General features: G+C 47.8%; 2 protein-coding genes, 2 long non-coding RNA genes and 1 other non-coding gene across 8 annotated transcripts; 2 read left to right on the top strand and 3 right to left on the bottom strand.

Moving 5' to 3' along the window:
- The first annotated feature begins 60,823 nt into the window (after nt 1-60,823).
- LOC116592146 lies at nt 60,824-60,930 on the top strand. Its single transcript, XR_004286335.1, has one exon. It is a non-coding gene; the product is annotated as a U6 spliceosomal RNA (small nuclear RNA).
- A 20,387-nt stretch (nt 60,931-81,317) lies between these two features.
- On the bottom strand, nt 81,318-85,823 carry LOC116590759. The gene is made up of 2 exons (XR_004285728.1): nt 85,657-85,823; nt 81,318-83,207 (listed from the first exon to the last, which is right to left on the bottom strand). It is a non-coding gene; the product is annotated as an uncharacterized LOC116590759 (long non-coding RNA).
- On the top strand, nt 83,079-120,621 carry ANP32A (acidic nuclear phosphoprotein 32 family member A). 2 transcript variants are annotated; one of them, XM_032343013.1, is made up of 7 exons: nt 83,079-83,283; nt 113,118-113,267; nt 113,460-113,582; nt 115,493-115,691; nt 116,840-116,937; nt 119,312-119,375; nt 119,627-120,621. In XM_032343013.1, the coding sequence occupies exons 1-7, from the start codon at nt 83,230-83,232 to the stop codon at nt 119,686-119,688; spliced, it is 750 nt and encodes a 249-aa protein (XP_032198904.1). In that variant the 5' UTR covers nt 83,079-83,229; the 3' UTR covers nt 119,689-120,621. The 2 variants fall into 2 exon arrangements, with proteins under 2 accessions (XP_032198904.1, XP_032198903.1); XM_032343012.1 differs by lacking the exon at nt 83,079-83,283 and adding an exon at nt 84,445-84,576.
- Nucleotides 88,095-92,292, bottom strand: LOC116590760. Of its 2 annotated transcripts, none has more exons than XR_004285730.1 (3): nt 92,123-92,292; nt 91,434-91,516; nt 88,095-88,360 (listed from the first exon to the last, which is right to left on the bottom strand). It is a non-coding gene; the product is annotated as an uncharacterized LOC116590760 (long non-coding RNA). The 2 variants fall into 2 exon arrangements; XR_004285729.1 differs by lacking the exon at nt 88,095-88,360 and adding an exon at nt 88,624-89,291.
- Nucleotides 120,622-153,663: 33,042 nt separating the features above from the next.
- On the bottom strand, nt 153,664-281,710 carry CORO2B (coronin 2B). Of its 2 annotated transcripts, none has more exons than XM_032343011.1 (12): nt 281,597-281,710; nt 214,502-214,702; nt 175,859-175,975; nt 166,492-166,641; nt 165,676-165,840; nt 163,715-163,831; nt 163,480-163,584; nt 162,861-162,957; nt 159,577-159,689; nt 159,163-159,253; nt 158,812-158,951; nt 153,664-155,627 (listed from the first exon to the last, which is right to left on the bottom strand). In XM_032343011.1, exons 2-12 carry the CDS (start codon nt 214,700-214,702, stop codon nt 155,496-155,498), a joined length of 1,428 nt encoding a protein of 475 aa, XP_032198902.1. In that variant the 5' UTR covers nt 281,597-281,710; the 3' UTR covers nt 153,664-155,495. The 2 variants fall into 2 exon arrangements, with proteins under 2 accessions (XP_032198902.1, XP_032198901.1); XM_032343010.1 differs by lacking the exon at nt 281,597-281,710 and adding an exon at nt 280,449-280,573.
- Between the last annotated feature and the right edge of the window lie 5,836 nt (nt 281,711-287,546).

The raw sequence follows: 287,546 nt of genomic DNA, 5'->3' as shown, positions 1-287,546 counted from the left end.
AGTCCATTTGGAACCTTCCAGAAATAATACTTTTATTTAGAGCCACTCACAGACAGCTTCTGCTTCCTGTTTTAAAATATCTTAAAATTTACTTTAATTGAATGGGGTGCCAAGATGACAGAGTAAGAGAACCCTAAGTTCACCTCGTCCCATGGATACAACTAGATAACACATCAGTGTAGATAACCCAGAAAATGACCTGAGAACTGTCAGAACAAACACTACAAGGAAAGGTAGAGAAGAGGCTAGAGGCCATATCAAAGAGGGCAGGCAGGGCAAAGACGTGGTGGGCAGCTAAATGGACTGTGGCTGTCCAGGGGGAAGGAAGCTACAGGCATAGAGAAAGGAGAGAAATGGATTATCACACCAGGGAGCCTATGCAGGGAAGATAAATCCCTAAAACATTTGACTTTGAAAACCAAAGGGACCAAATTTTGTGACTTCTTACAGTGAGACCTAAAGCCTGGAATTTTAAAAATCAGAGAGTTCAGTTCTGGGAGAGCCTGGAGGGCAAAAGGAAGCTGAGTCCCCACCCTTAAAGAGATAGCATGGCAAACAACCTGTGAGTTACAGCAGAGAAACAGCAGTTTGAAAAATGTCTGGAACTCACAGAAGTGAGAGAGTTATTTATGCATCTCAGAGCATGTCCAGAGGGGCAGCATTGGAGGTACTTCTTCAGGAACAAAGGAGGTGGCAGGTGCCATCTCCCTCTCCCACACTTCAACAGGAACACACAGCCTCCTGTAGGACTGCAGGAACCAGCTCAATGCTGACATTCACTAACTAAGTCGCTTACATCAAGTCCCACCCTCTATGCTTCAGTGGATCCACCCTTCCCAATCACTTTACCTCAGTTCAGGCAATGTGGGTTCCCTTTCTTAGAAGACTAATGCAAATCTTCCTAACACCATGTCTCCCCACCAGCACTTTTTGTAGGGCCTTGGGCACAGTGGTGGCAGTGGTGGTGGCTGTAGGCCCTGTGCAAGCCCAAGGCACACCTTGTTAAAACTGAGAACCCTGCCCAGGCAGCTCCAGTCCCAGTAGTGGCAGCAGGCCTCATTTTGCAAGCTCACTGGTGTGTACCTTGTTAAAACTATCTGCCTCACTGTGGCCAGGGACCAAACACGGTCCACAACAGGCAAAGAGAGCCTCTGCAGACAACTGGACTGAGAGAAAAATGGGCAGGACACACAGCAGTACACATAGGAGATACCACTAAAGCACCAGTTTCTGATAAACAGGGGACACCATGCTGCAGGGCATTACAGGACCTCTTCCTCATAAGGCCATTACTTTTAAGAACAGGAGACATAGCTGACTTTCCTAACACACAGAAAAAGATGCATAGAGTTAGACAAAATGAGGAGATAGAGGAATATGTCTCAAATAAAAGAACAGAACAAAACTGCAATAAGAGATTTAAGCAAAACAGATATAAGTAATATACCTGGTAGGGAATTTAAAGTAATGATTAGAAAGATACTCATTGGACTTGAGAAAAGAGTGAAGGGCATCAGTGAGACCTTTAATAAAGAGATAGAAAGTGTAAAGAACCGATCAGAAATGAAGAACACAAAAAATGAAATTAAAAATACACTAGATGGAATAAATAGCAGACTAGAAGAAACAGAGGAGCAAATTAGTGACCTGAAGGACTGGTAATGGATAGTTATTAAGTTGCACAGGTGAGGGAAAAAAATTATGCAAAATGAAAACAGACTAAGAGAACTCAGTGACTCCATCAAGCTTAATAATATTTGTATTATAGGAATCCCAAAAGAAGAAGAGAGAAAAGGGGGCTGAAAATTTATTTGAAGAAATAATAGCTGAAACCTTCCCCAATCTGGGGAAGGAAACAGAAATCCAGATCTAGAGATCCTACAATAAAATCCACCCAAGGAGGTCCACACCAAGACACATAGTAATTAAAATGGCCAAAAGTAATCATAGAGAATCTTAAAAGAAGCAAGAGTGAGGGGAAAAAAGTTATGTAGAAAGGAAATCCCATAAGTCCATCAGTGGATTTTTCAGGAGAACCACTGTGGGCCAGAAGGGAGTGGCATGATATATTCAAAGTGCTGAAAGGAAAAATATCAGCCTCCAAGAATACTCCATAAGGCTATCATTCAAAATAGAAGGAGAGAGAAGTGTTCCCAGGCAAAAAAAAAAAAAAAAAAAAAAAAAAGCCGAAAGAGTTTATGACCACTAAACCAGCCCTACAAGAAGTGTTAAAGGGGACACTCTGAGTGGAAGGGAAAGAGCATAAGCAAGAGTTTAAAAAGTAGGAAGTGCAAAAGCAGTGAAAACAAGCATATCTGTAAAAATCAGTGAAGGGACTCACAAAATAAAAAGATGTAAAGTATGGCATCATATACCATATACAAAAATGTTGGAGGAGAGGAGTAAAGAATGGGCTCAGACTTAAGCAACCACCAACTTAATGTAGAGTGCTATATGCAGAAGATGTTATATACAAACTTAGTGATTTGTATAGAACAAAAACCAGTAATAGATATGCAAAAGAGAAAGGAACCTGAGTATAGCACTGAAGAAAGGCAACAAACCATGAAAGAGTGCAAGAGAAGAAAAGAATCAGAGAACTACAAAACAACCACAAAATAAGTAATGAAATGGCAATAAATAAATAGTTATAAATAACTACTTTGAATGTAAATGGACTAAACATTCCAATCAAAAGACATAGGGTGACCAAATGGAGAAAAAAAAAACAAGACCCATCTATATGCTGCATTTAAGACCTAAGGACACATGCAGACTGAAAGTGAGGGCATGGACAAACACTTATCATGCAAATGGATGTCAAAAGAAAGCAGGGTAGCAATACTCATATTGGACAAAATAGACTTCTGCCTATTGTCTATTGAAGACTATAATGAGATAAAAAAGGACACCATATAATCATAAAGGGGACAATCCAACAAGAAGATATAACAATTGTAAATATTTATGCACCCAACATGGGAGCACCCAGATACATAAAACAGTTAATAACAAGCATAAAGGAACTAATTGACAGTAATACAATAATAGTGTGGGACTCTAACACCCCAGTTACATCAATAGATCAGCCAAACAGAAAATCAACAAGGAAACAATGGCTTTGAATGACACACTAGGCCAGATGGATTTAACAAATATATTTAGAACACTCCATCCCAAAACAGTAGAATACACATTCTTTGCAAGCACACATGGAACATTCTCCACAATAGATCATGAATCTTTTCTGATCACAACAGTATGAAACTAAAAATCAACCACAAGAAAAAAATCTTGAAAGACCACGAATAAATGAAGTTTAAATAACATGCTACTAAATAATGAGTGGGTCAACCGAGAAATAAAAAAAGAAATAAAAAATTACATGGAGAAAAATGAAAATGAAAACACAGTGGTACAAAATTTCTGAGATGGAGCAAAAATGGTTTGAAGATGGAAGTTTATAGCAAAATAGGCCCACCTCAAGAACTAAGAAAAATCTCCAAAACAACCTAACCCTACACCTGAAAGAGCTAGAAAAGAACAAAACCCAAAACCAGTAGAAGGAAGGAAATAATAAAGATTAGAAGAGAAATATATGAAACAACAACTAAAAAAACAATAGAACAGAACAATGAAACCAAGAGCTGGTTCTTTAAAAGATCAACAAAACATCAAAATTCATTCATTCATCTCTCTTATTCATCAAATAAGAGAGAGAGAACTCAAATAAACAAAATCACAAATGGAAGAGGAGAACGAACAACCGAAACCACAAGAATACAAAGGATTACAAGAGAATATTGTGGAAAAATTCCATTCCAACAAATTGGATAACCTATAAGAAATGGATAAAATCTTAGGAACATAACCTAGCATGAAGAAAGCATGAAGCATGAAGCATGAAGAAACAGAAAATTTGAACAGGCCAATTACCAGAAATGAAATTGAGTCAATAATATTTTTTTTTTTTAAATCCCAACAATGGAAGTCCAAGATCAGATGGCTTCACAGGTGAGTTCTGCCAACATTTAAAGAAGAGTTAATGCCTATTTTTTCTCAAACTATTCCAAAAAAATAGAAGAAGAAGAAAGAAAACTTCTAAATTCATTGTATGAGGCCAGCATTACCCTGAGACCAAAACCAGATAAAGACACCATAAAAAACAAGACAAAACAAAAAAACTACATGAGTGCCTGGTTGGCTCAGTCAGTAGAGTGTGTGACTCAATTTGGGGGTGTAAGTTCAAGCCCCAAATTGGGTATAAAAATTACTTAAAAATAGAATCTAAAAAGAGAGAGAGAGAGAGCTACAGGCCAATATCTCTGATAAGCATGTTACAAAACTCCTCAGCAAAATATTGTCAGGCCAAATCCAACAATATGTTAAAAAAAAAAATCATGCACCACAATCAAGTGGGATTTATTCCTGGGATGCAAGGTGGCTCAGTATTTGCAAATCAATCAATGTGATACATCACATCAGTAAGAGAAAGAATAAAAACCATATGATCATTTCAATAGACTCAGAAAAACCATTTGAAAAGTACAACATCCATTCATGATAAAAACCCTAACAAAGTAGGTTTAGAGGAAACATAACTCAACCATGAGACTTTATATGAAAAACCCACAGCTAACATCATACTCAATGGGAAAGCTAAGGGCTTTTCCCCTAAGATCAGGAATAAGACAGGGATGTCCACTCTCGCCACTTTTATTCAGCACAGTACTGGAGGTCCTAGCCATACCAATCAGAAAACAAAAAGAAATAAAAGGCATCTAGACTGGTAAGAAAGAAGTAAACTTCCACTCTTTGCAGATGACATAAACTACATACAGAAAACCCTGAAGACTCCACCAAAAAACTGCTAGAATTGGTAAATGAATTCAGCATTTGATAAATGGTTTAATATGTGACCTAATTGAAAACTTGCCAAAAATACAGGATAAAACAGCTCTTCTTCTTTTTTTTTTTTTCCCTTCCATCCCTATACCTGGGATGGTATGAAAAGGCCTGCTTTTACTTGCAAGATCCTTGATGTCTTTTTATATATGATCTGTGCTATCTTTTGTCTCTGCTGTGGTTATTGCAAGGGAGAGGTACAGTGATTTTCCGAGTCAGGACTTAATTGACAAGATGTTCCCTGGTTTAAAAAAAAAAAAAGAAAGAAAGAAAAAAAGGAAATTCTGCCTTAAAAAAACAGAAGCAAGTACATTTTTAAAAATGTAAAAGAAACATTCCCACTCTCAAACACTAACGGCTCTTAAGTTTCCTCTGACTATAATGTTTGCTGAATTATTTATGAACATACATATGAATGTGTATTCAGATTGTTTTTTTGAATTTATTTTACAAAATAAAACTATACTATGCATGGTGCTCTGCAGCTTGCTCTCTTTTCCCCGGTATATCCAAGACTTATTTCCAAGTCAATTGCATATAGATCAATTTCCTTCTTTTGGATGGCTGCATAGTATTCTTCAGCATGACTCTACAATAAAGTATTTATTTATTTATTTATTTATTTATTTGAGAGCATGCATGCAAGCAGAGGGGGCTGGGAGAGTAAAGGGGCCAGGAGAGGAAGGAGGAAAGAATTTCAAGGAGACAGCAGAACCCAAAGTGGGTCTGGATCTCACAACCCTGAGATCATGACCTGAATGGAGATGAAGAGTGGGACACTTAACCAACTGAGCCCCGCAGGTGCCCCTGGATCTACCATAAAGTTTTTAAGACTATTGTTAAACATCTAGGTGGTCAACTTTTCACCATCACAAATATTATAACTATTCAGCAATAAGATTTCCTTGTTTATATACCTTTGTAAATCTGTGCCAATATTTCTGGGAACAAAATTCTTAGAAATAGCCCTGCTCCATCAGACACATGCACTCCACACAATACATTGTATTTAAAATTTTGTATTTGAGGGGGCACCTGGGTCACATAGTTAAGCTTCTGACTCTTGGTTTGGGCTGGGGTCCTGATCGCAGGGTCATGAGATCGAGCCCCAAGTAGGACTCCGTTCTTAGTGTGGAGTCTGCTTGGGATTCCCTTTCCCTCTCCCTCTGCTCCTCCCAACTCTCTCTCTCTCTTTCAAATAAATAAATAAATAAATCTTAAAAAAAATAAGAAGAAACATAAAATTTTGCATTTAAAGCCAAATGCCCTCTAAAAATTTTGTCCCACTTTACCTTTCCACAATCGCAGATGAGCACACCCTTGCTCGTGGTGCCAGTTTCTAATTTATTATTATTTCTTATTTGGCTCTCTACTTGGCAAAGCTGACCCATTTCCAATTATTCATAAACTCTAACTGGCTTTGTTTTGACTGACCTTGCAATTTAAATCTTACTGGTGCTGCAAAAGGCCAAGTTTTAAGTAGTCGGTTAATGAAGTTTCTGTAACCCATTTATTCTTTTAACGTAGGTGATTATCTTTCAGGTCTAGAAGTCTTTTATTGTTTTTTAAATAACAACAGGCAAAGATGTTGATCAAACGTGATCACAAGTGACTCTATTTCAAGGCCTGAGTCGTGCCATAAATCATTAGTTATGGATCCCCAGATCATGCCATTGGTTGGAGGGCAACACATGATGCATGAAAAACACCATCATTCTCTTTTACTACTATCTGTTTCAGCACAAAACCTCCACAGTACAATAGCTTGGTTGTCAGTAACATTGTGTATTGATTTTTTTTTTTAAGTTATTTAAGTCACACAGGCCATAGTTATAGCAGGACCATATACTCTCCAAACCTTTTGTTTAATTACATATTCCAAATGTATCCTTCGGTATCCTTCAACTGTCTTAGATACTTCAAATTTCAGCCTTGGACCCCATATCTTGAGTTTTCTAAATTTCTAACACCTAGGTATGGCACCAGCCTCCAGGTGATTTTCAAAAAGCTAAATTTTTGCCAGGTCCAAAAAAAATGATAAAATTTCAACATTCATCTTGTTTTTACTTTGTAAAACACTCTACTATGATTTATATAAAGGATATTACATAATTACATTTGGTGTTACCATCAAATAAATGCTCAATCTGAGTTAAAGTGAGGTTGGTTTGGGGAGGAGGTGTCATGCTTTTAGGCTGAATGCTCCTAGTCTGAGGGCCTGTTTCAGCGTAAAGGGAATGGGTAGTTTCTGTTCCTCTTCAAAAAGGTTTACAGTCTCAGCAAGTGAGAAACCAGCCATCCTGTAAGATCACAGTGTGCTATACTCTAAAGGGCTTGGGTAGGGTAGCCAATAACTCTGGTTTGCCTGGGGGGGACTGTCCCACGTTTAGCACTGAAAGCCCTGAGTCCTAGAACACCCATAGGACTGGGTTCCTGTGGGCAATCCCAGTAGGGCAAACAGGCTCAGCTGCACCTATTTTTATTTTATTTTATTTTATCTTATTTTTTCAGTGTTCCAAGGTTCATTGTTTATGCACCACACCCAGTGCTCCATGCAATATGTGCCCTTCTTAATACCCACCACCAAGCTCACCCATCTCCCCGCCCTCTCCCCTCCAAACCCCTCAGTTTGTTTCTCAGAGTCCACAGTCTCTCATACTTTGTCTCCCTCTCCAATTTACCCCAATTCACTTCTCTCCATCTCCCAATGTCCTCCATGTTATTCCTTATGCTCCTCAAGTATGTGAAACCATATGATAATTGACTCTCTCTGCTTGACTTATTTCACTCAGCATAATCTCTTCCAGTCCCGTCCATGTTGCTACAAAAGTTGGGTATTCGTCCTTTCTGATGGAGGCATAATACTCCATTGTATATATGGACCATATCTTCTTTATCCATTAAAAGTCTGTTGAAGGGCATCTTGGCTCTTTCCACAGTTTGGTGACTATGGCCATTTCAGTTACATCTATTACTTGGTCATTTGTAGAAATGACAGAATGGTTGTAAAAATTGTGGCACATATTAACATCTACATATAAAAAATAACGCATTTAAAACACCACAAATACACAGGTCCTTACACTTGTGGTATTACTTCAGAATTTTTAACAATACTGATTTACATATAGAAGTCCAGTGAATGGCACAAGTTAAAAATTGTAAGGTGAACATCTTCCTTTCTATTAAAAGAAAACATGATCTTAGATATTCTTTTTTTCTTATTTATTTCTAAATGTCAGACTTCTCAGACTTGAAAACACATTAAAATTAGTCCTTGGCAATCTTCAATTATTCTTGGTGACCTTGCTACCCATCTATCCATAATCTTGGGACCAGATTATGACTTATAAAAAAATCATTTCTTCATTCTGGTTAGTTTTTCTTTGTGACTGTACACAATAGCCTCATTTAGACGACAAATGTAAATTCTAAATATAAGGCCCTCTGTGAATGCCAGGCGTGGGCCATGACAGATTGTGGGGAGGTGAAATGTAAGAGACCGGGGAGAGTGGATTATCAAGGGCAAGGAAAGCCTAACCTTGGTGCAAGCAATAGAGAACATGAAAGAGAATTTTAAAATAATAGTAAAACTCCTTTTATTATTGCTTTTTACTATCACTACTGCTTTTGTTGATCTGCTTTTTATTATCACTACTTGCTGACAATTCCGATTTTAAAAAATGATTTAAAAAACCTACCCCCTGAAAAATATTATTTTGTTGGTCTACGTCCTAGAGTAGCAATGAGTACTGTTGAATTTTAAGAATATACATATAAGCTTTGAATGAGCACTTTTGCTTAGCACTTATACCTTGGTAAGCATCGTGCTCTATATGGAGGCTAATTTGGAGAACTCCCAATTATACCATTGGTCCTTGATACACTCAGCTATGTACTTTCGTTTTGAGATTAAATTCAGGATTGTTCAGAATTGTTTCAGCTCTCTTTGGTGTAGTACGTACCTCAGCACTGGTGATATGACATATCCTGCCTTTGGATAGTAGATTTGATTTAAGAAATGATGGCACATAGTATCAAGATGAGAAAGCAGAGCCTGAGTTACTTCAGTTCTGTCATTCTTTGTGACCTCCTGGAGATTTTCCTTGTATTTAAAACTGAAAACGGTGAAACAGTGTGCCAGTCCTAAGATACACTTTTTTTTTTTGTCAGTAAGTACAAATTTTAGTTCATACCTGAAATATCACTAAACTTTGTACAGTTATTTTTAAATAGCTGTAAAACTAAAAACAAATAGAGAAAATTATTATTATGATTAAGAAAATGATTTTGGGGGTGCCTGGCTCAGTGGGCTAAGCCTCTGCCTTCGGCTCGGGTTGTGATCTCAGGGTCCTGGGATTGAGCCCTGAGTCAGGCTCTCTGCTCAGTGGGGAGCCTGCTTCCCCCTCTCTCTCTGCCTTCTTCTGTGTACTTATGATCTCTCTGTCAAATAGATAAATAAAATCTTTAAAAAATGATTTTGTCATATAGAGGATAAGGGACTACTAAATATGTTAGTATTTGCATGTATCTGCTTTAACATTAACTTTTTTTTCTCTCTGTTTATAAGTCAAGTGACTTGCCCAGGGTCGCATGGTTCAAAACTGACTCACGGAAGCTGAAACTCTATTCTCAGTCCTTTCCACAACTGCACAATTATCTATCACCATCTGTTCTTGCCCATTTTTCAAATGTAATTCAAAGCCCTAAAGATTTGGGTCTAAAAGTTCAGCTGCAAAAGAATCTCTTGTTTAAAAAGGACACTTTTGTCCTTCATATGCAAAAAATTTATTTTGCACAGAAGTAGCTGCGGTTCTCCTAAATGTTTTCTTTTTTTCCCCCAAATATAAATTAAAGTGTTAAGAGACCTTCTAGACAGCTCCTCCATAAACTGTGGGCCCCTGTGAAATGTTCTTCAGTGAGTACATAGGAGAGCTTATGGAGGCTCGGCCAGAAGCAGGAATGTTCAGGGGATATTGGTCTACCACTATAGGTTCATGTGCAAGGTGTGACCCACATAAGCAATAACCCCACGAGTTGACTGCCATGGCTGGGGAGAGACCCAGAGCATAGCAGACATTTGAAGACTTTGTACTGACATTGAGTATTTGCAAGGCCAGTCCCACCTTGGTCCAATATTTAGACAGACCCTAGGCATTGCTGTGGAATGATCCATCATGCTTCAAACAGCAGGAATCTGTGGAGATGTTTTACATGTCCAGTGAAAGTACAGGTTGTTCCAGATCTTTCTATGGCCTCCCAGGGTAGCTGTAGCCTTTAGCAATGAATTATACCAATATCACAAAGCACATGTTATACTCTCTGCTTTCAAGGACACACATTTAGGGCATCTGGCTGGCTCAGTCAGCAGAGTGTGCAACTCTTGATCTCCTGCCCTGAGTTCAAGACCCACACTGGGTGTGGAGCCTACTAAGTAATCAATCAATTAATTAATTAACTAACATGCATTTATGGATCTTTTTCTTCCCGATGGGGAGAAACATAAAATATAATGTCAATACAAACACTTTACATTTATTTATATTTATTGCAAATCATGGTAGACTAAAGATCAGGTTTAAACTTAGCTTTAATTTAACACATTCTGTTCTAGCTAGCAGTGGGCCCTCAACAAACAGTTTCTGAATGTTTTCTGCTCTTACCTTGGAAAATGGTGTTCATTTTAGCTTGAACAATTTGGCTTATTTATTTACTAATTTGTAGAAGAATGAACTCATGGCAGATGTGCATACAGGCAATAATTTAATAATAGAGTAATAATTCAATTAATAACACAACTCTGCCATCTTCATAGGTGAGTTTTCTACTCAATTCTAGCACCCGTTGCCTCTGGGCTACTTGCTCAGTGCTCAGTTCTGATGTGCAGGAATGACTGTAAGACTCATATAAACTTGGCAGGTGTCCCCACTGTTGGAAAGTTCATATTATAACACTGTGCTTTTGTGAGAGACCTAACTAAAAGAAATCCGGGGAAGATTTTTTTTTTTTTTAAAGATTTTATTTATTTATTTGACAGAGAGAAATCACAAGTAGATGGAGAGGCAGGCAGAGAGAGAGAGAGAGAGGGAAGCAGGCTCCCTGCCGAGCAGAGAGCCTGATGCGGGACTCGATCCCAGGACCCTGAGATCATGACCTGAGCCGAAGGCTCTTAACCCACTGAGCCACCCAGGCGCCCCGGGGAAGATTTTTGCTTTTGTGAATAAGGCAAAGAATGAAAATGGCGCATTCAGTGTTTTGTGGTGAGCTGTCATAGAGGCTTGAGTATTTGTGTTTTATCTCAGTTTATCTCCTGCCTCTGTTAACAAGATGTGTCCCTAAGGTATCAGAGAAGCCGAAGAGAGGTTATTTTTTGGGGTGTGGGGACACTCAAAAAATTTTCTGTATAAATTAGTGGCAATTGCTTCTTCACTTCATTCCATTTCAGCTTACCAGAGGTATTCTAGGAATTCTCTGTCTACTTTTGGATAATGGGGACAACCCGTGTTCCTTCTTTGGCACCATTTAATATAGCTAAACCTAGTGATGTACCTAGAAGCAGACAATGTTTTTGTTTGGGCTTTAAATATATTAAAAGACATATTCCAGCAGCACACCAGAATCCAGCCTTGCTGGGTTCTCATGATTTCATGGATTCTCTGTGACGTGTCTGGCCAACCTACTCTGGTGCTGTCCTCCAGTGGGTGGTCCTCTTCTCCTCTTCCTCCCATGACAAAGTTTACCTTGTCTTCATTTCTCCATGGTTCATTAGTTCAACAGACATGTGAGTGTTATTTATCTTCTCTGGGAATTTATTTTTTAAAATATTTTTGAACTTCTCTTTAGGAGTACATTTGAAAACTACAATCGGGATTTCACTTGTAGTAATCAAAGAAATTGGCTTTCCTAGTTTTAGAATAGTGCATGTAAACATAAATCAAAATGTATTACTATTAGTGAAAATTAAATGATTATAGCTTTCAAAATATAAAATAAGAAAAATATTCACGAATATAAGATGCAAATGAGTCGATCCCTTGTTTGTTAATCAGGAACATAAGGGAAGAAAAAGCTAGCATCCACTTTTACCTCAAAGAAAACAATAAAATGGAGTAAAAATATATCAAGACCAAAGCAATTTAGGTTTCGGCAGAATTGCTTTCTAGATCGACTATGAAGAAGGAACATTGGGGGGCGCCTGGGTGGCTCAGTGGGTTAAGCCGCTGCCTTCGGCTCAGGTCATGATCTCAGGGTCCTGGGATCGAGTCCCACATAGGGCTCTCTGCTCAGCAGGGAGCCTGCTTCCTCCTCTCTCTCTCTCTGCCTGCCTCTCTGCCTACTTGTGATCTATCTCTGTCAAATAAATAAATAAAATCTTTAAAAAAAAAAAAAAGAAGGAACATTGGGTCTTGATAACATTATAACTTTTCATACTAACAGTTATGTGAATATAAGAATTATTCAATATAATGTTCAAACCACAGGGTTGTTTTGGGGAAAAAATTAATTTAGATCCTTTTTTTATACTTTGTGCCAAAAGACGTCTAGGTAGATTGAAGAGTTAAATATATAAACATCAAGTCATAAATAGAAAAAAATAGAGGTGCATATCTATCTCTTCTATTTATCAGGAGAATATTTCTCTAAATGTGGAATAATTTCCTAAGTTTAAGAGCAATGTTAGAAAATCAGAGGAAAGTGGAAGCAGGTTTAGCAACATTAAAATTACACGAGACTATAAACATAATTAAAAGACTAACTAGAAGCTGGAAGAAATTGCAACAAATTTGATAAACGGTAAATATCTTTACCAAATAAAGATTTTACCCCTTATGTAGAAGCAAGAACACTAGAAAGGAACAAACAGAACAATGAGCAAAAAGTATGAATACACAATTCTAAAAAAGGAAAAAAAATAGTTAATCAATAAGCAAAAAATACACTAACTCTCAATGGATTCAAATTAATGCAATAACAAATACTATCCTGCCTAGTTCAAAAGTATACATAATTTAAAATAGATTATTTTAAGCAATTCTGGTCAAAGTGAAGTAAGATGAATTCTTGCTCACTATGGTGAGTGTATAAATATTTAGCTTTCTGGAACTAGTTCAATCATGTATACTGATTATCTGAAAAGGGAAGATATTCTTTGGTATAAGGATAACTTTAGGCTAATTATATTCTTTTTAAAAAGATTTTATTCATTTATTTGACAGAGAGAGAGAGAACACAAGCAGGGGGAGTTAGAGGGAGAAGCAGGCTTCCAGCTGAGCAGGGAGCCCGATGTGAGGATGGAACCCAGGACCCCTGCGATCATGACCTGAGCTGAAGGCAGCTGCTTAACAACTCAGCCACCCCAGGGTCCCTAGGCTAATTGTTTACTTGCTGTTGTTTAACGTGTTGTTGGATCCACTGGTTGGTTATATTCAGGTTCTTTTTTTTTTTTAAGACGAGGGTGCTGCATATATGGTGATGTGTGCTTCACTTGGCACTCATGGGTGTACTTCCTAACTGCTCAACCCATCTTTAGTAATGATAAGTAACACTGAGTAAGCCTCTCAGCCAATGTAACTCTATTTCTTTTTTATATATGTAAAATTATCGAACTCAGATAAAAATTATTCTAGAAAATATAAGCATAAGCTCCATTTATAAAGTAAGAAGGGGACGTAAAGTAAGCATATTAAAAAAGTGCTTTTGGGACGCCTGGGTGGCTCAGTTGGTTAAGCGGCTGCCTTCGGCTCCGGTCATGATCCCAGCGTCCTGGGATCGAGTCCCACATTGAGCTCCTTGCTCGGCAGGGAGCCTGCTTCTCCCTCTGCCTCTGCCTGCCATTCTGTCTGTGCTCGCTCGCTCTCCGTCTCTCTCTGACAAATAAATAAAATCTTAAAAAAAAAAAGTGCTTTTACTGTTAGGCAAGTTGTCGGTTATATATACTTTCTGAATACTGCAGCTTACAAAGTAGTTGATTCAAATTTAATACTATTAGAATGCCATCCACAGAAGCCTTCTTCCAACTTTCTATACCACATGGAAGAACCATCAAAATGAGTGAACTCAGGTTGCTTCTAAAAACAGAACTTTAATACATTGGACTTTTTTTTTTTTTTTAGATTTTATTTATTTATTTGACAGAGAGAGACAGCAAGAGAGGGAACACCAGTGGAGAGAGTGGGAGAGAAGCAGGCCTCCCGCTGAGCAGGGAACCCAATGCAGGGCTCGATCCCAGGATCCTGGAATCATGACCCGAGCTGAAGACAGATACCTAATGACTGGACCACCGAGGCACCCCTGATACATTGGACTTTGATCTGATTATTAGTTCAGAAATTTTCCAGCACCAAATTCTACCACTCAGTCTAAGGAGGAACTCCACCCATGTGTTTAGTTTACTCTCAGTAATGGGAGTAAATTTTTTGGCTGCTAGATCACCCTCTCCAATCTTTGTACCACATGAAATAAGCTGTTGGCCTATGGTTAGGAGAGCTGAATGGGACACATCCACACATAAGTTGGTAGGGTTTTGATGGATCCTCTTCTTGAACTCATTTCAAACTATAAGTTGCCTGGTCTTAGATGTAATTTTTAAGGTATACTTGAAGGTGTGTTATCAAAGAGAGTAGAAGTATGAGACAATAACTTTAGGACTACTGCGCTCCACAGATTCCACACACCAAATTATGGCAACAAAACCCACCCTGTGGCTAGGTGACATACGATGGATGGAATTTAGAGATAGTCAAATAATTTTATGGTATAAGATGGTTGAAACATAGATAGGAATGCTTGGTTGTCTGATATAAATCTATTTTGAACTGTTGAAATTGTGACTTCAGTCTTTAAAGTCTAGCTCCAACCCTTCCCCTACTAACACCATATATTGGAGGAGCAGAAAGTCCCATGAGCCATCTCATCAATATTTCACACAGGAGAGAAACCTGGGTGGCTCAGTTGATTGAGTGTCTTTCTTCGTTTCGGCTCAGGTCCTGATCTCAGGGTCATGAGATCGAGCCCTATGTTGAGCTCCACACTCAGCAAGGAGTTTTCTTCCTCTCTCTCTGCCTCTCCCCTGCCCCCTCCACTCTCATTCTCTCTTTAAATAAATAAATGAATAAAATCTTAAAAAAATATTTCACACGAGGAGTCTTAGCTTCTGCGTGGGTATACCGAGTTTTCAAACAGTTAAGCAAAATTTTTTCTCACCTGAATAAAACTAACCTGAGTATGGTTCTATTTGTTGAAAATAAGAGAAATTCTCCATTTGAAGTCATTAAAGTCTCATGACTTTTTAATAATAGACTTAATTTGTTTTCACAAATTATATTTTTTGAAGCTTAAATTGTCACACCTTAACAATGGTGATTCAGTGCAATATCAAAAATCACATCTGAGTTTATTTATGAAGGTTGATAAGCTGACTGAAAAATGCAATGGCAGCATCAAACATACAAAAGTGTCCAGGAAATTTTTTTAAAGAGCACTAGGAAACATTTGGCTTCCTAGAGAGTAAAAATACCATAAAAATAACAAAATTAAAGTCATGGGGTACTTTAAAGCAGTCAGATTCAGAGATACAGAAAATAGAATGGTGGTTTTCAGAGGCTTAGTGAAGGAAGGAAGGTTGAATTATCCTTTAATGGGTATGGAGTTTCAATTTTGCAAGATAAAGAAAGTTCTGGAATGGTGGTGATGTTTGCACAATGATATGAATGTACTTAATGGCTCTGAACTGTATACTTAAAATGGTAAATTTTGTGTTATCTGTATTTGACACAATTTCAGAAATAATTTTATTATTTTTAAGTAAACTCTACCCCTCAACAGGGGGCTTGAACCCATAACCCCAAGATCAAGATCATGCTCTACCGCCCGAGTCAGCCAGGCGCCCCTACACAGTTAAAAATTTTTAAAAATATATTAACAACAAAAATTATGCGGTACTATCAAAAGGAAATTTCAGTAATGCAGACATGTCTATTAGGCCATGTATATAGTAGCCTTCATTCTACCTCTCATGTGGAGGTAGGCTAGGCTCCACACAGCCTGATCTGCCACACACACTTGGAACACCATGGAATATTCTGGATTAGAACGGCAAGGGGTTGGAGAGCTAGGCAGTGGCGTGGTGTGGGCTGGATAGACCGGTCCAGCTTGTCTGTAAACACTGATGTCAGTAAGAAAAGTAAAGAAAATGCTGTCTTTTCCCCAAAGACAGGCTATTCCCCCCGAAGATTGCTGTGTCCCCTGTATCCTGGCTGGCTTGTTCTGGGACTTCCTCACCCTCTGTGAGTATTGTCCCGGGCTGAGCTTCCCGAGGCATCTCCACCTCAGAAGCCTGCCACTGTTGCTGCAGAGACGAAATCCGGGATGACTGCTCTTGTGACCAGGACTGTGGCCTGGAGGATGCCTGTGTGGATCATCTGACTGTCTGGAAATCTGTATGGAATGCTGTGGAATTTGTTTTCCATCAAAGGTACTTATCATCTGTTTGTGTTAAAACTGGAGTGTTTTAACATTTTTCTCTGAAGAGGGCAGGAAAGCACATGGTAAGATTCTCATGGAGGAACCCAGTATTTGCACTGTTAACGCATTATTTTAAGTAATCTCTGAAGGTCTTGTCTCCCTACCCAAATCTACATAGTTTACTATGTGAAGTCTTAATTACTTTTAAACTTCATAGGTTATGGTAACTGAGGGACATTCTGACCAAAAAAAAAGGATGGGGGGTAAATGTTTGAAAGAAAGAGAGAGAGAAAGAAAGACAGCCAGGCTTGGGGCAGATTATCTTCACTGACGCGCCTTGTATAGTTTGAGAAGTGTTCTTTTTCTCTGGACTGCTCTCAAAGTTGGCAAGCTTTTGCTTCACCAACAATGTCCTATAAAGTACCTTATATCAGTCAGGATCAAAGTGGGGGTAAAAAAAAAGAGACTTGTTTTATATTCTGAATCAAGCATCCAACACAACTCAGACAACTGGACCCCCAGATCTTTACCGATGGGGTAATTCCCTGATTTTTCTTGGGATAGAGCTCCCACCTTCAGTATGTGAGTGTCTTACCAAGTCAGCCAAGGTCCTGCTCTTTCCTGCTTTATCAGGCCCCCTTAGCACAAGGACATCAGTATAGAGGACCAGAACTACATCCAATGGGTTGGTGAGATGATCAAGGTTTCTAAGCACAAGATCGAAGAACAAAACCATGGAGCTGACAGAAGCCTGAGGCAAGATGTTGAAAGTATTCTACAGTCCCTGCCATGTGAAAGCAAACTGCTTCGGGCATCACTGGTTATTGGGATGGAGAAGGAAGCCCTCCCAAATTGCTAATGGCATATCAAGGGGCTAAAAAAGAGACAACATCTGTAAAAACAGATGCAATTAATGTCGTTGTCATTCCATTCTCCAAGTTCTTCCTCAACCGTGCATCAGCCATACTGTCAGGTAAATTGTAGATGTGATAAAAGTCATCACTCCTGAATCTTTCAGGTTTTTGACGTTGGAGCTAATTGTTGCAGTTCTACCAGGGATGTAGTATTATTCTTTGATTTGGTAGAAAGGGGGAGGTCTGGGTTTTCCACCCTAATAACTCTCCCTCCAGGGATTAGGGATCCAGAGTGAAGACTGCCAATTTCTAAGTGTGTCAATTTCAACTTGGAAAGTAATTACCCTTTAACTTCAAAACACCTTACCCCAGAGGTTAATTCCATGATTTAAACAGAACAGGAATTTACCAGCTTCTTTCACTCTCTGCTTTTTCTCTACATACGTGTGAGCAATTCTATGGGATAATTTCTGAAAGTAAGTTTGCAGGGTCAAAGGGCAAACACTGATTTCAATCCCATAAACAAAGTATTAACTTACCACTCAGCTTGATAAAATGCTGTTATCTTGTTTTGATCTTTATTTCTTTCATTTGTAGTGATGCAAAGAGCTCTATCTAGTCTTTCCTCCCCCACCCCAAAGGTCTTTGAACATTCTTAACATTCATGTCCTAAAGAGCCTCTGTGGGATTGATTCATATCTCAGCACCGTTTATTCCCTGCCCACCAGGCTCCCCAGCCTCACTGATGGACCATGGAGGCTGTGAAGCTCCTGGTATTTCTCTTTTCTCAGTGCATAGTTACTTAGTCAAAGATTACCAACTTCTCCAGGGAAGGCTTGGAATAAGATTCTCAGTTCACCCTTATAGTGTCATTGCTGGGTTCCTCTTCAAGGGTCCCCAGCTTCCCTTCCATTCAGGATCTGTGTGTTGATTCGGATCTTGGGATCAGCAGTGGAGTTATGACACTCTAGAGAGAGGGTTCAAGACAGGACTCCATTTACTAAACCCAGACTGAATTTCATTGCTGCTGTTGTACAAATTAGGTAGCACCTTAATGGTTTGCTCATTTGGTGGTTGATCAGATGGGAATAGTTAAGTACCTAAAATGCCCCATACCATGGAATACTAGTTAAAAATGTTGAGGTGTATCTAAGTAGATTGACATGTGAAGTTCCCTAAATATATTGGAGTGAAAAATTGGAGTGAACGTTGAAGAAACGCTCAGAATCATTTATATAAAACACACAGAGACAAAACAAAACAAAACCCTATATATTTGTGTATGTACCTATTTGTGCATAAAATGCATAGATAAAGTTCTGGGAGAATCCACACCAAACTGGCCATAGTAGTTCTATCTAGGGAGAGAGATGGGATTGGAGGGGGGTTGGAAGTGGTAAAGGGAGACTTCGATTTTCTTTTACTCTTTATGTCTGATATTTTTGCCAAAGCGTTTTCAGGTATGGTTCATACAGCATTAAGAAATAATAATACTTTTTCATCTAGAAGACTGAGGAAATGGGGTGATAAAATGTACTCTCATCTCTCCCTTGGCTCCCAGTAGGCTTCTTTCCACTGTGCTGCAAATATTTTGGACAATGGTTCTGCCCCATCTCTGGATCCTGCTGATAACATTGACACCTAATTACACAGTAATTTAACATCATACTTTTCCTTTTTTTAAAATTCTTGTGATATGTTTTATCTTGTTTTTATAGAGGAAAGTAATACTTCTGTGTCCTACCCAGCCCCTAGCAACATGCTCAGTGTGTGTTCAGTGAAGACATCACGTATATAAAAGCCTTGTGCAATTCTTTTCTGAAGCAGAGGGGCCTCCCATCCCCGCCTCTATGCCAAATCTAAGAAAATCTAATTAGTTCTTTAAAATTTGTTCAAATGACTTGTCTTTGGGGAATCTCCTTCACACATTCCCCCAACTGCAATTTATTGTGCTTTTCCTTTCTTTTCATACCACTTTTAAACACACATTCTTATACCTATAATACGATATTTAGTTCATTATAATCACTGTATTTGAATTCGTAACATGTCAGCCTTCCTTTCTAGACTGCGCTGCTGGGGGCAGGGAGGCAGGTATTACCCATTCTCATTATAATACACTTCTTCATCCCCACCTAAGCTCTGGATCAGCAGGTTCTCTGTAAGAATGTTCTATTCAACTGAATTAAAAGGATGGGAGAGGTTGTGATATTGAAATTTTTCTACACATGAACCTGCTTTTACATAATCCCACCTGGGGTGATCAATGGTAATTCAGCCACTGACAACCTCCCACACAATACTTACTCTTCCTCTCTCAGAAAGAAGCCTCTTCTCCAGAGTGGCTAGTATCCTATTGTTTCAGGGCAGCCATGCTTTCTTTCTCTGCTGGACTCTCCACATATCCATGCCCACCATTCTCCAGAGTAACTTCCTTAGAGGGAATCTACTGGATCAGAGAGAAGAATTTCCATTCTCATCAGAACTGTGTATCATCCACCTTTGCCAATCAGCTTGATAAAATATGACCCCTTTATTTAAAAAAAAGTTTCATTTTTTTGCTTTTCCATGTTCCCCCTTGTCTTCCTCCCCTACCTTCCTCGATCACAGTCCTTTGTCCCTGGAGTCAACACTTGCCTACTTTTAATGTTTTCTCAATGAAATGAATAGGAAATCATCTTTGGTCATCCAAGGATATGCTTGTCTACCACTGAGAAAGGAGACCAGGGTCAGAACTAGGAAGGTCTACCTCCAACTACATGGGCCATTTACAATTAGTTGGGCAGTTCAGTACATCACCCAGACCCAGTCAACTCTTCCTAACTCTTCAGATCTCACTCCAAATGTCAGTTCCTCAGGTAAGCGTTTGCTAATGCCCAGATGAGCTCAGGTTGCCCTGCTCTTAGCTGTAATAATGATTAGAGAATTGTATACTTATTTTATTAATATCTGTCATATACATGAGGACATTCCCTCATGATCTCTTATCACATGCCTAGCATCTAATAGGAGGCCAATCATATTTTATGAGGTGAATCAATAAAAAAAAAATCCGAAATTCCATGTGACATCCTCTTAGCACAGTGATTCTTAGCCCTAGCTGCACTTGAAACTAACCTGTGAAGTTTTGTGGTGTTTTTTAAATAATATTAATGTCCATCCCTAGCATAGACCTTTTTTTTTTTTAAAGTTTTTATTTATTTATTTGACAGACAGAGATCACAAGTAGGCAGAGAGGCAGGCAGAGAGAGAGAAGGAAGCAGGGTCGCTGCTGAGCAGGGAGCCCGATGCGGGACTCAATCCCAGGACCCTGGGATCATGACCTGAGCTGAAGGCAGAAGCTTAACCCACTGAGCCACCCAGGCGCCCCATAGACTTTTTTTTTTAAAGGACTCTCTTTTGTGGGGGAAGTTTTAGGTTTGCAACAGAATTTAGAGGATGGTACAGAGAGTACCCATATACCATTTCACTTCTACATAAGCATGTATGTATGTATATATCTAATATACATGAGCATTCATAATTGAATACATTATTGCTATTATGATTTTGAACAAAACTGTTATCTATTAGATCAATTAAGAATAAGAACAGGGGCGCCTGGGTGGCTCAGGTCATGATCTCAGGGTCCTGGATGGAGCTGGCGTCGGGCTCTCTGCTCAGTGGGGAGCCTGCTCCCCCCATCCCACTGCCTGCCTCTCAGCCTACTTACAATCTTTCTCTCTCTGTCAAATAAATAAATAAAATCTTTAAAAAAAAAAAAAGAAGAAGAATAGCAAAAGCATTTTGCCTTCACATTATACTTGGATGACTCCTTTTCTTAATGTAGATCCAACTTTCTGACCTATATTACTTTCATTCTCTCCAAATAACTTTTTAAACATTTCTTAGGGGCACCTGGGTGGCTCAGTAGGTTAAGTGTCTCTACTCTTGATTTTGACTCAGATCATAACTCAGGGTTGTGGGATGGAGCCCTGTGGGACTCCGTGCTCAGCGGGGAGTCTGCTCTCTCTCTCCTTCTCCCTCTGCCCCTCCCCCAGTGCTCACTCGCATGTGCTCTCTCTCTCTCTCAAATAAATAAATGAAATCTTTAAAAATTATTATTTTTTTAAAGATTTCATTTATTTATTTGACAGAGAGAGAGATCACAAGTAGGCAGAGAGGCAGCAGAGAGAGAGAGAGAGAGGGAAGCAGGCTCCCTTCCAAGAGATAGCCCAATGTGGGACTCAATCCCAGGATCCTGAGATCATGATCTGTGCTGAAGGCAGCGGCTTAACCCACTGAGCCACCCAGGCGCCCTTAAAAATTATTTTAAAAATTAAAAAATAAACATTTCTTGCCAGGTAGGTTTACCAGCAACAAATTCCCTCAATTTTTGTCTGAGAAGAACTTTATTACTTTTCTTCTGAAGCAGGATTTCACAGGGAACAGAATTCTAGATTGGTGGTTTTCTTCTCTCAACACTCTCAATATTTCATCCCATTCTCTTCTTGCTTTCGAGTTTTCTGAAGAGAAGTTGGATGTAATTTGTATCTTTCTTTCCCCTATCTTCTCTCAGGATATTTTTCCTTATCTTTGATTTTCTATAATTCGAAAATGGTGTGGCTAGGTATAGGGTTTTTCTTCTTCGTCGTCGTCTTCTTCTTCTTCTTCTTCTTCTTCTTCTTCTTCTTCTTCTTCTTCTTCTTCTTCCTCTTCTTCCTCTTCTTCCTCTTCCTCTTTTTCCTCTTCGTCTTCCTTTTCTTCCTTTTCTTCTTCTCCTTCTTCACCTCCTCCTCCCCCTCCCCCTTCTCCTCTCCTTCCACCTCCTCCTCCTTCTTCTCCTTCTTCATTTATCCTGCTTGGTGTTCTCTGAGCTTCTTGGATCTGTGGTTTGGTTTCTGACATTTATTTGGGGGAAAATCCTCAGTCACTATTGTTTCAAATATTTCTTCTGTTTCTTTCTCTCCTTCCTCTGCTCTGGTGTTCCCATTACATGTATGTTATTCTTTTTGTAGTTACCCCACAACCCTTGGCTATTCTGTTCTATTTTTCTGGTCTTTATTCTCTTTGCTCTTCAGTTGGGAGATTTCTACTGAGATATTCTTAGGTTCAGAGATTCTTCCCTAAGATATGCCCGGTCTGTTAAGCCCATCAAAGGCAGTCTTCATTTCAATATAGTGGGGGTTTTTTGGGTTTATCTCTAGCATTTCTTTTTGGTTCTTTCTTAGGATCTCTATCTCTGCTTGAATTGCCCATATGTTCTTACATGCTGTCTACTTTATCCATTAGATCCTTAGCATTTTAATCATGGTTGCTTTGAATTGCCAATCTAATGATTCCAACATCCCTATCATTTCTGGTTCTGATGCTTTCTCTGTCGTATACATGAGGACAGGAGAGTGGCTCTTTTTTCCCTCATGATCTCTTATCATGTGCCTAGCATCTTATAGGAGCCCAATCATATTTTTTTGCCTTTTGGTTTTTGCCTTTTGGTATGCTCTGTCATTTTTTCTTGGTAGTTAGACATAGAGTACCAGATAAAAGGAACTGTTATAAATGAGCCTTTTGTAATACATAGGTGAAGTGTGGGGTAGGGGAAGCCGTCTATAGTCTGCAGTTAGGTCTCAATCTTTTAGTGAGCCCATGCTTTTGGCTGTGAACTTCACAAGTGTTTTAATTCCCTCCCCCCACCTTAGGTAAGAACAGGATGGCTGGAAATGTTTGGAGTTGGGTATTTCTGTTCTCCCACATGGAAAGCGAGAGCTGGCTAGAGTTGGGTGTTTCCCTTCCCCCAGGTCAGTTACACTCTGATACTATCCCAGCAGGTTAGGTTCTGCTTAACTACTTTCTCCTGAGGGCAGGTGTTAAGAAGAACAGTGTGCTCTGGCATATTTCAAAATGACTCCTTTTCTGTCTACCCCGCCAGAAGCATGAGAGGACTTCTCTCTGATGTTTACTGTGGAAATCTGGTCAAGCTCATGGAAGTAAATCCCACATTGTTGTAAGGGCACCCCATGACTGGGTCCCCCTGGAGTTTTAAATTCTGAGTTGTCTACACTAAGCTTCCAGCAATTCATCCATTACCCAGCTCGGGTTTTCCTACCTGGCACCGGTTCCCAGAGCACTTTCTGCTCATGAGTCTCCACTCCAGGAACTTAATATTCTCTGTATTCACTGTCAGTCTCTGATCTCAGGGGCAGCGGTTTGCCCGATCCTCACTTCTCTAAGGGATCCTAGGAAGGAGTTGGTTTTTCAGTCTGTTCAGTTTTTTCGTGGTTTAGTGTGGTAGCTTCCAAGCTGCTTACATGCAGAAGTTGAACCTGAAAGTTCCATAGACCTTTTAAATCGGCATCGGACGGTGATTCTTAACACGGAGCCAGGGTCAAGAAACTGGTGACCAGTGCCAGTAACCTCTCCAACAGGCCACTGGAAGACACCCGAACCATGCCAATGCTTCCAGGAACATCCAGCTACCTAACGACTTCCCACTTGATGACTTCATCTCTTGCATGGAAAAATGTAGACACAGGGGGCTGTTTTTCATGTTTTGCTTTCGTAGGACATGCACACGCACACTTTAGTACTTCGAATAACAAATGCATCAAGGTACATAATGGTTAAGTGAATAGTGACTCAAAAATAAAAAATAATAAATAGTCCTCGCTCTCTCCAAGTGAGATTTGCTTCAGTCCAGAATATCTAAACAGACCTTTTCTGTCTGCCACTTTTTTCTTCAAGGTTACCCCCTGCTGCGAGCTGAAGATGGGCCTTGGGCTGAAACTACTTTGTAATATAAAAAACTAGATGCACACAGCGGAGGCAGATGTCCCTTGTGGCTGCTGTCCCTCCTGGGTGAGATGACACGAGGTTTTTTCCTCTATTACAGAACATTGCATGGGCTGTGTGGACCGCGTTGTTTCAACATGTGGATGGTGGGAAGCACATGGTGTTGGGGGGAAGGTTGCAATGGACAGATACTAGCCTCAGATCTCTCAGGACAGGTCTGAGAAGCAGCAGCCATCTTTCCTTTGACTACCCCGCAAGTCAAAGTCCAGCCTTCAGTTGTAGCTGCTTGGTCTCAAAGTTTAAGGCAAGTCACTCAGTTTGTTCCCTGAAGGTGATAGCTCTACTCGCAAAGGTTTGTGTCCCAGATATTAACCATCACTTTGCTGGCAGAAGGATTTGCCAGAACACCAGCTTTATGCCAGAATAGTCAACCCTCATACCTTTAGGGCCTTTTGCGGGCCTGGCCCTATGCAAAGGATTTGAGTATGTCCACATATTAACTCCCTTGATTGTGAATACCATCCTGCCAAAGAGCTATGACTATCCCGTTTTACCAGTGAGGAACACCACTGAGCTCAGAAAAGTAAAGTAATTTCTCCAAGGGGGCAATTCTGAGGCCATGCATAGAGCCACATTGAACAGACCTGGGATCAAATCCCAACTACACTACTGACAGGCTGTACGAACTTGGCCAGTAGTCTTTCTGATGTTCCATTTCCTCATATGTAGGACGGATTGTTCTAGAAATCAAACAGTGTGCAGGAAAGCAGCCAGTAATATATCTGAACACAGTAGGCACTTCATAAATCTGTCTGTCTATCTTTCCTTCCTTTCTTATTCTTTCCAGCAGGAGTAAGGTGGGTGATCAGATATTAGCTCAAAAAGAGAGCACTGCCCACCATTCCATTTCCTTGTGACTATGTCCAGCTCTGAGCACTCACGGCTGGGTGCCACCACTTCTTTCTTAGGTGGACAATCAAGCCCTTTAGCACACCTTTACCTTGATTAGATATAAAGATGAGTATTAGGAGAATTCCCAGGTGGCAAATGCACAAAATAAAGAAAACGTTTTTACCCAGGGAGGAATGTTTTCCCAGGAAATCCAGTTCCTCAAGGGTCTGGCAGGGTTTGAATGCCCATGGGCAGAAGGTGACGGGTCTTCAGAAGCAGTCTTCTCATGTATACTCTAAAAGGATTTTACACTTTTTAAAAGTTGATCTCATGTTATTTCCTGCACATCACAGGAATTTACATTTTTTTAAAAGGTTCACATTATTCTTTTAAATGTACACAATGGAAAATAAATACTCTGCAACTTGTACATGTACATGAATGGGCATCTGGGTGGCTCATTTGGCTAAGGGTCCAACTCTTGGTTTCAGCAGGCATTGAACCAGGCATTGGGCTCCGCTCTGGGCGTAGAGCCTGCTTAAGATTCTCTCTCCCTCTCCCTCTTCCCCCACCCCCCGCCACCCCTGCTGGCTCTTGCTCACTCTCTTTAAAAAAAAAAAAAAATTAGAATTAAAATGTACATGAACTAAGTCATCTTTAACAGCCATTTTACAACATTCTTTTTTCTCCTTGACTTTTACATAAAAATATATCTTTACATAAATCTTTATATTACATAGATTTTTTTATTGATTACCCTATCATCTTTATCTCCAACTAAAATACAGGAAAATTGATTTTCATTTTTTAATTTCATGTGACCATGAAGGTCTATATGTTCAAAAAAATTCTACTTGTTATCATTGTGATTGTTATTGGTATGAAATTAACCAAATCATAACTATAAGGTTTTCTTTTAAGATTTTATTTACTTACTTGAGAGAGAGCAAGAGTAAGAGAGAACACAGAGGGAAAAGGAGAAGCAGACTGCCTGCTTAGCAGAGAGCCTGATGCAAAAGGCTAGATCCCAGGACCTGAGCTGAAGGCAGACACTTAACCAACTGAGCTACATAGGTGCCCTTAAATTTTTTTGCATTACCTAAACATAAAATTTTGAATCACATTAAGTATATTTTAATTGAATTGTATATGTATTTCTTAATGAAATGGATGGAGCTTTTGTTTTTCAGTTACTTCATATATCTGTGATAAACACTACTGATTGATTGAATGAGACAGGTTTCACCGTAAATTCTATTTCTGTTTCCACTTCTCTATATGTAAATAACTGGAAAGCCTGTTTACATATATCGGTGGGTAGAAAAGGAAAGAAGTTTGTTATGTAATGCCATTCAACTTTTTCAATGTTCTTGGGTTATATGCCCCCAAATCCCATCATTATCTAATGTTATGCTATGCTCTTAGCACACATATGTCTGACTAATGATAAACAAAAGTCTTGCTTTCTATTGATAATGTCTTGATTAATATTAATAATTCACATTTCAGAGTACCCTTTGGTGCTCCAGAGAAAAGAAGAACTGTGGGGAGTGAAATGGGTGAACGAGATGCCCTCTTTTTGGAAGCAGAATTACAAAGGGAGGTGAAAGGAGATGCTTCATGATGTCTGGGCTGGAGGCACACCAGGCAGCTCTAGGGGCTTCCCATAGCCTTTGATGGCAAGCTGGGTTTATAATGTGGACATGTAATATGTAAGCAAAAGTGGACAGAAATGGTCTTGTAGTATATGTAAAGCACAAGTGGACACACTTACAAGGTTAGATAGACAAATCTATAATTACAATGAAATATTCTAACACGCTCATCTCAGTAATGAATAGGAGCAGCAGACAAAAAAATCAATAAGGAATACAGATTTGAGCAGCACGAATAAAACACTTGATGCAAGGCACGCACATAGACCTGTAACAACTCTGCAAAATGTACATTTTTCACATCACACTTGGAATATTTACAAAAACTGACTGCACAATAGTTCACAAATCAAATATCCACAATTTCAGAGGTTTGACTATAATGCGATAAAAATAAAAATTAATAATAAAAACATAATGGAAAATCAATTTTTTCCCCAGTGACATGTTGAGAGAAGAAGCACAGCTGAAGACTTCAGAGATGTTGAAGCTCTAACTTCTTCCCAATGAATCGTATTGGAGCCCACTGGATCATACTAGGATTCCAAGGTATCTGTCCACTTAGAGTTCCAGAATTCTTAAGTAATCCTTGATCCAAATCAGTAAGAAAAGGAAAACTCAGTAGAGAGATGGGCAAAGTCTTGAGGAAGATTATTTTTTTAAGATTTTATTTATTTATTAGAGAGACGGAGATCACAAGTAGGCAGAGAAGCAGGCAGAGAGAGGAGGAAGCAGGCTCCCTGCTGACCAGAGAGCCTGAGGCGGGGCTCGACCCCAGGATCCTGGGATCATGATGACCTGAGTCGAAGCCAGAGGCTTAACCCACTGAGCCACCTACGCGCCCCGTGAGGAAGATTTCTTAAAAGAAGAAATCCAAAAGGCCAATAAACACATAGAAAGATTCCACATCAGGAAAATGCAAAGTAAAGCCACAATAAGACACCACGAACTCTGGTCAGAGCGGCAAAAATGTTATTATCTGTCAACATCAATTGGAGAAGACTCCTACATTGCTACGGGGAAAGGGAATTAGAGCGACCACTTCAAAAACCAGTTTAACACTGTCTCGTACACTTGAAGTTACCCGTAACCAATGACTGGACTGTTCCAGCCCCAGAGCAATTCATGTTAAGGTGGCCCTGGAGACACACATAAGGCTCTTTCAGCAACATTGTTCACAATCGCTCCACATTAGAAACAACCAGATGTCCATCACCAGTAGAAGAGGTAAAAAAAATTATAGCACAAAAAATTATAAAATGCTGTGCTTTATTCAACTGTGAATGCGTCTTACAGACACAAAGTTAAAATGAATCAAATTACTTTCCTGTAAACTCCGTGTAGAACCTAACATACATACAGAAAAGTACACAAACTTTCATTGTACCATATCCAAGAGTCTTTTATTTTTGAAACCCACTAGGTGATGAGTTTCTTTAGAGCAGGGATAACTATGTCTTTTATTGTTCATGTCCTGAACACACTGTTTGGCCGAAGGGTAAGCATTATAGAGTTTGGTGAGTGACATACAGAACTCTTTGAATTGGTGTCACCAAATCAAAAAGAAGATGATCTTTGGTGGAGGGACTTTTCTATTTTATTTTTCTTATCTGTTTAATAATAATCCCTTATATTTTCATTGTCTTTTGACTTTACTAATACCTTTTACGCCTTCTGTCTCATTTCATCCCCATAACAATCCTAGAGGTAAAACAAGCATGCATTATGTACCCCTCAGTTACAGTTGTGGAAGTTGAGTCTCAAAAAAGCTAAAAGTCTTGACCAGACAGCTGGATACTAGACGGACAAGGATGCCTAGGTGTCCTTTGCCTCTTAACGCAGAATTCTCTCACCTACATGACACTGAGCTGGTCAACTAAACTCTTTTGCCTGCAAGGAACTTCTTCCAGCTGCAACATCCTATGATGCTTTGGGCTCACAGACTTCACCAAGAGGGGAGGGTGGCCTGTTTGGGACCAGAGAAAGGCAAATGAAGCAGAGATAGTACATAGCATTCTTTGGTTACATTGTACTCATGGGCTTAGGAAAACCTCCTGGTACTCTTCTTTTTAGTGTCAATGTGCTGTATATTTCTGAACAAAATTTTTTGACATTTTATTTTTTGAGCAAAAGTGTATGAATAAGACACAGTTTATTATAGGTGCATTATACCTCAATAAAATTTATGTTTTTAAAAAAGGGATACCACTAATGGCCCATTGGGTGGCTCATAGAGTCTGGATCTCTCCCATTGGCTCAACAGTGGCCACATGATTGCAGACTTGAACTCCAGAGCAAAAGCCATGAGAGGAGAATTTTTTATATTACCCCTATAAGACACAAGAAATACTTGAACAAATGGAAATTTGCCACATGTGTGAGAAGGATCAAGGAATATGTCAAACATGTGACTTTTCCTTAGGTTAACATGGGGCTTTTTTGGGTCTGTATATGTCTATCTGGAGAGGCTGGTTCTTTTTTTTTTTTTTTTTATTTTTTTTATTTTAAGTAGGCTCCATGCCCTACGTGGGGCCTAAACTCACAACTTTGAGATCAAGAGTCAATGATCTACAGACTGAGTCAGCCAGGTGCCCCTCCAATTTTTTAACAGACAACAAAGAAACAATAATATTCAGGAGAATTCTGATAGAAGATTATCAGTGGGGGAAAGATGTGTGATTTCACAAATGGTATTTGCAACATCTGGATAACCATCTGGGAAAAATAAAGTTACCACCCATGTCTCACAACTTAATAAAGACAAATGGAAAATGGATTAAAATTGGTGTGTAAAAAGGGGGCAGGCACCTGGGTGACTCAGTCGTTAAGTGTCTGCCTTCAGTTCAAGTCATGATCCCAGGGTCCTGAGATCAAGCCCCACATCAGGCTCCCTGCTCTGTGGGGTGCCTGCTTCTCTCTCTCCCGCTCTCCCTGCTTGTGTTCCCTCTCTTCCTGTCAAATAAATAAAATCTTTTTTAAAAAATTTTATGTACAGAAGTCAGAGACCGTAAAAGTACTAGAATAAATAAGGGTGGAAAAAAATCTCAATATTAAGAAGTAAAGAATCCCTTTCTATGACAAAAATCCATAAGCCATGCAAAAGGAAGAAAAATTGTACACACACACACACCACAATACTATGAGAAAAATCAGAAGACAAATGCCAGAAATACTTAAAGTGCATCCCAAGGGACATACAAATCACTAAGAAGACAGATAACTCAATAGAAAAATGAGTAAAGCATTTGAATGAACGGTTTACTGAAAAGAGAGAAAAATGCATCTTGGACATATGACAACAAGCTCAGCTTCATTCTTATTAAGGAAAAACAAATGGAAAGCCCACCAAGATACTATTTTTAATCTAGGAGGCTAGCAGAAATCAAGAAGATGAATAATACACAAGGATGCTAAAGATCCAAAAATATAAGGCCTCTCACCCAGTCCTTGTGGAACTAAAAATTGGTACATTTGGGGTAGGAAATTTGGCAGTATCTCTCAAAGCTGTGAATATACCTCTGACGTAGGATTTTCTTCTTAGAATGAATCTTACAGATATTCCCACAGGTGGGAATTACATTGTACCAGGTTATTCTGCGCCACATTGTGTTATTAGAAGATGGGAAAACATCTCAATATCCACCAATAGGTGGCTGGTTAAACAAGTTATGATACAGGTGTCCCGTGGAAAATTATGCAATGGCTAAGAATGAGAGCAAAGCTCCTAATGTACTAATACAAAGACATCTTCAAGATAAATTAGGCTAAAAAAGTACAAGACCATGTATATGGTGTTCTTTATTAATGTGCGAAGGGTAGGAAGAGGAATATGTGTTTGCAGAATGACACATATACATCTGTCTATAACAGAGATAGTACAAGGATCTGACAGCAATGGCTGCCTCTGGAGGGAAGGACTGACTGACGGAGGAAGACAGGGAGTTGTCACTGTAGATAACCTTTTCTTGCTTGTGAATTCTGGAATATGTCATTGTATTACCTGTTTATAAGCATTTCAATACATAAAAATAAATACAAGAGAACACAGGGGTTAGTGGACAGAGCTGAATTCACCAAAGACCCCAACAGTAGCCCCCACATTAGACTGAGGCTTGGCGGCAGATCACAGAGGGTCCCGGGCCAGGCTCGGGTTGGAGGGGGCTCTCCTGGTGAGTGGTTGAATGTTCTTGATCTGTTACCAGAAGTTCCCCCCCCCCTCCGCCCACCAGCAGAGAAGCCACAGCTCACTGCCCCTGCCACCCACAAAACAGGAAGCTGTGGGCCCCGCCATTCCTCCCTCCACACACCAGCTATACTGAGGAATGGCGGGCTCCCGGGGAAGCCTCCTGGCATGCAGATGGGCCCCTTCCTGTCCAGCTCTCTGGGATTCTCCTGTGTAACAATTGCCTCCAGGAAGGCTCTGCGTGGGAGAACTGCCCTTCCGGACTTGACCAGCCTCTGTCATTAGAGTCCGCATTATACCTCCTTCCCTGCTAAGGCCACCCATAGGGGAGGCCCATTTCTTTTTCGTGGTGAGAACATTTAAGATCTACTGTTAGCCTCCTCCCAGCTGCACCCCTGCAATGGTCTCTAAGGGGCTGACTCTGGGGGGCTCCAGCCCACGCAGTTACCGAGTAGACTCCCGATGACCCAGTCTCAAAGGCTCTCTCAGTCTGGATGGATGCAGAACTGCCTCAGTTTACTTCCTTCAGGAGACACAGCAAGATCAGATCGCCTCTCAGGATAGCCCCGGCCTGACTCATGAGTCCAGGAGAGCTGCTGTAGAATGTGTCTCCAACATGACAAACACTGTCCCCTCTACTGGAAAGCACCGAGGTCCATCTGTAGATGCAGCCAACAGATCTTAGTTCTCAGATTTCACCTGCGTCGCTGGGCCCTAAATTCATTTTTTCCCTTTTACAGTTGAATTTCAGATGTACAGAATTTGATTAGTGATAATGCTTAGTTAATATGGCACCAGTATCATCAGTCCATTCACGGCCCTTTTACTGTACTTATTCATACCTTCTTGTAGCAACTAGAATTTCACCATGAACTTCTAGTTGCCTTTGAGCTCCTCTCCTACTTGCCTCCTCCTTCTCCCACACCAGGTAACCATTATTCTCAACTGTATGTTTATTATCCTTTTACATTTTGGATAGACTATCACATAAACATGTATATCTATTCACTATTAGAGATTAAAGTAATAATTTATTTAGTTGTTAACCACAGTGAAAGTTAAATGGGTGGGAATTTCAGGATGCCTGGGTGGCTCAGTCATTGGGTGTTTGCCTTTGGCTCAGGTCATGATTCCCTGGTCTTGGGATTGAGCCCCACATCAGGCTTCCTGCTCAGCACGAAGCCTGCTTCTCCCTCTGCCTGCTGCTTCCCCTGCTTGTGTGTGCGCGCGCTCTCTCTCTATCTCTCTGACAAAATAATAAATAAAATCTTAAAAAAAAAAATGGGTGGGAATTTCTCTGTGGTGAACCTTGAACTCAAGAGAACTAAATTGTCATAAGTGCAACATGAATGCTTTTTTGTTTCAACCCCAATATAAAATTTGTTATGAGCATGAATTTTAATCAAAATTATGAGGGATCCAATCTGTCTTTAGCTACTTAAATGCACATATCCGTGTTCTGTTTTTCCATCCCTCCATTCCCAGACCTGATCAAGAAACTTAAAATCCTGTTTCTTTAGCTTCCTGCTAAACACATTCTTAATGAGGAAATCTAATATCAATCACTTCCTCCTTGCTGTAAATTTAATTTGTGGGATATCTCTCTCAAGGTTTTTTGCATTTTAAATCTCTCCACTTGATAGCCAATGGGCACATGAAAAAGTGTTTAACATCACTCGGCATCTGGGAAATAAAAATCAAAACCACAGTGAGATACCACCTCACTGTGGTAAATGGCTAAAATTAATCATTTAATTTGGTAATAATGGTAAATGGCTAAAATTAACAAGTCAGGAAACAACTGATGTTGTCAAGGATGCAGAGAAAGGGGAACCCTCTGACACTGTTGGTGGGAATGTAAACTGGTACAGTAACTCTGGAACACAGTATAGAGGTTCCTCAAAATGTTGAAAATAGAGCTACCCTATGACCCAGCAATTGCACTACTGGGTATTTACCCTAAAGATACAAATGTAGTGATCCGAAGGGGCATGTACACCTGAATGTTTATAGCAGCAATGTCCACAATAGCCAAACTATGGAAAGAACCTAGATATCCCTCAACAGATGAATAGATAAAGAAGATGTGGTATATATATATACTATGGAATACTATGCAGCCATCAAAAGAAATGAAATCTTAACCATCTGCAATGACGTGGATGGAACTAGAGGGTATTAGGCTAAAAGAAATAAGTCAATCAGAGAAATGTAATTATCATATGATCCCTCTGATATGAGGAATTTGAGAGGCAGGGCAGGGAGTTGTGGAGGGGTAGTGAAGGAAAAAATGAAATAAGATGGGATCAGGAGGGAAACAAATCATAAGAGACTCTTAATCTCACAAAACAAATTGAGGGTTGCTGGGAGGGGAAGGGAGTAGGGAGAGGGTGGTTGGGTTATGGACATTGGGGAGGCTATGTGCTATGTTGAGTGCTGTGAGATGTGTAAGCCTGATGATTCAGACCAGTACCCCTGGAACAAATAATACATTATATGTTAATAAAAATAATTTTTAAAAATATCTCCATTTGAGAAATGAAAGGGATTTGTGTTCTGTTAAAACACATTCTAACAAGGAGATACGAGAGATGTTTTAAGAGAATCAAAATTTTCCTTCCTCCAGAATATGACTCTTATAAGAAGTACAATGTGGGGAAACTACTAGAACCTTATATACTAGAAATTTTTCCTCAGTAAGATCTCTTAGGCCTGCTTGGGCCACATTACATTACATTACATTACATTACATTACATTACATTATATTGCATTTTTAAAAATTGAGATAATTCCTCTTCTCGATTCATGGCACACTCCTCACATTGTTCTTGCAAAGTACCTCTTTTGTTTCATTTTTTTACTTCTTACTTTAGCTCCTCTTCAACTCCCTTTCCCCCTTATACGATCTTTTTTTTTTTTTTTCTTAGATTCATTTATTTTACAGAGTGGGAGAAGGGACCGAGGAAGAAGGAGAAAAAGAATCCTCAATCAGACTCCCCACTGGGCGCAGAACCCCACATGGGGCTCAATCTCACATCCCTGAGATCACTACCTGAGGCAGAAAGCAGAAGTCCATTGCTTAACCCAATGTGTCACCCAGGTACCTCCTTATATGACCAGTTTTAATAAATCTTTCTAGTTTGACTTTTCCCTAGCTTTATTGAGTTGCAATTGACATATAACATTATGTAAGTTCAAGGTGTACAAGGTGTACAATGCGTTGATTTGCTACACTTATGTGTTGTGAAACACTTACCACAGTAGCATTAAACACCTCCATCACCTTACATAACGACCATTGCTTTTTTGGGGTGAGGACATGTAAGAGCTACTCTCTTAGCAACTCTCAAGTATATAATACATCATTGTGAATTGTAATCACCATGCTGTGCATTAGATCCCCAGAATGTATTCATCTTATAACTGGAAGCTTGACCCTTTGACCAACATCTCCCCATTCCCCCACCCCCAGTCTCCTGTAACCACTCTTCCACTCTGTTGCTATGAGTTTAGCTTTTTTAGATTCCACATGTGAGTGGTGTCAGCAGAACAGTGTCAGGTATTTGATAACGGTATTTGTCCTTTTTTGTCTGACTTATTGTACCACTTGATCATGGCATATGATCCTTTTTTAATGTGCTGTTCAATGTGGTTTGCTAGTATTCTTTTGAGAATTTTTGCTTCTGTATTCATCACAGCCTATAGTTTTCTCTTCTGGTGTCTTTGTCTGGCTTAGGTATCAAGGTGATGCTGCCCTGGTAAAATGAGTTTGGGAGTGTTCTCTCCTCTACCATTTTTTGGATGGATTTGAGAAGGTTTGGTGTTAATTCTTTAAATGTTTGGCAGAATTGGGGCACCTGAGTGGGGTCATGATCCCAAGGGTCCTAGAATCAAACCCCACATTGGGCTCTCTGCTTAGTGGGGAGTCTTCTCCCTCTGACCCACTCCTGCTCAAGCTTGCCCTCTCTCTCTCTGTCTCTTTCTATCAAATAAATAAATAAAATCTTAAAAAAAAAAAAAAAAAGTTTGACAGAATGTACCAGAGAGACCATCTGGTCCTGAGCTTTTTTTATTGGGAAAATTTTTTTTAATTACTTATGCAGTCTCCTAACTTGTGACTGGTCTGTTCAGATTTTCTGTCTCTTCACAATCAGTCTTGGTAGATTTTATGCCTCCTGGAATTTACCTATTTCTTCTGCCTCCAATATGTTAGTGTCTTGGTTCATACTATTCTCTTAGGATCTTTTATATTTTTGTGGTATCAATTCTACTTTCTCCTCTGTCATTTCTAATTTTATTCATTTGAGTCTTCTCTCTTTTTTTCATAGTCTAAAGTTTTGTCAATTTTGCTTATGTTTTTAAAAAACCAGCTCTGAGTTTTATCTGTTCTGGTTTTTTTTTTCAGTGTTTATTTCATTTATTTCTGCTCTGATCTTTGTTATTTCCTTCCTTCTGCTACCTTTGGGCTCAGTTCATTCTTCTCTCTCTAGTTCCTTGAAATGTGAAGTTAGGTAATCTACCTAAGTACTTTCTTTTTTCAAGATTGTATTTATTTATATGAAAGAGAGAGAGCATGAGCAGGGGCAGAGATAGAAGCAGGTTTCTGGTTGAGCAGGGATTCTGACTTAGGGCTTGATTCCAGGAACCTGGGATCATGATCTGAGCCAAAGCCAGATGCTTAACTGACTGAGCCACCCAGGTGCCCCATATTTTCTTGATGTGGGCAATATTTATTATTATTATTGCAATAAACTTTCCTCTTAGAATTGTTTTTGCTAAAAAAAAAAAAAGAATTGTTTTTGCTATATGTCATAGGTCTTAATATGTTGTCTCTATTTTCATTTATTTCAAGATACATTTTTATTTCCCTTTTTATTTCTCCTTTTACCCACTGGTTTTACAAGAATGTGTTAACTTCTACATATTTATGGAGTTTCCAGCTTTCCTCCTATTACTGATTTCTAGTTTTATACAATTGTGGGAAGAAGTAATACTTGGTATGATTTCAGTCTTCTTGTATGTGCTCAACTTGTTTTGTGAACTATCCTATGATCTATCCTGGAGAATGTTCCATATGCACTTGAGAAGAATGTGTACTTTGCTGCCATTGGATGGAATCTTCTGTATATGTCTGTTATACCCTTCTCTTTTATCTTTTATGAAGCTTCTGTAAGTTTTGGCTTTGTGGTTACCATAACTTAAATAAAAATCTTATATAAGATATAGGGGCTCCTGGGTGGCTCAGTGGGTCAAAGCCTCGGCCTTCAGCTCAGGTCACAATCCCAGGGTCCTGGGATTGAGTCCCTCATTGAGGGGGGTCTCTGCTCAGCAGGGACCCTGCTTCCCCCTCTCTCTCTGCCTGCCTCTCTGCCTGCTTGTGATCTCTGTTTGTCAAATAAATAAATAAAACCTTTTAAAAAATCTTATATAATATATAACAATGATTTTTTTTAAGATTTTATTTATTTATTTGACAGACAGAGATCACAAGGCTTTAACCCACTGAGTCACCCAGGCACCCTATAATAGTGCATTTTATGCTAATAACAATTTAACTTCAATCACTTTTGAAAACTCTATCCTTTTACCCCCATTTTTGTTTTTGATGTCACAACATACTTCTTTTACATTGTGCATTCATTAACAAATTATTGTCAACTGTAGTTTTGTCACTGCAGTTATTTTTAATACTCTTGTCCACTAATCTTTATACTAGAGTTAAGTGTTTAACATACCACCATATTACTGTGTCAGAGTATTCTGAAATTGTCATATACTTCCCTTTAGGAGTGTTGTTTATTTTCATATTATTATTTTGCAGCCGTTTGTTTCAGCTTGAAGAACTCCTTTCAGCATCTCTGTAAATCAGGTTTAATGGTGATGATCTCTCTCAGCTTTTGTCTGGGAAAGTCTTTATTTCTCCTTCATGTTTTAAAAAGATTTTACTTATTTATTTGTCAGAGAAAGAGAGAGAGAGAGAGAGAGCACAAGCAGGGGGAGCAACAGGCAGAGGGAGAAGCAGGCTCTCCACTGAGCAAGGAACTCAGTGCAGACTCAATTCCAGAATCCTGGGATCATGACCTGAGCTGAAGGCAGACGTTTAACCTACTGAGCCACCCAGGCATGCCTCTCCTTCATTTTTGAAGGATAACTTTGCTGGATAGAGTATTCTTGACCAGCTTTTTCTTTCCAACCCTTGGAATGTATCACCCCACTCTCTCCTGGCCAGTAAGTTTTGTGTTAAGAAATGCACTGATAGGGGCACATGGATAGCTCAGTCGATTGAATGTCTGACTCTTGATTTCAGCTCAGTTCATGATCTCAAGGTCATGGGATCAAAACCCACATTGGGATCCATACTCAGTGTGGGATTCTTTCTTTCCCTCTCTCTCTGCCCTTCCCTCCCACCCCCACTCATACGCATGCACATGCACTCTCTCTCTCAAAATATATTTTTAAAAGATTTTATTTATTTATTTGACAGACAAAATCACAAGCAGGCAGAGAGGCAGGCGGGGGGTGGGGTGGGGCGGGAAGCAGACTCCCTGCTGAGCAGAGACCCTGATGGGGTGCTCGATCCCAGGATCCTGAGATCATGACCTGAGCCGAAGGCAGAGGCTTAACCCACTGAGCCACCCAGGCGCCCCTCAAAATATTTTCTAAAATAAAATATAAACCCACTGGGGGCACCTGGGTGGCTCAGTTGATAAGCGTCTGCCTTCAGCTCAGGTCATGATCTGAATCCTGGGATAGAGTCCTGGGATAGAGCGCCTCATCAGGCTCTCTACTCAGCGGGAAGCCTGCTTCTCCCTCTCTCACTCCCCCTGCTTGTGTTCCCTCTCTCACTGTGTCTCTCTGTCAAATAAATAAAATCTTAAAAAAAAAAAAAAAAAAAAACCACTGATAGCCTTATGGAGTTCCTCTGTATGTTACAAGATTCTCTTCTCTTGCTTCTTTTAAGGTTATTTATCTGTCTTTGATTTTTGACAGTTTTGTTGTGATATGTCCTGGAGAGGATTTCTTTAAGCCGAGTTTGTATGGTAGCCTTTGAGCTTCATGAACTTGGATATCAAAATCTCTCCCCAGATTGGGGACTTCTCAGCCACTCTTTCTTTAAATAAGTTTTCTGCCCTCTTCTCTCTCTATCTTTTCTTTTTGGAACTTTAATAATTCGCACATTATTTCTTTTGATGGAATCCATGGCTTACATAGACTTTCTTCATTATCTTTCTTATTTTTTTCCCTATGATTGAATAACTTCAAAGTTCTTGTCTTCTAATTCACAGATTCTGTTTCTGATTAATCCTTTCTCTTGATGATGCTGTTTGTTACTTTTTTTTTTTTTTCTTATTTCATTCATTGTAATCTTCAGCTCCAGAATTTGTTTGGTTCTTTGTTATGATTTTTATCTCTTTGTTAAACTTCCCATTTTTCTCACATATTGTTTTCCTGATTTCATTTAATTGCCTTCTGTGCTTTCTTATACCTGCTTGAGTATCCTTAAAACACTATTGTAAATTCTTTATCAGTTAAATCACCGATCTCTAATTCTTTGGGATTGGTTAGGGAAGATCATTGTGATCCTTTGCTGGTGTCACGCTTCCTTAGTTTTTCATGTTCCTTGAAGCTTTGCGTTGCTGTCTTCGCCTTTGAATGAGGAGCCGCCTCCTCCAATCTTTATTAACTGCCTTTGGGAGAGAAATACCTTCCATCAACCCTGCCAGGGATTGAGGCTTTCTCAGAACTTCCATGCATACACCTGCTCCATGGTTCTTGCCCCCTCTTGTGGCAGAATTCTTAAGCTTGTATGCCTTCCCTCTATTCTGAAATGCACCAGGCTGAGCTCCGACAGCCTCTCTTTTGTTTTCCCAAAGGTGGTGCTAAAGCTCACGTTTGTGGTCTCTCCTTGGCCTGGAGATTGGGGCTGGCTTTCTGCGCATGCTTGCTAAACTGTCTGCCAAACCTTTCTCTCGAGGTCACAAGCAGGAGTACCGGGGAGCTGGCCATGGGGTGTGTGTGTGTGTGTCTGTGTGTGTGTGTGTATCTGTGAGTGTCTGTGATATAACAGAGTCCCCATGGGTCAGCTGGGAGATTGGAGAGCAAGGTTTCCCCAGTGGCTGGCTTTGCAGGCTTCAGGAAGGAGTGTGCAACACAGTAAGAGCCACATACTTTAATGCCCTGGGAGAGTCATATCTGCTGTTCTCCCAGCCTCTTCTTGCCCACTTCCCTGGTCATGCAACTCATGATTCCGTATGTTGGATGTGGTGACAGAGAAATGAGCTTCTTTGGGAGCCTCCCATACAGCTGGGGAAGCCAGATGCTCATTCACATGTTTTTGTCTTTTCTGCATGAGAAAAATCACAGGTCAAGAGGATCTCTCTTGGTCCTAAGTTGTCACCTTGAGGCAGAGATGATGCACATAAAGTCAAACCATTTGTCTTGCCCTCTCCAATGCATCCAAACTCATATATATGTATTTTTTTTGCTCTAGCAGTGTACTGGAAATTCTCCACTAGAAACCTGGACATCCTTCAATGGGGATTGTCTGAGAGGCTTCCGTATCACGGCCAAGGAGGACTGGAGCCAGTTCACGGATACATGCAGCGTCCACAGCTGGGACCAAGGCCAGTAAGTCTATTACCTGATGCACAGGTAGGCAAGATTCCTCCCAGGCCCCTTATTGTATGGTGCTGGATCCCACAGGCTCCACAAAGGCGCTTTTGTCCATGGACAGATGCCAGATAGTTGTTGGGGGAGGGGACACAGATGAGGGACATCTTATTCAGTCATGATGCTGATGTCATGTCTTCACACTAATGTTGCACAACCTATTTTTACTCCTTCTTACGTTAATAAAAGTTACCCACATTGTTGGTGTTACCATGGTACATTGATTTTCTTCATTTTTGGTGTTTTCAAAGTTATTGAGGATTCTAAGAGTTTTTCTTTATGAAGGTTATATATTGATACCATATTAGAAATGAAATCTGTGCATTTAAAAATATTTACTAATTGACTTTAAGATAACAATAACAGCCCATAGCATACTACCACAAACAACATATTTTATGAAAAAAAACCCTACATTTTCAAAAACAGAGAAAAAGGTAGGGAGAAAACTAAACCCTTATTTAATTTTTACAGATCTCCTCAAGGTATGGCCTCATAGAGGACAGCCAGATCCTTATACCTCCTCTGGCATTTAATTTGTTGTGATATGTTATTTGGTGGAAATATTTGAAGATAATCTGATCTCATATAGATTTGTAATTGAAAAAAAAAATATTTCAATAGCCTTTTCAGATCCTTGTGGTTGATTTTTTAGGTTAGTCACAATGCAGAATCTGAACCCATAGCGATAAACTTTCAGTATGCTGTTACATTGAAATCCATTGGTCCAATTTGCAGTTTGAATGGATTTTTACCCGTGCACAATTTCGTAATACAGGCTTACCTCCGAGACATGGCGGGTTCAGTTCCAGCCCACAATAATAAAGCTGGCATCACAATAAAATGAATCGAGTAAATTTTTTGGCTTCCCAGTGGGTATAAAAGTTATGTTTAAACTATACTGTAGTCTACCAAGTGTGCAATAGCATAATGTAAAAAAAGAATACAATGTACATACCTTAATTAAAAAATACTTGATTGCTGGGGCACCTGGATGGCTCAGTGGGTTAAGCCTCTGCCTTCAGCTCAGGTCATGATCTCAGGGTCCTGGGATCGAGCCCCTCGTAGGGCTCTCTGCTCAGCGGGAAGCCTGCTTCCCCCTCTCTCTGTGCCTGCCTCTCTGCCTACCTGTGATCTCTCTCTCTCTCTGTCAAATAAATCTTTAAAAAAAAAATACTTGATTGCTAAAAACTGCTAGCTATCATCTGAGTATCTGAGCTTTCAGTGAGTCATAATCACGGATCACAGATCACCATAACAAACGTAATAAAGAAAAAGTTTGAAATATTGTGACAGAGACATGAAGTGAGCCAGAGCTGTTGGAAAAATGATGCCCATAGACTTGCTCCACGCAGCGTTGCCACAGACCTTCAATTTGTAAAAAAAAATAAAATAAAATAAAAAAAAAACACACAACACACAGTAGCTGGAAGGCACAGTAAAGCAAAACACAATGAAACGAGGTGCTTGTGATCAGACTGACACTAGTACCCTCAGCCACATTATCCAGGGGAATCCCAGGGAGCTAAGGGCTGAGAAGTGGCTCCACGACCAGGGGCAGCTGACAACAGTGCCTTTGAGAATTTCTTCTAGCTCACAGCAATGCATGAAAGTTTACAGGCACTGGCTTACACGGATTTACAGACTATATTATCTCCTTTTAACTTTACTAACTTCCCCTCCCCAAATGTTGCAAAATTGGGCCTCCAAAGGGACCTGGGATCAAAGATAACACTAAAAAAGGCAACACAATTGAACAACAAAAAAGCAGCAAACCTGATATATCCCCTGCCAATGTACAAGGCTGAAAAATAGCAATCATTAAATAATCAGGTCTAACAGCTAACCAAGAAGGCTAGAATTTATCAAGAAGACTATTAGAAGACATTATTTACACACACCATTGTCAACTATCAACATCATCTCAGGTATACACTAAGCCTTAAGATCTTAGCTATAACAGGGGGTGCCTGGGTGGCTCAGTGGGTTAAAGCCTCTGCCTTCACCTCAGGTCATGGTCCCAGGGTCCTGGGATCGAGCCCCACTTCGGGCTCCCTGCTCAGTGGGAAGCCTGCTTCTCCCTCTCCCACTCCCCCTGCTTATGTTCCATCTCTTGCTGTGTCTCTCTCTGTCAAATAAATAAATATAAATCTTAAAAAAAAAAAAAAGAAAAGATCTTAGCTATAACAATATAAGAGAAGACATTTAAATGCCTCTGTGTATGTTAGTTTAGAAAAGATGCATCAGAGAAATTAATTTTTTGTAAGGAAAACTCCAAATAGCTTTGCTATTAATAAGAAAATATAAATTATTCAATTTTTTTTAAAGTAGACTCCATGTTGCCTGTGGCATGTGGAGCGTGATGCAGGGCTTAAACTCACAACCCTGAGATCAAGGGTGCTCCCCTTCAATCCTGATCACATTTGACTTACATGGATACAACATCTCACATACAGCCTGTTGATCCAAGTTACTAAACGTTTCCTGACTTTATTCCCAAGAATATTTCCTAGTTTAAAACACACACACATACACACACAGTAGAAATAGTAAATGAGAATTAATGCTAGGGTGTCCTGAGTATCTTGCATCTGATTTATCATTAAGAGACAAAAGAACGGCTGTACTCAAGTCTCAAAATTTGATACCAATATTGTTATGTCCAATAATATACGTAGAACACCCATTTAGTGCATGATTTATAACTAAGTGTATAGTTGTTTGTCACTGTTCAATGCTAGACCATAAGCAGAAAGTGGTTATGGTGAAGATTTATTGTTGTTGTCTTAAAGATCAATGAGAAATTATCTGAATTATTTTTAAATTCTCCTTTTACAAACGAGAAATAGAAATAATTCTGTTGCCTTTTTCAGTTGTAAACCCAGAAAACAAATTTATCCGATAGGTAAATTATATACTTAGGAAAAGCTTAAATCTCAGAGTCGTGAACTATCTTAACATCTTTCGTATCTGGCCAGAATAAAATATTTTGTTGTTCATTATGCTGATCAGCTCAGTTTAATATGACCAGATACTGCCTATTCCTCCTATTCAGCCTGCCAGGGTAGGAATGATGACTCTTTCCTTGCATGCTCAAAGTACTTCATACATAAGTGCAGTACGGCACTGTCCACAAGGAACCCTGGTCATGGATCATATTGCCATGCAATTGACTACATGAACTTCTTTCAAGGGTGAATCCACTTTTCATTTGTTTTCCTGCGCCTCTCAGAGTGAATGACATAATAGACATTACTAAGTATCTCTAAAATTAATGTATTTTATGACCCATATCATTCCTGAACTTCTTTAGATTTCAGAGGCTATATTTTCCATACCTGGGTGTGATGCTTCAACCCACCTACAGGTAATCTGGAAGACTGAGTTTTAAGTGAGGCTCAGAGGAAGAGCAGATTCTATAGTGGGTGGGGGCTGTGGCTTTGGCCTGTGACCCAGTAGACCTGATGGTACTCAAAGTTTTGTGGAACAAGAAAGTCCCGAGAAGAGAATCAGAGCGTAGTCCCGTAGAGTTCTGAAACTGTGCCTTCCTGAGCTAATCACTATTCTCCCTTTGAGAACAAGGCTCTGGCATGCCTTGAGGACTTCATAGAGTCTGAACGGATTATTTACTTGGTGAAAAATACCATCATACCTGAATGATCTGAGTCCTTGTAATTCCATGGCGTTATTGGGTTACTTTGGTCTTAATTGACCTTTAATACTGGGATGCAATTATTATTCTTGAACTATTTCTCTATTCTAAGTGACACCCCAGTGACTCCCCTTAGTCACAAATATGGTCCCTCCTGCACCAGAAGTGTAGCAGCAATGTAATTGTCCCTTGATAATTGATACCAATAACCCCGGAAAGTGCAGTTGTCCTTTCGCAACCTGTCAATTCAGTGGCCTGAGGAATCCGAAATGGTCATGTGGGATACTCAGTTTCAAGGTTAATGGGACCTTGTATTATTGTATCCCCTGAAGGAATAATACTTTTCTTGAGCACCTAGGTCACAAAACCAGCAGAGCCCAAGGTTTGGGAATGGGAAAGAGAAAATTCTCCCAGTGACAATCAGGTATAACAGTGGGAGAGGCTATTCCCAATTTTATATCTTAGTTCCCACACCCTTTAGGCTGGCACTTCAACCATGCAGGCATGGTCTCCAGGTAGACACCAAAAAAAAAAAAGTCTTTAACAAGTCATTCTCATTTGAAAAGGCACCTGCTTCTCCGTGATGGCTTATGTGATAAAACCAGTGAATTTCATGAGCAAGAGCCTATTGATGCAATGCTATTGCTATGAAGTGAATACTTCGGTAAAAAAATAAATGTGTAGGATTTAATGATGATAAATAAGATTTTCTGATGGGGTGCCTGGGTGGCTCAATTGGTTGAGCACCTGACTCTTGGTTTCAGCTCAGGTCATGATCTCAGGGTTGTGAGATCAAGTCCTGTGTTGGGCTCCACGCTCAGTGCAGAGTCTGCTTAAGACTCTCCCTCTCTCTCTGCCCTCCACCCCCACTCTCTCTCTCCCTCATAAATAAATAAATCTTTAAAAATATATATATTTTCTCTAGCTCCGCAGATGGGATACCGGCAAAAGCCTGGTGGGCAGGGAAGACAGATACACCAAAATAAGTTTATCCTACTTGGGATAAATTGATGAGTCCAAGGTAACAGAGTTGTTAATGGGTAATTGACTGGTCTTCTTAGGATAGAATACTCAGCCTTGGTTTCTACTGTTAGCTGGTCCACTCTAGATGCATAATTGCGTGTTGTTGATTTGGCCACCATAGTGTTAAGAGTCTTCTCTGCCCTTGAGTGAGCATTAACTTGGGACACTTTAGGCCTATTTCAGATGTTCTTCCTCATACCTCTTACCCAGACTTTCTTGTCACCAGTCTTACAATTTTGTTCCTTTCTAAGCCCCTAACCAGGTGTTAGCCATTGCCCAAAACTCAGTATAGATCTATTTTTCAGCTCATTCTTCTTCTATGTATAGTGAGCAACCACAAAAATTGCTCCAAGCTTGGTCTACTGGTAAGAATTTCCTTCACCACCATCCATCAGGGCCATGCCTCATTGGGGCCCTACTGTGGCAGGATCCACTTCTGGTTAGAGTATCTATAAACCAGGCACAAGTTCTTTCTCTATCAACTCAGCAATGAGAGGTCTTCATAAGGGCACAGGTATGAGTTGAGGGAGGACCAGTGTTGAAGCAGAAGTTGATAGATGTAGCTTGCTTGTGCCTTCCTGATCTACTTGAACCTGATCTCATGGATACCACTTCCATTTGATAAGAGATTGTTTCTGCATATACCAACCCTTGCCGCTTACTGGATCAGAGAGCAGTCAACTCATGATGGGAAGTTCAAGCTGCATAGTCCATGGGATAATGAATACTGTGCCCCCCTCCTGATATTCGCCAATCCAAGAGTGAGACACACATTACCTTAGTTACAAGAAGCATGATCACAGTTAAGCCCCCTGTGGAAATTTCCCAATCCCATAGAAGCAGCCTTGCTCAAAGCTATGCCCCCTCCCTGGGGGAAGCCTGCATCTATACCTCTCTGGTTTTGCAATACTTGGCTCCCTTTCCACTTCAAGGCAAGACAGCTCGATAGGGACATCCCAACTCTAAAGTTCCCAGCATGTTCAGCTGAGGCATCTGTTGCAACTGTATCAGGTTCAAATTCTCCCTCTGCCCAATTCTCACAGTTGTTGCTTCCAGGTGCAGTCCCCAGGATGCCCCCTATGCACTAGTCTCCATTTCAGAATTGGCTCCCTGGGGAACCAAACACACAATCAAGTGTTCAGGCTCTATGAAGTCCTCAAGGCATGCCAGAGCCTTGTTCTCAAAGGGAGAATAGTGATTAGCTCAGGAAGGCACAGTTTCAGAACTCTACGGGACTACGCTCTGATTCTCTTCTCGGGACTTTCTTGTTCCACAAAACTTTGAGTACCATCAGGTCTACTGGGTCACAGGCCAAAGCCACAGCCCCCACCCACTATAGAATCTGCTCTTCCTCTGAGCCTCACTTAAAACTCAGTCTTCCAGATTACTTGTAGGTGGGTTGAAGCATCACACCCAGGTATGGAAAATATAGCCTCTGAAATCTAAAGAAGTTCAGGAATGGTACAGATTGTTCAGTAAAATACATTATTTTTAGAGATACTTAGTAATGTCCATTATGTCATTCACTCTGAGAGGCACAGAAAAACAAATGAAAAGTGAATTCACCCTTCGAAGAAGTTTATGTAGTCAATTGCATGGCAATATGATCCATGACCAGGGTTCCTTGTGGACAGTGCTGTACTGCACTTATGTAATGACTCCTTGCTGTTGCTAATATTTAGGTTATCTAATTCCCTCTGTTTGATTTCTTAGCTTTCCTAAAACCTTTGCAACCAATTTCCCTGCATTAAATTCCTCTGTTTTAAGTTTTCATGTGGTTTGTACTTCTGAAATAGACCCTGACAGGTTAACTGTCCAAGAGGAGGGACCTGGTTAAAGAATGATAATAATCACCGTAGTTTATATTTATTAAGACCTTACTAAGATCCAGGTCCTCTGCTAGAGATTTTGTACATGTTAACTCATTTAATCCTCTTGATAACTCTGAAAGGTAGATCCTCTATTTATCCCCATCTTATAGAGAGGTGGCAAAACTCGCTTGAAGTTACACAGTCAGTGGCCCAAGTCTGTGTAACACAAAATTCATACCCCTCATAGTCATTCATCACTGTAATGAATATTGTGCAAACATCAAAACAATATTAAAAAAATAAATATATAGAAAATGCCCATTATATAACATTGTTTTTATAATAAGATAGAGGGACACCTGGCCATCTCAGTTGGAAGGGCGCACAACTCTTGATCTGGGGGTCATCAGTTCAAACCCCATGTTGAGTGTAGAGATTACTAAAAAAAATAAACTTAAAAAAATAAGATAGGGGCACCTGGGTGGCTCAGTTGGTTAAAGCCTCTGCCTTAAGTTCAGTTCATGATCTCAGGGTCCTGGGATTGAGCCCCGCATCAGGCTCTCTGCTCAGCAGGGAGTCTGCTTCCTTCCCGTCTCTCTCTGCCTGCCTCTCTGCCTACTTGTGATCTCTATCTGCCAAATAAATAAAAAATCTTTAAAAAAAATAAGAAAGAAAGCTCATTACGTAGAATCCTAAGAGGTTTCTTTTTTTTTTTTTTAATTTAGTATGTATCTATATATCTCACAGATGATACTGGTGATGTCAAAACAATCTATTTCTGGGTGGTAGAATTACAACTCAGGTTTATTCTCTTCTGTATGCACCTATATGTTTTTCTGAATTTTTTCTGTTTTTAAAAAATGATGTGTATGATCATGTATAAGGCAGAATTTAGGTGTGATACCTCCAAGAATTTATCAAAGACTCAGACACATGCTGTCTTTTGGCCCCATTGCCTTGCTGAACCACCTCAGGGTCTTCCCATGTTCATATCAGCAGCGGGAAAGAGGAAGGGAGCCTCCCTTCTGTTGGAGACTCCCCAGAAATGCCATATACTTCTGTTTCCAGAACATTGGTCAGAAGTTAGTCACAGGGTCACCAGAGGCTGCAAGGGAGGCAGTATATGTAGCCATTCAGCTAAGCACCTATGTCAGTTCTGTTAGTTAAAGTGGATATCCGGCAGTAGGCATTCTCTTCCACAGACAATTATGATCAGTATAAGGTAAGAATAAATCATGTTGCTTTAATTGTTCAATTCTACCACATAGTATCTAACTAACAGGTACCATTTATATCCAGATAGAGATGTTTGACCTTCCAGTCTTTACACAGGGTACAGTCTATGGGGAAGTGATTTTTTTAAATAAATTTTTAATTTTGGAATAATTTTAGACTTAACAGAAAAATTGCAAATACAGCACAGAGAACTCCTTGTTTACAGTTTCGGCTTCCCCAAATATTATCTTCTTAATTACTATGGTGCATTTGTCAGAACTAGAAAGGCAACACTGGTACATCATCATTAAGGAAACACTAGATTTTATCAGCTTTCACCAGTTTTCCCACTAAAGCCCCTTTTCAGTTCCAGGATCCAGTCCAGGAACCCACATCGCATTTAGTTATCATGTCTCTTTAGTCTCCTCTGATCTGGGATGGCTCCTCAGGTCTTTTTTTGTTTTTGTTTTGTTTTGTTTTCCAAATGACCTTGATGGTTTTGAGGAGTACAGGTCAGCTATTTGTAGAATATCTCTCAGTCTGGGTTTGTCAGGTGTGTTCTCATGGTTAGACTGGGGTTATGGGTTTTAGGGTGAAGCACAGACGTTAAGTGCCTTACTCATCACATCTTACCGGGGGGTACCTGATATCTACATGACCTCACTGATGATGTTAACCTTCATCACCTGATTAAGGTGGTGTTGGCAAGACTTCTATATGATAAATTATTATTTTTTCCCTTACTATACTCTAGAAGTGAGTCACTAAGTATGGGCCATAGTTGGAGTAGGAGGCAGGGTTTCTACATATATTAGTTGGGACTCTTCTGTAAAGAAGTTACCTCTTCTCGGTGGGGGAGTACATTATTAAGGCTCAAAATGCATTACTTTTGCTTCAAGACAATTAACAAGTGATGAGAACACTTTATAGGCATCTTGGGGAGGAAGTGACCAATGAGTTTAAGTACAGTTTGTCTGGTTCAATAAAAATATGGAGAGCCCATGAACAATCATCTTAAAAAAGGACAAAAAGCTAGTCTGTAGACTATGGAACTCTCTCAGTGTTTGGTCTGCTGGGTTTGAGATGGGAACATCCCATAGGAAATTGGATGTTCTGACATGGGTCTTGGGAAGAGGAAGGAGTTTAAAAGACAGATATGGAAACCCCCTGGGTGGGGGTGGGAGGATCAGGGAGGCCTCAAGAGTGCTTAAGATCTTTAGAAGAGAGCATGAAGAGTGAAATGGGGTGGCAAAGAGAAAAAAGGAAAGGATACAAGGGTTCTCCCCAGACACACACCTTACTGGCAGACCCGGGCCAGGCAAAGGCATGTATCTCCATTACACAATGAAGCAAGACCACGTTTACTGGCAGGGATGAAATATGGATGGATGGAAAGCAGTCTGCACCCATCTCAAAACAAATATGCTAAAGAAGGATTTCTGAATAACTTAATGGTTGTGCTGATGGATTATACTGAGCATGACTTCTTTCTATCTCCCTGAATCTTTGTGGTAAGATCTTCATGAAAGATTAAAATCAGGAAAGATGGATGTCTTTTTCTTAACTTTAAAAAGCTCAGGTTTATGTTTGTTCTGGTTATACATTATATCTGTTCGACATAGAAAATTAAGATGCAAATAGTAAAGTGGCTCAATGGGTTGGGCCTCTGTTCTGGTCATGGTCCCAGGGTCCTGAGATCGAGCCCCACATGGGACTCTGCTCAGCGGGGAGCCTGCTTCCCCCTCCCCACCCTGTGACTGCCTCTCTGCCTACTTGTGATCTCTGTCCATCAAGTGGATAAATAAAATCTTAAAAAAAAAAAGATACAAATAGTAAAAATTACTCATAGTCCCACCTCACAAAATACTTAGCTGCAACTAAAAGTTTTATACATGAATATATATACACACATACAAATAAATAATATAATATATTTGTTTACATGGTGGAAAAATTAGAAATGATATATAATTATATATAAATTAAAGTCTAATTCATAGCCTCCTGAAATTCTTTTAATACCTGTGTTTGCATACCTTTTTAAACCAAAAACTGGAATCACACTATACACATTATTCTATAATTCTCCTCTGAAAATAAGTTACCATTAATCATCATTATTAGCATCATGAATGTTACTATTTATTGAAACATCTACTTTTAGGGAGGTACCATTATCCCCATCTATAGATTAAGAAATTGAGGATGACAGACATTATATAAGTTGTGATCTTGGGGTGCCTGGGTGGCTCAGTGGGTTAAAGCCTCTGCCTTCAGCGCAGGTCATGATCCCAGGGTCCTGGGTTCAAGCCCTGCACCGGGCTCTCTGCTCAGCAGGGAACCTGTTCCCCTGCCTGACTCTGCCTACTTGTGATCTCTGTCTGTCAAATAAATAAATAAAATCTTTAAAAATAAATAAATAAATAAATAAGTTGTCATTGGAACAATTTTCACCAAGTATTGTAGACTCCAAAACTCAAGTACTTAATCTCTGTCAATAAATTCTCACTTAGAATACTGTTTTAAAGTTAATTGTTCAATTTATTAAAGTTACAAATATAAAATTCTCATTCAATTCACAATGTTAATCATTCTCTTATTTTCCATATAAATGTAGAAAAATTTAATAATTATCAATAAGAAGCTTGTATGAATTTTGGTTCCATTTATAAATTTAATTAAATGCTTTAATTATTCAAATTAAATTTTGAAATTTAATATAGTCAGTTTCTTTTTTAAGTATTTCAGTATCTGATTTACAGAAAAACCTCTCCAAAGTATCTAAGTAATATTTGTAAATTCAATCAATTAAATGTCTAAATGTCTAAAATGCCCTTAATTGTTCCCATACTGTTTATTAAGTAAGTGAGATTTAAACATTATATGACAGGGTGCCTGGGTGGTTCAGTGAGTTAAGCCTCTGCCTTCGCCTCAGGTCATGATCTCAGGGTCCTGGGACCAAGCCCCCGCATCGAGTTCTCTGCTCAGTGGGGAGCCTGCTTCTCCTCCCCTCTCTGCCTGCCTCTCTGCCTACTTGTGATCTTTGTCAAATAAGTAAATAAATAAAATCTTAAAAAATATAAACATTACATGACAAGTTTAAACCAATTATTCAATTATACATTGTAAGTTAGAATTGCAAGCAAATTCATTAAGACATAAGTATTAACACTGCTTGTTCTTCATCTTCATAGTTAATTCTAAATATCTTTGAATCAAAACATTACTTAACCAGTTCCAGTTCTGTGCTAGATTAACTTTCTTCCAATAACAGTTATAAATCCTGGACAAAATATAAAAAACAACTCTGTGAAGGCACTGGAGAGCAACCCAAAGTAGGGAGAAATAGAAAGGATAGTATCCTTGAAGAAGGGAAGCTCACTGTGTGAGGTCCACATTGAATCAGATTTTCCCCTGAAGGCAATCATAGTTTACTGCAGTGCCTGGGGAAATAGAGCTCAAGCAGAAAGTAACAGTTTCACTAGGCTGAAGAGAGAGAGCCAGAGTTTTGGAATTGATTCAGATGCACTGGAAATGGGCAATTGGTGGTGGTGGTGGGGGGAATCCCACGGGGAAAAAAAAAGTCATGAAAGTAGGAGATGAAAATTTTTCACATAAATTACTCTTAAATCCTGATTCCTAAATACTGTATGCATGGAACAAAGCCTCAAAAAACCCAGCAAAAGGAAGGAAGCTAAGGAACTGAGCTGAGATTTTAGCCACTGTCTAGGACTTAGAAGTTTAAGTTTGACATTTAAGTCCAACCAAAATAGAGGAGTTTGGTAAACAGCTTGGACTTTGCACTGAAAAGCCAGGAGTGTCACACTTTATGCATAAAGACCACATCTGAGGACCAAGGGCCAAACTGAATAAAGCTACTCTAACAAGGGCCAAAACAAATCCCCCAAGAATCCATGTAACATGCCAGCAATTTAACTGCTGCCATAACAGAATAGAATACTCTTTACAAGAAGATCACTCAATCCAGAGTTTCTGCAACATATTATTTACAGTTCCCAAAACACAATAAGAAAATTATTACACATGCAAAGAAGCAAAAAAATGTGACCTGTAATTAAGAGTTCAGTAGAAGCAGACCCACAAATGGCTCACATTAGAATTAGCTGAAAAGGACCTTAAGACTGGTGTAATAAATATAATAGGAAAATACGGGCAAATGGGCGAATGGATAGGGAATTTCAATGAGAAGTGGGAAACAATTTTTTAAAGAATCAGAAATTCTTTAATTGCATAAACTAAATGTAATCATGAGAAAATACCAAAATATCCTTCAGTAATAAAGGGGCAATCAAGACTTTCTCAGATGAAGAGAGACTAAAAGAATTTGTTACCAGAGATTGACCCTAAAATAAAGGATGAAGTTCTTCAACAAAAAGGAAATGATAAAAGGCAAACTTGAAACATAAAGAACAAAAAAAAGAATAACAAAAAATAAATTAAAATGTGGGTAAGTACAATAGATCTTCCTTCTCTTGAGCTTTTAAAATTATGTTTGATGGCTGAAGCAAAAATTAAAATGCTGTATGGTATGGTTCTCAATGTCTGTGAATAAATAGTTAAGACAATTACATGGAGGAAGGTAGAGGGACCTAAATGTTTCTACACTTCACTCAAAATGGTAAAATGTTGATACCAGTTGCCTTAGTCTGCCTAAGCTGCCATAATGAAAACACCATAGACTGTGTTTAAAGAACAGAAATTTATTTTCTCACAGTTCTGGAGGCTGGGAGACCAAGATCAGGGTTCCAGTTGTTTCAGTTCCTGGTGAAAGCTCTCTTCCTGCCTTGTAGATGGCCACTAGCTTGCTATGTGTTCATGTGACCTCTTCTTTATGCTTGCATAGAAAAACAGGGAGATCTCTCTTCTTCCTTTTATAGGACCACTTATAATATACCTTATTATAGGTATATACCATGCATATACCAGTCTTATCCCATTAGGACCCAAACACTATGACCTCATTTAACTTTGATTACCTCTACAGGCCCTATGTCCAAAAATAGTCATAGTGAAGGTTAGGGCTCCAACATATGAATTTGGGAGAAACACAATTCAATCAATGGCATTAGTGAACTGTGATAAGTTATACATATTAATATAATACCTAAAATAACCATTGAAAAAAATCTATGAAAGAGATACCTTCAAAAACACCATAGATAGAAAGAAGATATACAAATGTCCAAAGGTATATTAAAAGGTGCCTAACATCACTAATAATGAGGGAAATGAAAATCAAAACAACAAAGAGATATCCCCTCACACCTGGCAGAATAGCTATTATCCCCCCCGCCCATACACACAGACTTCAAAACAAAAGATAACAAATATTGGTGAGGATGTGAAGAAATTGGAATCCTTATACACTGCTGGTGGGAATGTAAAATGGTGCAGCTACTGTGGAAAACAATATGGCGGTTCCTCAAAACATAAAAAATAGAACTACCAGAAGATCCAGTAATCTCCTTCTGGGTATTTATCAAAAAGAACTGAAATCAGGATCTTGAAGAGATTATTGCAGACATACCAATTTGAAGGCATCACTTACAATAGCCAAGATATGAACACAACTTAAATGTCCATTAACAGATGAATGAATAAAGAAAATGTGGTATATACATATCTTGGAATATTATTCAGCCTTAAAAAAGAAGAAATCCTGCAGTACGTGACACTACAAACAAATTTGGTAACACTACGCTAAGTGAAATAAGCCAGTCATGGAAAGACAATATTGCCTGATTCCATTCATCTGAAGAATCTAAAAAAAACTCATAAGAAGAGAAAGCTGAATGGTGGTTGCCAGTGACTGGGAAGAGGGGAATGGGGAGCACTTATTCAACCAACATAAAGTTTCAGTTAAGCAAGATGAATAAATTCTAGAGCTCTGGTGTATAGTATCATGCTTATAACAGTACTGAATTAAACTCTTAAAAATGTGTTAAGAGAGTAGATCTTATGTTAAATGTTCTCACCCCAATAAAACAAACAAAAGTCACTACCATCACCACCAACAACAAAGCTACACTAAGAAGTACCAAGGAGCATAGACTATTAACAATAAAAGAATCTAGTGCTCTGGGGAAGAAACCCACTATAGATGAGAAATTCTAACATTCAAGGAGAAGCCTGAGGAATAGCCCCTTGGCAAGATTCCAAGATAGAAAATCAACGCAAGAAAATCAATCATATGTTGCTATGCTAGCAACAAACATGGGCCAAACAAAATTTACAACACAATACCATTTACAATCACTCCAAAAGAAATCAAATACCTAGATATGAATCTAATAGAATACATACAGATCTGTATCTGGTTCTGCAGAATATCACAAGTGATGTTATGTTCTTATTGAATCTTCGTGTGTGTTGTAGGGCTTCGCTTGGTGCCATTATTGATGATTTTCACCTCGATTGTTTGATTAAGGTGTCGTCTCTCAGGCTTTTCCACTGTAAAGTTACTCCTTTTGAAATTTTTTAAATTTAAAGAAAATGGTTTTTTTAAATTGCATACAGTAAAGTTCACCTCTTTTTGGTGCCCAGTTCCTTGAGTTTTGAGAAGCACGTAGAATCATGTAACCACCACCATAGACCAGAGACAGAACAATTCTACCACTCCAGAAAACACTGCTTTCTGCTGTCCCTTTTTGGTCAAGCCCTCCTTCTTCTCTGAGCACTTGGCAACCACTGATATCTTCTCCATCCTGTAGTTTTGCCCTTTCCATAATGTCATATAAATGGAATCATACAGTATGTAGCTAAAGTTACTGTAGCGTCCTTGCAGTTAATATTTATGGGGAAGTCATTTTAAACTGTATAATATCCTGCTCTTCATCATGCTTCTATTTATTTATTTACCCATTTATATCTGAATGAACTCGTGGTTCCTGACTGATTAAATCTATTACATCTATTACTATCATCATGTATTTTGATGCTTAAATTGTTCCTGATTTGACTAATGGGAGTCCTTTCAAGTTGGCATCTATCTCCCTCTGACATAGCCCCATCACTTTTGAGTGCTTTCTGGATTTCCAGCACAAGATATCCCAGGTTTACAGGGGCTCCATCACTCCGGGAATGTGAGGTTTTGCGGGTCCTTTCAGTAGACAGAGCAGGAGAATATGTACGTATGTGTGCATGTACATAGGTATGTATATGGTAAATACATATACATTTGCACCCATATTTTTTAAAATTTTATTTATTTATAAATACATTTTATTTATTTAGTTGTTTGAGAGAGAAAGAGCACGAGCTGGGGGAGGAGCAGAAGGACAAGCAGACTCTTTGCTGAACAGGGAGCTCAATGTGGGGCGCAATCCCAAAACCCTGAAATCATGACCTGAGCCAAAGTCAAACACTTAACTAGCTGAGCCTCCCAGGCACCCTCCCCATATTTATCTCTATTTATGTCTTTCTCCCTATATATAGAGAGAGAGAGAGAGAAAGAGAGAGCTATAAGCTCACACCAATACCTTGAATTCCAGTCTAACATCACAGGGTTCAGTCAAGTTTTATCCTGTTCCGTATTTCTAACTCTCTTCTCCGACGGTGAGAAGCATGACTCCAATCATCCTTAATGTGTTTAGTTATTTAGTATATACCCAAATTTGCATCACTGTCACCAACCCCTCACCCATGCCAAATTCCCATTTGGGTTTCGGCTTCTCACATTGGACCAGCCCAATGCACAAGCACCCCTCCTCACCCTGCTTGGGATCCAACATCCAGTGCCAGGCTGGCCTTCTAAATGGATGCCCTCTAGATCCCTCCAGATCCCATGCATGGGCTCTGAAACCCCCTTCCGGGTCTCCCCAGCACCTCCATGTGAATGCCTTCCCCATCCTGCTCAGGATCTGACACCCCACAACAGCCCTTGCTAGCATCTGCACTCCTTCTCTACAGGGATAGCCTCCTCAATTTGCTTGGGCTTTGAGCCCCCAGCAAGGACCACCCCAACTTTTGAATATGCTTCCCACGCCAGCCTGTCCCTCCTCTGCCACATGGATATCCTTCGCACCCTGCACTGGGCATCTCACTATGTAATACCCTTCTTATGGTCTTCCGGCTCCTGCACTGTGTCTTGCCTGCCCCCCCTACCCCCCACAGAGGCCCTCCTCATGCCGGCACACAGAGAGATAAAGACAGATCATCTTGACCGAGTTGAAGCTGGTCTATGTCCAGTTCACCTTTGCCCCTAGAGCAATGCCCATCATGAGTCTCGGTGGGAGGGCCTACATGTTACCTTGGTGGATCTTTAAATATTTGTCTCCACATACATGTGAGATTGCCAAACCCTCTGCTTAGCTTTTTAGCCCCTTAGCAACTTCCCGTTCATTTTTCTTGGAAACTCATGAGCTCAACTTGGGTGTCAACTGTCAACAAATGTCTTGAGAAGGGATTATAAGTAGAATTTCAGGCTCACTTCTTTGTATTTCCCTTTTTTTTTCTGGGATCTCTAGTCCTCAAATCCTGCCTATGTAAGGTAGCTCTGAACTTCAATTTCTGCCTCTGTGGTCCCATAAGCTTGCTTCAGCTTTGCCTCCCCTGCTTCCCATTCTATTGCCAGGACCATGAACTGGTAACCGCCGCGAGGGGGCAAGTTACTGAAAATTTAGATCATAATCAGCAAGCTTCTCTTGGCTTTAGGATGTTGGTCCTTCAAGTCCCAGCTGTCTTGCTTACTCTCCAAAGCAGTAAAAAAGCAGCTTTTTAAAATCTAGTTTTGGGAGCGCCTGGGTGGCTCAGTTGTTTAAGCATCTCCTTTCAGCTCAGGTCATGATCTTAGAGTCCTGGGATGGAGGACCCTGCATCAGGCTCCCTGCCCAGCAGGGAATCTGCTTCTCCCTCTCTCTGCCCCTTCCCCATCTCCCTCTGTCCCTTCTCCCCTCCCCCCTCCTCCCTCTCCTTCCACTTGTGCTCTCTCTCTCTCCCCCTCAAATAAATACAATCTTTTAAAAAATAAAATAAAATCTAGTTTTCATAGTAGTTCTTAGCAGAAGAATAAATCTGATACCACCTACTCTGTCCTAGCTAGAAGCAGACATCTACCTTTGTTTTCTGTTTTTCCTTCTTGATAAATGTTGCTTTGAGTTGGGAAGTCAATAGGTTCCCTGTGCGATTTTGGCGGGGGGGAGGATGGGGGTGTGTTTGAGCTACCATCCTTCTAGAGTAATTGCCTATTTAGGTGCTAGAGGGAATTAGGTATATTCTGTTCCTCTCTGGAAAGAACATGAAACCAGCCATCCTATCAGATCAGGGTTCTCTGTGCCCTGAAGGGCTCACATGTGAGGGAAAACTGTTGTTCTCAATAGATAGCCCATTTCTTCCTTTTATCAAGTCTGTATCATAAAATAGAGGAATTTCAAACCAGAATTCAAAAATTAGAACATATTTTAAATGTTAATATGTAACAAATATGACCTTTTAAAAATACAAAACGTGCCATTGTTTACATTTTATTATTTATTAGACACCTAGAAGAACTGTAAGGCTATTAATTAACAAGGCACTCTCAGCACGGGGGTCCAGTAAAGGGCCGCGAGTTTAAAACTGTAAAAAAAAACAACTTTTCCTCCATTCCCATCTATGTACCTTGTAAGTAGAGATTTGATCTCAGCGTGACATAATGTCCATGTTCTAAATGTGAATGCTGTACTGGGAAACAGGAGTCCCAGACCCTGACAGGCTCTGACTGGGAGAACCGTGGATGTTAAGCAGAAAGACCTAACTGTGGACTTGCCCCTAGGCAGGAACACTGAGAGAAGAGGATGACAGTATATTTAACAACAACAACAACAAAAATGACTAGATTTAAAAGTGTTTTACTAGCTTGGGCAGACCTGGATGGCCCGTTTAGCATCTGACTCTTGATTTTGGCTCAGGTCATGATCCCCGAGTAGTGGGTTTAACCTCTATGGGGTTGTTTCCCCCCAAAGTCACAAGAAACTGATGTCCCTCTCTCAGGTTTGCAAGGAAGAGATGAGGCAATGGTACGTGAAAGTACTTGGCAAAGAGTAGTGACTAATTTTAGAGACTATTTTCAAAGATGGTTTAAGATCGTTTAGGACTTCAGGGATTGCTAAGCCTGTGTGAACACCTCTCCATTCTCTGCTCCACGTACAGGATACTCTTTGCTTTCACAATGGAGGGCAAAAGTTTAACTCAGTAGTCCCATTGGGCGAGAATGGCTTTACATAATACATATGTGTAATTAGTTTTCATGAGGGTGAAATGATAAAGATCCAGAAGACTCTTTAGCATTATCTTGGCTTGATCTCTTCATTTTGTAGAGGAGGAAACTAAAGCCCAGGGGGTTGAAGGGTCTTGCCCTAGGTATCCCCCTTGATGACTAGCACCCAACTCCCCTCTCCTCGCACTGGGTCCACACTGATCATGGTTGCCTCGGAGGCCTAGGATCCTCATTGGCCCTTTGTCTCTTCTGCCTCATCCTAACAGCCAAGGCAAGTCCCCTGGCCAGCCCAGGTTCACGGCTGGGGAAACGGGATCTACCACCTGGCAGGAGAAGCTGCGACGTCACATTGCACCAGGCCTGGATACAGAACAGGGAGAAGAACTAAGAAAAACACAAAAGGCAAGTGTCTTCCACTTGCCTGATCTTTGCTCTGTCCAAAAGGAGCCATGAGTGTCACACAAACTTTTCTTAAGTATAAGAAATAGGCATACCTTTGGACTTCGTAGGCATCTGTACACTGTGGAGAACCCTTGGGTAGGCAGTTCTATACCTGAGTGCCCATTCCATGCAGGGTGCTGAGAGGAGACGAGGCAGCAGTCTGCGGGAGTCAGTGATCTGGGCCTGTAGGCTCACAAGCAAGGTAAGGTATACATGGGGACAATCACAAGATGGCGAATGGCAGTGGACAGCGACTCAGTGTAGGCACAGGGGGTGGGAGTAGCTTGCTGATGGTCAGGAAAGCAAAGCTTCCTTGAAAGACGTGAAGTTTACACGAGGCAGGGAAAGGCGCCTAGCACTTAACTAGCCACACAGAGGGTGGGGACAAGGTCTGCCCTGAGGGAAATGACAGGATACAAAGTGGAACATCTGGGGCGAGCCTGAGTCACTGAGGGAAGGAGGATGGCATTCAAGGTGGAAAGACAGGGTTAGGCCAGAGAATAGAAAGCTTCCATCCAGGACGGCTGGAACCCACTGAAGGGGAGGAAATGCACCTACAAGCCTGTGAGGTGGGGCTGGAACAACTTCCAGGGCAGAGGAAACTGGGAGAAAGCTCTCAGCCCACACGCTGGTGCATTAAGGCCTGGGTAGCCAGAACCTAAAAGGAAAAAAGCTAAGGCTGGGGGCTAAAGGGCAAATTTGGAACATTTATGTCCCTTGCATTCAGACGCTCATGGAAAACTGCACTAAAAGCTAACTGAGTGTTTAATGATTTTGAATAAATATGTGTAAAATTGGAGGTTCTTTTTTACCCCAATGGTTATTTCCACTTTTACCCTAAATGCAAAAATATTGGTCACATGATAAAGAAGCCAAATTTTTTTCAGCTTATTATTTTTTTAGCCCTGGAAAAAATTCTAATGCAAAAGCAAATCAAATGTAGATACGAGGAAAGTTCATTTTTGAAAATGCTATATTTAGATACCATTCATTTGTAGCACTTAAAACTAATATTATTTAGATTCAGTATTTCAGTATTTATTACCTTGAACCTGCACTGTCCAGCATGTAAGCCACTAGTAAGTATATGAAATGTAGCCAGTCAAGTGTAAATTATATACCAGATTTCAAAAACAGTACAATGAAAGAATGTAAAATGCCTTTTTAATAATATTTATATTGATGGCTTATTGAAATGATGATTTGATAGTGTTAAATAAAATATATTGTTAAAATTAATTTTACCTATTTCTTTTTGTTTTTTAACATAACTATTAAATTATTACTTTTTTATTAAAAAAGTAAAATTATATATGTGTTCACATTTGTGGCTCACATTATATTTCTACCAGGCAGTGCTATTTTAAAAGTTTCATTCGTCTAGAAATATTATGTTACGGAGTGGCCCATACCACAGTTAATAATATTAACAGGTGGGAGGGGTTTGCAGGCCCTGTGAAACGAAAAATTGTTTCATACATTTCTATTTTCTTCCAGGCTGAATCTGTGATTTAGTGATAAGTCCTACAACTACCTTGAAGCACATGGTATATTACATGCTTTCAAGGACAGCCGTTTCTGTGATTATGATTTCTTTTCCCACAGGGGAGGAGATACAAAAGAAGTTTGCAATAAAAATTTCCATTCGTTAACAAGTTTTAATAATAAATACTTTAGGTTATCACTAAAGCATAATAAATAATGTGCCTGCATAATTTTAGCACCAATTTACAAAATCTACATGCAGCCAGCAGTAGACCCTTACTGAACAGGTGTGATGTTTTGTTCTCATTGCTGTTGTTTAATTAGGTCTCTTAAGTGTCTTTTAATCTTCAGCAGTCCCTTGCTGCTGTTGCTTGTTTCTCTTTTTCTGTGGCCTTGACTTTTTGAAGATTTGCAGTCGAGTGCCTTGTAGAATATTCTGCATGGTGTCCTTTTACTTGCTCCACACTCCCCTGAATTCCTGGAAATGAAAGATCGGGTCTAGAGAAGCCTGATTACATTCAGGCCACACCGTTTAGTAAGAATAATGGTTGATATTATGTACTTAATATTGCATCATATTAGGAAGCACGTATGTCAGGTTTTTCTACAATTCATGATGTTAAACTGGTCACGTGTTTAAAGTGGCAATTGCCAGGGGCACCTGGTTGGCTCAGTTGGTGGAGTGAGCGACTCTTGATCTCGGAGCTGTGAGTTTGAGCCCTGTATTGGGAACAGAGATTACTCAAATTAATTAACCAATTAATTTTTAAAAAGCAGTCATTGCCAGATTTTTCCATGGCAAAAGTATATGTTTCCATTTGCAATTAAAAGTAATCTTGTAGATGATACCAGTTTCGTAATAACCGTTCGCTTAATGGTTGTAGCATCTATTACTAAATTCTTGCTTGAACCAATTATTTCATTAGAAGTTGCAAAATGGTGATTTCTAAATTCTCCAGTTCCTTTTACATCTATTAGCTGGCACTCTGCTGTAAAGAATCATTGTTTTCTCTCTTTCTCTCCTTTTGATTACCATGAGTTCATGGGTTGTTATTTATACAATAATTTACAATCAAGTATAGCATCATTTTGATGCTCAAGTTGTCCCAAATTTGGCCAATGTCCTTTAGACATACCCCATCATTATTTGAGCACTGCCTTGCTTTCTGGTACAACGAAATGTTCCAGGCTCACCTTGTACTTTCTCCACTCCAAACTGGGTTTCTTTTAGTGAAGAAGGCTATTTAGAAGACAAGATCTGGACCTTAGGTATGGTCAGTGCATAAGGATCTCTCAATGAACAGTCTTTTAAATTAGGGTATAATTCACATACCATAAAATTTGTACATAATTCAAAATGCAAATCGAAACCACAATGAGGGGATGCCTGGGTGGCTCAGTCGGTTAAGCTTCTCCCTTTAGCTCAGGGGATGATCTCAGGGTCCTGGGATCGATCCCCCCGTCGGGCTTCCAGCTCAGTGGCGAGTCTGCTTCACCCTCAGCCTCTGTGATTGCTTTCGCTCTCTCTCAAATAAATAAGTAAAATCTTACAAAAAAAAAAAAAATCAAGGAAGCAAGCAAGAACAATGAGTGCTCTCTTCAGCAGCCTATATACTGAAATTGGAACAATACAGAGAAGGTTAGTATGACCTCTGGACCAGGATGACATACAAATTTGTGAAGTATAAAAACAAATCCATAAGGAGATACCATTTCACAACCATTAAGATGGCTATCATAAGAAAAATAATTTAGGGGCCCCTGGGTGGCTCAGAGGGTTAGGTCTCTGCCTTCGGTTCAGGTCATGGTCCCAGGGTCCTGGAATCGAGTCCCACATTGGGCTCTGTGCTCAACGGGAGCCTGCTTCTTCCTCTCCCTCTGCCTGCCATTTCCTCTGTTTGTGCTCAATCTCTCTGTCAAATAAATAAATAAAATCTTAAAAAAAAAAAGAAAAGAAAAGAAAAATAATTTAAACAGAGAATAACAAATGTAGGTAAGGATGTGGAAAAACTAGAATCCTGTGCACTGCCGATGGGAATGTAAAATGGTATAGCCGCTATGGAAAACAGCATGGCAGTTCCTCAAAAACTCTAAATAAAATTTCCATATGACCAGCAATTCCATTCTTAGGTTATATACCCCAAAGCACAGAAAGCAGGGTCTCAAAAAAGGTATTTGAACACCCATGTTCAGAGCAGCATAATTAGCAATAGCCTAAGAAGAAACCTAAGCATTTGTCAATAAGTGAATGGATAAACATGTGAGATAAATACATATACTATAATATATATGGAGAGAGTATCTATATACTGTTATCTTCCTGGAAAAGGAAGGAACTTTTGCACATGCTCCAGCATAGATGAAACTTGAAGACATTATGCTCAGTGAAATAAAAGAGTCACAAAAAGATAAAAACAGTGTAAGTCCATTTCCATGAGGAGCCTAGAGAAGTCAAATTCAGAACTGGGAGAGGAGGAAATGGAGAGTTATTATTTAATGGGACATGGAGTTTTGGTTTTGCAAAATGAAAAGAGTTCTGAAAAACGGGTGGTAGTGATGGTTGGTCAACAATGTAAATTGTACTTAACACCACTGAACCACACTCTCAAATATTCTTAAAATGATAAATTTTATGTTATATATATTTTACCACAAGTTTTAAAAATTCAATGATTTTTTTTTTAGTGTGTTCAGAGTCATACAGCCATCACCACTTCTAATTCTGGAACATTCTTTTTTTTTAATAGATTTTATTTATATATTTGACAGCAAAAGACACAGTGAGAGAGGGAACACAAGCAGGGGGAGTGGTAGAGAGAAAAGCAGGCTTCCAGCAGAGCGGGGAGGCCGACATGGGACTCCATCCTAGGACCCTGGGATCATGATCCAAGCTGAAGACAGATGCCTAGTGACTGAGCCACCCAGGCGCCCTAATTCTGGAACATTCTTATCACTCCCACGAGAAACCTGGTGTTAGGAATTACTAGCAATTACTGCCAGCAATCATTTCCCAGTGATTTGGGCCCCAAATCTACTTTCTATCTCTATACGTGTGCGTTTTCTGGACATTTTATATGAATGGAATCAAAGTATGTGAACTTTGTGTCTGTCAATTAGCATAATATTTTCAAAGTTCATTCATGTTGTAATATGCATGAATATTTCATTTCTTTTCATGGCCAAATAATATTCCATTGTACAGATATGTTGTATTTGTTTATTCATTGGTTAGTTGGTGGATATTTGGATTGTTCCCATTTTGGGCTTGTAAGAATAATGCTGACATGAACATTAATGTACAGGTTTTTGTGTGAGCATATTTTTCTCGGATATATACCCAGGAGGGGATTTGCTGGGTTATATAGTCTCTCAATGCTTAACTTTTTTTTAAAGGTTTTAATTTTTATTTTTAAGTAATTGCTATACCCAAAGTGGAACTTGAACCTATAACTCTGAGATCAAGAGTCATGTGCTCTACTGACTGAACCAGCCAGGTCCCCTTTAATAAAAGAAAAATTTTAAAAATGGGTTTTGTTTTTTTTTTTTTTTAGTAACATGCTTAACTTTTTGAGGAACTGTCAGGCTGTTTTCCCCAGCGGCTGCAGTATTTTACATTAGTAACAGTGTATGAGGGTTTCCAATAGCTTTTTTGAGTAGCTGTATTAAAGTAATTGTATAATTTTTCTAAAATAACGACCTATACATTGGCTTAAATCATACAGCTCTGTGCTTGGTTTTGCTTTGCAAATTTGTAATCAAATAAGCTAGACATGCCTCACATGAGGGCGAAAATGAGCTAATTTAATAATAAAATATATACTACCACCTCTGGTATCTCTAATTCAGAATATTCTTCCATTCCACCCTAACACCTATGGCCTCTTGACTACTTGCCGGACCCGGACAGCTAAGCAGGAGAATGAGTCTCGGACTTGGCCAGTCCTGCTGGAATGCCCTCAGCTTTCCGTCCACCCCTTTTCCGCAATGCAGAGCAGCCGCGAACTACATTTCCCAGAATGCCCCCACATGGAGGTTGGAGTTCGCAAGAAAGGAATTCGGGGGAAATTTGGAAGGTAGACGCGAAAGCGACTCTGTTATTCTCCAGAGGTGGTGACAGCCGGATGCCGAGCGGATCTGAGTCGCCCAGGATGCCCGATAGTTCCTCCGGAGCCCCCGCTTCAGGCTGAGACCGCCGGCGACCACCTGTGCCTTCGCAGCGGCTGCCCCAGCTCCGCTCCCTGCCTGCTCGTCCAACAACCGTGTAAGCCCCTTCTGCTGTGTTAGACCCCAGACCCCGAAGACGTAGAGTGGCTTGTGGTTTCCTGAGCAAACCCTGAATAATACATGTGTATATGGGGCAGAGGTACCATTTAACATTTAATGTATTTAAAATACAATGGCGGGGGGCGGGAAATGTGATGTGTCTAGAAACTGTTTTTGCACCTATGGGAAATTTCTGTTTCGGAGACAAACCGGAGCCAGCCTTGCTAGTCTTAATTTTCATGAGCATTAAACAACGACAGAAAAAAAAAAAAAAGACATTAAAAAAGTGTCGTTTAAAACTCATTGTAATCTCCATTTAATGGTAGAATAATAATCCATCAAACAGATATCCTACGATTTAATGAACTAGTCCCATAATGTTGCCATTTAGGCTATTGTTTAAAATTGTTTTGGCAATTATGAATAATCCGGAAAAGAGCGACTCTTATGATTACTTTCTTTAGACAGATTCCAAAAAGTAATTATTTCTGGTTCAAAGAATATAAACATATTAAAGATTATGAATACACTCTGCTACATTGGTTTTCAGAAATGTAGCAATTTAGACTCCTACCAATAGTGACCAAGAATTTGTCTTGCCTGTCGGGACAGCCTATGGCTGCCATCAAATACTAGAATGTAACAGTAATGTTTGCTAATTTGCTAGGTAAAATTTCAGGTTTAATTTTTATTCACTTGTTGATTAGCCAAGACTGTTCCTAGCTTCCGTCTGTCCCCTCCCCCCACCCCCCCACCCCCCTACCCCCCTTCCCCTCTCTTCTTCTCCCTCTCCCTCCCTTCTCTTCTTCCCTCCCTTCTTCTCCCTTCTTTCCTCTCACTTTTTTCGTTCCTTTTTTTCTCTTTCTCTCTCATTCTTTTCTTCTATTCTTTCCTCTTTTCTAGAATTCACATGCTTTGCCTATAAATCTGTCAAGAACCACGTTTTTATAAATTCTCCCAACTTCCTGTTGCATTTAGTTTTGTTTGCATATCATTTTATTATATACTTAATAGTTTTAATGTAGCAAAAATCTGTTCCTTTAGAATTCCTAACATTGCTTTCAATATTAAATAGTTTGTCATTTGGAAATAAGGTAAATACTACCCTCTATTTTCTGTTATTTATGGCTTGATTTAAAATTATGGCTTGATTTTATACATTACCTCTTTGACTTGCCTGAACTTTTTTTTGGGAGGGAGGAGCATATATTAAGAAAAGCAGATCTAAGTTAATATTTCCCTGAAGAAACTAGTTGCTTGAGCACCCTTGGGACAAATCCTACCTTTATGTAATCATATTTTTAGATTCTAAATGTAGCTCTTTTAAAGAATTAAGACATTCATGTTGAAGAAAGTTCAAACACCTCAGAAATACATAATGTGGAAAATGAAAGCATCCCACCCCTTAAAGGTAACCACTGCCGATTTAGTGAATTTTTTAAAATGTAGCTTTTTTATTTTATTTATTTTTCAAAGATTTATTTATCATTTGAGAGAGAGCGAGCATGTATGTGCTTGCATGTCCAAGCATGGCAGAGAGGGGCAGAGAGAGAGGGAGAGAATCTCAAGCAGATTCCTCATTGAGAGCTAAGCTTGGAGCCCCACACTGGGCTGGATCCTAGGACCCTGAGATCATGACTTGAACTGGAATCAAGAGTCCCCCACTTAACCGACTGAGCCACCCAGGCACCCATAAAATTTAGATTTTTAAATTGAGGTATAGTGTACAAAAGTAATATGCATAGATTTTAAATGTACAATTTGATGAGTTTTGACAAATATATATGCCCATATAACCATCAGCCAATCTAGCTACAAAACATTTCTGCTCCCAAAAAGTTCTCTCTTGCCCCTTCCCATTCAAACCCCATTTCAAACTATTCCCAAAGCAACAACTGTTCCAATTTCAATCTCTTTGGTCTTGTTTTGACTGTTCTTACACTTCATATAAATGGAATCATAAGTATAAACTCATTTATGTCTGGCTTCTTTCACTCAACATAATTCTTTTGAGAGTCATCAATGTTATTTTGTGTATTAGCACTTCTGTTTATTGCTGAATAGTTTTCCAATGCATGAATGAATCACAGTTTATTTACCCATTAAAACTTACTGATGGACATAAGAGTTCTTTCCAGTTTGAGGCTATGTCAAATAAATCTGCTAAGAACATTCTAGTATAAGACTTTCTGTCAGCATTTCCGGAGTGGAATTACTGGGGTATAGGGTAGGTGTAACTTTAATTTTATGAGAAAGGGACATATGGTTTTTTAAAGTGGTTGTACCATTTAACCATCCACTGGTAGTGTGGAACAGCTGCTTCCCATTCTCACCAAAACTTTATATTATCTTTTGTGTGTAATCGTATTTTTAATATATTTTGTTAAAATTATAGCGTAGTCACACAAGTTGCAAGTAAATACAAAGAACATTTTCCTTCACCATTTTAGAATAAGTTGCCAACCTGATGCTCCGTCCCCCTCTAATTCTGGAGTGTGTATTTTATACAATCAAGGACCTTCTACATAATGATCAAAATTAGGAAGTTAATCTTGGCACACAACAAATACTTAATCCTCAGACACTATTCACTATTCAATTTAACAATTTGTCCTAATAATGTTCTTTCTAGTAAGAGGATCCTGTTCAAGGAGTTTATGTTGCATTTAATTGTCAAGTTTCTTTAGTCTCCATCAAACTGGAACTTTCCTCAGGTTGCCCTTTTTATTTTAATTTTTAAAATCTAATTAATTGGGCGCCTGGGTGGCTCAGTGGGTTAAGCCGCTGCCTTCGGCTCAGGTCATGATCTCAGGGTCCTGGGATCGAGTCCCGCATCGGGCTCTCTGCTCAGCAGGGAGCCTGCTTCCTCCTATCTCTCTGCCTGCCTCTCTGCCTACTTGTGTTCTCTGTCAAATAAATAAATAAAATCTTAAAAAAAAAATAAATAAAGTCTAATTAATTAATTAATCTTTCTTGAGAGAGAAAGCGTGAGCAGGAAGGGACAGAGGGAGAAGGACAGAGAGAATCGTAAGCAAGCTCCATGCTGAGTGCAGAGCCCCATGTGCGGCTTGATCTCATGACCCTAAGATCATGACCTGAGTCAAAACCAAGAGCTGGAAGCCTAACAGGCTAAGCCAGCCAGATGCCCCAACATGTTGCCTTTTTTAAAGTTTCCAAGCCAATTATATTGTAGAATAGCCTCAAAATTTGGGGCCAATTGATGTTTCTTCATAATTGTATCCATGTGACACATCTTTGGCAAGATTATCATAGCAGGTACGTGACTTTAATTTGTCCCCTTGCTGATCATATTCATTTCGATCGATTTGAATCAAGTGATATCTGCATGGTTTCTCCAATATAAAGTTACTCTTTTCTCTTTGTAATTCATATTTTTGTAGGGAAGTACTCTGATATTAGGTAACTATTTAATTGCTTCCCAAACTTTTAGTTTGTTCACTCATTAATTTATATCTGCATGGACTTGTGGTTTCCTATAGTCTTCAGTGGACAATAATCTATTACTATGATTTATTTTGATACTTAAATTGTACCATATTCGCCCCTATAAGCTGGCTTCTCTGTCCTTTTGAAATGTCCCCATAATTCTTGGAACAATTCTCTGCTTTCTGGCACAAGAACATTCACTGTTGCCTTGAACTGAGAAGGAGCCATTCTCCAAGGAGATTTCGTTTCTCTTATTGGAGGATGGTATTTAGAAACCAATATTTAGGCCCTAGGTGTGGTCGTTGTTATTAACATAACACTGCTCCTAGTGCCTATTTCAGGAGAAAACTAGGGAATATGTGGATGGATACACACAAACACACACACACACACATGCACACACACCCCAAATGCACACAGTTATATCTATGTTTATTTCTTTCCTTTTTTTTTTGAGAGAAAGTGCGCATACACACAGAGGTAGGGGTGGGGGGAGGGGCAGAGGAAGAGGAGAGAGAGAGAATCTTAAGCAGGCTTCACAATCCTGAGATCATGACTTGAGCCAAAATCTAGAGTCAGACTCTTAACCAACTGAGCCATCCAGGCATCCCTATTTATGTTCATTTCTATACCTCTTTACATTTATTGAAAACCATAAGTCTATACCCATACTTCCAATTCCAGCCCAACTCATATGGTTCACATTAGTTTTCCCACTTTCCATATTTGTAACTCTTTTCTCTGACGTGTGTTATCATTATTATATTTATTTGATCAGTACACTGAATGTATCCAATCTCCCATGTCCACTGCTATCTCCTCCCCAATCTGGTCACCCTCCTCACTATACTTACTCTCTGATACTCCACTCCAGATTACTCTTCTACCAGGACACCCTCTTCTCCTTGCTCTGGTTCTGAGATCCTGCTTTGGGCCTCCTGTTCAAGCAGATGACTTCCTTAGACCACTTGGGCTCTGACTCTCTGGGTCACTCTCACAGGGACACCTTCTCACTCAGCTCAGGCTCTAGCTCCCCATGTTGGGCTATCTCCCATTGGACTCTCTGCTCTATTCTGTTCTGACATCTAACACTGGGCTTCCCTCTGTGAAAGCACCTGTCTTACCTTGCTCACCTTTCCAATATGCCATATTGGACTGTCCCTAAACATGCATGCTCCCCTCATTCTGTTAGAGTTCTGATACACTGTTCTAATCCACTGTGGCTGCCCCTTCCCCCAGGTCTCCATCATGTGGCACCTACTTGGCTCTACTCCACATAATGGCTTTAGGACTGAATCATTCGGGAAGCAAAGGGAAGGAGGAAGGTGTATGGACCTAATGTCATTCCTTTAAATTTTAGTTATTCTAAAGGGTGTGACATAGTGTCTCATTATGTTTTTAGAGTGTGTATCTTCGATGAATAATGATGTAGATCTTCTTTTATGTATTTATTGGCCATTTGTACATCTTTTCTCAAGTGTCTAGTTGAGGGTTTTTTTTTTTCCCTCTGCCTTACTGATTTGTAAAAATTCTTCATACATTCTGGATTCAAGTACTTTTTAAATGTATATGTTGAGAATGTATTTAACCACTTTGTGGCTTGCCTTTTTATTATATTAATGGTGAAATTTTTACTTTTTATGAAGACGAACTTATGAGTTTTAATTTTATGGCTAGTGTTTTTGTGTTCCATCTGAAATATCTGCCTACTCCAAATTCATGAAAATCTTCTGTGTTTTCTTTTAAAAAGCTTTAAAGTTCAGACTTTATGGTGAGGTCTCTGATCCATCTCAAATTAATTTTTGTTTATGTTGTGAGACCAAGGCCAAGGTTATTTTTTTCTATGCAGCTATCCGGTTGTGCCAATACCTTTTGTTAAAAGATTTTCATTTTCTGATGAGTGACCTTGGATCTCTTGTCAAAAATCAATTATTGTATACATGTGGATTTATTTCTGTATTCTCTGTACTATTACTTCTATCTGTAGTCTACTAATACACCAGTACCCCATCATATTTGATTATTGTACCATTGAAATCAGGTAGTGTAAGTCCTCCACTTCTTTTTTTTTTTAAGAGTTTATTTAATTATTTGACAGAGAGAGAGAGCGCGCATGTGAGAGCACACAAGCAGATGGAGCGGCATGTAGAGGGAGATGGAGAAGCAAGTTCCCACTGAGCAGAGAACCCAACATAGAGCTTGATCCCAAGACCCTGGAATCATGACCTGAACTGAATGCAAATGCTTAGCCAACCAAACCACCCAGGCATCCCAAAAGTTTTCCACTTTTTGTTCGCCTTTTCGAGATGGTTTCTGCTAGATCCTTGGGTTTCCATACAAATTTTATAATCAGCTTGATTAGCTATAAAAAATGCTGCCTGGGAATTTGATTAGTATGATATTAAATCTATAGGTCAAACTGGGGAAAGTCACCATCTTAATATTGGGTTTTTATGAAACAAACATTGTATATTTCCACTTATTTAGGTCTTTCCTAAATTTTTTCACAATGTTTATCATTTGCAGTATACAGGCATACCACAGATACTATGGGTTTCATTCCAGACCACAACAATAAAATGAATAAAACAATAATCAAATGAAGTTTTTGGTTTCCCAGTGCATAGAAAAGTTACACTTACACAATAGTCTGTGAAATGTGCAACAACATTCTGTCTAAAAAACAGTGTACATACCTTTTTTTTTTTTAAGATTTTATTTATTTATTTGACATAGAGAGAGAGACACAGCGAGAGAGGGAACACAAGCAGGGAGAGCGGGAGAGGGAAAAGCAGGCTTCCCATGGAGTAGGGAGCCCGATGTGGGGCTTGATCCCAGGACCCTGGGATCATGACCTGAGCCAAAGGCAGATACTTAACAGCTGAGTCACCCAGGCACCCCCAGTGTACATACCTAATTAAGTAAAAAAAAAATTTATTGCTAAAAAATGCTAACCATCATCTGGGCTTTTAGCGAGTCATCATCTTTTTGCTGGTGGAGGGTCTTGTCTGCTGCTGATGACTGCTGACAGATCTGGATGGTGATTGCTGAAGCTTGGGGTGGCTGTGGCAGTATCTTAGAATAAGACAACAATGAAGTTTGCTGCATGGATGGACTCTTCCTTGCATGTACTATTTCTCTGTTGCATGCAATGCTGCTTGATAGCAGTTCCCCGCAGTCCTTCAAAAGCGGAATCAGTCACCCTCTTGGCTCATCCATAGGAAGCCACTCCTCATCTGTTCAGGTTTTATCATGAGACTGTAGCAGTTCGGTCCCATCTTCAGGCTCCATTTCTAATTCCAGTTCCCTGCCGTTTTCACCACCTCTGCAGTTACTTCCTCCACTCCAGTCTTGAACCCTTCAAAGTCATCCACATGGACTGGAATCTGCTTCTTCTAAACTCCTGTTAACGTCGGCATTCCATGGTCCTCAATCCCAGGATGTGACCTTTCTGGGGTCTCCTTTCATGCCTCCAGATCTGTGAATGTTTATACATTGTCTATTAGGCTGGGCCTAAACTCTCATGTCTTTCATGACTGTGCTACCTCTGAAATCTGTTCAGCTCTCAGCCTCCCAGAAGCTTCCCTGTGGGATCTTCTGGAGTTTTGCCCTACTCATACACATCTTAACAGTGGGCCAAGTACCCAAGGGAATTTTTCATGCAATTTTACAGGGTTCCTTCTCTGTAGCTGCCTTCTCTTAAGGCACCTTGCCCTCCAAACCCAGCTGTGTTAGCAGGTACCTGCTCTGAGCTCTGTTTCCTCTGTTTCCCAGAGACATTGCTGCCCTCTGCTTGGGCGCCATAGCCCTGTGATGAATGCTTCCCTTTTCTGAAGGGTAATAAGCCTGCCTTGGTTTCTGTTCAATGCCTGAGATTGTTGTGTGTTGAAATGCCTGTATTTGTCTAGTTTTATTGTTGTTTACAGTAGGAAGGTAGGTCCAATGTCAGGCACTCAATTTTAACTATAAATGGAAGTCAAGAGTTTCATCTTTTAAAAGGAATTAATTTAAAGAACCATTATGTTTTTCTCCTCTCTAGCTGTAGCAAGGGTAAACTTAAAGAGCCACTTACCAAATACTCTTGGTCAAATTCAAATCCTAAATGGAAAGCCCCATATTTTTATAGGGCTCCGTCCTTTCTTTTCACACCTTCCATACAGTGACGAGCTTAATAAAATATATTCATTCCAATCTTTGCTAAATTTCCTAGTCATATAATTGGAGAAACCTAAAACATTTACATATTGATTTTTATAGACCATTAGAGGCAAAAGTTAGATTTCTTTGGCCAAAGATAAAACATGGAAGTACAAGTGCTCAGACATCCTTCAGTCATTAAAGGAGAGTGGAAAAGATGAGTTTGTCATCTCATTCCTTCTTTTTTTTAAATTTCTTTTTATTTTATTGTATTTTATTTTTAAAAAAGATTTTATTTATTTATTTGACAGAGAGAGAGAGCACACATAGGCAGAGAAGCAGGCAAAGAGAGGAGGAAGCAGGCTCCCCGCTGAGCAGAGAGCCTGACATGGGGAGCCTGCTTCCTTTCCTCTCTCTGCCTGCCTCTCTGCCTATGTGTGCTCTCTCTCTGTCAAATAAATAAAATCTTAAAAAAAAATTGTTTATTTATTTTAGAGACAGAGAGAGATAACATGAGCTGGGGGAGGTCGGAAGGAGAGGGAGAGAGAGATCTCAAGCAGACACTCCACTGAACGTGGGAGTTGGGACTTGATCCCGTGACCCTGAGATCATGACCTGAGCCGAAATCACGAGTCTCACACTTAGCTGACTAAGCCATCCAGGCAACCTTCGTTCCTTCTTTTAAAAATCTAAAACAAATAGGGGTGCTCAAATAAGGGGGGTTTCATCAGGGAGTCAGCTTGAAGATTCCCTCCCTCTGTCCTGCCCTCCCAGCTTACACTTATGTACACATGTTCTCTCTCTCTCTCTCTCTCTCTCTCAAATAAATAAATAAATCTTTTTTGTAATCTGAAAAATAAAAACAAAAAAACCTAAACATTTTTCCAGTTGTATTGAGATATAATTAACATATAACATTGTATTAGTTTTAGTAACATGATGACTTGATATATGTACATATTGACACATGACTACCACAGTAAGTTTAGTTAGCATCTGTCACCACAGATAGTTATAATGTGTGTGTGTGTGTGTATGTGTGTGTGTGTGTGTGTGTGTGTGTGTGTGTGAGATGAGAAATTTCAAGATTGACTCTTTTAGCAACTTTTAAATATAGAGTACAGTAGTAACTATAGTCACCATGGTGTATATTAAATCCCCAGAACTTACTTATCTTATAACTGGAAGTTTGTACCATATGACCTTCACACATTTTGTCCAGACCCTACCCCCTCACCTCTGACAACCTTGGTTTGATTTTTAAGATTCCACATATAAGCGAGATCATACTGTATTTCTTTTTCTGTCTGACTTATTTCATTTAGCATAAGTTAGCGCATCCTCAAGTTCCGTCCATGTTGTTGCAAATGGCAGAATTTCCTACTTTTTTAATGATTGAGTCAGAGATAGATGAACAGATAACTTGATCTCACATTTTTCTCTATCCATTTATCCACTGACATATATTTAGGTTATTTCCATGCCTTGGCTCTCATAAATAATGCTGCAATGAACATGGGGGTACAGGTATCTTTTCTAGGTAGTGATTCCATTTCATTCAGACATACTCCAGAAGTGGAAAGGCTCCTTTTTAAACTTTCTGAGGAAACTCCGTATTGTTTTTCATAGTGGCTGCAGCAATTTATATTTCCAACAGTGCAAGGGTTCCCTTTCCTCCAGATCCTCACCAACACTTGTTATCTCTTGTCTTTATGAGGTGGCCATTCTAACAGGTGTGGGGTGATATTTTCTTGTTGTTTTGATTTGTATTTCCATAACAATTAGTGATGTTGAGTATAATTTCATGTACCCATTGGCCTTTTGTATGTCCTCTTTGGAAAATGTCTATTCAGATCCCCTATTTTGTTTGTTTTTGTTTTAAAGATTTTATTTTTAAGCAATCTCTGCACCCAACATGGGGCTTGAACCTCCAACCCTGAGATCAAGAGTCACATGTTCCACCAACTAAGCCAGCGAGGCATCCCACTCTGCCCATTTTTTCCTTGGGTTGATATTGAGTTGAATGTGTTCTTTATATATTTTGGATATTATCCCCTTCTTAGATATATGATTTACAAATATTTTCTCCCATTTTGTAGGCCCCTTTCATTTTGATCATGGTTTCCTCTGCTACACAGAAGCTTTTTAGTTTGATGTAGTCCCACTTGTTTATTTTTGCTATCGTTGGCTTTGCTTTTAGTGTCAAATCCAAAAAATCATCGCCAAGACCAATGTCAAAGAGTTTATGCCCTGTGTTTTCTTCTAGGATTTTTATGCGTTCAGGTCTTACAGCTTTATCATCTCGTTCCTTCTTCCTTTTTGATGAATGCAAAACCCAAAGGAACGAAAGTTGTGTACCCTCTCTAAAACTGGCATAGACACGAAATTAGAGTTAGTGAGCTCTGTAATTCCCATCTTTCTTACAAATTGCCTGTAAGACAATTCAATCTTGGGTAGGAACCTAAAATAAAAGACAAGACAATTCCGGGGTAGAAGTCTAAAATAAAATTTTTATAGTAGGAAAGCTTCTGTGTTATGGTCATAGAAACAAGGATTTATTTTTGTTTCTCCCATGTTGGAAAGAACAAAGAAGATACTTAGCAATCCCTTTTTCCCCTATACCCTATTGCTATTTACTTGACACTGAAAATTAAAGTTATTTAAATGTGTCAAAGGGACTTTTTAAAAATAGGGTGCCCACTATGTTCAAACATTTAATTAGTCATTAAATGTATATTGAATATTCAATGTTCAAATAAGGCAGTGGCAACAAAAACATATTAAACATTATTCTTATCTTCAAGGATTTATTGTGGGAGGGGTAAAAAAAACAGTACCTGAAAACATTGGCCCCTATTGCCCTGTATAGTGTTATGGAAGTTCAAGGAGAGAAAAGATCTTGTTTGTTTGGGTGGATCATAAAATGTTTCATGAAAGCACTGGCATCAAATCTGGTCTTAAATTTTGGGTAGAATTTTGACTGGTGGGGAAAAAAAGAACATGTAAGCTGGGTGAAACATATTGTCAAAGATAGAAAAGAAAGGAAGAGCAGAAGGTCCAAATTTCTGAAAATTAGAGATAGCAATGGGAAGGTAGTATAGTATGGTGTGTGCTTGCTGGGAGTTTACCTCCCAGGCTGGGAGGTGTAGGCCACCAGGAACTGGGAGGCTGTTACTGGTCATAGGAGCACTATGACTGGAGTTCGGAAACATTCATCTGTCCACAAGAGGATATCAGGACATCTAGGCAAGTGCTGGTTCACAGAAGAGTTTCCAACTACTTGAGTAGAAAGTCTTGGAAACCGTAGTGAATTTGCATAAAATTAAATATATGTAATGTAAATGACACCCCTATATTCTGAATATGAGTCCTCTCTACATTACCATTTTTAAAAGGATTTTATTTATTTATTTGAGAGGGAGAGTGAGCGAGCATGAGCAGGGAGAGGGCCAGAGGGAGGAGGACAAGCAGACTCCCTGGGTGGGGAGCCCGACCCTGAGATCATGACCTGAGCCACTCAGGCGCCCCTACATTACCATTTTTTAAATAGTCTATAAGTAAATAAATAAATGACAAGTACCCATGTTCATTGCATCACTATTTACATTAGCCAAGGCATGGAAACAACTTAAGTGGCCATCAACAGTGAATGGATAAAGAAAATGTGTTATCTATAGATAGATAGATTGATTGATTGATTGATTATCTGGCAAAAGTAAAAGCTGATGATCCTCTGTTGTCCTTAAAAAAAAATTTTTTTTGAAATGTTATCAGTGAAAAAACCAGAAGCCTGAGAACTACTGTCACTTTGGGTCAATGTGGATATGAGGGAGATTGGAGCACTCTTAGAGCAGAGAAAGGGCTGAAAGGAGCAGCAATATTTGGGAAATAAAACTTAGAAGACAAGGCAACTGTTTGGCTATGTGAGTCAACAGAGGACAATTCCAAGGGTGCCACTGATAAAAACGGGAGAGTGAGGAGCACAACAGTATTTTGTGGAGGCAGAACAGGCAGAGGCTGACAGGGAAGATTAGTTTGGGGAATGTTGGTGTGGATGTTTCTGAGGAAAGCTGTTTGGAACGGTCCCATGGGCAATGGAAATGTCAGTCTGGAGCTCGGGAGGGAGGCTCCTTTATTGATGAGATGATGGGTGTTTATTTTACACTTGCTAGGAACCAAGCCCTAAATGTGGGGGAAAGAGAAATATTTGCATGTCATTTATATAGACTCTCTGAAAAGTATCTTTTCTTCATTAAAGTCCTTGTTACTTAAACATTATTCCTTTATGTTTATGATGCTTCTGAGAACCTATAATTCAAGGATATACCGCAAATAGAATAATAAATATTATGAATTTATAATTCACCTATCTACAAAATCCTAAATGGATAGAAAACTAAGACTGAAAACCAACTTTATTGGTGTATTGAGTTGTCATAGGCTGAGGTAATAAATAGATCAAAAAGGTAATGGGGCAGCGCCGTGGAAGTTTCCATCTTGGTCACAGTTTTATCTCTAGATTAGCAAGTGAATAGCCTGGTAGCCAGGTTCTCCTTAGAGACCCATGCTGAGACAGGTTCCACCTCCCAAGAGCAGCACCTGGCTTCTAAGATCCTCTGTCGCCCTCAGCTCAGTGGGCCAATGCATTGAAGATTTAAGGCCTCAGAGGGGCAAAGGTCACTTCTAGGAACCTCAAACTCAGTCATATGGCCAGATCTAACTACAAGGGCAGCTGGAAAGCACAGTCCAGCTTTGTGTCCAGGAAGAAGAGGAAATAGATTTTGTTCAATAATTAGTAGTCTGCTATGATTTGCATTAAATCCTTTGAGTAAAAGTTAATTTAAATAACTAAAACAGGGGTGCCTGGGTGGCTCAGTCAGTTAAGCATCTGCCTTCAGCTCAGGTCATGATCCTGGGGTCCTGGGATTGAGCCCCATGTGGAGCTCCCTCCTCAGCAGGGAGTCTGTGTCTCCCTCTGCCCCCCTCCCTGCTCGTGCTCGCTCTCTTTTTCTCTCTAAAATAAATAAATTAAAATATAAATAAATAAATAAATAACAACAACAACAACAACAAAACAGTTGGTCATGGAAAGCCTGCCTGTTGTGTGTGAATGAACAGAATATTTAGCACTGCATCTCTGGAGAGAAGGGATTACCATTCTTAGGGAACTTCTATTCATGTAACAGTTAAGCTATGCTTTAGTAGTTATAAAAATCAAACATGAAAACAATCGAATCCCTGTAACGTTGTTCAGAGTCCTTGCGAGGCTATCATTTGCTTTTTCTAGCTGAAAAGCAATCTGAGCTAAGTGACCTGAAATGATGGCGGCGGAGGCAAGAGGCAAGAGGACAGTACCCCAGGATTAATATGTTTTCTATAAGCAGATCCTTTACGACCTTCCTCTGTTCCCAGGAATATGGGCCTCTTTGATGTGTTTGTGGTTTTGACATTTCTTTCAGCATCAGCATTTTTTCTCCAAAATTGTCCTTAAAGTGACTGCATCCTTTTATGATCCCTTACTTAGCCTGTGACCACTTGCCTACTCCCAATAAATTTTTACAACAAATCTCATCCACTTCAGCTTCGTCCTGCACTTGAGCCTGAACGTGTGCTCAGAGTGGCAGATGGAAACCCATCAGCAGTAATAAATACATCACTACTCAAGATCTTTTATTGCTTGATAGCCAGAGATCTGGATTTTATTCATGAAATTTAAGATTATTTGATAATAGATTGTTCCTCTCTTTAGCATATTCCTCGGGACTAATTGCTTGTGACTTAAAATCAAATCTCTCTACTGGAGATCCTTCTTCTCGAAGTCTTAAAGCTATGATCAGTTCTGTTTTGTTAAGTATTTCATAGTATTCATACTAACATATTGTTTAGTATGGCCTAGGATTTGGAGAGGGAAGCATTTGAAAGGAAATTAAGGATTTCAGATATTAGCTCTGTTTTAGGTTGATCCTAGGTAGATGATGCGGTCTTGTCTGATTGGGCTGCTAGGACAAAATACCAGATTGGGTGGTTTAAAAACAAAACAAAACATTTATTTTTCAGAGTTCTGGAGCTAAAAGTCGGAGATCAGGTGCTCCCCTCTTCTGAGCTGGATAGTTTTGCTCTATCCTCACATGGTAGAAGAACGAGGGAGCTCTGGGGGTCCTCTTTAATAAAGCCACAAATCTCCATCCTGAAGGTCCAGCCTTGTGTCTTAGTCATCTCTATTAGGAGGCCCCCTCCTCATAATACCATCACCTTGGGGGTTAAGAGTTCAACATGTGAATTTGGGGTGGGGGTGGGGAGTGTGTGGAGGAGGGTGGAGAGGTGGGCGGGGAGAGTTGCAAACATTCAGACGGTAGGGAGTCTTTTCCTGGTAAGTAGTAGAGAGCCAGAGTGAGGTTAAGACAATTTGGAGCATTAGGAAACCTTCACAGTATTGTTCAATCAGAACATTTCATTGGATTTTACTTTTGGTCCCGGCACATCAGAATACTCTTTGGGCAGAGTCCTGAAATAGATAGGAGGCAGGGTCACACATCCCATTGTAGAAACTAAAGAGGGTAGATAATCTTTTCCCCTGACAGCTGGGACATCTGCAAATGTTCCTGCCAAGGGCTTTGAACCTTGAAGGAGTTACACAAAAATGGAAGCCCCTGAGAGATCACTTGCAGCAATGGAGGGGTGCAGTGCACAGTTTAGAGATGACTTCTGAGGGAAAGGGGGTCCTCTGGGGACTGCAAAAGAACACTGCCCAGCTTCCCCTGTTTCCGGCTCTTTTCCAGTACCTTATTCTTCTTAGGTTCTGTGATAGCCTTATATGAAATTGCTTTCTGCTTGCACTGGTCAGGGAAGATTTCTGTTGTCTGCAACCAAGAATTCCAGCTAGCACAAACATCCCCCAAATATGCTATACTTATATTTCCATTAAAGATAACTTTATCTTATTGCAAAGATTAGCAGCTGAAAAACTTAGAAAATATAAACAAAAAAACACTGTAACCCTATCACCCACAGAGCAACTTTGTAAAAATTTTTTGAAACACTTTCTGGTGCAAGGATGTCTGGGTGGCTCAGTTGGTTAAGCGTCTGCCTTCCACTCAGGTCATGATCCCAGGGTCCTAGGATGAGTCCCTTGCTCAGTGGGAAGCCTGCTTCTCCCTCTGCCTGCTGTTACCCCCTGCTTGTGCTCTCTCTTTCTGACAAATAAATAAAATCTTAAAAAAAAAAAAAAAGAAGAAGAAAAAGAAACATTTTCTGGTGCAGTCTCCCCAACTTTTTCCTGAGCATATGAACAGATTCTTTCTTTAGCTACTATAAGAAATGCTATGACACTGCAATCAACATGCCTGTCATTTGCCTACTATTCAGCCTCACCTGTAGCATTGCATCTCTGTATGAACATAAACACAAACATGATGAGTTGGTCCAGCTTGTATTTGTCACACTTACTCAAGTTTCCTTTGAGTAAATATACGTAGAAGTGAAGGCATACAAAATTATTTCAGGTACATCCTTGGGACAGAACTAATCCAGCAGAGGGCCAGTGTTCCTCTCCTGGATAAAAGTCCTCAAACACCTAACATGGCCCCCTTTGTTTGGTCATGTGCAAACCAAGGCATCATTTTTATATTCAAGTTGCTAGGATTTAGGATTTCCAGGGAAAATTTAGGATATAGGTAAACTCTCCTGAGGACCACAATTTCAACTAGAAATTCACTTAAAAATTACTCATTTCTCAGAATGCATGAAATTGATCTCTAATTCGGAAGAGTTGTAGGATTTGGATTTTAAAATCATTACATATATATATATATATATATATATATATATACAAGTAACTGCTGCCACAAAGTACATAATCAAAGAGGACAGTATTGCTATGTATGTTTTAAATTAGAAATACTACTTGTAAATCGCAAATATATGCAAAGTTCTTAGAAAGTCTGTTCTCTACCTCTTATGTCTTAATAGACAGACTTTAGTACCTTTTTCTTCAGCGGCAAACTTCAACTACAGGTAGATTTAAAAAATGAGTAGGTTCTAAATTAATTGCATTTCTGTTTTTTTCAGCCTAGCTTGCCTTTAGCCAGTCTTGTTCTAACGGCTCCTCATTCCATTATTTGCCTTTAAGGCATCTGTTGTTTTTTTTTTTTTCCTTTATAGTTGTATTTTAATTCTAGGAATACGAGTTTCTAGCTCTAGTTTTCTTCTTGGTGAGTAGTAATCGAACTTTCTCTACCCCCAAATTATCTTTAATAAGTATAAGAATCGGATTCAAAAAATTTCCAGTGATTTCCACACTAGTGTGCAGGTGATAGCTGTCGGTTTTGGGGTCCCCCCCTTTCAAAATAAACTATCTTTAGCTGGTTTTAAGACTTTTACTATTAGTTTTAAAAGTCACATAAAATGACTGCTTTCATCTAACAGTGCTTTTTCTCCATGTACAACCCACTGAAAAGGTAACTTCAATAATTAAAAAATAAATAAAACCACTCAATGCTTTATTAAGCATTAACTTTTAATAGTTAACTTTTTAGATCCTGGACCTCAACATTCCTTTGCTATTCACATCAAAATGCAGTAGTCTTCACATTTGTTACCATGGATTTCAAAAGAATAATCTACATTTCTAAGCTATTTATATAGAAAGACAAAAGAGAACATAATTAAGCTGGAGTCTTTCCATTGCATTGTCTTTTGGGGTCCAGGCAGCAGAACCATGATGTAGGTGAAAAAGTACTATGGCCAGGTTCCAATGTATGTGATTCAAGCTAAAGAACAAAAAGTTGAACTGTGAATACATTAGCTCAATTTGGAAAGGGAATGCTAACTAGAGGGTCTGCATCTTTGGAGACCGAACAAGGGCAAAGAGCTTAAATGGTAGCAGCATCACTGTGGGTTGTTTATAAACAGTACTTTGCAACACATACCAAGAAGCTAAGACACCTATTGCTCATACCTCTTAGAGAACAAAATAGGATACTCATTTGTTTGGAATGGTTCTTGAAGGAAAATACTCTGGAAGGCAGGAAGAGAGTTTTCCTTACTTGAGGGCCATCTTTCTCCCTATGGGCTCAAGCCTTTGAATTGTATCTCATTTATTCCTCTCAGTGTGAATCCAATCCAGCTCTAGAAGTTACAGACTGCAAATACTTTCGTAAGCTAACTCCCATTGTCAAATGGGCTTTTCTTACTCTATTTTCTGATACTCAGAACCATTCAGAGCATTTATTTCTACTATAATATGCAATGAAATGTCATTTAAGAAACAACTCTGCAAAATAAGAAATATAAGAGCAGTTGGGCTTTTTTTTTTTTTTTAAACATTTGGTCAAGTAGCATGGGGCAAAGCTTTAGCAAGGTTAAATTCCCACTTCGTTTTGATAAGAAAAAGTCAAAATCAATAAAACTTCTTAGAAATAAACTACAAACAACTCTATTTGTAAAAGTAGGATGAAATCTCTTCTTTTAAAGCACTTTGGAAAGATGAAAAGTTAAGTATTCAATTGGTTATATATACTTTTTGGATATTTCAACTTCTGTTAGATTGGAATCTAGTGAAGCCTTCTTTCAACTTTCTAACACCAATACAAAATCTGTCATCAAAATGTATAAAAGCTGCTTCTACAAACACTGTTAAGTTTAATGTTTTGGACTGAGTGATCAAGCCATAATTTTTTCAGTTCAGCTTGAATTTGTTTCTGTACACTCTCTTTAATGGGGATTTGGGCTTCCAAGTCATCTTCTTCAATCTGCATTAGGTGAGCTACTCGCTTCTGTTTAGCAGAGCTGGATCAGGAGCATCTCTGCATTTGATTGGCTGGCTTTTAAAGGATTACTCCTTTGGAAAGCCACTGTTCTATATCACATTGTTAGCACTGTGGACTTAATTGTGGTTAAAAATTCATATTGAGGATGAGTATTTACCACCAAAGACAACGTAAACTTCAGTACTCCTATGTTACATAGCTTCTACACATCATATCGACTTAATGTGTGTGAGATGAAGAGCTCTGTTTCAGAACAACCTTAAATGCTATACCCAGAAATAACAAATGACTCTGGCAAAGAGAGGTAATTCGGGGTCCCTGTATATTCTTTAACAAAGCCAATACAATTTAAAAATAAATGAATTCCAACTACAAAAAACTGACTTCAGTAAGATTAACAAAACTAAGGGAGACAAATGTCGGCTAAGTCAACAAGTTGAATACATTATACTACTTATATCCAGCTGAAATAAAACAATGACTTTCCATTTTTATTTTGCATTTCCCAGTTACTCAGAGTAAACATTATCACATTTCAAATTCCACTGATCATTTTATCTGAAACAAAAATTTGCCGAGTAAAATGCTTAGCTGTAGGATTTTATGTTTACAATCCATCAGGTTACAATATTAAAGTTACTACAGTTTCTTCCCCAGTGTGAGCATTCTGTATGTGCGTTTTGTTTACATTCTGTCACTTTCTATTTCCTCCTAAACTTTATATGCTCAAGAAAGAAACTGTATTGGTGTTATGTAACAATACTTCAGATTTGCAACATACATACTGGTTTATCTCTCCCTTGAACCCATGTGCCTGAAAAATAAACACAATGTATCTCTCCACCAAAACCACCATGGAGTGTATAAGGGAGAGTGTAGACCTGTAAAACTATAAGCACTGAAAAACAGTTGTGTGGAAGGGTAAAGATGTATCTGTCCTTGTTGACAACAATCCCCACGATTTATTAACAGCCACAGGCAGGGAGCTTAGTGAATGACAAGGTCCAAGGCCTGGCCATAAGAAGTGGGTAACCCAGGGCGGGGGGGGGTGGGGGGGGGGAGGGTTTTAGGTCTTACAACTAATGTGATGAAAACAAAAAACCCCAAACGCAAAGCAAGCAAACCGTAAAACCTGGAGAAAGTGCTCCAAATAGAGCCTCTTTGGCAACCCAAATTGAACCAAATGATTCAGGTGGACGATTAGAATAAACTGTGCGCCGTTTTCTTTCACTAGGTCTACAAAGCCCATAAATTATGTTTGGTCCAGAAAACCAGGAGTTATTAGCACCTTCCGTTTTCACTTTTTAATATTCAATATATTCAGCAACAATCCTTAATCCATGGTCTTCATTCATTTATTGACTGAACAAGATCCTGGATGCCTCCTGGTGATCGCTCCTTCCAGGATGACCTGATATGACAGCAAACTGAAATGCCCCTCCGTGGAGAGGGTCAAGAACCGCGAGGAAAGTCATCCAAAGGTGGACGCATCTTGCTTTCATTTATTTGTTTATTAGGGGGGCGGCGATGGCCGCTGCTGGACGAGGACAAGGCGAAGGGGCGCGCGGGCAGTAAGCCGCAGCCCCGGGGTGGGTACCCACAGAAGTGGAGGGCAGCAGCCACGCTCTACCAGCTCCGCCCGCCGGACCCAGAAAATGACCAGGCCCTCCCCCCACTGCACCCTTGACCCCTCCCCCTCTTTCCAGGCCTTTCATCCGCCCGGTCGCCCGCCGGGCAGCCCCGGACCTCACGCCGTCCACCTCTTTAGCCAACCCGGTCCAGCGACGCGGGCAGGCTCAGGGCGGCTCCACGAAACCCTCGGTCGGGCGAGGACCCCCGACCCCGACCCCTCCGGCCGCGCCCCTCCCCCTCGAGTAACGCACCTGCGGCCCCGCCCCCGGCCAAACGCTGAGGCGGCGGCGGGCTGGCGAGGCCGAGCGGCTCGGCCCTCCAGGCGCAGTCACCTTCCCTTCCCCCGCCATTCTGCCCACCCCCCTAGCTCAGCCACCAAGCAGCCGCCGAGCTCCTCAGCCGCCCCGAAATCTAAAGGGGTCCGTCTCCGGCACCACAACCAAATGGCTGAGCCTCCCTGGCCGGCTGCGCAGCCCGCCCATTGGTCCCTTCCCCCCCCGCCGCCGCCACCATTGGCTGTTGCCCGGAGACCCTCGGCAGCGATTGGCTTCAGCTGTTGCCGCTCATCCGCCGGAGCGCAGGTCCCGCCTCCTCCGTGATCAGGTTAGTGTGCGCCGCGGGTGCTGGGGGCTCGAGAACCGAGCGGAGCTGGTTGAGCCTTCAAAGTCCTAAAACGCGCGGCCGTGGGTTCGGGGTTTATTGATTGAATTCCCCCGGCGCGGGAGCCTCTGCAGAGAGAGAGCGCGAGAGATGGACATGGACAAACGGATTCATTTAGAGCTGCGGAACAGGACGCCCTCTGATGTGAGCATTTGCCAAAAATATCTCTGTCGGTCCATTCTCCTACTTTGTGTGTGTGTGCGTTGGGGGGAGGCACTTTTTTTTGAGGGGGGGCGCCCGGGAGGTGTGGGTTTGGGGGTCGGACTGCAAATGAATTGCAAGGTTGGGGGGTTGCAATGCCATCCGAGCATGTTCCGGCTGCCGCCGCCGCTGCCCTTGGTGTGTGACTACCTGTGCGTGTGCTCCCGCGTGTGCGAGTGTGGGTGCGAGAGTGTGCGTGCGAGTGTGCACCCACCGGGGGCCAGCGGGCGCACGCGTTTGGGTCGGAGAGAATGAGGCAAAATAACCATCTGAGCTCGCTGCTCCCTTGACTCCGTCTGGGGGGAAGATTAACGAGGGAGGAGGAGGGGGGCTGCCTCCTGGATTTAACAACAACAAAAAAAGGGGGTTTTATATTTTATAAATGAATCCCCCCTTCCGCCCCCCTCCGGCGCCTCCCCCCTCCCTTTCTCTCTCTCTCTCTCTCTCTCTCTCGCACACACACAATAAGTTTTGGGCTTCGCGAGTCCGGTTTAGTTTCTGATAAATGTGGGCCGAGGCCCCCGGGGAGAGCGCGTGGGGAGGGGGCTGCCGTGGAGTTGGGAATGGCTCGAGTTTAAAGTGCGTCTTCATTTCTTTGCAGTGATGAGGCGAGAGACGGGGGAGCCATATTTGTAACTTTGTAGTGTTCGTGAACGCGCCCTTTCTCTCCCTCCCTCCCTTTCTCTGCCTCCCTTCCTCTCCTCCTCTTTCTCCCTCACTCTTTCCACCCCACCTTCGGGCCAGATGCTGATGTTTCTTCCTTTCCTTCTGAAGGGAGGATAAATTGGAAGGGGGGAGGGATTTTCGAACGTGCAAAGGCACAGATAATCCCCGCGCCTCCCCACCTCGAGCGATCGCTATTGCAAGTTACCCAAAGGCTACGTCCCGGTCCCCCCTCACCCCTGCTCCTTCCGGCCTCTCCAAGATGCCAACCTTTAAGCCCTTACGGCCCCCCGGCCAGTCTTTCACCAGGGTGGGCTCCTCGGCAGCCATTCGGCGCCTGGTTCCTACATGGGCACGGGAAACTTTGTCAGGACGCGAGCTGCCCAGACCTGGTGCCCGTGGTGGGTATTGGCTGGGTCTAGATTTATGCGGGCATAGGAAACACGCAGCTCCGGGATGGGAGTTTGCCTTCTGGACGCCGTTATTGATTGGGCAGCGGCGAGAGTACGGCCGGAGGAAACTTACACGGATGGGAACTGGGAGGCTCGGGCGAAAGCCCACCCCCAAGGAGGGGGAAGGTGAGGGTGGGTTACTCGAACGCTCGTTTGTATTTCTGTCTCCCTCTCGCTTTCAAACAGTGTTTTACGCGAGTTGGCGGCTCTGGGGCGGAGACCCTGGCCGGCTCCTCTCTGGGCCCCTCCGGAGACCAGGGCGGCGCGGGCAGGAGGACCTCTCCTCCAGCCTCGGTGGCCAGGGTTCCAGAGTTGGGAGTTTGGGGAGCGCTGTGCGCTGACCTGTCGCCCCTTCAGCCCGTTAAAAACCGAATCCCTGGCGAAGGCAGGCCTTGCTTCCTCTTTTCTCTAGTTCCTCCCCCAAACCTGAGTGAGACTTTTGAAAACAAGATCCTTTTTGTGGCCCCCCCCCATCATAACGCAGCTGTGGACTGTAGACGTGCAGTGCCTTATGGCGCGCAGGGCGGGGAGGGGGTGGCGGAGCGAGGGGAGGGGGTGCCCGCCGAGAAGGCAGGAGTTTCCGCGAACAATTTGCCGTCGGTCTGCCTTTCTCTGGCCGGTTTCATCCCGGCTTAGACCCCGAGCCAGAGGATTTGGGGGCTGGGTGTGGTGATGGGGGAGGGGGCCGGAGCCGCGGTCTTCCCGCGTACTTTCCGGAAGCCCCCCGTGCGGAGGGGGAAGGGCGCACAGTAGGGGGCCGGGGTCGTGGCGGGTGGGTGTGGAGGTGCGGTTCGCACCGCCAACCCCAGCCACCCGGCTGGCCAACTGGGAGCGAGATCGAAAGCGGGTCGAACCGGCTCTTTAAACTTCCCCGAGTGTGTGCTGGGGGAGGGGAGCGCGCCGCGCCGAACTGGGAGCGATTTCTCACGCTTCGCCCCCTCGCCTCCGAGTCTCCCAGCCCACTCGCCTGCCCCCTGCCTCGAGGCGGGGTGGGGCGCGGGAGGGGATGGAGGGGGCACTTTCGGCACATTTGGGGAGGAGTGGGGGAGAGAGAAAGCTAGCTAATGAGGGACAAAAGGGGTGGGGGAGGAGGAACTATTTTTTTTTTAACCGTTCTAAAGACAAATAGCTCTCGGAGAGCGCCCCCTGCGCCCCTCCCCGCTGCGCTCCCCCCCCCCACCCGGGGCCCCCTCACACCCACCTTCGGAGCCTCTCCCAACTCGGATCCGGGGGCTGGTGGCCACGCCGCGACGCCGAAATAGGACGAGCAGCCATGTTTCCCGGGTCTCGCGCGGCCCGCCCCGCCCCTCCCCCATGGCGCGGCCGGCGCCGAGCGCGGGGCTGCGAGTGCGGGCGCCGGGCTCCATGCGGCGCGGGGCGCGGGCCGGCGGGCGGGTGGGCTGGCGCCTGGGTGGCCGGGCTTCGCGCGCGCGGGCCGGGCACGGGTGCGCCCGGCCAACCGCGGGCGGGCCTCCTGGCTTCCTCAGCTGCTTCGGAGCTCGAGGTGTTCTGTTGTTATTATTTTCATGAAGGCCAGGCCCGCCGGAGGCCGAGCCCGAAGGGCGCCGAGGCGTTATTGGGGGGCAGGGGCGGCCGCCGGGGCCCTGCTCGCCTGTGGCACGACTGCCGGGCGCTGGGCTGCCATTTTGTCACCGTGGCTGTTGTCGCTGGGGGTGGGGGGGTGCAGAGTCTTGCGCCATCGCCCCGACGGCCCCGGACGTGGAGGCAGCAGGGGAAGCCGGCTCCAGGGACCCCCGGTTGTGCTCTGGGCCCCGAGGGGGTCTCCCTCCCTGCGACAACGGCCTGAGGCTCTGCTGGAGCGTCGCGGCGGCGGTCGCCCCGGGAGGGCGACGATCCTCCCCGCAAGTGCTCCCCCGCCACCCCCCGTCGCGCTCCCTGTCTCCCCCGCCCCTTTGCTCGCCAGTGTTTCGCCCTTCCTCCCGCTGGCGTTTTAGACGTAGTTAAATGTGGCCCTAAAGACGTACTGGTCGCCCCCTTTGCTCTTTCGGAGGAACTGATAGGAAGGTTGGGGGAGAAATTAAACATGAGGTTTCTTTTTCGGGAGGGGGGCGCGCGCGGGACTCTAGCGGCCCTAACTGGAGCCAAGGACAGCAGCGGCTTACCCGGGAGGGACGAGTTGTCGCTGTGTTGGGGGAAACGCCCTCCGGGGCTGGGCTCTCCGGGAAGGTAGGTCGCGCTCCGGGTTTCAGGTGGGTGTTGCAGCGTCCTGCAGCTAGGGGAGCGCCCCCCCAATCTTCCTCTGCCCCTCCCCTTTTATTTTTTGCTTTGGGGAAGGCAGGTTATGGTAGTGAACGTAACCCTAAACCCGAAAAGAGAAGGTAATAAGGAATAAGGTCTGCTTTTTAAAAAAGTAGGTGATGTCTTTCTCCCGGCCGCCTTTCTGCGTCATGTCTCTGGCTTCTCTCCTCTACTTTTTAAAGAGCGATGTCAGTGCTGGTTAAGCACCTCACTGGTTAAAGTCTGGTGTCTGCACGAGACTGGCTTTGATGGCAGTGCCCAGCAAAGGCTGCCCAGGAAGCCAGGTTTTAACTTTGACCTTTGGAATACGTCGCATGATGTTTTCCAGACTGACTTACTGCCTAATTGGGTTCATGTAGCCTGATATTAACTCCAGTTTATGCAAGCCAACCAAGGATCCCCAAGCAGAAAACTGAGCTCCAGCTCAGTATGGTCATGGTCGGTTGTTTTGTTAGTGGATTGCTGCTGGTCGTAGTTTTGAGTCTGGGGACTCCATGGTGAAGCTGGGTTTTGGAGCTCCCATGGACCTGAGTTGGAATTCTGCCTACTACAAAGAGGTAGGATAAGTTAACCTCCTCTTTGAACTTTAGTTCCTCACCTGTAAAGGGGGAATGGTGATCCGGTTTAATGAGTAATGATCTGGCCCTCCAGTACTCAGTATGTGATAGTTACTGGAGAGAGAACTCGGATGACATAAGGCACAACTTTGAGCTTCTCTCTGGCTCTGGACAACAACAACAACAGTAATAATAGTGAATGCTTACACAGCCCCACGCTGTGCCTGGCAGAGTTCTAAGTGGAGTAGACAGATCAGTAAATCTAGTCTGCACACCAGCACTGTGAGGTAGGTACTATTATTATTCTCACATTATACATAGGGAAACTGAGGCATAGAGAACTTATCAGAACTCTTAGCCTCTGTTCTCTCTCCTGTGAAGCACCCTTTTTGGTCCGACATTGAGTGGAAGAGCTTTTTCTTCTCTGCCTTTAAAACAGTACCCCCGTAAAAGAGATTGAGTTTCCTGTCATTGAAGGTGCCAGCATGAACCCGGGATGGCCTCCTGGTTGAAGATACTGAGATGGATGGTCAGGACCAGGGGCTCTGATAGAGGGGAAGCCGTACACTTTCTGAGTTTGGTTTAGAACATCACATCTGTTTACTCTGAAATAAGTCTGTCCTTTTTAGGTGTTGGGGGATACATTTTGGGTAAGGAGAAGACTCTTAGGCAGTGGTTTGTGTGGGATTTTGCATGTAATGCATTTTCCATTTCTGTTTGTCATCATCTACAGCAAGAAAACTGAAGAGAACTGGCATGGCCTCTCTACCTAAGATGTAGTATAATAATAACAGTTCACGGATCATCTCCTTTAATTCTCCTTAACAACTCATTAGGGGTCGGCAGATCCGGCTGACATCCTCCATGCTGCGAGGGTGGTCACAGGCTGCAGAGTTGAGTTTTCATCCCACCATTAAGCTAGGGGCCCCTTTCCTTGGACAGCAGGGACTTGGAGTGTTGTATAGTCCATTAGGTCCCATACATGGCTCTTCATCAGAATCACCAGGGGAGTGTGTAAAATGCAGATCCCACAAGGGTCGTCAAATTCAGGGTAAGCTGCCCGTTTCTGTATCATGAACTAAGAATAATCTGTACATAGAAACACTGCAATCAATTTGATGATGTAGAACACTTAACTTTGAATCTCAGTTAAGTGAAATGTTATCCCCCTAAAAGAATTCCATTTGTCTTGTTAGGTAGTTATAACCCTTCCACCACCCCAAATTGTATTCTTTTTTCTTTTTTTTTTAAGATTTTATTTATTTGAAATAAAGACAATGAGAGAGGGAACACAAGCAGGGGGAGTGGGGAGAGGGAAAAGCAGACTTCCCACTGCGGGGCTGGATCCCAGGACCCGGGTTTCATGACCTGAGCCACCCAGGTGCTCCCCAAATTGTATTCATTATAGATCTTGAATTTTGTCAATAAAAGAATTGTGGAAATTTTGTTTTTTGTCATTATAAAAGTGGCTATGTAGTATTGTTAGTTTTGTCTCTAGATAAAGTTTATTGTCTCGCCTTTTATAGAGAAAGCTTGGTCATCCTTGTTTGTGAGGTGGTGGGTTTGGGATCTAGGTTTTTTTCTTGTTTTGTGTGTGTGTGTGTTTTAATTCTTAAATTTTTTAATTAAAATGTGGCAAGCCATTCATTTGGGTGGTGCGTTAGGAGTCTTTCCAAGTTCTTTTTTGTGTGCCCTTTAACTAGTTGATGCCTAGTGGAAATCGGCCTTGTTACCAATTTAGAACTGAGAGCCACATCTATCTAGAAGTAATTTTCTGTAACGAACTAAAATTCCTCAGCTTGCATACTCCCGAGTATTTCAGAAGGTTTTTGCATATCTTGTAGTTAAATGGTTACTCTTAAATTTCACATGGCTTCTTAGGGCTTTGGGGCCTACAGAAGGTGCAGCAGCTGTATCCTCCATGGCTGACATCAGACCCTCGGAACACAGATCATTGAAAGCCACAGATAATCCTGCAGTCTCTGGTTCTGCCCTGCTGCTCTCCCACCATGCATGTTTCCTGGGGAACATACCAGCAACAAAGTGGCTTTGAGTTTCAGAGCCCTTTCTACCTCTAGCCTCTGGTGCTTGAGCTAATGAGCAGAGGGAATAGAGTAAGTTGGCCAGACCAGGGAAAAGAGGAGATAAATCTAAGGGGAAGAATCCCAGCTCCGAGTCTACAGCTCTGACCTGTACTTAAGAGCAGCGGGCCGCAGACCCAGTTCCCTGTCTTGGCTGGTCGTGCACCCCTAGCCTTTCAAGGTGACTTCCTCTAGACTTAACAGTCTTTTGTATTTGTAATACAGGCACCTATCTGAACTATGGGGACTGGTCATCCCCGAGCTTCAGTCCAAATTAATGATACCCCATTGAAACTTGGGGGGCGCCTGGGTGGCTCAGTGGGTTAAGCCGCTGCCTTCGGCTCAGGTCATGTTCTCAGGGTCCTGGGATCGAGTCCCGCATCGGGCTCTCTGCTCAGCAGGGAGCCTGCTTCCCTCTCTCTCTCTGCCTGCCTCTCCATCTACTTGTGATTTCTCTCTGTCAAATAAATAAAATCTTAAGGAAAAAAAAAAGAAAGAAGAAACTTGGGGCTGTGGGTGACCCTTTATGGGTATTGTATACATAGGATACTCCTCAGACATCTCAGCACTGTACCTGCCCTCTCTACCTTGGTGTAGTTGGGAGAGGAGCACAGAGCTTATTGCTGAGTAGTGGTGAGCCCTGGTCGAATGAACTTGTCCCAGTTGTTTGGCCTGAATTATGACAGGAAGAGGAGACTCATTACTCTGGTGTCCAGAGGGGGCCACTCCCTTCTAGATGGGTGCTACCTTGCCTTTCCACCCCATTTTGACCTACCCACCCCCTGCACTTGTTAGTTGTCTGGTCTCTCAGGAAGTGCACACCATTAGTTCCCCCATCACCACTGCCTTCTCACAAATAACAGAGAAACAGGGACCTGACTTGGAATCTGTAATCTTCTGTTACCTTGAAATACAATTGTACAAATGATAAATACCCAACAATGATGTTTTCATTAGAGAGATGGAGTCTGGCGGGGATGGAGAATTGCGAAGGCATCTGTTATTCAGAACTTGTCATTTAATAAAATTGGTTGAAACAAGATGAGCAAAGCACCCATGGCCCTGGGCCACCTGCCTGGACAGGAAAACAGCTCCTTCCATAGAACCAGTTGTCCTGATGATATTTGTCCATACAAAGTATGTAAACAAGATAAAATATCTTTGTTCTGCCACACCAGGCCCTGGCTTATGCCCACTGAGCCACACCCTGCAACCCCTGTGTTTCCGCTCCGATCTATTTTGTGTCAGCCCCTCAGCTGCCCTGGTGTGCTCACCTATCTTCTTTACCAGAACCCGCTCTAGGCAGCAGATCTACAAGATCAGCTTACTTACTCCACTATCACTTACCCTAATGTGGATTAAAGTCAACAGCTGTCTTTCCCAGAGATGTTTGTGTTTGGAGATTCCGGTTTGGGGAGGAAATTAGCAGAGGACTTTTAGAGACTTGTGTGCTATGCTCAGTTTTGCTGTTAACTAACTTGGACATGCTGCTGGCTTCTTGGGGCCTCTGTTTCTTCTGCTCTAAAATGGGAGTATTGAATTAGATGAGTGGCTTTCCAACTCTGATCCTAACATAAAAATATGTTTCACACCACTATTCAGTGTGTATATACTTACAGGTTACACAAAACAATGACAAGATGCTTCCTTACTCCATGGAAAACACTTCTGTTCATTAAAAAAACAAAAACAAAAACAAACTGTTCTGGCTTTGACCCACAAATTGATCGTATTGCTTGTGATTATTTGAGAAGCATTAAAAGATGAATATTAAGCTTCCTTCACACTCAAACATCTTGTGGTTTGATTTGGGAGAATGAGAGAAGGCCATTTGTAGCTTTGTGAAATCCCTCCACCTAAGGTCAATAGTGATTTCTCTTGCTTTTAAACCAGCTCGTCCCTGGGTCCCCATGTTCTCAAATGTGGCCCTTTGGATTCTAGCTCTTTGCCACTCCAAGCCTTCGCATGGCATTAAGGAATCCTTACCCTAAATTCCTGCCCTCAGGTGGATGCTTCCCAAGGTTCCTGGTTATGCCCGAGGGCCCCTAGCCAAACATGCCCCCCCTTCTCTGCACACTCACCGCGGGTCACTGTCTGTCCTCTGTGTGCCACACCCTGTGCAGGTTGCCCACTGACTCCGACATTTCCCAGCACGGAGGAGAGGCTGTTAGGGATAGAGAGGAGAGTGTCTTTGGCTCCTGCTTCCACCCAGACTACCTGGGTGGTGCTTCCTGTCTCTCCCACTTTGAGCCATGGCACTTCTCCTCTCTCTGTAAAGGGATGGTGGAATAGTACCCACCGCCCAGTAAGTGCTCAGTGAACCGTAGCCGTTATTGGTATTATGGTTGCTTCTGCTGGAGCACCATCGTCGGCATTCACTTAAAACACACACACACACACACACACACACACACACACGTTAACAACAGACACATTATAAAAAAGTCACATTTGTTTCAGTAAGAAAGGAGACTAGAAGCTAGAAATTCTAACTTGGCAGAAGTCTTCTTCCTCACAAGCAGTTCAATAGTAAATGTGTCGTTTCTAGATGTGGGTATGGCTGTAGCATCTCCATCCCGCTGAGCAGCCCCAGCACGGGATCCCATGCAGTTGCTAAAGACGGTAAGGTCACCCACTGCCCACCCTCTCCCTGACTGTGCCTTTGCTCACTGTCCAGGGCAGCCGTGTCATACCCCCTCCCCAGACTGCCCTCCGACCCTGTCTCCTTGCCCTCCTGGCCACCCCCTCCCCTCTCACAAATGATCCACACCTGGCTTCTGAAGAAATGCCCAAGCAGAGTCTGGAATCCGTGCCCATCTTCGCCGCCCTCGGGGTCTGGTCTGCTCAGTTCCCTTCTGCCTCCTGGGCCCCTGAGTCACTCCGCTGCTTTGGTCCTTCTGAGGCTTAAGATGTTTCTCCCATCTCAAAGCAAACAGAAAACCTGGCTTGATTCTACCGTGTCACTGTAGCTGCTGCCTAGTTCTCTCTTGCCTTTTATAGTCAGACTTCCTGAATTGTCTAGAACCACCTTCTCCATGCCCTCACTTCTCCGACACCTCAGCCCTCCCCCTCCGGTTGGCTTCCTAAACAGCTCTAGACAGACAGTCTTCCCTTACATGATTCCTCAGCAGTGTCTGCACCTTGACCTTCCTGAGGGCTGTTTTCTCCTGCTCTCCCCTTTCTCCAGTACATCTCCTACAGCTCTGGCCACTCCTTGTTTCTGGGGTCCTTTGTGGGTCCCTCCTCTGTGTGGCCACGAAGACTGGGGCATGGGCACTCTCGATCTGCATTCTCTCGCACTGATAGCGGAAGGGACCATGCCCTCCCTGCAATCTGATACGGGCCTCCCGGCCCTGAACTCCTGGCTCCGCATAGGACCTACCTGATGTCTCCACCTGAGTGTCCAAAAAGATCCCTTTGTCTTCGGTCACCTCTGTGCTCCCGCAGATGCACCCATGATCTTCTGTTTGTCCCAAGTCCTGTCTATTCGAAATAGCATCCTCTCCTGCCTGCCAGCTGATGTCCCTACATCAGCAGCCCCCTTGAGCCATGATCAGCCAGCATGGTGAGAACCAAACACAGATGTAATCATGTCGCTGTGCTTCAGACACACAGTGCTCTTGGGAGATGGTCCAAGAGCCTTACTGAGACCTTACTGAGGTCCCGTGTGGACTGGCTGTGGCGTGCTCTCATCTTTTCCCTCACCACCTTCCCACGGCGCTGGCCTTTATTCCCACAAAACTACTCCAGGCCATAACTGCCACCACTGTCACCAACTTAGCATCTAATTGTCTCTATCAGCTCCCTCATGCTCCCTCCTCAGCTCTGGGTCTGGTTCTTTTGTTAAGAAACTCTTAACAGAAATTTCCTTCACAGTGCTTCAGTTGGTAATTATACATTCTTGAATGTGAGTGTTTTCATGAGCATTTCTGTCCCCCTGTGTAGCCGCATGATTTGAAGTCCCTGTTTTTGGTACACGTTACCGGGTACCCTCAGCACAGCACTGCCCTTGGCACATGGTGGACATTCTAGAAATTCTGGTTGAATGAAGAGACCAGGGAGCTTAAGTGCTCTTGTCATTGTCATTGCCCTCTGTCTGGAAAGCCAAGCACAAGCCCCTGAAACAAATATTGGGAACGATGTAGGCTTCATTACCTCCGACTCCCACCCCTCTGTTCTCTCCTTGGGTGAGTGAGCTCCTGCCTCTGGGCTGGTTCACACTTTCTTCATACCCTGTGGTCCTCAGATGTTTCTGGTTTTTACAGCCCTAGTGGGAAGAATCTCAGCCCTAGCTTATCTACCTGTTAGTTCATGGATTGTTCACACAGCCCATGTGGGCGTATGTACGGTATAAAACATAACACCAAAAAATGAAAGTAAACCTCAGAAGTAGATATCCAAAAATATTTAAATGTCCTAATATTTTCTTCCTGCAGGTCAGTAGATTGTGCTGGCCGATCCACTTAGGAGACTGATCTGTGGTTGGTTTTATTTTTAATTTGGTCATGAAGGTCTGGGCTGTGTAAGGCATGTCCATACTTTACCCAGCACTCTCTCCTTGCTCAGAACTTCCCAGCTCTGGTGTGTGATGGGTCCGGGCAGAGAGCATTCTTAACCCTTCTTTGACAAGCAGGGGAAATGCAGCAGTCTGCCGGAGATCCCCAGCGAAGGGAATGTTCGCTCAGCTTCTGGCTGGTGTCTGCTCTGCACAGACTCCCCCAGCCCCTTTCAGGCCGTCCCTTAGGGTCCAGTGAAGGCAAACCCCTGTGCGGGTCTGCAGATGTCTTGTGAGGCTCCCAAGTGCCTGAGGTGAGAGGATTCTATGAGCAGCAGACGGAGGCTGACCCTGGTGGGGAGAGGAGGCTTTCTGCTCCTTGTCCTCAGGCTGGGAGTAAGGGATAAGGCAGGGTCTGCTGCAGGCTGGAAGAGCAGGCATGAAGGGCCGGAGTGAAGTCTGGAGAAGGGCCCATGGTGTTTCCTTGTGTGCAGCATCGTGTTAGGACTCTGCAGTCAGAAGTGTCCAGAAGGCCTTGATATCTGCATCCTGCTGCCTCCCTCAGAAGTCATGAGAGAGGGAGAGAGAGAGAGAGAGAGAGTGTGTGTGTGTGTGTGTGTGTGTGTAGCGGGTGGTGAGGTTGAGGCAAGAACCTGTAATAGTACATTTAAAGGGATTCCTTACAGATTTCTTCAGGGGCATGTATCCCAGGGAGGCACTCATTGCCCATTATGTAACCAGCTTCCTCCATCCCTAGCTGCTGGCCTCCCCAGCAGGCCCAAATGGTGTGGCTGCGAAGGCAGGGAGGGTGCAGGGAGCCCACTTTCACTGCCATGGCCTGTGTGCCCAGCCTCCAGAATGATGCAGGGAGTTCTGTGAATGCTGGTTAAGAATCTGGGTAGCAGCTGGAATGTGCTGAACCCAGCTCCTGTGTTCTGGGTTGGGGGCAGGATAGAGACAGGAGTGAGGTCTCTGGTGGGGCTGGGGAGGTAGAGCACCGACCAGAGAAGAAGGGTATGCGGCTCGAACCCCAGCTGTGTCAGAGCCGCCAGGGGAGCATTTTAAGAAATCCCCAGGCTCTACCCAGCTTCAGAATCTGCTTCTAAGGGTGGTGCCCAGTCCGTGTATTTTTAGCCTGCTCCGAAGGGGGCTCTGAAGCACAGTCGGGGACTGCCACATTGAGGCAGGGTGCAGAACTTCACAGCAGGGAGGAAACGTAAGCCGAGTGCATGTCAAAGAAGAAGAAAATGGGAGAAGGAAAAGAGGAAAGTGGGGTGTGGCATTCCAGCCACAGGGAGGGGTGGCTGCTCTGCTCCTTGGCCTGGCCCCCCTCATGCACCCACATTCCAGCTCCTCACACTTGTACCTGTACTGGTCTCCCCATGGGGCTGCTGCTGGAGTGCCCGGTGGCATCTCTTGAGCAAGTCCAGAGGTGACCCTTCCTCTGTCCCCAGGGGACTGAGAGGCCAGGGGGCATTTTGTAGGAGGGAGGGGACCCAGAGCCAAGCAGGCAGGCGTAGCAGGCAGGGCCTGAGCTGCTGCGCTCCGCTGTGGGAGGACACCCGGCAGGTTTCCCATGAGCCTTAGCTGCCTCGTCCGGAGAAGGGTGACTAACGATAATACCTGCTTTCCCCGGGCTTGTGGTCGGGACTGAAAGAAATGTTTACGCCAGGTGTGTGTAGTGGATAGCCCCTGGAGGCTAGATGCTAACCAGCCTGGGCTTGGAGGAGCTGTTGGAACAGGGCTGGGGAAGGGGCGGCCCGTCTGAAGAAGGCCCTTGCTCGGTGTCTGAGCCTGTGTGTGGTGGGAGCAGTTTTGGGGAGAGCTGTCTTTGCCTGCCCCGAAGGAGGCCTTCCTTGGAGCTGCTCTTGCAGGTGGGAAGGGGCTGGAGGGGCTCCAGGCAGGAAAACATCTGCATGTTTCTGTGGATGTGGGGCTGGAGGGGCTGTTGGAGCTACAGACATCCCCTGCCCCAGGGCTTCTCTTGCCCTTCTCCCTATGACGTCTGCCCGGCTTGTCTTTTCTGGACAGGGCCTGCCTGTAGACCCTCCTGCTTCTCAGAACTCTGGGTCTGCCCCATTCGGGCCTCTTGTGTTCAGATAGCTCCTAAGACATCTCCTCCAGGAAGTCTTCCTCCACTCGCCCGAAGAGTGCAGTTTGGTTCCCTCCCTTGAGCTCCTTCCCGGAGCACCTCACTGCGGGGTGCGTGGTGGTTCAGCTCTCCATGGGGTCAGGTCAGCGTTTCCACAGCTCCCTGGCAGCTGGGTGCCTTGGGAAGGCTATGTGATGACGTCATGCATCTCCAGCCTCCCGCCTAGCTGCCTGTGGGAAGGATCTGTCTGTTCTGGCAGCAGAGCCTGTTCCATATGGACGGCCGGGAATTGGCCATCCTGGTCACCCAGGGCGTTCCTGCCACTTCTGCATGTCTCCTTTTCCCCAGGGAGATTTGGGTGCACCCTGGGCATGGCCTGGGGAAGGTAGGCAGGCGTGCACTCTGGTACAGCTCCCCAGCTGTGTCTGGGAGGCTGGAAGAATCCAAGCCTCCCATCTGCAGCGGTTGGCCAGCCGCCATAATGACTGGTTCTGCTCCTTCTAGCCCCCATTTGCAGCTCTGTTGCAGATATGCCTCTGTGTATCTTGGTCAAGAGGGCTGGTGTGTCTGCACATTTAGGTGTGGTCTGTGAGTCTGGGGAGGCTTCTAGAGTAGGGCCTTCCGGAGCTGCTGTTTTGGGGGGATGCAGAGGTGCTGTGGTCATGGGAGCAGAAATGGAATGCTGTCCTCAAAGTGAAGGAGTACGTGGTTCAGGGCAGGCTTTTGGCCTCTGTAGGCACTTGGGAGCCTTCCCTCAGTTCCAGTGGCCAGTGTGGTCACTGCCAGGAGTGGCCACAGGGGAGGCTCTGACATGGAAGTGAAAATACACCTCTGTGTATGACCAGTAGCCATGGACTCCGACAAGGTCTGGGTCTTGGTCTGCAAGGTGCCGGCTGTCCTGCGAAATACACTTGTGTCAGGCAGATGCTTTGCTGGCCCGGGGAAGCTTATGAAGTCCACAGATGTCTCTGACGCTAAGCAGCACTTAGCCAGCTAGTGCCTGATGGTAACCAGAGTTAGGAGGGTGGTTTTTGCAGACAGTAAAGGCTGTGGAGGGGTCATTCACCTTCACATAGATTGACCGTTGTGCACTGGGTCTTCTCTGGGCATTCTGGACACAGCAGTGCGCTAGACAGGCTTGTCCTCTGTGCTGTGCATGTGGGGCTCCTGGTCCACAGAGGGGGATGGTCGGCAAACAAAAGGCAAGACTGCTGCTGTGCTGGGTCCCAAGAAGACTGAGCTGTGTTCGAGGGGATGTGTGAGCCCGGAAGGCCTCTCTGAGGAGGTGGCATTTGAGCAGTCACTTGAATAACCTACAATGGACATCTGGTCCCGGTGAACCAGAACCTTAGAATATCTGATCTCAGAATACCTACGAGTCATCCTTGCTGAGGAGCCAGCTGAGGCCCAGGGCGGTTAAGATGCAGAATCATGAGATGATAAATAGGAAGGATGATGTGGTAGAGGTGGGGACAAAACATAACTGGCCAGTACTCTGCTCACACCAGTGTTGGGCATTTCCCCGGGCCAGCTGACCCTCTGCCTTTTCATCCCAGAATGTCTTATTATCCTGTCAAGACTCAAGCTTTGAAAGATCAGTACTTGCAAGTTTGAATTTATTAACAATAGCAGACTTATTTCCTCATTTATGGCTGTGTGAGTTGGAGCGTGGAGGGCAGAAAGTTGAAACACATCTTATGTCCACCAGTCAGCCCTCCAGGCAAGGGCTAACCACCTGGTGTTGGTCTTTCCCTGCCTAGGCAGAGATATGGCCCGGTTTGGGTGACTGCAGGCTCCTGCTGCCCCTCTCTGTGGGATCTCCACTGTTCTTTCTGAAAGAGCCAGGTTCTCTGAGAAGCCCATTGCGATTGTGACTTTTGGAATTCTATCTGGCCCTCCCAGTCTGGTTTGAGGGTTTAGGTATCTCTCTGGGGGCCAGGGACACCGTACTGATGCCTCTGACCAAAGCTGGTGAGGTAGGACTCACCAGAGGGCCCCTAGGGCTTATTTTCAGGGAGAAACAGTAAAATCAGGTCACAGAACCAGCCCTGATCCACCTCTTCTCCCAAGGACCAGCCTTAATTGGCTGATAGTTTTCTTCTAGAAGAAGGTGTCCCACATGAAGTTGAAAGGAGCGCTGGTGAAGTAAGACTTCATTAATTAGCCTGTTAGGGAAACGGCTTTCCATTATTATGGGGGTTGGATAAATTTGATGAACACTGTTCTCCTTTGGGCTTCTAAAGGGAAGGCACTGCATTTTCATTTTTTTACTAAATACTGAGAAATATGTAATATTTTTTGCAAGTATTTTGTTTCTAGGTGTTGAGTATCTATGTGCCAGATACCATATTTATTCTTATTTAATCTGTGCAGAAATGCTGTAAAATAAGTGGGATTATTCCCACTTTAACAGATGAGGAAAGGGAGGTTCATATACCTAGTTAAGGAACTAGCTCAAGGTCATACCCTCCTGAGGAGCTGTGCTTGGGTGCAAAGCCAGGTCAGTGACCTCAAGCTGCCTTGGATCTTAACTGTGACTTCCTGCATCTTCCCAGCCACTTTGGGGCTGCTGATAATATGAAAATGTTCTAGATTCCTGATATTATTTCTTTCTTTCCTCTGTAAAATCCGCTGCATTTGTCTTTCCCATGGAGGGTGAACATGGGATACCAGCAATTCGGATTTTTAAAAATATTTTATCGTAACATGGAACACATTAAAGTAAAGGAAGTAAGTGTGAAGTTCGATGATTTTTCTCCTTCGGGTTATTTTCCCCCCTAAATGATCATTTTACATTGTCGAGGAAATCCCAGCAAGTCAACCCTGCGTACCTTCCCTTGCCTATCAGTGCCAGGGTCTGACTTGTCCTTCCCCTCGTGGCTCTGACATAACTTCAAACACGAGGGCTTAAGCACACAGAGGAGAGGCATACTTGGGGGTTCTCAGAGGACTCCAGAGGGTCTGAAAAGTGGGAGAAGACCAAATCCTTTTCCAGTAAAAGTAGGCTAAGGCAATTAGGGGCTTAGGTGCTGCCCCAAAAACTTAAGTAGCAGTGTGCTCCAGCGTTAGTTAAGAAGACCAAAGTGGAGGCTGTGGGAGAGGCGTGGCAGGGTGTTTTGGCTGCTTTGCCTTTAACTGGACCCCTTCTGGGGCAGGAGTCAGGCTTCCCCCTTCCTAAGCACCTACTGCAAGCCTTGGATCATGTTAGGTGTTTGGCAAACGATACTCCTAAGATATATCTATAGCCATCTATTACCAGATGGGGAGACGGGCCCTTGGGGCACATGGAGCTGCCCCTGTGAGTCCCTTCTTCTTGTCCCTCCAGACTGGACAATCTGGGTGCAGAAGGCAAGGATACCTTGATCCCTGAGTCCCTAGTGCCTGGTGTGGTGCCTGGCCTTTGGTAGGTTCTAAGCCTTTACTGAAGGAATGGAGGTGAAGTGACTTGTCCACGTAGGTACAGTGATGAACCCATTAAATTGTAGGACCCTGAGGCTCTGGGACAGCTGTTCTGCGGGTCAGAAGTAGGATTTGATTCCAGCTCTTAATGGTTGATAAGTTTGGTGAACACAAAATGACGTATGTGCCCACTTGTGTAAATCGCAACATTATTATCGCACAGAATTGGAAACAACCCAAATACTCATCAGTAAGGGACAGGTTAAGGAAAACGATGGTACATCTGCACAATGGGACACGATGGAAGTAAGAAACGAGGAAGGTTTTCGTGAACTGTATTACACAAGCTTCACAAGAAAAACAAAGATCAGCATATAATATGCACATTTTGGGTAAAAGGGAAAAAAAATAAGATTTTGAATTTGCCTGTATATGTGTCAGCAAACTCTGGAAGGATATTTAATGGGTGGGATGGTTAGCTGGGCAGGATCCGGGGGAGAACTAACTGAATCTTATGCCTTTTGGTTTTGAAGTCATGAGAATGAATGTTACTACTTACTCAAAATATTAAAAAGAAAAAAATAGTGAAAGTGACTTTGGATCTGCTGTTCTATCTATCGGGGCTTCAGTCTCCTCATCTGAATAATGAGGTGATTGGATTAGAGCAAGGCTTCGCATGGAAGGGCAATGTTGTCTATGTTGGGTGTATCTCTGGCTTTTGTGGGCTTGTCCAGGAGATTCTGGCCCTGTCCTAGGGTGGTCTGCAGTCCCTTCTGTTGGTGGCCTGGACCTGGATGGGCCCAGGCTGTTTGAGAAAGGCCAGGGTGATGCCGAGAGCAAGTGGCCTTCTGCAGCAGTGTGGGCCTTGTTCCTGTCCCCATGCCTGGCAGTTTGTCCTCTGAACACCTTGCCCTGGTGTGACTCAGTTGGTTCTTCCCCCAGACAGGAGGATTACAGTGAAGAGAGACTGTTCTGGAGCGTTCTGGCAAAGTGCTACAGTTTGATAGGAAGAAAAATGGCAGAATGTTTTCCCAGGTTATTTTTAATGCATTTCAGTTCAGCAAACATTAATTGAGAGCTTAAGTGCAAGGCAGTGTGGGGGAGTCAGAGCAACATAGCACCTCATCTCTGCTCTCCAGGGTGCAAAGTCTTGGGTGAGAAACTTGAGTCTAAAACCCCTCCTCCTGCCCTCCAGGACTGTACAGTTCACCTCATCTGGTCCCGCAGAGGCCTGTGGGATTGGTAGGAATTCTACCCATTGCACAGAGGGGGAAATGGAGTCTCAGGAAGTCTTGCCCAAAGCCACACAGTTCCCAAGTCTGGAACCAAACTAGGATTTCTCTCACTGCTTTCTGTGAGGCCAAACGCTTCTAATCCGCACATTCTGCCACATGGTACTTCCTGGAGGTATGTGTGGCATAGGCCCATTTCTACCTGGAAATACCAGGTGAGCACAGCCCTAAGTAAACCTCCTGCACTGGTTTCCTTTATGGAAGGGTAGTGGAAATCTCAGGCTTGCAGTCACATGTTGAGTCTTATCCCCGCTTTGCTGTGGTCCCAACAGTTCTGCCCTCCACTGCCTGGGAAGCTCACCCCCTTACCATTAGTTCCAGGCAGGATGTCCCGTATGTGTGTAAGGGTGGCTGTGACAGCAGCTTTCTTCCCACTCCATCCTCATGCCGCCACTTCCCTTCCTTCCCTTCCCTTCCACAAATTCTCTTGCTGCCACCTGTCAGCCCAGCTCTTTCCCAGAAGAGCCACACATGCTCCCCGCTCAGGGTCTCTGCCCTCCCTGGCTCTTCCCTCTACCTGGAAAGTTCTTCCCTTGGACTTCACTTGGCCTCAGGTCCCTACTGGAAACTCACCTTGGATACGTCTCTCCTGGCCATCCTTTCAGTGGTGTCCCTTCCCACTGTTGCCAGTTCCTCCCCGGTTTTTTCCTGTCTAGTATATGTGTGGATTACATACAGCTTACACGTGTTGGGTTAGCGTCTCGCTCCCTGCTAGGATGTAAGCCCATGAGGTCTGGCTCGTTGTGCTTAGCCCTGGATCTCCAACTGGATCGCTAACGCCAGACTCTGGCATGGAATAGATACTCTGTAAATATTGTGGAATGAGTAAAATCGCCCTATGGCCTAAACGAGTAACACTTCTTTAAAGAGGGAAGAAGCAAATCATAGCCTTTTTTAAGAGGTGAAAAAGACCCAAGGCTTCTCTCTTTACAGAGCTTCATCATATAATATTAATTCATTTAATAATCGTTCGGCACCAGGTGTTTGTGGAGTCCTCTGCAGACGGTCACTTAGCAGCCTCTGATTTGTACACTCAGGGAGACCACGCACGGATTTTTCAGAGCAGCCCATTCCTTTGGGGGACAATTGTAATGATTTAAACACTCTATTTTTTTTTTTTTTTTTTACATTCTTGTGTTTCAGCAACTTTTTTTTTTTTTAAGATATTATTTATTTATTTGACATAGCACAAACGGGGAGCTACAGGCAGAGGGAGAGGGAGAAGCAGGCTCCCTGCTGAGCAAGGAGCCTGAAGCGGGGCTCCATCTCAGGACCCGGGTATCATGACCTGAGTACTTAACTGATTGGACCACCCAGGTGCCCATTAAACACTCTTATAGTTTACACGGGGGCTGAAAACGGCCTCTTTCAGTTCCTGCACACTGATCTCAGTTCTTGAAGTGCCAGAAAACCTGGAAGAATTGGACTTATGCATGCATGTAACACTCCTTCAAATAGTTGCAGAAAGATGGCTTATTACAAGACTTCTCCTCCCGGGCGCACACCCCTGCCCCCCCATCATTGCCAGTTCCTTTGACTGTCCTCCCAGTGCCTGCAGCTGTAAGGGCCCTTCCCACCCTCAGTGCCTTCCTCAACATTCAGCTTCAAGGTTCAGAATTTAAGGTTTAGGCCTGTTGGAGCAGAGTGTTTGGGGACCCTGACCGAGGCACCTTGGCCCTTATTGACTTGTCTCTGTCCACACAACCTGGAATGGGCTCTGCTGATGAAGACAGAACTCAGTAGGTCTCTTCAGTGGTGGGGCCCCTCCCTGACCCCTCCAGAATCATAAAGGTTGTAAGGTCTTTGGCTTGGCTTTTAGCATTTTTGAGATTATAGCAGCTGTAGTAGATCTGCGAAGGACCAGGAACCTAACCCGGACCCTATTTTTTAAAAGACAGTAAATACTGTTCAAGTTCTGTCTCTGAAGTCCCGCAGAATGTGCTGAACCTTTATGTGTATCATCTCCTCTCTTTTTCAGTGCCTATGGCGTTTTACAGGGTTTGTCTGTCCCTCTGCCCTCCGTGTTCCTTTCTCCTGGCAGCCTCTCGCTTCCCCGTTCCTTCCTCACCCTCCTGCCACTACTCCCCTCCCTGCCCCGCCAGTCTGCAGACATGGAACAGATAGGGACGTTGGGCCCATGTCCCTCTCTAATACTTTGACCGTAAGCCTGTCATTTACAGACTTAGGCAAGTTGCACATGTCCCATCTCTCTCAAGGAGAAAGAACTGACATTAAATTGCTTTGTATGTGAGACCCTTGGCTGATTTGCTGTGGATAGAAGAAACTTGCACCCCCAGCTTTAGGCACTTGTGTGAGATTGGGTTTTGTGTCTGTCCCCCATCGTGGCTTCAGATGGATGACTGGATGGGGGGACTTTGAGTGCCATGCTGTTTGCTCGCTTCTGTCATTGCCACTGCCGCTGTCATCTTGGGTTCAGGTGGCAGGGAAGGAGGCAACTGAGCCTTTTTCTCTGCCCTCTCTGTATCTCCAGCCCTGCTGGGGGCCAGAGGCAGGAGGGAGGGAGGAGGGCCGGGATCCGGCCTGGGGCCCTCTTCCTCACAGCCGATTTCCTTGTTTCCTCTTGCCTTAACGAGTTCACTCTGGAGAGGCCCGAGGCTTTGGGGTGTGGGCCCTAAATTGAGAGAGGATGGAGAACAGCCCAAGGACTTTGGATTTCCATGAATGGCTAGCTGTGTGACCTTGGGTGAGTCACTGGGTTGGTTTCCACTGAGCTTCATCAGATACCTGAGGAGCTGATTTGGGTCCAGTGGTGCTGATGGGGTCCTTGGCTTCTCTGAAGCACTTTGGAAGAGCCAGCTAGAAGTTCCATCGGAGGCACATTCGGGGCTGTGCTGCCGGGCCGGGCTGGGCAGAGGCTTGACGTGCCAGCTCATGGAGCCCCAAGGAGTGAAACTGAGGAAGCCAGTGAATTAACTTTTGTTTTGTGGACTGTTCTTCCACGTCGGAACCATGGGGACTGGGTAGCTGTGAAGGTCCACGTGGGACCCACTGCAGAGACCCTGCGCTGTCTTTTCATACCCTGCTAACTTGAGGACTCCAGTGGCATTTCCACAGCACACAGTCCCTTCTATCCACAGGTGATCCCAGCTGGGCTAAAGATCTCTGAGTCTGATTTCAGGAGCCCCAGTCAGCCACCCCAGGCAGCTGAGACAGGGGGTCCAGGAAGCCATGTTTGTGGATTTGCCTAAGAGTGGAATTAGTGGGATGCTTTGCTTCAGAAAGTGAGTAAGGGGTTCTTTAGCCTTTTAGAATCTAGATTGTTCAGAGCCATTGCCCACCCCTGCTCCATTCTTGGCTCTGGCTTGAGTGACCCAGTCCATTTTGACCACTTAGCAAGTGTTTACTGAAGGCCAACCCCTGTGGGCAGGGCACCAGCAGGGAAACACAGAGACCTCAGACTTTGGTAAGGCAGTGTTTGGAGGAGAGACCGCAGAAAGAAGGACTGCCAGGTGCCCTGTGGCCAAGCAGCGGCTCTCTCAGAGGGCCTTGGTGGGCAGGGGCCATTTTCCTGGGAGAGGGATCTGATGGGTATACTTCCAGTCATCTGCGGAGTCAACGAAGTGATGTCTGGGGAACCACTTTGTCACCTGTCACATGGGAAGAAATGCCAGGTGGTGTCACCATGTTGGCTGCAGGGCAGGGAGGCTGGCAGAGAGGTGAGGTGGGGACAAACCGCCTTGGGTGTTTGGTCCTGGCACACCGGGTTGCTGGGAGGCTGGGAATCCTCTGGCTTTGCAGTCCTCGTGGCTGGTAAAGGCAGTGGACCAGGAGTGACAGGACCTGACAGGACATGTTCAAAGCAGTGTTTCAGGAAGATGGGCTAGGATTTGCCTCTCTGCTTTCCAGGCCTTTCTTTTCTGTCTCCTCATGGCTCTTCTGTTGCATGGGGCCAGCTATGGCTCTTTAATATGATCATCACGGACAGTGTGGTTTTCTGTGAACCACAGTGTTGTCGAACAGGGACTAGGACCCCATGGGCTGAGCTGCCTACTCCCTGCTGCCCTGGGAGATGGCAGACATCAGAGGGGACGATGCCAGACTTATGCATTTGGAACTCAACACCCTCTGCCTCTGGGGGCTGTTTTTGTGATCCCGATTTGTTTTAAGAGATTACATGATTGATTTTTGTGTTTCATTAATTGCCTGGGGCCCCAAATTTCCTTCCTGGCATCCCTCAGGGATGAATTCTGGGCTCTTTCTGACCATGAAATCTCCCACTTCCTTTTGGGGAATAGAAGCTGAGTTTGGATGTGAGGTGGGATTAAAAGTATGTGGACCCACAGAAGGGGGCCTCCTCTCTGCACTCAAGCTCCATTGTCCAGTGTGCGCAGTAGGGGATTGCCCCAAGGCATAGGACAAGTTACTGGCAAAGTAACCAGGGGCCATCCCAGTCATCAGACTGGACAGTGACCATCCTTGGCACTGTACCTCCACGCTTCTTGTCCCCCTTTCTTTCTCCTGGTCCCCATTTAGATCCCACCTGCTGGGACCAGGGCCTTCACTGGACTGCACTTCAGACTCCTGCCTCATCCCACCCTCTGGCTACAGGTGCAGAGGGACAGCCAAGGAGAAGAGGCAGCCTGCTAGACTGCCAGTTGATTGTGTCCTCCACCAGTTCCCAGACCTCACCTCTCCCCGTACCCCCTCCACCCCCTTTCTCTAGCCAAGTCAGACCAAGACAACTCCTCCCCACTTCCCGGGCCCAGACAGCCTTCTGGGCCTATTTTCTGCTGCCCTGGGAATACCATCCATCACATGCGCTCAAAGCGGGTAGGGCTGGGGCAGGGTCTGGGTGATCAGGGAGGCCTTCGTCCAAGAGGTGGAACGGACAGGGTCTGGAAGTGGAGTAGACTCTAGACGGGTCCAGAAGGGAGGAATGAGGTGTCCAGGCAGGCAAGCAAGGGCGGAACATCAGGGAGCGGCCCCAGTTCTGCTGGGAGTTCACTTGCTGAATGGGCCCACTGGACCAGCCCAAAGCCCGGGTCCGACAGCTGCCAGGGCCGGCCTGCAGTTCAGCTGAATCTGTCCTGGCTGGAGGAAGCATCTACAAGGGAACCAGCTCCTCTTTCTCGGCCAGGCAGAAACCGAGACCTCCCCACGCCCGCTGGAGGAGGGAGGAAGCCGGTTCCAGGCAGCGCAGGAGCCAGTCACAGGCTTTATGTTAATGCGGGCCCTCCCCGCGCCGGCGCTCAGCCTGTTCCCTGGGCCTGGCCGACAGCTTAATTACGCCGCAGCGCGCCTCGGCTTGCGTTCCACTGTTCCCTAAAATAATAAGGATGGCGTCACCGACTTCCCGCGGCCATGTGCTCCCACCCGTGCCTTCCGAGCTCTATTGTAGGAAACAAACAAAATCCAGACACTCAGATGCTTTTCTTCTTGGAGTGATTTGTTTTGTTTTGTTTTAAGGTAATGTGGGGACCCTGCCCCTTAGTTAAGATTTTAAAAGATCTTTAAGGTGCAGAGACCAGAGTCATAGCGACCCCAGGGGCTGCAGAATATCCTCCTGTTAGCAGAAATTCGTGAGCGATGTGGAGGATGCACAGTCTTCCACTGGGAACGGTGGTTTTTGATCAGAGCAAATGGTGTGGCAGAAGGACCACCCCACTCGGGGTTTCCTGGGCCCAGGGCCAATTCTGGGCCTTGCCTTTTCCACTGCAAAAAGAAGGCTAAACTGGACCAGTGTTTTAAAAGCTGTGGGTCACACTTTTAAAAAAAAAAAAATTTTTTTTTTTTAAATGTAATAGAAAAGAGTCATTGTGATTGGGTATGTTTTGTTTTGGTGTGTGTGCCTGTACACACCACATGGGTATACTGAGCCAAGGCAGGAATGTATTTTTTACTGTGGGCTGTGGTCAGAAAGCCACTGACCTAGATGATCCCGAAGGCCTTTCCAGCTTTCAAAATGTCCGACTCTTCTCCCAGAGCCTGGCTTTCCCCTCATGGAACCAGACCGGTTTTTGCAGGTTTTGCCCCACAGACTGTTAAGCAAAAGTAGAGATTTTAGGGTCGAAACAACAGAATCACAAGCATCTGTCGCTCCTGTTGAACACCTTTGGGAAGAAGCTCATTTCCCCTCAGCCTTGGTGACTCAAACAGTTTGGCCTTCTAGCTAGAAATGGAATCTGCAACAGGGGATGGCCCATTTAAAAGCTGACCTATTTAAAACCCATGAGCACCAAAAAAACACGGGGTCAATTTGATTTGAGTCTCCTCTTCTGTGCAAGACTGGAACCTGAAAACTAAATTGGTCAGGGACTGACAGGGTTGAAACCAAAGCTACACATATTTATTGAATTCTTGCTCAGTGAAAGAAAAAAAAAATCAAGGCTGGAGGCTCCTGGGGGAAAAAGAAACAAAACAAGGTGTAGTTACAAAGTCAAGAGGGGTGTATTTTGGGTGTAACATCTTCGCTCTCCAAAATGTTATGAAGCTTCATGCCTTTCATGAAAGACAACTTTGGTGGCTCAGATGTGCCGACCACCCTTTGTTCCCATTCTCATGCCGTGGCTGTGGATCCAGGAGAAGACAAGTGGCTTTTTCCAAGCAGGGGATGCTCTAAGTGCGTTATTTCACTTAATCCAGCTCTAGGTGATGGGCATTACTGCCATCGGAGGAAACGGAAGCTCAGGAGAGGTGAGATGAGCCAGCAAGTGGAGAATGTGGACTGGAGCCCAGTCTGTCTGACTCCAGAGCCTGCCTTCTGTCCACCTCTCCACGTTGCCTCCGGAGGTCCTGGAAACATAAAGAGCTGTTCTCGCCCGAGCTTCCTTCTTTCTGGTTCTGGCCTTCAGTGATCTCTGTTTTAGGCCTGAGCTGTCCTTTTAAATCAGGGCCCCCTTATCATGGGCCTGTGACCTGTGCAGTCACACAGGGCCCTGGGCTTCGAAGGGCCCTCCCTTGGGTTTAATGCAGTGCTGTTGCTGTCTCTGGAATTCTTAACAGTTTTTGAGCAGTGGGCCTCAAATTTTCATTTTGAACGAAGTCTTGCCAACTATATAGCTGGTCCAGAATTTGATACAGTGCATCCCCTTTCTCGGTTTTTTCTGGGTCCCTCCTGTCTTCCTTGAGCATGCCTGGCCTCTGGGCATTTAAAGAATGCACTTGGTCCCCCTGCTCCGGCCCGCTACCTGGCACCCTGCTCCAGTAGCTGTTTACCAGACGGCGGCTGGGAGGAGGCGGCCTCCTCCCAGCCGGCACCACACCCCTGCTGGCAAGGACCCCAACTGTGGCTCACAGCAGCCTCTGAGTCCCCAGCATGTTACTCTATAACAATGTCACAGGTACACCCTTTATGGAGGCAGGGGCTGCTTCTAGGCAAGAGGTCGGTGTACAGAGCACTGGGTCAGGTCAAGAGGAGTGTGCGCAGTTGGCCTGCCTCCTGGGGGACACATTGTCTAGAAGAGGTCGGTTCATTCCCATCTGTGTGGGACTGATTACACTGTATGTTTCACAGCAGTTTGACTCACTGCGCAGCACCTAGTGCTGTGCCTGGCACCATAACGGGATGTTTGTTAAGCACTTACTCTGGTGTCCGCCCCCTGCTAGGCTGATTATGGGGAAGGACAGTCCCTGACCTCTAGGAGGATCGGATGCTTAATACACGATTAAATGATTCATGTGGCAGCTGCCCTCAGGGCCCTGGGATACTCGGAGCTGGGCGGGGGAAGGCTTCCTGGGGAGGGGGGCCTGAACACCATTTGTGGTGCAGGAGTGAGACGTGGGGAGCCCTGTAGTTGGGGGAGGTAGGGAGGTGGCTAGTGGAGGGCCTCCTTAGGTCCATTTAAAAACTTGGACTCACCCCCACCCCCACCCCCAAGCGGCAGGAAGCCAGGAGGCATGTTTTCTAGGCTGGAGTTTGCACTTCGTGGGTTAAACAGATACCATTCTCCCCTTTCTGCGGAGCCAGAGCCTCAGAGCTCGGGGATGGAGTCGGGCTACTTGAATGTTCCAGTAGTCCAGCTGTCCCCCCGCTGTCACAGAGACCCCATTTGGAGGCAAAAACAGACTTGGAGTGACTTAGATGACCGTGACCAGGACTGCAGTGTAGAGAATAGAGAGGAAATGATCGAATTTGAGAGAACTGTGAAGACAAGATTTCACAGTTTTGAAACAAGCAACGGGTTGTTCCTTAGAGTAATAATGTGTTTGTGTTTATCACGGACGGTTCCGCTCCCATTGGTGAGAAGCGATTGCTGTGTCCTTGCTTTGGGGACAAGTTTTTCAGGAAATACCAGAGCCAGACAGTCTGATTCCTTGGGAAGCCTCATTGCCCCCCTCCCGCCCGACCTCTCAGTTGGGGCCGAGGATGAATATACAGACCCCTGGGGGGTGCTGACACCTGAGGGGTGAAGCATAGAGTCCCGAGTACTTCTGTCCATGGGTGTTTGAAAAGCTTCTGACACCAGCGGAGGAAGCCAGTGGTTGGGCTGGAGAGAGAGGAACCACATTCAGATATTTTTAAAGGGCCAGTGGAGTTGGGAGAGAATCTAAACCCAAAGTACAAATTTTCAGTTTAATTTTAACTTTGCACTTAGCTCACACCCAGGATTTGGCAGGGGGACGTGGACCTTAATTTTTTTTTTTTTCTTTTTTAAGCAGAACACACCCTGGATGTAAAAGGGATATGCTCTTTGCTTGGAAGGGTCTGGAGCCACACGGATGGGGAGGAAGTGGGTTGGGACTGGAGCAGGAGCTCGGAGTGGGTCTGAGGCGTGTGGGGCTGGTTGCGGGTTTGGAAACATGTGAGCCTGTCCCAGAGCTCTAGGAAAGGGCAGCCTTCCACGGAGTCCAGGGTCAGGAGGGGGTGCATGGGATGACTCTAGGCCTCCTGTTGGGCTGGTGTTTTTGTTTTTTGTCTGGTCCATTTCAGATACTTCACAGGGAGCTTACCTGCCATCTCCAAAGTGACAGTCACTCCCCAAAGCAGCTGTGGTTTGGGCTTTTTGGTGATCTCGGCAGCCTTCAAGTCTAAGCCTTGCCCCTCTCACACCTTTTTGATCTTGCCCCAACACTGCTGAAACCCCCTGCCAGGAAGGAAATGCAAAAACTGGTAGGGGTCCCAGAGGTGGGGGTCCCAGAGGCCCCACGTACCTGACCTGTAAGGGCCACCTGGGACCAGACAGCAGGGGGCCTGCCCAAGTGGCTGGGGAGGGGGGCTCTTCCTACTCACTCCCCCAACCCCTCTCCACATCCTTGCTCCCTGATTGCAGCCTCATCTGAATGAGGGCTGGCTTGGGGTTTGTTTTGGTTACGGAGGAAGTTTAGTGGTGGCGGGGACTGATGGGACTGGCCCCCATCCTGCTGGTGGAACCCTTAGATGAAGGGTGTCGGGGAGCTTGGAGAGTTGAGGTAGTTCTGAGAGAACTTGGACCTCACATTTGGGAAGGTTTGAGAAACAGTCAGGAGCCAGCACTGACCAGCTTGGTGCTGACCATTCCTGGGACTTGAGGGCCAGTGGTTCTGGGGTGAGATGGGAAACTCCCCCCCAGAGAGCAGTGGTGAGGATTAGGTGAGCTGGTGCAGGCGAAGCACATTAAGGGTACCTGTTGAGGGCTCAGGAAAGATCTGACTGTTACTAGGAATAAAAACGTTAGTGGTGGGGCACCTGGGTGGCTCAGTGGGTTAAAGCCTCTGCCTTCGGCTCAGGTCATGATCCCAGGGTCCTGGGATTGAGCCCCGCATTGGGCTCCCTGCTCGGCAAGGAGCCTGCTTCCCTTCCCCTCTCTTGCCTGCCTCTCTGCCTACTTGTGATCTCTGTCAAATAAATAAATAAAATCTTTAAAAAACAACACACAACAAACCCACAAAAAACGTTAGTGGTAGCAGCTTACGTATTGTCCTTGAGAGGAATGTCCCCGCCGTTGGTCGTGGTGGTGGAAGTTGGGACTGGGACCCTGGGTCTGTCTGTAGAATTCCCAGGCAGCATTGTGTCTCTCTGGAAGAGACGCCAGCTTCCAGGGAAGAATTCCCCCAATTCCCAACACCACCTCCCCCAGTCTCTAAGACCTTCTTTTCCTTGGCTTATGGCCGTTAAGAGAAGAAGCCCTTGACCCATCTGGAAAAACCACACGTCTGAAATCTTTGAGGCTGGGCTAGGATCCCTTCTCATATTTGTCTTTCTCTGGTGGAGCTTCAGGAATCCGCAGTGCCTTCTGAAGACTGTGGGCCCTGTGGCTCCAGTGCCGCAGAGGTGGTGGCCTTCCCTCCCCCAGCACAGTGGCTCTCCCTCTGTTTGCCCTGCTCCCCTAAGGGCAGGCTTCCTGGCTCTACACTGATTTCCTGCCCTGGGGTAAAAGGCCTCATAGGATTTATTCCCAGCCACTCTTGCCAGTGACCTTGAGAAGGTGGCTTGACCTAGACATCTGGCCTCTCCTGGGGACTGAGGGAGTGGAAAAGGACTTAACTTCTCCCATCCTAAATCCAAGGGATAGGCGGGCCTTGGCGGCCAGTGCCTGGGCCCAGAACAGGTCAGCTCTGGGAAGGAGCTCCTGTGCCTGGCTTCAGCCCCTCCTGGCAAACTGTGCTGCTGTGCTGGGCTGAGCCTACCACCTCTCTGCACCAAGGAGGCCGAAAGCAGGGCAGCTGTGGGGCTCTGCAGCCCAGATGTGCCCCTGAGCTCCTGTGGTCTGCCTGCTGACAGAGGTGGGCTGAGAAGGAGCATGGCAGGCCCACTGCGGACTCTATTCCCCCAAGATTCCCCCTGGGGACTGTGGCAAGCCGGTCGTCCTGGGCCCAGCAGGAAGGTCTAAGCAAATTGGTCCTCTTATCCAGGAGAAAGAAAGACTCTGAGGGGCTGGCATGACCCTTTGGACCATATGGGACTGCTATTGAGAAGAACTAGACTGTACTGTCTGATTCCATGTGACCCATCCGAGACAAGTAACATGTGGGTGGATGTCCCAGGCCAGCAGCGTACCAGCAACCTGGATGCAGGCTTCCTTCCCTAAGGTTCTAGCGAGCAGTCAGGTGTCGAGCACTGGGTGCAGCCAGGAGGAGTCACCGTTACGGGGCCTGGCGGCCCTGGGTGGCCAGGGAGCAGCTGGACTGCAGGACAGGAGTGGGTAACCACAGACATCTGCCTGGAGGGTGGGACACCCTGGCCTCCCTTGCTGACTCCCCAGGGTCATTCAGGCCCCAGACTTGATCTTTTCTTTAGTTTTCAGCTTGTCTCCCTCCCATCTGTACTGGAGCCTGGAATCACCTTCAGCCACATCTGCCTTTTACCAACCCAGTGAGACATGGCTTTTTTTTTTTTTTTTTTTTTTAAGATTTTTATTTATTTATTTGACAGACAGAGATCACAAGTAGGCAGAGAGGCAGGCAGAGAGAGAGGGGGAAGCAGGTTTCCTGCTGAGCAGAGAGCTTGATACGGGGCTCAATCCCAGGACCCTGAGATCATGACCTGAGCGGAAGGCAGAGGCTTTAACCCACTAAGCCACTCAGGCACCCCAAGACATGGCTTTTTATCAGACTTTCTACATGATTAGAAAGGATTTGGACCCAAACTTGGGAAAGAATAGAAACGAGGAAAACATAACTACGGTGGCAACATTGTCTCCAGGGAGTTTTAAAGAAGGCATAGGGTCACAGAGGTGCTTCCTGAAGACCGATCTTTGTTCTTTGATGGCCTCAGCCTGTCACTTTGGGGGATTTCACATCTACTCTCAGGGCCCTGTGAAGAGCAGGGCCTAGAGAGGCTCTACCTAATATGGTAGTGTCTTTTTAAGTAGTGTCTTTTTACACTTAAATTAGGAAAATGAAAACTCAGTCCCTCATTCTCCCCAGCCATGTTGCATATGGCCAGTGGCTCCTTTCATGGGCAGAGCAGGAGGCGTCCATCATTACAGGAAGTCCTGTGGCTGCTCTGCAGAATAGAGTATGCTGCCTCTACCCTGGGCCAGGCCAAGTCGGTGACCATGGTGACAAGCACCAGACCTGGTGGGCGGGCTCTGGTGGGCATGCCGGTGGGAACAAGCGGCCATGTGTGTCTGGGGACCCATCCACACTCAGAGGGTCACAGGTGCACAGAGGTGGAGGACAGTGGGGCCTGAGGATGGGAAGGAAGGTAGCTAACCTGAGGAGGTGGTCAGGCCGAGGCCATGGGGCCATGGGAGTGGCCAGGGCTGATGGGAAGCTGGAGACTGTGGTGGCTGATTTTTAACAGGAGTTTGGAAGCAGTGTGGCAGTGGGGTTGGAATGAGACCACCAGGGATTATGGAGTGTGTCACTGTGGTCCGGCCCAAGCTCCTTTCGGGAGTGTGTCCCTACCACAGCCCTCCCTGCCCTCAGTTCAGGTAGAGGTGGGAAGCCCGGGGTGGGTGTTGGCGGTGGCCTGCTCCCGGAGAGGCAAGCGGGTGCCACCGTCATATACTGAAGGACCTGTCTCCCCGTCCTGAGGAGGCCTGACCCCCTCCCCAGCCCCAGTCCCGAGTCTGCCCCTCCATTCACTCTGGCCTTCCCTTTGCAGGTGAAAGAGCTTGTCCTCGACAACTGCCGGTCGATCGAAGGCAAAATCGAAGGCCTCACAGATGAATTTGAGGAACTGGAGTTCTTAAGTACAATCAACGTAGGCCTCACCTCAGTCGCAAACTTACCAAAGTTAAACAAACTTAAGAAGGTAAATAGGGTGAGGAGTGTGTGTGGGCAGGGAGGAGGGGGTCGTTACTCTGTGCTTGCGGAGCGGAACCGAGGGGGAGCCGGGCAAGTGCGCTGACTTGCCCCTCGCCTGTCTGCTGGGGGCCGAGTGCTCTGGGCCCTCGGCCTTCATTTTACCAGCTCTTTGCGCTTTTCCCCTCCCTGCCCTGTTTAGCTTGAACTAAGCGATAACAGAATCTCAGGGGGCCTGGAAGTATTGGCAGAAAAGTGTCCGAACCTCACGCATCTAAATTTAAGTGGCAACAAAATTAAAGACCTCAGCACAATAGAGCCACTGGTGAGTCATTTGGGTCCTTCCCTTCCACAGGGTGGGAGGCGGGAGGGATTGGTATCAGGGACTACTACTTTTACCTTTGTAGAGTGTTGTTTTTCTGTCGTTCCCCCCTGCCCTATGTATCTTACTTTATTTGACTCTTGTTATGGGCCACGAGGTAGAGTTGGAGCTCATTTCTGCTTGGTCCATAGAGAAACGGAAGCCTAGAGACACTCAGTGGCTTGAGCAAGGTCACACAGCCGAGTGGCGGTCGGGAGGCAAGGGTGGGTTCTGACCCTCACCTTGGGGCTTTCCTTCGTACAGCTTCTGCTCAGCTTTGGAAACCCAAGCTGTCATTTCTTAGAGCATGATTCCTTGTCCCTCGTTGGGGAGGGCGGAACCATCAGGAATTCTGCTGCCCCTGGAGTTGGCCACTTGTTTTCTCCTCCGATGGCTGGCCTGAGGCTGGTACCTTCGAATGGTGGGACGGTGCCCTGGATGGCACAGGATGGTATAGGATGAGAGCCTCAATGCCGGCCTTACTCTCCTAAGGGGAACAGAGGAGGGTGACTGACCCTTGGTCTCCAGTTCTCGGTGTGATGGTGACCGGGGCCTCATCTTCAAACAGCTGAACCTGCCTCACATTTCATGGATTTATTCGCCAGGAAGGGGCAAGGCTGGGTCAGAACAACAGTGTCTGCATTACTGCGTCTGAAGGATTGTGTTCCCCTGATTTCAGCTATGTCATTGATTAACAGCGTTCTTGAAACAGAGAAATAATGTCGCATCTAATGAGCACATTTGCTGTAAACATACACGTAGGAACCGTCCCGCAAGCCACACACCTCAGAATCAGGGCCAGGTCGTGAGGCTGTTTTGCCAGCTTTGCCGCATTAGGACAAGTTGGGGCATCGCTCAGTTTGGGTTTGTAGGTTCTTGTGCACAGAGCACCCCTCACACTCTGGACACTCGAGGGTCGGCTTGATGGGCCAGCGTGGCAGAAGCTGGTCCTTCTTCGTTAAGCTCAGACTTCTACCGTAGGTGGCATGGAGGCCACTAAGAGATATGCTTCCCATAGCCCTTCTTTTCAGGTCTTCCACCAACCTCCTATTTTGATCTACTTGGAAGCCCTGATTTAATGATTTCATAGGACAATCTTTGAAGTTCTGTATATGTGTATTTGGGGAGACGGGTATGGAGACCAAGTGTGTGTGTATATAAATCATTGTGATTTGGTTACCATTAAAGGTCAGACCTAGGCACACACAGATGCACGCACACAGAAACACACCCTGTTCTCCCTGCACAGACCACGTGCCTTTCTGTAGCTTCTCCTTGGGGACCAGTGTGAGTGATGTGCTGTGCTCCCCTCTGCGGGATGAGAGGATGCTGGGGTTGTGCCCACCCACCCCACCCCGCCCAGGCCACAACCCCCTCCCTGCCCTTGACCTGCTGAGAATGACTTCTCACTCTTGAGATCTTGAGAGCTGCTGGACTAGTAATCACTTCTGCCTTATCAGGGCTGTGAGGATAAACTGAGTCACTGCTACCTGGTGTGCTGTGTTAAGGGCCATCATCCTCACCATCATTACTAATAGACCTTGTTAGTTTGTGCCACCTTTTCCGTTTCCCTCTGGCTCCCCAGTCATGGGGACAACAGCAAAGCTCTTGGCTGGAGCCTCAGGGGGAGCCACAGCTTAATTTGAAGCCAGTCACTGATGGGGCCAAAGCCATACTTGCAGACTTTGTTGCCATTGGATGAGGCTTTAAAGGCCCTAAGGGGGCCTTTTCCAGTGGCGGGAACTGAGATCCATCCATCAGTGACTAGGCTGGGCAGAGCAAAGCCATTTTCTCCAACTGTTTCCCTGGGTTGTTTGCCCCCTCCCCTCCCGTCCTCCACAACTCACTGTTGAACTTCATCTTTCTGCTTGCAGAAAAAGTTAGAAAACCTCAAGAGCTTAGACCTTTTCAATTGTGAGGTAACCAACCTGAACGACTACCGAGAAAACGTGTTCAAGCTCCTCCCGCAGCTCACGTATCTCGATGGCTACGACCGGGACGACAAGGAGGCCCCTGACTCGGACGCCGAGGGCTACGTGGAGGGCCTGGATGACGATGAGGAGGATGAGGACGGTGGGTGCTGGGGGGGTGGATAGGGGAAGGCTGGTGGTCTCCTTTGCACAGCTGTGGAGGGAAGGGGGGCTGCTTTGTTAACCATGGTCCCTGATCTTGCTCACGGAGTCTAGAACCGCAGAGAAGCATCCTGAGTCTCCCTGATGGCATGGTAACGACTTGAGAAGCGTCTAACTGAACCCTCCCGTCAGGTTTTTCTTCTTTTTCCAGAGGCCCCTGGAATGAGATCCTACAGTGTCTCTGTAGTATGCCCCTGGGCTCAATTCCCACCCCCCAGTAGTGGGGAAGATAGGGTGTGGCTTGAGGGTCCCATTCTTCTAGGTCTCCCTAATGGAGAGGAGGGCAGGAGCTGGAGAGGGTGTGGAGCCCCCTGGTGGCTGCAGGACACAGGACCTCCAGGGTGCAGGTGTAAGGGAGTGAGGAGGGGTTGGGAGATGGAGGAGGCTTGCAGGGGGCGTGCTGAGCACCCTGGTAGTGAAGTGAGGGTGAGTGTGAGCCAGCAGGGCCTACAGGGAGGAAGGAAGGAAGAAAAGAGAGGGCCACCTCCCGCTGTCCCCTTCCCATGTGCTAACACAGTGCGGCCTCCCTACAGGGCTTCATGGCCACAGTAACCATGAGAAAGGAGACATTTCGCCCATAATTCACACACAAGATTTTTTGTTTTTCCTTGTTAGGTTGGAGTGTTTTGCAAGATACTCACACACGTGTTCACCCAACGGGAAGGGCCCAGGTTTCTAGGCCCACCTCGGTGGCTAACTTGATGAGTGACCTTGAACAAGTCACTTCTCCCCTCAAGGACTCGGATTTTCACCTTTAAAGCCAGGAGTTTGGTAGATGCTCTTTCCAAGTGAATAAGCGTCTTGGCTTCTGTAAGCCCTGTGACTTGGTCCTTTGATCCAGTAATTGCTCTGTGGTCTGAGCCTCCACAAGGGATCTCTGCTTTTGTAAAAGCTGGGAGGGGAGGGCTTGTCTTTTGGATTACTTCCAGATGTGTTGAGTCCTATTGGAGCATCCCTGCTGTGGGCGCCGGTGGGAGTGAGAGGGTCCTGGGCCCCACCAAAGACTGTGCCGGGCCCACGAGCCTGGGTTTGTGCTGTGAGGGAGACCAGCTCACCCCCAGTTCCCCTGTCCCCGTTTCTGCCGCACAGAGGAAGAGTATGATGAAGATGCTCAGGTAGTGGAAGATGAGGAGGATGAAGAGGAGGAGGAGGAAGGAGAAGAGGAGGACGTGAGTGGAGAAGAGGAGGTAAGGGGCTGGGCAGGGGCACCATCTCCCAGGGTCCGCCTGACTTACTGCCTCTTCGCAGTTGTATGTTAATTCAGGTATTTACTCTGTGCTTAGAGTCTGCTAGGGAAAACCAAAGACTACCTTGGTAGTCTGAGCCAGTGGTAGGGTAAGACACTGCTGGGTGCCAAATGACAGTGACCAGGGTCCCTGGCGCATGTGGAAATAATGCTTTCATGCTGACACCCCAGTTTCTTAACAAGACCTATGCATGTCTGTGAGAGTTACTACAGCCCAGTCTGGGGGGTGGGGGAGTGAGCCCAGCTCTGCCACTTGCTGGCTGTGCGTCCCTGGATAAGTTCCTTAACCTTTCTGAGACTCTTTCCTCATCTGTCCAATAGGTATTGTTTTGCATCTCGGTTGTTAATAGGGATCAACTCAGTGAATTCTTAAGAGGATATAATAATTTGTAAACCAGAACTCAAGAACAGTGTTTGACCACTTGCTGTTTTAGGCCTTTATACCCTTCAGGGTTCTCGGTTCTGTGTGCTAGGTCTTGTGTTTAGGTGTTTGGAGTCTCCCTCTAGCAGATCATGTTCATGACTTGTTGGAATTCTAAGTCAGCTCTTGCTAATTACAAAGGTTAGACCTCGAGAGGCTTAAAGTGACAACAGCGCAGACAAGGGACCTGCCTCTTTCCCCGCCCCACGCCCCCCCACCCCCTGATTTGCCATCTCTATCCATTAAGAGTGCAGACACCTGCCTGCCACACACAGACCCGCTTGGGCTGGATCTCTGCCCACCCCCATGCTTGGGAGAGTCCGGTCAAGGCAAACAGAAAAAAGCCACTGTGATCAGCCTGGTTCCTGTCTTGTTCAGCTGCTGAGTTTTCCTTCTCCCTAAGTGTGGGCCACTAGGCTCAGTTCTAAAGAATATTGCGCGTTTTTTAAAAATAAAGACTTAGAGAAACAGGTCCCCCCAGGACAGGGCAGTAGGTCTGGTTGGCTAATGGATTTCTCATCTTGCACTTCCTGTCACAGGAGACACAGTGTGCAGGGGTTTCTTTGGGGGTGGGGTGTTGGGGATTTTTTGGTTTTCTTTTGTTTTTGGTATGTTTTTTTGTTTAATTTTGTTTTGTTTTTTTGGTAATCTCATTGACCATCTGCAGAGTCCCAGTTTCCAGCGAAGGAGAGCTTATACACAGACCCCAAAAAAAAAAAAAAAAAAAAAAAATTCTTAGCAAACAGACTGATTAAAGAACTATTTGGTGACATTATAAAAGGGTAATTCCCTTGACAAAAAGAAGTCTATCACCACGTTCTTTTTTTTTTTTTTTTTTAAGATTTTATTTTACTAGGTGTCTGGGTGGCTCAGTGGGTTAAAGCCTCTGCCTTCAGCTCAGGTCATGATACCAGGGTCCTGGGATCAAGCCCCACATCAGGCTCTCTGCTTGGTGGGGAGCCTGCTTCCCCCTCTTTCTCTGCCTGCCTCTCTGCCTACTTGTGATCTCAGTCTCTCAAATAAATAAATAAAATATTTAAAAAAAAAAAAGATTTTATTTTATTTATTTATTTGACAGAGATCACAAGTAGGCAGAGAGGCAGGCAGAGGTCAAGCAGAGAGCCCGATGCGGGGCTTGATCCCAGGACTCTGGGATCATGACCTGAGCTGAAGGCAGAGGCTTTAACCCACTGAGCCACCCAGGTGCCCCCACCAAGTTCTTTTTAAACAACAGGTTGCCTTATGCTTTAGGAATGGTGTTTGGCCTGCAGACATTCAACTAGCAGAGGACTGCAGGAACAGCTTAAGGCAGCGGTCCTGTATTGAGAATGAGTTCATACACCTTGCCGACTCTGAAGGAGCTGGGAATGCTATCCTTAGGGGGCCTTTACCCTCCCCTCCAAGGGATCCACGTGTGCAGAGTGGTAGACGGGCTGGGTAGGGCAAGGTTGAGCTTGCCCACGGAATCTGGATTTGCTAAAACTGGGGTCTTCCCTCGAAGGCAGAACTGTTCTGAAGCCAAACGAAAAGCTGGCTGGCTTTGCAGGACCGAGTTGGCGTGGGGAGCTTTTTCTCTGGAGAGCACACACTCAGGAAGGCGTGCCTGAGTTACAGGGACTCGGGGTCAGAAATTCTGAGCCTGGGTTTACAGCTCCTATGTGTAGTGTGGGTATTTTCTGGACAAGGGGTTCCGGGCTTTGTCAGATTCTTAATGGGCTCCTTGAGGCAAGGGGACCTCTGCTCTGGATCCATCCTGAGGTGACAGGTTCTTGTGGGGCTCTGAGAGGCAGGGGCAGCCTCCACTTTTTTCTCCCATGGTGCAGGGAAGTGCCTTCCTCAGCATGTCCCTGGGAAGGAGGCACCCCTAATGTCCGCCATCCATCTTCTTTCCTAGGAGGATGAAGAGGGTTATAACGACGGGGAAGTAGATGATGAGGAAGACGAAGAAGAAGTTGGTGGTATGGCAGCATTTTTACTCTCGGCGGGTAGCGGCCTGGCCCCCTCATTTGGCAGAGTAGACGGCAAAGGCCCAGAGGACCCAACCGTCTGAGGCTCCTAGGGCCTCCCTGTCTTGGCAGATTCCCCGTCTCAGATTTGCCAGGGGCGGCAAAGCTTCCCAGATGCGTGGTCCCCTGGCTTCCCGGCAGGTGGGTTGAGTCAGGGGCAGGATCAGTGTTTTAACCTAAATGCCTTTTCCTTCCTCTTCCAGAAGAAGAAAGGGGTCAGAAGCGAAAACGAGAACCTGAAGATGAGGGAGAAGACGACGACTAAGTGGAATAACCTATTTTGAAAAATTCCTATTGTGATTTGACTGTTTTTACCCATTACCCCCCCCCCGAAATCCCGCCCCCCGAAACTTATTTTTTTCTGATTGTAACGTTGCTGTGGGAACGAGAGGGGAAAAGTGTACTGGGGGTTGTTGGGGGGGAGGGAGGGCGGGAGGGGGTGGAATAAAATACTATTTTTACTGCCACTCTTTATTTTTTTTCCCCTACTTTTTCTTTGTGTCTGGTTTTGTCCCTGTAAATGCGATAGCTGAGTACACACCGAGTGAGCATTTGTTCCTTACTCTCAAAGAGGACGGTTTGGAGGGCTCTCACACTTCCTGGTATTTCCCGAGTCTCTGGAATCGGTTGGAAGGTCATGGCTGGCCTCCGTTTTTGGTTTCTCAAAGGCCCGGGAGGGCCTGAGCACCAGCCGGCATCTTACCTCTTATTCGGGTTCCCATGATTCCTGCATTTCTTGGGCCTTCTAGAGGCATCCAACGCCCTGGTTTGTAAATAGCAACCGAAAGGCGTATTTTGGCACTGGTTGGGGGACATTCCCCGTCTCTCATTTCTTTCCTCCTTCACAGATGGTGGTGGGCTTTGCTCTCCGAAGAAGACTCTGAGGTCACTCTTCAGAGTTAGGAGCTGGAGAGCTGAAAACAGCAGGCTTAGGAGTTAGTAAAATGGAGTTGGTAATTCTAATTAAAAGAGAAGCAGCAAACCCTCAAACGTCAACCTCTTTAAAAGATTTAAAAAACAAAACAACAAAAAAAAACGTGTCCTATCTTGTTCTGTAAAATATTAGAACGCTTTGTTTTATGAAAATGACAAGACAATTCCTCCACGTGTACTTCTGTGCTTAGACCATTTTTACAGACCTGAGCACAGGAGACGCTGCTGCATGTCGGCTGGGTTTTTTTTTCATACACCCGAGCACGGAAAAACTAACGCAAAATTGTATTTTCTTACCTAGTGGAAATCTGAAATGACTGCAAATTCCTGGTGAATGTACAGGTTTGCTCTCATGTCCCTCTTCTGGATTGCTTTAGAAGTGACGTGTGATTTCCTAGCCCGTGTTTCATCTGTATAAAAGAACATCTGCACCGGTTTCTCTCCTACCCCTCAGAAGAGCCAAACTTTTGAGTTTTATGTCTGTTTGTCATTGATAAATTTCAATAAATCTTTTTATACAATTTTTTTGGGGGTGGCTTCTTTGAGTCCAACAGGGTCATCAGTCTTTCTAAGATGCATTCCAGATAAGCTGCTAGCTGATGGGGCGGGGGAGGGAAGCTTAGCACAGGTTATCTGATCAAATAGCTTCTTTCCAGGGCAGGTAACCTGATGCCTGAGTTTTGGATGCCTTGGCTCCCAAAACAAGGTTGGGTGGTGTGCTGTCCTCGTGGAGAGTTTCGTCATCAGCATAAAAAAAATGTAAAGATACAAAAAATTACTCAAACACCAAAATGATCACCAAAAATTTTGTTAGGCCAACTTTGAGACCTTATTTTGAATTCTCTTAAGGTTTTGTTCAGACTCTGGAGAAAGGACATGTGCTTGAAGATCTCGGGAACGTATAAAACAAATCTACTCCTTTTTGACTTACCATGATGATGGTCGTTTCTCTTATCTCTGAAGAGTTCAAAAGCCTGTGTCTTCAATGGTGAAGTAGCAGTTCGTTCACTGTTCGGACTTGCTGAATGCTAACCACGTGGCTAGAGAAACATTTGGGTTATTTCCCACTTCTCACTACAGTGAGTGTTCTGTTAAGACATTTTGTGGATTTTTTTTTTGTACAAATGCTTAAAAGTAGGGTCCTTGAACAAAAGTTGACATTGCTGAGGCTTAGGTGCAAGGTTCTGTGTTTTGCAGAAGGGTTATACCAATGTACTATGGTAGTGAATGCACATATACATACGTTCATTCTCAGCCCGACAGCCTCGAACCCCACAGCGAGGGCTAGTTCTGTGTGGTTCCCACAGAATAAGGTGCTTCTTGAGGGGAGAATGATGGACCCCCTCTTCTGCGTGCAGGATGAAGAGAAGGCTTCCCAGGGCCAGGTGCTGTGCTCTACCCTAGGGCAGCAAGGAGGAGCCAGGAAAAGAACAGGAGTGGAGTGGAATCAAGAGACTGGCAGACCCAGCCCTGGATTTTCTGGCCCTGACTCCTTTGGAGGTTTTTGGGGTTAGTCGACTCGTAGTTCTGGACATACGTGCTATAAAACATAATGGATGGTGATGAACAGGTTAGTGCTGATGGGATTAAGAGAACAGGCTATCAATCATACAACGCATTCACACCAGTCCTCGAGGAAAAGGATTACTGTGCCCATTTTACAGATGAGGGAAACTGAGGTCAAGTGACAGGGAGGTGAGAAGTGATGGAGCCGGCCTGAATCCCCGTCTGTTGGGGCTATTTCCATTTCATGAATGGCAAGGAAGAAGAGGAAGCTCAGTGCAAGGGGGAGAGCCAGGAAAAGCCGATCTATCGGACTGGCTGTGTACCTGGTGCCAGGCTTTATCTGCAGCATCTCGTTCATTTTACAGAATGCTCATAGCCACCCAGGGAAATGCCATCCTCCTTGTTCTACCGGTGGCTCAGAGGGATCGGCCCAAGGTCCTGCAGCTGGAAAAGAGCAGCAAGCAGCACCAGTAATAAGCTATGGAGGTTTGTTTCCAGAGTCAGCCCTCTTTCCTTACCCCCAAGTGCCAGCAACCTCCTCCCCCAAGCTGGGACCACCCATATGGGCCAGCTGTGTTCATGCAGTTCCTCGGGTGTGGCGGGCAGAGCTTGAGTGCTGGCAAATACCATTGCATGGACCCTTGAGAGGGGAGGACTGTTAGAAATCACCGCGTCATCAATAGTCCCATTGGATGGAAGAGGAAGGCCATGGCAAGGCCAACCTGGAAAGCAGGACCCCTGTTCCCGGGTGGCTGCCTCATAACCCACAACGTCACTGTGGTCGCAGGGAGGCCCACTACTGTGGGAAGTGGGATAGCATCTCCTGGGAAGAACAGCCAGGCCTTTGGCTGACAGGATGTAGCAAGCACCAGGCACATCGTGGGTTCCGTGTGGCTCTGGAGAGCATCCTATGTTTTTAAAGATGCGTGGTGCGTGTGTGTGTGTGGAGGGGGTGGCTTCCCCATTGTGTCTCCCATTGATTATCCAGGGAACCTGTGCACATTTCCTGATGGAGAACTGTCCTTGGAAAGAGAATAATGATGGTGATGATTCTAGATTATGAGCTGCCCCGTGCCCTGTGCTTTATATCTATGGTCTCCCTGAATCCTTGCATAGATCTTGTAGAGTCAGAGTTCAAGGAGACAACTAACCCGGCTAGTCAGTGGCAGTTAAGCCTCAAACTTACGTCCTAATGTGAGAGACCCCATTCTTATCCACTGTGTTAAAAGAGCCAGGCATGAGGGAAGGGGGTGGGGGGTGGCAGTGATGAGCAGTTCCGTTTTTCTCATTTGCTGACTTGCAAAGGCTGTTTTTATCCTTGTTCAGAAACTCATTGTTCGTGGTTGGAAGGATTCCCACTGTGGGTCCATAAGAAGCAGCTTTGCACAATGGTGGCCCTGAGTCCTTGCACCAGCCCTTAGATAGGCCCCTGTGGCAGGCTGAGCCCCAGGGTGAGTGAACAGGGCCAAGGAGAGGGTGGGAGATGGTGGCACGGAGGAGAGCAGGTCAGGCCAAATCAGGGGTGGGCATGCGTATGCAGGGGAGAGACAAGAAAGACTCCAACCTGAGGGGACTTGTGTAGCCTTGCTGACTAACAGTGACAGGAAGCTGATGTAGGAGACATCTATGGAGTTGGGTCTGGCAACAACACTCTGGGGTCCCCCAGAGGGACTCACATGGATATGGAACCTGAGGTTCAAGTGGGACTACCCTCTCCAGTTTCCGGGATGACCCAGTCCTGGCCATTTAGTGTATTCTGAACTTAGACCATAGTGACCAGTACAAGGAAGGGCCTGGAACCCAATCTGGTTAAGTGAAGCTTGGTCCTTGGAATTTGGAAAGTGAGAAACTTCCTGTTGGAGCTTTGGAGCTGGGAAGTCGGAGACCTGGAGTTGTAGAGGTACACACATCCCTTGGAGAGAGACTCTGGGTCATTCCATCTCAGCCTTGAAAAGACCTGACCCACTACGATGGAGTGAAGACACCAGCATATATTTAAAACTTGTCTGTTGGACATCGTACATCGTTTTGCTTGTTTCTCATCCAGTAGAGTCATTCTTACCCCATTTCAAAGACTGAACACATACAAATGCTCGATAAATATTAGCCGCTTAGTGCCAGACGCAACAATAAATGCCTTCTAGAAGTCAGCCTGGTGTTTTCCCCAATGTTCTGATAAGAATCCCTGGGGCTTTTCAGACGACCAGGCCTCACCCCCTGGGAATTTTGGTTCAGTAGCTCTGGATCGAGGCCTGGGAATGTGTGTGTTAACAAGTACCCAGAGGATTCTCATCACTGGGGACCTCTGGGGAGTGCTGTGTCAAACCCACTTCCCACAATGGCCTGGTGAGGAAGGCGTGGCCATGCTCAGTTCACGCTGAGAAAGTGGGGATCAGAGTGAGATGGAGTAACCCGCCCAAGCTACCACAGGGCAATGGGCAGAACTGGGATTCGAACCCAGGTCTCTGCGACTTTCACACATGTTACAGAAAGAGAAGGACACTAACTCCTGTGTAGTTCACAGGTTGTGAGGCGACCAGAAAGATGGAAAGAACATTGCAAAGTGGGAGGCTGTCACTGGTATAGAGAAGAGAAAGATGGGGGCTCCTGCCTAGCTCAGTGGGAAGAACCGCACCTCTTACTGTCGGGGTCCATGATTTTGAGCCCCATGTTGGGTGTAGAGAGCACTAAAAAAATAAGTAAACTTAACAAAAAGAGAGAGAGAGAGATGTCAGTTTTATGAAAAAGAGGCCCAAGCAACCCAAATACTTTCTCTAACAAGCAGAAAACAAAATCTTAAAAACCACTTGGTAATTAAGATAATCTGTATGGATGGTTTCTCGTCCCCCTCGAAAAACTCACATGCAACAAAATTCACTCTTTGCACCAACTGCCACGGTCAGGGTGCAGTTTATGCAAGGCGTTAGTTGTAAAAAAAAAAACAAAAAAAAACGAATTTGTGTTCTCGGGGCAGCCTCCATCTCGCTGACCGCCTTCTGTAGTGTGAGGCATCTTGGCCAGGCTCAGGAGGGCCAGGAGGCCTGGGTCCCCATCCTCGTTCTGCCCTGAGACCACCTGGCCCGGGGAAGGCAGACATGTGGCCTTTAGGAGCTATTGGAAGAGCAGGGCCGAGTAAGTGACCTCTAACAGCCTTGGTCAAGGGTTTGTTGTGATTGTCTTTCCCTCTTGACTTGAGCCTCCCCCTGCCCCCAACCAACTACCCATCATGCCTCTTGGTCATGGCATTGCCTGCCCAGACTCTGAGGCACCAACCGGAAGGTCAAGGTGGGAGAAACAGCCTTGCTGCTGAGACAGGTGCACTCTGGTGAGCAAAACAGGTTTCTGAGGCCTCACGACACAGACAGATGCCAGGTCTATACACACCCAGCACTGCCCGGGTAACCCAGCTGAGCCAATCAGGAGTTCAGGAGAAACACAATCTGTATGGAGGCCTCGCTGTGTGCCCAGAGTCTGCCGCCTGTGACCTCACTCCATCCTCACAGTGCGATTGTCTTTGATGTGCTCTCCCCGTTTTCCAGATGAAGAGACTGAGGTTCAAGGACATCTTGGAACTCGCTTGTGATCACACAGCAAGGATGGCCCCCGCTGGTAGGAGAACCCGGTAGGCTTCCCGGCCCCAAGGCTGGAGATGTTTCCTCCGTACTCAGCCCCATGCAGCTGACAAGAGCTGCAGCAAGATTCGTCTGCTCTAAATCTTGCTTTGACTAATTTCACACCTTTCCCCAGGAATCTAGCTCTTGTGCCCAGCACGGTCCTCCCACTCTGCTCTGCGGTTCTCCAGACTCCTAAGTCTGTGACAAAACCAGTCTCTCCAGAGTCGCTGGGAACAGATGTCTACAACAAAAATGATCTGGACCTCAGGAACAAGGAGACTGGGACTCTACCTCTGGAGAGAGGGACACTGGATGTCTTGAAGGAGCAACAGCAGCTCCTTCCCCTGCTTGAAAACCAAGGAAGAGGCAGCACAGCCAGGGACCCCATCCTGGGCTGGAGCTGGGAGGCCCTGGGACCTGGGACGGGCCACCTCTCTGCATAGCCTCCATCCCAAAAGTATCCAGAGGGGCCAAGCCCATGTATGTGTTGACAGGAATGATCCAGAAGAGAAGGTACATGAAATGGAGAGTGTCTCGGAGAGGATCAAGATGCAGGGAATCCTGGTTAGCCTCCGGTGGAGGAAAAGCCACTTGCTCCTCTGTCGCTGGGAGAGAAAGGAGAGAAAGGCTGTGATGCAGGAGGGTGGGTAGACTGGGTGGAGAGAGGATGGCAGAGTTCCTGTCTGCTCTTGAAGGAACTAGGAAGCAAGCTGGTCAGTGGAGTTTGGGGGCAGAGGGGGCAGAATGGGAGTGAGGGTTTGAAGAGGAATGAGAAGGTTGTGAGACGGTTGCTGGGGAAGGCGGGAAAACAGCGTCCCACACCCGCACACTGTGAAGTCTGGGAGGAGCCAGTGCCCATTTACCTGCAACGGGGGACCCACGACTATAAAGGAAGATTAGCCAACAGGCGTCAGGGTGGTAGACAGTGGGTTTCATTAGTGGGATGATTATAATGCGTAAGGCGTGGGACACGGAAGATGGGGTGTTTGGGAGATTGTCAGGACCGACCAGAAATTCCAAGTCGGCTAAGGAGGGAAGTGAGTCATGATTGATAGTGAGAAAGCAGGAGCTCTGTAGATTGGAGAACTGCCAGGCTGGAAGGATTGTTGGGATGGGACCACCAAGGCAGGTGAGCTGCAGTGCGAGGAGGCAGCCATCAGAGGGAAGGTCAAGGACCGGGCGGTGGAGGGTGGGTGTCTGAGTGAGATGGAAGAGCAGATCTTCACTGGGGACGAGAAGATGACAGAGCTGAGAGGCCAAGGCATCGGAGGGTTTATCTGCGAGGTCACGGGAGTTACTAAGAATGGTAACAGGAGGGACGCTTGGGTGGTTCAGTAGGTTAAGCATCTGCCTTTGGCTCAGGTCGTGATCCCAAGTCCTGGGATCGAGTCCCACATCAGGGTCCCTGCTCTGCAGGTAGCCTGTTTCTCCCTCTGCCTGCTGCCCTCCTCCAGCACCCCACCCCCCCCGCTTGTGCTCTCTCTGATAAATGAGTAAAATCTTAAAAAAAAAAAAAAAAAAAGAAGGAATGATAACAAGAATCATAAGAGGAAAAGAGATGTGGAACCACCTCCCTGACAAGGAGGCACACGACAGCAAGGAAGAGACAGTCATAACTGTTTAAAGGAGGAGGAAGGAGAGACAGAGTGGTGATGGAGCACGAGGAAAAAGTCCCCAGTTCCAGGCTTGGGGACCCATCAAGGAGGGGGGTGGTCTCCTCGCGAGGAGATTGCAAGGGACCAGGTCTCAGTGGGTTCGGACCAGGTTTGAGTTAGGACAAGGGAGGAGGTCCCTCAGCTGTTTACTGATGGACAGTACACGGTTGCAGAAGGTGTGCGGAGGTGAAAAAGGGGAAGACCAGCCCTCCTTCCTCTTCAGACTGCTTCCGTGTATCTTCATGGCTAGAGCCGGCAAAAGGACCAGGTCTTTTCCATTCTGGTGCTTGTGGGCCACCATGGAGGATGCTTGTGCATGCTGTCTGCTGCCTCAGACTCTTTGGAGCTTGCTGGCTTCTCCTCCCAGGCTGCCGACCCCCTACGACCCCAAACGCCCGACTTCTCTGTCCTACCCAAGTACAGGTGGTCGGCTCTGCCCCTTGTCTTAGGTCCACTCCCTTTCAGAACAGTTCCAGCAAGAGCTGGTGATAGACTTTCAACTGGCCAAATATCTAAGCCAGATCTTACACGCCTTGGGCTGGCATTCCAGACTTCATCTCTGGGATTCCGATGGCAGGCAGGACAGCCAGAAACACCATCCCAGCCCAACCCCTCTGGGTCCTAGCCCCTCATGGACGACCTAACAAACAATTCAGAGAATTACAGCAAAGGCTTCTTCGTTACTTGGATATGATGGCGGCTCTGGGGCCTGGGCCATTCAGTGGACTCTGCTGCTGTCTGGACATCACGCCTTCCCTTCCCAGGCAAAAATGTGCTGCCCCGGTGGGCTAGTCACTGGCACTAGGAGACCCCACCATAAGGCTGCTTCTGGCTTGGACACCAAGCCCTGCCTCAGTCATCTGGCCAGGGGGCTCCTACTGTGTGGAAAGAGCTGCCTGGGCCCCCTCTCTCAGGAGGGGCTGTGGGCAAGCAAAGCGCTTGAAGGTTTTAGAGTTGTGAGAGGAATCGAGTTTCCGAGTTTTGTCGCTCACGCTTCGTGCACCCCAGATCCTCCATGGGCGTCTGTCATAGAACCTGCCTTTGCCCACTTCTGTGGACCCTATCCAGATTCCAAGAGTTCTTGGCTGCCTGGATTGGCCCCTGGAAGTCTCTTTGATCTCCATAATTTAGGTTCCTGACAGCCCTTTTCCTCCTGACCACCTCCAGGCTATGCCATTCAATGTGTCTTAGAAGACACAGGGCCCTCATGGCAAGAGGCCTTAAGTAGGATAAACTGATGGTTCTGTTGAAACTGGGGAGCCAAATTCTCCCCTACAGGTCAGTATTTCATAAAATGGTCCACACCACAGGAAATAATTGAAAAAGCAAGTATTGACCACCATGCCAACCATGGTCGGAGGTGCTGACTGGGACTACAAAGTTTAGGGAGGGGTACCTTCTCCCTGATTTCAAGATGGCGGACTGAGGCACCATCTGAATTTGAGCTGTCCCTTGAAATTGTGTGGCGACAAATGAAATTTTGCCCAATTTGATCAGTAGCTACCCAAACTGATAATTCTTAAAACTGTATCAGCATGGAAAAAGGCTTGTGACAAACGGACCAAGTTTGCAGCTGACCAGGAGGAAAAAAGGAGAAATGTTCTATAATTACTACACAAAATTTTTAAAAGAAACCCCAGAAAACTAATCAATATGCACACAAATAAGAAAAATAGGTTGTTTATTGCCATATGAAAAAGATGACATGCTCCATAATTCAATAAGAACAAAAAACCCAATTTAAAAAATTAGTAAAATAAAGATCTCTGAACAGAGCATTTTTCAAAGGAAGAGACAAAGAGCCTATAAGCACACGAAAAAATACCTCACATCATTAGCTATCGGGGGAACGAGTTATCACTCACACCCCTCAGGACAGCTAAAATTAAAAAGACTGACAACAACAAAAATTGGTGTGGAACAACCAGACTCTCCTTTATGCTCGATGGGTGTCTAAGACGGTACAGCCTCTTCGGAAAAAGTTCTGCAACTTCTTTAAGTTTTAAAATCGTATACCTATCCTCAAATCTAGCAATTCCATGCCTAGATATTTACCCAGCAGAAATGAATCATGCGCACAATAAGACTTGTGCAAGAACATTGACAGCATCTTTGCAATAGCCCCCAAATGGAAACAATTCTAATGTCCAACAAGAGGTGAATAAAGAAACAAACAAAAATAAAGAAACAAAGAATAAAAAAACTGTATAATGGAATACTCCCCACCAATAAAAATAGATGAATTGTTGATATACACAACAACTCAGAAGAGTATCAGAGCTATCATGCTAACCAAAACCAAGCTAGACACAAAAGAGTACAGACTGTGTGAGGCCACTTACATGAAATTTAGTAACAAGCAAAACTAATTTATAGGAGTAGAAGTCAAACACTGGCTTGCCTCTGGGGCATGGAACTGGGGATTGACTGGAAAGGGGCATCAGGAACTATCTGGGGTGATGGGATTATTTTATATCTTGATTAGAGTGTGGGTTTCAAACATGTGTACATTTGTCAGAGTTCATCAAACAGAAGATTGGTGTATTTCACTGTACGTAAATTTTAACTGGAAAAATTAAGAACCGTAAGTAAATATTGAACTTTAGCTAATGATATGCATGCTGAAGTTTTCAGAAGTGAAGGGTACTGATTTCTGCAAATTATTTTTAAAAGCATAAAAAAATAAGATGGATTGATGGATATGTGATAAAGTAAATATAGCAAAAATGTTAATTATAGAAGCTAAGTGGTAAATATATGAGGTTTCGATGCACAATTTTTTCAGGTTTTCTGTATGTAGAAAAATTTCAGGATGGAAAGAAGGATGTGAAGATAGCATGCAAAACAAAGATATATTACAGAATTAACATTATAGATTATTTTTTAAATCACCTGAAACATTAACTTTGTTATTTTGTATTCAATAAAAATGCTTTAACATAATTCTGTATGGCCAAAATGTAAAAAAAAAAAAAAAAAAGCTTATTATAGTAACTTTGGACTATGCAGAATAGAAACAAAAATTTCTTTTTTTGGAACAAAAATTTTTAAATCTGTATTCCCATGACCCATAGAAAATCACTTAACAACCTATTTGTGTATTTTCTTACTAAACATATCTCCAACATTTCCCTGTCATTAAATATCCTTGAAAATGTGATTTTTAGATAGTAGTACATTTCATTGTATGTATGTACTATATATAAATTGTTAATCATTCCCTATTGTTAAATGTTGGCTTGTTTCCAGGTTTTTCTACTGCAAACAAAGCAAGGGTGAACATTATGGTACATACATCTTTGACCACATTTTGGTTTTTCTTTAGGATGGATTCTTTGCAGCTGGGTTACTAGGTCAAAAGTTAGGAATATTTTTTACATGTAATACTAGCAAATTGCTTTCCAGAAGGGTTATACCAATTTACATATATCAGTAGTATGTAAGACTGTTTTTTTCTCCTGCAACTTCATCACCTTTGAATATTTTTTTTATTTAGTTTTTTTTTCCTTTGGCCAATTTCATAGGAGATTGTATCTTATTATAATTTTAATTTGTAATCCTTTGAATACTATTAAACAATTCTTTCCCCAAATTTTTATTAGTGATTTGTATTTCTTCTCTGAATTAACATCTGCATCCTTTCCCTATTGTTCTGGGGAGATTTTTTTACTATATTTAAATTTGTGTATTAAAACTTAAAAAAAATATTTGTATTAAAGCTTTTTGTAAAGTGAGTTTATTAATCCCATACCTTATGTGTTTGCTACAGATATTTTTTCCAGGTTATTGAATATTTTTTATTTTTTATTTATTTATTTTTAAAGATTTTATTTATTTATTTGACAGACAGAGATCACAAGTAGACAGAGAGGCAGGCAGAGAGAAAGGAGGAAACAGGCTCCCTGCTGAGCAGAAAGCCCGATGCGATGGGAGGCTCAGGTTTGATAGCAGGACCCTGGGATCATGACCTGAGCTAAAGCCAGAGGCTTAACCCACTGAGCCACCCAGGTGCCCCTTTGAATATTTTTTAATTGAGCTTTTTATTTTGAAATAATTGTGGATTCACATGTACTTGCAAAAAATAATGCAAAGAAATTCTGTACACCCTTCACCCAGTTTCCCCTGATGGCAAGATCTTGCAAAATTATAGCTCGATATTCATCACAAAGATATTAACATGGACAGTCAATCCCCAGGACACTTCCAGCCACAAAGATCCCTCCTCTATACCTACTTCCCTCCTGACCTCAATCCCTCCTTAAATCCGGCAACCACGATTCTGTCCTCCATTTCTATAATTCTGTTATTTGAAGAATGTTATGTGAATGAAATACTATAATATGTCATTTGGGGTTGTCTGTTTTCACTCAGTGTAATTCTCTGGAGATCAATCTCAGTTGTTGCCATATCAATAACTTGCTCCTTTTTAGTTCTCAGTAGTGTTCCACGATGCAGAGAGATCACAGTTTAACCATTCCCCCCATTCTAGGACATCTGGGTTGTTTCCAGTTTCTGGCTATCATCAATGAAGCGGCCATAAGCACTCACATACAGGTTTCTATTGGACATAAGTCTTAATTTCTTTGGGATAAATGCCTCGGAGTGCATAACTGGATTGCATGGTAGTTTGCATGGTTAGATCTCGGAGAAAGTGCCGAACCCTTTCCCAGAAAGGCCATCCCATTTTACATTTCCACCAGGATTGCATAAATAGTCCAGTTTCTTGAACTCTTGACCCTGAGATCAAGAGTCACATGCTCAACCGACCAAGTGAGCCGAGCACCCTGGTTTTGTCACTATTTTTTATTTTAGAAAATTCTGATAGGTGTAATGAGGTATCTCCTGGTGGATTTAATTTGCACTCCCCTAATAATTAATGATGTTAATCATCTTCTTATGTGCTTGTTTGCCATCACTTTAACCTCTTTGGTGACGTATCTTTTCTAACGAAATTACTTCTTTTTTCTATTTTTAAGATTTTATTTATTTATTTGGGAGAGAAGGAGATAGTGAGAGGGAACACAAGCAGGGAAGAGAGGGAGAAGAAGGCTCCCCGCTGAGTAGGGAGCCTGATGCGGGACTCAACCCCAGGAGCCTGGTATCATGACCTGAGCTGAAGGCAGACGCTTAACCAACTGAGCCACCCCGGTGCCCCAATTCTGCCAAACATTTAAAGAATTAACACCAAAGCTTCTCAAACTCATCCAAAAAATAGAAGAGTAGAGAACACTCCCAAACTCATATTACCAGCACAGCATCACCCTCGTACCAAAGCCAAATAAAGACACCAGGAGAAGAGAAAACTACAGGCTGTGATGAACATTTTCTGAATAAAATTGTATAGAATTGGTGTTAATTCTTTAACATATGAATTCAATTCCCTTGTAGTGTAGGGCTACTCAAGTTACCTATGCCATAGTAAGTGAATTGTGGCAGCTTGTGGTTTTTGAGGACTTGGTTTTTTCCATCTAAGAGGGCAAACTTATGTGTGTACATTAGTCCAGAGTGGCACCTTTGTTTCTTTTTAAGCTCGACAGGGTCTGCAGCTGTATCCTCACATTCGTTCCTGATATTGGTCATTCCCATGTTCTCTCACTTTTTCTTTTCTTCTTCTGTCTTCCTAATTTTGTCAATTTTACTGGTCTTTTCAAAGACCCAGCTCTTTGTTTCACTGATTTTTCTCTATTGTTTTTCTGCTTTCAATCTCATTGGTTTCACTACTCGTCTTTCTTACGTCCTTCTTGCTTTGAGTTTGTTTTGTTCTTTTTCTAGGTTCTTGCTTGACATAAGGTTTTAGATCGCTCATCTGGGATTTTCCCTCTTTTCAAATGTATGCATGGAGTGCTTAAATTTCCCTCTCTGCACTGTTTTACCTGCATTCCACAAATTTCGGTTTGTTTTATTTTCATTTGAATTCAGTTCAATGTATTTTTTTTTTAAATTTCTCTCGTATGATCTTCTTTGACCTGTGGATTTTTATAGTCACATGTTGTTTAGTTTCCGATTGTTTGAAAATTTCACCGGTACCTTTTCTTTATCTATTTTGATTCCATTGTGGTTCAAAGAGCAAACTCGGAATGCCTTTAATTCTTAGATTTGTGGAGGCTTGTTTGACTGCCCAGTATGTGGCCTATCCTGGTATATCTCGATATGGGCTCCACGAGTGCTTGAAAAGAATGTCTGCCCTGCTGTTTTTGGTGGAATGTTCTAAAAATGCCCATAAGGTCCCCCTGCGTATTGAGTTTTTCTCTGTCCTTACTCATCTGTAGGCTCATTCAATCAGTTGTTGAGAAAAGGGTATTGCTGTCTTCAACACCAAGGGTGAATACGTCTATTTCTCCACTACGTCTATCGGTTTTTGCTTCACATATTTTGCAGTATTGTGGTTGGTGAGCACCCACTTTGGACTGCTATGCTTTCTTGGTAGATAGGTCCCATTATCATTGCGTAATGTTCCTGATAAAATTCTTAAACTCTGAGGTCCAATTTATCTGATAAGAATATAGCCCCTCCTGCTTTTTTTTTTAATTGATACTTGCATGGGAGCTATATTTTATTTTTTCTAAATTAAGATGTTTTAAAGATTTTTTTATTTATTTGATAAAGAGAGAGCACAAGCAAGCAGGGGGAGGGGCAAAAGGAGAGAGAATCTCCTGTAGACTCCCGCTGAGGGCGGATCTCATGACCTTGAGATCATGACCTTAGCTGAACTCAAGAGTCAGATGCTTAACTGACCAAGCCACCGAGGGCCTCTCCCTTTTTCTTTTATTAAGTTTTTTTTTTTAAAGATTTTAGTTATTTAATTGACAGACAGACAGAGATCACAAGTAGGCAGAGAGGCAGGCAGAGAGAGGAGGAAGCAGGCTCCCCACTGAGCAGAGAGCCCGATGCAGGGCTCGATCCCAGGACCCTGGGATCATGACCTGAGCCGAAGGCGGAGTCTTTAACCCACCAAGCCACTCAGGCGCCCCTTTTTTATTAAGTTTTAAGTTTTAATTCCAGTATAGTTAACATATAGTATTATATTAGTTTCAAGTGTACAATACAGTGATTCAACAATTTCAGACAACACCCAGTGCTCTTCACAACAAACACCCTCCTTAGTCCCCATCACCTATTTCATCCATCCCCTCACTCCTCCACCTGCTCATAATCATCTGTTTGTTTTCTATAGTTAAGGGTCTGTTTCTTGGTTTGTCTCTCTCTTTTTTGCCTCCTTTGTTCATTTGTATTGTTTCTTAAATCCCACATATGAGTGAAGTCACAGGGCCTTTTTCTTTCTCCATCTGGCTTATTTCACTTAGCATTATACACTCTAGCTCCACCCACGTTGTTGCAAATGACAAGATTTTTTTTTTATGGCTGAGTAATAGTCCATGTATACATATACCATAACTTCTTTATCCATTCATCAGTCAATGGACACAGACTGCTTCCATAATTTGGCTATTGTACATAATGCTGCTCTAAGCATGCATCACTCTGAATCAGTGCGTTTGTATTTTTTTGAGTAAATACCCAGTAGTGTGATTGCTGGATTGCAGGGTAATTCCATTTTTAACTTTTTGGGGAACCTCCATACTATCTCCCGCAGTGGCTACACCAGCTTGCATTCCCACCAACAGTGCATGTGTGTTCCTTCTTCTCCACATCCTCTCCAACACTTGCTGTTTCTTGTCTTTTTTTTTTTTTTTTAAAGATTTTATTTATTTATTTGACAGAGAGAGATTACAAGTAGGCAGAGAGGCAGGCAGAGAGAGAGAGGAGGAAGCAGGCTCCCTGCCGAGCAGAGAGCCCGGTGTGGGACTCGATCCCAGGACCCTGAGATCATGACCTGAGCTGAAGGCAGTGGCTTAACCCACTGAGCCACCCAGGCGCCCCTGTTTCTTGTATTTTTGATGTCAGCCCTTCCAACAGGTGCGAGGTGCTCCCTCATTGTAGCCGTGATTTGCATTTCCCTGGTGATGAATGATGCTGAGCATCTTCTCATGTGTCTTTCGGCCATCTGGATGTCTTCTTTGGAGAAATGTCTGTTCATGTCTTCTGCTCATTTCTTAAATTGGATGATTTGGTTTGGGGGTGTTGAGTTCACAAGTTCTTCATATATTTTGGATACTAACCCTTTATCGGAGATGTCGTTTGCAAATATCTTCTCCCTTTCAGTAGGTTGCCTTTTAGTTTTGTTGATTGTTTCCTTCTCTGTGCAGAAGCTTCTTATTTTGATATTTTTTTTATAGTAGTTTATTTTTGCTTTTGTTTCCCTTGCTACAGGAGAACCCTCCAGAGAGAAGTTGGCCAATGTCAATGTCAGAGAAATTATTGCCTGTGTTCTCTTCTGGGATTTTTATGATTTCAGGTCTCACATTTAGGTCCTCAATCCACTTTGAATTTACCTTTGTATACGATGTCAGCCAGTGGTCCTGTTCCATTCTTTTATGTGTAGCCATTACATGTGAGCCGTTCTTTCTAAAGATCGTCTTTAAAATGGAAAATGGGTGATGACAATTCTAATTAAATAGCTGTACAAAAATATAGTGAACTCTTAGTTGTCCATAATGCAAAGAATCTAAAAGTGCAAAGACGAGGTAGCATTGCGGAATTCACTTACTTTACTCCCTACATGCCGTCTTTTGGGTGAACAAATTAATACAAAAAATAAAAATGCATCCTAATAACTCTGATATGCCGATTCGAAGCTGGCTTATACCAATCCTTGCAGAACTTATGCCAAAGAGCAGAAGTACTGTCAGGACTCTTCTAATTTCTATTTTGTAGGACTAATTCTCTCCTGCCTCAAGAATTTCGCTGAATTCCCTCAGGCCTCACAAGAACAGACCATCATAAATATAGAATTTTAATCTTATTTCCAAATGAGATTATACACAGAACCGCAGAAACACACCAACAAACTGAGAGAAGATATTCATCCAGTGCCTTCAAACCTGTGGCCCTTCCCTGGACCACACTGCTGATCATGTGCTATGAGTAAATATTTTTATAAACTCTGTAATTATCTTCTAATTAATCTTCTAACAACTACCTTTCGTTATTTCTGCTTTTTTTATGTTCAAAGGACTGATTTAAAAATGTGTATGTTTTAAATATGCCATAATTTTGTGGCCCCATCTGGGCATTTCTTCATTTTATAGCTTTACCAGGAATCCTAAAAAATGGCATTTGCTAGATGCCTGGGTGGCTCTGTCAGTTAAACATCTGTCTTCAGCTTAGGTCATAATGCCAGGGTCGTGGGATGGAGCCCCACATCAGACTCTCTGCTCAGCCGGGAGTCTACTTCTCCCTATCCCTCTGCTCCCCCTGTTACTGCTCTCTCTCTTAAAAAAAGGCATTTGCTGAGGTCTCTTCTGATGGCTTAGGGAATCTACAGCAAGCCCTGAGTCCTTTGAGTACAGTATGCCCTGATCTAGGAATACTAGAATCATATTAGCTGATTCTTTAGGACTTTATCTAGAAAGAAACAGAATCCAGGTATTCTCGCCTCAAACTAGAATAATAGCATGTGGAAAGACTGACATTGGAAGGATGGCTGCCTTCTACCCAGCCCCCGAAGCATCGGGGTGGGGTGCTGAACTACCAACTCCACTGTTTAACAAAACCAAGATGGGGGTGCCTGGGTTGCTCAATTGGTTACGCAACTGCCTTGGGCTCAGGTCATGATCGCAGGGTCCTTGGATAGAGCCCCATGTAGGACTCCCTGCTAAGCCGGGAGTCTGCTTCTCCCTTTCCCTCTGCCTGCAGCTCTCCTTGCTTGTGCTCTGTCTCTCTCTCTCTCAAATAAATTAAAAAAATTCCAAAATGAATCATGTCATGTACTTATTTATTTGTATTTATTTATTTATTTTTAAATAGGCTCCATGTGCCACATGGGACTTGAACTCAGGACCCTGTGATTGAGTGTCGGAGTCAGCCAGGCACCTGCCCCCATCATATCCTTCATTTACGTACTAGCAGGCAAGCTTCAAAAACTAAATACAGGGCGCCTGGGTGGCTCAGTGGGTTAAAGCCTCTGCCTTTGGCTCAGGTCATGATCTCAGGGTCCTGAGATCGAGCCTTGCTTCGGGCTCTCTGCTCAGCGGGGAGCCTGCTTCCTCCTCCCTCTCTCTCTGCCTGCCTCTCTGACTGCTTGTGATCTCTGTCAAATAAATGAATAAAATCTTAAAAAAAAAATACAAATTAAAAGGAGACGTTTTATGTCTTTGCTGGAAAGCCAAGGAGTTTCTAAAATTTACTTTACAGCTGAGGCCACAACTGTGTCATATAAATACAAGGCAATCCAAGTCCCCATCCTTAAAGGTAGGATTCTGGGGGGAAACCTAGATTTTCAAGAGATTCAGATTGTCTGAATTATGATGGAGAAAACTGTCAGGCAAGTCAAGGGCTCCATACACTGGACGTCATATTGAGTTAAAAGACTTTAAGAAATCAATACACAACACAGCTGATGTTTGCATGACTCCATTGTTCACCAGCTGGAAAAAAGCGGTCAAAGGGCGGGACGATGCATGGTTATGGGCCGCCATCTTGTATTGGCATGGTCTGACAGAGCTATGGATGCATGTTAGGATAGGACACAAGCCTTGAAATCACGGTATCTGTGATGAAGATATGGTTTTCCCTTGCTCCTCTAATATCAATAAAACAAAAATCCTTCTGAGGCTTAAAAGATAGAAATGGACAGCGAAATCTGATTCACAGGATACTTAGGACCACTTCTCTCCCGCCACGGTGTATTAATTTAAAGCGAAGGTAAAATTGTCATTGCACTCAGTTTAAAGGGGGTAATACACTGCCAGGAGTCAAAAATCAAACAAAAGGTAGAAGAAGGAAGTTTTGTTTCCCACCCCCTCCCCAGTTGCTCAGCTCCTGCCTACTACCCTACTGATATACTTGTAACTGCTTCTTTGACGTCTTCTAAGATGCCAATTTGCAAATATGAGTAGATCATAATAACCCCCTCTTTTTATACAAAAGGCAGCATAAAGAATGCTAAAAGCATGACTCCTGAAGCCAGAGCCCAGTTCCTCAACCCATTAGTTGTGTGGCTTTAAGCAAGTTTCATAACCTCTTAGTGCCTCAGTTTCCTCTTCTGTATAATGAAGACAATACTAGTATCTGTCTTATATGGTAACAGGATTAGATGAGCAAATACAGGTAAGAAGCATTTAGGGCAGGGCCTGGCTCTCGGGGAGTCCTCTATATGGGACACGTGGTACTGTCATCACAGGGAGGTGTGATATCAGGATTCTAAGGTCATGGACTCTGGAGCAGGACGGCCCAAGGTCAAATCTCATCTCCTTACCTGTAAAGTGTAGAAGAGAATAGTACTTATCCTCCCAGGGTTGTGGTGAGGCTGAAACAAAGGATGCCTTGGGCCTGGTAAGCGCTACTATGTTTCATCAGATCCAAGACTCCATGGATTGTGAGACATCGTTATTTCATGGACAATGAAAGAAAAACCATTCCAATTAAATTATGACATGCCTTTGACTATAACACATCCTTGTTTCAAAAATGTTTAACAAAGTAAAAAAAATGCACATTTTAGAATTGATGAAATGTGGGCTTCAAGTGTTAGCTATTATACTCTTGTTTTCACCTAAAAAATACATCTGGGATATTGTTCTTTGTTGGTATAAAGACAGCTTCTCTCCTTTTAAAAAAGAGGGCTGTATAGTAATCCATTGTGTGGGTGAGCCATCAATTACTTTACCGTCTCCTGTTAGTTTCCCGTCTATGGCTGCTACAAACAATCCCGCAATGAATAACCTTGTAGACATGTCCTTTGGCAAGTCTGTTCGCATGTCTGTAGGATCAGTTCCCAGAATCGGCACTGCTGGATGAAGGAGCACAGGTATTTGAAATTTTGGCAGGTGTTCTAAACTCCAGTTTAAATTTCCAGGCTGCTTCACACCAACTCAAACTCAGGAATGTCTGAGAAGGATAGATCTGAAATCAAAGTCCGAGAATGGAATTGGAAGAGTGTCACCACAGAGGTAAGGGAGGAAGGACATTCCTGTATATTCCTGGTGGCTGTGCAAATTAGTCAGGCTTCTCGAAAGGCATTTTGGTCAATCTCTTAGATCCGACTTCTAGAAAGCTACCTTTCAGAAATACCAGTACCGGTTGCAAAGGTGCAGATAATACTAAGGGCAATTGGGATGTGCAGGTGAACCGATGTCAACGTGTCTGATGGGCAGAGCACTGCGAGGTAGGGGCTCTGCTTGCCAGCTTTCAAGATTCAAAGGCTTGAGACCCAGAGCAGATAACTCCAGCGGCTGAGACAGGGCTGGACCTGAGCAGCCCAGTACAACTCTTGTGCTCTTAAGCGTCATACAAATACCCTATCTGGAAGTTGTAGAAACATATCTGAGAAGCCTGGAGTTCCCAAAGTAGTTAGTTTATATTGTTACAAACCCGCACTGTGGGAGACGGTGTGACCGTGATAATGAATGAAGTAAATCTTCGTATACAACAACCTCAACCTATGTCCATCCTGTATTGTCTTGTTAAAAACAATGAAAAGGGAGTCCGCTGGGCAGTTTGCATGGCACGAGTACATTTCGATATATGTGATTATGGGATGTATCGATCAGATGGTGGACAGATAGACAGATATTAAAAGGTCTGGAAGGATAATTAAACAATTAAGGATATTTGCTCTAACCACCCCTGGGTGTGACAGAGGGGAAGGGAAGGGGGAACTTCGCTTTGTACACTTGCAAATTATTTGAATCTTTTCTATGAAGCCTGTGTTCTTATACCAGATTTGTTATTGGTTTAGAAAGGCATTTCATTCCAGATTCCTGACATTTGACTTCATTCCTGCCCCAACATCGTCAGAAACACCCAAAGTGACTGTATGTGAAGGGGCATGTGGCCACCGTGAAAACAAAGAACCAACCCATATTCAGGAGTAAATAGCACTGAGCTGCACGACTGTATTCCTGGGCGATAACTGGGCACGATCGCTTACTAAAGTCACTTACCAAATATGAATGTTTTTAAATAATTAAGATATAGTTTAGTTTTCTTTTTAGCAAGACTTCTAAGTTGTTACTCCCTGGAATCTTATCAAGCCGATTTGAAACTCTTTAAAGGAAAGTTTAAGATATTTTTCACAAGGATTGTGCGGGGTGTCTATGAGCGATCCTTTAAAAAGGAATCCCTTTTCTGAAAGGTGCAGTCCTGGCTGAGATGGTGGAGGAGGCCTGGGTGCACACTGGTGAGGGGGGAGTCATTGCTGATGTTGGGAGAGCAAGGCGTGGCTGTCCCAGAGGGAGGCGGTTTGGCTCCAGGACAGCCCTGTGCCCCTGAGCACCTCTCTGAGGCTGGTGCAGGGTCAGCTCAGGCTTCTGGGAAGAGAGATGGGCTCTTGAGCTTTCCAGGAAGGAGGAGTGTGATGGAAAAATGATGGTTTGATCTTTGGAAAAGAGCATTTGAGATGGTGTAAAGGGAATGTCTAAGGAATCGGCTCTGTCCCAGGAAAGCAGAGAAAGGAGTAAAGTTTCATCTTCTCATAAAGAAGTGTGCTCGTTAAAAAAAAAAAGAAGTGTGTTCTGATGTCTCAGCAGGAAGAATGTTTCAGGATACCCGACCCTCCGACCTTGCATATCTTCAGACTCTGGATGGAGCGTCTGGCAGGGGATCCTAATTTTGCAAGCCCGCCTTCTTCCTTCCTTTTCTCTCTCTCTCAGATTCTTCACCTGAGTTTTCTGGAATATTTGGAAATTTTTTTCAGGAGTGAAAGTTTGACCTCCTTCTTTATGGTTAATCTGAAAATGTGGTTTCCTATATCTCGGGGACCCCATTTTACTGCCCTAAAATTCAGTCTCCTGTTTATTATTCTGTGAGATAATTATGCAATTAGCTTGCAGGTGACTGGAAGGGGTTTCTTGAAATTCCTGAACCTATGAACTTCCTTTGCATCCAGAAGCCAGAAGAATCTGCGGTCTCTGGCCATGGTCGGGGTCCCTCAACTGGGAGTCAGACCCAAGGCTTTGCAGCAAGAAGTGACAGAATTTTTCATCTTCTTTGAGATCTTTTCCATCACTGCTCAGCCTGACTGGTAGGATACTTGATATTTGTGTTTCTTTTCCTTTTTCCTCCCGTTTTCTTCATTTCCTTACTTAGTTAAAATATTGTCTGTTTTACAGAAGTACTTAAACTGTCTGTTCTTTTCAGCTGTTCTTCCCTCATGATGAAAATGGGCAAATACAGAGCCTGGGAGAAGCCTGCTTCCTGGTCCTGTGTCATCCCATGAACGTGCTTGTTGGTGGGGAGTCCCAGGTTCCGAGTTTGCCACCTCCCTGGGGAGTGGTACATCCAGTCCCATCTTCTTCCTCCACAGCCCCTACATCTCCTGCAAAGCTTTGCCTCTTACCCTGAGCTCTTTGCCTTGGTAGATCCCTATGCCAAGTCTCAGCCAGGATGTCTGCCTCCTACACTTTTGACTGGAACTCGAACACCACTTCCCGGATTGCATCTTTCTGTGAAATACGTCACTTCCTGGATTACATCACTTCCTGGAATCTAGCATCCCATTGGGCCCCTGGGACCAAGAACTTCCCTATTTGATTTTGTTCTTGTCACCTACAGGTTGCTTGGAAGTCACTCTCGTGACTTTTAGTCAGGATTAGGGTGTTAAGTGTTCTTATCATTAACAAAGAAACAAACAGAGGGACATATAGGAAACTTAGGGAGGCAATAGTTAGGTCTGTTACTTTGCTTATGATAAATGCAGCATGAGTGTTACATGTGTCCAAACCATAAAATTGTATGTATTAAATGTGTGTATAATCCTCTGATATCAATTATGCCTCAATATGGCTGTTTTACTTATTCATTTTTAAGATTTTATTTATTTATTTGTCATAGGAGAGAGAGAACAAGGAGGAGGAGCAGTAGGCAGAGGGAAAAGCAGGTTCCTTGCTGAGAAAGGAGCCGGATGCGGGGCTCGATCCCAGGACCCTAGCATCATGACCTGAGCCAAAGGAAGATGCTTAACCAACTGAGCCAGCCAGGCATCCCCATAGAGCTGTTTTAAAATAAATAAATCCAACATTGAATAAGATGCAAGCAAACCTGGCCAACCTTTACCCTGGAGGGATGAGTGACTTTATTTATTTGCCACAGTATCATTCTTTCTTATTTTTTGCATTTTTCAACCACCTTCTCTTTTTTGAATATTGCTTGTGCATACATACACTCTTGGGGCCAAGGAAATAATCTATATTTTGTCAGTGCTTCTTTATCACTTAATTTTTTTTTTTTTTTTTTTTTTAACTCTCTCCTAGTTCAGTGCTCTGTCCTCCACATTGAAGCTGCCTCCTGGGATGGAGGAAGGAGCCATGATTTGTCACTGATGTATCGGGTGGCTGCCGGAGCTTCTCCACTTGTCATTCAAGTCCTAGCCTACCTCTTTCCTGACCACCTCCAATTATACTGCTTTCTTTTCTTTCTGAATTCCTACATCCATTCATTCATTTCAACACAATACACTTAAGTGTCTGCAACACACTAGGCACAGTGAGAAGTGCTGGAAATGATGAGAAGCTGGACAGACAGACAGATGCAGCCCACCTGTCAGCGAGTTACAGAGCTACCTTTGCTTTTGGAGAAGACAGTCGTAGAAGGGGAAGTCAAAGGTGTTAGGAAGGAGCAGGATGTAGGTGCTTTGGTACATAGTGGTGGGAAGGACCTCTCCTGGGAGGGGGCATCAAAGGAAGACATGAAGGATGGAATGCAATTAGCCGGACCAGGAGTGTGGGCAGGAGTGACACAGGCAGAAAGGATGACGGGTGCAAAGGCCAGGAGGCTGTGGGCCTGGGGGCACAGCTCAGGAAACTGGGAAAGCGAAACAGAACAACCATCTGTCTGGGATGTTTTCTGACACTGACCAATTCTCCACCACCCGCTGCTGTCAATTTGGAAACTAACCACTCAGAGTTCGCACAAACCCCACAGCGGAAGGGCCCAGTCCTTCCGACTGCTCTCACTACCGAGTCTCACTTACCAAGTCTCACATCACCCATACTTCTCACTAGCTATAAACTGGGAGTTCCCATCACCTTGGGCTCCATAATTTGTTAGATCAGTCCACAGAACTCAGGAAAGCACTTTACTTACCTTCCATAGTTTATTACACAGGAACTTCTGTCTAAATGAAGTTGGGGGGCAGTGCGCATGGGTGGCTCAGTCCATTGGGTGTCTGCCTTTGGCTCAGGTCATGGTCCCAGGGTTCTGGGTTGGAGCCTCACATCAGGTTCCCTGCTCAGTGCGGAGCCAGCTTCCTCCTCTCCCCCACTGCTCATACTTGTTCTCTCTCTCTGTTAAATAAATCAATGAAATATCCAAAATAAAAAAAATGAAGGAAGGAAGGAAGTTGGGGTGCACCACCCTTCCAACACCTGAGTGTGTTTACCCAACACAATTCTCCCAGGGTCTTATCCAGGTTTTTATGGACCTCAACTCCAGCCTCCCCTCCCCAGCTCCCAGGAGGTTGCAAGTGGGGCTGGAGGTTCCAACCTTCTGATCACTGGGTCTTTCCGGTGACCAGCCCCATCCTGAGGCGATCTAGCAGCCCCACTCTAAGTTACTTCATTAGTGTAAGCTCAGGTGCGACAGGAAGGGACTTCTTATGAAGAAGAAAAGACACTCCTCTCACCCAGGAAATCCCAGATGTTTTAGGAGCTTTGTGCCAGGAAGAGAGACAAAGCCCAGATATTTTTCTTATTACACAACAGGGTCTGAGGAGCAGAGGATTTCAGATAACAACTGGCAAGAGAGGAGGCCTGGGAGATGAGAGGACCAGATCAAGACAGATAGGTAGATGAGGCTGAAGAGTTCTACTTGAGATTAGGGCAGCGGGGAGCCCTCTGAAGAGTAAGGAGGGGAGGGAAGGAATGAATTTGCATGTTATAAAGGTCATCCTATTTGGAGAAAACAAAGAAAAACAAGCCTGGAGCGGCGCCTGGATGGCTCATCGGTTAACATCACCAGACTCCTGATTTGGGCTCAGGTCATGCTCTCAGGGTTGTGAGATCAGGCTCTGAATTGGCCTCCACGCTGAGTGTGGAGCCTGCTTGAGACTCTCTGTCTCAAAAAAAAAAAAAGACTCTCTGTCTCCCTCTCCCCATCCCTGACACTTTGTATGCTCACTTAAAAAAAAAAAAAAAAAAAAAAAAAAGCCTGGAGTCAGAGAGACTAGTGAGGAAGCTATTATGGTGATCTTGATGGAGACAATGAAGTCCTTGGGAGGTCATGAGGTTGGCCAGAAATGGGTGGGGTCATGAGAAGGTTGAGCTGACCCTACTGTGATTTTTGGATGCATAATGACCTCTACCATTTTTCCATCAATTGTGTTCTTCCTCACAACGTTTTTTAGTTTTAATTTTTTTTAAGATTTTTTTTTAAAGTAATCTCTACACTCATTGTGGGGCTCGAACTCACAACCCTGAGATCAAGAGTCACATGCTCTACCTAGTGAGCCAGCCAAGCCACCCCAACAACATTTATTTTTATATTTATTCCTATTTCTTTAATGCTGTTATTTGGCTTTTCATGCATTTATATTTTTTCAATCTGACATTCCTTAAGATTGGAATTGTTTCTCATACCTATTTAATTTTTTGATTCTTTTGGCTTCAGTGTTCTCATTGTTAACATGAAATTGATAATCCATGTCTTTCCTGCTTCGTAGGGTTATTGTGAAGATCCAATATTCAATGAGCTAAGATGGTGAAGAATTATAGATAGCATGCAGATACACTGGGTTATTATCATAAAGGAATCACCTACCTGCATTGAATTAATACTTCCTAGATCATATATTGGTCAGGATACAGTCAGAAAAGGGAAGATAAAAGCCGCCGTACTCTCTTGCGTGGTTGATTCTTAAATTATGACTGAAGTTCAATCAATACTAGCCAAAGAATACTGACTTCAGCCAGAGAGAAGGCTGGAAAAATGGTTCTTGTGATCAGAATCAGATGGTTGAGGGTTTCAGTTACCTACTATGCTCATCCTAATACCTCCACTCTCCATGGGATTGGTCGGAAGGCCACCTCCCAGCACAGGGAAAACCCAGGCATTCTCCAAGATTTCTGTTAATTCCTTGGATTTGAATTTCTCAGTGTCACCTCTGACTCTCAATGTCTTCCTTTGCTGAATTGTGACCACCCCGTTATCTCTATCCCAGAACCGCCCCCGGAGTTGAACACACCCCTTCTCTTTAACGCCCCCTGACCCTGCTCTCACGAGGTAGCTTTGTGGAATGGATATTCGTTAGTGATCTGAGGAATGGATTACATTGGAGAGAGGGCTGGATTGCAGAATTGCAGTCAGAGATCTCGCTTTAAAATATATATATCTATTTTTAATTTACTATTTATATTTTTAATTTATTAAAAATTTATTTATATAATTTAATTTATTTAATATTTAGTGTGTGTGTGTGTGTGTGTGTGTGTGCGTGCGCACGCATGCACCTTGGGGGGGGCACAGTTGGTTAAGCATCTACTCTTGGTTTCCTGGGATGGAGCCCTGAGTCAGGCTCCACATGTAGCATAGAGTCTGCTTGAGATTCTCTCTCCCTCACCCTCTGCCCCTCCCCCTGCTTGTGCACATGTCTCTCTCAAAAATAAATAAAAAATTTTTAAAAAGCTTAAAAATAAAAGCTTCCCCAACTTTCCACTTTTAGTCTTAGACCATTTTGCTTAGTTTTCCTTTTTTTCTCTTCTTCCTCATCCTCAAATTCTTGTTCACGGCCTCGGCAGAGTTATTTAGCTCTCTTTGTCTTTTCCCTCCCCACCCTTGTCCTTAGAGCCTCACCTTCTACCCCCCCAAGGGGCCTATCAAGGTATTTTCCCAAACAAAGACATTTCCTTCCCTAAAAGGAACTCTGGTGTCAGCTGATAAAGTAATAGCTTCTCTTAACTGCTACAACAATGACAAGTTTGCCAAATTGTGTTTACTCTTTGTGAGATCTGACCTTAGGTTGGGCCTTCCAGCTGGTGGGAAAAATAATTGATCTGCACTCATGGTAAGTTAGGTGTGAGACCCCATTGTCATTCGATTTAGGTGCTCACAGGTTTGGGAGAAGGGTTGGGTGGTTCTGATGTGCTCATTTTACGATGGGCAAAAATGGAGTTTAGAAGTGGTCATTGACCAGATGAATGCATTTCTGAGCCCGAACTTGAACCCAGATCCCAGCTCATTCGGTTCTCTTCCCTTTGAGAGTTCTCCTGACCATGGAAAATGTCCCTTGTTTGTTAATCAGGTGAACCGTTTGGAGAATGAACTTGATACGCCTGTGGACGAGGTCAAAAGAGACGTGGATTATTTGCCAGATTGCTTTTGCAGAAGAGCGGGAGGAGAAGAGGAGCTGTCAGCAGATGACTTTCTGGGTTGAGACCAACTGTCATCCCCCTGAGATAACCATCTCGAGGCTGTTAGAAGGGGCTAGGGCTGGGGAAGCCTCCAGCAGGGTGGCTGCAGACCCACGGCTCAAGGCCTTCTCTCCACCTTGGACACTCCCTCCCCTGCTCCCATCCTTCCCCCAATCTCCTCGGAGGCCCAATCCCCACTCCACAACACCCTCTGGGGAGCCATCCCTGACAGCCACACATGGATTGAATCTCTTTCTCCTGGGAATCCCACTGGCAATTACTCTCTGCTTTGCACCATTAGCAGGTTCTAGATCAGTGGCTCGCAAGTGTGGTTGATGGCGACCCACAGAGAAAAACCCGTCTTTTGCTTTGCATCTCAGTACACATGCCATGCCTCCCTCTTCTGCCTCACATGCACGTAGAGCAGTACGCACATGTACACTACAGAACAGAGTTCCCTTGGTACTGAGCCTTATTTTGTGTGATGCATACCAATATTTCTTTTCTATTCTACTTAATTCTATTCTATTCTACTACAACATGCTGGTTGCAACCCACTAAATTGATGTCACGACCCACCAAGAATAATTCCTTTAATCTAATTCTCCGCAACACAGCGTGGTGTGTTACTATACACGGCAGCCCACTTCCCTCCCGATGGCTCCTGATCTGCAAATTCACTTCCCCTTCATATCTCACCGGGAACTCCCAGAAGCTTCTCACCAGCCTCCTTGCCTTTAGTCTTTCTCTCTCGTCACCCTCCCCATTGCTTTTTCTTAAATGCAGATTTCATCTGACTGATCATTCTGTTGCTTAAAAACCTCCCGAGGCTTTCCATTGCTTAAAAGTGCACTTCATATAAGTAGCCTGCGCATAAGGCCCTCTGCAGACCATCCACCCGCCTGCCTTCTCCTTGGCTCCAGCAAAAAATCAAGGCCCTTTGTCATTCCCCTGCCAGATGCCAGCCCGTTCCCTTCTGTGACTTTGCACATGCTGTTCCCTGGCTGGAATGCCTTGTTCCCTTCTCTAGTGGAAACTGCTTTCACTTCAATAACTCAGGTTACTAGAAAAAGAAATCCTGCCATTTGTGACAACACAGGTGGACCTTGAGGGCCTTTTGCTAAGTGCGATAAGCCAGACAGAGAAAGACAAATATTATAGGATACCACTTCTGTATGGAATCTAAAAATGCTGAACTCGTAGAAATGGAGAGCAGAAGAGTGGTTACTGGAAGCTGGCAGGTAGGGGGGCTGTGGAGATGTTGGTCAAAGGGTACAAACTTACAACTGATAGATAAGTTCTGGGGATCTAAGGGCCATTTATTATACAGGGTAATTGTATGCTATATTGCATTACAGTATATTGTAATGTGATGCCATATTATATACTTCAAAACTACTAACAGACTAGGTCTTAAATGTTCTTACCACGAAAAAGAATGACAATTCTGTGAAGGGATAGAGGTATTAGCTAACACGATGGTGTATGTACTTTAAACTTACACGATGTTCCATGTAAATCATATCTCCTTAAATAAAAAATCAAACTCAGATTACCTATCACCACGAGGTCTGTCTTCTAGGCTTTGATTGCTCCTCTATACTGCTCTGAGACCCCCCTTACTACCCTGAATTGTGAATCCTCGCGCGCACATCTGCATCCCTCAATAAACCCAAGGCCGATGACTTGTATTCTGTGTTCTATCCCGGGCACCTAATGGAATGTCATTGTGCAGCAGATGTTGACAGAAAATTAGCAAAAGAACACTGTTCTCCAGTCGCATGTCCTTGATGACATTTCTCCCAGGGCCGAACGATCTTCTTTCCGGCCACTTGAATGATCCAATGATATATGTGTGTGTTTGCACGAGCGTGCGTATCGTATGGGGTAGAGCGGGTAGGTTTTGGAAATAACGGTGGTTGATTTTGTAGTCCCTGATGGGTGGGGCACTCTGATCAGATGGGGGGGTGGTCCCCAATATGGGGTATCGCAATTGGATGATGGCTGGTGGCAGGGGCGGTGAGTTCACCTAAGGCAGAACAAAAAAGAAGTTTGTAGAATGCCCTGCAAGGGAGCAGTGGGCAGGATAGCAGAGGGGAGACTGTGATGAGGCTGTGGCAAGGGGCTATAGTCATGGGGCAGAGTGAGGGAGTATGCGGATCTATGGAATTTTCCCTTTTTTGGAAATCTTAGAAATGGTGCCTGGTTGTAATTGGTCAGTTAGGGCCTATGGGCCGCTTCATGAGCCTGTTTGCTTTCAGCTCAGTGGTCTCTGCGGGCCCTTTGCCTTACTCAAGTGGCCTAGAAGTGGCCTCTACTCGATGGACCTCCCCTCCCCCCAGCCCCAGCGAGAGGCATTCACTGCCTGAGGGAAGATCAGGATTCTGATAGTCGGAATGCATAAATAAACACATAGTCAATACTCCGGGCTTTGGGGTTTCCAAACAGATTTTCAAAAATTCATGACCGAGACCATAAATAATCTTGAAAGCCAAGACTTCTGACTTGAAGGAAAGGGTTCAGTGGCGGGTCATGGGGTTTAGGCTGCAGCGGCTGAAGTTGGGTCAAGAGCCAGCTCAGCCTGCTCCTCCAAAGGCAAGATTAGGGATTGGGGGCACTTGGGGTCAAGTGGGAGGAGGTCAGTGGGTGGCACTGGACCTCGAGGGATCAAGAAAGGCCCAGTCAGCATCAAGAGGATCCAGAGAAGGCTGAGCCGGGGCCCAGGGAAAATCCGTCCCGCCCTTGCTTCTGGAGGCATCCATGGGAGTGAGCCTTGCATCTCGGGGGCAGGGAGCTGGGAACCTCCTGGAAAGGACCCTATTCACCAAGTGTCTGACAGAAGTAACACCTGGCCGGACTTCAGTCTGCTCACCCCGTCCAGCGACTCACAGGGGCCATCTCTTCTGGGCCCCAGGGGCTGTGGTGATATAGTAGGAAAAGCCCCAGCACCCACACCTGGTAGAGTGAACATTCAGAGTCTGGAGGTTTCATCCCAAGGCAAACAGTTGGTGGCAAATCTCAAGCTTTTACATGTGTTTAAAATAACCTGAAAAAAAAAAAAACACACCTCCTCTTTTATTAAAAAATTTTTGTTTATTATGGAAAAATGCAGGTATTAAAAAAGAATCCAAAGGACACTTGCTAAGCAGGGCGCAGTGGTCCTGCTGTTCTCAGTCCCCTATTGGGTGGCGCTGGTTTAATAGAGGTAGGAAGCGCCGTGCCCACCTCTGGGGCCGACCCTATCTGTTGGCACCCCAGCTCGGGTTCCCCTCCTGGGGGGTCTTCTACCATCTCCCCCTCCCTAGCCCTTATGCCCCTCTTCCCGACCCCAGCCCCCTAACCCCAGATGTCCATTCTGAAGGCTGCCCTGACTGCTCTCTGTGCCCCCTACCTCCCACTCCCTGGAACGTCTCACCAGCCCCTGCCAGGCTTCCTGCTTTGGGGCTGCCCTCTGATTCCTTCCCCTTACAGCAGCTGGAAGAACCTGCCCATTCCGGCTTCCATTCCTTCCTTGGCTCCCTGTTGCAGCGAGTCGAGCCCAGACGCCAAGGGCAAGGATTTAGGGCTTCCGTGGTATGGCTGTGACCCCCTCTTCCTGTGCCCCAGGCCGTGCCTGTTACTCTCATCAGTAACTTCCTGGGCACTGGCAGGGTCGGCACTAGTGAGCCCCAGGGTTGGGCTGGGCTGTCACCAGCAGGCAGCAGAGGTCTGGCCTGAACCCCTGCTCTTCCCACCCCACCTTTTCTTCTTCCCCAGGCTTCCTGTCCCCTGCTCTTCCTTCAGTCCCCTCCTCAGGCCCAAGCCTCCTGGAATTGCAGACTCTCCAGGTCCTCCTTGTCATTGTCCCTAAGGGAACGGGGAGAGCAAGGGAATGCGGCTCAAGGTCACAGAGCAGGTCAGGGGTTGGGCCGCACAAGAATCCAGATCCAGTCTCTTTCCAGCACTTCAGGGTCAGTGGCCTTGGAGGAAGGAGGTGCGAGCGCCCTCCTCTGGCGGCTTCTTGGAGGTAAATGGGCCGGGGCAGTGAGAGGGCCTGGCTGCCCTTTTGAGCTTCCCTTCTTCTGTACTTGGAGCATTTCAGGCTCTGGCTCTTCCGCGTGTCTGCTTTGTCATGGAGTCCTGGTGCCTACCATTGGATCATTAATTCTGGGGTGGCGTGGGAGGTGGCAGAAGGGACCCAGCTCAGGAAAAATGGGCTTGATAGGAAGGCCATCAGCTGCCACCTGCTGGCTGGATTCAGGCTCCCAGCAAACTCTTCCTGGTTTTTGAATCTTGCCTTCATCACTGTGACCTTGAAATCCCAGATTTCAATCCAGGGTGCCCCCACTGCCCTCCTCCCACTTGAGCCCCGCCCCTTTCCACTGCCCCATGTTTTCTTCATGAGGTGTGTTAACCCTGTTCATGCTAGCATCCCAAACCCAGGGACCTGTAGGTCTATGAAGAGGGTACTGGCAAGGGCAGGCTCAACCCAAAGGGGCTATCTACTAATGGGAAGTAGCTGGCGGTGTGACAGCCAGGTGTAAAGGAGGGGCTCAGAGCCAGGATCTTCTTAGGACTGCTCAGATCTGGCCCTGCTCACCTGCACCGAGTAAGGCTGACCCATTTGTGTTCGTGACCGAATTAAAATCCCAAGGAAAGACAGGCTGCAGGTGGTTTCCAAACAGAAACACATGTGCACAGGGAACAAGGAGCTTCTGCCAGCATCCCAGACAGGGCCCTCTTCCCCTCTCTGTTCCACACTCCCGCCGGGGAGGAAATCAATCTGGTAATGCTTCCTGTGGTCAGGGTAAGTGTCTGCTCCTGCTCTGGGCAGCCCCTGTGAGTGTGTGTGGCCCTTCCAGACAGTAAGGCTGGGAAGCAGGGGCCTCGTGGTGGGGGTATTTTCACTATGACGCCATTTCCCAGAGTGAAAAAGCAGCCACATTCCACGTGGTCCACGGGCAACTCAGGATATTTTGCTTAGCACCAGGAGAGTCTAAAAATGCCTCAAGCCCATCTCAGAGTCTCAGGAATCTGGCTGGAAGAGAACCCAGGTGACAGCAAATCCCCAAACAACCACTTACCCCACACTGAACCCAACAGAAGGGGAAGCTCGTTCCAGCCTCCAAGGGTTCTGTGTCCCAGGGGGGGACACGATGCCCATAGATGGAATCCTGGCTGAGTCCCTCAAGGGCAGGCTTGGTTCCTTCCCATTTCTGGGCTCCCAGCACCCAGTACTGAGGAGATCCAGCTACTCAGCATGGGTAGGACTCTGCTGAAAACTCATGTTGCCTGGGGTGCAGGACAAGGAGTTCTAGGCATGCCCAGGAGGGACCTCTCCATAGAAGAGAAGGATCTGGAGTTTAACCTAAGATGTCCTCACCTGGAGCAAAGAAGGAGCAAGTAAGTGGTGGGCAACATGGCAATAGAAGCAGGTTCAAAGAGCCATAAAAGGGGCTCGCTTTCCTTTGTTGTTACAATCACCAAAGCAACATGGTAGGCTAAGCAGTAGTAGCTGGCAGAGGGATCAGCATCACAGACCAGGCTTGGAATGTTTTCTAGTATATGAGAACTAAAGGACCTGAAGACAACCAATGAGGGACTGATGGGTTATTCAACAATGCTGCTGGGGAAATGGGCTCCTTGGGGGAAATGGCATTTGACCCTGACCTTGGATAATTTGAGCCAGCTGGGCTCAGAATTGGGGATTCAGCGGGACAGAGGCATACAGGAGACAGTTTTCCTTATCCATTCATCTGCTCCCCTGGACCTGGCGAGGAGGATGTCCCTGTCAAGGTAGAATGTGTCTTTCTCAGCATCCCATCCAGGAGCAGGAGCTCTCAACAAACGGACTCTCTGGGAACTTAACATTTTTTTTTTTTTTTCAAGCCCAGGACTTGGTGCGTTGATCTAGAGCAGAAACTCCAGAGGTGTCTTTGTTCGAACTCATCTTTGACCAAAGTCCTTTCCTGCAACCAAACCCCACAAGATGCTGTTTTCCTGCTGACATATTGTGGTTTGCACTACTTGAATTGGACACTGGGTGCTCTTGGTGATTTGTCCCATTCTCTCAACTGCTGGCCTCAAGGAAACTGAAGTGTTAGACCAGGGAGGGACCCTAAAATTGTCTCAGTCCTCCATTTTATAGAAGGAGAAAGTGAGGGCCAGAGAGGAGTAGCGAGTTCTCAAGGTCACACAGCAGTCAGAGGCAGAACTGAGCTGGGACCACCCCTCCCGTCTCCGGCGTCCTGCCCACCGCTCCTCTGCCCACCCTTTGCCATTCCCTCGCCAGCCTCTTTTCTAAGACGGTCCTTGCTTTCCTCTGGCTCTGCTGAGTTTCCTGTGGTGTCCACCCGGCCACTCTGCTCCACGATGACCCTGTCTTGGTGAGAGAGGGAGTGTCTTCCGGTGGCCTGGCAGTCCCTGCCCACCATGCCTTGCCTCATCATGGGCCCCAGACCTCCCTCTCAGACCAGACTCTGCCCAGCACTGAGTCTGGCAGGGGTGGGAGGGCTGGGGGGTGGGAACTGGGAGCATGTGGTCCTCCAGCTCCGGACTCAGAAAATCTACGTCCTTGTGTGTCTTCCCCATCATGCCAGCTGAGTGACCTTGAGCATGTCATTGGTCTGGAGCTGACTACTCTTCTTGAACATGGAAATAATATTAGAACATAGCATGTAGAGCTGCTGTGAAGATCAGAAGAGTCAAGTAGACGGAAACTGGGAAGCGTCATTCCAGTGTCAAACACCAGTGGCCCCAGACCCCAAGCCAGGGCTGGATACAGAGCAGATGCTCATCGAATAACTGAAGCACAGTGGTCCCCAACTGGGGGCGATATTCATATCCTAGGGGATACTGGGTGACACCTGGAAACATTTTGATTTGTCACAGCTGGGGAGGGGCTGCTATGGCGTCTGATTGGCTGAACAACTTAGGAGAGCCCCCACGGCAAAGACTTATCTGGCCCCAAATGTCAATGGTGTTGGTTCCAAAGCCTTGTTGTCGAAGTGTGAAGTGTGGTATCCGTAGGTACAGACATGGTTTGCTGTTCTGGAAAGGCAAGAGTCGCAGCTGGGAGGCTGACCGTCAGGATACCACAGTGACCAAGCGCCACGGCCACCGGGGTTAAATGAGAATGTCACACCCACAGTTGGGATAAGTTGAAAACATTTTATTTCAATTCTATCCTTGGGAGGCAGCATAAATAATCACAGAAGACCATAAAGGTCAATGGGGGAAGAAAAAAAAGGTCCAGAAGTGTGAGGAGGGGATGAGAGCAGACACTGTCTAGCTGCAGGGGGCGGCAGGCCCAGAAACCCTGCTGTAGCTGGCCGAGAGGGTGGAGGGTTCTTGGAGGAAAAGCCTGAGGGCTGGGGCTTTCCCTGCCCAGGTGACCTGGAGGGGCTGAGGGCGCCCCAGCCTCAGTGGAGGGACGTACTAGAGGGTGGCCACGGGAAAAGCAGGTGTGGGGTAAAATGCGTCTAGTAGATCCTAGCTAATGAGAGAGGAGTGGACACCCATTTCTTGACCCCCAGGCCAGATCTCGCTCCCGGAACCGTGACTTTTCTGACAGCAGTGTTTACAGACTCTGTGGATAGTGGGAAATGACGGGAGGAAATAAGGAAACAAAAAAGAAAATGCGTAGAAGACCAGATGAAATATGGCGTCTCAGAGAGTCCTGTGACCTTGGGCCACGTCTGTGTCCTCATCGGCAGCGTGGAGAGAAGGCTCCCCACCTCTTGGAGCAGATGCGAGGCTTGAATGAGGTCCTACGGGTCAGAGAACCGTGTAAACTTTAAAGTGCTATACGGACATAAGGGGCTGTGGTCCTTCTACGAGTGTAAGGCTGAAAGTGGCTGAGACAGAAGTGGCGAGGGACAGGTGCAGAGCGGTCTCTGAAGTGATCAGACCCCTTCTGCCCTGTCTTCCCCAGGGCCGAGCTCCCCCTTCTCAGCCCTGGCTTCCAGGGGGAAGGGGCCTCCTCGGGAGGGAGTCCTCTGGGGAGGGAGAGCACAGGGCAGGGGCCGGGAGCACTGGGTGGGAAGGGCCTCAACTGGGCAGTGTGGCACGTTGGCACTACTGGTGTTGGGCAGATGGTAGCAGTGGCTTCCAGTTCTTTCTCCACAGAGACGTGGGCACAGGGGATGTCCCCATGCGACTGGCATCTTGATGTGGGGGGAAGGGCCCGGGTCCGGAGTCTGGACATGCTGGGTCCTGGTCCTGGGTTGACTTTTGACCTTCTGGGTGACTTAGTAAGTCACTTCCCCATTGCAACCCTCAGTTCTGTCCTTTGTAAAATGGGGACCCTATTCCCTACCCTGCCTACCTCACAAATTAAACGGGAAACGGGTGTTCCAAGAGCTTTGAAGAGAATCATGGGAAGGCAAGGGGTCATTATGGCCTTGGTGAGCAATCCTCTTAATTCCCTGAAGACAAGAGAGAAGGGGCAAGAGACAGAAAGGAGCTGGGCTGCTTGCAACCCTTGTCAGGTGAGCCAGGCTTGCGGGGCTGTCAGGGAAGGGAGGAAGATGCGGGGAGGGGAGGCAGAACAGCCCAGGCCTGTAATCCAGCCCTTACTGGGCCAACGGCAAGGGTGCTGTGAGCCCCGGCAGGGGAAAAGTTCAAGTTCTCCGTCTACTGGGGTCCTGGCTTCGCCCTCTGCTCCCTGATCCATTGAGGGTCACCCCACAAGGAGTCCATGGTCTTCACCCCTCCAAGGGGCCTCTGAGGCTCCTGGGGTGGTGGGGAAAGGGGGGGTCTCCAGCGGTGGGTCTCCAGAAGAGGCTGGGGACTTTCCCAGCAGGAGGCCGAGAGGTCAAAGGGCAGCTTCCAGTCCTCAAGGTGGCGGGTGGGCGTCCTCAGGCGGTCCCCAGCTCCAGTCCCGGCTCTGTCTCTGGGGGCGCTGGAGAAGGGGAAGTTAAGGGGCGTGTGGAAACCGCGGAGAGATCAGAGGTCAGCTTAGAAAGCAGCCCTGCCCGGGAGCTAACAGTTCTTGGGGCTGTTGCGCAAGTTTTTCAGCTCCAGCTGCAGCTGCCGAATGCGGATGTCCTTCTGGGCCAGCTCCTCTTTCAACCGCCGGATCTCATCCTGCTGCCGGAAGAACATTCGGAGAAGCTGGGGAGGACGGAGAGGGGTGGTGGCGGGCAGGAGACAGCAGGTGAGAAGGCGATTTCTCCAGTGGGTGTCGCGCCTGCCCTGCCCCCGCCCACTGCAGCCTCTGCCCTTGTCCCCCAGGGCCTCCCCCCCACCCCTGCTTTAGTGTCCCCAGAGGCTCTTGTCCCTGCAGCATGCCCTTCTCCAGACCCAGCTCAGGGCTCCTTCTTCCCTTGGGAGCCCAACACCGCCCACTTTCCCAAATATTTCGAGCGCAACTTTTAAGGGTGCAAACATAATACTCTTATTTACCATTGTGAATGAGAACCTTTCTAAAATGCTTTGTATCCTTCTCTTCTTAAGGAAGCTCAGATACAGAACGGAAGCCAGGTTTTCGGCTGCGGGGGGTGACTGTCACAGCCGCCAACGTTCGCACTGTGCAGGGATTCCCGGGAGGGTTGGGCATGGGCAAAGCAGAGGGATCGGACAGCCCTTCACTGGGACAAGTCCCTGGATTAACCAGACTCACCCCTTCCACCAGAAAACAGACTGCCAGATGCCTGCAAGACACTGAGCTCTGCAAGACAGCGGACCCCTTGAGGAACCCCAGCCTTGAACTAAATGTTCCTGATGCACACTTGTGGGGGAGCACTCCTGGGTGTGAACTGCACGTGTTCTTGTAATTGTATACTTAAGTGAGATAGGATAGACACTGATGAAATAGTTTGAAAATGTCCCCATGAAAACTAAGTTGCACGCATTAGATAAAGGGGATGCTAATGGAGTTGCTCCTGAGTTCGGTGCCGGCCGTGTAAACATAAGAGATCAGGAGCAGTGTATATCTTGCTTGTCCCACAGTGGTGACCCGGCTGTATGTGCTTGTCAAAACCTATGGAACCGTACACTACAAAGGATGACTTTTACCAGCAGGAAATTATACCCCAATAAATCTGTCTTAAAGCAAGAAACAACGGGGGTCAGCTCTGAAAAAAAAAGGGGGGGGTGATTTATTTGTGAATAACATAACAGGTTCCCAGCCAGGAATCTCCTCAAAGAGAAGTCTTCGTCCTGCATCAAAGTGGGATTTATGTATGTATGTATGCATTTATTTTACTGTGTCAGTGTATGTACTCTCAAAGTGAGCACTATTTACTTAATGCATCAAAGGAAAATTAATGGTTTGAAGAATATCTCTATCATTTTGATGATTCTTTAACTGACTTTTTTTTTTTTTTTTAACCAACAAATTGGTACTGGTTACATCTTTTTGGTGGGATGATGTACTCTGCCCCTGCACTCAATGATCCTACACAATCCTGTGGCTTCCAAGTTCTGAAAATTCCTCTGCATAATCTTTTGGTCAGCTTTTGTTTAAAAAAGCAAAACAAAACAGTGTTATTGAGGTGTAATTCACATACCATAAATTCCACTCATTTTAAGTGCACAAGGAACTGATTTTTAGTAAGATTCAGAGTTGTATTAAGTCTCCTCCCCTGTATCAAGCCACCAGTTTATCTTCCCATGTAGACAATGTGTCCACCATTTACAGTTCAGTTTTCTAACTGGTTGCTTCCAATCCGCTAAGTTCTTTCCAAGAACAAAGTGCATAAGCTTTAGTGTAGACAGATTGTGACATCTAAGTTGCCTGCCCAGAGACCCTTGAAAATCTCCCTTTGGATCTTTTCTGTTCATAGAAACAAGTTGTAGCAAAATGTTACTTGATTTCAGTGCTGCTCAACCCTGCTTCCTCCACACTGGGTACTAGAACAGAGCTCAGTCTCTTGTTATGGCCCACTGGGGCTATCCCAGCAACTCAGGTACCTTCTACCTTCTCAGGTAATTAAAAAAAATTTTTTAAACGTTAAATGCCAAATTGATAACCGTAAATTGGTGTGATAAGAAACTTTTAAGATGGCCCCTGTGTTACCCCTCCCCTCAAGGGTGGGCCGGACTGGGTAACTTGCTTCAAATGAAAAGAATATGGCACAAGTGATGGGATGTCATTTCCAAGGTCAGGTTACAGAAAGACTGTGACTTCCATCTTGGACACCTTCTCTTGCTCACTCTGAGGGATGCCAGCTGCTATGTTGTAAGCTGTCCTACAGAGGGGTCCATACAGTAAGGACCTGAAGGAGGCCGCCGGCTGAAAGTCTGTGAGGAACCAAGACCCTCGGTCCAACAACGCATGAGAAAATGAGTCCTTTCAGCAGCTGTGTGAGTGAACTTGGCAGCAGATCCTTCCCCAGCTGAGCCTTCAGATGAGGTTGCAGCCCAGTTGCCAGTTTAACTACAAGGTCTCATGGAGACCTTGAACCACAGGCATCCATTCTGAGCTACTAGGAGATAATAGATGTTTGTGGGTTTAAGTCACTAAGTTTGGGGGTGATGTTTTACACAGCAAAAGATAACTAATACAGGAAGCCTCACTGGGCACTTCGTATGGACCAGGAAGAGTGCTAGACCCTTAGGAAATTTCCTGTCTTATTCCTATGTGTTGTTTCCTGTCCCCACTTCACCATGAGAAAGCTCAGGAAACTTGCTTGGGCCCAGCCGGGAGATGGCAGAGCCAATTCAGATGCAGATGGGTCCATGTAGCCTTCTCTACTTCAGCTGCATCAGGCCAAGATCCTGGCCCAGGGCATGCATCTTTGAACCCTGGCCTGAGCCAAACTTGGCCCCTGGTATTGGCACCGGGGTCTGGAGGTATGGTGCAAAGGAGACTTTGGGGGGCCTGGGTAAGACCCAGCCATGGCTGCCCCTGAATGAACTGCCCCCATTCTACAGGGTGCAAAGTACTTTCATAAACACAGCCTCTCCCCCAACAAACAGGGAACTGTCAGACCCTGTCCTTGCCACAATGCCAGGGAGGAAGGCAGTGCTGAAAGGCTGAGGCCAAACTTCCCTCTGTTAGTCCGCAATTTAGAACTCCCATAACAGCAATGGCAGCCTCTTTCTGGTATGAGACGCGGGACTGCGTGGGTTAGTGAGGGCCGGGGTGGGTGTGGGGCATCAATATCCCTGCGTATCCCAGCCTCTATTTATTGGGGTCAGAGGCAACGGAAGCCAATAGCAGGCTACTTATGGTATTTGTCACAGAAAGAAAAATGCCCCAGATGCTGCCGGCTTAAAGGCCTGAAGCCCATAATTGAAATGTAAAGGTTTCGCTCTTCCAGGACCCATGGAAGTAATAACTTATATTCCTTACCTCGTTCTCTGTCCTGGGCGGGACATTCTCTAATAAATCTATTCCATTGACCACAACGCTCTTCTTTTCTTTGATGGGAGCCTTAAATACCATTTTTGAGGACTTCTTATAGCCTTCCTTCAAAGACATCAGCACGGGATCTACGGAAGGCAAGGGAAACATTCATGTTGACTATTTGGTGATGTGTCAAGGGATGGCTTCTCTTGTTCACACCATACTTGACAGCTGGCCGAGTGTGTGTATGGGGGGGGGGTCAAGTAGGAGGTTACACAAGGGGGCAATGGGTGAACGAGACTGAAGGCAAAAGCTGCCATCTCGAAACCTCTCTTGGGGAGCCCACCCCTGGCATACCTCGGTTGATGCCCCCCAGCCATTCATCGGGGGTCAGAGCTGGCTCCGTGCCTGGTGTCATGGGGTAAATGTCTTCCTGGTAGGAATCCGACTGCAGAGGGGGGAGCAGAAGAGAACCAAGAGAACCTCTGCTCTTCAGCAGCCCCTCCTTGCTGACCCGCCACTGTGCTCCTGCTGTCCTGTCCCCAAGCCTTAGCACTCAGGCTTGGAATCCCCCCGCTGCATTCATCAGCAAGGCAGACTGTCCCCACCCTAGAATGGTCCCCACCTGTTCCCCTGCCACCCCCTAAATCAGGCCTGAAGACCCCAGTCCATAGGACTTTCTTCTTCTGGGTTCCTCAGGTTTTAGTCTGTGGCAAGCCAGCAAGGATTCAATGTGGGGGTCCCTCTGAAGCCCAGCGTGGCCCCACTCACCCTCCGGGGCACGATCATGGAGATGGGCTCGATCAGGCCCTTGAGAGTCACCAGCTTGTAGAAGCGGAATACCTCGCAGGCTGACACGTCCAGCCCGTGCTTGGGCATGACCCCTGTGGACAGGCACAGGCAGCTCCATGGGGTCCTGGGGTGCCCCTGGCAGCGCCCCCCCTCCCTGAGCACTTAAGAGGCAATGACCTATGCACAGGGCAGCAGGGGGGCTAGGGGCTGGGCTCTGTCCTGGGTCTCAGAGAAGCCCCTCAGGCCAGACCCACCTCACCAAAGGGCTTTAGAATTGGGGTCTTTTGTACCGGAATGAGCTATTGAAATAGCTGAGTCTATTCCATTCTTTGGATAGACGGAGCTCCTGCTGGTCTAGGAGAAGGGGCTTGCCTCAGGTTACAGATTATGGCTAGGGTAGGGCCACGGAGCCCGTCACCTTCTAAAATAAACAGGCTACCCTAAGCCTCTGTGTTTCTGGTCCTCAGAGAGAAGGAAGGAGAGAGAAACCTTCCCACTTCACCCTCAAGCCTGAGACTGCTGTTCTGTTGTACATCTGGGACTGACAGAGAGTGGGTGTGTGCGCGTGTGCGTGTACTACCTATCCACGTGTGTGCACTAGCCACTGTTCCGAACAGTGGTGTCTACTGTATACCTCCTGAGGAAACTGAGTGGTGTGGGGTTAGGAACGCAAGCTCTGGCGTTGGACACACCTGATTCTGAGTCCTGACTCTGCCCCTCCCTCTGGCTGGGAGATCTGGGGCAAACCACCACTAGGCCTCTTTGAGCGTCAGGCTCCCTGGCTGGTTAGAGGTGGACAGTATGACTCTTCCTGAGTCGGTCAGGAGACTGAGCGGGAAGACGCTCGTTGACTGCCTGGCATCATCGTGAGCCCAGATAACGTTAGCTTCTTTTTCCAGGATGTGAACCTGAGTTAAGGCTCTCCTTGACTGGAATGGAAGGCTACCCTTCCAGATAAAGGAGTTCTAGGAGCTGGAGGGAAAAACTGTAAAGGTACCCAAGCAGGATTTAGAGCCAGCAGACCCGGTTTTGAATTCTGGCTCGGCCACTTAGGATCTATGTGACTTGCCTGGAGTGAGCTACTCAAGCACACTGAAACTATGACAAATGCCTGGCCCTCAATGGATGCTCCACAGTGGCCAGAGGTGGGGGTGGGGGGAGGAGAAAGAGTTCTCCTTGGTTCCTCCCTCCCCCATCTCTCTTCCTCAAGTCTTGCTGACTCTACTTCCTAAACACCTGCATCCATCTCCCCATCTTCCTGTTGCCTCTCCAGTTACCATCCTTTCTAGGCTAGAAGCTCCTAGGGGCCTCCGAACTGGTCTCTCGGCCTCCCTCCTGTCCTTTCCAAGTCCGTTCTCTCTACAGAAGCCAGAGCAACCTTAGACTCACATTCCAGATCACATCATTCTGTCCTATCTCCCTCCTGTCCACCTAAGACAAAGAAAACCCTCCAGCGCATTCCCAGGAAAACCCAAACTCCTTCCCCTGTGTGATGGTTAACTGTATATGTCTGTGGGCTCAGGTCGCCCTCCCCAGGCTGGATGGCCATCAACCAATCCGCAGATGGTCTGAACAGAACACAGGCAGAGGAAGGAAAGAGTCACTCCTTTTTTTCCTGCCTCACTGTCTGAACAAGGACAGCTCATGTCATCTGCCCTTAGACTGAGATTCACACCATCAACTCCCCTGCTTCTCAGGTCTTTGGTCTTGAACTGAATGATACCACCAGCTTTCCTGGGTCTCCCGGAAGCCAGCAGATCATGGGACTTCTTTTTTTTTAAGATTTTATTTATTTATTTGAGAGAGAGAGAGAGCATGAGCAGGAGAAGCAGAGGGAGAGGAAGAAGCAGATTCCCTGCTGAAAGGATCCTGGGATCATGACCTGAGTCAGAAGCAGACACTTAACCAACTGAGCCATCCAGGCGCCCCAATCATGGGACTTCTCAGCCTTCATAATTGTGTGAACCAGTTCCTCATAAATCCATGTATATATATTTATATGTTTTATATATATAACATATTATATATATTTCTGTTTCTCTGGAGACCCCGTCACGAACACATCCTTCTAATCCATCCCATGGCATCTGGTCCCTGCCCTCAGCTCCAGATTCACATCCCAACTCTCTCCCCATCTTCTGCTATATTACAGAGCCTATACTTAGTCACACTGACCTCCATTCTGTTTCTAGAACTTGCCAGGCTCCTTCTTGCCACAGAGACTTTGCATTGACTGTTCCTCCTGCTGGCCCTACTCTTCCCTCTTCCTGCCTTTCAGATCTCAGCTTAAAAGGCCACACCCACAGCCAGGCCTTCCCGGACCACCAGGTCCCAAATAGCCTTGGTCACTCTCTGTTCTATTGCCTTATTTGAATCTCTGCCTAGAATTTATGACCATCCAGGTCATAAATTCCTTCTTTATTTGTTTATTTTCTGTCTCCCTTTAGTGGAATATGAGCCCCAAAAGAGAAAGGCTGGGTTCTGTATTATTTACCACTGTGTCTAGTGGCAGCGACCTGGTAAGTGTTTGTTGCATGACTATGTGAAAGAGCAGGAGGAACAGATGCTCTGCCAGGTGCTCTATCCAAGCTTGACAACAGCCTTACCTAAAAGGCTGATTTTCCCTATTTTACAGATGGAGAAACTGAGCCTCAGAAGGGTGAGGTATACAGTTGAATCCGAATGTAAACTTAGGTCTGACTCCAAAGTCCAGGCTGCTTTTTATTCTACTCGATGAAGAGGTGACAGTGAGGAGGTGGAGATGACAGAGGTGGGGAAGGCTGAAGTCACTGGGACCTCAGGTATATCTCTGGGCCACCATCTTGCTGTCAGTCACTGAGGTGGATCCTTGGGCCCTTCCAGTACTGATGACCTGGAAGCTGGCTCTCAGGTCCTATCCATAACACCACATCCCCAGAGGGAACAAGCCAGACCCGGGCTCCAAGGAAAGGAGGGAATGCAAAAGAAAGAAAAGGAAGTTGGAAGAAACTTCTTCCAACTGGGTGATTCCGACCCCGAACAGGGAATTGCTGAATGATATGTGATGCCAGTATTCATTGATAGGAATGAACTTTTGCTGCAAGACTTACTGGAATGTGGGGTGTGAAGAACATCTCACCCCTGACCTCACTCACTTACGACGTTCCATCAATCCTGGGCCCTCTGGGGAGACTGGGGGATGCAGTGATGGGCACCCATAACCAAACGTCCAGTCTCTCGCTCTACGGTATCATAGCCCGGGAAACCTCTGGACCCCTCCTTACCTAGGCCTTTCTGCGGGGCTGGGGAGCGGAACTCCATGAGGTAACTCAAGAAGGGCTTCTCAGTGCTGATCTCGTAGTACCGGATATTTCCGTCTCCCTGGGGGGAGGGGGAGAGGGAAGGAGGTAAGGAGAGTGAGGGGTGGTCCCAAGGTCTGCTGAAGATGCCTCGGATGTGTCTCAGGGGTGGTCAAAAGACCAGGGAGACCTGGCCTCTAGACCCGGGGCTGGCCACCACAGGGCACTGAGAGGGGTGAGGGGGTTGGGGCGCCATGTGTGGAGACAGCACTTCTGATACATGAGGCCACATTTGCCAAAGGGTGCCTGTCAGGCGCCTCAAATGCCCCCATGAGTCACTGTCCTCTACACTTCTGGCTCTGATCCTTATTCCGGTGTAAACCCTACCCCAGTGCTCCTCTGAAGTCATTCCCAGACACTGACCCTTCAGTAGGAATGAATGGCAGACCCGAGGGCAGGTTTGGAAGGCAGGGAGTGAGAGCCTGAGGGGAAGACCAGAGAGGATAGCCTGGCTCTCCTTAGGGGGCAGGGCAGGAGCAGGGGCACAATGGGGGTGGGGTCTCCCACAGGCTGCCCGTGTCTCCCACCCCCCATCTTCTACTACCTTTCCAGCCAGGTAGAGCATGTGGGTATCAGCATCGTAGAAGGGGAACAGGAGGCCTGACAGCCCATCAATCTCCTCCTCGATCAGGGGCATGGACAGGTCCTCCTGGGGGCGGTGGGTAAAGACTGGTATCAGCTTATGTCCAGGCAGGATGGCACCTTACCTTCCCCAACCCCAGCAAAACCCCCAGAGTGACCACCCTTCTGTGTCACCATCCAACGTCCCCGTGGCTGACCTGGTCCCAGAGGGCGATTTGTCTTGTGTTCCACCTGGAGACCCCTGTCGTGAGAAGCCGTTTCATGTTTCCCAGGAACACCACCCGGTTCACTCTGTGGTTTTTACAGTTTGCCTCCTGGCGGGGACAGAGAGAGCTGGTAAGTCAGGGCCCCAGATGCTAGAGAACTGCAGTGGGCTGAATGGGGCTCCCAAAAGATAGGTTCAGGCCTTCATCCCTGGAGCCTGTGAGGGGTCCTTAACTGCCTTGCATTAGACAAGTGGGCCCCAAAGGTCATCACGAGCTTCCTTGTGAGAGGTAAGAAAAAGGGAGGCGCTGCTGACACACAGAGGAGGTGATGTGACTCCAGAAGCAGAGACTGGAGTGAATGTGGCTGCAGGCTGTAGGAGGCGAGGAAGGGCTCTCTCCAGGACCCTCCAGAGGGAGTGCAGCCTTGACTTTGGACTTCTGGTCTCCGGAACTGCAAGGGAAGCATTGCTGTATTGCTGCATTGCTGTAAGCCACTGATGGGGGAAATTCCTTACGGCACGAGACGACACTTATGCAGGTGCCACGGAGCAAAGGGGCCCTGGGGCCGGGAATCCAGTCCTCTCTGCGGCGGGGGTGGGGTGGGGGGATGGGAAGGGAGAGCAAACGTCAGCTGCACCAGGTGCTCCCAGCGAGGTCTCTCCTCCAAGCCTCACGATGGTACCTGCTGGAGGGGACCTCTGAGGTTGAGGGTGAAGCTCAGGAGCACAGGGGCCTCCCTGGGTCACTGCTCCACGACGTGCTTCACTTGGGGCTTCTTCTAACAGGGCCATCCTCCGCCTCCTTTCCCCCCTGCCTCACAGTTCATGACCCTTCCTCCTCCTCCTAATGCATAACAGTCCTTTGCTGGGATGAGTCAGCATCAGGTCGGAAACCAGAGGCTGGTGGAGGAGCAGCGCGGAGACCCAGGCTGGCGTCACTTCTGGTGCTGCCCAAGGAGGGTGGCACCCAGGAGGGCCACCTCCACGACCTGTGTCATGTCTGTGGGGTGGAGCTTGGGTTCTCTGTTCCTCTGCTCAGCGCAGGCTCTGGGGGCCACTGGCTGGGCTTGAATGCTAGCCCCAGCTGTAACTGAGCCTCCATCTCGAACCCTCTCCAAGCCTTGGTTCCCCGGTGTGGGAAGCAGGAAGAGTAGTTGTGCCCACCTTAGCCGGCTGGCAGGAGGATTCAGGGACACAGCGAGCTCGGTGTCAATGCTGCTGGGTACTAATGATGCTAATAACTCTGAGTGTTATTATCTATAATAGTAAGTAGTTGATGATTTTCTGCTCCAGCAATTTCTGACTCTTCTAAGATAAACAGCACCAGGTCAAGCATCAATCCTTTCTCGAGGAGGAGATAAACCTCACCTTTGGTTCAAATTTTCCACCCCACCTAGCCCTGTGACTACACGGCAGGTGCTCAGGAAGTGTTTGTTTCTTACTCCCAAATGGCATCTAATCCCTTCCCCACAGTCAAGACCCAGGAGACCCAGTGACCAAGCTGGAGCCAAATTCCCCAGCAGCCTCCCCACTTGGAGCTGTCCCTGGGGCCCGTGCCCTGACCCATCTCCCTCAGGCTTGTCCCACGCAGGTGGCTGGGCATCGAGTCCAAAGCCCCCTCCTCCTGGGCCCATGATGGGGTTTGGGTAACACCTGGGATTTGTGTGCTGAAGGGTGTCACCTGGGCTGCCCCTGAAGGAAGCCAGAAGAATCCCATCTAGGAAGAGGGGTACGTTGGGGATGAGAAAGGGAACCGAGCTCCCTCCCCACCCAGACCAAGGTAGGGTCCCTGTGAGTTGAGAAGAACCCAGAACACAGGGCCTGGTCCACGGAGGTGCAGGGCGGGTGCATGGGAGAAGGGGAGCCGGCACAGCCGTTTCCTCTAGGCCTGATCGAAAGCCACGGCCCAGATCCCGACATCTTCCCTTCCCCTCAAAGACTGTGGGGCTTCACCTGCAGGACACGGCCGGAGCGGGGCTCGATCACGCGAAGCTTCTTGTCCTTGCACGTGGTGGTGAGCAGACTGCCGTCTGTGTTGAAGGACATGCAGAGGATCACGTCCGAGTGGCAGTCTATCATCTTCACGGGCTCACCCACGTCCAGGTTCCAGATGAGGACCTGCGAGGGTGGGCATGCCAGAGGCGTCTGTCCCCAGTCTGCCCCCCGAGGGTCCTGGGAGAGACGCCCCATGGGGGGTCGGGGTGTGCTGGGAGGCAAGGACGGGAACATGAAACTCTGTATTGAAGGCTGAGGCTCCTCGTCCGGCCAATCCTCTACCATCCCTTGGCAGAGCCCAGCCCCAGCCTGGGGAGCAGCTCGGTTTCTGCTACTCGCGAGAAGGATTAAAGTCCCTGGCCGGGGTCCCGAGGTCGGCACACCTCTTTTGAGGGCTCGCCCTTCTCCTCCCTCCAGCGACTGTGGTTGCTCCTTTTTCCTACCAAGAGGGCGGTAGCCACTTCTAGATTTAAGAAGTGGCTCTGGAGAGGGTCTGGGCATGGAGTGGGCATTCTCTTCTAATCTCTTAGGGCTAAAGGAGCCAGAGAGGTGGCCGCTGTGGACCCCAAGAAGGACAGGGTGCCCCGAAGATGCCCAGCCCTGTGGAATGAATGAATGGATGAACGGACAGATAGAACGACGTTGGTCTACACGTTCAGGAGAGTAACAGTGATCCTTACAGGTGGCTCCTAAAGAGATCCCCGCCAGCAGCGCCCCCCTCCCCTCAACCCTGCACTGAGCTGCTCTGGCCACAGTGGCTGCTGGGCTGCTCACCTTGTAGTCATAGCCGGCACTGAACAGGATGTTGTTGGTGGTGGGGTGCCACTCAACCAGCCCCACGCGCCGGCTGTGCCCGTACAGCTCCAGGAGAGCCTCAGTCATGTTCCGCTTCAAACCCCCCTCGGGGATCTCCCAGATCCGCACCTGCAGAGGGGGACGGGGAGCCGAGATGAGACTGGGTGGGCAAAGGCCAGGGGAAGCCCCTGCTGGCCCTCTCCCTCAGACCCCAGGCTCCTCCAGATCTGCGCCATGGGGCACTCCCTGGTCGGTCGGGTGGGCAGAGCCTGACTTCCCGGGGGAAGCTCCAAAGTGCCCGGCACACACTAAGCAGCTTTTGGTGAGCGTTGTATTAAGTCTGCTTCCCTTCCCACGCCCTTCTAAGAGCTCTGATCTCAGCCTCAGCAGCTCTGTTGGTTTCACACGGCCCTGTCGCTCACTCTGCTCCTCACCAAGGAGGACTCAAGAGCCCAGGAAAACCCATCTGGGAGGCTGGGAGGCCCAGAGTCTCTCCCGAGAGGTGAGGCTCCAAGGGCTGGAGACCATCTGATGTTTGGAGCCTGTAATAGGAGGATGGGCAGAGCCTGGACACAGCCGTGATCGGCAGTCTTGTGGAAGCTCAAAAAGAAGCAGAGAGAGGGGCACCTGGGGGCTCAATCAGTTAAGCATCTGCCTTCCAGCCCAGGGCCTGATCTCTGGGTCCTGGGATGGAGCCCCAAGTTGGGTTCCATGCTCAGTGGGGAGTCTGCTTCTCCCACAGCCCCTCCCTCTGCCTCTCCCCTTTGCTCATGCTCTCCCAAATGAATAAATAAAATCTTAAAAAGGGGGGGGGGCAGCAGAAAGAGATGATGAGTTGAGAGGAAGATGGGACACAGGGAGAAGCAGAGAGCAGAGACCATGCGGCCCCAGAGAGAGAGTGCGCAGCCTCTCTGCCATCCTTGAGCACCTCCTGGATCACTGACATCAGCCCCATGGGTTTCCACCTCCCCGGGGCCAAACGTACTCTGCCTAGTTGCAACTGTTTCATCCACCGATGGGAGAAGAAACCTCTTTGCCTAGCCTTGCCTCCTGGTGGAATAAAATGAGATGCTGGGTGCCTAAACTTGTCAGCTGTGAAGTGCTCGTGAGACCTAAGGAATTCTAATCCTTTCTATAATCATTGTCATCACGAATGCTATTGATTATGCCCTGACCAGAAAGGAAAGAGCGTGCGTCTCTACAGCACAGGGCATCCTTGAAGCAAATCGTTTGAAAATCTGAACTCCATCCTTGCCAGTAAGGAGAAAAACTGGAAAAACAGCTTTGAGATACCATTTATAATTTTCTAAAGTAGCCAACTGGGAGGTGGGGTGGGGGAGAGCCCGTGCTGGCAAGATTGTACTGGAACTGGTGGATGAAATGGGCGTTGGTAGCATTATAAATCAGAGTCACTCTTTTGGAAGCAATCTGGCAATCTTTAGCAGGAACCATGAAGACATTTATGTCGTATTCCTTGATGTGGTAATTTCACTCTGAAAATCCGATAGAAGCAAAAATCTCCGTGCATGAAGGTGTTCACCACCACGTGGAAAATTTAGAAATATTAAAGTGACCAACATTAAGGGAACAATTTAATACGTGATGTTATTGTGCAATATTGGCTGTTCAGTGATAGTTCTGAAGTCTATGAATAAACGTGGAACTCTAAGAGCAGTCCTCGGAACAGGGGGGATGGCTGGAAACTGGGGGTGCCCCTGAGGCGATTCCTGTGGTGGTTTCCCTTCTTGTTATGTTCTCCGAAGACCCAGCTCTGCTCATCGAGACACGGGAGGCATCAGGGTGAGAAAGGCAAGTTCAATCAAAGTTTCGGGTCACCCTTCAGTGAACCCTTCTCGATTTAAAAAACATAGCCATGGGGCATCTGGATGGCTCAGTGGATTAAACCTCTGCCTTCGGTTCAGGTCATGATCTCAGGGTCCTGGGATCGAGCCCCGCATCGCATTGGGCTTTCTGCTCAGCAGGGAGCCTGCTTCTCTCTCTCTCTCTGCCTGCCTCTCTGCCTACTTGTGATCTCTGTCTGTCAAATAAATAAAATCTTAAAAAAAAAAAACAACCAAAAACCAAACATGGTCAAGAAAAAAGTTTATAATTAGGGGGCAGTTTAAAACATGTTTCTGACAGTGCAGTCCCCTGTGGTTGCTGCAGTTCTCCACAGAGAGCTGGTGGCTGGGGGAGGGTTGGGGGAGCAAGGTGACACAGAGGGGACCCAGCAGGACCCATGGTTTTCCCTCAGCAGGCCCTGTACAATGGCATTCCGAGATGAGGTCTGATCTGGAAGTGGAGGAGAGGCTGGGACAGGGACCCGTGTAGATGACTGTGTAGTCACCAACAGTCCTCTTGCTCCCCATGCACTAGAGGAAAATAACCCCTGAAGAGAGGAGACCAATGGTCTGGTGGGACATGCACACAGGGACACACGCCCGCATTGCACACACCCTCCCCTGCCCCCACTTCTTTCTCTTCTACCCAAAAGAAAGTTGTTAGTTTACATGTATTCTTCTGGAATTTGCTTTTCTCCTGTAATAGATAGTAAGCATCTTTCCACCCTGGTATCCCTGGATTGACCTTCTCTTAGTGAGAAGCCAGAGGGACATCTGTTGCCTCACTCTGCCATGATGACTTAACCACTCTCCATTTACAGACACCCAGGATCTGCCTTTGTCCTTTGTCCCTCTTACAAGTCACTCTATGCAGAACAGCCCTGTAATACGAATTTGGGTGCCAATACTCCTGTAGGGCGTGTGCCTCCAAGTGGCTTCATTTTTTACTAGTTACTGTGAGACTGTCCCCAAAGCTGTCCCAGTTTTCGCCAACAGAGTCTGAGAGTGCCTCTTTACCCACGGCTCCAACTATGCCTTCAGAAATAGACTTCTGCCCACCCAACAGGTTGAGAGTGCCATCTCACTACCCGGGTTTGCATTTCTTTGCTTCCCAGAACTACTCGGCATCATTTTCTGTGTTCCTTGTTGGCACTTGAGGAGGGAGCTCTAGAAGTCTTTGGACTCTAGAGGATGATACTTTGCGGGTCAGAGTGACAGGCCTGTGTGGAAGCGTTTGGGGTTGAGAACACCTTCTACTGTAGCTTGAGGACAGCTGACAAGTGTGTACCCATGAACACCGAGGCAGTTGGTGCCGAAATGTTGACTGAGGCAGGAGAGCGGCCTCTGGACTTGGAGAAAGATCTCCGAAACAGAGAGGAGAGCCTGATTCGTTCCACACTCCTTTCTGTGAGCCAGACTCCTGCTAGCCACAGGGGTCTCGCTGAGCCGGCCCCGTGCCCGCTCTTGAGCAGGGAACCCATGGACACAGAGCTGGAGGGGCTTTGAATCCAGTCTTCCGGGGGTGGGGGCAGGTCAAGGGTGGGAGGGTCCGGGAAAAGCAAGGCTGGAAGATAGCATGTTGGCTTAAGCTTGAAAAGAGAGCTGGGGGGGGGGGGATGGGGGAGGAGCGCTGGGGAGGGGGAAAGAGATGGAGAAAGGAGCAGCGCGCATGGGTTTGGGCACGGTGGGTGGGGAAAGTGCAGGTGGGTCAGCCTGAGGGGTGTGGAGCAGGCTGGCAGGTAGCAGAGGAGGCCGGAAGCCATTGTGTGTCCCACTGGGTCACTGAGGCCTTGAGCAAGTCTCAGGAAAAACCCTTCCCCTCCCAACAGCCTAATTCCTGAGTGTCCAGCTAACTGAGGCACATCATCCCTGGGTAATGTCCCCATGCCAGGAGAAGGCAGAGGCACAAAGGAAACTGAAGTGAGGGTCCACTCAGGCTCTAAGCCCCCTCACTGGCTGGATGACCTGGGAACACCAGGTGACCTCTCTGAGGCTCAGGTTCCTTGTCCAGATAACCAACAGAGATATGCCCACCATTTAGAGGCGTGTAGGTTAAACTAAACTGGGCTTTGTGTCCTTGTGAGTTGGAGGCTTTCTAGCCAGATAAGCTGACTCGTTAGGAAGACAGCTCTGCCCAGGAACCCAAGGGCTAAGCCAAGGGGCTGGGGAGGGCGGGCTGCATCTGTGCCCTGGTTCAGGCTCTGAACTGAATCCAAGTCTCAGGGAGCAGAGGCCCACATCGGGAAGCCCAAAGAGCCATTTTCACCAAGAACTGTTAGATGTATGATCTACTGCTACAGCAAATAGTCGGCCATAGGCACTCTGAGGAGGAGCTGGAGTTCCCAGTGGGCCTAAGTAGCTGGAAAAGGAATTCCAGTCCCTCCGTATTCAAGGGATTTGTTTGAAGCAAAGAGAGGATGGGTGTGGGAGGAGCCCTGTGGATCTGCTCAGAGGCTGCTTCAACAGGAAACTTGATAGGGCCAGACAAACCGGATTTCTGGAAGGAAGGGGTGGAGAACTGTGGCAAAACGCTCCCTCTAGCAAACCAGCAGGGCCCCTTCTCAGGTCCCTGGGTCAAAGTCAATCCAACAAAATATGCTCCGTGTCTGCCGGGGTCCCACATACTAGATGCAAAGCAGCTCACAGTTTCGTGGGGGGAGACAGCAGACTGCGTAGACAAGACTAAGGCAAGATGGCCGATAAGAACGGTTAATAAAACTACAAAACCAGGGACTCCTGGGTGGCTCAGTCGGCTGGGCGGCTGCTTTTGGCTCAGGTCATGATCCCAGCGTCCTGGGATCGAGTCCCGCATCGGGCTCCTTGCTTGGCGGGGAGCCTGCTTTTCCCCCAGCCTCTGCTGCCACTCTGCCTGCCTGTGCGCGCTTGCTCCTCGCTCGCGCTCTCTCTCTCTCTCTCTGACAAATAAATAAATAAATAATCTTAAAAAACAAACAAACCAACCCCCCCCCCAAACTAAAAAACCAAGTGTCTCTGCCCTTGGGGAGGGGTCAACAATGTGAGAGCTTTGCAGGCTGACAAACTCTGTTCAAATCCAGGCCCTGACAGGCAGCCAAGGCCTCCCTTCTCCCCTGGATTGAACCTGACACCTTGGCCCTGTTATTCCTGCTTATCTATCCCCCCAAAGAGAGCATCTCCCCAGCGCAGGGTGTCTAGACATCACCCTTCTAGGGGCACCGACAACCTGCCAAGCCATCACACTGGACAGCTGACTCTTCCATACAGGGGTAGGATCTTCTAAGCCCCACCTTGGCCTTCCGTGCAAGGAACAGGGCCTGACAAATCCCTTTGGAACTGGAGCCAATGGAAGAATCCTAGAAGCCCAGAAACCTTGCCATCACCTCAGCAGCCGGCTCGGCAGTGAGTCAGCCCCCCGACTTGGAGGGAGCCCGCCAGTCCTGACTCTGGCCGGTGGTGAGCTGGGTAGACGGGGATTCACCCCTGTACTCCTGGTTTAGAAGGGGTGGGGGATTTTTCTCTTGGATTTTGAGGTTCACCATTCAGCTTAGTCCTTCTTTTGGAAACCAGTAACAGAAGACCTATGCAGGGCTCAAAGAGCAAAGACTGAAAAGCAGTGGAAGGAGCCCCGGTGTCTGACTCCAGCTCGCTGACTCCCCAGGGGCCCTAGAGTTCTCAGTAGACAAGAAACACAAACGATTGTGTATTTATTCGGCTCTGATGCTAAGTCCAGTACGAGCTCCATTTGACGGGAGGGCAACCTGTGCCCAGAGAGGTAGAGAAACCGGTTCAAGGTCACAGGCCTGGAAAGTGGCAGAACCTATAGACTCATGGACTCCTGAGCCCAGCAGCTGCTTAAGGACAGAGGCACACTGCCACTTGCTCCGCAGTCCCAGGTCTGTGGGTGAGGCCTTGTCAGCCTGTCGACCTCTCTCGGGCCACTGTCCTTCCGTCTTTGAAAGGGGCATGGTTCCAGTTCCAAGCAGTATCGGTTCTCTAGTGTGCATATGCGTGTGTGTGTGTGTGTGTGTGTGTGTCTAGAAGAGAAGGGCAGGGTGGTGGGTGGTTTCTGGCTGCTTCCTGCAGGGCTGACATCCTGCCCCATCCCACTCCCAGCTCGCTGGGGAGGGGCATGCTCTCTGGGAGGTGGGGGTGGGCTGGGAGGGCAGCCTTGGATAAAGAGTGGAAGAAAAGCTGCTGAGCTCAGTCCACCAGGGAGAGGGGCCTGCCTCCCTCTCCCCTCTGGGACCACTCATTCCCTCTCCTTAGATGTCAGAAACTTCTCCCTTTCTCTGCAGCTGCTGGCCCTCTGGGAAGGCTAGGAACACGCGGCTGGAAGCCCGTAGAGCCTTCCCTGCCGCCTGCCATCCACCCTCCCTAGCTGCCGCAGAAGCTATAAAAAGCACAGCCGTTCAACAATAGGTGACATCACCCAGTGGCGGAAAGAACTGGATTCTGCCAGATGCCAGGGAGAGTTATGGCCCCTACCTTTCCCACAGGACAGGAACCCACTGGGAAAGGGCCCGGGTATGTGCCCCTGGAGCCCTGGGGGGATGGGGTCAGACTCCTGAGGCCCTCCTCATGCTCTGAGGAGGAGAGGGCATGGGGCATGGATCTCCCTGGAGGTTTTCCAGGGGTGGGGGGTATGGGAAAGGAGCTGGGGAGCAGGGAGGGCTTGCTGGCTCCATTCAACGTCCAGGCAGAGGGCAGTGGAGGGGTGGGGGATGGGCAGAGACATGGAGACCTGGGCCACGCCCACTTCAACAGCGACTCCCCAACCCCCATGAGGAGCACGGTGCCTGTCACTTTGTTCTGCTGACTGACCTCAGCCTGGTTCTGGATATCATGTCTGCTGGGCAGTAAGTGACCATTTGGGCCAGCATGGGTTGAGGGAGGCCGTCTCGGGGCTTGCCCCTTGAGGTGCTCTGAGGGCAGCAGGGATGTCAGTCCCAACAGCGCTGGTGGTGTGGACAGGCCTCCTCACCTGAGCTGGGGAGCTGCAGGCTCCTTCCCCTTCTGTGCCACCCCTCCCAGGCCCTGCGGAGGATGCCTGCCCCCGCCGTGTGCCCTTGGTGGGTGTGCGGGCTGGGCCGTACTCAGAGAAGCCTCAGAGATGTCGATACTGGGTGGTGGATGGACCCGAGCTGCCGGCCCTGTGCAACTGCGCCTCAGTTCCCTTACCTGGAAACCCAGGACCGTTGGCGAGGAGCTGAGGGGTCCCGGCCCTGCCTGTGCCCCACCTTCCCGTGGGACAGCAGGCCTCAAGGACCTTCTCCAGGAGGGGCTACTCCTGGGGGCCTGTTAGCTCCACTGGCCCCTAGGCCGGATGAGATCTAATAGGGCTAAGCAGGGCTCCGAGCTGCTGCTTAAGGACCAGCTGGACTGGCGGCCAGAGCCACAGCTTGGTTCCTTTCTGGACCAAAGACTTAATCCCCTTCTCTCTGGCTCTGTGGCCCCCGGCCAGCCCTCCCTGCTGTGCCCCCAGGCCTGGGGTCCTTTCCCTTCATCTCCTACCCCTGCCAGCCATGCTCCTCCCCAGGTAACGCCCTCCTCTTGGCGGAGCCACATCCCAGAGCTGGTTTGGCTCAGGGCACGGGGTGGTGGGGCCCTCCTCCACAAAGGCAGCCGTGACCCCCACCCTGGCCCATTAGCTCCCCTTCCCTGATCCCCTACATATGTCGAGATCCTGCCCCCTAAGCAGGAGTGAGAGTATTGGGAGGTGGGGTGTCTGGGAGGTGACAAGGTCATGAGGTGGAACCCTCAGGAACGGGATTAGTGCCCTTACCAGAGAGTCTCCAGAGAGACCCCACACCCTCCTGCTGCCACGTGAACATAAGACAAAAACAAGGCCCTCCCTGACCATGCTGGCCCCTGATCTCAGACTTCTGCCTCCAGAACTGGAAACAGTGAACACCTGCTGTTTACAAGCCCCCCCAGCCTGGTGTTTTGTTACAGAGGCTTGGGGGCTGAGACCCTCCCCCAAGGCCTGTGCCCTCTCCCCTGGCTTCCCTCCACCCATTCTCTGCCAGCAGCCTTGCTTCCCCAGGGCCCAGCTTTCTCGAATTCCCTCCCCACAACACGAATCCCACTTCCCCGAGCGCGAGCCCTCATCTGACCTCCACGGCCACAGTGACTTCAGTCTGTGCGGACCTTCAGCCCGTGGCGTGTGATCCTACCCTTCTACCAGTAGTGTTTCTGGAGAAAGACAGGCATAGACCCCTTTTCCTCCTCACTGCCACTGGCACATCTCACCACTGCTGTGACACGGAGGTGCAAAACTGAGGCCCAGAGAGGAGTCACCTTGGTCACCCAGCTGGCAAGTGGGTAAGCTGAGATTTCATCCTGATCCGTGAGATCCCACAGCCGAGATCCGTTTGAAGAAGGCCACCCCCCAGGAGCGCGGAGGGCACACTGCCGTCCTCCCGTCAGTGGGTGCGGACCTGAAGACAGCTGCTCGGCTAGCATGGTGGGCGCCGGGGCCTAGCACTTTTCCAGAACCCACAGCGTGGACACCTGGTTTATCAGCCGGGTCCCTGGAGAAACAGGCACCTGACTCACTCCCGGGTGAAATAAGGTGCTGAGTGAGAACCGGGCAGGGCCATCTTGGTGAGTGACCCTCGCAGCCTTGCCCTCAGTCGGGCAGAGATCTGGATCCGACCTGGAGCCTGGGCGGCCAGCGACTCCCAGAGGCCTGGCTTATCTGTCCCTCCCTTCATCGAGCTGCCCGCTGCTCGTCTCCTTCCCCGCTGGCTGCCCTGGTGAGAGAGCCAGGGGCTTCTAGCCTGGACCGTGGGGTCTGGTGTCCTGACGAGGCTTGGTGGAGCAGGGGAGAGCGGGGCTGGGCGGCCAGCAGCCCTCCTGTACTTCCTAGCCTGGCCTTGCCTGACCCTCAGCGTGTGGGTGGCAGTGGCCGTGAGGACCAACGACACTCCAGCTCAGAGTGGAGGAGCTTGGTATGAGGGAGAGCGTGTCTGCTTCCTCATGGCTGGGGACAGGGGCCCAGCACCTCGGCAGGCAGAGACGGAGCCGGCTGTGGTCACCACACACCTCCTTGAGCTCCCGGCGCCCCAAAGATAGGACTGGCCGCTCCCCCACCTGCCATCTCTCCCGCTGGGCCCCTCTGCTCTCGGCCCCGACCGCTGCACCCTCCAAACCCCAAGCTCCAGTGGCATCCTGCCCAGCCCAGGAAGGGCAGGAGGGAAAACACGGACAGGGAGGAAGGTCTTCTCTTGAGATGAGCGCTGAATCACATCCCTAAACTTCGTGTTTTAATTCTCACCTACAAAATCAACACCTCCAAACTGTATCACACTAAAGGCACAAGATCTGTCAAATATTCATGGATTCATTCTCTCGGTCCTTTTCCTAACTCCCTCCCCATCCTGGGCCTGGCTGGAAAGATGAAAAGAAGACAGAAGAAGGGCAAAGGTAGGAGAAAGAGAGGAGTTTAGGAAGGGAGGCCTCCAGGAGAAAGCAGGGAGGAGCCCCCTGGGGGTCCACTCTCGTTGGGGATCACCCCTCCTGCTCACCGATGTGTCCTCTGAGCACGAGGCAATGATGTTGTCAATGAATGGGTTCCACTTGATGTCCAGCACGTTGCCTTGGTGACCACAGACCTTGGGGTAGTTGGGTTCAATCCTGCCCGTCTGCCAAGGAGAAAGAGAGGGAGAGAGAAGAGGATTAGTTGGATTGTCCTAGGGTGACCCTGAAAGGAGAGCCTTTATTGTGGGCTTCTAAACTGGACTGGAAGGTCCCCAGGACCTCCCATTGTCCTATTCACCTTTGCATCCTTGCCTCAGGCTGGTCCAAATTGTTCCGTGGCTGTGTTCTCCCCAACACCAAATGGTAATGGGGAAGGGGACACACAGCAGAGCGATAAGGCAGGTCTGCTGTTAGTCCACATGAGTTCTTTGTGCAAATCAGGAAAAGGTACCCCTTCCTCAAGTAAAAAAGTTTAAAGATGCTCTTATTCGCCTGGACAACCAAAGCCTAGTGGGCAGCAGTCCTGGCAGCCTACATCTCCAGACATGGGGGCATATGTACTCTCCCCAGTGTCCATAGTCCCCCCCCCTGCCCTCCAGAGGAGGATGTCCTTCCTGCTGCTCCAGGAGTCAGCAAAGAGGCCTGAGTCTCTGGGTCCACCTGAACGCCATCACATAAGTCACTCTGCCTACGATGTGAACAATGCCGCTGCTAGATATGGAGCCTTGTTCAGTGTGCATCTTAAATAGCTGTACACAGTGCCGCGTGTTTCAAAGCATGGTCTATGGAGGCACACAGGCCTGTGTTTGAGTTACAGTTCGGCTGCCTTTTAGCTGCGTGGCCATGAGAAAGTCAGTGAAGTTCTGTGAGCCTCAGTTTCCTCATTTTTTGAAATGAGGAGAGTAACACCAGCCTCTGTCTTTGGTGAAGACTGAATGAGCTAACGCTTAGCAAAATGCTTTGTGCAGAGATTATCATTACCGTAAATGCTTAGTATGTGTTAGTAGTAGTATTATCATACAGATTAGATAATAACACCTCCTCCAGGAAGTCTTCCCTGATTCCTCAAGGGGGAAGAGCTCCTGCTCTGTGTGCTCAGAGAATTCTAGGCCTCCTTCTATTACAGACACCATCAGGTGCAATGGCAGCCTGTTTCCATTTGTCTGCGAGGAACTGAGGACAGAATCTGTCTCTTGTCTGACTATCCAGCTCCTCACAAGCCTGGCATATGCTATGTGCTAGGTGCAGGACCTGAAAGGTGATCTTCAAAGGGATGGACTCCACAAAAGATGAAACAAAGAATGTGGGGGAGGGGGAAAGGAAGGGAGGTCCATGTTTAACAAAGGGAAGGAGAATTATAGGCAGAAGCTGTGTTTCCATCCCCAGGACTTTTTTAATGCTAGGTTTGGGGAGCATCTGAGGAAAGAGGGAGGATTTTCCCAGTCACAGCCCATCGGCGATGGTGGTTAGGTCATTGGAGGTCCCTCAGGCAGGCCATACCTCACCCCCCTTTTTGGCCCCTCAACAGACTAATGAAGAAGAGAATCAATTTTTGCAAAGCCTCTTTGCTTCATGTGCCTTACGCTTCACCAGCACGATGTGGCAAGAGTGATTTCAGAGTGTGTCCTGCTGTAACCTCTCCCCACCCAAGTCCTGCCCGTGTCTCTAGCCACTCATTTCCAGATCCTCTGACTTTTTGTGACAAAGCAATGGCGAGATGGGTGGAGAAGAAACAGACCCAAGAGCAAATGACAACAGCACAGAGCGTGAGAGATGAAGCAGAGAAACGGGGGAGGGAGCATCGATCGGAGGTGTACAAAGGGGAGTTTCGTGGATGCCATGCATTGTGGGAAAATTACAGAATGGAGGCAAAGGACAGCTGGGGAGTACCACCAGCAGTTAGGAATGGGGTCCCCTTTGCCATTCTATGGGGGAAGCAGTTAGAATGATACCTTTACAGTTACCTTTGGGCTGTTGGACTCTTTCTTTAAATGAGACTCTGAGCAGAGACTGAGCCACATGTGCCCATGGCATTTGTCAGGGTTACACATGAACTTCTTCGACTCTCGCACATCTCAGACTTAGGTCTGAAGAACTTAAGGCCCAGGAAGCTTCAGCCACTTGCCCAAAGTTACCCAGCTGAAAGCAAATCAGGGGTTCCTGCCTAGGTGTGACCCTCAAAGCTGAGCTCTTTGAATCCCACTGGTCCTTTGGGCCAACTCCTCTCCTCCAGCCCTGTTCCCAAGGGTAGATAGGCCCTGCCTTGTCTGCTCCCACAGCTCACACACTCTCTGATGGCACCATCCTTTCCATTTAATCCCAAAGGCTGAACTGTGTGATCTCTGAGCAAAGCTGTGTGCATGATACTTTTGGCTCCCAGCCCAGCCCAGGCATATCTGAGGGGCACTGAATCAGCCAATAGGTGGCCATCAGCTAACAACAGCTTCTGGCCCACAGCCTGTGTGGGTTATGCACTGGAAGGACAGGTTAAGCAACATCCCTGGAACCTATTCAGAACGGAGTGAGGTCAGAGCCCTGCACTGGGGAGGGAATAAGTCTTTTTAAAGACGAGAATGATCCTGATGTAATGTATACTCCCCCGCGGACCTTGCCTTACACAATGGAAGCATTCCCCAATAGGGTGGGGAGTTATGATTGTCGTGACTGAATCACATTGTTGCTTATGTGAATGGTAACCCCTACCATTGTACAGTGCACAACCTACTCAGCTGTACATGGCAGCCCTCAGGGGAAGAACCCCCTTTCGATGTGGCAGCTCTGCTTTTCCTGTTTTATACTGTAAGGTTCTACATAACATTTTGTTTGAAAGACAAGTTCTACTACTAAGAAAAAATGTCTGAAAACCACTGTTCTATGGAGAAATCAAGTAAATAAAAAAAACACAATTATTAACCCCAGGAAAAAGGTTCTATAAGAAAGCAAATGTAAATCACAGTGATAATGATTTATGTACAATATTTACATAGCTGTAATAATGTAAATCTTGAATATTAATTGAAATAAGAGTTATACTGTAGGGGTGCCTGGGTGGCTCAGTGGGTTAAAGTCTCTGCCTTCGGCTTAGGTCATGATCCCAGGGTCCTGGGATCGAGCCCCGCATTGGGCTGTCTTCTCTGCGGGGAGCCTGCTTCCTCCTCTTTCTCTGCCTGCCTCTCTGCCTACTTGTGATCTCTGTCACATTAATAAATAAAATATTTTTTTAAAAAAAAGTTATACTATAGCATACTGGGAGCACAGAGGTAGGGAAAGTGTGTGTGTGTGTGTGTGTGTGTGTGTAGTAAGAAGGGAGACTGAGCTGGAAGAGAGCCAGATGCTCATTTTCTATAATAGGAAGTCAACATACAATGTCTAAAATTTAAAAATCTAGACATGGTGGTGAAAGCATGTAATTAAGAAATATGGGGATAAGTGCAAAAGGAAACAGCTAAAAGCCAGGAGCAGAGCTCCATTTGGGGGAATGTAGCGAAGTTGGGGGGGCGGGTACTGAAGTTACAGGCAGTGGTGTGCTGGTAACTGTTTACCTGCTTTTCCAGGAAAAAAAATTAAAGGCCCTATTTGGAGCATTTGCCAATTTCCGTGGTGTAAATATTCCCACCAGGCTAACTTCGATATACCAAGGTGATGTCAGCGACAGAAGAGTCAGAAGAGACTCACAACAGTACACGGTTATATGAAGTTTCTACCACGGATATTACAGACAGCAGTCACCTGGAGAGCACAGAGAGTAATTAAATAGCTAGGGAGTAACGAATTGTTAACACTCAGTACCTTTGTTTTTGATGTCATTTATTTAACCACAAGTTTGCATAACTGAATTTTTAATAATGGCCACGTGTACCAATCAGCTTGCAGAGCTCCTAAAAATGCAGTGAGTGGACTACAGCTCCTCACTTGAACTACAGGCCATTAGCGGCACTAGACTGTTATGAACTCTAGACCATTACTGCTTTGAGAGGCATAAAAATGAAAGAACAAAGAAATAAAATGCAGGTACCAGATGTTCTAAAGGAAGCTTGTTCTGTATATATATATATTTTTAATGTGAACAATCTTCCCCCCAGACCTGCAAATGTCTCTGTTTTCTGTTCTAAGTAGTCTGTGGGGCTGTGACTTGAGTCCAAATCCAGATCTGGTTCATAACTGCTACCCAACACCACCTTCTCTCACTCACTCTCCTCCTGATACACACACCAACACTAACAGCGATCATTAATGTAATCTGATTTAACTCTCATAAGAGCTTCATCTCACAGCCGAGGGAGCAGGACAACTGCCGAGTTGTCCCTTGGCAGCAGGTGTCCAAGGAGAAGAGTCAGGGTTTTTCAGTGTTTCATAATTGTTAGGATCACTGTGGAGATGGTCATTCCCAGTGTCCCAGTGGTAGGGTGTCAGGGGTCCTGGGGTCTAACCTACCAACTGGTCCTTGAACCTCAAAGACAGCTTCAACCTCAGCAGAGCTGAGGCAGAGACCCTGCTTCCTGGGGTGGGGTGGGGAAGCCCGTTCCTTGGTGTCTAGAATCCTAGAATCCCGACGGAAATCTTTGTGCTCTTGCTGTGGGCCTTATCCTGGAGGCCTCAAAGGACAAATCCGGCCCCCCCTTCAGTGAGACAGGTCTTCAACTTCAAATGCTGGTCTGCAGCTGTTACATACCTCGAGCCTTCTCAAGGAGGAGCCAGGGGCTTGGGGTGGGGGGGGGGGTCCAGTCATATTTCAAGTACACCTCATCTCCCAGAAGGCAGAGTTTGTAGAAGCCGGGACACAGCTTCTCCACCTTCTCGCAGGTGCATTTTATCCTAGTGTCTCAAGGACTTTTGAAAGGTTCATAGGCTTTGGCTAATAATTCCACTTTGGGAACTTATCCCGGGGAATCAATAGAGAAACATAGGAAGACATCACTGCTGTGTCATTTACAATAGAGAATAGTATAATAAATGTCCAACAAGGGGGCACTGCCAAAATGCATTATAGTACACCGATATTAAAGAATATTATGGGGGCGCCTGGGTGGCTCAGTGGGTTAAGTCGCTGCCTTCGGTTCAGGTCATGATCTCAGGGTCCTGGGATCGAGTCCCACATCGGGCTCTCTGCTCAGCAGGGGGCCTGCTTCCCTTCCTCTCTCTCTGTGATCTCTTCCCTTCCTCTCTCCTACTGTGATCTCTCTCTGTCAAATAAATAAATAAAATCTTAAAAAAAGAAAGAATATTATGAGGTCACTGAAAATTGTATTTTCAAAGAATATTTAAAGACTTGAGAATTGCTCAAGAGCTTATGTTTAGTGAAACAGTCAGAAGCAAGCTATGTACATTAAATGATCCCTATCTATTAAAAAAACACATAGTTTGTGAGAAAATACATCCAGACGTTAAGAGCGGCGATCTCGGGCGAGCTATATATTCATGGTTTCCAATTCTTCTACGATGAACATTTAAAATAACATCTATCACAAAGATAGATGTTATTAAAAATACACACATACCCACTCCACAGCTCTGACAGAAAGATGTTCCTCTCTGGCTGTGGTTAAGTAGGTCCTAAAGAAGTGAGGGGCAGGCTGGTGTCCACCAGATTTACATATTTCAGAAGCTTTGGGCAGGGGACAACATAAATACGTTTGCTCACACAAGTTCTCTACTCCGTTGTTACCCCATGAATTGTTTGGGGGGAAATAGCCTCCCTGAAATGGCATAAAATTCGTATAATGGACTGCAAGCGGGTTTCAGAGAGTGCAGCATGCATGCGGGCCGCCAAAGCCGCCCCCACCCGCCCCCCGCCCCCACCCCGGGAAAGGCTGCCTCCAGGAGCCACGAGTGCTCTGGGCCTCTGTCCAGGCTCTATCTGAACCCAGTGAACTGAGAGAGGACCAGGTATTTTCAAAACAACCTACACTGCAGCTTCAGCTTCTTAGAATTTCCCACCGCTGCAAAGCTGAATTTTGTACACAGAAGCATTTCTTACCTGGGGAGTCTGCTCAGCCCGGGCGGCAGGGACAGATCCTGAGCCAGAGGTAGAGTTGCCAGGCCCCGTTCCAGAAACTCACCTCAGTGGCTGAATGACCTTGAACTTGGCCCTTGGTCTCTCTGGGCTTCCCAGATTCCCACACCCTGGGCTCTCACCTTTTCTGTTTCTTTGTGGCTGTCCTTTTAACTGTAGGAAGCCAGGCCAGGCTGCTGCCTCTCTGGTACCAGGATAGATTGTGGACAGTCACATTAAGTGAGTGATTGGAAAGACGGGCAATGGCCAGACTCATGAAGACAGCGGCAGCGATGGTAACAACAGATCGGTGGACAAGGGCTCACCAACCCCGAAGCCTTGCGCTGAGCAATTAATTTATGTACGTTGTTTTATTTAATTCTTGTAATAACCCTCCAAGGCTTCATGAAATGCTTCTATAACCCTCCAGGGACAATCCATTTTAAGTAGAGGAAGACTGAGCTCCCAGGCTCCCGTGCTGAAGGGGAGGAGTTGCGAGACAGGGAGCTGAAGTTTGCACTTGGGGCTATCCGGGCAGAGGCTCCTCCACTCTGCCACCTCCTGTCCCACATCGGAGGTGAGACACTTGCTAAGGAGAGAGAAACGTGGCCATCGATCCCAAAGTAGGACGTCAGAAGTTCTTGTGAGCTCCTCAGGACGGGCCAGCTGGTGAGTCTGTTGTGAAGCCCCTTGAACTTGCTCTTGGAGAACCCCCTCCCCTCACGCAGTCTCTCCCCTGTCCCTGGTGATTCTCACACTTGGCTACAATTTAGAATTACCCGGGAAGTTTAAAAAAATCCCAGTGCCCAGGTTGCACCCCTGTTGATTTCATCGCCACGACTGGGACCGGGGCGCCAGACATCGGTATTTTTTCAGGATTCCCAAGTATTCCAATGGGCAACAGAGTTTGGGAGGTCTGAGGGTGGCATTCTGAGCTTCGGTGGGGCAGCTGTTTTCGGCCACCCAGACATGACACTTGTGCTCCGCGCTGTCCCGTGCCTCTCAGACCACCCCATTTGGCTGCTTGCGGTCTTCCCTGCTCTCTCTCCTCCAGACGGGAGGTGACACTAACAGAGAGAGAGTCATCATAAAATGGGAAGCGTAGTCCTGGCCCTGGGCCAGAAGGACCTTGCCCCCAGCTCACAGCCCTTGACACTTCACAAAGTACTTCCAGCCTGTGCTCCTAATGAGTATTGCCTGGGGAAGGTGCGACTGGACACAGGAGGACAGTTGTCCCTCATCACCACACCTGAAATGAAGGCCAGGATGAGTCTGTGCAGGATCGGAGCCCTGGGCAGCCCCATGACCATCTCAGCAGAAGTGAAAGGGGCGTCCCATGCTCCTAAACATGGTGTGCCCCTCGCCCCAAGTGTGGGTGCCCGCCCAAAGTAGACCCGATTTGCCAGGGACAATCCCCAACACACATGTGCGTGCACAGACAGTTATACACACATGCACGTACAACCCACGCGGTCGTTTGTGTCCAGGCCTCTGACGCTGCTCCCTCCCTCCGTCCCAATCAGAACGCACTGTTCTCATGTCCCATAGTTCAGGGCCCTGATCTCTACGGCCAGTTAATCCAATACACGGAAACCTTCTAAGGAGGACACTGGGGGGTAACGGGTCAGTCCATTCCCGCACACAGGTCTTCTATGTGGATACCAAAAGAGCCTTCAGAGAGAGCCTTCTGGGCCCCAGGTACTCTCCTGGGTTTTCAGACTCTCAGGCGGTCTGGGAGGAGATCTAATTTGGATGGAAGGCTTTACTCACGCCAGAGCTTGCAGGATTGTTCTGCGGGATTCTTGAAGTAGGTCCCCGATTTGTCTGCTTTCCTCTAGCGTCCACTCTCTTCAACTCTCTCGCCAATCCATCTTCCGTTCTGTCACTTAGAGACCACCTCTGCTGCAGTAACTCCCCCGCTCCATAAGATTCAATGGTTCCCTATTGCTTAGATTTGAAAAGCTAAATTCCTTATTCAGACATCAGAGCCATTGTCATCGCAGCTGAGTCCTGCTTGGACAGAGTCCCTCACCCACTGCTGGTACCCCACCAAGGCCATACACAGTTCCGTGCCCCTGTCTCCAATGCTCCCACTACCTAGATGACTTTTGTTCCTGGTTCGTCCTTGCCACGGGGCTGTGAACACCACCAGGTCAGTGACCCTGATAAAGGCATGTCTGGGGCCTCGTTCAGGGCCCAGCTCATAGCAAGAACTCAAGCTGGGTGAATGGGTGCCACCCAGATTCCCACCTCTGGGCCTTCGTTCCCTCAGCCCGGACTCCCCTTCCCATTCTTGAGACCTAGAAAATACCATCCAAGGACTAGACAAATGCTCTCTCCCATCCCTATGCTGGGAGATAATTCTGGATCCTGTTCTTGTGACCTTGAGAAACTCTACATCTGGGGCAGAGCTTCTGGGGTAGATTCAGAGTCAAAGGGCAGAGTGTGGGAAAGGGGCCGTGAATGCTCTCAAGTTAGTCATCCGGACAGAGCCGAGCTCATGGCAGGACCTCAGAAAGCCTCCTAACCCCACGGCTTCCTGTTTTGATTTTCCCCCTCATTCTTTTATCTTTGTGTTTTTCAAGATGAAAAGGGTTTGCTGACTTTTCCAGTTAAGATCCCTGGTGTGTTTGTATGGGTGTATGTGTGCATGGGCAGAGGGAGTGGGAAAAGGCTCGGGGGGTGGGATGGTGGGGGTGGTGGAGAGAGGGTGTTGTTTGGGGAAGAGCAGTGAGGAATCCTGTTTTTCTGGGTGTTTCAGTTCTGGGAGACACATTTCTTCCAGGCTCCAGGGAGAACAGGTGATGGGGCCACCTTTGTCCACGGTCCTAGGCAGTATCCTTTTGCAGACCCCATGAGAAGGGAGTAAAAGGCTCCCTGAGTCTAGGATAGAAAGATGTTGAGTGACTCTATGTGTGTGCGTACTGGGGAGGCGGGCTTCCTGGGACCTCAGAGTTCATGCCTGTCTCTGCTGTTTCCTGATAACTGGCCCCTTTTATAAAACTTTATGCTTAAATTCATAAAGAAGATAGGAAAACCCCAAACTGACAAATCTGTTGGGATGTCCTGGGGGTGGGTTTGTGCCCTTGGTTGCTATTAATCTAGTGCGGGAAATAAACAGAGAGCCAGACAATTGGTGGACTGTGCTTTGGTGGAAGAAATATGGGGGAGAGGGGAAGTTATGGGAGCCAGAGGAGGGAAAGTCCTGGAGAGTCTGAAATCAGGAAGGTCTTCCTGGAGGAGGTGCTGAAGATCCAAAGGATCGATAGTACACAGCCAGGGGATAGCATGAGGGATGCTTAAGACACAAAGGTCCAGCACCTGCAAAGGCCCAGGTATATTTGGAAAGCCAAGTAAGTGGAGAGAGAAAGACCACAGAGGAAGGCCTAGACCAGATGGCTGAGGAAGTTGCTGGTCTTGAGAAGGAATCTGGACTCTGTCCCACGGCAATGGGAACCTTTGATGGTTCAGCGCGAGAGAATGGGCCACAGAGGGACCCAGGAGTGCCCAGCAATTCCTGAAGAGCAAGAACTATGTTACACATGCGCAGGGAACTGAGGGGCTTGGGGAGGGACTCCCAGCCCAGGGAGCAGGTTTCCCGGTATCCCAGGCCTTAAGTGTGATGGGGAAAAGGGTGTGGGGGAGAGACCGCAGAGGGAAGGATCCAAGGCCCAGCATCCCAGAACCCCCATCCTTTCCCAATGTCCCACAGTAGGGAAGGGGTGTGTGGGCAGAAACACCTAAACCGTAACCTGTTGGACCGTGAAAGAATTGGCAAAAATACCAAAGCAAAACCAAAACCAAAAACAACAAACAAACAAAATATGACAAAAATGTAAAACATACAGAAATACAAAATACAAGACAGCTTCTATGCAAATTGTGGGGAAAGACTTATTTTGTTTTACGACGAATAGAAAGGCAAATTTCTAGTCCAGGCAGAAAATTGAAAGAAAAGGAGGGCGCTCACACACGCTCTCAAGGCAGTCAAGGGGAGCTCAGAGCCCTGGCCTCTCCCCACTGCCACAGAGCCTCGCTCTCCCAGAAGGAGGGGAGCCCTGGGGACACGAGGCCTGAAGCATCGTGGGGTCAGCCTCTGGCTGTGCAGTCTCTCCCCATTTCTTGGCCCTGTGCGCTCCTCCAGAGCCCGGTTGGTGCCTCTCCCCAGGGGCCCTGCTACCGAGAGGGCCCTAGTGGGAACCCACCCCGAAGGTGAGCATCCTGGGGAGGGATAGAGGCCTGGATGGGCCCGAGGGGCAACCTAGTCAAAGTCAGGAGCAGCTCTTGGGTCAGTCCTCCGTTTTTGGGCCAGAAGGCCTGAACGTCTAATACACAGGGGCCATCTCCACAGAGACCCCCTGGCCCCAGGACTTCCTGTGTTTTCCAGGGACTACTGCCAAGAATATAAAGATCCTTTCCATTTGCTGTCTGAGCCATGGAAGGAGAGAGAAAGGGACAACTTCTGGCCTGAGGCCCTTGCTGAGACACCCCTGCACGTCTCCTGCAGTGTGAAGGGAAGCAACTTTGGGGTTACGGGCTTTTGTCTAGTCCTCTCCCTACCCCCAGGGTTTGGGGAACACCACTGAACCTCCCTGTCCCAGTCCCTAGCCTGGGGGTCTGAGCACTGGGGTTGATGACAGCTGCTCACTGGCTTTGGCCTGGGGCTATTTCCCGCCTCTGTGGGCCTTAGCCTCTCCTTCGGAACCGTGGAAGCGTGTGGTACACCTGCCGCCCGGGGGGCTTCCATCTCTATGGCCATCATTGCTAATGGTTCTCTCCATCCTGCTTGAGCCCTGCGCCCCTTCTTGGTGAACAGCAAGGGGACGACTGAACGTTTGCCGGGGGGCCATGTGACCCTCTGGAGCCCTGACAGCTGTTCACCAAGCCCCAGAGACACGGGGTTGCTCTCAGCATTCAGAGAGGATGCCCAAGGCCTCTGCTAAGTTAGTCCTGGCAAATGCCTTTGCATCTGCCCCTTCCGGACCCACCGTGCCCACACCATCCCCGAGGTGCTCCAGCAGCCTTCCAGTGAGTCTCCTGGGTGCCTGGCTCCTCTGGAACCCTAGTGTGATGTTGGAATTCCATAATCATTCCTTTCATTGTACAGCTCTTCTGGAAACTTCCACGGGTATAACCATTTGTAGGAATTTGGGCAGTTGGATATCCAAGTTCCTTTCCTGATTTGGGGGGACTGATGTGATGCAACTCCTCATCTTCCATCATGAGAATGAAGTGGGGCTCCTCCTACCCAGGGCCCTCTGGGGGCCAGGGAGGAATGCCTGACATGTTGTGGCCAATGAAACTTCCCACCCAGGATGGCCAACGACTGACCCAACTTCCTGCTCTGGGCCCTCAGGGGCTGACTTTGTGCTTCCCTGGGTTCCAAGTCTGACCTTTCACTACACCCGGCCCCTTGAATCCGTGAAGGGCCCCCAACCCCTGTCTGCTCACGAGGGCCACCGTGACCTCTGTTGCTAGCAACCAGGAATCCTGACTCAGTCAGCTGCCTTGTCCCTACCTCCTCAAGTATCTGCTTGGCATTTGGGGGCCCACAACCTGATCCCACCTGCCCTCCCCTAACCTTACCTACCAGTTTGACTGGTTCTTTTGGGGTCATACTTCTCAGATCTGTCAAGAGACAGACCCTATGTTAAGTGTTATATCTCAGGTCTTAATAAAACACAGAAATCTCCTTAAATCCCAGAATTTTCTCAGACTGCTTCTCACATCTGGAAGAAACACAGAGCTTCTTTGCCGGATCATGTGTCCTGACCCTTGGTTGGGGAAAACACAGTCCCCAAATCAGGGGCTCCCCACTGGCTTGTGGCTTCTTCACTGTCCATCCCCACATTCCTCAGGACACCCATCCTTAGAAGGACCTGCTCCTTTGGACCCTCTATAAGCCCTAACCATCCTTTAGGAGCCACCCTGACTCCTGCTCTTGCTAAGACATCTTGTCTAACCCCTCCACAACCTGTGATTTCCCTCTTCCATCAGCTTCTCAAGGCTGTGCCCCCCATGCCCCACCATGGCTGCCATTTTCCGATACCCTTCCAAGTGTTATTTCAATTATTTATCACAATAACCTTATGAAGCACATATCATCATTGTAACCATTTTACAGATGAGGAAACTGAAGCTCAGAGAGATTAATTAATACAGTGGCAAGGTTGGGACTCAGACCTCAGCCTATGTGACTTCTGAATTAGGATGTAAGTTATGTAAGGCGTGGTGCTGGGGCTTGTTCTCTGCTGTAACCTGAAGGCCTGCAGTTGTGCCTGATCGATGGCAGGATCTCAGTAACTTTTTGTTGACTGCCATAAACTGTCTGAGTGAGAATAATATTACCAACTCTGGACCAGATCAGATCCCCTGGATAGTTGCATGGGTTGTGCACTGCACAACTCAAAGGAGCTACCATTCACAAGGTGCATCCTTTTCTGTGGTTCTCTAACCATGATGCTGCCCTGCTTCTCAATTTAGCATTACCTTGTATTATATGCTTTCTTTCATGGATGTTGGTTGTCTTTCCCAAGAGATTATCAGCCCCCCCCCTTTTTTTTAATATAGGCTCCACACCCAGCATGGAGCCCAACAAAAGCTTGAACTCAAAACCCTGAGATCAAGACCTGAGCTGAGATGAAGTGTTGGGTGCTCAACCAACTGAGCCACCCAGGGACCCCATCAGCACCTTCAACTTAGATGAGATAAGCATGGACGGTTCTCAGCAGAGTATGGGGCCCAATGAAACCTACAAAGTATGAAACATGCTTCTTGTGCCCTCTGGCCCTAAGCACAATGTCAGTCTATATTCAGAATCAAATAATCCCCCCAACCACATGCGGCCAGTTGCCTGGGTGCTCCTTTTATCAGCCGTAGGAGAGGATCACAGGGCACTATTCACACCCCCTAGAGATGGGCTACTCCTCTGCTTCATCTCTTTGGAATTATCCCTCTAGAGAGCCCACTATCCATCCGGAGCATCCAGACACTGCAGGAACCCAATGCCTGGCATCCTCCTGGCCAAGACTCAACCCTGGGCTGGCACCTGCACACATGGAAGCTGCAGAACCTGAGGGCAGGGCAGGGGACCCGTCCTTCAGGGATATCTTTTTTTTTTTTTTCTTATAAAGATTTTATTTATTTATTTGACAGAGATCACAAGTAGGCAGAGAGGCAGGCAGAGAGAGAGGAGGAAGCAGGCTCCCTGTTGAGCAGAGAACCTGATGTGGGGTTCGGATCCCAGGACTCTGAGATCATGACCTGAGCTGAAGGCAGAAGTTTTAACACACTGAGTCACCCAGACATCCCCATCAGGGATACTTAAGACACCAGAGGAGGGGCTGCGCCATCTCAGAGGCAGTAGCCCTGGGACATCAATGGCCTTGAAAGTCTCTTTTAAATGGAAGGTGAACAGCTCACTTCTTAGATGCCCCCCTCCATCCCAAGCCTCCTCTCACTGCGTCTGCTGAGGCCTGGTGGTCCCCGGTGGCGGGGTGGTGGCTGAAGGGGCAAACGGCATGCACTCCGAGCTCCCAGAGCTGGTATCTGGCTCTGGCTTTGCGCACACTGAGTGAGCAAGTCCCTTCCTTTCCTGGACTTCAGTTCCTTTAGGAGACACAAACGTAATGCCCTTGGCACAGCCCTGGCTCCAAATATGCGCTCAGTAAACCTCACTTATCTTTATTATCTACAAAATAAGGGTCCACATCCCCACCCTGCCTGTGTTCTGCACCTGGGACCACTGCCACCCCCATCTGGCCGCCCCCATCCTTCAACTGCGCTCAGTGCCTCTGGGCTGAGTCTCCTCCGCCCATTGCCCATCGGTGAGCTGGTGAGCTCTCCACGGGTGGGGCCGGCGCCTAAGCCCAGCTGCAACCCCAGCCCAGCACAGGCCCTGCACACATGCTCAGAAGTGTCTGTGGGACTGAGCTGAGCCATCGGGGCCTTCCCAGCTCTGACCGGCTGTGGTTATAACCTGAACCTCCATCTATGTCCTCATCCAACACAGACAGGAACCCTCCCTGGGCTTGGCACTGGCTGCCTAGAAAGGAAATCTCCCCCTTTGAAGGTGAGCTCCATGACATTCTGTCTGTTTTGGTCGTGGCTATAGCCCCAACACCAAGCATAGTGCTGGGAATGGGAGAGACTCTCAGTAAGTTTTTATTGAATGGATGTATGAGTGAGAAGCAGGTGACCTTCTGAAGAAGGTCCATACTCTCCCTCATCTGTACCCAGGGTCTGGGAAGAGACTGGCTGTTACCATCCAGTGGGGTTGGGCTGCCAGAGGGGGGTGGGGCAGGGGACACATCCCCTAGTAGGCCTGCCACCTGGCCTCCAGCCAGATCCATTATCCTCCTAGGGACCTGGGGCTACTCTAATTCTCGAACAATAAGTGGATGTGAGGCCTGGTCTGTGTTGAGCAGCAACAGATGCAGCAGCCGTGAAGGCTGGGGGTGGGGAGCGCGGTGCCTGTGGGTCTGGGGCCCCCCATAGGAGACAGTGTGGGCAGCTCCTCTGAGCTTGGCCCCTGCCGCCCACCCGTCAATCCCTGGAACACCCTCCATTGGTTGTCCCCTGGCCCCAAGGCCACCTTCTGGGGGCTCTGGGCGGGTGAGGGAAGAGCGGGCTCCCATCATCACAGAAATGGGGGCTTCCTTGTCTGCCAGAGCCCACACCCTGCACTGCGGAGCCCTGGGTGTGAAGGGGCTCTAACCTACCCAGGGTTGCTCGATGAGCTAGCAGCCAGCAGCCTGCGTGCTGAGCAGCTCTTCTGGGGATGTCACATGCACATAAAGCCCTAGTCAGAAAGGGACAGCAGCACTTGGGGTACAAGAGGGCAGTGATCCTTGCCATTCAAGTGGCCCCCTTAACCTCTGTCTCCCTAATCCTGATAGCTGTGAAGAAAAAGACTTCAGCTAGATTGGTCCTAGGTCGTCAAAAGCCAAGGCTGACCAGGAAAAGATGGAGAATGTTCTGCTTGAATTCAGGGGTCCTCCCTTGGAGTGTCTGTGCAGCTCACAATGACTCCCTAATTACGGCATTTATCTATAGATGGGGAGGCCTGAAGCCATGTTAGCCACTCCCGAAACACACTCACAAACACACACACACACTGCTGATTGGATCAGAATGAGCATTAATTAAAGTTGAGCCAATCAGATTTGGAATCATACCCCCTTTCTTCCTATACAGCTGATTGGATGAGGATGAACATCTAATTCAAATTGAGCCAATGAGAGTACCTGACCACTGAATTTAAAGTTGTCACTACCCCTTCACCCTCCCCCATTCCTGTCCCCTTCCCTAATTTCTCTTCCTAGCATTATCTTCTATTATATTCCTCACCTCACTCTATTGTCTGTCTCCTGCACTGGAATGTAAGCCCCAGGAAGACCAGGATTTCTGTCTGTTTTATTTCTTGCTGGGTCCCTAATGTTTCCAACAGTGCCTGACACATAGTAGGTACTCAGCAAAAATTGGCTGACTGAGTGAATTCTCTCTTCCAGGAGATGCAGTCATAACTCACAGTCACTGAACACCTATATCGTTCATATTTTCTAAGTACTTCAAATATGTGTTAACTTGTTATTTCCTTTTTACAAATGACTAGTCTAAGGTGACATGGAGAGGCAAGACTCAAAGCTGTCTTGCAGGGGCTGGTTGGATCTAGGTGTACTATTTTATGTGATACTGGTTTTATGGTTTGTAGACACATTTATAAACCGGTCCCTGAGTTCTCCCCACTCCCCTGGGGAGGTCCTAGCTCTCTAATTTTAGAGATGAGAGAGCTGAGGCCCAGAAAGTTTAATCAACTTGCTCAAGATCACAAAGTAAAAAGTAGCAGAGCTGAGACATGACCTCGGACTTCACACCTTCCCCCGGAGCACCACCTCTTTTCAGACACCAAGGCATCTTTCCTGTGTCTAGAAAGTGCTATTCCTGTCCTCAGAAATGTACTCTTTCCCTGCGAAAAGCAGCTAGAGGAAGGGACGGATTTATAGGCCCAAGCAGAGGCTGAATGGACTGAAGAAGGAGAATTAACACAAGCTCGCCCCCCCACCCCGTCACTCGCCGCCCAGGTACTGTGAAAGCCTCATAAAGGAATGACAGCAAAGCAGAAGGCAGACGTTGGAAGGCGAATCCAGAGCACATGGAAGGGGGGGGGGGGGGTAACAAACACTCCAGTTCCTGCTGGATCAGAAGTATTTCTGCCATCATGGCTGCCTTCTTCAGATTACCTTCTGCTCTATTTCCCAATTAAAGTATGGCTCATAGAGCGGAGAACAATACTGTACTTCCAGGCTGTGGTCTGACCAGCACAAAAGGAAGGAGGAAGCATTCTTGACTCTAAAATCTTGCTGGTTTATAAAAGGATCACTGACTCTTCAGTTGACTCATACCTGAAACTCCACCATTAGGGATTCATTCCTTTGGTATTATACCTTGCTGCTTTTAACATATAGATATTCCTGAGGAGTACCTAGTGGGGAGAGATGTTCTTGGATACTGACAACTCCTGTGAGTGCACTTTGGGAACTTTCCATGAGACACATCTGATGGGAAAAAAACTAAGGGTACTGGTTGGAAGGGTGGAAATGGGGAGATGAGAATGAACAGAGTGGCCAGGGTCGGTGCAAACTATTAACTTCAGACTTTGGCTGATGAGGTCATTCACCATCACTGAGTTTCGTGATCTTCATGCTGTGCCCCACACAAGAGCTTCTACCAGTGAGAGCCTCTGGTGGTCAGAGCCCCTGCCCCTCCACCCCACCATCAGTGTGAAACCCAGAGAAGAGAGGGCACTTGCTCAAGTCACTCAGGGAGTCCATGAACAGTGGCTATTCCCAGGGCCACACCCAGGTCTGCAGACACTCAGGTTCAGTGCTCAGTCCCCCCCACCCCCTGCTCACGCCAGTTCCGGAAGCCCTGCTTGCGGGAAGGGCACAGTAAGGGGTCACCTGAGGATGGTTCACGGGCTTCATTCCCTGGTTACAGACACTGGTGGGGGATTCTGCCTACCTCTCCTGCCTTCTGGCACGTATGTGCAGGGGATATCCCCCACCTAGTCTCTGGAAGCTCCAGCAGGGAGCTCTCAGATCCCAAAGGGCTGCTTCCCTTCTGGAAAGCCTGGCCGGGCGGGCCAGAGGACAGTGTGGTGGCCAAGCAGGGCATGCTGCACTACTGCCATTCGACCAGCAGAGGGCGGTGGCGGCACTGCTCTCAGCCACTTCCAGAACTCTGGATCTAGAGTGTGGGAGGAAATTTCACAGACCAGCTCTTCCTGAGGCTGGGGTTCCTGACTCACATTCCAGCCTTGACTTGAATGTTCCCAGTCAACTGTAGCTCACTATTGTGCTCAATTCACTAGAAAATTCTTCTTTATACGGAGATGAAAATCTACTTCCTTATGTGTCTTGCCATAAGGGCCTAGCTCTGTTTCTGGAGCCACACAGGCAAAGTCAACCAGTTTTTTATTTGCCAGCTCTTGGGAGTTGGAGTCTCTGTCCTAGTTGGCCATCCACAGTGCTGTGTGACTTTGGGCAAGACACTTATCCTTCTCTGGGTCTTTATTCCTTACCTATAAGACAAGGGTATGGACCCTGATGAATCCCAAGGCTCCTTCCAGTTCTGACATTCCCAATGGTATCCCTTTCCTGGTGGCTGCTGAAGGGCAAGAGAGGGGACACTGCACCCCCCACCTCTCCTTGGGTTTTCAGCACTCACAACAGCTCCCAGGCACTCCTTCACTACCCTCCAAGCCACAGCCTGTTCTTAGTCCCTTTCCTTTGGAGTTTGGGTTCTCCTGGCTGTTCCTCTCCTCCACCTCTACCTGAGCTCATCGTCAACTGGGTGATCCCGACACCTTCCCCTAGATGCATCGGACCCAAGCCACAGGTCCCTGAGCTCATATTCCACCTGTGATCCCAGTATGCCATGCGGTGGGGAGCGGGGAGGACAGGTTCATGAGTGGCAGGTCCCCGCCTCAGAACCCGGTGTGATGCCTTGATCGATCTTATTCCCTTTCCACCCCTCCCAGGCCACTCTGTCTCGGACCAGCGTTCTTTCTGATTCTAGTGCTGCCTTTTCTTCTCACTTCCAAACCTGAGCCACTGAGCCATTTGTGGCTTCTCTTGAGAGTCAGATGGTTATACATACTCAAAGAAGACAACTTGAAGACATTCAAAAAGTATACACAACACACACACACACACACAACTCCAAATTACCAAATCATGTTGTTTTCCCTGGGGATAATCCTATTATTTTTGGTGTAAGTCTTCCCCAAGCTGCGCTCAGTAGAGTAGGGTCCTTTCATCCCTTCCTATTTGCTATCCCTATGGACCCCCCCATTGCATTTTTTTCCCTGCGCTTCTGAAAGAGTAAGGCATACTCAGAATTCTGTGAGTGAGCCTCACCCCACCTCCCGCCCTGTCCCATTCCCCCCTCAGAACACTACTTGCTTTGGTCGTCCCCTGCGATCTCCACCTCCTGGCCGGCGCACCCTGTGAAGTCCCCTTCCAAGTTTTACAGGGCCTGGTCTGTGACGCTGATGGGATGTGGTGAGAGCTATAAAAGCGTGTGGTCTCTGCCTCGGGCCCTTCTGTTCTTGGATCCCAGTCAGGGGAAGCCAGTTGCCCAGGTAGCAAGGAATTAGGGCCTCCAGCCAAGAGCTCTGTGAGAGAGCTTGGAAGGCTGCGTGGCTCCCCAGTCGAGCCTTCAGATGACTGCAGCCCAGCTGGCAAATTATCTGCAACCTTGTGAGAGATCCTGAGTCAGGTCTCCCCAGTGGAGTTTTGGGGTAATTTCTTATGCAACAGTAGAAAACGAATACCAAAAACTAATGCTTCTAAATATTTTTACTTCACCTTCTTGGTCCCTATCCAGCTCCCTGTAATGGTCAGTTATCTGTAATAAACACAAACTTTTTATTAGATAAAGTGTCAGGGATTTCTTTATTGAGCCCTCCAAACAACCTAGAATGATCTCTCCAGAAGGTTCACGTTTGTTTCTGGCCTGGGGGCATCAAATTATAGCTAGCTCAGAGACAGCCTTGCTCGTTGCTCTCAGGGGATGTGGGGCCACCCAGTGATATACCAGAAGTAGGGGCAACCACAGGACTACATTTCTTGTTAGTGCTCCTGGCTCTGGTCCCCACCAGCCTTTATGCAAAGTGCTGCAATTTCTTTCATAGAACACCCCCCCCAACTGGGTGAGACAAATTTACCACACTCTTCACAGCCATCCCCACTTGCCTGACCAGAGGGAGGCACAGTCGCCCATTTGCAGATAAGCAAATAGGTCAGCAAATGAGCTGTGGTCCAAATGTGGGCATCTTGTCAAGGTCAAATCCTGTCTCAGGTTTTCTAAGGGATGTGTTATTATGTCTATTTCTTTACTTAGCTCAATTAAGAGGCAACTTTGACCTTGAATGGCTCCCACTGCATGTAGGTAAAAACTCACACTCCTTAGTATGATCTCCAGGTTCTGGGTCATCTAGCCCTTGCCTACCTGTCCATCTCTCCTGCATCTCTCTCTCCGCTCTCCTGCTTACCTATGATGCCCACCCCCTACATCGGCTTTCTTTGCTGCATTGGGCTTTAGCATATGCTGTTCCCTCTTGTGAAGACACTCTTCCTTGTGGTCTTTACATAGCTGGATCCTTCCCATCCAAGTTTTCAGAGAGGTCTTTCTTGAGCACCTCATCTAATGTATCCCTCTCAAGTCTATCACATCACTGAGCTGGGCTTTTTTTTACAGCCCTTTTTGTCTGAAATAATCTTGACCAGTTTGTTCTCTTGTTTATTGTTGGTCTCTTTGACTGGTCCACACAGCCCCTGAGAAGAGGAACCTTGTTTGTATACCTGTCTGCATCGTTTGCATGATCCAGAACCTTCTCTGGTCTCCAGTCGCTCCCTTTGTGGCTCTTCCTCCCTGCCCAGCCCCCCACCCTTGTGCCTGCCAATTGCCAAGGCTGGGTACCCAGTGGGGCAGATGACTGAGGCCCTATTGTTGACCGAGGCGTGGCATATGCCAGGGACTTTTGACCTCTTGGTCCACATTATCCCTATTTCTCCTGGTTCTATCACTTTCCAGCTGTGTGACTTTGGGTAAATTACCTAACTGTTCTGTGACTCAGTTTCCTCATCTGTAGCACAGAATGGCCCCTGTTTCATAGGGTTGCGTGAGCATCCGATTAAGACATGGGACAGTCCCTGGCCCATCGTACGGGCTTGACAGGTGTAAGAAATTGTTCTTATAACATCCCTGTCAGGTAGGATTTATTACCTCTAGTTTATAAACAAGAAAACCAAGCCTTTAGGGTCTAACAGCTTAGCTAGGAAGTAGCTGAGTCAGGATTCTAAGCCCCAAATCCCATGACTTCACAGCCCCATATTCCAGTTCTTTTTACAGAGATGGAACTCACTGGTCTGAATTCTCTCACCTTTCCCAGCAACTGCGTGCTAACACATATAGGACTAGCTTTTTCTGTGTTTCTCCAGCATGAGGTGGCGGCCTCATTACCACAGTCTCCAGTGTGCTCTCCCTTCTCACAGGTGGGGCGAACTGAGGCCGAGAAGGGACATGTGGGTGAGCAGAGAAGCCCAGGGCCAACCCAGTTTCATGATGTCAAGGTCACCGGATACTGCTCCCAGACACTCATTCAGGCTGGGGTTGGGGTGGGGGGATGGCGGCAAGTGGCTGGGTTGAGATCTGCCAGAAACCCTGGTCTTGTCCCCAGGGCCTCACCCATCATGCCCCTCAGCCAGGGCCTTAAATTCAAAGCTCATAGTCCAGCAGACATGGGGCTTTGGCCAAGACTTGTCACCATCCCTCAAAATGTTTCTTAGTCCCCAAAGATCCTGGTCCAGTGTCCTCGCAGAACCCTGGGTGTTGGGAATAGAAGAATGAGTGGACATTGTCCCCAGCCCTGAGGAGCCCAGCGAGTGTAGCAGGAACAGGTGTGACCACAGAGCGAGGTCACACGTGTGTGAACAGCCTCTGTTGGCCCACCAGAGGAAGAAGCATGGTGGCTCTCGAGGGGGCTTCCCCTAGGTGGTGCCCTGAAGCTGTGTGGGAAGGAGGGAGAAGGGCACGGGGGTTGGAAAGACAAAGACCAGCTCAGGAGTGGGATGGCGGTTGGACGTGGAGGGTGGGGAGACTCTGTGGAGCCAGGACAGGTGTCGGCTTTACCGGGAAAGGGAGGAGAGACGTGGGGAGATTTCAGAGGGGGAGGGAGGGGGGAGGGGCAAGGCTGGGGAGAGGAACATTCAGTGCCCACTTGCCAAGGGCTTCCCTCTGGCAGGTGCAGACTAGCCCTTCCCCTGGGCCTGCAGGTCCTCTCACTGCCCCGAGGAGGAGTGAGAATCGTAAGTGGCCCAAGGTCACACAGCTAGTTTCTGGCAGTGACAAGATTTGAACTCAAGTCTATCTGACTGGACACCTGTGTGTGTATACATATATATGTATATGTAAGTGTATATTTATATATATAAATTACATATAGAAAAGATAAATTTATACATAAATTTTATTTACTTATTTATTTACTTAGTTATATTCAAGGAGGGGACTGCAATATTATAAATAAAAATGACAGCCTGGGCCAGCACAAGGCTCCCTAGATCCCTTCCTTACCATTCCCCAGCCCCCAGCACCCCCACCTTGCTGCCCACTCCAGCTGTCCAGGAAGATGTCATTCAGAGCAGGAGGGAAGTCCCTTCTTAGCCCACTTCCCTTTCTTTGTCTGGGGCTCTGCTAAAAGGGGTAAGCTAGGCAGGAGTAGGAGACAGAAAGGAAGGAAAAAAGGAAATCCCCACCAGCTGTCAGGAAAGAGGGTGTCTCTTGGGAATGCTGTCTGCACTCCCCGGGTCCTGCAGAAGTTCAGAATGCTGGGGGGGACGGGCGGATGGGAGAGGTGGTCATCCTTCCCCTGCTTTCACCTGAGAGCACCAACTCACCCACTTCGTGTCCTGACATCTGAGCTCACCTCTTCTTCTTCTTCTTCTTTTTTTTTTTTTAAGATTTATTTATTTATTTTAGAGAGAGAGAGAGAGAGAGAGAAAGAGAACAGGGGGAGGGGCAGAGGTCAATGGGAAGAGAGAGAATCTCAAGCAGACTCCCCACTGAGTGTGGAGCCCAATGCAGGGCTTGGTCCCATGAGCCTGAGATCATGACCCGAGCCAAAACCAAGAGTCAGACACAACCAAAGGAGCCACCCAGGTGGCCTTCCCCTCTACTTCTGAGGCTTGTGTGACATCTTGGGCAGAGCACTAAGTGGTCTGGGGCCTCATTATCAGTAATTGCACATCAGAGCATCACGTGATGGCATAGGACATGCCAAGTCCTGGTCTGGCTACACAGAATGTCTCCGAGGAATTCTCTGTCTGAAGTCCCTTCTCTGCCTCAAACAAATAGGGCCCCACCATTGGCAAGCGCAGTGCGCTGTTGACAGTACAAGCTGGGGGATAGTCTCTGCAAAATTAGTTAAACTTTATGGTCTGTTTACAAAGTTTCATAATAAAATGTTGATGGAAGGAAGTTATCTTTCTCAACTTCATGTATTTACTGGGTAAACAAGTGAGGTGGGGCCATCAAAGTTAGAAATAAGACAGCACTATTGCTGACCACTTCCTTAGAGGTGGTATCCAATGCAATCAGAAAAGAAAAGGTAATGAAAATTGTAAGTAAAGAGGTGAAACTAGAACCACTTGCAAATGATAAGATAGTATCCCCAGAACACCTAACAGAAAACACTGAAAAAGTACTACCAACAATTAGTGAATCCAGTAACATGGTGACATAAAAAATTAACTAGAATGGCCAATGGCTTTCCAATATATAGTCACCAATTCACATATATAATGGAAAGCGGGCCCTGTATATGATACCCCAGCAAAGCAGCAAATACAGATAACAAGAAACACGTTAAGATCTATATGGAGGAAATTTTTAACTTCCTACAAAAGGACATAGAGGACCAGGATAAGTAAAACTATAATCACAGACTCAACATCAAAGGCTTGTCCACTCTCTTTAATTTATTCTATGCATTCAACATAATCCCAATAAAAACAAGAGGGTCTCATTTCATATCTATATAAGCAGATTCTAAAATTAAATATTAAAATAAGAAGCAAGAAGAGGCAGCTAATGTTTGAGAAAAATGATGAGTCATATGACCAGCCTTATAGATATTATAACACATTATAGAGCCTTAGTGACATGGCATTATTGTACTGGTACTTGAATAGAGGGATCAGGAGAAAAGATCCATAAATAAACCCAAATACAAACAGAAATGCTGAATGTCGCAAAGACTGACTCTCCCATCAGATGATTTGAAAGACAGAGGACTCACTAAGTTGTATTAAGACAACCAGAGAGCCATATTTAAAAAAAAAAAAAAGATGAATCTATACATCATACTTTATACCAAGGTAAATTTAAATGTATCAAAGATTTTAATATAAAGATGAAATTATAAAAGTACAGGAAGGCATAGTGAGAAAACTACTGTATAATCTCAGAGAAAGAAAGGCTTTTCTAACTATGGTCCTAAATCTAGAGGGACAGACTGGTAAATTAGACTTCTTGAGATTTAAAAGAAGAAATCTGCATTGAAAAAAACACCGTATGAAAAATATAGTTGCAATTTATATCCCAAATAAAGGGTTAATTTCCCTAATACATAAAGAGCTTTTTCAACCCCTAAAACAATCAATGATCCTGGAGAAAAACAGATGAAGGAAATGGATAGATAATTCACACAGAACGGAAATGCAGATAGACTTTAAACACATAAAGATATCCCAGCTTCATTTTTAATAGAAACGCTACTTGAAACCACTCCGAGACAGTTTCCCACACACCATCTTAGCAAAAAATTTAAAAGCACAGCAATACTCCATCTTTAAGGGGTCAAGAAAACAGGCACATTTATACTTTGCTGGTGAGAATGTACATTGTTACAACCTCAGTGGAAGACCGTTTTGTCAATATCTATGGAAATTTCAAAGGCACATCACCTTTCTCCCTAATTTGTGAATTTTAACTAAGGAATGCTTATACCCAACAAAATACAGAAATCTTAGCTATACAAATCATCGAATTTCTACATATGTGTACTACCATGCGACTATCACCACAATCAAGAACTAGAACATTTCCATCACTCTAAAAGTTTTTTTGTGCCAACCCAAAATGCAATCGCTATTCTCACTCCCATCATTATAAATCATTTTGCCTGTTCTTGAGCTTCCAATAAGCAGATTCATACAATGTGTACCATTTTGTGTCTGGCTTCTTTGGCTCAATGTGTTTTATTTATTATTATTATTTTTTAAGATTTTATTTATTTTTTTGTCATAAAAAGAGAGTGCACAAGCAGGGGGACCAGCAGGTAGAAGGAGAAGCAGGCTCCCCACTGAGCAGGGAGCTCAATGTGGGGCCCGATCCCAGGACCCTGAGATCATGACCTGAGCCCAAGGCAGACACTTAAGAGACTGAGCCCGCCCCCCTCCCCCGCCCCCAGGCACTCCTGGCTCACATGTTGCTGTGGGTATCAGTAGTTACTCCTTTTTACTGCTGCATACTATTCCATTTTATGTATCTACCACAGTTTGTTTATCCTGCTGATGGACATTTGGGTTGTTTCTAGTTTGAGATTATTATGAATAAAGCTGCTAAGAACATTCCTTGACAAGTCTTTTCTTGTGGACATAAGTAGTCATTTTTCTTGGGAATAAAGCTGTGAGTGGGATGGCTTGGGTAGACGTTTGTTCCACTATATTAGAGATTCGGAACAGTTTTCTAAAGTGGCTGGAACATCTTACATCCCCACCAGCAAAGCAGGGCAGTTCCACGGCCACCCTCCCATCCTCATCAACAATTGAGGTTGTCAGTCTTTTAAATTTTGCCAGTGCTAGTGAGTGTATGGGAAGAACACCTGTTTTAATCTGCATTTTCCTGGTGAGTCATGACCCAAAGAAGTACCAATAGGTCTAAACACGTAAAGAGATTTTTAGCCTCAGTCTTAATAAAAATGCTAATCGAAACTACCCCCAAAGTAGCACGTCTCCATACGCTGGTTGGCTTTTTTGGATATTTACTTTTATATGATGCTCATCTAAGGTTTACCTTTTCATTTGCTGCCGACATGAACACTGTCATATACTGCGGACACCAGTCCTCTGTCAGGAATATACACAAACATATTGCCCTCATGTCTGTGGTCTGCCTTTTTGCTTTCTTAATGGTTTCTTTTGATGAGCAAGTTTTTGATTTTGATACAGTCAGCTGGTCAGTGGTTTTTATGATTATTTCTTTCTGTGCCCTGTTAAACAACCTCTGACTACTACGTCAGGAAGAAATTCTCGTGCATGTGTGTGCGTGTGTGTGTGTGCATGCATCTGCCTTTCCTGGGAGAGATCGCAAATCTCTTGAACCATCAATTCAATTTCTGGGCATTTATTCAGGAAAGACCCCAGTTGCCGCCACCGAAAACTGGAAGCTAGGGGGCGCCGGGATGGCTCAGTCGGTTATGTGCCTGACCCTTGATCTTGGCTCAGGTCATGATCTCAGGGTCTTGGGATGATCGGGTTATCCGCGCTCAGCAGGGAATCTGTTTGAGATTCTCTCCCCCTCAGTCCCTCCCCTCCCTGCTCCTGTGCGTGTACACACACACACTCAAATAAATAAATCTTAAAAAAAAAAAAAAAAAAGACAACCAGAAGCTAGGTGTGAGAGGCATATCCTTCACTGTATGTCCCTTGATTGCTTTTGAAGTTTAAACTATGTGAAGGTTTTACTACCTGGAAATAAACATTTACACATAGAGAGATGTTATTCTAAATGGGTAAGACGTTCTGTCTGCAAATACAGGTGAGTAAGGGTAGTCCAGAGGGGGAAAGAACCAGAATCAAAGTGTGAATGATCTCTAGCTCACTCCTAGGCTGCTAAGTCCCACGTGCCTGGGGACAAGGAGAGTGTGTCATACATCTTTGCCCAGGGCCTCATCCTGGCCTGCCGGTTGCATTCCAAGCAGCAGGCACTCTCCAGTCTCAGGTGTAAGCCCTCTTGGGATGGCCTACAGCACTGAGCCTCCAGGCCTTCTCTGACAGCACTGTTTTGGGGTACTTTACCTATCCCATGTCATTTAAACCTCCTTCAGATCCCAAGGGGCAGTTTTAGGAATGATGTCTGTCACACAAAGGAGGAACATGAAGCTCAGAGAGGTCAAGGAACTTGTCAGAAGTCACACAGCCATGAAGTAACCTAATTGGACCCAGGGCTGCCTATCTTCCCCTCTTCAGAACTCTCTCTAAGACCAGGGTGGAAAAAGGGAGGGTGGAAAGAGTTAAGCACCCAACAGTAAGCAACCGTGCTCTTCCCTGGCTCTTTCTCAGGCAGCCCCCTCCCCCTCCCACCCAGGTTGCTGCCTGGCCTCGGGCCCCATGCGCACCCCCACCCGCCCCCCGCTGGCGGACTGCAGGAAGGAGGCACAGATGGCAGGCGAGGATGAGGCCCCCAGCCAGGCTCACCCAGCTGTCGCTTTGGAGAGCACCACGCATCTCCTCCTCCTCCTGCTTTGAACAATTGGGAGCTGGCCAGCCTGGCCCCAGCTGTTCCCTCTCTCTGGTCCAGGGCTCCTGCAGACCCACACTTCTGAGGCCTTTGTCTCTGGGGAGCCCTGTTGGGGGAGGGAAGAGGCATGATTCCCGACAAGATCTTAGAAGACAACGGGTCTAACATCTCATTTTACAGATGGGGAAACTGAGGCCCAGAAAGGCAAAAGGACTTGTCCACAGAGAACTAGGCAGAGAAGACAGGTTTCCTCACTGCCAGCAAAGTTGAGGATTTAAGGGGAAGTACTCAGATGGGTTCCACTGGTCCTTCGGACCAAGCTTCCAGCAGAGCAGTTCTCCTCATCCTGATTGTGTATAATAATCGTCCACCTGTGACTTTGGGGGTCTTTATCTGGGTTTACAGACCCTTTAGGTCTGTGAGCTTGGATAGGAGAGAAATTTCACTAGCTTCTCACTGAAATTTAGTATTTCTTTTGTTTATAAATGTAGGCCACAAATCCTAGTAAGATTAGCCGAACCTGTGACTTTTTCATCAATAATCACAGATATTTTCAGATCACATTATTCTGTTACTGCTGTCCAGAAATAATGTTTACACTCAGCACTACTTGGAAATTACGGAACTTATTAGGCCCTCTGCTTTAATCACGTTATTTAATGTGTTAATATAAAAGCACAGAGAATACTATATCACAGTTCTGGTATACATTTTCATAACTGTATTTCAACATAATTGGTTCTTTTCTAATCCTATTTATCTTATTTTACGTAATTAAAATTTTTATTCTCTGAAGGGGTTCATGGGCTTATCCAGATTGCCCCCCCTTACAGATAAGAACCTGTTTTATTTGGGGTGCCTGGGTGGCTCCTTTGGTTGAGTGTCTGTCTCTTGGTTTCAGCTCAGGTCATGATCTCACGAGTCGTGAGATCGAGTCCCACCGTGGGCTCTGAGCTCAGAGAGGAGTCTGCTTCTCTCCCTCTCCCTCTGCCCCTCCTCCCACTCTCTCTCTCACACATAAATAAATAAATCTTTAAAAAAAGAACCTGTTTTATTTGGACAAAATGTTCCAGTGTTAAAAACCAAAGTTTGACAACTTTTGTGTCACATCTGTTACCTCAGAAGACAAAGATTGTGGCTGAATTCACTGGAGACAGAGGTAAGCTGGAGGGTAGGGGGCTGGCACCATGCGTGGGAAGCCCGTGGGCATGCCCCACACCACGTGCCCTTTCAGGCTTTATGTGACATCTCACTGAATCCTTGCAATGGCCTTGGGGTTGAGACTTAGCATTTGTTCCCTTTTGCCACTGAGGAAACTGAGGCACAGAATATGAGGTATTAGCCCAAAGCCCATGGCTAGTGAATGGCAAGAGCTGGGTTTGGAATCCAGGACATGATCCCAGAGCCTTCCTCCCTCATCACTGGGCCTCTGCCTCCCTGTCCGGGTAGATGGAAGCTTCTCACAGAAAGTCCCTAAGGTATTGCTGCTGCCTGGGTGCTTCTCTTGGTGGGGGGAGGGGCATAGGGAAATGAGATTCTGAAGGATTTGTGGCCCCAGCTGATCCTCTGACACATGGGGCACCAACTAGCTGTGCAGCCTTGACCAAGTCCCTAGCCCTCTCTGGGCCTTATCTATAAAATGCAGGGTTCTAAGCACAGTCGTCCCTACCTGCCCCCTCCTGTGTTCACCTAACAGATGACCCACTTGGAAACTTGGGCATGGGTTGCTTAGCAACTAAAATCAAGGTCTTGGCTGAGGGGAATAGAAAGTGGGGGGTAGGACAAGCTAACACCATGGGATGCCAATGCCAAAAAGCCATCTCTTAAATTTTTTTTTTTTTAAGATTTTACTTATTTGAGAGAGAAAGAGAGAATGAGCTGGAGGAGGGGCTGAGGGAGAGGGAGAAGTAGATTCCCCACTGAGCAGGGAGCCCAATGCGGGGCTCAGTCCAGGTCCCTGAGATCATGACCTGAGCTGAAGGCAGATGCTTAACTAACTAAGCCACCCAGGTGTCCCTATCTTGTGTTTTAAGAGGCTGAATGCTATGACCTATCCCTGCACCTTAAGGTGACCTGGCCCTTTAAGAGCGTTGGGATGGAGATGGGCGTAGGGACTTTAGGAAGGCCATCCTAAACAGAAAATTTCCCCAGGACTAAATCGGACTTGGGGGCTTGGAGTTTCTCAGGCTCAGCAAACACACACTCATTGTTCTGGAAGTTGCCATGGGAAGGGCCAGTTAGGAAGGGTCTTGCCCAAGGCCTCAGGACCCTATTGGCCCTCGGGGATATGCCCTGTTTCCAGCCAGGCCACCTTTGTTCCACTCCCCTGTCCTGCCTGTACCCTGTATCACTTTCGCTCCCTGAAGTGTCGGGAGCCCATAGAGGGACTCCAGATGCTGCAGCCTCACCGCCCCAGACCTCAGAGAACAGACACGTTTCTCTCCAGGGTGTGGGGATGGCTGCCCTGGGTGAGCTGATCTCAGAGGTTGAAATTCTCCTACTAGCCACACTTCCCTTTGGGTCTCAAGGTTTGGTCTTCTTAAATCTCACCCTCACCTTAACCAAAGGCAAATTCCCTTGGTGAAGGGAAGCAACTGTCCCCACCTCGGTAGGTCTGATATTGGACAAGGGGCCTGGCAAGGACCCCTGGGAAAGGGCACCAAGGGCGTCTGGGGGCACCCTGCAGCCTCAGTAAGTCGCTTCTCTTTGGGGCCAGGATTTCTCATGGGTACAGCTTGGTGCCGAGAACATGTGATCACTGGAGGCTGGTCCAACTCTGACATCCTTTCAAAGTGAGGCTGGAACTGGGGTGCTGGGGAGATGGGCAGGGGTGGGGCGGGCAGGGGCTATGGGGATTCTGAGGCCTCAGGCAGGCTCAGAGCACAGAATCTCAAACTCTCCCCTGCCCAGCTGTCCTGAGGTCGGAGCCGAGCCAGCTGGACTCCCGAGAGCCCCTGTCCCAGTCCCGATGCCCATCCCCATCCCCAGTGCCTCTTCTCCCCGTGATGTGAAGTGAAAGATAGCGGTTCTGATAGAACTCTAAGTTAGCTAGAAGGGGATTAGAACCATTAGCTCAACTTTCTGAGCCCTGGCTGTACCTTTCCACGCCTTATCTCATTTAACCCTCGCAGACAGGTAGATTCTCGGTAAGCATCAGGCTACAAAGTTCACGACTGATTGGTCACCCAAGTGTGCCCAGAATCCTCCCCAAGTTCCCCCTCCCGCAGGCATTCCCATCTGTCCCATCAGCGGCCCCCTGTATTGCCAGCCCCAGACCCTTTGGGGCACAAGTGACGGGGCTATGAGTGCCTTCCTATATACAGCGCTCAGAGACTGTAGCCAGCCAGACAGTTCTAAGAAGGCCAGAGATAAGCCTCCTCCTTGTTGGATGCAGGCTGGGGAGCCCACAGGCTATTTCTGGGCCCAGACGGACCATGGAAGAGGAGGGAGGTTGCAAAACCCCTTGTCTCCACCAAGCTCCTACTTCCTGGACATACACCGTGTGCTCAGCTATGTGCTGAGTGCTGTTTAACCACCGCGGCCCCAGAAGCCATGAGAATGATTACGATTTCGCAAATGGAGAAAGCAAGGCACAGAGAGGGTGCACACCCAGGGGGGTCACAGCCAAGGGATGGAGCCATGATTTCTAAAGATGCGGGAGGCTCCAGGTCTGAGAAGGAAAGCAGAGAGCAGATCCAGCAATCTGGGTGACTGGTCTGGCCCACAGGCTAGTGCCTGGGTTGGGGTGGTGGCGGGGCGGGGAGGTTGGGCCCAAGGCCCAAGTTCACAGCCTCACAGGCTGTGCTAGGAATGGAGCTGGGGAGACAACTCCGCAGAAGCCCTGACCCAAGGCAGAGGGATGGATTCTTTGACCTCTCAGGATATCTACCAGTTTAGCTGCCTCCCTGGCCGCCTGTACCTCAAATCCAGAGGATTCCATCCCATAACCATGAACTAAAATAAGGGAGCGACACTTCCATGTCTGCTGAAAAGCGCGCCTTCACTTTTCTCAAAAATAAGCACCCATTCTTCCAAAAAAGGGAAAAACACAAAGCAAGGCTGTCAATCTCAGCCCTCAGACAAATGGAACGAAGTTGTGACTTCTCCCTCGGAGCACAGTTCTCCCCCCCTTTTCCCAAAGTCACTTACTGTACATTCCGGCTGTCACAGGCTTTGAGATGCAAATTGCACCAAGCGGAAGGCAGCTTGAAGAACAAAGAACGATTGAGGAAAGATCTGAAAAATGGATGTGGAAAAGATTCCGAATTCCCCCCAGAGAGGGGGGAGACCTGTCTGCAGAGGGGAGCAGGGATGGAGATTTGGGGCTTTTCCATGGGAGCCAGCAGGCTTGAGGAGCTCAGAGCTCAGGCAGGGAGCGATGGAGAGGGAGTGTTCCAGAAATCTGGAATGGAAGTAAAGGCATCGGCAGAGCAGAAAGTCTGGTCTTATTACAGTCTTCGGCGCTGAGCTGGGCACTCACTCATTTCTGGTCCTTCTTTTATTATCAGGCCTCAAATGTACAGTGAGTCATGGAGCTAACTGGCCTGCCAACTTCTGGGGTCGATTCCAGAATAAGAGCAGCTGGGCAGGCAATAATGTTCTGAGGGCTCTAGGGGGAGGGTACAGCCTCCCCTCCACCCAGCTTGAGGCTGGGAAGCCCCCCACAGGGCACTGCACTGTCCCTGGGGCCTGCAGGAGAGGGGATCCCAGGACCAGCAAAGAGAAAGCTGCAGCTGGGGAGATGGGGCACAGGAACCTCGGGTCAGCCCGATGCCCCGCCCCCGCCTTGCTGAGCACCTACTGTGTGCAGGCGCAACTCAGACATGTTCCCCACCCTCAGGGCTCTCAGGCCAATCAAAGCAACTCCCTGAACTGCAAACTCCTGAGGTCTTGTTTGCACTTGATCTTGTTTATTGTTGTATCCCTGGTCTTGGAACGGGGACTGCGACATAGTAGGTGCTTGATAAACATCTGTTGAATGGTTGGGTGGGTGGATGGATGGATGGATGGATGGTTGGATGGATGGATACACTAACCACTTAGGACACAATGAAACCTTTAAGGAGTAGCCTAGCAGCAACAGCCACAGACTGCCTCTGGATGGGTACTGGGATAGGGGAAGCTTTGGGGGGCTGGCCTTGTCTGAGGTGGGCCTTGAGGGATGAGAAGGAGCCATTCTTGTATTCTGTGCAGTGCCTAGCAGCATGCTGGTGAGGACATATTTGAACAAAACGGTGTGAGAGGGATAGAAACCACGAGAACTAAACTGAACCGGAGAGAGCGTGTGGCCCAACCCCATCATTTTGCAGAAGGGAAAACTAAAGCATGGGAAGGTTTACCTTAGGTGACTCACCTAAGGTCACACAGCAACTTAGTGGCAAGGCAGAGATTCAAGCAAGGTCTGTTGGCGTCTAGAGTCTGATCTCTTAGACCCCTCCTGTGATGCTCTCCTGCTCCAGGGCTCTGCTGTCTTCACCGTGATGCCTTGTGGAGTTTTGCTCCCATTCCACTCTACCACCCACCCTTGCAGGGCTGGGGAGAACAGGGAGCACCTGCCCAACTCCGGTTAGATCTCTCAACCTTGAACACTGAAGACAAGCCAAAAAGCAAGAGAGGCCGCCCTGATTGGGTTGGGAGAGGAGAATGCAGCATCTCAGACCCAAGTCCAAGGGGAAAGTGTTTTGCCACCAGGTCACGGAGACTCAGTGGGCAATAGGAGGGGGAGAGGGAGGCCATAGGGCTTGCACAAGGAGGTAGAAGTGCCTGGGGCTGGGTCCTTAGTCCATGCCCGCTGACTGAAGGAAGGATGCCATCTTGTCTGGTTTCCTGCTCCAAAACACCTCTCCCATCTCTTCCTGCTGACTGAAATTGCTGCTTCAGGCCTTCAGAGCGGAAGCTTCCCACAGGCTTTAGGAAATACCCACTCTCCTGGCTTTCAGCAGGGATGTACGAATGGTGTTAGCATATCAGAGGAGATCATAGAGTACTGTGGAATTTACATCCAAGGAAGTCCTTGGAGACATTCAAACAACCGCAGTGACAATACAAGGCGTATCTCCAGACATGCCTCTGCCTAATGCTCCATGGGCAGGCCCGCTGCTGGGAGAGCCCTGAGTTCAAATTCTGCCACGTGTATGCTGTGCAATCTTGAAGGAGTCCCTTGACTCCTCCGAGCCTCTGTTTCTTCATCTGTAAAATGCGGAGAACAACTCTACATCTTCATCATGGGACTGGAGGTGAGATTCAAAAGCAGCAAGTACATTAGACTTCAAAATCTGTCCCGCTGATTCTAGCGCGCAGCCAGGACTGAGAACCACTGGGTTGCAGGGACAAGCCAGCCTCCTGATGTCCAGGCCAGGTCTCATCCCTCTTCCTCCAGGTGCCAGTGGGGCTACCGGGTAGCTGCCTAAAGCTTCGGCGGGCAAGACCCCGCTTCCAGACTCTGGCCTTCCCGCAGCCCGGATCTGGAGGCGGCAGGCAGCCCGGGCGGAGTGCGTGCGGCAGGAAAGGGGCGGTGCACCTGGGGAGGCCCAAGTGGTTAATCAGGCCTCTGGGCACCGTGCCTGGTCTCTGGAATATTCATAAGGCTCCTCCAGCTGTGCCAGGCAATCAGGGTGATGATTGCTCCCCCATCTGCAGCTTAACATTCCACTCCAGAGAGGAGAGAGCTGGCGGCTGAATGTTAACTAGGGGAACAACAGGCTCGGGCCTTCCCTGCAGCAGCCCGAGCAAGAGCCCCAGGGAAGGCAAATGCAAGTCTTGAGACGGGCCGGCCAGCCAGAGCAGATCTGCTCACCAGCGGCAGGGGTGGTAGAAAGAGCCGTGGCTTCGGAAAGCAGGAAGTTGGCCTCAGGTCCAGCTCCCACACTGATCCAGGGAAGGTCCATCTCCCCAGCCTCAGTTTCCCCAACTGTGAAATGCCACCCAAGAGGACTGACTCTCAGCTTTTGGTTGGATTCGAGCACTGTGCAAAGAAAGCATCAGCACGGCCGTTGTTGGGAGTCGCTGCAGACGGGCCTTCTGGCCTGGAGAAAACTTTCCCGTCACAGATATTGAAATCTTAGGCAAAGCCAGCTTTGAGGGAACCTGAGCAAAGGGGCAGCTTCAGAAGCTTCAGTCCCCTTCAGAAGGCTCGGTCTTGGGGTAGGGATCTGGGGGTCCCAGGTAGTGCTATTCTCATTTGGCCCGAACCTCTCAGAGAAGCAGGAAGGGAATTGGGAAGGACACCTGATAGCAGACGGAAAACATTCGGAAAAGAACAATAACGGCAGACGGTTCCGGTTGCTCGGGGAAAACAGCCTAGAGTCATTTAGTGTAGGGACAAAGTGTGTCCCCAGGAGTCCACAGTTCATAACCAGCGCTCAAAGCCCGGATTAGGATCTGCTAAGAAAGGGCCAAAATCTTTTTGGTGTTTGTACTGAGAAACATGGGTTTGTAGAAAGATTTCTATCAAACTGAGGGAAAAGAACCTGGCACTAAAATAAGAGAACCTTCTTCCTAGAAAACTGGCCAACGTGGAACAGCTCATCTCTACTGCTGACCGATAATGGGAGGGTTCTGAATTGGGTGTTACTGTTCTGGTTGGTAAGCCCTGCCCCCAGACCAGCCGGGCTGTGCCTGCAGGCTCGATGCGGCCACCATGGGCAGGACACTGACAGCCGTGGCTGGTGCAGCAGGGGACGGTGGGCGTTGGCTCTGATTCCGAAGGAGCCATTCTGTGGATGTGGAACCTTGCTCCACATGGCCTCAGACACCCAAACTAAGTGAACACCACAAAAGAGTTGTCTCACCCACCCACCCACTGCCAGCCTTCGCCCTCACTGTCTTGTTAGCCTTTTCTCCAGCAAGCTCCTAAGCATGTGTAACTCTTCGAGAAAACATTTGCAACAAACGTAATGGAGGGCTGAACTGAGTTCCTCCCCACAGCCTCTCAAACCTCAGGGACTCCATCTTTACGTCAACAAATTGCTTTTATTGTTTTTTTCTGAAAAATGAAACCTTCAGGGTTCACCTAAAAAAAAAAACTGAGAAGCTATAGCTATGGAAAAAGAAGAAAATGAAAGAACCTGCTTGATCCTAATAATACTCAGAGATAACCATTATTATATATCAACAAGTCTTTTCTGGATAGGTACATGGATAGATAGAAATTCCCTTTTTTTCTTTTTTAAAGATTTACTTATTTGAGAGAGAGAGAGAGAGAGAACACACATAAGAGCAGGGGAGGGACAGATGAAAAGAATCTTAAGCCGACTCCCAGCTGAGCTTGGAGCCCAGCACAGGGCTCGACCTCATGACTCCAGAGCTCATGACCTGAGCCGAAACCAAGAGTCTGACACGTAACCCACTGAGCCACCCAGGCGCCCCAGATAGAAATTTCCTGATGGGATTAATTATATTTTTCTTTTTGTTTCACTTAACAGTATGTCATAAAATTTTCTCTCATGAAATACTCCCCAGTATCAGTGGTTCTCAAAGTGTGTTTGGGGATCCCTGGGGATTCCTAAGACTTTCAAGGATTCTGTTGGGTTGAAACAATTTTTCTAATAATACAGGGATGTTATTTGCCTTTTCACTGCCATTCTCTCAGGAGCATAGAGTGAAGTTTCCAGAGACGACGTGACTGTTATTAAAAGAGGCCGAATGCAAAAGTAAACATGCAAATCTCCCAATATACACATATATAACATGCAAAACTTCTATTAAGCCAGACTAACTTAAAGAGACTTGCAAAGGGGTAAAGCAATGCCTTTCTTCTCATTAATTCTTTTGTGTTTTGGAAAATAGTTATTTTTCATAAAATGTTTCTTGGGAGAACATGAAATGGGTTCATTAAATTTAAGGTATTATTTATTTATTTGAGAGACAGGGAGAGCAGTGGGAGGGCCACAGGGAGAGGGAGAGAATCTCAAACAGGTTCCATGCTAAGTGCAAAGCCCAAAGTGGGGCCAGATCCCCCAATCCCAAGATCATGACCTGAGCCAAGATCAGGAGTGGGAAGCTTAACTGACTGAGCCACCCAGGTACCCCTAATGTTATTTTAAATGAATTAACAAATAAATACTTTTGAAATTCCTTCTTTTTTATTTTGAATATGCCAAATATTGATACAGAACTTATCCAAGTAAAAGCCCTTTGGCATCCTCAATACTTTTGATTCTGAGCTGAGCACTTGGGAACAACCGTTGTACATCACCAATTTTGATGACTGCTTAGTATCCCTTTATTTGGATGTTCCCTAATGCTCTCCTCATCTCCTTATTGATAGACCTGCAGGTTGCTTCCAATTTTCATTATTATAAAAGGGCTGCACAAACCATCATGCACTTATGTAAAGTGAAAACCTACTGGATTCAGAGAAACTGACAGTAACCAATTGGTAGAATGAGCCATTACTACCTGTTCCTTAGCAATCAAATCAAACACAATGTGTCACAATATATGAACAAATAAAGTTGAAAGGCTCTGTGTGCCTTGGCTTTATATGTATGAGTTTGGATACATTGTTTTCTCTATGCAGAGTCTCACACTCTATAAAAAATTCCCTTTTCCCTGCTGTCCCTAAAGTTTTACAAAATCCGATCACATTCTAGACTAGTGCTACTGATAATATAAAACTCTCTGGTACCATTACAGAAACCGAAGAGAAGAGTTTAGAAACTTTTAAGCAACTTGAGAGAGAAATTTGATCTCTGTAGAAAATAAAGTGGAAAAAAATGGAGTACTGAAAAATGGTACAAACATTTTGGGCATCCTTGAGAACGTTTCTGTTGGATAGAGTCCTAGAAGTGGAATTGCTAGGCCCGTGGACATGCACATTTACATGTTAATAGCTATTTCCAAGTTACCTATAAATTTGATGTAAATACATCAAATAAAATACATCAATGTAAATCAAATGTACATCAAATACATCAAATTTAAATACCTTAAATACGCCAAGAACGTATTTGGACACCTGTTCTCTCACACACTCAGGAATACCAAAGATAATTAGTCTTTTAAATCTTTTCCTATTTTAGTAGGCTAAAAGACTTATTTTCATCTTCTGTGAACTGTTTATTCATATCCTTTACCTGTTTTTTTTTTTTTTAATTTATTTGACCGACAGAGATCACAAGTAGGCAGAGAGGCAGGCAGAGAGAGAGGGGGAAGCCGGCTCCCTGCCGAGCAGAGAGCCCGATGTGGGGCTCGATCCAGGACCCCGAGATCATGACCTGAGCTGAAGGTGGAGGCTTAACCCACTGAGCCACCCAGGCACCCCTCCTTTACCTGTTTTTTATAGGGTTCTTTTGCTAATAGATTTTTCTGGAATACTTAGCTATTTTGAACATGGGTCTTTTGTCTGTATCAGTTATGGGGTTTGCTTTTAAGTGGCCTTACATGTATAGTAGTACATACGTTGTATAGTAGTAGTATAGTAATAATATGGTAGTATCGAAACTTTACTTTTTTAAAAAAATTGTTGTAATCTATTACTCATTTCCTTTATGGTTCTGGGATTCTTGTCTTGTTTACAAAGACTTTCCTCATTGCATGATTTAAAAAATCCTCTCTTTTCCTATAATATACATGCAACTTTTCTTTTTCTTTTCTTCTCTCCTTTTTTCTTCTTTCTCTTTTCTTTTAATGGTTAGACCTTTAACACATCTGGAATTAATTGTTACAGCATGAGGTACTGCCTATTGACCTTGGAAAGCCACACGGTGGAGTGTGTGCCGGCACTGTTCTTGAACCCCTGTAAGGACCAAGCCACACTTGGCTGGGGACCTGACGTGGGTTAGAACTTACTTAGTCCCCAAGGTAGACAGGTGTCTGAGCCCATCTGGTTTGAGAGGGGAGACAAGCTATATTTCAGAATCCTTCCAAATGTGTTAGAGCTGCTGTGGGCATCTGTAGGCAAAGTCCATGAGCAGAGCTAATAGATGTTTCCAGGAAAATACCCAAACATCTTTAACATCCCATGTGGTTCACGAGGAGCTTCCATGTCTATCGTCGTCCTACTCCATGCCAACATGGTGCATGTAGACGGAGGACGATTCAGCATCCTTGTCTTACCATTACAGGAGGATCGGGTGCAGACAGGTTAAGTGACTCGCCTGAGATCACAGTGGCGGCAAGTGGCAGAGCCAGCTGGAACCCTGCCACCGAGGCCATGGCTCCTCAGACCAGACCTCTCTGCCCATTGGGTTCTGTCCTCACACCTCTCAGTGTCACTGTGGCTCTGCCCCCTTTGGTGGGAGGGAGGCTATGGCCTGAGGCATTCCCAAATCCGTGTTCCCCCACTGTGGGCAGGAGAGACTGGAAAAATCCATCCTCCACCACCAGCTGACGGTAGATTTCGAGAACGAAGGCTTCCTTCCGCTTGTACCTCCTCCTCCCCTGAGCGGTTTGGTTTGGCGGAGGGTGGGAGTGGAGATGAGTCAGGCCGGGAAGGGAGAGCTCAGCCATAAACAAGCGAGACTGACAGCGAGCACTTTCCCTGAGGCGCGTGACCTCCCACGGGCCTCCAGGGACTGCCTGAACACAGAGCTTCAAAATTTCATGATCTAAGCTTTGCAGATTTAATTTGCTATATTCACAAAGGCAGCCACCGAAGAGGGAAAACCTTTATCTAGGAAGAGGGAATGAGAGGGAAGGTGAATTATTTCTAGGCGCTCAGTGGAGAGAGCTCACAGTGTTTTTTAATGCGGGTGTCATTTCTGCAGATGCCCCCATGGGCCTACGGCTGCGTCTTCAACCCTTCCAGCTTCACACCGAAAAGGACAACCCAGGACACAAAATTGTGGAGCAAGACCTGGTCTTGGAGATCACCTGGAGATCAGATGTTCCAATCCTTAGTGTTAACGGGAACCCCATGTATCCGAAGGGAAGTGACTTGTTCAAGTGCAATCTTTGGGGAAGTTTTGGGAACAGATCTCAGGTCTCCTGGATCCTGGCCTGCTCTTCTTCTGGCAAATCTTGGGAAAACCCGGGGGAGGGCACAGCCACCGGACACATGATGAGACAGTAAAAGGGCGGAGGGCACAGAGAGAAATGGAGGCAAGAGTGACCAAAGAAGGCTCCTCCCTTCTCCGGACAGCAGCCAGGGCTAGGGAGCTGCGGGTCCTACCTGCTCCAGAGGGATGACCAGGAAGGAGCCACCTCCCGCGCTCTCAGTGACAATGGCCAGGAAGCGGGCGTTGACGGCACAGAAGTGGTTATCGTGCACATTTTTGGTGATGGGGATACCATCGAAGCAGTGCTCCCGGTTGGCCACCTTCCCGTAGACATTCCGGAACTTGGAGCTGCGGTATTGTGGACGCCAGGACATCTGTGAGGGACCAGGAGAGATAAGCGTCAGGCAGGTCACTGCTTCCAGAAGAGCTTGGGCTGGGCATGGGGTGGGGGATGGGGGGAAAGTGGAGAGAGGGGAAGAAGCTTCCAGGAATGCGGGGCCCTCTGTGTGTCCGGCCCTGTGCTAGCGGACTTCCTCTCTTACTAAAGTCCTACAAGAGCAAAGACTGGCATGCGGGCACTCGTACAGGAATTTCCTGCCTTTGATGCACACTCCAATCCCACCTTCCAGAAATGATGTAAGGTCCTTTCACTTCCTAGGGACATGGCATGTGACAGAGCAGACTGTCCCCCCAACAACACGTATGGGCTGCCTCCTGCCTCTCAAAGGTTGTACTCAATTCAGTATGGGAGGTACACAGAGGAGGCTGGCGGCCCCAAAGACAAAGAACACTGCTGTTGGTGAGGAAGGTGGGAGATGTCCCCCTTTATGTGCAAAGAGACACATGACCACCCATTATCATCCCCTTCTCTTGTTCTCTCGAAAGCCTCTAATCCACAAATGCACCGTCAGAAATCATCATTTTCATCATCAGGCACAGAGAGGTTAAGTGACTTGTCCAAGACCACACAGCTAATAAGTAGAGCCCTGAACACAGGCCTCCTAACTAGAAATCTGAGACTCTTTCCTACGTCAGAATATTCTTCGGAGCAAGATTTCTCAGTGTGTGGTCTAAGGCTCATCTGAGCCTCGCACATTCTTTGTGAGAAATGCTGATCCCTGGGTCCCAGTCCAGACCTACTGAACCCAATATCTGGGGGATGGGCCCAGAAATTAGATTTTAATTCCGCTTTTCTCCCACCTGCAGGAAACACCCAGTGAGAAAGACACACATTAAAGTCTGAGAGCCCAACCCTTCTCTACCCACCATCAATAATACCCATTCCAACCAAGCAACCAGTTGTCCCCTACTGCATGTGTATCCTGTGCCATGCATCCTAGATTACAGATGTGCACAAGGGGGGGGCTGGAAGAATGAGTGGGCAGCCCACGGTGGAGTCCAGTTTCGCTGAGGGTTGGATTCTCCTAGAGGGAAGCCCTACAAATGGTCACCTTCAGAGACAGAACCCGAATAGGAGTTCTCCCAGTAGATGTGCCTCCAAGTGCGACAGGCCACCGCCAGAACCCAGCCAGGACCTGGCACACGGCTAGAGCTCAAGAGCCCTTTGTTTTTGTTTTTTGTTTATTTGTTTTTTTCAATAGTATTTATTTATGAGAGAGAGAGAAAGAGAGAGAGGATGAGAGTGAGCACAAGCAGGTAGAAGAGCAGAGGCAGAGGGAGAAGCTGGCTTCCCGTTGAGCAGGGAGCCCAACGTGAGGCTTGATCCCAGGACTCTGGGATCATGACCTGAGCTGAAGGCAGACGCTTAACCAGCTGAGCCACCCAGGTGCCCCTCAAGAGCTCTTTGTAAATGAATAGACTGCTGGCCCAACTTTGCCATGATCCATGCCTTCCCCTTCCTGCCAACTCTCCTGTTATCTCCAATTGCATCTGGGGACAGATCCAGGCAAGGGTGATTTCCCTACAGGAAATTTCCATGGGAAGGAAAAACAAAAGGAAGCCCCACCATAGAATCAGGACACCAACTCTGGGAATCTGGAAACAAAACTTTGCATTTGATTTAAACAAAGCCAAGAACCTAGCTTCGAAGTTCTCTTGTCACTGAAGGAAGGAGTTCAGCTCCCATAAGGAGATTCCCAGGGAGTGTCTCTCACCTGCCGGCAAATCCTCTTCCCACTGGCCCCAGGGTTGCGGGGTGGGGGGTTGTCCCCTACCTCCATCTTCTCCTCTGCCTGGGTCACTGTGCACCCTGCGGGGATGGGGGGGGCCTTTCCCTGCTCATCACTCCTTCCTCCCTCCCCGCCTCAGCCCACACTGCCACCCACTCCAATCTGCCTGCTCTGGTCCCTGCCCAGGTCTGTCAGGACTGTTCAGGACAAAGTCCTGTGGGATACGGACCACAGCCCCACGGGCACTGCTATCTGCAAGACCTCACTTGCTCGCTCAGGACATCAACTCCGAATCAGGATTACATCAGCGATGCCCAGGCTGGGGTCCCAGGTGCTCACTCTCGATCCCCTTACACGGTGCAGAAATGAAGTGTTTAATTTTAGTAGTTACGGGTTTATTTTAATTTGCATTAGAAATAATATAACTTGCGTGCCAAATCCATAATTTCACAGATATCACTGCTAATAAGGCTAAGTTAAAAAATAATGAATCAATTACAAAAATATAGCATGAAAAATATAGCAGAGACCTGGCAAAAATTCAATCTGATAGGGGAGTGCTAAGAATTTCTCTGTCCCTTCCAGGTAGAACATTCTAGATTCCACAGTTCCCGTGAAAGAAAAAGAGAAATTCTATCTCCTGTTCTTTGCTGGTGCATCCCTGGCCTGGAAGGTCTTCACCCCTGTTCCCTGCCCAGCCCGTTAGCCTTCAGGGCACGGCTCAACTTGGACTCCTCAGAGCCCCTGAACAGCCAGCACCTCTCCCTCAGGGACTAGTCTCCACCGTGTCACACCGGCTCTCTCTTCCCCGAAAGACAGTCTCAGCATCGTGATGGAAGGTGCTGACCCCAGGGCCTCTGAGCCGGACTGCAGACTGGTGTCTGCTCTTCCTGGGCAACCTGCATGAGTCCTAGATGGCAACCTGCATGAGTCCCAGATGCCGGGGCAGGGCGGGGGCGGGGGGTAGGGAGGGAAGACCTGCTGGGCTTCTGGCCCCTCCCCAATGGGACCCCCCCTCCCCACAGTGGGGAGACAGCTGGTGTGATTCAGCCTCCCCACCACAAGAGGCACGGGGAGCCACTTCTTAGCCCACATCTGGTGAGCAGGACAACAGTTTCTCTTTCTGCTCCAAGCACAGCCCCTGGCCTGGCACCTGGGATGGGCTGACCCAGGCCCGTTGATAATGGCTCAACCCCACACTCTTCCCAGTGCGGACTCCACTGCAGGGTTTCTTGGGTGGCTGTTACCCTTCCCGGGTAACAAGAGCCAGACTAGAGCCACATAGCTCCAGATGCAGTGCCATGTTTGCTGCTGCCTCAATCTGTGACTTGGGAAAAACCCTTAACCTCTCTGTGCTACATCTGTCTGCTCTTAGATAAAGGAGGCCAATAATCCCCACTGCCTCCGCAAGGGTGGAGGAGTCAATGCCAAGATGCTGTGATATGCCTGGCACAGGCCTGGCCCCATCTGAATGCCCACTTCACAGAGCAGAATAGAAAGCAGGAGAGGAAGGGCTGGGCTCCCACTCCCCCTTATTATGAATGCCCCAGAGCCCTGCAGGTTCAGGGGTGGGACCTGCGCCCAGGTCCTCAGGGCCCCCAGCCTGGGTCTGCCATGGCTGGGGGCATCCCACGGGCCTCCTGAGACATGCCTTGTTCCAGAGTTCTGGTGACACTGAGGCCAGCTGACCTGACGGACTCTCGGGAGCCCTCCTGTGACACCCATGTTTCCCTGGGTGGAGCCCGCAGCAGCTGGATATATCTGGATCTATTTTCCCATCTGACTTCACTTCTTCCTCCTCCAACTCTCCTCCACTCTTTCCCTACTCCCTCCCCGACTTTCTGCACTGCCCCCCTTCTCTGCCCTTTCTCCCCCCCATCCCATCTCCCATTGCCCCATTCCCCAGGGCGTTTGTGCCCAAAGAAGCATTTGTGGTCAAGGCTCCTGGTGGAGGCACCTGTATTCTCCTTGAACATATCCCACTGGTGCCCCTCACAGCCCAGCATCCTGCAGGAGTGGGGTGGAGGGGGCTGCCCTGAGCCCAGCTCTCGGGCTTGGGACCTGCACTCAGCAGGCCCATTCTTCCAGTGAGCCTGCCTCCTTGGGCTGGGCTCCAGCGGACCCTAGAATAAGGCCAGCCTTCTTCCTGGGAAAATGGAGAGCATCTTTCCAAGGGCTTTGTTCTCAGCAAGCCCACTGCTGGTTTTCCCTACTGGCCAGTAGGCTGGGGCTGGATCTCTCAGCTGGGTCTTCTGAAGGGTCCTGGTCGACCAAATTGTTGTTCACAATAGGATGAACGCGGGGTGCTCCCGTGGGTTTCATGTGGCCGACCATGGTCCTCATCACTGGGTCTGCACCCTCACTGCACATAGGCCCACACCGAGAGCACGGCAGAGTGCTGGACCCTGGGTTTCCCTTCCCCTCTCTGACTCCTGCTAACCTTGGAAAAGACACTTTGCCTCCCTGAGCATCACGAGCTACATTTCTAAAAGAGATCCGTAATTTCTGATTATGTGGTTGTCTGAAGAATCAAAATGAGATAATGTAGGTGCAGGTCCCATGCACCATGCCACTGCTGCTCCCATGGGCCCAGGCCGTCGATGGGGCCCGGGAAAGCTCCCGCACAGATCCTGCTTTCAAATACAGAGAAGACAAAGCCTATACCTGAAACGTTCATGGTGGTTAGTCGCTTGGTGGCAAACAGACTGCGGGATGGAAATGCTGTGGGGATGGGAGGTCAGGGAAGAAGAGCATCAGGGTGGGCTTCCTGGGGGCAGAAGCCCACAAATGCTTGCCTGTCCCAGGCACCGCGAGAGTATGGGGCTGCACATGATGCCCATGGGGGAGCTCCGGCTGTCCTTGTACAGGGTGGAAACACCCAGTCAAATTTCAGATAGTTAGCGAGCACAGGGGCGACTGGAACCTGGTCTTTCAGACTCCAGGGTCCAGATTTTTATTTTTATTTTATTTTATTTTTATTTTATCAGGAAAGATTTCAATGCATAAAAATAGTTAGGGGAATGGTAAAAAAAAAAAAAAAAAAAAAAACCACCCAGCACCTAGGTTGTCATTAACTTTTTGCCATGTTTCTCTCTCTGTGTGTGTGTGCATGCACATGTGCGTGTCTTTTTTTTTTTTTTTTCCTTTTGTGGAATCATTTGAAAGGAGGTTGCACACATGACTCTTACCCTCTATTACGTCGCCATGCATTTCCTACAAAGGAGGACAAATTCCTACAAATTACCACGTCTAAGAAAATTAACAAGTCCTCAATTCCATCGAAGACCCAACCCATACACAGAATGCTCCAAATTCCCTTTTACATCCATTCCCTCTCGTGAACAACCAGGACAGGGGCCACTGGGCACTCCCATGGGTTTCATTTGGCGGTGATCTCTCTTTTGCCTCCTTTCAATCTAGAACATTCCCATCATCTTTTTGTTTTGTTTTCTTTCCTTTTTTTTTAGTGGTATTGACTTTCTGAGCACACACAGTCAGCTATGTGACAAAACGTCCCAGCGATCTGTCCCATATTGCTTTGTGACAGCTTCAAAGTCATCCCTGTGTTGCCTGTAAACTTTAGGAGTCAAGTGTAAGGCTTTGATGCGATCCAGGTGAAAGACGGCCCTGTTATTCACCCCTCGGCTTTGGTTGAGGCAAGGATGGAGAGGAGAAGGCAGATAGAACGAGTCACACGCACCTGGTCTGACTGGTGGCAGGGAGGGCCTGGCTAGGTGTGCTGAGGGTCTGTTCTTGGAGGGCGGTGGACAGAAGGCTGGAAGGCCTGGGAGGCCGGGTCAGGCACCGACACGCGCTGTGGACCCAAGCAGGGCGACCGCGGGCCCCAGAGGGCTGACCTTTCCACCCGCAGTTCCCAAGGGGCTGACTTCACTCTGAGGTCAGCTGGCTGCATGTGCAGGCAGAGAACAGAAAGCACTCCTCCCTCTTCTGCCAGAAGAGGAGGCCCTGCCAAGGCTGGGATGGAGCTGCTGCCCAGACCTCAAAGGGAAGGCAGTGTGGCAGCCAAGAGATGACCTAGAACCTGGCCCTTTGTCTTTTACCGCATGCCCCCAAGCACAGCCTGGATCCTGGTGGGTTGTCCCAGCTCATTCTAGTGAGGGTGGGACACCACACACACGCTTGCTCTCTGAACCTTTCAAGGCAATCAGCACAGACTGAGACTAAGTTGAGCTCCCTACAAGGGAAGAATTTCTTAATGGTTAATGCTGCCCGCGGTGGGAAAGGAAGCTGCCTTTAGAGGTAATGCACTTCCCATCCCTGGAGGGGTTCAAGATTCTGGTGGAGGACCTCTGATCAGGGTGGTTTGGAATAATGAATGGGTCCAGCGGTATTCCGGCCCCAAGATGAGATCACAGAGCTCCTCTATGAAAGGCGCTGTGTTGTAATAGAAAGGGGCGCGGGGCCAGAGTGCCCAGCGGGGGTCCTAGTTCTGTCACCCTGGCTCTTCCTCTTCTGTGAAACAGGGAGCCTGATGCCGCAGAGCTGGGCTGTGGTGACCCTGAATGACAACCACTCTCGTGGCGACTGCCATTTCTCCCAGGGTGTCCCAAGGGCTGCTTACTGCTACTCATTCTAAGCTCTAGGTGTGTGTTTTCTCTCTCCTGTTACTAGCTTGGGAGTCACCTGGTCATCCATCCCCTTCTGTGCACCCCACCCTGGCCTGGTCCCGGACTCCTGTCTAGCAGGACCCTCACAGTGACTATGGTTGAATAAAGCATCAGGTGGCCAGGCGCAGGCCGAGGTCAGACACAGCTGCCCGGCTCCCCAGATGGAAGAGGTAGAAGTCCCTCAGGAACCTCACCCCAGGGCTGTGACTTCAGCTTCCTCAAGTTTCGAGTTGCCTTCTCAAGCTGACATCCCACTCCTGCCCACAGGATGAGGGTCTGGTCCTTACCCTCCCGCACCAGTACTTCTGGGTCCATGCCCTTCCACGCAGTGTTTGGCCTAGCAGTCATGTAGCCCCATGTCCTTGGGGCTCCTTGTCACCGGGAAGCCAAGGCCTCTGCATTCAACACAGCTCTCCTTGCTGCAGACAGCACAGTATCAGCAAGGGACCAGTATCTGCACAGCCGCGCCAAGAAGTCCACCGACGTCATAGCCATGACCCAGGCTACACACCACCTTGTTCACCTCCCTCCACCCCAGTGGACCAATGCACAGAGCTGGGCAGATACCATAACCTCATTGAAAACATGCAGTACCTCTATGACTCATTTGAGGCTCTGAGGCGTTAAGAGACCAGCCCAAAGTCACAAGCTATGAACATGGCAGAGCCAAGGCCAGCCAAGAACTTTTGACTCTTAAGTCTACTGTTCTTTCCAATATAATACACATCTTCCCTTCTTTTGGCCTCTCCCTAAACTTCTATCCCTTCCCGCTTGCTCCATAGCATCCAGGATGCTCATGATACAGAAGTGTCAAGAAACTACATAATAGGCGGCGTCCGGGAGTCAGAAAGAATCCAAAGGTTACTGTCTTGTTATTTGTTAGCTGTGTGATTTTAGACTAGTTACTCAACCTCTCTGAGCATTTGTTTACCTACCCATAAAAGGCAAATAATGCCACCTGGCTCACTGGATGCGGTGAAGGGATCATATCCAAAGACACCCGACAGGGTGTCCGCCAAACATTAGCTCCGCCCTCTCTCCTGGTCCTGCAAGGGAGTCTCTGACCTCAATTATGTGTTTACTTGGGGAGGCCAGGATCTGCCAGGAGCATGAGGGGGCTGGGCTGGGCTGATGGTCGGAGGAGGGAGGGAGAGGCTCTGGCCTCCAGATGTGCACAGCTGCTGGGCCGACTCCCTAGCGGCCTCTCCCCGGGCCCAGCGCCATCCTGGTCTCCCTCGGAGAGGGGGAGGGCCCGGAAGGAAGAAGCATTCATTTCGCAGCTGAATGGCCCTTATAGCCTCTTAAGAAATGGAGGCTGCCTTTTTTCTCCTCTGAGATAATCACTATGTACACTCCACATGGAAGCAAATTGTATCCTGTCCTCCGATCCTAAAAATGATTTACTGTGGCCAGCGGGCGCATTTTCTAGATGATGATGACTAAAATTCAGTCCTTTAACTGGAACACAAAAATGTACCAGGGCGGTTTTTGTTTCTTTTTTTTCCTTGCCTCTGATTCAGGTGACGGGGGAGTTTATGGCTACATCCTCAGTGGAGAGCCCAGAGCCCAGGACCCCTCTGGAATTCAACCTGACAGCTGCTGGGCAACCCATTGGGGTCTGTGGGAGAGCCATTTTCTGTCCATGTGCTGCCAGAGGAAGGCTGATCTTTTCCTTCTGGTGGGGATCACTAGCTACATGATGTAGGTCAAGTCACCTTCCTTCCCCGCCGACTCAGTGTCCTCCTCGGTGTCCCAAATCTCTGTGAGGATGGGACAGGAGATCACAGGGGTGCTTTGCAAATGGTGTGCCACTGTCCCAAAGGGCACATCTGTTATCACTATTCTTGTCTCATTTGACCATGACGATCAGGGTCCCTGAGTGAAGCCAGTCACCTGGCCCTCCTCTGTCTCTGAACCCAGGGCTGGATGCATGGGAGGGGCCCCAAACTGGAGAGAGCAGAAGTGATCACCAGTTGGGGGCCTGAGAAGTCCACCAGGCTGGGTGGCTGGACTGACTAACTCTAGGCCTCAGTTTTCTTCTCTGTGAAATGAAGGGCTATGGTCTCTTCCTTTCAGCAGGAGTGTCCTTTCTCTCAATAGAGCATTACTTAGACCTCCAAAGTGTACACAGGCCAAGCTGGAGACGCTTGTGTTCCTCGAGAAGGAAGCTGGGAACACCTTCATGCAGTGGTCTGCAAACACACTGAGGAAACCTGGACCCTTGTGGAACCCAATTTGAGAACCTCTAGTATGAGGAAAGTGCCAGAAACCTGCATTCCAGCCGGCTCAACTCCTCATGAGCTGGGGGCCTTCAAGCAATCCCTCCTTCTGCCATAGGAGAGGTTTGGGCCAAATGGCTCACCAACCTGCTCTGCCATTTTGTGGTCTAGCCCAGGACACGGGGTTCGCACTGGATTTCAGGACTCCTGAGAAGATGCTGTGGCCACTCAAGCAGTTACTAGCACGCCACACCATACGTGTTCTCTCTGACCCGCTCTCTGACTCCTGGATCTGCTGGGTCTGGGCCTCCAGAGAGTTCCTGAGGGCCTGTCCCTGAATCTTTGGCCCCCCAAGCATACCCAGTGTCAGCAGGGGCACAGGGGCGGGCAGGGCAGGAGGCTGGCTCACTGCCCCTGCCCCACCCTCCACCAGAGATCCCAGCTCCACAGCATTCGTGCCAAGGAGACCCACATTCGCACCCTGGCTGCACCCCAACCTGGTGCGAGGCTCCGAGCCCATCGGAGACCCAGTTCCCTTCGTCTGTGACGTGACCTGCTCAGGAGGACACCACTCCCCCTCCTTGCATTGCTTCTCTCACCTCCTGTAGCTCTTTTCTCAAAGGTGATCTCTCAGTGAGACCTGCCCCAGGCACGTGTCATTATCAAACACACAACGCCTCTGACACATCTGGTGGGACCCTTGTCCTCTCGGAGTCAGCTTCAGGACGGCAGGCATTTCCATCTCTCCCGTTCACTGTGGCATCGGCAATGCCTAAAACCGTGCTAGGTACATGGTCATGACTCAGAGAATGTGCCTGCCAGGGGGTCTGGGGCAGAAGCGTGCTGGTAAATGGTTATCAACCAGCTCGTTGAGGGAAGGGGTGCCCTGGTTTTTAGTATTTTCCAGTTTCCGTGGCCTAAATGCTCTCACTGTGACTGTGGCATAACTGAATGTGTAGCTGGTCCGGAATTAAACAGCAGTGGAAATCAGATGATGGAGAAAGAGGTAGAGGCTACAAGGCAGACAGACCAATGGATGGATGGTGTGAGGCTCCGTACGCTGCGGGATGTTGACCACTTCTCTTAGTGCAGTGGCTCTCAGAGCCCTAGTCCACTGATCTCCTAACCTGACTGCACACAGGGATCACCTTAGGGGCATGTTATGAAGGTGCGTCTCTGTGGATGCCCACTTTTGAGGATACTTCCTCTAGCCCCTATACCTAACAATTGCCCAAAGCTATACCATCCCACGTGGCAGCTACTTGCTATGTGTGCCTGATGAATTAACATGAAATCTAATGCAAAATCCAGTTCCTTATTTAGACGAACCACATTGGTAGCGCTCACTGGCCATACGTGGCTAGGGCCTACCATCTTGAACAGTACAGATTACAGAGCGTTTTCATCCCTGCAAAACATTCTACTGGACAGTGCTGCTAGAATATTGATTAGTCCCCAAAAGTCATATCCTAGAAGAGACTGATCAGACTGAACCTTCATATCCCATAGTTCCCGGCCAGGGTGCAGGGGAACCAAGGAAGGCCATGGTCTGGAGTCACCCCAATGACATGCTCTGGAGCAGGCTTCTGCCCTGAATCCCTGCATCTTTTCTGTACCGCTGAGCAGCAAATGTGGAATGCCTGGGTCCCAGGCCCGCATGCCCACTGATTCCCAGAGCCTCTTGCGCAAGCCCTTCTCCGCCATGAAATGGGACCCCTCCCAGCTCTGTCCCGTCTCCCTCATGCTATCAGAGCAGATCGACGTGGGAACGAATGGGGCTGGGATGGCACTTTCTCAACAGCCTACAGATGGGAGGATCCAGCTTTGGCTCCCGAGGATGCTGCCCACTGCCCATCACCCAACACACGTCCAGCCAGACACGAAGTCTATTCCTGGAGCAGGCTTCTGCCCTGAATCCCTGCATCTTTTCTGTACCGCTGAGCAGGACTGGACACGTGAGGAGAAGGCTGCCGGCCTGCGCTGCTCCGAGCTTTTCAGGAGAGCTTCCCACCTACGGCAAGATGGCTGCCGGGCAGAGAAGTCTTTCCAGAAGCCCCCAGGTTCCGTCCTGTGCTCTCCTTTTCCTGGCTTAGCACACTCATGACAATAGCCGATGTTGAGGTGCTCGTTGTGAACCAAGCATTTTATGTCCATTACATCCCTTAATCCTGATAGCAACCCTAGGAAAAGATACAACAATAATCCCCATGGACAGAATCACCTGGGCTTCTAAGCTCACAGGACTGGAGGAGCTGGAGTGAACTCAGGTCTGACACCTGGGCTGCACCCGGCGTCTTTGCTCCCCAACCACGCTGGATGTGATTGAGGGCGGGAACTAGGTCTCAGTCTCCCTCATTTTTCCAGGACTTATCGTTAGACTGAATATAGTGCTGCTACATGTTTAGCAAATGCACAAATGAGTGAAGGGATGAGGACAGGAATAAGGAAAAGGGACCCCGTCACTTCTCCTCAAAGCCTCCAAAAGCCCCCTCGGCCCTCCCAGATCACAAACCATGCCCCTTTCCTTTGGAAGATCTGCAGGATCAGCTCTCAACTTGTAAGATCCGACCTGGGCAGAAAGCTGGGAGAAGGAAATGTCTGCCTCTCTAGGGGCCCGACCTTTTCTACATGTGGGTTCTGACACCAAAAGGCTCTCATGCAACCCACCAGAGCTCGTCAGAGCAGAAAATCACCCTTGGGTCCACCAAAATCCAGCCTCTTGTTTCATAGAAGAAGGCCCAGAGAGGGGAAGTGATTTGTCCAAGGTCACACAGCAAGGTTATGTGATAACCAATGCACACTGCCAGACACCTGTTGGTGCAGGGTGAGGAGGGGGTGAAAGGATGGGGGGGGGGGAGGTGTGCAACACAGGGTTACCCATTTCCTCCACAGGCATGCCCAGTCGGAAGGTCTGGGGTAAGCGGGCCCAGCCCAGAGAAGCGCCCACCCACCATGGGGGTTCTGAGTTCTATATTCCTCTGCCCAGTGAGGGAGGAGCAAGGGAGCTCAAAGCAGAGGCCCAACAGATGGTTTCTATTTGCAGCCACTGAGCCTGGTCTGTGCCAGACTTCTGACCTATTTTGAGGAACTGAGGACCCACTGGCTCAGGGATGGCCTCCCACTCACACCCTTAACCCAGTTTGGCAGGGGATCATATGGGTGGTTCAAGGCCAGTGGAGATGTTGAGTGGAAGAGAAAAACCTTTGAAAATGAGGCTGGGGAGGATGTCTGCAAGACTGAGCTCCAGAGAAGCAATCCTCAGAGGCTAAGCCCCAAGCCACCTGTCTCAGAGTCATCCCTGGGGGTTGTCTGTGGAAATTCACAGGGTTGGGCTCCACTTCCGGCCTGTAGGATCATGCTCTCTGGGAATAGACCAGGGAATCTGCATTTGAACAGAGCGCCCCACCCCCATGCCCCCAGGTGATTCCTGCTCTTCAGTGTGCTATCTGTGGGCCAATAGCACTGGCATCCTCTGGGGGAGGTGGGGGTGGGTGTCGATCAGAAATGCAGAATCCCAAGCCCCATGCAGGGCTGAAACAGAATCCAGTTTTGCAAGATCCCAGGTGATCTGCAGAGATGTCAAAGTTGAGAAACAGGGCTTTAGTTCAGTGCTTCCCAAACCTGAGTGAGGGCCTGGTAAAGCATAGACCACAGGGCCCTGCCTCCACCGTGTCTGATTCAAGAAGTCTGGGGTGGGGGTGGGGGCAAGTCTCTGCATCTCTAACAAGCTGCCAGATGATCTGAGGGGACGTAAGTCCTCGGGCTATGGTGCAAGGAGCACCTAGTTCTGTGACCTTAAATAAATCCCTTTGCTTTGCTGAGCTTCGGTTTCTCCATCTGTGAAATGGACAGAATTCATACCTTCCCCTTAGGATAATTGTGAGGTCCCTGTGAAATAGTGACGTGTGCGGAGCACTGTGGGAACTACTGTATGAGGACTATTATATAAATCCATTCGTTCCTTAAAACGATTGCAGTGATCTCATTTGTCCTTGACAGCTATCCTGTTGTAGAGTGAGTCAATCAAAGAGAGGGCCTAACACGTTCCTCCAGGGCTTTACTCTCATTCCTAGACTGCACAGCTGCAAGGTCAGGCATACAGTAAGTGCTTAATAAGGGCTGGCAGCATTCTACCCCAGACTTCTGGTTCTCCGCCCGATTTTCTTTTCCCCAGAATCTCAACTTCTCACACCTTCCTCCGTGGCTCTCTGGTCTCTTGCTAGGCGAGACTAAGCAACTTCTTCTTCTTCTTTTTTTTTTTTTTTAAGATTTTATTTATTTATTTGACAGAGATCACAAGTAGGCAGAAAGGCAGGCGGGGGGGGGGGTAGGGGGGTGGGATGGGGTGGGCGGGAAACAGGCTCCCTGCTGAGCAGAGAGCCTGATGCGGGCTCTATCCTAGGACCCTGAGATCATGACCTGAGCCGAAGGCAGAGACTTTAACCCACTGAGCCACCCAGGCAACTTTTTTTCAAGGTTGTTTGGTAGTTGAGGCTAAAGGCTGGGCTGGGGAGACCCTCCAGGCTCTTCAAATGCCCTGCCTGATGTTTAGGATGACTGGGGATCCCATGTGCAGGTGCCTGGTCCTGCGCCTTGTTGCAGGGCTCCTTCCCCGTGGCAGAACCTGCCCACCCAGGCATCCCCAAACCTTCGGGGCTCAGCCCTGGGTGGTTAGACCACGCATGTGGATGCCGCTTCTGTCTAGGAGAACTTCTAAAACAGTGTATCAGGGGTGATTCCCTGGAAGGGGACATTCAGGGCCCCCTGTGGGGCAGAGTCCCATGAGCTTTCATCGGGGCCTGCTGGGGAGCCCTTCCACGTGTTGGTCCCTGTGGCCTGGGGTCCTAGGACCACCTACTTCACAGAACAAGACCTTGCCTCCCTGTCACCCGGCAGTGCAGACAAAGATGGGCTGATAAACTATTGTGGGGCTGGGGGGAGAGGGGGACGAGGAGCAGGACAGTCTGCACGCCTCGTAGTGGGGTCTCTGTTAGAGAACAGAGGAAGCCCACTCATCCCTCAGCACGCCAACGGAGAAAGGGAAAGCTGAAGACCTTGCTATTTTTCTAAAGATTTAATTTATTTGGGAGAGAGTGATAGAAAGCGCTTGCGCAAGCTTGAGCCCGGGGAGGGACAGAGGGAGAGGAAGAAGCAGATGGCCCACTGAGCACAGAGCCTGACACAGGGCTGGATCCCAGGATCACTAAGATCCTGACCTGAGCCGAAGTCTTATGCTTAGCCGAGGGAGACACTCAGGCACCCTGAAAGCTTGAAGGCCTTTGTGTTACTGTTAACTATCATGGGCACAGACAAGGTGGGCCGTCCGCTTGCCCACAGAGAAGCAGACACCAGGCCCCATGCACACAGCTAATTTGGAGATAAACCCACTGTGTTGCTCGCCCTCTACTATCCCCTAGGGATGTGTGTGTGTAAGTGTGTGTGGGGTGTGTGTGTGTGGGGGGAGGCACTATTTCCTCCAAGACACTGGAAAAACTTTATCAGCTGAAGGTCTAGAAACTAGAGTGGAAACTGTGAAGAAAATGTCACTGAGAAAATAAAAAGGCTTTTGTTTAAAAAAACCATCTGACTGATGACTATCTCATGATGTCCTGCACCTTTCACTCACTCATTGCCTTGTAAAAAGAACCTACTAATTCATTTAAGACCTGGCAAGGAAAGGGGAATCTTCTTGGATCTTTGGCCAATTCCCCTACGACAGCGAGTGTTGCCCAAACTCACGAGGGACACTGACTCATCGAGGTGGCCATGCTGTGTCCCACAGGGACCTCTAGCCTAGCTCCAGAGCTCTGCATGGTAGGGGAGACCCACGCTCAACTGCGATTGGCTCAACCACTCAGCTCCTTCTTTGGGAGTTTAAATGTGAGCTACGGGGAGTCAGTAGTTGGTGGCAGAGACAGGAGCCACAGGCACAGTAAAGGGGCATGGGGAAGAGGACACGGAGAAGCATGAAGAGGGTCAGTTTTACTTTCCAGATATGTAAGTGTGCTTCATTCCTGTGCACTGGCTAATTGTGACCTTCTCCTTTTTCCTCTTATTGGCACCCATTTATTCAGAGAGACTTAGGACAGTTAAAGCAGGAATCAAAAAAAAAAGAAAAAAGAAAAAAAAGAAGGTTCTGACTTCTAAAATAGGATTTTGCACAGCTACACGACCATCTTAAGAGCCAGACCTAAGAGGCTTTTCTGGACTCCCATCTCCCCCTGTTAGCAAGGGAAGAGTCTTCTTTGGCTGACTCTGGTGAGACACCAGGGCAAGAGGAAAGCCCACTCCTGGCAGATGGAGAAGGAGAATGCGAAATCGGAAATCAGAACGGAAGTTCGTGTTCAGGTATGTGTCCTGATTTTCCATCTCGGGGGCAATATGCTTGGTAGGCAGGCGGGTTTCCCTCCAACTTCTTGGTTAGGATTCTGGAAAGAAGGGTGCCTAGGTGGCTCAGTGGGTTGAGCGTCTGACTCTTGATCTCAGCTCAGGTCTTAATCTCATGGTCATGAGTTCCGACCCTGCGCTGGGCTCCACGCTGGGCATGGAGCCCACTTTAAAAAAGAACAAAGGATTCTGGAAGGAGATCACTATTTAAACAAGATGTGGTTTCACAGGATTAAGATGGCCAAGGGGAATGGCCAAACAGAAGGGGCTGTGTGTGCAAACCTGAGCTCCCTTCAGCTCTTGCGTGTCGGAGAGAACCCTGCCGTCAGTCCCTGTATACCTCTGAGGGAGGATATGGGAGGTCTAAGAGCCATGGGCCACCAAGAAGTTGCTGTTGAGAGGGGCAAACCAACTGTAAGGCCAGGGGCAAGATGGATATGAGACAAAGGCCTAGCTAGGAACAGACACTGTCATTAGGGCCAAGAGAAAATGGACCATGAGTCTGTCAGTTGGAGAATTCAGTGGTAGGTGCCCAAAGAATGCCCAAAGGAGGACAGACCAGACACACTTTAGTGGACATCTGCCAGGACACGTCTAAGGACCAGCACAGAACTAGGGGTCCCCCTCCCCCTAACATCTGAGGTCGTATAAGCCTCAGCCGTCTATATCCACAGATATCATTTTGAAAATGAGCCAGAGGAGAAGGAGCTCTGAAAGATGAGCCCTTGAGAATCATTCAAGTAGAAGCCAAATTACCCCCAAAGAGGCCGAGCCTTTACCCTACAAGATGATTTACATGACTGAATCAGACCGGCCCCACTGGACTGGGCTAGATGTGTTTTATCACCGTGACTCTGTGAGGCAAGGCTTCTGAATTAGATCAGATCAGCTTTGGAGAAAATAAAGGATCTGTATCTTCTCTGTGCCTCCAAGTTGTCAGGGCCGCCATGGAAGGCCATGCAGGCACTGCACACTTGACCATGTGAATAGCGCCCCCTGGGGTTACAGAGCTCGGGTTGGCGGCGGGGAGGGTACAGCCTGTCCCTTCCCGATGAGGAAGAGGCTACAGAGGCAAGCGACAGAGTAAGAGCTCTCATCAGTATCCCAGAGGCCAGGCTTGAGCAGACAAGAAAAACCTCGGAATCCTGTGCACTTGCAGATCAGAAACGTCATTCCAGACTTCCGATGCCTGGTCACGTGGCTGCCCCTGGGAGCCCGTGAGGCCTGCCTGCCGCTTACTCTCTTGCCTCCTATTACTGACCGTAAAAGGGTCTGCTTCTAGCCACCAACATAGACCCCATTCTAGCAACGCGGAGTGACAACCATCATCTCTGGCAGCTCAAGAGAAGGGGTTCTCCTCATGTAGGCACATCAGGGCTTCCTCCAGTGTAGGTGCTGGCTTCGAGATGGGAAGGATGTGATCCTTCTCACCCCCCAGACCTCTTGTTTGATAAAACAGAAACGTGCCTACAGCTTGAGTCTTTCTTGGTTGGCCTTTTTTGTTACTTGTAGCCCAAAGCATCGTAGCTGATAGAAGAAAGGGCTTCGGACACTGCCCTTGACAGGTCTCCATGAGGCCTCTGTCTCAGCGGCCCTCCCCCCAGAGTCAAAAACCTAGAGAAGGTGAGGATGCCCAGACCCCACCCAGCCCAGCCCACACCCAGCCTAGGCCTCTGCCAGAGCGCGAAGAACCAGGACCAGGACCCCCTCCATTTCCCTTCCAGGTTTTCTCTCCTCTCCCAGCAGAGCTTCTTGGGGTGGGCTGAGGCAGCTGGCTCTTCTTCCTGTGTGCTTGCTGGAAAAGTCGCATGGATGGGGGGGGTTGGGGGAGAGCAAGAATCAGATTCATGCTGCCCTTGGCTACACAGCTACTCCCCACGGCGTATTCCAGGCCCAGCAATGCTGTGGAGACTTGAAAGAAGATCTCCCCACCTTTTTTTTTTTTTTTCATTCTACTAAAAGCTGTCATTGCTACAGAAAGCATGAGGAAGGGGGTGGAGAAGAAAATGAGGTCATGTGTCTAAAACATCTGGCACGGGCCTGGTGGGTGACGAGCACACAAACACCAGCACCCTTCTTCCCCTCTTCCATCATGGCAGCAAAGCAGGTGGCAAAGCATGGCCACGGTGCCTCGAGCAGGATACCCTGCCATTGTCTGTTGGGATTCGTGCTTTTTTGAGGTTCCCTTTCTCCTTTCCCTTATGGTAGTCACACACACACACACACACACACACACACACACACACACACACTGCTGGCTCAAGAGCCTAGCCTCCCTGACTGCACTGTGAGTTGGGTTCAGGGTCATGGGGTTACCATCTTCTTCAGCCCCACTCAAACCTCCCAGAGCTGGTCCCCCCACAGGGGCTACTCCCATCACAGACGCTTCTGCTGGTCCCTATTCACTTCGTGAGCATGTTAGGAAGACCCAGAAATTGCTCAGCCTTCTATCGACATGGTTCCAGGCTGTGTTCCTTGCTTCAGGGCCTCCCAATCACTATGAAGCCACGGTTCCCCCAGCCCAATGGCAACATCTGACCTTGCAGACTCATCTCTGCAGATAAAGTCTCTCTGCTCACCCCTCGCCTGGAGTCAAGACCACCCCAGTCTGTAGGGCACTTTAGTGAAAATAGAAAATGGTGTCTCTTCCTCTAGGCAGATGTAGACCCAGATCAGAGCCCATGACTTGGTGAGTGAAACGTGAGCTGGACTTGTTCCTCTGCCAGGTGCCTTTGTGCAGACCACAACCTGCACAACTGTACATGGTGGCCACGCATGGAGCCTTTCCAATTACCCTCCTGTGTTTCTGACCTAAATGCTATTCTCAGACATTGACTACTCCAGAATTTCCAATGTGGGGCAGACCAGCTCAGGGGGCAACAACTTCACAAAACATCAAGACCTATTTAGTACTTCTCAGCACAATCCTGTGGCTTACCCAGCACCCCCTGCTAGGTCTTGCTCCCTGGACTCCTCCCTGCTCATGCTTGTTAATGTCAAAGCACCTCTAGCACCCCCAATTCCAATTCATTCCTCCCTGCCCATTTGAAGGTGAACCACACAGCTATTTCAGGAGACATGGGGGTGTCCTACCCTCTGCTGTTGTCATCTAGCTCTGGTTGGACGTCTTTCTCTATCACTAACCAGCTACTGTCACAAGTTCACAAGAAATTGGGGTTATTTGTGGTGCTTCCTTAAGCCACAGGAGGTGGCTTGATGGGAGATTAAGTGAGAAAATGTGTATAGAATGCTCCTGACATTACCTGGCACCTACTGTGTGCTCAATTCACTTAGCCACAGTCCCTTGATTCAGCTGTTCCTGATTCCTTGTTTTAACCCAGATGAAGCAAGGTAATGCACCGGGTAATGTATCTGACATTGCGTTGTATTTACTATGTGTCAGGTGCTAGTCTAAGCATTTTGCCAGTCTTAACTTAATCCTCATAGCAATTCAGGGATATAGCAGGTGCTATTATCTTCCCCTTATTACAGGGGAGGAAACTGAGGCACGGATGTCCAGTGACTTGCCCAAGATCCCATACAGATGAAGTGGTGGAGGGATCTGAACCCAAGCCTTCCAGCTCCACTGGGTGTATCGCTCAACATGCAGGCCATAGGGCTTCTTGCTGGCTGGGGTGGGAACTGAATGAGATAATGCAGGCAACATGCTTGGCACATGGAAGAAACTTGATATTGGTCGTTATGTTAATGTATTGTTATCGTCGCACATTTATCACTGGTATTACTGAAACGTGCAAAGCACCCACCAGAATCAACCTGCCCCTTCTCGCCCTTTCTCCCTCCTCCAGCGCTGATGTTGCTACATTTTGGTGGTGGTGGGCAGGAGTCTTGGCACTCTTTGTAGAAGGTCTCCTGCTGGGTTTCCAGTCTGGGGGCGGGGAGAGAAGACTGCGGGTATCAAGGGGAAGAGGAATAAAACCCTCCAGCACAGAGCCCTCTGGAACTTGGAGACGCATAGCAAATAAAGTGGGCTCCAATACAGAGAGGCTGGAAGTAAACTGGGCTAAGGAAGCAGACGAAGGGGACCAGGCTGCCCCCAACAAGGTCCAAGTCAAAAAATAATAACTGACTTGCCTAACAGCATCCCCAAGACTGCTTCCTCCAGGAAGCCTTCCTAGATATCCCAGGCAGATCAACACCTTCCTTCCCTGTGCCATCAGAACACTTTATAGATCTAGCCCTGCCCTGCCCATATTATGCCACCTTTATGCGAGAGCCTCAGCCAAGCACGGTCAATGTGTCTTGGACTTGAGTCTTCTGGAGCGCGAGGACCAGGGCTGTCATGGCGGCATCCCCTGTGGGGCCTTCCGTGCAGGTACAATGGAGGCTCTGTGAACACTTGTTGAGCGAATGAGTGACTGAAGGGGACATGGCTCCCACCCACCTCTCTTTTCATGGCTCCCTCCGGCCTCTCTTTTCTGTGACCTCCCCGTTGCCGAGCAACCGCTGAGATGCCAGGGTTGGCAGGAGGTGAACCATGTAAGATCCCAGCTGGCTGTGGAGGGCGACGGGAGACACTGCCACCCCTTCCCCCCATCAGCCGGAGGGGGACTGCTGTATGGCCTGAGCCCCCCTTCCTTCCACAGCCCTGAGCGAAGGTCCTGCAGTCAAGTGATGAGACTGGGAGTGGGCACCAGGCAGCTGGTCCCAGGGTCTGGGCATCTGCATTTTAAAAACCCTGCTCAGTGAGGAGGAGGAGCCACCAGTCTAAAGGCGGTGATTCCTGGGGTGTCCCTGGCTCTATCTTGCCCCCTCCTCACCCCACTTAAAGGCCAGGGGTCCTGCATCCAGCCACCATCCATGTCATCCAGCCACCATCTTCCCTTCTCTGTTGATGTCACTCCTCCCCAGGGGACACACGGGAGGTGAAAAGAGCAGAACTCAACCCACTCATGCCGGCTCATACCAGCGCCGGGCCCCATGTGCAGCTGGAGCTGCCTCAGAACAGGAAGGTGAGTCTGGACTTGCCTCGAGTTTTTTTTTTTTTTTTTTTTTTTTTTTTTTTTTTTCACTTTCTCCAGGACACTGAACGTTTCCCCTCGGTGTTTTCTGACCTTAAGTCTTAACAACATCGTTCCAACTTCTGGCCACTGCTTCTGTCTTTCAGCTATTTACATGGTCATGCAATTTGGTCTTCAATCCCTTCTGGGAGGTGGCTTTGGTCCTCCAAGCACACCTGATAGAAAGGGCCAGAAAGCCCCAGAGCCCCAGGCTTCCAAGGGAAAGGGGCGAGATGCTAGACATAGTGCCACAACGTGTCCACTAAAGGGTGTGGCAAGACTTCCAGTATGATGGACAGTTAGGTCTTCAGTAGAATATGTTACAAGAACAAACAGTCAGGGGCTGTGCTGACTTCCTGATTTGAAAAACCAGTATTTCAAGGTCAAGTCCATGAAGGAAATTTATAATAAATCAACCTCTGTGCCAAAGGGCTCACTCACACCTGCTGACTCGCCATTCTCTGGGGGGCACCCAGCCTCTTCCGTGTTCACAGTCCTTGCCCAGGCTAATCCTTCTGGTTGACGTTTCCCCGCTATGGACAAACCCCTACTCCTTCCTCAAGGCTCACCTCAAGGTCACCTTATCTGGGAAGCCTTTAGGGACAGTGATGGGTACAAGGTACAATACTGAGTTCTCAAAATATCTTTTTACATGGCTTCTAGGACCTTCCCCCAGTGAGTAATTACTGCTCTACAAGCCCCGTTTCTCCCACTGGTGTGTGATCAACTTGGAGGCAAGAATCCTTTCTCTTTGCCACTCGAGCACCTAGCACAGCAAAAGCCCCAGGCCAGGAGGCAGAGACCCACAGACTCAATCTGGCTCGCAGATGTGGGACTTAAGGACCAGCACAGTGATTATAATCATTCTGAATTACTTGCCAACATTAAAAAAATCAGGACACTTCATATAAAAATCCAGATTCCTTCCTCTTCTGGAAAAACCGGAAATCAGAAGTCCTGGCCCACTCTGGGTCTACATTCCCAGAGCTGCTCCTTCTGAAGGGAAGCGGGATCTTCCAGTTATTCCCAAGCCACCCCTCTTTATGAACTAGATGCCCTCGTAGAGGCATGTAGTAGCTAATTTAAAAAACATTGCTGAGGAATGAGTCTACTTTGACTTTTGAAAAAGCCAGAGCAGAACGATCAGCATGGGAACCAAATGCATTGCGTTTCTTGGTAGATCATATTTCTGCACGAAATCTGGGGACAGTGAAGTTACCCCAGGAAGGTAAACCGTGGCGCATCCACACCATGGAATCCGACTCGGCAATAATAAAGGACAAACAACTGATTCCCGCATATGTCATGACCGAATCTCAAATATATTATGCTGAGCCAAGCATGCCAGACACAAACACCGCATTTATACGATATTCCGGAAAAGACAAAACGATAAAGATAGAACACAGATCGGTGGTAAGTGGGAAGAGGGGTTGACTACAGAGCAGCTGGCAGGGATTTGGGGGAGGGGGAGACAGAAATGTTCTAGGTCATAACTGATACTACACAGCTTGTATAGCTTGTATGTCATTGTTGAAACACATGGAACAGAACACAGTAAAGGATTTTTATTGCATGGAAAGGATACCTCAATAAAACCGACTTTTAAAAAATTCCTCGAAGAAATTTTTGTCCTGGTCCTCCATACAGAAATTTGCATACAAGAAATGATCAGAACAGGGGCACCTGGGTGGCTCAGTGGGTTAAAGCCTCTGCCTTTGGCTCAGGTCATGATGTCAGGGTCCTGGGATCGAGCCCCACATCGGGCTCTCTGCTCAGCAGGGAGCCTGCTTCCTCCTCTCTCTCTGCCTGCTTCTCTGCCTACTTGTGATCTCTGTCTGTCAAATAAATGAATAAAATAAAATAAAATAAAATAAAATAAAATAAAATAAAATAAAATAAAATAAAGAAATGACCAGAACAACTCAAGTTTAAGGACTCCTAAGCCCTGTGTGGTACGCTGAGGAGACAGGGTCTCTTTCCTCCCACTGTGTCACAGTCTGGACACCTGGTGCAGGCAGTCTAGGGTCGTGCAGCACAGAGGAGGTGTCCCTGGGCACCTTGCCAGCTGTCCAGCGGTGTGCCCCACTCTGGGCAGATGTGGCCTTCAGCCACTAACACTGGAAGAGAAACAGAGACCCCCGGCTCCACCCCACATCCACTGAATTAAAATCCAGAGGCCAGACCCAGGAAGCCGCCAGGCTGATGTTTAAAAAGCCCCTTGGGTAATTCCAGTGTAACCCTAATATTTGAGATGTGTGGTATATGGGCTCTGGGCCTTGGAGACAGTGGGTTCAGGCTGGGGAAAAGTCTGTGAATGGTACTTTACGAAGATTCTAATGATCTGTGCATCCCCATTACTGTTCGTGTTGGTGATCGCGTTCTCCGTTGATTCTGTCTAACCTTGGTGGGGCACCGGGATATGGATTACCTCGTCTAAACCAGGAAGCCGGCTTTCTTAATCCCCATTTATCGGATGAGATAAGAGAATCAGAAATCGAGGGGAGGTCACCTGCCAGGGTGGGGCAGGGGCAGGACCTGAGACCTGGTCCTTGGGTCCATCTCTCCTGCCTTCCACCACCCCTCCTTTTCACTGGAGGCCGAGCTGAGGAGGGGTTGGACACAGAGGGAGGGCTCAGCAAGGGTTTCGTCTCCAGCCAGCGACTAAGAAGCCCATTTGCGCTCCCTGTGCCCGACTGCAGAGGAGCTGCTGACATCTTTGCTCCAGGCTCCTGGGGCCCAGGATGGAGAAGCCCAACAGGACTTCTGGAGCAAAGAAATCTGCAGGCTGCCCTTGGCATCCCCCATCAGAGTCCATCCCGCTGCCAGCGATGATGACTCCTGGACATCATCAGGGATGGCCTCAGTGTACATCCTTGCTGGGAGAGGCTGACCTCACCCGTTTCTGTCCTCTTGGGCTAAGACAGGGCAGGGCTGAAGATGCAGGGCAAATATGGCTGTGGGAGGGGAGGGCCAGAGGTCACGGGTGTCAGCTTGTACATGCTGGACACTGCCAGGGTTCCCGAATGACTTTCCCATGGTGTGCAAAGGGCCCAGGGTCTCAGTCCAGTTGCTTCAGTTCTGCAGGCACTCCATAGGGGTGACACTTTTATTTCTACTGAGTAGCCAGAGAAGTCCAACGACAGAATGGATTATTTATAAGTGGTGAGTTTCCCATCTCTGGAGGCAATTAATGACATTGGAAGGTCCTTTGGTACAGGTGGGTACTGATGGGACTTCCACATCAGGTTCAGGTTGAACTGAACGACACTTCAAGGGTCTTCCACCTCAGAGAACGACAGATTCACTCATCTCATCCTTCCAGCCACCAGCAGCCCTCAGTAAAATGTTGTCTAGCAGACTCACACTCAAGTGCCTGTAAAATCAGCCCTTGCCTTCTCACGCTGTGGTCACAGACTTCACCTGGACAGATGGTCTCAAAAAGACCTTCAAGTCCACACTTGCACACACTCAAGTCCATCTTGCACACCCACTCACTGAGCAGTTGCTACCATCATTGCCAACAGCAGTAGCACCCACCACACTGAGCACTCACTACAAACCAGGCTTTGGGCTAAGTCCTCCTCTCACTTGATCTCCTTGAGTTCTCCTAAGAGAAAGGGCTTTCTATTCCCATTTTAAAGATGGAAAACCAAGGCTGAGATGGTAAAACGACATGTTCAAGGTCACATGGTTGGCAGGAGCGAAGCTGGGCTTTGAACCTTGTTCTTTCTGGCTCCAAAGCCTGGTCTCGTGAGCCACATTGCGTCCCTAACACAAACCAACAACCAAACCAAAGTGAGCCCCACTTGTCCTCAAAAGGCTGCTTCCAGCCCAGCCGTCACCCGACCTTGGCACATTCTCCCCTCAGTTGCACTTGTGCTGGTCTCCAGGTCCACGGGAGAGTGGAATCCTCACCAGCAGCAGGCTCCTGCTTGAGCCTGAGCAGCACAGGGGCCCCAGCTTGCGGATGGTTTCAACCCACCTTTGTAGCTTCTCTCCTCGAAGGCCTCACTCAGCTGGGTATCCCAGCCAAACAGGTCCCTTCCCGGTCACCTCCGAGCGTTTGCTCTGGCAGACCCTCATTGGGAATGCCTTCTCCTCTTCTCCTGGCAAACCCCATTCAAGAGCACAGTTCAGTTCGGGTGTATCCTGCTCCATGGAGCCTCTCTGATCCCCGGCAGGCAGAGCTGCTACCTCCCTCCCTTGGTCCATTCCTCCGTTCCAGCTTTTACTGCATTGTTCTCTGGCTAGTTGTTTATGTGTCTGCCTCCCTCACTAGACTGTGAGTCCCCAGGGCCCACGGCTGTGTCTCATTCAATGTGAGCTTCTGTCTGCGAGCACAGGGGCTGGCAAGGCATAGAAGCCCAGTAAATGCTGTGGTCTCATTACTCGTGGCCAGGAGGGTCCCACACAGGGCACCCACAGGTGCATGGCGGCCAGAGCTGAGTGCGTTCATGGCTGATGTCATCCGTCCCCACAGAGTGGAGCACCAAGCCCATCAGTATGCCAGTGGGAACATCTGGGCTCCTTCGGAAAGCTATGTCTTCCCAGAAGTGGAGCAGAGATGGGGCAGCGTGGACTGGGCAGCGATGTCCGGGTCAGGCTCCTTCCGAGTGGAGACAGGCCAGCGGACTGCTTGATTTCATCCAGCCGACTTTCTACACTGGTTGGGGGATTTCAACACAGAAACTGGCTCCCCGCCTGACTCCGTCTGACACCCAGTGGGAAGGCCTGGAACCATTCTAACCTGGGTCAGTCCATAGCTGGCTGGGTGATGGCAGGCCTGCCCCCGCCTTGGGGCTCAGTTTGTCCATCCATGAAATGGGAGAAACAATAACTCCTGCTCTGGGAGTATTTACTGGGGTAAAAGGATTAAGTAAGTAAAAGACAGAAATGTAAGAAAGGGTTCAGAAGCACAATGTGGGGCCAAATGAGGCTGGAAGGGGAAAGCTCTCTGTACTTCCGTAGATTAAGAATAACCTGCAGGACCCAAGGACAAGGGTTTTTTGGGCTTCTGTTTTGTCATTTGTCAGATGAGGGCCTAATATGAATTCCTGTTTGCCAAACTTCATAATTTATGGACCACTGCCAACACTGTTTTGCCATCTCTATAAATCATCTGAGCCATATTTATTTAAGGATTTTGTTTAGGCGTATCTGGCTGGCTCAGACTTGATCTCTGGGTTGTGTGTTCAAGCCTCACGTGGGGTGTAGAGATTACTTAAAAATAAGAATTGTTTAAAGAATATTGTTTAAGTTGACCCTCTCTAAAATTTAAATAAATGCTTGAGCCTCATTCTAAGGAATTGTATCCGTGATGGAACTGGTTCAATGTGTTAGCTACATTTTTCTACTACACATTAAATAAATATGTCACAATTAAACCAAACCATATTTATCCAGGCCCCAGTGAAAACATCTTGTACATCACTGGTGCCTTGTGTCAGTTCTTTGAGAAACAGAGGGAGATGGTAAGCCAATCCCTACTCTCCAGGAGCTCCAATCTTGCCTGTAAAACAAAAACAATAACAAAACAAAACAAAGCAAAACCTCTCCAGTTGCTTCAGTGTGTTTCCCTTATGTTTCATTTAAAGCCTGCTCAAAGGTATGCATACCAAAATGCATACATTATGGTGAGGAAAAAAATCAAGTAGTGACAAAATTCAGTTTAAAGGAAAGTGAGGGTAGGAGAACTAAGGCAAGACAAAATGAGTACATAAAAGGCCCACAGGAATCCACGAATGTTCCATGAAAGAGTGCCACCGATAGCAACTCTGAGCTTCCTAGCAGCCAAGGTAAAAAGGGAAATATGATTTATTCTCCTTTCATATGATATATGAGCCAAGTCCTTAACTGCAATGAGATAAATGTGACATAATGGTCTCTGGGGCGGCTGACCTGAGCAGAAAAATGCTGCTCCCGTCTTCTGACAGATGTCCCTGTCTCTCTTTGAGCCCATCTCCTGTGCTAGTGATCTTTCCCCATGTGATCCTGTCACTTTCCTTTTTGAAAAATGTGTAACTTTTTTTTCTCTTACCTCCAGAATGAAATTAAACATTCTCAGGCTTGTATTCAAGCATCCCAAGGAATTAGTCCCCAAATATCTTTAGGGTCACATCTCTAGGAACTTCATTTAGATCTCTGTGGAACTGCCTGAGTGCAAATCTGGACTCTATCACTTTTAGCTATGTGATCCTTGGCAAGTTATATAACTTCTCTGAGTCTCAATTTCTACATCCATGACATGAAGGTACAAGGAGTTCTCGCCTCCTCGAATTATTATGGGAACTGAGTATGGCACACCAGGTAAAGCATTTGCTTTCGAACCTCATTGTGAGCTCTGCCTGGAGCACTACTGTCTCCTGGCCTGTGCTAGTGCTGTTGCCTCGGGTTAGCTTTCCCCTTTCTCTGCTGACCAAAATCCTATCATTCATCCACTCAAGTGCCATTTGAACCAGGGGCCTTCCCTGATTGTCCCAATCAAAAGAACCCATGCCTTCCTCTCATTTCCCACAGCATGTAATTTATATGCAATTTCATATACACACCAGACGCAACATTCAACCCATGTTTCTCACACTGGAGGGTCACCTCCTACCAGCAGGTTATGAAATCAAAGTGGCAGGATGATACCAGCACTGGAAAAAAAAAAAAATGAGACAGAGTAGAAAAGACTAAAAAATATCAGAGTGCATGGCCTGCCTTGTGATTTGGTTTTATATATGTAATATAAGTATTTGTGTGTGCGTGTGTGTGCTTGTGGCCACAACATAAGGTGATTTTCATCCAGGAGTCATAGTCACAAAACTATCTGAGTGCTACAGCACTAATTGTGGGTTCCTGGAGGGCGGGGACCAAGTCAGGTTCACTTCTGTGTCCCCAGGACTTAACATGGAGCTCGGCACATAGTAGACACTCAGTAAACATTATTATTTTTGTTTTTGTTTTTCAGTAAACATTACTGAAGTGAACTGAAAATCCAGTAATTCAGAATAAGGTACTGAGCCTGAGATTCAAGTATAAGCCCCCGTGTTCAGCCACAGGACCCACCCACCTCGAAGGGGGCCACCCAGGATGGATTTCAGAATTGAGGTTGTCAGGTGTGGGTAGAAAAGAATGATACGGCTTAGTCCCCACTTACTCAGCACCCCCTTCCCAAGACTGGACGTTCATCTTCCAGGACACAGGAACGATGATACCAGCATTGTCCACCCCACGGGGAGGGAACATGGTAAAGAAAGGCCTCAAGTCTGTCTGGGTGGCCAAGAAGGAACACACAGAAGCACAGGCTCACAACCCTGCACACAGACTCACAGACATGTGCACACCCTGCTCTTCATTTCAGAAGTGGGAATGTGGAGGCCCAGTGAGGGCAAGTGACTTGCTCAAGGTCACCCAGCAGGCTAGTGGCAGGACTGGGACTAGAACCAAGTCCCTTGGTTCCCAGACCAAGACAGAAGACAGGACAAATAGTGCAGTAGACAGAAGAGCGCCTGGTAAGGCACGAAGGTCCTTTTGAGACTGAGAGGGGATGCTGGGCCACCTGCAGACACAAGAGGTCACCGTGGTCCAGCAGCCTCTCCTCCCCCTCCACCTCCAGGTTCCTACCCATTTCCGATGCCAGTCCCCAGGACTACCTGAGCTGCGATAGAGACCTGTCCTGCTTTGCTGAGCGGGAGGGAGCTGATTGTCATGGGAAAACAGAGGCCAGCTGTGACTCAGTCCCAACAATTCCTGGCCCATTTTCTTAACCCCTCAGAGCCCTGGAGCCTCAACTGGTAACCATGGTTACTGCTCTCCAGGTTGGTGGTGGTTGGGAGGAGTAAACAAGAAGGTAAGTTAGTCCGTGCATACATTCATCCCTCCCCTTCCCCTCTCCCCGAAACCCTTTATTTCGTCTTCTGAAATTTCTTCTGAATAAAAACAAAACACCTCCGACCATGAATCTGCTCTAACACTTTCAATGTCCCTCCACTAGGAGAAGAATGTCCACACTCCCCAGCCCCACACTCAGATCCTTCAAGGATTTGATCCTATTTCCTTTGTCCATCAATGAGATGGGCCAGGCACCTGTCACCCGGGATCACAGAATTTGCTGTGAATGAACACACACGCGCGCACACACACACACACATGCACGTGCGCGTGCGTGTGCACACACACACACACACACACTTCTGCACAGGAGCATGCAGGCCTGCATGCCCACACACACATGTACACACGTCTACAGATATGCACACACACATTCTCATGCACACACACAGAGCTCTCCCCACAGGCTGCCCTTTCCCACATCCTCCTTCCAGAACGACCATTCTGAAAGCCTCCTCGGATCCGTGCCATTGGAACGGGTCTGCCTGCGTGTTTGGTTCCGGAACCAAAAGCACGTCAGCACACCATAATCCTCCCTCATCCACGATGTCTGCCGTGACCCCCCCCCTCGGCGCCCAGGAGGCAGGACCCGGATCTCGGGCCCTGGTGGGGTGCCAGGCCCTGACACGGAGACTCTCACAGAGGGCTGCAGCATGGGATTCCCGGCTAGAGTTGAGGCCCACGTGCTGACATGGCCACGCTCACAGCTACTCAGGATCCTACCAACCACGGCCTCGGAGACTCACCCAATTGCCCACAGCTTCCAGCGAGGGGTCTGAATCTGATCGAGGGCAGCCACCTGCTTCTAAGGAAGTGAGGCACGGCAGAGAGACCAGCAGGCCAGGCAGCAGGCAAGCCCCCTCCCCACACTTGGGGGCTGGGTGACCCTGAACAAAGCCTTGTTCTTTTGTTGGAGTCACAGTAAAATTCTAAAATCTATAAATAAGACTAAAAATAAGGCTAAATATCTGTCTGGGAAGGAACTAGGACAACGGGGGAGCTTTTTTGAGCTCTATACATCCTGCCCAAGATTGGTAGTCCCCCCTCCCCCTTATAAATGCACACCAGCGTCTGGGTGCTGGAGAAGAGGCAAGCTTATTATTTTGCAAAGTCTTCTGAGAGAATTCTGATTAGTCCTGGCTCCCAGAGCAATCCAGGTACGCCCAAAGCACACGCTTTGGAGACATATCGGGCTGTCTCAGCAGGGGGAGAGTGCTTAACCGAGCTCAGCTCTCACGATGCACTCCGATCAGAGCCCCGGGCAGGGGACAATGGGTCCTTCCAGCCCAGAATGGAGGAAAGGTCTCCCTTGGGCAGGGTTGCAGACCAGAGGGAGCGATCCCTGCGTGTTAACCTCCTGGCAGGTCTGACTCTCAGTGGAGGCTCTGAAATGCCAGTCTCTCGGGGCACCTGGGTGGCATAGTCAGGTGAAGCGTCAGGCTTGGTTTTGGCTCAGGTGGTGATCTCAGGATCGAGCGATGGAGCCCCTGTCGGGCTCTGTGCTCAGAGTGGAGTCTGCTTAAGACTCTCTCTCCCTCTCCCTGCGCCCCTCCCCCTTCTCAAATAAATAAATCAATCTTCCAAAAGAAATAAATAAAATGCCAGTCTCATCTCCCTCCTCTTCTAGGTCAGATCTGTATCTCCCATCGGGCAGTAAGTGTAAGAGGGAAGCTATGCATCTTCTTTCTGCTTCCCCTCTGAGCCCGAGCCTTTGGGTCCACCACAAAGGCTCAAAAACCCTTTCTCATTCCACAAACATCTGCTGTGTTGTTGCCACGCTCCACACCCCCAAGTTCGGTGGCACAGAGAGAGGCCACACCTCTCGGAGCCCCTCAAGAGGCTCCCCATTCTGATCAGGGAGGTTGGCCTTAGTCCTGTCTCCTGTGGGCCTGAGGCCTTCGGGCGCCCCCACAGGGGACCCCGGGAATTACTGGCTCGCTGGGGCCTGGGTTAGCCAGACAGCCTCTGCTCATGACCCAGCAGTGTATTCAGAGCAAGCCTGGGAGCCCTGGGAGGTGGCGGGACTCTTTCCCTGGCTGCCGTGAACTTGAAGTAGGCCACCCTTCCCGTTTCAGCCAGGAAGGCCCATATTGCCATCCATGACACCACAACTCTCCCGGCTCATTGACCTCACTGCGAATCCCATCTCCTCTATTGGCGGCGCCCGCCACCATCCCACCCTCTGGGCGTCCAGTGCCTGGTAAACAGAACTCTGCGGGGGCCCAAGCCCCCACCCTACTGGGCTCCCACACACAGAAGCTTTGTCTGAGCTGTTGATGCATAATACATGGGCGCAGGCCCGGACCAGCCGCGGGCCCATCTTGGACAACAAGCCCGTCACTAAGAGGCTGTGAGGGACACAACCAGGACACAATGCTCCAGTCAGAGCCGAGGGCAGCGGATAAAGGGCCTGCTGGGGCCCTGGAACCGGCCCCTCCCCCAACACCCAGTGCAAGGGTAGAGGAAGGCCGTCCCCAGACAGCCCCTGGAGTCCTGAAATCCTCCCAGCTACCTTCCAAGTACAACCTCCAGCCCCATCCTTGGCTCAGAGGCTTGGCTGCTTCTCCCTTGTGACCTGTGAAGGTCCTCTAGGACCCGTCCCTGTGTTGGTCCTCATGCTCCTTCTTTAAAAGAGTTTCTCCATCAGCTGTTACCGCCCATCAGGGTCTAGGGTGCTCCTTGGGGTCTTGGGCAATGGTTTCTGATTTGGGGTGGCACACAGACCCCTCACATACCTGGGCCCCTATTATCAGCGGAAGAGCAAGGTGGGGTAACAGAGAATAAGAGACTAAGAATCAACGACAATGTTCTTAAAAGAAGCCATGCACAATTTTATGTGATAAAACAGCACTCTTTCTCTTGCAGAGTATTTAAGTCAGTAAACCCACACGCAGCCCAACTCGGATAAGCAGAATTGGGCAATGACATACATGGGTACTTTGACAATAAGGGTCCGTGAGATTTGTTGTTGAACCACCTGGCAAACGTGTTAAAAATGCGTTCAGAGGTTCTCCCTGGCATGGAGATGTTTATTCCGCCCGCTCCCGGAGACTGATTTAGAAGATCTGGGCGAGAGCCCAGGAATCTGCGTCTTAACATGTACCTAAGAGAGTCCAGCGCAGGTCGTCCACAGATGACACTTCAAGACACAGTGGCTAGTGAAAAATTCTAGGTTTCAAGTATGCAAATTAGTGCCACTCACAGGTGGCTGATGAAACAACCCACCGCAAATGAAACAATAGCCATGGAACTAAACTCAAGAGCAGTTTGGCGTCAAAAAGCAGGGACAGCAGCAATTGGACATTGGAGCCTGCTCAAAGAGGACCCCAAGCTAACTTCAACTTTGTTTATGTTACTTTGAGTATTTAAAGAGCAGCCCTAACCAAAATCCTGTTTCTAGGGTGCCTGGGTGGCTCAGTGGGTTAAAGCCCCTGCCTTCGGCTCAGGTCATGATCACAGGGTCCTGGGATGGAGCCCCGCCTCGGGCTCTCTGCTCCGTGGAAAGCCTGCTTCCTCCTCTCTCTGCCTGCCTCCCTGCCTACTTGCGATCTCTCTCTCTGTCAAATAAATAAATAAAATCTTAAAAAAAAAAAGATCCTGTTTCTAACCTCCGTTTCTCACTCTTTCCTGACCCCGGTGGAGAGGGTAGTGTCTGACTTGTGATTCAGAAAGGCGGGTGAGGATAAGGCACACAAGCCAGGACTTAAGGTTTCCGTCACGCGCACACAAGCCAGGACTTAAGGTTTCCGTCACGGTTTCCTCTCCTGGAACTTCTGGGCAAGAGGAGAAGACTGGTGGGTTTCTCAGGAGTCCTCTGTTTTGGTGCACTTGGGGAGGGTACTGGCCATACCAATTCCCTGTGCAGTCTCAGCTTAATGGCTCTAACGTTCTGCCTCAGTAAGGGACGCCCAGAAACTTGTTCTAGGACCGAAGGAACAAGAGGGCTGAGGTGAGGGATAAATCAGCCACTGCCATCTGTCTCTCCTCATAGGCTGGGCATGCCCAAGCTATAGATCTTCACACTGGAGGTTTCCCAAAGATCATCTAATCTCATTCCGTCATTTACAAAGGGGGAAACTGAGGCATGATGGGGCAAGTCATGTGTTCAAGGTTAGGTAGGAAGCAAGTTAGCAGCAGCCCGAGGCTGGAACCCAGGTCTCCTGGCCCCACCCTGCTCAATGTGCTTTCTGGATATTGTTACCAACTGGTGGAACAGCCCAGCTCCCAGGAATTTAGAAGTATGCAAATAAAGACCTCCCATCACCCCGACAGCTCTCCTGCCCACCTCAGACCTCAGATCAGAGCACTCACTCCTACATCATCCATTCCACTATTTGCGGGCTCCCCGGCAGTGCTGGGCAATTCTCAGTCTCCTAGTCTCTTGCATTCCCTCTCCCTCTTCCCTGCACACCGCACCCCATAAATAAATGGAGCCACTCACTGGTGATTTGTCCTTTTATGATCATCATTTTGACGTCTACACACAAAGAACTGCAGAGAGAATAAGGAGAACTCGCTAAATGCAATGCCCATCTTCATCCCTCTGTATTCACTTCTGGTCCTTGTCAGCATGTACAAGGAAAAGCCATCAAGAGCCTTTAAAAAGCTTCATTCATTTTGCCTCATTGTATCTGTTTTTAAGAATCCACCCCAATAAACAATAAGCAGTGTGGACACATTTCACATACTGGATGTTTCTTAAGAGTAGAAAGTTGGACCCACCTAAATGTTCAATAATATAAGGCTGATAAAATCAAGTATATTGGGGCACTTGGGGTGGCTCAGTTGGTTAAGCGTCTGCCTTTGACTCAGGTCATGGTCCCAGAGCCCAGCATTGGGTTCCCTGCTCGGCAGGGAGTCTGCTCCTCCCTCTCCCTCTACCCTATCCCCTGCTTACGTGCTCTCTCTCAAATGAATATATTAAAATAATCTTAACAAAAAATCCAGTATATTCATATTTGTAACAGATAGACTGTTATACAAGCATAAATCCATGCTTTCAAAGCATTTAAGCATATTTCATCAAACCCAATTCAACTACTTCTAGGACTGACCATTATTTAATGCTTTCAGAGGAAAAAAAATAATTTACTATAACATGCTATCAATTAAAAATACATTGCAATTTCAAGGATCATAAAATGTAAAATATTATAATCAATGAAATATGGTATAAATAACACCATGGAGAAATTCTCTTGATATAATGTTATAATAGTAAATGCACAGGGTAAGATATACTCATATACACACATAGGAAAAAGACAACCTAAGTAAAAGAAGTATTAAAATGCAAAGGGTAGTACCTTGAGAGGGTGGGATAAAGGGTGATATTTTACTTCCATTTTTACAGTGTTCTGATTTTCCAGATTTCCAGAATGATCATGTATCATTTTTATAATCTAAGAAAAATACTGTAATTCAAAAAAATATATAAAAATGAGTACAACGGAGGGGCGCCTGAGTGGCTCAGTGGGTTGAAGCCTCTGCCTTTGGCTCAGGTCATGATCCCAGGGTCCTGGGATCGAGCCCCGCATCGGGCTCTCTGCTCAGCAGGAAGCCTGCTTCCTCCTCTCTCTCTGTCTGCCTCTCTGTCTACTTGTGATTTCTGTCTGTCAAATAAATAAATAAAATCTTTAAAAAAAAAATGAATACAACGGAACAGGTGAAATCACGGTGAACTCATATGCATCTATATATGGACAGCTGGTCCTATTATCATGCTCATGGCTGGGGCACATATCCTCGTGTTCATGAACGGCAGTTGGCTTAGCTTAGTTGTTGTTCCAGGACATGTTCATGGAATGTACATGGAATGTTTCCCGATTTTTTGCTAACACAAATAAAGCTTTGTGCAAAGTGCTTCTTTTGTTCTCCCTCTTGGGTCCTTTTCTTGACCCCTTCCAGGGTGTTGCGTGAAAGGTGCTGCCCGGCATGTCTGGGTGTTCGTTGGCGACTCAGAGTTGCAGTCCGGGGACAGAATGGTCCGTCTAAGGTCCGTTTTCACTATGACACTCTGTTTCTAGATGTGAACATTCTGGACTAGCCTGATGCCATACTGACTTCCCAAACCTGCCTCACAGAAACTGGAGTTCTTCTACTGGGGAGTAGAATATCGTACTCTGCCAGGTGATATGCCATTTGAATAAGGAAAATGAAAACATCAGTTTCTTGACAGATGGGACCCTGGGAGAGACGTACCCTCAGGCACAGAAGATGGGCAGATCTAGCCTGAGATCAGGTGTCTACCAATAGAACTTAAAGGCACAGGGTGCTTGTGGGGAGGGGGAAAAAGGGTAGGGAGGGATGGGAAATTAGGGAGGATGTACGACCTTCAGTACATCATGTGCTCTCCAATGGTCAGTTTCAGGAAATAAGAAATGGAGGGCATACACCAAGTCTGATCTAGACATATGGTTCCTAAACAGATGCAACTCAATCAAGCGACTCATTTAAAAAGTTATTTTATTTTATTTTAAAATAATAATTGTATACATTTAAGGTGTACAACATAATGATTTGATATACATATAGGTAGTGAAATGATACCATAGCCAAGTTATTTAACATACCCATCTTTCTACAGCTACCTTGTGTGTGCGCGTGTGTGATGAGAGCACCTGAAATCTATTCTCTTAGCAAATTTCCAGTATTCGATACAATACGATTAACTATGGTCACCATGCTGTCTTTAGACTTACTCATCCTACAGAACTGCCACTCTATACCCACTGACCATCTCCCCATCCCTCCCCCCCCCCACCCCTGGTAACCACTATTTTGCCTTCTGCTTTTATGAATTTGGCTCTTTTAGACTCTACATGTAAGTGAGATCTTGCATTTTTTTTCTTCCTGTGCCTGGCTCGTTTCACTTCACATAATGCCCTCCAGGTTTATCCACATCGTCACAAGTGACAGGATCTCCTTCTTTAAGGTGGAGTCACGCTCCATTCCACATATACAAACCCATCACAAGCATATCACAGTTTCTGTTCCCGTTCATCCAATGGACTCTTAGGATGCTGCCATATTTTGCCCATTATATATCATGCTGTAAGCATGGTGGTTGCAAATTTATCTATTCAAGGTACTGACTTCATTTTTTTTGGCTGTGTATCCAGAGGAGGAATTGCTGGATCATATGGGATTTTTTTTTTTAAGATTTTAATTATTTGACAGAGAGAGACACAGTGAGAGAGGGAACACAAGCAAGACGAGTGGGAGAGGGAGAAGCAGGCTTCTGGCTAAGCAGGGAGCCCAACTCAGACCTCCATCCCAGGACCCTGGGATTATGACCTGAGCCGAAGGCAGATGCTTAATGACTGAGCCACCAGGCCCCTCTCATATGGGATTTCTATTTTTAGTTTTTTGAGGAAGTTCCACACTTTTTTTCATAATGGCTGCACCCATTTACATGCCCACCAATAGTGCCTGAGGGTTTCCTCTTCTCTACATCCAAGCCAATACTTCTTATCTTTTATTATTTGACACTAGCCATCTGAACAGGTGTGAGGTGGTATCTTATTATGGTTCTGATTTGCATTTCTCTGATGATAAGTGATGGTGAGCGCCTTTTCATGTATCTCTTGGCCATTTGTATGCTGTTCTTGGAAAAAATGCCTATTCAAATTCTTTGCTCACTTACAAATGAGGTTGTTTGTCTTTCTGTTGTTGAGTTGTGTTTTTTTTTAATATATTACAGATATTAACCTCCTATCAGATATTTTCTCTCAATCCATAAGCCGCCTTTTCATTTTGTAGATGGTTTCCTTCACTGTGCAGAACTTTTTAGTCTGATGTAGTCCCGCTTGTTTATTTTTGCTTTGTTTGCCTGAACTTTGGTATCATATCCAAAAAATCATTGCCAAGGCCGATGTAGAAGAGCTATTTCCCTATGTTTTTTTTTGTTTGTTTGTTTTTGTTGTTGTTTCCAGATTGTTTACAGCTTCATGTCTTACATTTAAGTCTTTAATCCATTTTGAGTTGATTTTTATGTATGCTTTAAGATAAGGGTCCAACTTCACTGTTTGGCATGTGGATATCCAGTTTTCCCAATCCTACTGAAGAGGCTGTCTTTCCCATTGTATACATTCTTGGTGTTCTTATCAAAAATTAGCTGATTATATATGCTTTGGGTTTATTTCTGATCTCGAGCCACTCATTTTATTCATCAAACAATCACTGAACAAATTATGTGTGCGAGCCACAGCATGAGGACCACAGGACTGCAAAGCAGAAGAGGAGGGGGAACACACTTCGAGAACAAACAATATTTGTCAGGCATGGAGCTGTCCTGATCATTAGTGACCATTCCAGGAGCCAGTTATTATTTTCCCCACTCTACAGACAGCAAAACTGAGGCTCAGACCTATTAGGTCATCTGCCTAAGGTCATAAAATGGTAATAGTTGAGTTGACAGCCTAACCCCAGTTAACCCACTATGTCTCATCTTCCCTGTAAGGAAAAAAGCGCTACTTTTGCCTTCAAGGAACTCAAATTCCAGTAAGTGCCTGTGTTAGACAGCTAACAGCAATGCTGGGCAGGAAGCAGGACAATGCCTGATTGATTCTGACAGAAAGATGGGGAAGGAGTCGAGGAAAAGTTGGCATGGGAACCCACCCGAAGCTTAACTCGGATTCCAGATTCAGACTGCAGAACCCGGGGCAAGGAGGGAGGGGTGGCCTTGGCATTGTGGGTAGAGGAAACAGCACAAAAGCATGAGTGGACAGAGGGTAAAGTTCATGGGCCGTTTGGGAAAGAGCCTGTTGTTGCCGGAACAGGGGGTCTGGAGATCAGGACAGGAGACCGGTTCGGGCAGATGGGTGGGGCCAGGCATCGAGGGGTCTTTGATGTCAAATCTAGGGTAGGCAATGAAGAGGTATTCCCAGGACCTAAGCCTGCTGCCAGCCCATCCCCCATGGGGTCAGGGAGTGGCTCACTTCTTGCTTCATAATCCAGGCACTGGAGGCCCCATGCTTTCCTGGGGGACCCTGGCTCCTCTTCTGGGCTGTACACATTCATGTTTACTGAGGGCCACTGGCTCCCTGCAGACAGGGTCCGTTTCTGACAGATTTGCAGTGCTCACCTTGTAGGAGGGGCTCAGTAAAGAGTCACCTAGTTAGTTCTGAATAACAGACAAGATAATAGCCCTACGCATTTTGTTTCTGTGCCTGAGTCTCTGGCGGGGTTTCTACTAAGAAAAGTGGGGGGTGGGGGGGGGAGAAGTTGATTGCACAATTAGGGAGCCCCTTGGGGATGGGCTAGGGGGCCAATATGGATGATTCATGTGGATTCCAGGTCAAGCCAGCGTACCGAATGGGACCTCTTCGCACTCCCCCACCCCATTCCATCCTGTCTGCCATCACAGCCAGTGATGAGGCCCAGAAGGCCCGTCCACACCGCGTGCGGTGAAAAGCCGCTCTCAGTCCCATGTCCTCACCGATGACCCCAGCTCACCCCTGGGCAGGCTGAGCAGCAGCCTTCCATCAGTAGCTCTCAGGCCTTTGCTGAAATCTTACGCTCTGGGTAAGGAATGGTAGTGAGGAAGCCAAGGTCGGCCCAAGAAGGAGCTGGAGGCCAGGAGACTTGGATACTCCCTGACCCCACACTGACTTTTCCTCCCCGCCGATGCTACTCTGGTTCAGACTCTTGTAACCACCTACTAGATGTTCCACAGGGGCCACAAACGGATCCCCTGTCCCAAAGCTCGCACAGCCAGAGCTCCCTTCAACAGACCCCGCCAGGAGAGAGATGGAAGTCCATTCCTACTGGCCTGCTGTGTGGGACTCAGGTCAACAGATCCTCTTCCCCTCTGCCCGAAAAGCCTTAAGAACGCTGGTGGATAAGGACTAATTCTCTCAATGCAGCAAATGTGGCCCTGGCGGGTGGCAAACCCCTGGTACCAGGCCCCACGCTCAGGACATTCCTGTCCCATATTTCTTCCCCTGTCTCCTGCCCTACCTGCCAGAGCCAAATCCCAGGTCCTCCAGAGGTGCAGGTCAACGCTGCTTGGCCCTGCTCCCTTCCCTGCTCTGCACCTTCCCACTGCTGTCGCTTGAGGACAGGGTCAGAGTCGGAGTTCTCTCTCCCCCAGTTTCAGTAAAGGCATGTTGCAACCCTTGCTGAATGGATGGGTGGAGGGCTGGGGCCGTGCGCCCAGGAATGATGGCGGTGGTGACGACAACTGGAAGAGTTCCAAGTCCCCTCCTGCGGTCCCATCACTCCTGAGAAAGGGCCATTGGGAGTCTGGAGGGGAGGGGCTGAGAACAAAGCCTCGAGGCTCCAACTACTCAGGGTTCAGGGTTCTGGTTCAGGGGGTGGTCGCTCTCTAGGAGAGAAGGAATTAGGAAGGATAGGGAGGGGATTTCCCTGACCTTGGTCCTCACAGCATTCTTTAAAAAGAATGTCACTTCACGACACAAAGAGCCAAATCCTTGAAAAACAGAAATGCTCCCCAACACACACACACACACACACACACACACACACACACACACACACACACACGAAGGTGGAGAGGGCCAGGCTCCCTGCCAGTCAACCGGCCAGCTGGAAGATCAGGCTGCACCCATTGGCCTGACCAGGGGAACGGAGCATGGGGAGGGAGACCTGCCTTGCTGGCTCTTTCCTCAGGAGGCCTGGAAACTGTGACTACCAGTGTTGGGGTCGGGCCGTGGCAGCCAGTCATAGGAGGCCAAACCTGTTTTGCTCACCCTGAAGACTGTGCAGCCCACATCACACAGGACAGCCTCCAACTTCCGGCTCTGGGCCTGTGGTGGCTCTGGGGAGGCTGCCAGGTCTGGTGGGGGCTGAGGGGTGTAAGTCCACTCAGCAAGGCAGCCTTTCAGTCCAGAAAACTCTCTACGGAGCTGTGGAGAAGCTGCAACGGAGCCCCGGGATCCCCCATTCCCCAGAACTCCCCTTCATGAAGTGCACGCCCAAGTTTTGACTGGAAGATGATAAAGACCATGAGGGTCTCAAGAAAGCTGCTGATAGGTGTGCCTGGGTGGCTCAGTGGGTTAAAGCCTCTGCCTTCGGCTCAGGTCATGATCCCAGGGTCCTGGGATCGAGCCCCGCATCGGGCTCGCTGCTTGGCAGGGAGCCTGCTTCCCCCCCTGTCTCTGCCTGCCTCTCTGCCTACTAGTGATCTCTGCCTGTCAAATAAATAAATAAAATCTTAAAAAAAGAAAGAAAGAAAGAAAGAAAGAAAGCTGCTGATATGAACACGGGGTAGTGTCTGCTCCTGGAGATTTAGTCGGACTCACCTTCTAGAAAGCCAGAGAAGCACATCTTAGAGGGGGCTGTGAGATGGCTTCCATGTCCTCTCCCCCTTAATCTAGGTGTGGAAGGGACACTGTGTGGTTCTGAGGTTAGGTCACAAAAAGCCATGAGTCTTCTGTGTTGTTTGCTGGGGCACGTGCCTCTGAAGCCCCGAGTCATGAGGTAAAAAAAAAAATCGGACAACTCTAAGGCCGCCACGTCATGAAGCAGCCCAAGCCACACAGAGCTGCCCATGTAGATGCTCCAGTCCCAAGCCCCAGATAGGCCCACCATCAAGTCAACCTCGTTCAGGCACCAGATATGAGACTGAAGAAACTTCCAGATGATTCCAGCCCCTGACATGTTCAAGTCACCCCTCGTCCTCTGCATTATCCTAGCTGGGAACCTAGATGTTGTAGAAGAGAGACAAGCTATTGTCTCTATTCTTTGTCTGAAAAATCCTGACCCACAGAGTCCATGAGGCTCCTTGTTAACCCTTCCCTTGACTCCAAAAAAACCCCGGTATCTGTCTTTACCCTGGTAAGCCAGAGAGAAAGCCAGGAGACACTCAGAACATGGGAGAAGGCTCCTTTTTGTAGTGCTCTGCAGTTTGGGAACATCCTTTCCCTGGCTCTGAATCATACCCAGTTCATGAAGCTTGAGGGGATCCGAAAAATGTCTCCTGTGCCCACTTCTCTGCTCAAGAAACCACCCTTTTTCTGGAACCAGCAGAGGCTAACCAGAGATACTGGGAGATATGTAACTCCGCATTATGCTCCAGATTTCTCTGTCTGTCCCAGTTTCAAATATTCTGCCTGCCCTCTGCACCCGTGAGCTAGCAAAACATCCCCATCGTTTTGGTGTTTCTACATCCAGCCTGCATTTTCTTTTCTTTCTTTCTTTCTTTTTTTTTTAAATAAAGATTTTATTTATTTATTTGACAAGACAGAGATCACAAGTAGGCAGAGAGGCAGGCAGAGAGAGAGGAAGGGAAGCAGGGTCCCCGCTGAGCAGAGAGCCTGATGTGGGGCTCGATCCCAGGACCCTGGGATCATGACCTGAGCTGAAGGCAGAGGCTTTAACCCACTGAGCCACCCAGGCACCCCTCTTTTTTTTTTTTTTTTTTTAAAGATTTTACTTATTTATTTGACACAGAGAGAGAGAGAGATCACAAGTAGGCAGAGAGGCAGGCAGAGAAAGAGGGGGAAGCAGGCTCCCTGTTGAGCAGAGAGTCCCACACAAGGCGAGTGGGAGAGGGAGAGCAGGCTTCTGGCCAAGCAGGGAGCCCGATGCAGGACTCTATCTCAGGACCCTGAGATCATGACCTGAGCCAAAGGCAGAGGCTTAAAACCCACTGAGCCACCCAGGCGCCCCAATCTGCATTTTCTACATGGCCTCTTCCACCCAGAATCAGCTCAGAAGTCCTGCAAACTGTGTGCCAGAATTTGGGGTATGGAAAATATTTCCGTTAAGGAAAGCGACTGACCCACAACTCTTCTATTCTGTTCCACAGGGTGGGTGCCTCAGCCTGCCGCCTGCATGTTGGGCTCTGTGCTGGGTACTGCAGGGCCTCAAGGCAGTTCTAGAACCAGGAACCCCAGTGCTGGAAGGGCCTCATCTGCACAGCTCAATCCAGAGGCCAAGGCCTCCACACGCCAACCTCTGGATGGCAGTTGGCACCGATGACCATTCCCCTCCTTGACTCTCCTTTGGCCACACCTTCTCAGTCACCTCTGGGGACTTTTCCTGTCCCCAGTCTCAGCAAGGTTCAAACCCAGCCTGTCTTCTTTCACCTTGACCCATATAACCCGCCCCTGGATTGCCTGGGAGCTCTGAACAAACGCTGGTGGGACCCCACCCAGAGATTCTGATTCACCTACCAGGAGGGACCTCCGCTGATGCTAACCTTGTCAAGGGTGAGACCCGCTGTCCTGCCTCAGGTCACCCACACTCCGGGATCACACACCATCGACAAGCTGATGGCTCTGCAATTCCTACCCCGGGCCTGGGCCCCATTCCTGAACTTCTGACCCATCCATTCGGATTCTCCCAGGTGTGCTTGACCCGACACATGGGGACAAACTATGGATCTTCTCCCCACCTCTCTCTGCTCCTCTTCTGCCACCGCGACTCCCAGTAACAGGAACTTCCACCCACCCAGCAGATCAGCCCACAAACCTCAGAGCATCTCTGAATCCCCCACCCCACTTCTTCCCTGTCCACCTCTAGGTCAGTCCACTCTTCCTCTCTTTGGTTTTCCACAGCGATAATCACGGTGTGCAGAAAAACTGTATCCTTCCTTTTTCGCTTCGCATGAACATTATTCCACATTGTTGTATCATTTTGATATTCTAATTTTTAACGGCTGCAAAATGTTCTATTGAATAAACGCTGCCTAATTTACTTAGCCAGTCTCATATTGCGAAGCCTTTATTTTGCTTCCAATCTTTTGTTGTTATAAATAATGCCATGATGAGCACTCTGATGCATAGAGCCTTTCCCTGCCTTGGGATTATTTCTTTTGGATGGGTTCCCAGAAGTGGGATTACTAGGTCACAGGATATGGACATTTTTATGGCTTGTGATGCATGTTGCCAAACTGCTTTTCAAAAGGCTGACACTCCTTTACTTTTATGTGCCTTTGATAATGGCTTCTACAACGCTGGAGGACAGTGCCACAGGACCTAGGACAGCCCAGGGCAGCTCCAAGTCTGGAGTTTCTCTCTTTTTCGGAGAACTTCTTAAAAGCTTGCTTAATTTTCTCCGAACTGTCAAAATAATAAATGTACAGTATAGGGTGCCTGGGTGGCTCAGTTGGTTAAGCATCGGCCTTCGGCTCAGGTCATAATCCTAGGGTCCTGGGTCAAGTCCCGCATCCGGCTCCCTGCTCCGTGGGGACTCTGCTTCTCCCTCTACTCTTTCCCCCTGCTTCTGCTCTCACTCTGATGCTCTCTCTCAAAGAAAATCTTAAAATAAATAAATAAATAAATATACAGTACAGAAAGGCAAACAGAGACGTATAACCAAACAGAACAAAAACACCTACAATCCCACTTTTGTGTAGGTTCTCAGGACCTCTGATTTCGGAATGCTAGCACAAGGAACTCCGTGAATTTACAGAGAAGTGAAATGGTGCTTTTAAGTCAAGGCTTACACACACAGAGAAGGATGGCCTTCCTGGAGTAGCCCCCTGGGAAGGACAGGCACATATTCTAACCACAACGTTGAGAGCAAATCACCATTTTTTTTTTAAAGATTTTATTTATTTATTTGACAGAGAGAAATCACAAGTAGATGGAGAGGCAGGCAGAGAGAGAGAGGGAAGCAGGCTCCCTGCTGAGCAGAGAGCCCGATGCGGGACTCCATCCCAGGACCCTGAGATCATGACCTGAGCCGAAGGCAGCAGCTTAACCCACTGAGCCACCCAGGCGCCCTTTTTTTTTTTTTTTTTTTTTAAAGAAAGAAACTAAATCACTTTTTAAATTCCTGGAGTGAAACCCTGCTTAGGACTGGCTAGGAATAGCTTTAGTGAGGGCATATCTTTGCCCTCATTAATAGGGTTCCTCTCCTTAGCCACAGTCAGAGTCATTCAGACACAAGCTTGGTCCTTCCAAGGTGGGGAAGATGGTTTGCAGGGGGAAGTAGGGGGAGGCTGGACTCCCTTAGAAGCTGGTCCCGAAAGCTGCTCCCAAGTAGGTCCCAGCACGTTCTGAACAATGGCTGGAGCCCCTGGCATGCGTGTGACATGTGGGGATACCAGAATGACATTACTGACAAGCAGACACAGTGAGGATGAAGGGGGCAGCTGTGTTTGCGGGGGACTCACTAGGCGCCAGGCTCAGTGCTCACTGCTTCAGTATGTAAGAAACCCCACACTCACAATGCTACTTGTACAACAAGGGGTTAACCATAGCGACCATGGTTACTATCCCCACTTACAGATGGGAAAACTGAGAGCTAAAACCCGTCCAGGACCTCCCAGCTGGAGGATCGGAGGGGCCAGGATGTGGATCCCAGCAATCTGACCTCACAGCCCGGGCCCTTGTCCTGAAGGTCTAGAGTGCGCATGTTCTCCTATGAGCCCCGGAAGAAGACCTGAGGCCCTTCGGAATTCCTCCCCCCATGTTCCATCTACCTTGACCTCCCACCTGAGTTTCCGCAACCCTGTGCGTGCTCACCGGCTAGCAATGCCGAAACGGAGGGCCACAGGCCAGCTGGCTCCGGAGGTGGGAGTCTGGTTGACCTGGTGGGCTCACACAGCTTTTCCTCTGGGCGCCCCACGCTCCCTCCTTCCCATAGAACAGCCGCCCTACAGGATTAGGGCCCCACCCTTCTCACCCGCTTCAACCTTAAGCATTTCCTCAAAGGTCCCATCTCCAAACACAGTCCCACCGGGGGTTAGGGTTTCCACATATGAATGGGAGGCGGTGGGAGATAATCCCTTCGATACAATACGTGCCCCTGGATGTGCTCAGGGAGATGCAGAATGCTGACATCCAGGGGACCCTGCACCATCCCCGTGGCTCATTCTGTCCCACCTCCCATTAGCTTCCTCCTCAAGCAGGCCTTCCTGTAACTACTTTATGATTATCGGGAGGTTCCAGGCCAACGGTCACCGCTCTGCGCTGTCCTCCCATTCATTCATTCAACTCATTCATTCCTTGAGTCAGTCACTCGGCCGCCGGGCAACTAGTTTAGTATCCCAACACCTGCTAGAAGCTGGACACTTGTTGGCCTGGGACTTTGATGGGGGCACCAGTGCCCAAGACAGAGAGGCAGTTCTGCCTCCGAAAGCCCCCGACCTGTCTCCTCTCCCGCCTCAGCCCCGGCCACCTGACATCTGTCACCTCCCATCCCAAACCCACACTGGGCAGGAGGCTCTCCAGCACCTTCCCGCTCAAGGGAAACAGGTGTTAATCCAACGAGCCAGCTGTTTCTAAGCAAGAGACTGCCAAGCTCCGTGTCCCTTCCCCGAAAATAAAATTACACGCATCCCAACAAGAGATGTAACTGTGTGTACGCAAGATTTGCACAGGCAGGCCCTCCTTGCCCAAAAAACAAGTCCACGTTGGTGAAATATTCCCACTAGAAAACAGAAAGGAATGGCTTCTTTGTGTTCTTGAGGAGGAAGAAGGAGGGCGCTGCTTATCTCGCTGAACCTCCCTTCGCCGAAGTGGAGAAGCTGAAACCCACAGCTACCGTCCTTCCCCCACCAGGGGCAATAAAAGGAGGAGACACCATAGAGCAGGCAAACCACGGGACCCCCACCAACCGGGGCAGTAAGAGCCCCGGGGACCATGGAGATGATGGCTGGATCCTGTTTAACTTGGGACAGACGGGGACAGGCAGAAGGTAAAGGCACATATGACACAGGACAGTGGGGGCCCTTACGCTCATCTCTCTCTTGAGTGGCCTGGAATGTCTGTATGAAACCAGATAGGCAAAGTGTGTGTGCGTCCCGAGTCAGAGCCTACTGTGGGCCACACACCCCAGTCACTGCGATTCCCGCCTGGCCTCTCCCTGGTTTCCCTTCACAGCACTGAGGGTGACCTGACATGAAAAACTGGGGATCTTTATTTATTTTTAATCATAAAGGAATACACCCCCGAGTGGCCCTTTTAAACCTAAATCTGATGTCATTCCCCTGCGTAAAGCCAGTAAATTGTCCCATCCTCCACCCTCAAGATCAAGTCCGTGGTCCTTGCGAACTGGATTATGGTGGTCCTCTGTGGCCTGGGCCCCCAGCACGGCCCATCTAGGCCCCGGATGCACTCAGTTTCTTCCTGTTCCACGGGGCCTCTGCTTCTCTTCTCCGGGCCTTTGCACATGCTGATTTCCTCTCTCTTGATCCTGTTGCCCAGTGATCACTGGGCCAAATCCTCCTCCTTTTTGGAGTTCTCTGCTCCAGAACCATCTCCTCAAGGCAGCCTTCCAATCTCCTACAACTGTGTTAGCGGCTCCTACTCCTTTGGGCTCCTCTGCTTCCCTCAGCCTATGTGCCTCACTCCATGCTGTGAGGGTGAGACCCTGCCCTCCTCACCCCCCTCCTGCCCTTGACTGACAGCTGCCACGTTTGCTGCTTTACCCTTAGGACTCACCAAAAGGCACAGCTCACAGGCAGCGCTCAGGGGATGTTGGCTGAAGGAAGGCCCAGCAACAGGCGGGCCCCACCACTGTCCCCACAGCCCTAGGGCCTGGGGCTTGGCACCCAGCAGGTGCTCAAGGACAGTTTGCGGCCTTGAGGGGAGTGGGTACAGAGAGACAAGCAGAAGACTCTACTTTCTGGGTGGATTTCTAAATCTCTACTCCTGTCACTATTTGCACCCCCAGAAACTTGCCCACCACCCCATCCCTTGAGGGAGACACACATCACAGATTGTCAGTGCCCGAGAGGCTGGCTGGAAAGTGTCCTGGTCCTTTTGATTAAAAGTCGGACAGGCAGCCTCCTCCCCACTCATTCCTCTGTCTCCAGGTCATTTCTGGTAACTGAGAGTCATCAGGACAGAGGAGAAGGAAGTGCAGTGGCTGTGGAGAGATCGCTGGGTTTGCATCCCCCACCCCCACAGCCCTCCTCCCACACTAATCTTCCCCCGTGGGGGACCAGGCACAGAAGGGCCCAGCAGCTAGGAGGCTGGGCGCTGGGCCAGGCTGTCCCCCGCTCGCTATCTTCATTTCTTCTCGTCTCCTTTTCATTCCCACTCTTTCCCCAAAGGCCCGGGCGTCCCTCCCTCCTCAGGAGGGAAAGGCAGAGGGCTGTCCCCTGGCTGTCACCCGTAGTCACAGAAGGCAAGGTCTCCAAAGGCCCTGGGGGCCACATCAACAGAGAAGCTTAAGGTAGGACTGAGGGCAGAGAGAGGCTGCTAGCAAAGATCTCTTTTTCTGTCTAAGCCCTCTGGGTGCACCATATCTGAAGCTCCAGAGAGGAAAGCAGAGGGTTACCTATGTTAGAGGACCTCGTCACCTGGTATGAAGCGAACCTGACGTATACTGGGCCAAGTCCACTCCTGGGCAACTGTGCTGAAAAATATGCATGAGGGGCAGACCAAGCACAGTGGCAAAGGGGGTTGGCAGAGAGAAGTTCCAGGAAGGCTTCCTGGAGGAGGTGGCCTTTCAGTCAGGCCTTCAAGGAGAAGTGCCACTTCCACATTTTAGATAGTTTGCAAAGCAGATGACAGTCAAAGCAGTGGAATTTGGGGTACATTCATATGTGCTAGATGAAGAGGTGTTTATTTGATTGTGGGACAAGGACAACCCCCCAACCTGCAATGAGGCTGAGACTGAAATCATCTGAGTGCCTTTTATCCCTGCACCATGGGTGAGGGGAATTGTGGACCCATCCCAAAGGTCTGCAGAGGTTGCCTCCATCCTTGCTCCCCAGCCCCTGGTCCCGGGTTGGAGAGGGCCTCCACCAAACAGCAGGGACAGTCTACACAGAGAGACAGACAGAGATCCCCCCTAGCCCAGGGCTGAGTCTCCAAGGACGCAGCTCATTACCACGCATCCCTTGTTGCCATGGAAACTCCCAGCCCACAGAGCCTGGGTAAGAGTTCCTGAATTCACTCCGGCCTGGAGCACAATTAGACAAGATGAATTTTTGAGTTGGAGCATAATGAGACCCGGACATCCGGAAAGCATATGGCAGTCTCCCAGGGGACGGCAGAGCCCCCAGGGTAGCACGCCGCTCTGAGGAGGTCACCAGGCCACCGCCTTTCTTGGGCGGGAGGTCTGGGAGGCCCTGGGGAGCACTTCCCCCTTTAGAATTCTTCAAGGGCAGCACAGCTGATAGCGGTGCTGGGGGGATGGAAGGAAGAAGAATAAGCTCCCTCTATCTGTCCCAGGCCCTTCTGAGGTCAGGGTTGGGAAGCTTTATTCTGCGCCCTTTAATAGGTTCGCCAACAAATGCATCTCACGTGGCTGAAGTCTCACAAGCACAGAATAGAGTCCTCTCCATGCACAATACAAAAATGTCATTCAAAAATCTCCACTCGAACATATCCGGGGCCAGGCACGAGAAAGGCGTCATAGGATCCGCGGCATCGTGTACTCCCTCCCACTCAGGACATGGGGCTCGCCCTCTGGTGGAGAAAGTAGGGGTCCCAGCAGAGCTGTGACAGAAGAACAGTTTGGAGTTGAGGAGAGATCAGAGAAGCCTCCCTGGAGGAGGTGGCATTGGGCCCATTGGCTGAGCCTTGAAATCGGGGATCAGGAGGCCTTTGGAGTACCAGGAGCAGAAAAGCACGAGCTAAATTTGGGGGCAGCAAGCACACCAATGTAGCTAGGGGGAAGGGTGTGGGCAGGAACCAAGGAGGGCAACGTGGTCAGAGAGGGAAGGCTTTGAACACCCAGCTAAGCAGCCTGGGTGGTGGGAAGCCAAAGAATCCTGCCACTCAGGTAGACAACAGACTCCAGGAGCACAGGCTGGTAGAGCTTTCCTCCTTCCTCCATCCCCTCATGGGAGAAGCCCAGGCCAGCTTAGGCCTAAAGCCAGAACAGGGTCAGAGCAGGGCCGCCACAGCTTCCATCCCCCTAGCTCCCGACTCCCAGCATCCCTCAAACAGCGTCACCCTTCCAAGGCTTCCAGAAGTTCTAGGCAGAATGGGAGCTTGCTCCCAGCAAGGCTCCTGCATAAAACCCCAGCGTTCTAGACACAGACCAGGTGACAGATGAGCCCCTGGGTGCCCAGCGAGGAGCCCAGCATCAAGAGGGGAAGGGAGTGGGAGGATAGGGTCTGCGGCAGGAGGTGGGGAGAAAAGGCAGAAAGGCCCCCGGGCCTGGTGGGCTCCAGGAAGGGACGCTTGCCAGGGACTTGCCTCCGCCTGGCTTCTCTAAGGTCCAGGCTTTAAAAAAAAAAAAAAAAAAAAAATCAGGCCTCTTGTCCTGAGAAAATTGGATCAATTTTTTTACCAGGAGGTTGCTATTAGCAAAATCACTGATCCAGCAAGACAGAGAAGCAGAGACGGTAAAACTTCCTGTTTGTTCTCTCTCCCTCCCTCCCGGCTCCCTCCCTCCCAGCCCCCTCCCCCATTGCTCTCTCTGGCCAGGGACTCAGCTCGTTCCAGGGAGCCAGGACACCCCAATTCCAGCTTGCTATTGTCCCTTTCCTCCTGAGCTTCAGCCTCTGGGGGATCTGATTTTCTGAAACTGAAAATGCTCTCAGAGCCCAGTCTGTGGAATAGGTAGATGGTCTGGCTGAGGGGGACGGATGGGAGATAGGGCCCCTGATGGGAGCTGGCCCCTCCCAGGATCCCCAGCGCCCTAGACTTCCACATCGTACCCGCTTCCACCTCCAAAACGTCATCCCCATGTCCTGTTTCCTCTCTAGCCCTCCCCGGCTCAGGGCCCCTGGCGCATCAGCACGACCACCCCCCCCCACAGGTCTGCTCCCCCCCCCACCCCCCCACCCCCCCCCCGCCCAACCAGAGCAGTGGGTGTAACTGGAGGGAGTGGGAGTGGGGCGCCGAGAGCTTTTTGTTAGTTTGGTCCTTTTTTCCCCCTTGATGGGAGGGAAACAGAAATCAGGGAGAAGCTGTGCGTTAAATATACTATTTTTTATTTTAAGATTTTATTTATTTATTTGAGAGAGAATGAGTAAGAGAGAAGAAGGTCAGAGGGAGAAGCAGACTCCCCAAGGAGCTGGGAGCCCGATGCGGGACTCGATCCTGGAAGTCCGGGATCATGACCTGAGCCCAAGGCAGTCGCTCAACCAACTGAGCCATCCAGGCACCCAAATATACTATTTTTGAGGGACAAAATGGCAACCAAACTGGCTAAAGGGCCAGTGCTTCAGGGATGGGTGGAACGCTGGCTCCATCAGCTTCGCAGCTGTGTGGGCTGGGACACGCAACTCTCCAAACCTCAGTTTTCTCATCCATAAAATGGACATAACAGCAGCCTGTGCCAAACCCTCCCACCCCTCCATCTCACAGGCTGTTGAAAGAATGTTAATGAGAGGCACACAGAGCAACTAGCGTAGTCTGGAACATGCTCAGAACCAAGTAAACACTGATCATTAGTATTTTGTTACTAGCGAATTCAAATCCTGCAGCACCTTCCTCCTCGCCTCCCCAGCCCTGGCCAACCCAGAGCGGAGCACAGCAGCCTACAAGGCAGCTGCCTCACTTTCCTCCTCCCTTCTCCTTGACCTGAGACGGCCGAGCCTCTTAATTGCTCTTTGGTTTCCCTCCACTTGAAATGAGCAGGGCACCAATTCCCCGCAGGAAAAAATAAATATGCTTCTGCTCAAAATACTAATGAGGTTGGACGCCAGGTGAGGCGGGCAGGGGAGGCCGGCCCTGAGGACTTTGCGAGAACCCAGCAGGCCCTGCGGGAGGCCGCAGCCCAGTTTGGAGCATCCTCTAGAGGCCAAGAGGGATGTGAGGTTCTGGTTTTGCTTCACTGGTCCCAGGCCAGGGGAAGGGCTAGCTCCGGGGACCCATCGTGGCAGGGGGGTGCGAGGCCCCGTGGTCATGTCCCGTGGATGCATGGAGACAGTCCTCCTCTGAGCAGCTCCTAGAAGAGCTGACAGCCATCTCCCCCTCCTCCCACCCAGTCACCAGACAGAGTCCTCTGCCCTGGCTTAGACCCTCAACAGCTCAACGGGGCTGCTGGGCTCCAGACCTCCAGCCTTTCCCGCCTCCTTTCCTACTTTCCCTAAGCCATCTTTCTCAAGCAGTCAGTCAACAAACATTGCTGAGCAGGAGGCACCCTGTAGGAGGAGGAGAACTCAGTGTGACCCAGACCCTCAGCCTCCTTCTGACCCTCTCCCCTCACCATGCCCCAGGCTAGGGCCTCTGTCCGTGGTCCAGCTACAGGTGGCCTTCTCCTCAAAGCCTTGAGCTTGCTGCTTTCAGCCAGAAAGTTCTTCCCAGATTCCCTGGGGCTCCAGCCCTCCCCTCATTCCACTCTGGGTCTCCACATCCCCTTTCAGAGCCACCCTATTCACAATAGCTCCCTGGCCCCCACTGCTCCGCCCCTGACCCCAAAGCATTTTTCTTAATGGCGTTTACCATCCCCTGACATTTCTGTTCTGTCCAGTCTCCCAAGCCTCCAGGGCCAGTCCCCTAAATGGGCTGTCACCTGGATGGTCTTTCGTATTCAGATTCAGATCGTCCTAATCTGTTCTAATCCTAACTGTTGTTATTGACTATGACTTCTTATAAGGTCCCCCATGAGATACAGGAAAAGCAAGCCAGTGATGAAGCTGGGAGTAGAAACCTGGCCCTGGGAGAAGCCTTGGAAGCCCTGCCCCAGGGGCCAAACTGGGGACAGGGCTGCTGGCCCCTGGAGTGTGCACAGCAGATGACCTGAGGCCTGCCTGGTCCGGACACAGAGCTGCAGAATTTCACAGCAGGTGACCTGGGGCCTGCCAGAACCCAGGCACAGAGCTGCAGAATTTCACATCTGAAGACAAGGCCAGTCCCATGGTCAGGGGAAGTGCAGCCTGGCCCCTTGGTGCCTGCAACTCCCAGGGGATAGAAACCGGACAGCCGTGTCCCCTTCCTGGGAGGAAATCCTGCCAGAATTCTCAGGGACACATGCGTGGGACTCAGCTGGAGGAGGAAGGAGGGAAGGGGTCCCAGGGTGGGCCTCGGTCCTGGGAGCATTCCCCCTGGCCTGATCCCACAGGCCACAGCTGCCGGCTGGGCTGGCCCTTTAATCCTCTCTCCTGTCAGTTCTCTGGCTTTGAACATTGCATAGCTGGGACTTTCGCAGGGTGAAATGCTCCGTCCACCTCTTCTTATCCATTCCACAGCTCATCTGACTCTCCAAATACTGGCAAGAGACAGACAGAACTGGATTGATATCTCTCCCTTTTCGGAGCTGGAAACAAAGACCCAGAGAGGTTCAGCAACTTGCCCGAGGTCACACAGCATGGTAGAGGCAGAGCCCAGAACAGAAATTAGGCTGAGATTTCAGTTGTTATTATTTGGAGTCACCAAGAAAGCATGTGCTGAATGGCTTTCTTGGGACCAGAAGCAGGAGGTTGAGAGGGCTTTCTGTCCCCTCCAGAAATCCCCGCCCCCTTCCTTTTTGCAGGCACACAGGCTCTGTCTGGCTTCAAACCCAAAGAAATTCCTTTCTCTGCTCATTGGCTCTCAGACACGGGAAGCAGCCCGTTCCCTGCGGCTTCTTCCCTGGAGGATACGTTCAATAAACAGAACCCCTTTCTCATCTTCCTGCTTAAATATTTGAGGAGGCGGAGAAACAAACAGATCTGCATTTGGTCTGCTTCTGGTCACTCAGAAATGGGGGCTCCTCCGATGCAGGCAGGACCCTCACTGCTCCTACCCCTGCAGTGTCTCCCAGAGGCCATGGGAAATAAAGGGTGGCAGGGACAGCCGCCTTCCTGCACAGGGTGCGCACCTGGGTTGGGGAACCTGCTGGGAGCAGGAGAATATAGACCCATTTTTTGTTTTTTGTTTTTTCACCAGAAGCATCCTCCCCCCCGCCCCCAACTGCTTGCTGTCCCTACAAATGGGAGAACATAGTCTGTTCGGCATCTGTTGTTCTTGGGGACACTTTAGTGGCTGCTGCCCGAGACCACAGTGCAGGGGACCTGAGGTTCCTGCTCAGACAGGCACCACCTGCGGGGCAAGGGTACAGAGCCTCCAGGCACAGGTGGACCAGAGCTCTGGCTGGAGACCACGGCCATTTAGTGGGCCAGTCCCCCTGGGCTCCCTCATACCCTTCTTTTGTTTATTCCTTCAGTCGTTCATGGAGCACATTATTCTTGGGCAGGGAACATTGAGCAGCTCCCCTTTGCCACCAGGATTCTGACTTCTCAGACTGTCATTTCCTGTGCTTCCCAATCCCACCCCAATCCCAGCCACACCTCCCTCCACTCAAGTCACAGGGCACACTGCAGTGCTCCTGCGTGCTCCCTTCCCCTAGATGAGTCCTTCCGTTTCCTTATTGCTACCTGCCTTTGCCTTTTCTCCTCTCTCGGTTCTTTGCTCTCAACATTTGCAGGATGGTGAGTGAGACACCGCCTCCTTGAAGTCTTCCTTGACCATTCCTGGCCGCCTCCCACCCGCAATGATTCCCCTGGCCTCCCCCTCCTCCTGGATCACTGTCCCTGCAGCCACCTGGAAACTGCTCCTGGGACACCCTCACGTGTGAGGTCTTAGCGTTCCAACTCATTTACAAGCATCTAGAGAGTCAGGTGCCAGCTTCCGCTTCAGCCAGCTGTCTGAGGATAAGGGCTGCCCCTGGACATTACTCCAGAAGGAAATTCAGCTGTAAAGACATCTTCATGCCCGTGCCCTACCTCCCAGAGATTTTGATTCTACTGTTCTGGGCAAAGGTGGGGGTGGGGTGGGCTGGGGAGAAAGGACCAACTCCATCATTTGTAGGGGCCCTTGATCAAAAAGAATACAGGGTTTCAAGGCAGTATCAGCAGAACATTAAACCAAGTGTCCCACGGGTCATATAATCCTGCAAAGCATTTAAATGTCCCCAGGGGATGTGTAGCCAAGCCTGGAGAACCACTGCCCCTGACAACATGGGGACACCGAAGTTTCTTGTACCCCTGAGCCCCCGTGGCAGTGCACGCACCCCTGCATGCCTGGGCCGCCCGGAGCACAAATATTTGTAGTGGGAATGAACATATGAGCGGATGGAGAGAGATGAAGCTTACACCAGAAAGCCGGGAAGGATCCTTTTTCCACTTGCTTTAAAAATCAAATACAAATATATTAAATATTAATATCGTATTATTAACAAGTAAATACAATAAGTCAATAATTATTTTGTCTAAGAAAATAAAATAAAATATTCATATTTTAACATTAATATATTAAAATATATCCAGCATGCCCATAGCGCACAAACTTTAAGTGTTCAGCTTGAAAAATGTTTACCCATGCATACGTTCACCCGACGGCCATCACTCCAGAAGGTTCTTTTGTGCCCTCTCCTAGTGAATACTACACCCCACCCCAGCCCAGGTCACCAATAAAGAGTGGATAGAATTTTCATCGAAGAAGGGCTCTCGGGCTGAGCAAGGCAGCATCAGCACAAGGTGGGTATAGGAAAAGATGTGGAGAAGGTTGACCCATAGAATTCCCTGGCGTGGGAGGGGCTGATGTTTACACCAAATGACAGGGAATAAGCACAAAGTTTCCGACCGGCTGAGCGACTTGCTCAAAGTCACAGGGCCAGCTGTGGCAATGCCAGGACTCGAACTCTGATCCTCAACCCCCAAGTTTTTTGGCTTTTTTTTTTTTTTAAGATTTTATTTATTTATTTGAAAGAGAGAGTGAGAGAGAGAGCACAAGCAGGGGAAGCAGCAGAGGGAGAGGAAGCAGAGAGCCCAATGTGGGGTTCAATTCCAGGACCCTGGGATTATGACCTGAGCCGAAGGCAGACAGTAAACGGCTGAGCTACCCAGGCGCCCCACCGATGCCCGAGTTTTGTTAGCTGTTCACAACCTTGACAGTCTGGAGTATGTGTGATGCACACGTGTGCATGCACTAGTGGACGTGGCTCAGAGGGAGGAAGATGGGCCAGGGCCTGAGGCTGGACAGCAACAGGAAGTAAGTACATCCATGAGCTCCCTCCTGCACCCAGCCTTGGACCACGGGATGTCACCTAGCTGGGGAAACAGTCCCAACCAGAGTTGGGGGGCTGACTAACCCAAGGTCACACAGCATTTGAGCTGGGCTTTAGGTGAGAGCTGCTAGAAGCCTCCTATGATGGTCTTCTCTTCATGCTGGAACCATGTCTTCCCAGCCAGAGACTTATGGCCCTCTGCCCCCTCCTTCTGTATCCTCAACTCCCAGAGCCAACCTTTCTAGTAGCCCCAGGCAGGCGGGAAAGGCCAGTACCATGGTGTGGTCGCACCACGGGTATCTCCTTGGTGGGGAGAGGGGCACAGGCAGCGCTTCCTCCCAGCCCTGCAGGAGCTACCTGCGGGGGATCTGGGCTGGGGGCCCAAACCCCTTGCCCCCACCTGGCTACACCCAGGTTTTGGGAATGTCCACTCACTCTCTGCCTCTAGGGTCGGGCTGGAAGAGACCACCTAAGGGCAAGCCGGATCAGGTCCCTGCCGTTACAGCCGAGCCAGGGCACCTGACATCTCTATAGGGTACAGCCCAAACCCCACCTGGCTCCTGCCTGCCCCTCCAGCTTTGCTTCACCACCCCTCACCTACACTTTCCACCCAGCCATGCCCAACTCTCCCAAAATAAGCCAAACCCATGTCCCCCTTCCATGTCTTGTTCATGCCGCCCCCTCTCCCCAGAATGCCCTTCCCTCCTCTTCATACGCTTCTGCCTACTCGGCCTTGGAGACTGGGCTACGATTTCTTCCTCCGGAGAACTTGCCTGGCCTCCCGGGTCCGTCCCCATGGCTTCAGCGCTCGGTACACACATCCCTGCCCTCCCCACACTGCTGCTCACCAGCCTCCCTTTGCCGCCTCCCTGCAGCACCTGTCCTTCTGGGCAGCCCGTCTCTGCCACTGGATGCGGGTTTCCCTGATGAGAGGATGGCCTGGGGGCACCCTTTCATGCTTGGTGCCACGTGCTTCGGGCCTGGCCCACAAGTGCTCAGCAAATGCTTTTCGAATGTATCTAGCGCCTCATTTTATTTAGGGGCAAGGAAGCGGGGTTGGTCAGTGGTCGGGAGAGCAAGGCAGCGAGGGTGGAGAGGTACCCAGAACCACGGCAGACCTCACTGCCCCCACTCCCCTGGCCACTCTGGCTCCCCGCTCCCTCACTCCTGCCTCACTTTCCTCCTCAGGATCGTCTCCCAAGTAAAGTCTAATTATTCTCGGGTCTTGCCATCTGCAGGCGGAGTCCAGTGGGTGACAGCTGCCTAAGTCAGGTATTACCCCTCTTGGGGGAATTTATATTTTAATAACATCTAAAAGGCCCAGAGGAACAGAATCCTGGGTACGGTGCTGGGAGGGTGATCTTGAAGAAAGCAATCATACAGCACGATCGGCCCCCACTGTCAGGCCGGGCCCACGCGGGTAGTGCAGTCAGACACCCTGGGGCAGGTCCGGGTTCAGCCCCCCCAATTGGGATGCTCAGGGCTACTGCCCCTCTCTGAGGCTGGGGTGATGCTCGAGTCGTGGGGTACATCCTAGATGTGACCCACGTCGCATGGGGGGCAGGCTTGGGGGACAGCATCATTCCTGCTGCTCTTCAAAAGCAAAGGTCCACTGGTTCCCCGGGGGGCCAGCAAAGGGGTGGCTTTGTTTGCAGCTCCTGAGCCCCCCTCTCTTCCCTTCGCCCACTCTCCCTCTCTCCCTCCCTCCTTCCCTCCAAACCAGAGTTCCAGGGAAAACTTTGCCTTTGCCGGGAGACTTCTCAAGCCCTGATAAGGTCTGGCCAGAGGAAAGCTCTTAGCAACCCAGGCTCCCAACCCAGAGGCCCTTCTAATGGTTTCAGAGAAACAAAGGAGGAAAAGATTGGCTGCAGCCCAACATGCCAGGAGGGCTGGTTTCCAGGAGGGAGAGTGGGGTTCGCGGGCCTCTGCGGCGGCCGGAGTGGCAGCCTGGTACACAGGGTACCTGGCTGCCAGATCTCGGGGACCACAGCCCCGTGGCCAAGAAGGAGCCTCAGCACGCACTCCTCCTGCCTCTGCCAGACCAAGGCCACGACTAGGCGTGGTGCTCCTGGCTGATTACCTGGGGAGCTGAGCCTCTCCGTTCGGGTGCTCCCTGCCAGCTAGGCGAAGTTCTCCAAGTCTCATTTCTAGAACTTTCCCCCGCCACCCACCTCTGAATCAGTCCTTGGCCTGATTTCTACCAGAAGCGGAGAAAAACCCATGGAACTGAAATTCACCCAGCCTGAGCCTGCCATCAACCAAAGGGAGCCCCGCTTCCTGCTCCGCCGCTTGTGCCCCCTTCAGGAAAACCTTCTGGAGTCTTGATTTTCTCCTTTGCAAAACAGAGGTCCCATTACTTAGAGTTCCTTCCAGTTCCAGCGGTCCACGGACGTACAGGAGTAAGGACTAAGCCCAAGCAGGAGCAATGTTTAGGGAAGAGCTTCGGCTTCCCGGACATCCCGCCCAACCTTGCACTTCACACCGGCTACCCCAAAGTCTACACCACACCTTTGACGAGCACTGTGAAAGATACCCCAAAACATCAGACATCATCCCCCGCCTCAGCGAGCTCACAGTCAAGTCAAGGAATCAAGGTCAATCCCCATAACAACATAACTTGTTGGGCCTTTACCTGAGACTGGTGTCGTAGAGGCTGGGCAGGACAGGAGCTTGGAGAACGGGGAATTATCTTGGATCCAGACCCTAAAAGGCCAATTTAACAGGACATTTTGGGCCTTGAAATGGCCTCAATCCGTAACAACCTGGGTTTGTTCTCACACACTATAATGACGATGGCAGGAAAGCAGCCCTGGGGTCTTTGGAGAACACACTGGTGATATTAAAAAGTTATCAGATGGACCCTCAGGTACACAGAAATCCCCTTTCCCAGAATTCCAAACTTTTCGGAATCCTAAATTTCCCCCACGCATTCCTGCGAAGTGATCTCTACCGGGAGGTCAGCAAGGCAGGCGTGGACAGCATTTTCTTCACCAAGCTACACCCAAACTGCAGGAATTAAATCCCCTTGTCCCCCTCCCCCAACACCTTCCTTTTCCATCAGCTGTTTCACGTCCTGGAAACTCCCCTGGATCCCAGATCTTCACGCCCCTGAAATCATTCTCAAAAAAAAAAAAAAAAAAAAATGTTTTGCTGCAAATCCCTCAAGCTAGCAGAGGCTACAGCTTCCCATACACTCAAAGGAAAAGCAGATCTGAGCTGGGGGGCACCAGGATGTATCTGGAGCAAAGGTCAAGGTCATTTGCCAGCAGGGACTCGGGGCTCTCTGCCCAGAGACTTGGGCAACACTGGGCTTTGAGACCAACTTTCCCCCACCCTCCACAGGGCGCTGGGGCCTGCGCGGATGCAGGACGATATAGATCAAGGGTTGGATGCTTTATTTGTCTCACTTTTCAAACGAAAGCAGGACATCCGATTCTTAGCCCGATTATTTGTCCCAAGCATATTAAAACACCCGAAATAGAACAGGAAGAGGGAAAAGCAACTTTTCATCTGCCCCATACCAGCCTGACCGAATACAAACAGACAGAGGCTGTTTGGGAGAGATGACCTGGTCTCTTCTGCCGACACAGTGTGAAAGAGGGCTGCTGGCACGACCACAGCAGGGGGGAAGCTCTTGGACAGACTGCCTAACTCCCAAGGCCAAGGGACACTGGTGGTGGGAGGGGGCAGGAGGGGTGTGAGATCCCTAGAGATCCCAGTGCCCTAGTGAGGCGGAGCACTAACTCCCTTTTCACAGGTGAGAAAACAGGCTCAGAGACATTGAGGGGACTAGCCCAATGTCATGCAGGGAGGAGCAGAGGTTAAGAGCAAAGCCTGAGTCTTTTTGCCTCCAGACACCCCCGCCCCCCGGCTCTGGCCACAGGTCTCAGGGTCATTCCTACCAGCCTGACTGAGGGGCAAGAGAGGCCTGAAAGGCTCAGCCCCTCACCAGCTTTGTGACCTTAGTAAGTGACCTCCCTTCCCTCTCTGGCCCTCTGTTTCTGCACCGAGCAGAGGAGGAGCAGTAAAGGTACATGAAGACTGAATGAGGAAATACGTGTGAAACACTTTTTGTGAGTCTGGTATAGATGCCATCTAGAAAGGTCAGCTCCTTCCGCTGGCGATCTTTATTTCCCGGCCAGCTTCCTGAAAGCAGGGACCTAACACCTGGTAAAAGGCTAGGATTGGCCTCCTAAGAAACTAGCATTTATTAAGTGGATCTAAATTCGGATTAGGAGTCATACTCGTGTTCCTAGAAAGTGTGGAGTGCCACAGAGGCAGAGGACTGGACCAGATGACCCCAGACAGCTCTGGAGTTGAACCCTGAGCACGGGGCTCCTTCTGAGGGCTGAGTGTGAACAGTCACCATCCCCCCCCCCGCTCTGAGAGAGCCTCCCCACATCCCTCTGTCTAGGCAGCTGGATCCTGCATGGGTGTTCTCCTCGGTCTCACACGCGGGCCAGTAAGTTCACTCTATATATCCCTATAGTTTTATTTTGTTTTAAAGTTTTATTTACTTATTTGACAGAAAGATAATACAAATAGAAGAAGCAGCAGAGAGAGAGAAGCAGGCTCCCCGCTGAGCAGGGAGCCCCCAACTTGGGCTCTATCCCAGGACCCTGGATCCATGACCTGAGCCGAAGGCCGATGCTTAACCACCCAGGTGCCCTACAATTTTATTTTAAAGACTGAGGCCCGCTCCTGATAATCGGAAGGACTACAGATGGTTTTAACGGGGCCCGGTAAAAATAGAAGGTAGAAATTTCCCTGCCAGAGCAAAGTTTCCCTTTGGAAAAATAAATGACCCTTGCCTGCCAGCCAAGAAGGGTCCTGTCCTCCCAAACACAGCCCAGGGAGGCTCTGTGAGGGACAACAGAACATCATACCTTATACCCCACTGGCCCAGGTCGAGTCTAAGAAGTGGCCCACGGAAAAGCCATCCTCCTGGCCCACGGAAGAGCCATCGCCTGTGATCAGGAAGCCGCAGAGAGGAGGAGGAGGAGAGTGCCAGAGGCAGGAAGCCTGGGTTTGGACCAGCCTCTAATCTGCCTGCTGGGCAACTTTTTGCAGCTTACGCGGCCTCTCTGTGCCTGCTTCCTCATTCTTGAAGTGAGGGAGGACCGTAAAGTCACTCAGCGCATACAATGACCTAATACACATGCGAGCTCTCAGACACCTGCGCGCAGGGGGCCGTCTTGCTGAACGTCTGACTCCAGGCCTCTGCCTGAGCTGTTCCCTCTGCCTCCTACCCTCTCCTCAGCTCTTCTTCCACCTGCTACCTTCTGTACCCATCCTTCGTGAATCCGCTGAAAAGTCCCCTCCACACCCCCTCTGACTAGGTCAGGCCCTCTGCTGTGATTCCCAGAGTTCCTCGGTACTTCTCATTTCATGAGCCCCAGGACGCTCATTATAAGCATTTGTTTAATTTTCTGTCTTCCCGACGTGAATAGCGAACACTCAGGCATGTGGTAAGTGCTTCACACGATCAGCTCGTTTAATCTTTATAATAATCCTTTTAAGTGCTACTATTATCAATCCCAATTAATGGACGGGGAGAGCGATGTTCAGAGAGGTTAGGCAACTTGCCCAAGAGCAAACAGCAAGTCAATGATACAGTGCCATCTGTCTGGCTCTAAGCTGGCATTCTTAAGCCAGCAGCACCCGCCCTGGTCATAAGGGGCCATCCCAAGAGGGCCGCCCACCCCAGGCTGAGAGGGGATTTGCGCAGTCAAGTGGGAAAGGGCTGCAAGCCTGGACCACAGACCCGGGTTCCCTACGCAAATTGTGGAAATGGAGGTGTCGTAACCGTTCACCCTCTAGGGCTGGTCGCCCTACCTTTGAGGCCCTGTCTGACCTCAGACACGGAGTGCAGGGTGCCCTCCTCCTCACTCACTCAGCTTACATTCTTTTCCCAAAGGATTTACAGGGCTCCCAGTTACAGCGGGAGCCTAAGCAGAACACAGCCATGGGTGTCCCCTGAGGCAAGCAGCCTTTGCCAAGCACCCCTTGGTGCCGGGACCCCAGACCCACAGACAAGAGCCCTCTGCCTTGGGGGGTAGGGGGTGGAAGAGAGTCCTGGAAATGAGATGCCCCTGTGCTCTGGGGTCTGACGGCTGGGGGACCGGTCCCCACCTACTCCCCCAACCACTAAACCTGCGCCCCAGAGCAGGTCACTCACCCTCCCTGCGCCTCTGGAAAATGGGAGTGTCTGCTAACAAAACCAAGCTCCCAGAGCCCTTGCGACTCTGTGTGCCCAATGGCGGCTTCATAACTTATTCTTGAGAGCCCGGTGATTAATGTCCACGGGCTGTGGACCATTAGCAATTGGATTGAGAAGGTTCTGGCTCCATGTCAGAAGATCTGGGTGTGCAACCCGGCTCTGACCCATATTAGCTCTGGGATTAGGGTGTGGCCATGTTTTCACCGGGAGACTCTGTTTATTCATCTGTAAGTAGGGGGCTCCCTCCCTGCCCTGGGACCCTCCAAGGGATTTGTGTTTGTTTTCTGTAGAAGGGACTGTCCTGACCAGAGCTGGGTGCCTCCTCCTTGCTGTGTTAATTAATTGGAAAGGGGGGTGCCAGCCAGAAACTAATTAGGAGGTCCCTCTAGGGGCCTCTTGGGGGAGGGGAGGCAGTGGGCAAGGAGGGGCGGGTGACAGCTCCTCCCTCATTGTCGCAACCTCCCCTCCCCCTCCTAGGCAGCTGGTCCCACACTCCAGGCCCACAAAGGAGAGGCTCATTCAAAACAGCTTCTTTTCATGCGAAAGCCGCTGGATTTGCATCTGTCCTCGCCCAGTGGGCTCTGCTCCATGCCAGCTGCCCAGGCTGAGCCTGCAGGGTCCACAGGCCAGGAGAGGAAGGGGAACAGAACTAGCTGATCAGAAAAGGGACAGAGAGGGGGGCTGGGCGCAGAGGGAATTTGCACATTCTCTCATCTCCTGGACACCAGACAAATTCTGTGGCTAGCGTATCCAGATCAGAATCAGCCCCGGTGCCAGGAGCCGGCGGTGGCTGAGGCCATGTCTGCTCCAGGCTGGCCAACCCGGGAGAGAAATGGAAAAACTCACTCCATCTCTGAGCTGCCAGGGATGGATGCTGCCAGGCCGTGGGTCTAGCCAGTGTCCACACTCCCGAACCTGCCAAGCTCAAGTCTGTGCCGATTCCACAGGGCCGGTTCACTGCGGGGCTTTGGGGGGCCCCAGGGCGCCTCACCGTCCTTCCCAGATGCTGTCATAGGGGCAAAGGTGGCAATGACCCCGGGGCCAGAGAACACAGGGCCTAGGGGCCCAGGTGGGAAGAAAATAACCCTGGGAGCTCTGGAGGGAGAGACAGCGAGGAAGGAGAAAGGCTGAGGTTACTTACAGTATGCAGGAGACAGACATGGCTTGTGCCCGCGGCACCCTGAGATCCTAACTCAATGTTTTGGCACAACTCCTCTCGCATCCATCTCCTCAGAGGTCCTGGACAGCAGGGGCCGTGGCTTCGGTGTCCTGTGACCCTAATGCCTAACACACAGCCTGACCCAGACTAGGAGCTCCCAGGGTGCTGGCCCTAGGAACCAGTGAATGCTAGCACATACCTTCTGCATGAGAATGCTGGGTATCTGCAAGAACTGAGGCAAGGGAGGAGGTATGATGGGCACACAGGGCACGGGAGGCAGAACTTTCCGCTTCAGGTTTCTGGGAGCTGGGTCTCTGTGGGGAACGGTGAATATCTCTGCCCTCAAACTGGCTCTGTCACAGGCCTGCTTTCTCCTCTCTTCTCCCAGTAAGAGCCAGACAGGAGACAGGTGCTGGGAAGTGGAATGTCTGGGAGTCCAGGCATCTTCTGGACTGGCCAGATCCTGGTCTGGGAATTGGAAGCAGAAGGCTTCATACTCCTTCCTTCTCCTTTGTCCTGGCCCAGGAGGTCGCAAGGGACCCCAGATGCTTTTTCAAGAGAAGAGGGAGACTCTGACCCGAGAGGTCCAGGCTGGGGTGGTGCAGTGGGGTCACTGGAGTGGGGCCAAACTCCCTGTCCCGGCACGGGCTGCCTGAGGCCCCCCTCGCACGGCAGCCAGGAATCAGGAGCCCTCAGGTTCTGACTCTTCCAGCCAAAAACCCGCTGAGTGACTTTAGGCAACTTAGGATTCGTTCCCTGGGTCCCTGTTCTATTATTTGTCAGGGGAGAGATTTGGATGGCTTTGACTCAAACTTCCTATTCTCTGAGGCCGCTCTTCAGGGGTCCTAAGGACACACGACCTGGCCAAACGAAGGTCTGTTAGTAGCTTCCTGGACAAGGCCACACTGTCCTTGGTTCCAGCACATCCAGCAGGGGCCAGGGGCTCCCCTTTGTGAGCTAGGCTGTGCTGGGACAGGGGCAGGAGAGAAAGGGCTGCCGTGCAGAATGAGGGGCCCAGCCATGGTCAAGGATGTCACTTCTGAACCTGGAACTGGCTGCTCAGAGTGGGGGATGCTGGCCTCTAGAATATTCTGTCTGCCCACACTCCTTCTCCTAAGACCTTCTGAGGTGCAGCAGGCATTCCAGCTGCTTGGGGTACTCTGTTCTTGGACTGCCGACCCCGCAGAGGTGGCCTTGGGGACCAGGAAAGCGCTGAGCTCCCAGCATCTCGTGTGACAAGCCACACTCAGGAACGAGGAAGCCCAGTCACCTTCCTTACCTACCAGCCCAGCTCTGACCACAGCCAGACAAAAGCCAGGAAATCACTCCAAAGGACCTCAAGGCAGCAAAAGGCGTTTGCAAAGCCCTGCATTACAGAGGCAGACCTTTCTTATAGCCTCCTGACTTGTACTCTATGCACAATTTTAATGTGTTTTTTTCTGTTTTGCTAGCTGATGGGAGTTTAGAAACATATTTAGGGCCAGAGAAGCACAGTCAGGCTGGTACATGACTGACCCGGCATCGAGACAGAAAACGTATAGAGAGCAGGCAGAAAAGGGCAAAGAATAAAATCATCCCATTACTGGGAAAGCAGCCTTCGCTCCCTCCGCGCTCACCTGCCCTCTGGACTGATACGGGACTGAACCTGGGAGGAGATGGGCCCTTAACCTCCTGGGGATGTTTATGGTCTGACAGGCTGCATCCCTTCTTTTTATCTTCCTTCTCCTCATGATTGCATAAAGAACCTAAGACAGCTTATGAGATTCCACACAATAAAATAAGAGTTTAAAACATCATAACCAGGAATCATGCTGTCAGCCTGGAAGGTCCCACTCCGGAGACCTGCACGGCTCTTCATCTCTCATGCCGTCTGGGGCAGGGGTTCCTCCAAGCCCCCCAGACTTCAAAGGCAACATTAGCGGCTGCACCTCACAAGGAAGGGGGCCAGGGTGCGCATGAGAGGGGGATGGTAGATGGAAACTGGGGGCCCATCTAGACTCAGGAGGTTCTCCTGAAGATCTAACCGTTTGTCATCGGTTTCCTCTCCTCCACTTTCCAGGCCCTCTGAGCTAAAGAGACCTTCTTCCCAATCCACGCCTTACCCCTGGCCCAGAGGACTCCAAGCGGCAGGCAGCCGGGGCTCACCAGAAAGGGGTGACCTTTGCCTTAAGGAACAAGCAGGGCTGGGGTCTCACCCTCCAACCCAGTCCTCCCCTGCCTGTCACTCCAGCTGGTAAGCAGTGATTCCACCTCTCAGACCCCCTCGAGGGTTCCTCTTCTTATCTGTCTTGTGACTAGACCAACCCCCCAAAAGAGAGAGCTCCCCCTGTCGCCATCAGAGCCCACTTCCTCGCAGAAGATGTGCCAATGCCCAACAGAAGGGATCCAAGACATCCAAGAAACCAACTGCTCACCTCATAGATGGAAAAAACAGAGGCTTAGAGATGGCCGTGACTAGCCCAAGGTCACACAGCCTTTTGGTGGTTGACTGAGGACTAGAGGCCAGGCCTTCAGACTCCTAGAGCACTGTGGTTCTTCTAGAACTCTTGGAGAAGCCTCTTCTGGCAGGCTTTCAGGCAGCAGGAGGGCTCCTAGGCCCTCTCCTGCTTCTCTTTTGCTCTCCTAGGCCTCCCCACGTGAACATTGCTGGTCTGTGAAGGGCTGGCAAGGGGAGAGAAGCTAGGGTTAAGGTGGGGATTTTATCTAATCCTCTGAGCTGGCTTAAACTGACGCCACATTGGTTAGGGCAGGAGAACATCCAGGAGGGTTTGGTGGGGGCTGCGGGGAAAGAGGAGGGCATCAGTGAATAATCACTAGATCCAAGAGGCTAGGCCTGCCACTGAGTTTAGCAGTCAAGAACGCACTTTTGTGGGCTCCATGCCTCGGGGGCCTGAGGCTTCAAGTAGTGACCCCCTTTCATGGCATAACCCAGCGTCCATGTACTCAACAGGGCAGAGCAAGACAAAGATCACAGGCTATAGGTTGTGATAGAGCTGACGGCAAACCCCAGCTTTGCTACTTACTTGCTGTGTGAACTTAAGCAAGTCCCTTTTCCTCTCTGAGCCTCAGCCTCTTCCACTCCTAAGGGGGCTGAACACACCTTCCTTGCAGGCCTCCTGGGAAGGAAGGCTGCCTGAGCTCATGTACATAAAGAGACGCAGGGGAGGCAATGAGTCAAATTTCAGTGCTATTATTACAAATCTCATATGCTTTATCTCTCATCCAGGCCCATCCATTACTCTTCTGCCTTGGCCTGTTTGCGTCTTTGACATGAATAACCTTAATGATAATAATCCTTCCCAAGCAAACAGCATTTGCATCATTTCCAAACACGAAGCATCCTACCCACCGTGGTCCACAGCAGCCCTGCCAGGAGTACTCAAAACTGAGGCAGATCCTTAGCCCCCAGGCACATCCCCCCCCCACCCCCAGCAATGTTTCTAAGTCCCAGTTTGGGCACTGAGCCCAAAGACCCTGGACAGACAAGCTGTCTCTGGGCAGGCAGATCTCCTGGAGGCACTGGTAACCCCTGGCTTAGCAGAAGGAGCCAGAAGAACCCTTCCCATCACCTCCACAGCTGACCCTCCATCTGGTCCATGGCTCTGACCTCCTCTCCACATTGGCCTCCAGCTCTCCAGTCCTGAAAGCCAGGTGGGTAGCTGCTGGAATCTGGCCTTGGGTGCGGGGATTGCCAATCCTAAGGCCAGGGCCAGGCTGTGAGCTCCTTACCTGACAGGGCCCTCTGAAAAGTCTGGGTTTACACCTCTGATCTTCTTACTAGTTCTTCAACTGTCTGTCACCACCCCCAGGATCCACAGTTTTATCCTCATATTCCCCAAGAGGAAACTGAGGCCCAGAGTAGAAGGGCCCAGCCAAGGTCATCCATGGGGTTTGGGGCAGAGGGGAGAGTGAACTTAGGTCTCCACAGGTCTCCTGATGCTGGGCACTTTCCACAACTACCTTGGTCTGCTTTCCATAATGGGGAGGCCACAAAGTCTCTCCAATAAACCTGGGCCGCTGTAGCAGAGTCAGAACTCTCCTCCAGTGTGGGGGCTGTCAGAACGCGCATCTCTCCTGTCCCTGTCACATTCCCTCCCCGCATCTTCAAGAGGGTCATCAGGGAACCTGTCCTCCCCTGGTGGCAACTCCTGGGGCTGGAGGAGTGCCTTCTCCACTGAGTAGCTACGGAGTGGGGCCAGAGTTCGCAGGACGGGCAGCAGCGCCTGGCAGGTGGGGTGGATTTGCCCGTCGGATGGTCTCCCCAGGGCGACAAGCCCATTCCCACACCCACTCCTGCCAGCGTCGCTCCCCGCGGCGCGCTCTAACGGGAGACACCAAGCAGCTGCCCAACACTGCTCTCCAGGGGTTAAAAATGCAGCATCCTAAATAAGGGTTAAAAATGCAGTCGCGGGGCGGGCCGGTGCGGGTGTGTGTGTGGGGGGGATGGTGTCCAAACCACTGCGGCTGCCAAAGCGGCATCCTCCCCCTTCCCTCCGCAGTCCCTGGGGGCCAGAGCGACTGGAGGAACCGGGGGAGCAGAGGAGGCGCGCGCCGCACCTCCCCGGCACCAGTGCCCCCTCCCCACGCCCACACCCCCGCGCCCCCAGCAGCCGAGGCCGGGGGCTGCAGGCGCCGGCGGGTCCCGGGCGCGGCGGGCGAGCGGCGCTTACCTTTGTGACAGTCATGCAGAAACTCCGGGGCGGTGCGGGGGCGCGGGCGCGGCGTGCGGGGGCGGCGGCCCGGGTCCACCGCGGGCCCCAGGCGGCGGCGGGAAGCAGGCGGGCGCGGCGCGGGCAGCTCTGGGCGCGCTCGCCGCTCCCCGCGCCCCGCGGGCAGTTCGCAGGAGCCTGGGGCCGCGCTCCGGGCTGGCAGCGCGCAGGGACCGCTCGTCGGCGCTCGCCCGCCGCTCGCCGCTGATGTCAGCCCCGAATGTGCATTTATAATAGATGAGCCTCCTTCGCCGCAGGAAGGCGAGGCAGGAAGAAAGGGAGAGGGGGAGAGGGCCCAGGCTGGGGGGCGGGGGGAGGAAGAGGGGCCGGGAACTCGCTACAAAGGAGGAGGCGGGGGGGGGGGGGGGGGGGGGGGGGGGGGGGAGGAGGAGGAAGCGCACGCCCGCTCGCTGCCCTGCCCTGCGCCTGGGGCTTGCTAGCCCGCCGCCGGGCACCGCCGCTCTCCTGGCCCCGGCCAGGCGCCCAGGCCCGAGGCCTTAACCCCTTCGCGCCCGCGGACGCCACGCGTCCGGGCGAGGCCAGGTCCTGGCACCTGCTGGCTGCGGGCGCGCACGGCCACCCCCGCGCTTGGGGGCCCCCGTTGGCCCGGGGACGCTGCTGAAGTCACACGCTAGACGGCCGAGACGCCGCGTGGGCCGGGAAGCCCGCCAGGCTCGCCCCCTGGAGGTTGGCGACGTCGGTCCCGGGCCTAGAGTGCCGCGCGGCAGCGGAGAGGGGCGTGGCGGCCGCAGGCCCTGCCTCGCCCGACCCCGCACAGGGTCGCGGGACTGGCGGTCTTTTGAATCTAATTCCCCGCAGCGATTGGCTGGCCCAGCGGGCAGTGTAGCCAGTTTCACAGAGAAGGAAACTGAGGACCAGACTGGGAAGTGACTTAGACAAGGGCAAACAGCCATCCTTGGCTCCAGGCGGTCGTCCTGGCGCCCGCTCTTTCCACGTCTCCACAAGCTCTCCACGGAACCCCTTGTTTAAAAAGCTAGACTCCTCTAGAGATCCGACCGTCCCTGTCCTAGGAGTGTCTACACTGCGCTTGGGTGCAGCGCTACTCTGGCGGAGCACAGACGCGACCTGTGTGGTGCATGAATCCTGACCTGGGTCACGCCACATCCAGCCGCTGACGGACTTGAGGGACAACCACCTGAAGGTAACCGGGCAAGTCTCCTCCTTCCCGAGCACCTGAGCAGAACCGGTTTCGGCAGATACTGAACCTCCGAAACTCAAAAGAGGAGGGGTTAGTGGAGACGGAGGCGGAGGAATCTTCGCGCCCCACTGCCTGCCTTAAGCCCGGAAGTGCTGGCTTCCTGCTCCACCGCGACTGTGCAAAGCAATTAACTAGACCAAGTGGACCTGGTGGTGTCTGGGCACCTGCTCTGCGGAAGGTGCTGGAGAAAGAGGGGAGACCAGTTGCCTGCCTTCAAGGAGCCGGCTGAGTAGACGACAACAGTAGTCATCAGGATCTGCTGAGCGCTCAGTGGATGGGCCTGCTATATTTTTATTTTAATTTCTTTTCCTGTAACCCTACCTGCAAGAGTATGAGGAAGGAATTACCATCTTCATTTTACTGATGAGTGAACACACTCAGAGAGGGGAGGGGACCTGCCCAAGATCACACACTGACAGCCAGGACTTGAACAGAAGTCTTTCTAAGAGAGATCTTTTGATTATTTTATTTTATTTTATTTTACAGAGAAAGACATAGAGAGAGGGAACACAAACAGGGGGAATGGGAGAGATAGAAGCAGGCTTCCCGCCCAGCAAGGAGCTCCATGTGGGGCTCGATCCCAGGACCTTGGGGCCAGGACCTGAATCAAAGGTAGACGCTTAAGGACTGAGTGAGCCACCCAGGTGCCCCAGAAGTCTTTTTAAATGGTGCCTAGCATTCCCAGCATTGCACTGTGGCTCTGTGGGTTCCACAGTGCACACTCACACTTGCTGCCCTATGTGATCTTCACACTTGTCCTGGGAGGTAGATGGACAGCTACTGGCCCCACTTCAACGTGTTTGAATGACTTGCTAATTCTCTTGGGGAGCAAATGTTGCTGCATTTCCTCTGTGCACACCCTTCCTGTTCCCATGTTGGACCACATGCTTTTGACCACAGTGCTCCCCTGCCAAGAACGCCCTCCTGATTTTTATGCACTAATTCAACATACCCCATCTCTTGTGGCCCTACCCCTTTGGTGCACCCGGACTCCAGCCCCCATGCTCATTTGGGTCTGAGTGCCTGATGTTTTCATGAGCTTCCTGAGGTGAGTTAACAAGTGTCCTGAGCACAAGGCCATGGCTTCTCTTGCTGTGTGCCCCTGGGCAAACAGTAGGTGCTCAGTGAATATTTAACGCTTTTAACAATGAATCAAGCGAAATAAAGCTTTGACACACAGCAGAGAAAATTTAAATTAGACCCACAAAAGCATTTTCCTAGGCGAGCTGTCCTGCATCAGAAGTGGGTCACATTCCCTGTCTGGATTGTCTTGGTAAGATCAGCCTTCAAGACCGGAGGCTGGACCTTCAGACCTTTCCAGGGCCCCTCCAACCATTCTTGGAAGACACTGAAGGACAACTCAAAATCACCGGTCACCCTTCCCCCATGGCTGTGACTTGTCCATTTTATCCCTCACGGATATTTCAGATCCCAGATTGTTAGCCTCAGCTAGCCAGCATGCCTCTTGGCACTTTCCCCACCATCCGCCGGCATTGTGGGCTCTGGGAATGAGACAAATACTTAATATCAGCTTGAGCCAAATGTAATTAGGAACATCAATCTTCTGCCCACAACCCACGTGACATGCTCCAAAGGCAGACAGAAAATGTTCCCAATCCCTCACAGGCTGGTGGCTCACCCCTCTGTCTCATCTCCCCCTTGGGATGGAGGTCTGGGAGAGAGCGAAGAGCCTCTCAAAGAACTCTGCCTCCCCTTGTCAAATCCGAAGAAGATGCTCAGAAATGCCTCTTCTGTGATGCAGTTGTCTATACCACAACACCTCCTGCCCTGAGTTCCAGCAACACGGCCCATCTCACTTCACATTCTCCCTAAAGCACAGCCTGAGAAAAGAAGCTGTCTCCACTATTACTGCCCTCACAGCATTTTCTTTTGCTTGGACCACACCAACTGGTCCTCCTGCCTCCTATCTTATGCCCACCCATCCATTCTCTACCCAGCAGCTCATGCACTCCTGAGTAAACACGCACAGATCTGCCTCCATGAAACTGATCAGGGGCTCCCTGATGCCTTCAGGATGAAACCTAACCAGGATCCTCCAAGACCCACTCCAGTCTCTTTCATCTTCGGGCTTCTTGTCTCATCATACTCTTACCCATATCTTCCCCCTCAGTACCTGTCAGAGTCTTCCTCATTCTTTCCTCAGATGTTGCCTCCTCCAGGAGGCCTTCCTGGATTATGACGAGGATGGAGTAGCGGCCCAGCCTCTGTGCTACTTTCCACACTCCCCGAGTTTCTTTCTGTGCCTGTGCATTGTTTTGACATTTCCTGTTTGTGGCATCCTGCAGTAGGACAAGCTGCTTGAAGACAGGAACTACTCCTTTTCTTGGCGATTCCAGCACGCAGCCATTCTAGAGCGTTCCTTCATCCCCTTCCCTCTATACAATTCTCATGGTTTATATTTCTCCCTTCCTGGCTCTTCGTTTTTTTCCCAGTCTCACTCCTTGGCTACATGTCTTAGTCCCTGGGTTCTCTCCAGCCCCTGTCTCTGTCGCCCCCACCTCTCCAAGCTTCAAATCTGCAAGTCTGTGTCCTGTATGCATGCTGTGCCTATGTGGGATGTACGGAAATGCATGAAGAAGGGAGGAGCTGCGTAAGTGAGGGAAGCTCCGTGAGGGAAGCCAGGGGTCAGCTGCCCCTGCCCTTGTCTGCTCTCCCAGCTCTCTCTGGGGCCATGGTGGCAAACAGGCATGTTCAGCCACTGGCAAGGAAGATGGCAGACACCGCAGGTGCAGCCCAGAGATAGATGTGCTCCAGAAACTCTGCCCACTCTTATACGGTACAAGGCTTCAGTGCTGTGGTCTGGAACCCTAATGCCTGGGCTCAAATCCTGGCTCTCCCGCACTATCTGTGGGATCAGGACAGGTGTTTGATCTCCTCTTCGCCCGTGGCGGTAATACCACTGGCCCAGAGAGCTGTTATGGGATCTCAGTGAGAGAGCACTGGGGGCCGTGTATCTGCCCAAGTAGCCTGTGGATTCAGACTCCTCCAGGGTACAGGAAAGGGAATCAGAAGCCTGAGTTCTAGTTCAAGCTGTACCATCTGTGAGCATGTGGTTTATCAAAGCCCCCTAGCCTTGCCAGGCCATGGTTTGCTCCTTTATAGAATGAGATGACAGAAACCCATCGACTCTAGTAGTATCAATTGGCAAACGTGTATTAAAGATAAAAAATGTTTGAAAGAAAAAATGAAAGGGGAAGAAAAGCCAGCCATGCCACCAACCACCAACAGAGGGCATGAGCGGTCCCTGGTATCTGGCCACCTGGGACCTAGGAACCAGAGCCCAGCTTGGAGCTCCTTTTGCATCTCAACCTCGGGAACACCTCCACCTGTGCCTCTCAAAGCCTGGGTCCCAGAGCAGCAGCAGGTGGCTCTGGGAGCTTGTTCTAAACGAAGATTCTTGGGCCCCACACCAGGCTTACTGGCACTGGAACTCTGAAAGTGGGTTCAGCGCTGTGTTTAAGTAAGTCCTCCTGGGATTCTGAAGAGCACTGATTTTCAGCATACAGTACGGCAGGCATCCTGTGGGCCAGTGGCTGGAAGGTGCTTCGCAAACCACACAGAACCAGGAGGAAGGAAGGGGCTGTTTCGCCTCCCATCTTTCAGGCAACAGCCCGGAACTTTAACCTGTACTTCAAAATCGTAGCTAGAGGCTTTTAAGATCTTTCCACCAAAGATGAGGAGGTTACAGGCATGGCAGAACCAGAGAAGGGCCCTGGCTCTGGGTGTTCACATTTGGCTTGAAATCGTGTACAGCCTCAGGAGCTGCAGGTACTGCCAGGGTTAGCCCCCCTCAACCCTTCCGGGATGATCCTGAAGATGCCCCCAGGAGCGGGAAGTGCCTGGGTATCCTGATTGCCTTGTGGGAGAGAAGGCCCTCAAGGCTCAGAGACTTGGAGAAGGGTCTCAGAGATATGCTTATGGGGTGACTACCCTTCCCAGATGCCCTCAGCCAGACCAGTCCCTGACAGTCCCCTGCCCCTGCAGATCCCTCTCCCTCAGTGTCTCCAGGGACAGACTCCTTCAGGAGGAGTCTGGGGCTCCTTTAATAGAATGAGAAGATCCTGGATCCCCCACTGCCACCCCAGGAATGCTCCGTGCCATCCTCCTCCAGCCTGGCTCAGCAGAAAGTCCTTCCATTCTGAGAATCCCCCTCCCCAACACCCAGACACTCTGTCCTCTCCCTCCACTGAGCCCCTAGCACTTACCAGCTTGTCCCTGTTAAATACCCCGAGGTGTCACTGTTGCATTTTAGTCCCCCGTCACTTGTAAAGAGCAGGCTTTAGACCAGATGGTTCCCAAGGTCTCCCCCTGCTGTAAGACATTCTGACTCCGGTCCACAAGAATCAGGCTTATCTCCCCCTCGTTAGGACTGCTCTTAGTGTGAGCAGGGCCTTATGGAAATCTGTGTGTGTGTGTGTGGCAGGGGATCCATGTCTATATAAACAATTTGATTTTTAAATGTACTACAAAATTCTTGGCCCATATGTGGTGTTGTGATTGATCAATAAAAATTTATAATAATGTGTAGAGAAAGGAAACTAACTAACTTGTTTATTGTCCAAACAGGGCGTATGAAGATTCTTTGTAGAATCCAGGAAACATCTTTTTCTTTTTTTAGTTGTTTTTTTCTTGTTTTTGTTTTTGTTTTAATTTGAGAGAGAGCAGGAGTAGGGGAAGGGCAGAGGCAGAGGGACAAGGAGACTTCCCACTGAGCCTGAAGCCCAATCTGGCACTCAATCCCAGGACCCTGAGATAATGACCTGAGCTGAAGGCAGTTGCTTGATCAACTGAGCCACCTAGGCACCCCAAGAACCATCTTTTCTTATTCAACCATCTCTCTATATTCTTTATTGTCAAATATGTCATTCCTGGTTAATTCCTCATCTCCCACCAGGAGAAAAAGGCTAGAACACTGCTATCATTCACAATTTCATGCTTCTTAAGAACCTATTTGTAGCCAAATAGTACGGGTCCCCTTGCCTCTGCTGGTCCCTGCTACTGTCTCTTTCATGCCAGTTACATCATTACTGATGACGCTGTACCATCCACTGTGACATCTAGAAATCCTGGCTTCCAGTGAATTCTTCAAAGGGTCTTCATCGACTTCATCGGTGATGCCCCTTCATGTGAGTCTTACCCGATGTGTGGGAGAAGGATCATTGTTTTCTGGATGTAAACTGAGCGTTCAGAATGCCAGGGTGTAAATGACCAATGTTTTAAGCCATAGAAGCCTGCAGTGGGGTGGAGAACTGTCCCGGGGGCTCAGGAAGGTCAGTACCAGGGTGAAGGATGCTTGCTGCCACCCCTGCCACTGTGGGTTATTGGCCAGAGGTGACACTGTGGTCAAATCATTGATGAGGGGAAGACCCAGCCCAGACTTACGCCAGGGTCAGTGGTAGACCGATGGTAGCCCAGAGGCCTGAACTTGTCTTGGGTCTGACGTGGGAATCACTCCTAATCAGCGTGTCAGCCCCATTTCAGGGACCTCCATCCTACAAAAGCCTGAGTACCAGCCACACGGTGGGAACTACCTACCCATCAGACCACCCTCTTGGAAGGGAGGCCTGATTTCAGAGCTCTAGGACAACTCCCCAAGTGTGAGTCCCAGAGCTCTTGGTGGGGGGGTCATCAAGCCAACCCCACGTCTGGGGTAAATGTCAGAGGGTATCCTGACAAGAGAAATGGGGCACCAAGCCCCAGGCAGGGTCCAGGCCAGGCCCCCCGGCATCTTGCACTGGTGGCAGTGTAGGCCCTGACTGGCTCTCCCCCTTCCCCCACCCTCACTGGGCTAGGCTTCCCTCCAAGACAGTGGCACCTGC

Source organism: Mustela erminea, chromosome 5, assembly GCF_009829155.1.
Source record: "Mustela erminea isolate mMusErm1 chromosome 5, mMusErm1.Pri, whole genome shotgun sequence".
Taxonomy (NCBI): domain Eukaryota; kingdom Metazoa; phylum Chordata; class Mammalia; order Carnivora; family Mustelidae; genus Mustela; species Mustela erminea.
Note: the sequence above shows the minus strand (reverse complement) of the source record. Positions and strands in the feature narration are given on the sequence as shown.

Coding starts and splice junctions, on each gene's coding strand:
- CORO2B (XM_032343010.1), bottom strand. Junction 165,841..166,491: donor GTGCCGGCTATGACTACAAG/GTGAGCAGCCCA, acceptor CCACCCTCGCAG/GTCCTCATCTGGAACCTGGA. Junction 162,958..163,479: donor TGCTCTACCTGGCTGGAAAG/GTAGTAGAAGAT, acceptor CCCTCCCCCCAG/GGAGACGGAAATATCCGGTA.
- ANP32A (XM_032343012.1), top strand. CDS start 84,460: ATGGGAGTTTGCCTTCTGGACGCCGTTATTGATTGGGCAGCGGCGAGA. Junction 84,577..113,117: donor AAGCCCACCCCCAAGGAGGG/GGAAGGTGAGGG, acceptor TTCCCTTTGCAG/GTGAAAGAGCTTGTCCTCGA. Junction 119,376..119,626: donor AGACGAAGAAGAAGTTGGTG/GTATGGCAGCAT, acceptor TTCCTCTTCCAG/AAGAAGAAAGGGGTCAGAAG.